The 288,358-nt window shown below is 36.5% G+C and overlaps 1 protein-coding gene and 1 long non-coding RNA gene across 2 annotated transcripts; one reads left to right on the forward strand and one right to left on the reverse strand.

The window, feature by feature from the left end:
• Positions 1-12,803: 12,803 nt before the first annotated feature.
• ATF7IP (activating transcription factor 7 interacting protein) lies at positions 12,804-169,735 on the reverse strand. Its single transcript, XM_020994314.2, is given in 19 exon segments — positions 12,804-18,098; positions 18,100-18,135; positions 18,137-18,196; positions 20,183-20,295; positions 24,605-24,793; positions 27,449-27,604; positions 34,154-34,232; positions 41,704-41,768; positions 44,902-45,537; positions 46,557-46,645; positions 47,190-47,266; positions 62,514-62,579; positions 75,730-75,867; positions 79,213-79,361; positions 79,660-79,740; positions 84,216-85,300; positions 92,241-92,320; positions 145,134-145,258; positions 169,548-169,735. Coding segments are annotated over 18 exon segments (3,516 nt in total). The 5' UTR covers positions 145,227-145,258; positions 169,548-169,735; the 3' UTR covers positions 12,804-17,774.
• Positions 169,736-241,603: 71,868 nt separating this feature from the next.
• On the forward strand, positions 241,604-254,311 carry LOC110213814 (uncharacterized). Its single transcript, XR_002326116.2, has 3 exons — positions 241,604-241,694; positions 243,909-244,121; positions 248,857-254,311. It is a non-coding gene; the product is annotated as an uncharacterized LOC110213814 (long non-coding RNA).
• Positions 254,312-288,358: the final 34,047 nt, after the last annotated feature.

Here is a 288,358-nt window from a genome sequence, read left to right on the forward strand (position 1 = left end):
GAAAAACAACTGACTTGGAAAATAGAACCAGGAGAGACAATTATTGGACTACCTGAAAGCTACAAAGAAAGAGCCTAGACATCATATTTCAAGAAATTATAGAGTAAAACTGCCCTGATATTCTAGAACCAGAGGGAAAAACAGAAATTGAAAAAATATGACAATTGTCTTCTAAAAAGGATCCTAAAATCAAAACTCCCAGGAATATAATAGTAAAATGCCAGAGCTCCTAGGTCAGAGAAAATACTTCAAGCAACCAGAAAGCAATCATTTAAATACCATGGAGCCACAGTCAGGATTACAAAAGATTTAGCTACCATATTAAAGAGCAAAGGGCTTGGAATTTGATATTACAGAGGGCAAAAAGGTTAGGATTACAACCAAGAATAATTTAGCTGGGAAAATTTAATACAATCCTTTGGGAGGGAAAATAGATATTTAATGAAATAAATGAATGTTCAAGCATTCCTGATAAAAAAGACCAGAGATGAATAGAAAATTTGACTTTCAATATAAGAATCAGGAAAAACATAAAGAGGTAAACATGAAAGAGAAATCACAAGGGAATCAATAAGGTTAAACTGTTTACATTCCTCTCTCGGAAGATAATACATGTAACTCCATATCATTATTAGGGCAATTAGAAGGACTCTACATAGACAGATGGTATAGGAGTGAGTTGATTATGGTGGGATGATCTAAAAAAAGGGGAAAGAGAGAGGAAGAACAGGGACATTTTCTTACATGAAAGAGGTGCACAAAGAAGAGCTTTTATGACGGTGGGGAAATGGAGTGGAGTGGGGTGGGTAAGCAATGCTTGAACTTCACTTTCATTGGAAGTGGTTCAAAGGAGGAAGAATACACACACACACACACACACTCAGTTGGGTATAGAAATCTATCTTACCCAACAGGGAAGTAGGAGAAGAAGGGGATAAGAGAAAATGGGGAGGAAGGGTAAAAGGGAGGGCAGATTAAGGGCGGCAATGGTCAGGAGCAAAACAGACTTTTTAGGAGAGACAAGATAAAAAGAGAGAAGGATAAACAGAGGAAAATAGATTGGAGGAAAATGTACAGTTAGTAATCATAATTGTGAGTATGAATGGGATGAACTCATAAAACAGAAGTGGATAGCAGAATGAATTAGAAACCAGAACGCAACAATATGTTGTTTACAAGAAATACACTTAAAATAGAACGCACAGTTAAAATAAAGGATTGGAGCAGAATCTTTTATGTTTCAGCCGAAGTAAAAACAAGCAGGGATAGCAATCATGATCTCAGACAAAGCAAAAGGCTAAATAAAATTAAAATTAGACCTAATTAAAAGAGATAAGCAGGGAAATTACATCTTGCTAAAAAGTACCATAGACAATGAAATAATATCAATACTAAACATATGCATCAAATGGCATAGCATTCAGATTCTTGAAGGAAAAGTAAAATGAGTTATAGGAGGAAATAGGCAGTAAAGCTATTCCAGGGAGGGACCTCAAGTTTCCCTTCGGAGAGACAGATAAATTTAACTGCAAACTAAATAAGAAAGAAGGAAATGAATAGAATTTTAGGAAAGTTAGACATCATAGACTTCTGAAGAAAATTAAATGGGAAGAGAAAAGAGCATACTTTTTTCTCAGTGGCACATGGCACCATAAAATTCACCATGTTTTAGGGCATAAAAATCTCACAAATAAATGCAGAAAAGCAAAAATGCTAAATATGCCCCTTTCATACCATAATGCAATAAAAATTAGATTCAATAAAGGGCTGTGGAAGCATAGACTAAAAATTAAATAGTATAGTCCTAAAGAGTGAGTGGGTCAAAAAACAAATCATAGAAACAATCAATAATTTAATTCAAGAGAATGATAACAATGAGACCATCCACTAAAATTTGTAGGATGCAACCAAAGCAGTGCTTAGGGGAAATTTTATATCTATAAATACATGACTCAATAGAAGCAAGAGATTAATAAATTGGACATGCAAATTTTTTTAATTAGAAAAAGAACAAATTAAAAATTCCCAATTAAACATTAAAAGGGAAATCCTGAAAACCAAAGGAAATATTAATAAAATTGAAAGTAAAAAATATACTAATAAATACTAGGAGTTGGTTTTGTGGGGGGAAAATAGTTAATTTGGTTAAAAAAGAAAGAAGAAAACCAAATTGCCAGGATAAAAAATAAAAACATTGATTGCACCACAAATAAAGTTGAAATTAAAACAATTATTAGAAGTTATTTTGTCCCATTTTTCATGCCTGTAAAACAGACAATCAAAGTGAAATAGATGAATACTTACAAAAATATAAATTACCCTGATTAAAAGAAGAGGAAATAGAATATTTAGATAACTCTCTCTTAGAAAAAGAAATTGAGTAAGTCATAAAGGAGATCCCTAAGAAAAATCCCCAGGACCAAATGGATTTATAAGTGAATTCTACCAAACATTTAAGGAATAATAATCTTAACACTATGTAAAGTATTGGGGGGAAAAAAGGTAAAGGAGTCCTACCAAATTCTTTTCATGATACAAATATGGTTTTGATACCTAATCCAAAGAGAGCAAAAACAGAACTACAGGCCAATTTCTCTAATGAATATTGATGAGAAATTTTAAAGATAAAATACAAGCAAGGAGATTACAGCAATATGTCATAAAGATCATAAACTATGACTAGGTGGGATTTATACAAGGAATAAAAAGCTAGTTCAATATTAGGGAAACTATAAGCATAAACCAATAAAAACATATGATTACATCAATAGATACAGAAAAGGCTTTTGACAAAGTACAACGCCCACCTATTAAAAATCTTAAAAAGCATTGGAATAAATGGAGCCTTTTAAAAAATGATAAATAGTGTCTATCTAAAACCAAGAGCAAGCACAATTTGTAATGGTGATAAACTAGAAGCTTTCCGAATAAGATCGGGGTGAAGCTAGTATGTCCACTAGCACCACTATTATTTAATACCATATTAGATATGTGAGCTATGGCAGTAAGACAAGAAAAAGAAATTGAAAGAATAAAAAGAGGCAATGCTCCAACAAAACTATTACTCTTTGTAGATGATATGATAGTCTACGTCGACAACCTTAGAGAATCAACAAAAAAACTAGTTGTAATAATGAACAATTTTAACAAAGTTGTAGGATATAAAATAAACCCACATAAATTATTGGCATTTCTATATATTAGCAACAAAATCTGGCTGGAAGAGATAGAAAGAGAAATTCCACTTAAAATAACTGCAGACAACATAAAATATTTGGGAATCTATCTTCCAAGACAGACCCAGAAAGTATATGAACATAATTATAAAAAACTTTTCTCACAAATAAAGACAGATCTAAACAATTGGAGAAATATTCATTGCTCATGGGTAGGCCAAGCCAATATAATAAAAATGGCAATTTCACCTAAATTAATTTACTTATACAATGCCATATCAATCAAACTACCAAAAATTGTTTTATAGAGCTAGAAAAGAAATTATTTGTAAGAACAAAAGGTCAAGAATAGCAGGTTAATCAAAGAAAAAAAATTGAAGGAAGATGGCCTAGAAGTACCAGATTTCAAACTATATTACAAAGTGATAATCATGAAAATAATCTGGTAGTAGCTACGAAATAGGATAGATTATGTACCCAATAGACAGTAGTAAATAACCATAGTAATCTAGTGTTTGACAAACCCCAAGATTCAAGCTTTTGGCATAAGAACTGGGAAAACTGGAAAGCAGTTTGGAAAAAACTAGACATAGACCAACATGTTACACTGTATGCCAAGATAAAGTCAAAATGGATAAATAATTTATACATAAAAGGTGATATTATAAATAAATTAGGGGAGCATGGAAAATTTTACTTGTCAGATCTATGAATAAGGAAGAATTTATGACCAGACAAGAGACAGGCGATCACAGAAGTAAAATGGATTATTTTGATTACATGAAAGTAAAAAAAATTTTGCACAAACAAAGCCAATACAATCAAAATTGGAAACAAAGCAGGAAACTGGAGGAAAAAAATTTGCAGCAAGTTTCTCTGATACAGTTTTCACGTGCTTGGGCTAGACATCTCCCTAACTCAATTGGTTACCTTCAACCTGTGTTAGCCTGTCTGCCAAGATGGTTTACTGGGGTGTGGCCACTGTGCATGCTACAATTTCTTGGAACCACAGGTGAGAGTTCAGTGAATTAGGTGCATACCAAAGGTGGATGAGCAGCACTGAGCCTTCATGAAACCAGAGATGCTAGTTCTCCCTGAACAGCTCGTTCACCCCCTGCAGAATATAGAGCATTACTACAATTCTCCAGGGAATCCCTGCAATACAAACAGTAACCCACATTAATGTCCAAACAGACATTTCTTCACCAAGTCCCTGCAGCACATAGGACACCCTCATATTTCTCCAACAGATACCTTTAAAAAAAAAGGGTGGGGCAATGAAATGGAGGTCCGGACTCCTTGATAGCACAAACAAAACCAAAAAATTTTTAGTACTAAAATAAAATCAGTGAGATGAGCCCAAAATATATGTGTGGGGCCCCCCCAAAAAGGGAGGTTGGGGGTTTATTGGCAATCAAGCCTTTTCATCCTTGGATAAGCTTCACTAAAAGACTCACACAGACCACAGCTTGCATATCAAGACAAGGTATTGAGTGCAGAAAGTTGGCGGCCTCTGCTTTCAGAAAACGCAAGAGAAGCATTAAGACTGATCCTTAGCCCCCAGGGTTCTTTGTCCTCTGTCAGCACCTCTTAAGAAGTGCTGAAAAACTTCTTATAGGTTCTCCCATCCTCTCCATATTCTTATCCTTCTCCACACACACTTCGAACTTAGCTACATGCTACCTGGTATATGTGAGTTGAAAGGCTTCCTGGATATATTATTAAAATTTGTATTCTTTCTTTTTGGTTTGATCTCTCTCATTTCACTTATATGTTTAACTTGAAATGGTGTAGATGGCTTGTTGGAGTACAATGTATGCAGTATACAACGGATGGCAGATGGTGGCAAGGGGAGACAGTAACTAAAGGAGATTTTTTTTCAGAAGGTATTAAAGAGTAGACAGGCAGCTAGATGGCACAGTGAATAGAGCTGTGGCCCTGGAGTCAGGAGAACCTGAGTTCAAATCCAGCCTCAGACACTTACTAGCTATGTGACCGCGGGCAAGTCACTTAACCCTGTTTGCCTCAGTTTCCTCATCTGTAAAATGAGCTGGAGAAGGAAATGGCAAACTGCTCCAGTACCTTTGCCATGAAAACCCCAGGTGGGGTCACAGAGAGTTGGACAAAACTGAAAACAACTGAAGAACAATAATAAGCCTCCACTCTATTTTGCAAAAAACAAAACAAACAAAAAAAACCTAGAGAAAACTCTTTCCATTAGCTTTCTATTTTTGTTTCAAGCCTTTATTTCATAGGCTTACACAAACATCAGTGATACTAAATATATAATTTATTAGCAGTAATCAAAATAATGCACAGACACAATAATTAACTTAAGCATTTCGCACAGTGCCTGGCACACAGTAGGCCTAGTTTAATAAATGTTGATTGCTTGATTGATTAATTCTCCAAGTCTCTTCAGGAAGCAACAGAGGTGAAAATATGTCTGGGCTAGAGTAGCAAACAAAGGAGAACAGGAAAAAGTTAAAGTCAGGTGAGGTTAATAGACTAATGAAGGGGGCAGCCAGATGGCTCTGGCCTTGGAGTCAGGAGGATCAGAGTTCAAATCCTGCCTTAGACACTTGACACTTACTAGCTGTGTGACCCGGGGCAAGTCATTTAACCCTGATTGCTTCACCAAAAAACACCAAAAAAACCCAAAAAACCCACAAACCCATAAAAAGAGCTGTGAAGATCAGCATTTTGGATGTCTCTGGACCACAAACAGCCCTACACAATCCTATAGATGACTCCTGAAGCCATAGCCCCAGCCCAGAAATCTTCAGTCCCATATCTCCCACTGCCTCTTGAACATCTCCACTGAGATAATCTTCTTTTGCTTCAAATTCAGCTCTCTAAAATCAATTTTCTCAGCTCTCCCTCTAAACCAATTTCTTCTCCCAATTCCCCAATTTCTGTTAACAGTGCTATAATTCCTGTACATACCAGGACAGAAAACCTTGCAATTATCTTTCTGTCTTCCTTCTACCCTAAATCCACCTACTCACAGGTCTTGCTGATTATTCATTTAGAATGTGTCTCACCTCTTTGCCTTATTCAAGCACACCTCTCCTGGAAAACCTTTTTCCCTTCTGCCAAAAATGATTCATCCTTCCTCGATTGTCTCTTAACCCTTTGCTCAGACCTCTATTTTACTCTCATCACATTCTTCCTCCAGTTATTTGTATTTATGAATATATTTATCTCATCTTTATTAGATTACAAATTCACCTAAGGTCAGAGATTATGTCTTATTACACATTAGAATGTGTACTCTGCAGGGACAGAGACTGTCTTTTCTCTTTCTTTGTATCCTCAGCACTTGCACAGTGCCTGACATGGAGTAGGTTCTTAATTAAATATTTATTAACTGACACTGAATTATTTCATGTTTGTGGGCTCAGTGCATGATATTCATCAAATCGAATATCTCAGCCTAGATATCTCATCATACCTCATGAACTCATCAGCAGACCAAGGAAGGCTTCATAGATAAAGCGGCCCCTGGGCCATGAGGGAAGAACAAGATTCTGAAAGACTGGGTCTCAAGCCAGAGGGAGTGCATTTCTGGTATAAAGGGAAGAGGTTGTATGAATGCGGGGAAGCAGGAGATGGCATGATGAATTGGGAACAGCCAGCAGTCAACAGGTAAATGGAGGTTTGGAAGGCGGGAGGCCCCCAGGAATCATCTACCAAGTATTGTAGAACTGTTTGTGGTCCAGAGACATCCAAAATGCACTCTGACTTTTTTCCTGTTCTATTCTGTTTGTTAAGAGAGGGCCTTTTGTGACAACAAGCAGGGATTATTATATGGCACCATATGATTTCCTAAATATGATCCAGCCTAACTCCTCTGTACCCTATTAACTACTTCATATGCCTTCTGTCCTTTGGTGGTTTGATCATTTCAGTCATGTCTGACTGTTTGTGACCTCATTTGGGGTTTTCTTGGCAAAGATAACTGGAGTGGTTTGCCATTTCCTTCTCCAGCTCATTTGACAGATGAGGAAACTGAAGCAAATAGGGGTAAGTGACTTACCCAGGGTCACACAGCTAGTAAATGTCTGAGGCCAGATTTGAATTCAGGAAGATGAGTCTTCCAAACTCCATGACCAGCACTCTATCACACTGTACCACCTAGTTGCCCCAAGGCTAAGATACTATGATCCAATAAGCCATGGCAAGCTTGAAATGGGACCAGAGAAGGCAGCTCGATGTGAAAAGGGATTTTGAACAAATTTTTACTGTAGTCTATGAAAAAGTGATATGATTGGATAAAGAGAAATCAGGACTTCAGTAGTCATGGTAATCAAGCATTCTGAAACTTTCCTGAATTCACAGCAGCAGCTGATAAGGTACTAGGAAGGGAGCCTTCCTTCCTTCCAGAGATGATTCCCAATGAATCCACAAAGCCAGAGCCCTTTTGAAGTCACTTTTTAAAAAAACAAACACTGTGCCTTTGTGACTTGATGGATCCCAGTAATGCTCTGTGTGAGATTTGACTTCTTTTCTCTGAGCTAAGCTGAATCAGGAATTCTTTTAACAATATTTTAAATATTTTTAAACAATACTTTATCAATATTTTTAGCTTTTATATGGCTAGCTGGCAAGTGGATAGAGCACTGGCCCTGGAATCAGGAAGACATGAGTTCAAATTTGGCCTCAGACACTTCCTTGCTGCATGACCCTGGGCAAGTCATTTAACCCTTAACACTTAACCCTGTTTGCCTCAGTTTCCTCATCTGTAAAATGAGCTGGAGAAGGAAATGGCAAGCCATTCCAGTAACTCTGCCATGAAAACTTCAAATGGGGTCACACAGTTGGACATGACTGAAATGACACAACAATGCTTTTCTTAGTGAAAACAATTGTTAACTTGTAAGTGTTTCTATAAGTGGCGAGATTATCATGTGGGGGTGGGGTTCTAATAATACATTTTAAAAATGTTTTGTTCAGAATATAGTTTAGGAACTTAAAATTTTTTTTATTTACATCTCGATGACTTGTGATTTCACGTTTCTTCCACCAAGACAGATTGCCAGCCTTCTGGGGATGGTCTTTGAAATCCGTCAATCAATCAATCAACTGGCATTTATGCAATGCCTACTCTATCTCCTTAGTACTCTGCTGAAAGTATTTCTCACTCCACCTTCCCAAAACAATTAATAATCCTACAGCTAAGCGGGCTGGCAACGGACTTCTCTGAACTTAGCAGAGCTAATACCTGGACAAAGATCCAATGGTCTTTTCTCAGTCCTCACTCTCCTGATCTCTCTACAACCTTTGACACCATTGATCAATCTCTCCTTGATACTCTCTTCTCTTTAGGTTTTTGGAAAACCACTCTCTCCCAGGTTTCCTCTTATCTATGTGATAGCTCCTTCTCTGTCTCCTTGGCTGGATACTCCTCCAGATCATGCCCTCTAACTATAGGAGTCCCTCAAGGTTCTGTCCTGGGTTCTCCCCTCTTCTACCTCTATACTACTTCACTCGATGATCTTACCAGCTCCCATAGATTTAATTACCATCTCTATGTTGATGACTCTCAAATCTACCTTTTTCTGCCCCAGTTTCTCTGCTGATCTTCAATCCATCTCTCCAACTGCCTTTTAGATATCTCAAACTGGATGTTCAGTAGACATCGTAAACTCAGTATGTCCAAAACAGAACTCATTATATTTTTCTCTAAACCCTCCCCTCTTCTCTATTACTCTAGAGGGCAACACCACCACCATCCTCCCAGTTCCTCAGGCTCACAACCTAGGAGTCATCATGGATTCTTCATGAGCTCTCACCCCCTATATCCAATGTTCTGCCAAGGCCTGTTGATTTCACCTTTGCAGCACCTCTTGAATGTGTTCCCTCCTCTCCTCTGATATTGCCGCCTCTCTAGTGCAGGTCCTCATCACCTCACACCTGGGCTTTTGCAATAGCCTGTAGGTAGGTCGGCCTGCCTCAAGTCTCTTCCCACTCCAATCCATTCTCCATTTAATCACTAAAGTGATTTTCCTGAAGTGCAGGTCTGATTGTGTCATTCTCCCACAATAATTCAATAAACCCCACTGGTTCCCTATTGCCTCCCGGATCAAATCCAAAATGTTCTGTTTGGCGTTCAAAGCCCCTCATAACCTAGCTTCCTCCTGCCTAGATAATCTTATTACACCTTAACCCTGACATATACTTTTGCATTGACAGTGGGCATCTGGCTGTTCCACAAACAAGACACTCCATCTCTCAGCTCTGGGCATTTTCGCTGGCTGTCTCCTATGAATGCTCTTCCTTCTAAGCTCTGACTACCGACTTCCCTGGTTTACTTTAAGTCCCAACTAAAATCTCACCTTATACAATATGTTTTCCTCGACCCCTCTTAATTCTAGTGTCTTTCCTCTGCTAATTATCATATTTATCCTGTATATAGTTGTCTGCATGTTGTCTCCCACATTAGATTGTAAGTTCCTTGAGAGCAGGGACTGTCTTTTGCCTGTTTTATACAAAAATTCTGCAGGTTATCTCCAGCATTTAGCATGGTGCCTGGTACATGGTGGGAGCTTAACATATGTTTATTGGTTATTTGGAACTTTTTCTGCTTGTTGGGACCTGCCAGAATTTTCACTCCATTGTCTGGGCTTTTGAGAACCTTGGATCACTTGATAATAATGCCTCACACTTTTATGGCACTTTATATATGTTATCTTGTCCAATCAAATCCTCACATTAACTTAGTGAGGTTGGTGCCCATTTTCATGCCCATTTACAGATGAGGAAACAGAATGATCCTACAGCTAGTATATACTATGTGAGGCAGATTTTGAATCTAGGTCTAGACCAAGTCAGGACTCTACCCTCTCCATTTAGCTGTAAGGAATTAAAATTAGGCTTTCAGTGGAGGTAGGAAAAGATTATGTGATCAGGAAGGAGAGGGGAAGTACAGGAACAAAGAATAGGTCCATGGAGATGATGAGAGCAGCACTGACCATAAGTCTTCTTCATAAGGAAAAACAGATGTACTCAATCCCATTACTTTAGGAACCCATGTATTCCAAGATGCAGGCTGTGGAACAGATTACCCCAGAGATGGTTCCACAGCTACGTTTTGGACTCATGACAAGTTATTCACTGAATTTACGGCAATTACCACCTCCTATGTTGAGCATAAGGTAGAAAGACTTGGAATTTTGCCCATCTCTTGCCACTCTAACAAACGTTATATATTGGAATAACCAGAGAGAGAAATAGCTGGAGTATTAATCTTATGTATATTTATGGTCTATCCACGCATGGAGCACAGCACTGATGAAATCACAAAAAGGGAATGGAGGTAGACATTTGCAGGCGATTTTCTAAACCAGGCCAGATCCTGGTGGTCACACAACTGATAAAAGGTGTAACGAAAAGATTCCACTGTAAACAACAGTTAAGATCAAGTGAAGTGTAAGACAGAGAGGAAGAGTATGCTGTCACAGAAAATTTCCTTTGAAGAATCCAAAAAAGGAGAATGTTCCTACCGACAAATGTCATTTAGCTCAATAAACAGAATTATCTCAAGCTACAAAGTCACCTCTGTGAAATAAATCTGTGTCAATTTAAGAAATAGATTTAACCATCCATATGGAAAAAATATGGCCAAGGAACATATTGACCAGACCCTGATATAATTCTGGATGGTCCACTGATTATCTATTTATCTACCTACAGAGAAACAGATTTAGGGATCCATGACTCTGATGGTATAAGGAACTCCCAGGTGAGGAAATCACCAATTCAGCTTAGTCAGCACCTTCTCTGCAACTAAGTCTTAAGAGAGTTGCCTAGCTCAATGGTGTCCAACTCAAATAGAAAAAGGGGCCACTAAACCATAAGAAAGGATCCTTTCAGGCACATATTGACTTAGGAAACCACTTATTCAGACTGTCTATGTTCTATCGCATTTTGATTTTGTTAAATATTAACCAATTACATTTTAATCTGGTTTCATCACCTCTGCCTTAGATCGCTGATGGATCCAGAGTCGCATAGCCAGTATATGTCAGAGGAAGCCAGGACTTCAAATGATCCTTTTATAGATGTGTGTATCATGTAAATGGGTACATATACCCATATGTATAGGTATATATACATATAAACCATATATACATGTTAATGTGCATACTCTGGGTGTGTGTGTGTATATATATATGTATGTGTGTGTGTATTTATGTATACATAGACACAGTACACACACACACACACACACACACACACACACACAGGTCCAGTCTCTATCCCTACATATATGTCTGTATGCATATATTTATCTTTAACAAGTGTTAACAGTTGGACAATGAGCTGGGTTAAGAACTGAGGGGTTAGGCTGGACCACATTTAGGAAATCATATATGTAATAATCCCAGGCTAACACCAATATTTTTCTAATCTTGCTCTATGGATGCAAATCATGGACATAATGGTCCAGGAATAGTCAGAATTACAAGCAAGCCAAACACCAGTGGAAAGCTCCAAGGTGGGCTTATCTAGGCTGCAACATGTTGCCAAGTGTGACTTCCATGGGAGAGATGACCTAAGAGGGCATATGTGCCTGGGAAGGAAAGTTTGGGGTATTACAGATCTGGGGCTAGAAGGCATCTCAGAGGACATCTAGTCCAATGTCCTCATTCTACAGATGAGGGAAGGAAGGCCCTAGGAGGCCAAGTGTCTTACCAGCGTTTAGTAGGCGTTAGAGGCAACATCTGTGGCAGTTCATTCCCTTGCCATCAGAGCCAGACCTTCCCGCTGTACCACACTATGTCTAGCTGGGGATGAGAGAACAAACAAAAGGACCACACACTGCCATCCTTAATTTACAAGATGAAACTAGGGAAAGGTTTCTAGGACACAGACTCCATGGAAAATCAAACTACAATTCTTTAAGGCTGTTATTGGATCCTAGTGACAACAAAGTGAAACCAATCACTGGATAGAGATCCTATTATATTAATCAAACTAGCTAAATGCAAAGGTAGATTAGAGTCCATTCTACAGAAAAGGAAGTTGAAGTGGGTTAGGGTGGTTCAGAGACCCATGATCATACAACTCATGGGATTTGAACCCAGGCCCCTCTTTACTTAGAATATATGGTTCTTCCATATACTACATGCCCTGTCAAGGATATGGACATGGACAAGCACATGGACAAGAATCACACAAGATCAAGGATTCATCAAAGTATGGTCCCAAAAGTCACTTGTTCACTAAAATTTGTCTAATCACACAAAGTTTCTAGAAACATATTTGAAATTCAGATACTAATTCTATTTGTCACGCAAGAATTTCTAGCAAATGAATTGTTGGGTAAAAGAGAACTCCAATGTATCAAGAGGTTGTGTGAGCTATCAGCCAGGTTTCTTTCTGGTGGTCAGTCTGTACCATTTTGGTCTTTATCATAAACTACTTCTTAAAAGCTGAAGTAGGGCATCAATTCTTAAATTGTCAAGTTATGCAACAGATGAAAGGCACTTACTGAGTTACTTGTATCAGTGAAGAATGGAGGCAGGGCGCAGTGCAATGAACAAATACGATTCTTATAAAGTGATTATTTTCAAAAGCGAGCAACTCCACAGCCCAGGACAACCAGAACCAATCACAGAGAACTCAATGTTAAAAACCCAGTAGTTTATTTCAAAGTATAAATTTCAGGCTTGTTGGACAAAACCCCACTACAGATAACACTTGTACAGACACTAATCTATCAGACATACAAAAACGAAACAAAAAAAATCCCCAAACCTAATAAAAATAGGGACAGCTTGCAGAAGCCCAATTTACAGTGGGCTTTGGGTAGGTCCTACATTATCTTATATTATTTACACCTTCAGCTGCAAAAAAAGAAAAAAAGAAAAAAATCAGGCTCCAAGTTTCCTACAAAGTATTTATTCTTATATTTAATTTTTAAATGGCTGATAAATTACTAAAGCCTGGATCCCCAAAGGTAGGATGGTAGCTCAGAAACTTTATTTACAAGCAAAACTCTTTAAAACCAGACCGTATTTAAATAGAAAAAGTACTCAGCCTACATATACAACAAAAGAGAAACAGGAAGAAACTGATTTTAACGTGATAATGACAAAGTAATTTGAAAATGAAAAGACAAGACATTTCATTTCTGTCCATGAGTTCATTTTTGTAGCACTTAGACTCCCCATCTGCTGGCTCAAGGGGATGAATATTGATGAACAAATATGGCTGTCATACTAACAACCTCATCCGAACTCTTTTAAGTTGCCAACACTTGTATTTAACCCAGCACCCCACCAAAATATAAAAAGACTTTACAGTTTCCTAAATGTAAATACTTAGGAAGGCAGGTTCATAGCTTGCTTTTGGATAGTGTTATTTGCAATTATCTATCTAATACTGGGACATGATTATTCTGGGAATTAGAGCAAAACTAGGTTCACACACAGATCTGCATCATAATGAGAAATCACAGGATAGTGACAGAAAAGGCCCAAGGAGAAGGGAAGCTGGGAAGAGAACACTTGGAGGTTTGTAATAATTCTGTGTAAGGATCACAGTGAGCAGAGAAGGTGAAGGATACCACAGGCATTACTTTTTTTTTCTCTCAATTTTTTACAGTACTGGAAAACTTTCAGAGACCAAAGATGAAGAGCACATTATAAAGATCATGCAGTACTACTAACACTACATAAATGGCAGTAGGTAGGACTTGCTATAATTTGCTTTTTCCATTGTAAATTACAGAAATTAAAAATCAAAAACTAAGTTAACACTTAACAGAATTGAGGAAATTGTATAAAGCAATCAAGCCACTTTTGGAGTAGCTTTGCATAAAGGACATATGTACCCTAAGATTGCAAATTATCTCAAGTTCCTTGGTTTAGGAGGTTTCTTCAGAGGTACTTATTACCAGCTACCATAAAAAGGGAAAAAATGAGTGAGGAAAAGAAAGTGTCACTCCCAGTGAACAGTCAGCTTCCAACAGAGAGGAAACTATTTGCCACAACTCCACCATAAACAAGTTTGTGGGAAAGTATCACAGTATTCTTCATATTGAGAAATGGAGGAGGGTTAAAGTTATATTTATGATTAGGTGGAGTCCATGTTCCATTTACATATTTACTGGCAAGAACAAAATTTTTGAAAGGAATAATCACACTTAAAACAGGGTGAACCATTAATCTGACAAAGTACAAAATTTTAAAAAAAACAGCACTGCCACTTCAAAAGTCAACTAAACTTTTACTACATTTCAAGTTAAAATCCTTAAAATTCTCCAGATTTCAACAGGGCAACACTTAAGGAGCTATTGCCATACTAAAAATGTAGCAAGCTTGCATTCCCATAATGTGAAAATCCAGCTTATAATACTCTGTGAAAAGGTACCATGGAGTAAAGAGGTATCATGGAGTGTAACTCTTAACCAGAGCAGAACTGTTCAAAGTGGCTACTTCTAGTTATTTGTGATCTCAGCTTTTCCCTAAAAGTAACATCAAAAGCCCAAACTCTCAAAGTGACACCAGCCAAGAACGAGAAGTGCTTTAAGTTTTAGCCTTGACCCCTTTTTGCACATTCAATCAACTGCTGCCTTCAGACCCCATAGGGGTACTAGTTTGAGGGATGGCTGCAGTTAATAGACCTAAATGTACTATCAATCCACTGGTGATGTCTAAACACTTGTAATCAGACCATTAATAATGAAAACAATAAAATTACACATATTGAATATTGTTCTACATGAGGACTAAAAGTCCATAATTTGCTGAATCCAAGTTATTGCAATTCTCTTTGCAACTTCCTTCCACTGTTTGGAACAAGAAAAAGCTCAGAGTATTATTTTTGCCCCATTTTATTAAGGGAAACAAAATTTTACAAAGTAATTTTCAGGATTACTATCTGTGATTTCCTACTGTTTTCCTTTGACAAAACACACAATGGGAAAACAGGCTAACTAAGGAAATCTATTTTCACTTGCTTGGCCTTGCTACCTGACTTCTATGTCTCCATACTAGGAAGGCTTTGGTCATAAAAATTAGTGCCAATGAATGTAAAGTTATACTGATCACTCCAGGCAACATATTTTTCCTAGCAAAGTCAGCAAATAGGTGGGTGTCACAGAACCATTAAACAAGCCAATAATGAACATTGTCAAAGATGGGCATGCTGTAGTCAGGAATCATCATGAAAACATAAGCAACTCTTTTTGATTGTTAAAAATTCTTACATATACATGTAGAAATATGTATGTGTTTGTATACATATATAAAATAGGACATCTCTTCCAAATGGAATTTCTACCCCAATGTTCTGTGGTGTGACACTGGTAACTGCTTTACTGTCACCCCTAAAAATGTTCTAGAATGACTACAAGGCCCAGAGTTGGCAAGAACTGGCTCTACGCATACTCACTATAAAAACAATAAAAGAACCTAATTCTCATTTAGTCTCATTCCTTGGAAGTGAAAGGAAGGCATCAGAGCATTACATTATTGGCAATCAGTAGTCAGAAAGGCTTTGCTCAGCACCAAGCCTATGTTGTTCACACTAACAGATCACATTAATCTGAAATGTGAACTCTCTCAGAAGATAATTTCCTTACAGGCCCAACTACAAACCATTAGAGATATACAAAAAAAAGACAGGAGGAGAACAAAGTTGGTCCTCTCCTATGCTTCAAGAAAAGTTATAAATCTCAGAATTAGATTTCTGAAAATGAGATGGCAGGAATAAAGCCACCAACATAGCAAATGTAGAAAGTTATTTCACAGACTTCATAAGTCTTTTATAACCCTCTCCTACCTCTTCCAACTTATTCCAATCCTCCCACCCCCACCAATATATCTATTCCCAATACCTGTTGAATACCAATATGGTTAACATTTAAAAAACAAATAAATCATGGTCTAAGACTGAATCCCTTGGAGCTAAATTATGATTCCCAGGAGTTTAAATAAAAGTATGCTAAATAAAACAATACCAAAAGATACACTTTTAATTCTGAACAAAGTGTATGTAAAATTTTATGAGGGCAGCTCTAAATGTTACCTTGGCACCATCAAAAGATAAAATAATATTTATTTGCATGACTGTTTAGAACAGGTCTATAAGAATGATGTGAGAAAAGATGTGAACCGTTCTCCACTTGATTTATTTTAAAATAGCACATGGGTTGCTCTAAACCTTTGAGGCAATAAGTTTAACAAGTTTATAAAGCTAACTTTACCTTGGGTCTTAGTTACTGGAAATGATTTTGCTACTCTAAAACTAAGAGAATATTAAAAATTTATGGTAACAGTAAGCCAGAATTGCCTTGTTAATTTTTGTTGCAAGTAGGCAATGTTGATGCAAAAAGATGTCTTGAGGATGATGCTTTTAAAATAAAATCGGGTAAAATTTCAGTCCACACACTGCATGTAGTCAGCTAAACTGGTAGTAACAATCAAAATTTTGGATATGTTATAAGGACGGAGAGGGAAGACAGATAGCTTATTCACAAATTTTGAGTAGACCTAATGATACCATGGGATGAGAATCACAAAAGAGCCTAAGGTTTTGTTTCCCCTAACCCCAAAACCTTCTCATAGAAAAAAAAATCTTATTTTGAAGTCAGGGGAAAAATGAAGAAATAAAATGAAAATTTCAGAGGGAAAAAAAGTAAACAGCAATGGAGATATGGCCATATTTGTTTTTACAGTTAATCTTTAAGGCACAAAATAAATTTAAAAGAATTGGTTAAGAGAGATGAGAAGGGCAGAGGGGAATTATTAATCAAGCAGATATTAAATGGCCTAGAGATGTTCTCAGATTCAAGCAGGAGTCTTTTTATCTTTACTATGTACTTTCATTAAAACTGACCAGAATTAATGTCCTTTTCCTCCACTGATGTTTGCATTTTGAGAACATATCCTTAGTGCAGAGAGTGAGTAGTTCAGAAGAAAAATGTCCTTTTTTTCCCCAGTCAAACCTTAAGCAGAGACTAGGAAAGGAGCCCAAGTTAAGAAAAATATGAAGAAATCTACGTCTATGTTTGAATTAGCCTACTGAAAAATTAGTTCGTGTGTGCTTTTTGTTTAATTGTTTCTTTGGGTTATGTTTAGCTTCAGTTATGTAGTGCAAAGTATGAACCCACCCTCATTAAGAAGCAAAATCCTAACTGTTCATACTATTTTCTCCTTGATCTTTACACTCTATACTGGAACAGAGGTAAATTTGAGGATGTAAAGAGGAGAAACTGCTGCAATGAATCAAACAAACAAACAGGAAAGAAACATACACACGTTTGCGCGTGCGTGCACACATACACACATTCTCACACTCACACACACACAAAATGTCCCCCAAATCTCAACACTAAAAGGAAGGTGCACATTTATATTTCAAAATCCTGAAGCTTGAAATGTCCAGGAAAATAGTTCTTGCTTTGTGGACTGAGAGTTTATTTTACTTCTGGATATAAATGTATGTAGTGTATTACACACATCTGTCCAAGAAATCTTGCAGAATGTGGATTTTACAGTGAATATCATGCACAAGATTAAAAACAAGACCAAAAAGAAAAAAAAATGTAACTCTTAAAAGAGAGACAGATGTAAAGGCTCCAAATGTTTAACTGCTCTGGGAAGAGATCACATCCGTTGACTGGGGATCACAAAAAGGTCCAAAACGTCCATAAATGTCCTTGGCTCGGACAGCAAAGTAGTATTTGCTGCCAGAAACAAACTGAGTGAGAGTACATGCCATAGGCAGAGGAAGCGCTTTTACCTCCCCAATTTTCTTCCACTGTGATGGCATTGTGGCACTGGGATCCTCATGGTAAGCATAGAGGTGGTAGCTATCTACGCTGGCACAGCTACGGTCCACTTCCAGGACACTCCATGACAGCACAATGCCATTCTGGCTTTGTACTCGAGCTAATTTCAAGTGTGGCTTCCTTCTGAGGAAGGGAGGTACTGGCAGCTTCTGGGGGGCAGACGTTGTGGTTGAGGGGCTTCTGGTAGGGGTGCTGGGTGCACAGGACGAGCTGGCTCCTAAAAGACAAAAGAAAGCATGAGACAAGATTAGAGTTGCAATAATCAAAGAAAAGGCTCAGGTTCATATTTTCAGAGCTGGAATGGAGCTTAGAGATCAACTAGTCTAATACAGTCTATCTAGTATCACTCGAGAAGCAGCATTATTACAACAGAAAGAACACTCACTCTGGAGTCAGAAGAGCTGGGTTAAAATACTGCCTCAGACTGGGCTTGAAGATGCTAATTCAACCTGACTTTTTTTCCCTGCTTATCTCCTATGCCTGGACTTCTTCAAGTCCCACCTAAAATCTCATCTTCTGTAAGAAGCTTTTCCCAGTCCCACTTAATGCTGGTGCCTTCCCTTTATTGATTAGCTACAATATATCCTTTATATACATAGTTACTCATTAGCTCCACTGGGTTTAATTACGATCTTCATGCAATGACTCACAGATCATTCCTTCCAAATGTTCTACTCTCTTAAAATTCCCTATTTCCTGCTAAAGGCACCACCATTCTTCCAGTCCCCAAGGTTATTAACCTAGATGCCATCTTAATTCCTCACTCTCCCTCACCATATATATCCACCCAGCTGCCAAAACACTCTCACAGTTGAGCTACATTAGTTCAAGCCCTCATTAACTCTTGTCTAGCTTATTGCAAGAGCCTTCTAATTGGTCTATCTACCTTTCTTACATCTCTCTACGGCTCTAGTTCATTCTCCACACAACTACCAACGTGCTTTTCCTTAAGTTGAGAATCTGAACAAGTTGCTTCCCTACTCCATAAACTCTAGTAGCTCCCTATTGCCTCTAAGATCAAACACGAAATCGAGCTCTTTTCAACCCAGCCCTTGTCTATCTTTCAATTTTATTTCTCTTCTTACATGCTAAGGTACAGCTTGACACATAGGACTCCATCTGTCTTTAGACCTTTGCGCTGGCCGACTCCCTCCCCTCCCCAATGCCAGGGATATACACTCTCTTCAAAGAATCCTCTTTATTTAAGACACAGTTCAAGCACCAACTTCTACATGAAGCCTTTCTTGATCCTCCCTTCTGCTAGGCTAGTGTCCTCCCTCCCAAACTGCTTTGTGTTTATTCTCTTTATATTTACTCTGTATATACTCAACATAGATACTTTTTTAAAAATTACTATTTTTAGGCGATTGGGGTTAAGCGACTTGCCCAGAGTCACACAGCTAGTGAGTGTTATGTATCTGAGGCCAGATTTGAACTCAGGTCCTTCTGACTTCAGGGCCGGTGCTCTATCCACTGGGCCACCTAGCTGCCCCCCATAGATACTTTTCTCTCATACTAGAATGTAAGCTCACTGTGGATAGATTATTTTATTATTTGTATTTATGTTTCTAGTGCCTAGCATATAGAGTAGGCATTTAATAATTGCCTGATAAACTCTTATTTACTGTATCAACGTGGCTATTCTATTTTCCCCCTAGCTACCCAGTATGTAGTATTCTCTAGTACGTAACAGTAAATTCTTTAAATATAAACAAATCATCGAAAACTAAAGAGGAGTCACGTACTATTTCCAAAGAACAGGACAAATGTGAAAGGAAAAATGGCTTTCTACTGCAACCTAAAGTAATCAGTGAAGAACCAAATTCAATTCAGTGGCATTTACAAAAAAAACTGTCAAGGGCATAAGTCAAGCCTTAGGGTTTGCAAACAGAAGATGAGAATGGAATCCTACAGAATATTAAGCTTCTTTGTGTCACTCCAAGTATTTCATCTTCACCACTAATTGAATTTTCTCTTCATACAGTAAAGTCAAATTATCAAAACTGGCCTCTATGATCTCTATAGTTCAATACCCATTGGGAAAAAAAAAGTAGTTCTAATAAGTTACAACTTACATGTGAGAAAATAGGCTTCTCTCTTCATATATGCTTCAACATAACAATGGCTAAGAAACAAATGCTTTGTACAGCTAAACTTATCATTTGTATAGTTAATGGTCTAATAATGCCAAGAAATTACTTACAGGATGCACCTGTGGGGGTCGGTGATGCACTGTTAGCTGCGGCCCTGCTGATCCAAGGGTTAGTCCGTTATTTACAACATATGTAGCTGCTTGAGGCACTCGCACGGTGACCCCTACCAAAAGAAAGAAAAAATGCATAAGCACCAATCTATTCTAATTTCAGCGGAACTTTGATTAATTAAATAATTTAATAAATGTGAAGCCAACAAAACATATTAAATTTTAATTTGTCAAATATTTTTTAAAAGCCAGAGAAAATAATGAGGCTGAAAATGCTTTCATTCCTTACATATTTACAGAATCCTTAAAAGGAACTTCAGAGGCCTTGAAAAAGAGTCCTTCTATATCACATCTGACTAGTAGTAGTCATCCAGCTTTTATTTAAAAACCTTGTAGTGAAAGGGAAGGCACGACTTCTTAAAGTAATCCATTTCACTTTTGGATAGCCCTACGATTAAGTTTTGTTTTTTTTTCTCACATCAAGCCTAAATCTGTCTTTTTACAATTTCTAGTCATCTTGTTAGTTTTGCCCTCTGGGGCCACGAACAAATCCAATTCCTCTTCCACGTGAAAACTTTTCAAATACTCAGAACTAGAAGGAGCCTTAGCGACCATTAACTCCAACTTATACATTTTACAGGTTAAGGAAAAGCCCAGAAAGGTGAATTGACCAGATGCAGTCCCCAGATCTTCTTACTTGTCTCCTGAGAAACTTGCATGCAGGCCAAGAAGCAACAGTAAGAACTAAACATGGAACAACTGATTGGTTTAAGATTTGAAAAGGATTATATATTGTCACCTCATAACTTATATGCAGAATACATCCAGGCAAATGCCAGGCTGGATGAATCAAAAGCCGGAATTAAGGTTGCCTGGAGAAATGTCAATCTCAGATATGTTGATGATATCACTCTGATGGCAGAAAGTGAAGCAGAATTAAGAAGCCTCTTGGTGAGTATGAAAGAGAAGAGTATAAAAGCTGGCTTGAAGCTCAACATAAAAAACAACAACAAAAAAAAAAACACTAAGATCTTGGCAACTGGTCCCATCACTTTCTGGGAAATGGAGGGAAAAAAATGGAAGCAGTGTCAGATTTGATATTTTTGGGCTCAAAGATCACTGCAGACAGTGACTGCAGCCATGAAATAAAAGACACTTGCTGCTAGGAAGGAAAGCAAATCCAGAAAGGATACTAAAAAACAGACACATCACTTTGCTGACAAAGGGACATACTAGTCAAAGCTATAGTTTTTCCATTAGCAATGTTTGGTTGTGAAAGTTGGACTATAAGGAAAGCTGAGCGCCACAGAACTGACGCTTTCAAATTGTAGTGCTAGAGAAAACTTTTGAGAGTCCCTTGAACAGTAAGGAGATCAAATCAGTCAGTACTTAAAGAAATTCATTCAGGCTATTCACTGGAAGTCAGATACTGAAGCTAAAGCTTAAATACTCTGGCCACATAATGAGAAGACAGGACTCATTAGAAAAGAGTCTAATGTTGGGAAAGATTGAAGACAAAAAGGAAAAGGGAACTGCAGAGAATGAGACGGACAGGTAGTTTCATGGAAACAACAAACATGAACTTGAGACAGGCCTTAAGAGATAGTGGAGGACAGAAGGGCCTGGCACACTATAGTCCATGGGGTCATGGAGAGTCAGACATAACTGGAAGAGTCAGACATGACTGAACAACTGAACAAGTCCCTAGTGATTCTTAACCTGAGATCTGTGAAATTTGCTATATACCAAAGGGGTCCATTACACAAAAGTGGTTAAGAAATCCTGCTCTACACTTCTAGGGCTATATCCAAAAGAGATCAAACAAATGGGAAAAGGACCCACATGTACAAAAATATTCATAGCAGCTCTTTTTGTGGTGGCAAAGAATTGGAAATTGAGAGGATGCCCATCAATTGGGGAATGGCTGAGCAAGTTGTGGTACGTGAATGTAATGGAATACTATAAGAAATGATGAACAGGCTGACTTCAGAAAAACCTGGGAAGACTTATATGGTCTGATGCTGAGTGAAGTGAGCAGAGCCAAGAGGACTTTGTACACAATAGCAGCCACGTTGTGCAATGACTAAGAATGTTAAACTGAACCCTTCTCAGCATTACGAGGATCTAAGACATCTCCAGAGGCCTCGGGATGGAAAATGCTGTCCACATCCAAAGAAAGAACTATGGAGGTTGAATCGCTCTCACTTATTTTTACCTTCAGTTGAGTTTTGTTTCATCTTTCTGATGGTTCCTCCTATTGGTTTTAATTTTTACTTACAACTTCACTAATGTGAAAATATGTTTAATGGGCATGTAAATGTAAAGCCTACATCAGATTGTGAGCCGTCTTGGGGAGGGTGGGGGGGGGAGAAAAAGGGAAAAAAAATTTTCAACTCAAAAGCATATGGAAAAAAAATTTAAAAAAATAAAAATAAAAATAAAAACAACAACAAAAAAAGAAATCCTGCTCTAGGGGGCATATCACCGGGGTAGAGGAGAACAGGACTATATCACCTCCCTAGTCCTGGGCACTATACCGGCCAAAGAGCACATAAGCTTTCCTGGCTGTCATATCACTCAGCTAAGTCATACTGAGTATCTGACTGAATACTGAGTCCATTAAAATCTTTTTGGATGATTTGCTACCTAGCTTCCCATCTTGTAAGTTGATTTTTTTAACCAGCTGTAAAACACTGGATAAAGGGATCTGTGGCATGCTTCTCAAATTTTCAGATGACATAAAGCTGTAAGGAACAATAAATACACTTTAACAAAGTAAAGACCCCAAAAGATGTAAGAACAAATTAAATGAAACTTCATGTGGATAAATGTAAACACTCAGGCTTGAATTTTTAAAATTAACTTTACAAATACAAGATTGGGGAAGTGCACTTAGAAAAACATTTATCCTTAGAGTTTTATTGGACCTGCAATTTCATTAAGTGGACAGTGTGATACAGCACCCAAGGTAATGTAATCTTGGGCTCCATTAAGAGAGGAAAATTAGTTGACACTAGGCAGGCGAGTATACTGTTGTGCCCTGCTCTGGGCTTACCTTAAGTAGTCTGTTTAGTTTTGTGCATCCCACTTGAGAAAGAACATTAATCAGCTATAAATGTATAGAGCACCCAGAGGAAGGAAATCTGGATGATGAAAAGCCTCAAGTTCAAGTCATATGTGGAAAGGAGAACAGAAGATTTAGGAGAAGACATGAGAGTTGTCTTCAAGTATTTAACAGACTGTTACGTGGAATTAGACTTGCTCACCAGATGACCAGAAAGGGGGACTAGGAGCAATGGGTAGAAGTTGCGAAGGGGCACGTTAGTCTTGATATAAGAAAAAACTTACTAACAGGATGATTTAAACAAATAGAGCAGACTATACCAGGAAGTCTTCTAAACAAATGCTGTCAGGAATGTTACAGAGGGGACGCATTCTTGTTCACGTATGAGTTTGGCTAGATGGTCTATGAAGCCCCTTCCAACCTGATTAATTCCTTGTTTCTAAAACAAAGTTTTAGCCCTAAAACAATGTCTCACCAATGAATCAGAAACACACGACCCTTCATTTCCTATCCAGCGAAAAACAAAAATAAGAGAAAAGGGGAGGAAGAAATGAAAGTGTAAGGAGAATTTTTTTATTATTTAGTTAGAAAAAAGCCTAACCTTGTGAAGCAATCCCAAACCTTTGTTCAGGGAACCTGAGATAATTGACTCTCGTTTCTTTTTTCCCTACCCTGGGAATCAATTAAGTCTTAAATATGGCTACCTAAGTCTTTTTCTATATCTCCTTTTTTCTCATTTACTATTCCTCTCCTGAGACTGAAGAATATCTCACATCTTATCAGAGACTGCCTCTTAGCCACCACAACTGTGCATCTTCTTTTCTGAATGTGGAGAAAGAAAAGATACTTACTTTTAGCAAGAATGATCTCTGACAGTAGAGTCAGGTATGAACGAGTATATTTTTAGGATAAATAATGAAGACTTAAATTTTTAATTTTGTGGTTGAATCAATATATCATAAATAAGTTGACCCAAAACTTAGTGAAACAGAAGACAAGCATGCAAATCATGTAAAAGACAAAATTTCCTGTAGTTTAGTTCCCTGTTGAAATGAAAACGCAATTTTAATGGTCTTTAAAAATAAAACTAGAGGCAATTTTGCTGTTTCATTTCTTTTCTGCCTTTTTTTCCTTTTGCTTTTTGGTGAGGCAACTGGGGTTAAGTGACTTGCCCAGGGTAACACAGCTAGTAAGTGTCAAGTGTCTGAGACTGGATTTGAGCTCTGGTCCTCCTGACTTCAGGGCCAGTGCTCCATCCACTGTGCTACCTAGCTGCCCTGCTGTTTCATTTCTAAACATGGTATTCTTTCCTAAACATCAGTTAAGTATCTGTAACCATTTTAAACAGTGTTCCTTACCATTTGGAGGGTTGACCTGTCGTATAGGTACAGCAGAGTTTTGCAAAACTGCTCCTCTGACTGGAGCTTGGGCTGGTGGTGCAGGAAGAGTGGTATAAACCACTTGGTGATTAGTAGGAACTCTTGGAACAGGGAGTCTTGTAGTAGCCTGAGTCATTGGCCGGTGTGTTACATTCACGGTGGTTGGAGCTGATGGGAAATGGAAAAACATATTAACAAGAAGGCAACAAACAAAGAAAAAGGTTTTACTATTAAATGAAGATAGCATTTTTATGTAGTACAAACAGAATAAAAGCCAACATTCTTGGTATGAAAACTAACTTAACAGCATTAAAAATGAGAGCACAGATAAATTTGATAAACATCAAATACTTAAACAAAGCACATAATGCAAGAATGCCCGAGCTAAACCAAAATTCATGAAATATCGTATCTTATGCTGCTGGGTCATATATAAAGTCACAGAAAAATTCCAAGCTCGGTATCTTCCCTATTCTCCATTTTAGAAGAAGGAAGAACATAGGATAATGTAAAGGGAAAAGGGAAATAGGGTTCAATATTTGGAAAGAAATAAAACAATAGCAACCCCATTCAACAGCTGCATGAATAACTCTTTATTAGCAGGAGAGGTCCATGAAGGCTTGTTTCCCACCTTGTTAGATTTAGGCTACGAGCTCTTCATCAAGGACACAATAACTAGAAGTCTTGATACCTCTACTAACCAAGTTTAAAAAAAGATATGGTTGATTTCCTTACTCTTTGCTACCCTAGTTTACCTTTTATCCTGAACAAGTGGATTTTTCATCCCAAAGCCCAAGACACCTAGCAACTACAACCTTTTCTCTTTTCCTTTAACCTCTGCTTCTTCTCCATTTCACTCTTTCAATAACAGCTCCACTGAATCTTGTATTCTCACTGATAACATCCCTCTTTCTTACACCTCTTCACTGTGTTGTTCCCTAAGTCCCTCTAATAGCAAAAGAAGGATTAAAGAAGCAAAAAAAAAAGCTTAAATTTAATAAAAACTGACACATAACAAAAAGGAAAGTAGCTAAGGATCTGTTAGCAAGAAACCTCAAGGGGCAGCCAGGTGGCCCAGTAGACAGAGCACTGCCGCTGGAATCAGGAGGACCTGAGTTCAAATCTAGCCTTAGACACTTGACACTTACTAGCTATGTGACCCTGGGCAAGTCACTTAACCCCACTGCCTAGCCAAAAAAACAAAAACAAAACAAAAAAAGAAAGACACCTCAGAATTTTTGCTATTTCAGCAGAACCTGTTACATAAAGATAGATCATCATTCATTTGACCCTTTATTAAAGCACTTACTTATGGTAGGCCCCTACTGTTTTTGTAAAGCACTGTGATGGCAAAAGAAGAGTAGATAAACATAATAAGCACAAGGTCCTTGCCCTCAGTCATTGTTGAATAACTATTGTATCACTTAAATGCAAAACAAAAACACTGAGCTACAAGTGAATTTAAGAGATCATTCTCTTGTATGACAAAAGTAAATACAGCCATTAAATATAGGTTATTTCATAAACACTTGACAATTTTGAATAGTCAGGAATAACTAATAGCTGATAAAAGTCACATTCTTTGTGTTGGTGCTGATGTCCACAAATGAAAGTAAACTTCCAGAAAATGAACCTCCTTTCCTTACTTGCAAGCTGGGGACTATGGGTACCAAACACTCAACACACAGTCAGATATATTTGATATGCTGCTTAGTTTTACTGAACTGCTTTTTTATTCCTCTCCTTATTCTTTGTTTTTATTTCTGGTTTTAAGGGGAGAATAAGGAAGATATATTTGGAAATGAAGGTAATGTTAAGCAAAGATATTAAAGTTGATAAAAACAAGTTACAACCTCATGTCAGCACACAATCTATTGTAGCAAGATCACAAAGGAAATGCTCTCTTCTTGGCTAGCTTTCATTCAGTTCTGGGTAGGCAGGTTAAGATCTCAAAATCCTGAATTAAGTTAAAAGTTTCTTGAGATGGAGTATGTTTGGCATTAGTGAATACCTCCTCTGGGGAAAGTAAAGCATCAAGATCAGTTTAACATGTGGATAGCAGATCTCTTACTCATATAAACGTTTTGTTTTTGTTTTTGCTAGGCAATGGGTTAAGTGACTTACCCAGGGTCACACAGCTAGTAAGTGTTGTGTATTTTAGGCCAGATTTGAACTCAGGTCCTCCTGAATCTAGAGCTGGTGCTCTATCCACTGTGCCACCTAGCTGCCCCCCCCCTTTTTTTGTTTTGTTTTTTCAGGCAATTGGGGTTAAGTGACTTGCCCAGGGCCACACAGCTAGTAAGTGTCAAGTGTTTGGTCTGAGGTCGGATTTGAACTCAGGTCCTCCTGACTTCAGGGCCGGTGCTCTAGCCACTGTACCACCTAGCTGCCCCTCATATAAACTTTTTGTTTAATTATCTGGCACGTTCTAGTTATACCTACAACTTCTTCAAAGCAATGTTTGGTGGAGAACCTACTTTTGATTCATTAAGTTACCAGGAAAAAAGTGAAGATGTACAGACTTGAGGGGCCATGCATACAGTTCTGTTAGCTACCTTTACCTCTAGCTGTGAGAATAAGGTGCTTGGTTCATGCAGATTTGTGCATTTATAGTGAACTGAAACTATTACTTCCCAAAAGATAGATATTAATCAAATGTAATACTGACTACCTCATTCTTTTCAACTTTCTGTTTATTCCCCATATGTCACATCCTTCTCTAAAATGACTTCAAATTCCCTAAAAACAAACAAACAAAAACACAAATCCCAAGATTTTATTTCATCCAATTAAAATTTAGTAAAGCTACTAAGCAAATAATACCTGTAGGTAGCAGGTGTATGGTCGTTTGGGATGGTCCACTTGTTGGCACCCCAGCCTGCTGCAAAGGGGCAGGCTGCAAGGGTTGTAATGGACGAGGAAGAGGCTGCGCAGACTGACTCACTGCTGACACAGGAGCATGACTTGGTTTTTTTGGATCTGTTAATGAAAGATTATTCACTGTCAGAAAACCAGAAGACAGGGACAAAGAAAAGTATGGGAACAAGAATATAACAATTAATTTCCCTCTAAGAGGTCAACAATAGCTTTCAAATCACAAGTAGGAAAGTATTAACTGAATTATGACTCCCACTTCACTTAACTGAAAACTGAGCTGTGATGTGTTTAAAACAATAAAATCTACAACTCCATTTAGGTGTGAGAGTGAATTTTGTCTGTTCAGATTAAAGCCAAGAATCAAAACTATTATGATGACTGCAACAAATTCACTTTGAGTTAAATATGTCTACAAAATCCTTTTTGACAAACAAAATTAACATTTCCAGTTGCTAATAGCTTCCCCAAGGGTCTTGAGCTTCAAAAGCAGATGCTAAATCTTGCCAATTCTCTCACTTCTACTTATTCTATCTGGCCCTTATAATCTGTTACCTATACTACTGTGAAAGCTTTCTGATCCTCCTAACAGTCCCTTCATTCTCCAACATATTCTCTAAACAGCTGCTAAAATGATCATGTGAAGGTACAGGTTTGATAATGGCAGTCTCCTACTCAAGATCGTCACTGGCTCCATATTTTCTCTACGTACAAACTCAGCTTACATTTTGAATCAGCTTACATTTTGAACACTCTCCAAAATCTGGATCCAGCTTTTATTTCCAGACATTTTATTTTACTCCCCCTTCATGCAATCAAATGTTCTGTTAGCTGGCGTACTAGACATTTCCCAAACTCAACATTTCATCTCCTGTCTCCATATCTTTACATGTTATGCCTCATACTTCATTCAATACAATGCTTCCTCACCTGTATCTCTCATAAAACTTACTTTCCTTCCAGAATCAAGCTCGGATGCCACCTCCTACATAAAGCTTGAACTAATCTCCTTTGCTCTCAATTGGTAGTGTTTCTCTCTTATCGATCTCTGTATACTTTATATCTTCTAGTAGAATAAGTAAGGTCTTTGAGGGAAGGAGCTGTTTTTGTTTTTATCCTTGCATTCTACATGCCTGGAAGTTGATAAATGTATTGAATTAAACAGAACTGAATGCTGCAACTCCTGCAATGTTCTCATCATATGCTTAGGCTTACCATTAATTGCCACTGGTTCTGATTTTCTTCATCAATCATTTTCTTTAGGTACATACCTGTAATGAGGTATCCAACTCTTCCAGTACACCATCCATGTCATCATCTGTCTGCCCCAGAAAGAAGGGCACATGCTTATAACTAAATATGGTGCAATCTATGTGGTATGATTTGAAATGCAGGGATTTCCAAAATTATCTGTTCTTTCCAAGTGCATGAAATTTAATCAAGGTTTTTTTTTTTAAATATGAGTCAATTGGGGTTAAGTGACTTGCCCAGAGTCACACAGCTAGTAAGTGTCAAGTGTCTGAGACCGGATTTGAACTCAGGTCCTTCTGACTCCAGGGCTGGTGCTCTTTCCACTGCGCCACCTACCTGCCCCTGTTTTGTTTTTTAAATAAAGTCTTTTCCCTATTACAGATCCCAAAGTTATAAATGCAAACACTACTGACTGGTGAAACCTTAGTGGCTGACAGATTCCCAGGATAAACAGCCCGCATTCTCTCAAAAACTCTCATGCTTTCTTGAAATGTTTTTGAAGCTAAAAACAAGATATGTTACTTTGAAAGTCAAGTTAATCTAAAAAAATCAGGAATAACTGAGTTGTTTGATTCTAATCCTGTACTAATGTCTGAATTTATAAGAGGGAAGTAGCAAACTGTTATCAAGCAATCACACAGGTCTACCATGCACCTACTATGTGCAAGGCACAATGTTAGGCACTGGGCATACAAATACAAAAAGTAAAACAATCTCTACTACCAAAGTGCTAATATTCAACTGGGAGAGATACTATGGAGTGTGAGAACTGGAGTTATGAACAAGCAGGTCAGCCATATAGATAAGGTTGGGGCAGGTTATTAAAGGTCAAACAGAAGAGTTTATATAAGACTTTAGAAGTAATAGGAAGGACCAGAGTTGCACTTGAAAATCACTTGGGCAGCTGTGGGGAGTAGAACAGACTAGAACAGGGAGGGGCCTGAGGCAGAAAGACCAAAAAGTATTATGGCAAGAGATGATGTGGTCAGAACTGAGGTGGTGGCTGTGTGAAAAAGAGATGGAGTTCAAAGTGAGAGATTTGTGGAGGTAGAAATGGCAAGATTTGGCAAGTGAATGGATACGTAGGATGAGGAACACTGAAGGAAAAACACTGCCTTCAACAGAAATGTGGGAATCTGGTAGAAAAGGAAGAGGTGAGAAGAGAGATAGATGGGAGATGACTGAGGCTGCAGTCTGCTGGAGAAGACAAGAGGGGATGGGATTAAGGGCGCATGCAGACAAATTGGCTTTGGCAAGAAGACGGTCTACCTCAGAGGTTCCTAAACTTATCTCGCCTACCACCCCCTTTTCCAAAAAAAAAAAAAAAAAGAAATTACTCTGTGCTCCCCAGAAATCTACTTTCTTTAAACCCTTAAAAGTTTTTTTTTTAAATTTGTGTCATTAAAAAATTTTTTTTCTTAAATGATGCACTTTAAATTTAGTAATTTACTGTAAATTCAGGGGTTTTTCCTGCACTGAAATTTTGATGATGTAATATTTTGTCATGTAACTGTGTAGTATCATGTTATAAACAAGTCATTACACATACATATGACTGCCAATGCATGTTGGACTTCCTGACACTATGCCAACACTTGCTTGTTAAGACCTACGGGTGGACTTCACTGCTGATCGGTTGGTTATACCTTGCATTTTGTGTGTTTATTTGGAAAATAATGCAATCACTACAACTTTTAACTGTTATACAACAGATGAAACATGGTGAACAGTTTTTCAAAATTTTCTTATCTTTTCTTCTTTCCTTATGCTTCCACCGCCCCCTTATTTTTATCCAACACCCCACCAATTGTACCTGAGGTTACTACCATCCCTCTGGATCATTCCAGTGCCACCCCCCAGGGGGTGGTATCACCCACTTTGGGAACCTGTGATCTACCTCATTATTAGAAACTGAAGAAAAGAAAGGAGTGAAAAAGGTGATGATGTTAAGGAATTCTGAGACGAAGAGAAGCTGGAAGGTTTGGAATAGCTTCTGTAGACCAATCATCAATGGGGGATGGTGGGAGAGAGAAAGAAAAGAGCTACACTACTGTAGGGAAGGCCCAGTTGATGACAGATAACCCATATTTGCAGTGTTACCCAATCAGTATAATTCTGTAAATTCCTCCAGCTCTGCTGGGTGGCACTTTAGTGCAGGAGACAAACAGGAAGGAGTAATCCAAGGATAGAGTTTGACAAGTAATGAGCAGTAATAGGACAGGGGGTGAGAAATTGAAGAGTAGGGGACAATGCAGAATTGAATTATTAACTATATAACTATAGAGCTTGGGAAGGGAGGAAAGTAAAGTCAGAGCAGAGGTAATGGCCCGAGAAGGTACTGAGAGTTGGAGGGATTAAGAGGTTACAATGAGGGGAAAGAGTAGGTTTGAGAAAGGTAAGGCCTAGGGAGAGCTGGAATGATAGGAGGTTAGGGTCAGACAAAGGAATATCAATTTTTGATCAATTAAATGAAACATTAATGGACAATGCATGGTAAGATCCAGAGTACAACCAGCCTATGTGTAACTGAGAAAGGAAGAAAGGATCAAGGGAGGGAGGAAGCATTTATTAAGTACCTAGTATGTTCAGGCACTGCGCTTAGTGCTTTCCAAATATTATCTCATTTGATCCTCACAACAACTCTGTGAGGTAGATAATATTATTTTCCCCAATTTTACAGTTGAAGAAACTAAGTCAAACAGAAGTAACTTGCCCAGGGTGACAACAGCTAGTAATTGCCTGAGGCCAGACTTGAACTCAATTCTTCCTGACTCCAGCACTAGTACTCTACCCACTGTGTTACTTAGTTGGCTCTAGGTGGACTGAAGAAGTAGGTCAAGGGATCTGAAGGGACTGATGAACTGAGAGGTTAAGGGGTTTCTGAGGAAGCATCAATCCATATGCCAAAGTCCCCTAGTGTAAGGGACAGAACTCAGAAGGAATGAAAGATAAGGTACTGAATTCTTTGAGAAAGGAGGAAGAATAACATAGGGGTCAGTATACATCAATCTGACATCAGACATCATAGACGAGAGGCTATACCTCTATATTAGGTGAAACATTTTAATAGTATAAACTTCAGAGGATAAGAGAGAGTAGACATCTGTAAAAGCAGAGTCTCAAAGTGGCAGTGGGGAAGAAGGGTATTCTGACCTTCCAAGCCCAATGTACTTAGGAGAGGGGGAGTGCGAGAGAAAAGAGGAAGACCAGGGACACAATATCACATGAGGAAAGCAGGGTCTAGTGAGTGCACATAGATGATAGGCACAACAAGTGAAGAAGGTAAGTAGATGAAAGAGGTCTAGAAAGAAAGGAAATTTATTAATTCTGAAATGGGAATTATAGAAGGCACTGTGGAAGAGATGGAGAGATTTGAGGTGGGATATGGTTTGGGGGGGGCAGGGTTAAGAAAGATAAAGATGGGAGAATGGGAGGTGGGGATTAAGTATAGTTTATTTGTAGGTGGCCAATGATTAAGTAACACAAGATACAAGAATAGGGAGAGTAACAGCTGGTGGGGGTTTGCTAAGCACAGGGAGTAATAATGAATAGTAAATAAATTTGAATGCCCAATCTTTACAGAATGATGCTATAGGCCACTGGGAAAGCTTGAGTATGAAGTTACAGGTTGCCTTTAGGCCTATGTCTAGTATTGGATGTAAGGTTCATGAAAGCAGACTAATTGTTATCTTGCCTTTATACAGTATCTTCAATCCCTAACACATAGTAGGCACTTAATAAATACTTTTTGGATTGGGTTGTGAGGGGATTAGGAAAGGAAATGATTAATTGTGGGAACTGAGTGAACCATAATTGACTCTGTATCTTGTGACTCAATTCTGGAACTAGCTCAGTTCCCTTTCTATTCAATTACGGGTCTAGTGCAATTTCTGTCTTGTGAGGAAACTTTATTTAATTGTGGGAATTGAAAGAAAATCTTATTGCATAGTTTGAACCTAGCTCTGCATGGCTGGGAAGCTGGACCACTTCTACCTACTGCTTAGGAATGTTTAACTATGGGCCTTGGTTATGCTGACCAGAAATCCAGTCAGATACAAAGATTGATAAAAGGAGTTTTCTCACAATGAGACCTATAAACCCATATGTCTTGTGTGAAAACTGGCCCCGTAATGGTTACTCAGTTAGTGTCTCCATGTTCCTTTGGGAAGTGGGACCTCTCTTTTTTTTTAATTTCAGACAATCTGCACCTGTTTCCTCTCCCCTCGCAAAATCCTTAATCTTTCCTCCAATTAGAAACAAGATTACCTAATTTTATACCCTGGCTAATTGTTTTCTTTAATTAGTTGGTTTTAACATATAAAAGTGTCTCTCCCTGTATTCAGAGTCCAGTGGCAAAGCTGAGGAAAGCCTGGTCCCAATTTGTTGGGCAATTGTCATGTACTGCTTAATAAATGTTATGCTCAGAAGACTAAACCTTTGTTTCCTCAGTCATTTTACCTTTCACCCGCCACAGTTATTATGTGAATATTTATATACACACATTTGTCAAATGGAAAGGAAGTTTCCAGATTGGAAGATATGCTAGAAAAGCACCCCTTCCCATATTTTATCATTATATTCTTCACTTCCTGCCTATTATATTCATTAAGTTTTTCTTGTTAAGCTCTCACCTCGCGGATTTTTAAATACAACACAATTTAACTTGCCACTTCCAAAACAGTCAAAATTTACAAAACAATTTAAGCCTCATGCATCATACAATAAGGATTTCCAATCTCCCATCAGAGAACAAAACTGCATTAAAGAAGTAGTTGAAAAATCAGCAAAAACTTTCACTTTTGAACAATTGGTTTCCAAAGAATATCTGAATGGATGAATAAGTCAGTCTTTTAAGAAGGGAAAAAAAGCTGAGGAAATAAGAAGATACTGATACATTACAACACCTAATAATCCTGATATGCTAAAGATAAAAAGGATTTGTTTTAATGTAAACTGCTAATGTATATTTGTAGAGTCACTGTTCTGGTAGCACACTTTGAAAGTTAACTTATGTGCAATACAATATTTTAATAACTAAAGTGGAAGTGTTGCCAAAAAGCCAAGAATCATAACACTTTTGGGCAAATGGTTTTAAGAACACCAACAAGAACACATTCATTATGAAAAATTTTGAAATGAAAGATTTCCAAGACATCTATCTTCAGAGACTATTTTAGCTCATTACTAAAGTGAGGGCGCAGCTAGGTGGCACAGTGGATAGAGCACTAGCTCTGGAGCCAGGAGGACCTGATTTCAAACTCAGCCTCAGACACTTGACACTTACTAGCTGTGTGACCCTGGGCAAGTTACTTAATGCTACTGCCTAGCAAAAAAAAAGCCCCCCCCAAAAAAACCCCAAACTAAAGTGAAACACTATAAAAAAATGGAACTTCTTTGATTTACCTTGTGAAGTACCAACTTCTTCATCATCCAATGTAAGATCAATGACACCTCCTGAATCACTGCCTGTGGCTTTTCCACTCTGAAAGACAAAACTTCTGCATTTTGCAAAGGCAACTGGGGAGACATGAAAGAAGAGGAAAAGGGGGGGAAGGGAATACTGGGCTGAAGCAAAAGGGGAAGGGGAGTTGGAAAAGTCTAGATTAGTTCCTAAATGGAAGGTGGAAGAAGCTGTGATGAGGCACTGAGGAGTAAGGCGTAGTAGATAGTATCCAGACTTTTAAATAAATTATACACCTTCAAAAGACGTTTAAGGAAAGGTAGGGCACTGAAGATCACTTTTACGAAAAATGGATTGGTAAGAGTAGAAAAGATAAGTCAATGAGGCTACATGTATGAAACACAGAAATACACTGTTATTGTGCTTATTATGACTGTACTATTCAGAAAAAAAGGACAGAAGAGTGAATTAACAATATACAGTCTTTCAATTATTCAAAATCTTATTCATAAGAAAAACTAGTGACATTTCATGTTTTTCCTGAAACACCACAGAAATTAATTCTGTGGCAATTTTGAGATAATTACAGCAATCTACCTTCTAATGGAATTTAACTCAGGAAATTTTCTTCAGGTTCAAAATTTGTCATTCATTCATTTTAATACACTGACAACTATAACTTTAATGTTCTTTTACTGTCCCATAACTAATTTCATTCCTTGGTGGGCCAGATAACTTCTGTAAAGGAACAGAGGAAAAGTCAGAGGAGCTAACGTTAACAAAGTGATTGATTTTAAAAGCTCTGCAACTCTTAAGTTATACTGGTTAGAAGAGGTAGAAAGAGGTTGATTTACATAAATATTCAATAGCAATTCCTATCACCAGGATGAAGGTTCCTAAGAATAATTTTAATAAAATCCTCCCCTCTTCCAGGAAATAGCACAATTCAATTAAAGAAATACTCTATATACAAGGATACCAAAAAAATAATGAAAATCAAACTTCAAACAAAACAAATAGCATCTCTAACTGAAGACATAACAATTCCTAAAAGATTCTTTAATTGTTTTCAAGCTTAGAAAATTGTCAGAAAAAAACCATTCATTAAAAATGCTTAAAATATTAACTGTGAGAGGAACTTTTAAAAATATATGATATGAATTATAAGCTACATAATGGAAACTTGAGGTAATAATTTAAAGATGCAATAGTGGATAACACTAACAGTATATCACTACTCTGTAACAAATTAACAAATTTTAGCCCAATTTGATTTAACTTTATTTTTATAGCCATTTTTATAAATTTAGATATACTCAATTTTCTCATTACTTTAAAGAACATCAGACAATGTAAAATAGTATTGAACTTCTAATGGATTTGAATTGAATCTCTCACTAGAGCTATTAAGGAAAAAATGCAGACCTTTCCTAGACTTATGTCAAATACATAACACATAGTAGAAATCAATTCTTGGTTTAGAAGAGTGAAAATATTATTACCTGTGAAGGAAATGAGAGGATTAGGACAGCAAGTAGTTAATTATGGAAACTGAGTGAACCACAACTGACTCCATATCTTGTGACTAAATTCTGGAGCTAGCTCAGTTCCCTTTCTACTCAATTATGGGTCTGGTCCAATTTCTGTCTTGTGAGGAAACTTTATTTAGTTGTGGGAATTGGGAACTGCATTGTTTGAACCTAGCCCTGCATGGCTGGGAAGCTGGAGCACTTCTACCTACTGCTTAGAGATTTAACTAAGGGCCTTGGTTATGCTGACCAGAAATCCAGTCAGATACAAAGACTGATGAAAAGAGTTTTTTTCACGGGGCAGCTATTAGGTGGTGCAGTGGATAGGGCACTGGCCCTGCAGTCAGGAGGACCTGAGTTCAAATCCAGACTCAGACCAAACACCTGACACTAGCTATGTGACCCTGGGCAAGTCACTTAACCCCAATTGTCTGAAAAAAAAGTTTTTTTCACAATTAGACCTATAAACCCATATGCCTTGTGTGAAAACTAGCCCCATAATTGGGTTAATCAGTTAGTGCTTTCTTGTTCCTTTGATTAAATATAGACACTCAGGGGGAAGTGGGACCTCTCTTTTTCTGATTTCAGAGAAGTGTACCTGTTTACTCTCCCCTCTCAACTCAAAAAATACCTAATCTTTCCTCCAATTAATCTTTCCTCCAATTAGAAATCAGATTACCTAATCTTATATCCTAGCTAACTGTTTTCCTTTTAATTAATCACTCTTATTTGATTAACTGGTTTTAATGTATAAAAGTTTGTCTCCCCCTGTATTCAGGGTCTAGTGCTAAAGCTGAGGAAGGCCTGGTCCCAATTTGTTGGGCAATTGTCATGCACTGCTTAATAAATGTTCACTCAGAAGAGTGAACCTTTGTTTCCTCAGTCATTTTACCTTTCGTCCTCCACAGCTGCAAGTTTTCATTTCAAATATATTAATGCAACCCCAAATGTGTGTTTCCCAATTATTTTAGAAACAGAAAACAAACTCCTAAACACTTTATACTCTTCTAGAAAAAGGAGATCACAGCATTTTAAAAAATGATTCTGTAGGGAACCAGTATTACATAACTCTTCATGTGGTTAATTAAGTGAAGTTCTGAGCAAATATATTTTGCAAGGTTCCCATGTGAACTACACAATTTATCAAGTTGGCATCATGGAACAAATGTGGACATTTATTACTATAGGTTCTATAACATCTTTATCCATATTTAAGTCAGTAAGGTGTATACTCATTAACTTTCTATGATTTTAAGGAAAAGGCCAGTCTAATTTTGTGAAAAGTAAGAATTAATGGAATGTTTTTTAAAATGTAGATTTGTTACTTATCTTAATAACTAAAAGTGTTGCCAGGACGTATCCCAAGTAAAGGTGCTCTAATATACTTTAGTGAATTAAATAACTACAATTTGCAATTAGTTACACAGTACATAAATGAACGTATTTCCTAAGGTTATCTTTCACCTAGCCTTAAGTTACCACAAATCCCCAGTTAGGGGAGTCAGAATGAGATCTTATTACTTGGGAAATCTCTCAAAGAAGGTTGGTGATGAGAGATAAATAGGTAATTTTGATTCCTCACCAGCAGAATAAAGACTACATTAACTGATCAGCAACCTCCTTCTGGGAGAAAAATCTCAAAAATCTGCAAAATCCCAATAATTACCCTGAGCTCTGCTTTTTCTTTTTTTCTTTTTTAAAGTGATAACTCTGAAGATTTAAGAGAAAGAGAGAGGACCTGGTAAGTACATGTATTCAAAACCAAAAGACCCTTGGTTCTATTTATGGCAATCAACCTACCACAGGAGTCACGAAACCTCCTTAAGTAATTAGCATATCACAAGCCCACCACTCCTTCCTCAATTATGTTCCTTATCTGTAAGACAATGTTTGTAATAGATAACTTAAGACTATTCTTTATGGACTTAAGAGTTCACAAAATGTACAAACATGTAAGCAGAAATCTTAAATTTGTGGTTTATCTTTAATATACCTCCATCTGTATTTTGGAAAACTTACATATATTTTTAAGATTGGCTATGAATGATGGTGCTAGCTTGTTATTATATAATACCATGCTTTAGGTATTTAATTTCAGTCTTTAGTTTCTGTATGCTTTAAAAAAGAAAGATGAAAGCTCCCTTGAAAATCAGAATAACGTCCCCTAATGACTCCATGAGACATTAATAAATAAAAAAGTTAAAAGACTGAAAAAAATGAAGAAAATGTGCAGTATCTCATAAAAAAACAAAACTGATCTGGAAAACAGATCACAGAGAGATAATTTAAGAATCATTAGATGATACTGAAAGCTAGGAACAAAAAAACCTAGACACGTTTGTGAAATCATAAAAGCAATGTGCCTACATCTCTTAGAACCAAAGAGTAAAGTAAGAATTAAAAGAATCCACCAGTAACCAATCAAACAAAAACTCCTAGAAATATTATAGCCAAAATCCAGAGCTCTCAAGTAACGGAAACCATATATTTAAGCAGCCAAACATAAAGAATTCAAGAACTGAGAAATCACAGTGAGCATCATACAAGATTCATCAGCCACAATAAAGGGGTGGAAAGCTTAGAAGATGACATTCCAGAAGGTAAATTATATATATGCTTATAACCAAGAATAAATAGACCTTTATTGATAAATAGTGTTTTAGGGACTTTTAAAATATTGCTTTCTCATGTAATTTTGCTGACATAACCTTCTCTATACTTGCAATTGTATTTGTGATTTTCTGGGAATATATGCTACAAAAAGTCAAATGTGGTGGTGTGTGCTTATAATTTCAGGTATGAGAGAAGCTAAGACTGGTGGATCTCTCAAACTCAAGGAGGAGGCCACACTGCCTGAAGAGGGGCAAATCTGCTGAGATAGGAAATGGAATATGTCAAAGAACTTGTACCAATCAGAGTGGGATAAGGCCCTGTATTTCTATGAGATATGGAGATTTAGTCTTTTTCTCTTCCTTTTCCTTCTACTTCTTCTTTATCTCTTCTTCTTTCTTCATTTTATGTTCTAATTTTATAGAAACCAAAGAAAGGCCATTCTGTCTTTCTCTAATTTAGATAATGTAGATGCTTGCCTATAATAACTAATAGTTGCAGTATTGGTCTTCCTTTTTTGAAATAAATCTGTGCTGAGCAACAAAGTAAAATGTTATTTTGAGTACTGTTCATTGTAACTTTTGATAAAATACAACTATTACTGTTAAAAACACTAGAAAGCATAGTAAAGAAAAGTTTCCTTAAAATGATAAACCGTATCTATTTAAAACTAAGAACCAGCATTATCTGTTAAGGCAGATAAGCTAGAGAGGCCTTTCCAATAACATCAAGGGTAAAGCAAGCATATTTATTACCACCATTACTATTCAAAATTGTATTAGAAATGCTTGCTATGACAATAAGACAAGAAAAAGAAATGAAAACAACAAGCATAGGCAAAGAAAAAAGATATAATGAGAAAACTAGATAATTTGGATTCTCTAGAATATTAAACATTAATTATTTTGCCCATTTTATGGGGAGCTTCTAAATTTCTTCCTTTGCTAGGTTTTCTGACAACAACATATTTATGTCTATTTTTGCCCTCTCAACAAATGAATCTGGAATGAAGTTCTTTAAAATTTCTCTCCATCATTTAGCAAAATGCAATTGCAAATCAAACCAAACCTTGCTGACTACTGCAAGCAGGCTGTAAACTGAGTCCTATGACTCTATATAATATATGACTCAAATACACAGTAACCATGGGTAGATAGGTCCTTTTTCCTACATACATCGTAACTTCAGAGCACTAACCAATACAGTATTTGCACTGTCAAAATTCTATGTGTTCCATCAGGCCGATGCTGATTCTAACAATCATGAATCAATTTATTACACTAATTATTTCCACTGTATATTCAGTACTGCTATTGGAACTACTTCAAAGCTACAATATTTACTATTTTCTATCAGCTACTGCTTTAATAGGTTATATACCTAGCTCGTCTTTCATTTTTCTAATTTTTTTTTGGTACATCCTCTTCCTCCATGTCAAAGACAATATCCCCCAAAAGAAGTTAAGATTGATCATGTTCTCTCTTTTCTTTCTGATGAAATTTCTTCCTGTTTAATCTGGCTTTCAAAACAACTGATCACAGTTGTAACACTGAATATGCCACACATATAAAGCACAAAGAGAACCACTTTTAATTCTGAATAATGTGAGGCAGCAAGTGAAAATGATATTCTAAGTCTCTTATAAATGAAATAAAAGTAGGTGGTATTAAATAGATTTAAAAATTTTATAGTTATAAAGAACTATCAAAAACATTAATAGTAATTTTTTCATTTTATTGTAACCAATATATTAAAACTTTTAATACAACAAAGATAATGAAAACAGCTTTTCATTATTATTACTGTTTTAAACTTTTTTTTTTGCAAGACAATAGGGGTTAAGTGACTTGTCCAGGGTCACACAGCTAGTAAGTGTTATGGTCTGAGGCTGCATTTGAATTCAGGTCCTCCTGACTCCAGGGCCAGTGCTCTATCCACTGCACCACCTAGCTGCTCCCCTATTTTAAACATTTTAAATTTTTTTCCTTTCCAGTCTTGAAAATATTATTTAGCATGTTCATTAACAATACTACAGGGAATGATGTTTTCAGTTCTTTGTTTCATTGAACATGAAATTCTAAGTATATGTTAATCTTGTTAAAATGTCATTTAAAATCCCTGAATATAACTTCAAAATATTCTATACTTTATTTATACTGTGTTTCTACTTCAATATTTATTTTGAAGGAAGCTATAATCTAAGAATCTTCAAGAAAAGTCTGACATCCTTCTTCTTGCTGTCCCCATCCAAATATTTCCTTTTTAACAGCATGTAACTCCTATGTAGACCATAGGAGTGGTAAATATATATACATATATGTTATATATATATATATATATATATATATATATATATATATATGTATGTATATGTGTATATATTTATTTCCAATCACAGCTGTTATATTTAAATAGATTCATAAAATGTCATGGTATATTTTGTTTTTGGTTGAAATTCTATAAAGTGAAGGTCATATGATAGTGGAAAAATTTTGACTTGTAAACTGCAGTGAAGACAGAGAAATGTGAAATAAACTAATACTACAAAGCAACATATGTTCACTTGATGACATTTTGTAAATAAAAAAATAACCTCATAAAAGAAAGTATGCTCTAATTTATCCCTAAAAATGAATATGATTAAGACTGAATGTCATTACACACGAGACAGCTGTCCTAATTTTTCAAACACATCTCTCAGTCATTCCTTCCTAGAATAATAAAGAATTTTTGCATTTTCACTTGTAGATGTTTTTCAATATGGATAAGACCTATGATGTGCAAGTAGGAGATGTGTATATGTAAAGCAATCCAAGCTATGCTCAATCAGAACTTCAGAATGTTATGTGATCTACAAAGACTTCAAAAGTAGAAGACTAGGAATGACAGAGAGGGATCCCATATCAAGTTTTCACTTAGGAAATGAGGTAGAAGGCTCATGAGTTTCATCAAACTGCTAAAAAAAAGCTCCTCATTATTCTCTTAATGACTTTCCCTTTAAGTTGCAGCTGATACACTCTGATGAAGACTAAATAATTTTTAAAAAGCTACAATTTATCAATAAAATAATTATTTATGGAACGAAGATAAAAACCAGATATTTTTCCTTTATCAAGACAGAATTCTTAGCAGTGCATCATGGTACCCAATCAGACTACTCTTAGAATTCATGTCTACAATCAAAGCAGAGATTAGTCAATACACTAAAACAAGTCCATCTATAATGGAAACATTTGTAATAGTGCCATTCACTACAGAAGAATATATACTTCTTGTCAAACATTTAAAAGATAAAAGAAAACATTTGAATGAACAGCTGTGAAAACTAGTTGGTTAAAAAAGTCATGAGAGAATAATTGAGATCATACCCCTGTGGATTTTCACTAAGATTTTATGAGGAAAAATAATCCTACCTGTGGTGTATTCTCAGCTGGTCTCTTATTCACAGAAGCATCTGTGGTTTTGTTGGTCTGGTTCTCTAAGGAATTAAAAACAATTTTCCTTTCAACTAGAGCTGCACACAATATAACAAATGTTCCAACAGTTAGAATACAGAAAATAATTTCTTTTTAATAAAAAAACACACTAAATTTTACTCCTCCCGGGATGGAGCTGATAAAATCCAAGTCAATTTGAATAATGACAAATTGCTAATCAAATGAATCAATCTTATGGTGTGAAATAACTGTAATGTTTCTCAAAATTCATAACTGTATTCTCAATAAATCATTTATCAATATTTCAGAGTTGTGATTTCGGTTCTTTAATTTAGTTTGTTAATTACTATATAATGAGAAAATAAATACACAACTAAGTGTCTAGGTTCAAGTTCTATCTCAGTCACATATTGGTTGTGTTACCCTAGTCGGGTCGTGACCTCTAAGTGTACCAGGCAACTCTCTAAGCAAGTTGTGGAGTAGTCAGAGATCTGTAGAGATTTCCTTAAAAGGAGTTTCCTAAATCAGTGAAATCACAAGTCTACCACTCTGCCTCCACCTCCTCCTCCCAAAGCAATTTTTGTGAAATTACACAGAAAAGAGTGACCACCAAATGCACAGGTTAAATAAAGATATTTGAGGAATATTTGCCATACTCTATTAATAAAATAATAACTAGAAAAAATAATGCAAACTTTTACTTAACTAGCATAAGAGGGTAATATATTCTCAAGTTTTCTTGATTAAATAAACATGTTTGACCAAGACAACAGAAGAAACTAAAACTAAAGCCAATTTTATCTGCACCTTTCTCTTTCTTTATTCATAGTTCTTTTGGCAAGGAGGATAGAAATTTACCTTTTTTTTGTAAATTCCTAAAATATTTCTAAACTGAGAATGAATTAACCCAATTAAAGAATATATTCTATAAGCATTTGCTTTTATTAACTAAGGCATATCTTAAGATGAATTCAACAATCTTAGATGAATATAGGTACTTAAAGAGCTTCCATCAGAACTCCCTGGTGTGACTTATGAAGCAATATGGTAATAGCAGAAAGACTACTATACTGGTAGTCAGCAAATATCTCAGCTCAACTTCTGTTTTGTGATCGTGGGCATGTCATTTAATCTCTCTTTGAGCTGCAGTTTCCTCGCCTGTAAAATGAGGATAAGAACACCTGGATACAAGGTTATTGTGAAGATCAAATAAGATCTATAGTTCTCAATTCTAAGTACATTTGGTAGTCAGAATCAATGAATGCTAGATGCCGATATCACAACCAACTCTTTTTTAAGGTTCACCCTGATATCCTGGTATTGAGAAAAATGTCTATAATCAAACTAGAGGTTTGGTTACATGATTACATGATTGGAGAATAGGGTGTCTTTTTTGGTCCAATGTTCTGCTCAATAACGTTAAAAGATACACTATACATGGATCACTAATTGAAAATAATTTTTAATTTAATTTAATTAAATACTACATAATTAATTATATATAATTATATTATAACATAATATAATTATAATCATATATATAAATAACTATATATAAAGTTAAATACATTAAGAAACAAAATAAAATCAAATGGGCACAATTTAATCTTTGATGATTCAGAGAAATCATTTTAGAGTGTTATGTATGCATGTTTGAAATAACACTGTGATATATGTGTATAAATATGTATATATACATACAAAAAACACATACACATATAAAGTATCATCAAGATTAAAGACATCTTGGAATACAGATCTGTTTACACAGAACAAATAACTTATATTTAAACAACTTGTACTCTATTAACAGGCATTACCAATCAAACCCATTTATGACTATATTTGTAAACATGCTAGCAATATCGAAAAGGTTCACAAGGTAGGGATATTTCATCAAAAAAGTGAACCTTCTGAACCCTGAGATGAGAATTCCTACTCTTGCCTTCACATACTTTATAGAACAATAAGCAGAAAATGAAAGTTCAACAATGTCTTTGCTTGTAAAGGTATGATTTTTAATATCTTTTTATAACAAATTATCATAAACAGACACACACGCACTCACACAAACACTGTCTGACTAGCTTTGTGCACTGACAGAGCTGATGATGAGTCTTGGTTGACAGACCTAAACTGTGATTAAACTAGTATTTGGACCTTGAAGTGTCATTGGGCTCTACCCCAGTTTGTGTATTCATTAATACTACAAAATAATGGTTATTAGTGTTTAAAAGGAGCCAAACAGTAGGCTACTGAATAGGTCAGGTCACATATGCATATGTATGCTCAAGACATACACTATAGTTACTAAAAGAAAGTTGATTATGACAAAATGCTTCATATTTTATTATCTATTTGATAACTGGGAAATTTTACAACCCTGGAATCTGCCGCTTGACATCTTTCTCTTTTGAAAACAGTTTAAGTAGAACTGAGGTCAGAAACACCATTTAAACACGAAGATTAAAGCAAAAACACGGCTTCTTGAGAGTAAGAAATACATAGGTGGATTTTAAAGATTTCAGACATAAGTTGATTATATTGTGAGCATTTGATAACTATTTTTATATCTAAATATACACTATTAAACATGGTTTTATGCTGCAAAGAAATCTGATAATACCAGCTCATTTCTTTGTTTCTTCCTCTTCTCCACCCCCTCCCCCAAAACACCTCAATTGTGCTATAAACACTAAATAAGGTTTTAGAATAGCCTTCTTCTTGGAGCTACTAAGGGAAATACAGATGAAGAATGTGGAATTTGAAAGCTCAAGTCCACATGGGTAGGGACTTGGTATTATTTCTTCTCCTAAAAGGATTATTTCCTTTATGCAGGATACTTGTTCCAGAATAACTTTTGAATAACTCCAGAATAATTTTTGAAAAAAGTTAAAATAACTTGTTTGACATGAATGAAAGGTATATTATTATTAAAAAAAATAACTCATAGTATACAATTTTTAGCCTCTCCTTACCCCCAGTAAAACTCACAGGTCATTTTTTTCCTATTTATAGATGTGAAGGATTAACTGATTCTAAGCGAATACTATTTGCCCTATTCCTTTATGCAAGTGGCTAGAAACTCTAGCCTAGTCACTGACATCAAGTTTTATTTTCCAAAGTCTATTTTCCAGACTGCCACCACCAACGCTAAATCCCATGATAACTTACCAACTCTAGATGGAACTGCAGTATTGCTAGGCTCAGCAGCAGAAGTAGTACCAAATGCAGCAAGTGGAATTTTCATCTGTATGGAACTTCGATTGCTGGCTGGATTATACAGTCCTGAAGTACCTACTGCAGGTAAAGAAGTCCTTGTGGCTTGTGCAATAGGGTGTGCTGCTGAAACAGCCTGTACTGCAAGTGTTGTTCCTAATGATGCAGCACTGGCCGGAGAGTTCCTCTGAATACTAGGACTGGGTACAGATGGGTTGTTATTTGGTTTAATGGGGTTTGTTGATGGCAACGGTGCTGGATTTTTGGTAAGACCACTAACTGTGGACTGACTTTGCACAGAAATAAATTCAACATTGCCAGGCTGTTGATTAGTGACCAAAGTCCCTGTGTGGCCCTGTAGGAGCTGAGGCTGGGAAGATACTGCAACAGGTACATGTAAGATCACTGGCAAAGACTGTAAAGATATTGTGGGTTGCGAGTTTCCACTAGACACCTGGGTAGACGCAACTACTGGAGCCGTAGTTGGTGCAGGAAGAACTGATGCCGTCAAGGAGCCAGAGGTTACTGGAGTTTGAGATTTAGGTTGACCACTGACCACTGTCTGAGGGGTGGCAAGGCTGGATGAAGATACTATAAATAGAGAGAAGATTATTATGAATTTCAGTGAGCCACTACCATTTTTAATTATCAACCAGGTTAAAGTAAATATTAGGTTAATTTGCAGATAGCATAAAAACTTTTATAAACCACATCTAGATTTAAAATAACTGAGTGTTGAGAATAATTTTGGAAGAAATTTATATTGCATTAATTAGTACAAAGAGAGCTTGAAAATGAAAATTAATGTGCAGAGAAATTTTATGTGACTAATAAAAGCCTGTTCTGTTGGACACAATGCCAAGACCTAATTAACTTCTGAGCAATCTATTAGCAAAAATAAGCAATGAGAAACCAAGATATAATTCAAAAGCCACTAAAATAAGAAATTCATTTCAAAGATTATTATCACCATTTATCAATATGATGAGGTCATGGTAAAAACTATTTGAATATCATAAATTTTATTATTAGGGAATATTTTATTCCTTGCAACAAATTTTTCCTGAGTTAGCTAAGAGAGATAGTTAATGAATACATAATCTGATTAGTCCAATCCTAACTAGACTGACTTGGACCAAAAAGAATAAATGTAGATTAACATGAATGTGGCAGATGAAATGAAATGGGTGTGGAGATGAAAATGGGACCAAAACCCAAAGAAAGCAAAAGAATCAGAGTATTATTGGAGTTCAGTAGTTTCTTTGATTTCTATACTTCTTAGCTATTATACATTCCATTCAAATGCTTGGAATTTTTGATGCCATGGTAACCAGCACATAAGTACAACATCTAGACATTTATCTACAACATAAAACTAAGCCAAAATGATAACCAGTCTCTGATTTACTCATCTAAAATTTTAAGATGACTACCTTACAGTACCGCTGCCAATAGTATAATTGTATTTGGTGCTGTAATATGGACAAATGTACTCATATTTCCTGTCAGTTTCATTCCTGCTTGTAAATGCTTAAAAAGAAAAGGGCAAAAATATAAATCCTAAAACTCATTAAAATTCATTTTTATCTTGGTGAGGGGAGCTTTGTTACCTGTATTGACAGGGGCTTGAAAAGGTGATGGTGTGCTTTCTCCTATGTTTCTCTTAGACTCCAGCATCTGTCTCACTGTGCCAGCATTTCTGCAGAATAAATGTTAACATCAACATTCCCAAAAGGTACACATAGAACAGAGAGAAACAATAATAATAAAAAGGGAAAAGTATCAAAAGGCTGCAAAAACTTGGTTTTGTAGTAAAGACAGGATACATTGAGGCAGAAAGGTAGAAGAGCAAGGAGATATTAAATAATTCCAAAAAATGTGGCCAAAAAAGTTGGGGGATGACTGTTCTTTTATTGACTGTTTCAATGTAAAGGCAAAGATTAAGAAGCTTAGAAAAAATAATCTACCAAAAAGTTTTCCCAATCATTTCTAAACTACTTAAAATAATACTCCTTTTCCACATATTCTTTTTACAACAATTTTTAGGGGAAAATTATTTTAAATTCAAATATTAAATTTTAGCAGGAAAGAAACAGAAAATAGAGAAAACATAAAAGATTAATTCAGTATATATATATATATATATATATATATATAAAATTTGATTAAATTTCATTTTTTCCCTATTCAAACTGGCTTCCCTGCAAATGTGAATATTATGCATAATGCTTTTTAGCTCTCACCTATAAGTTAAAGTATTAATGCTGACAACTTCATTTGCAGATGACTTCCCCGGTGACACAGGTGGATTTGGTGGATTCTGGAAAGAAAAATATGAAATCATAAAAGGTTTTATGTCTCACACAATAAATGTAAGAAACAAGAACTTCAGATATACTGTCAACATGTTTTTATATACTAATTTCAATTTGATTTTATTTTTACTCCAACAAAACCAATTCAGGATCTAGGTAAAAAATTCCAATATGTTTCCAATCACCCCAAAGGGTTATCCTGAAATTCTGTAAAAATTTCAAATATGAAGTCTAAACAATTTTAATTTAAAAAGAAATAAGATACAATATAGAGCTTTGAAGGGGAAGTACTGTGAAATTAAACAAGTGAAACTGAGACATTATGAAACAATTAGAAGATGCTGAAACAGCAAAGTGAAAATAGCCATGTAGAAGAAATCTGAAGTATAACAGCTATATGTGAGACAAAGAGAAGAAGAAAAGAACAAGTAAAATATAGATGGAAACCAGATTTCTACACAAGATGCTCTCCTAGACACCTAAGGCCAGTTTCAACTTAAATGAAGGCTTTGACAGGAAACTAAAATACATCTTATTCAAGATAAGGTACCTTTAGGGGGCAGCTAGGTGGCGCAGTGGATAGAGCACCGGCTCTGGAGTCAGGAGGACCTGAGTTCAAATCCGGCCTCAGACCAAACACTTGACACTTACTAGCTGTGTGACTCTGGGCAAGTCTCTTAACCCCAACTGCCTAAAAAAAAAAAAAACAAATTTTTTTAAATGAGGTACCTTCTATAGCTCTAATAATAAATAAAAATGATTTGATTCTTTAACCACCTGCTAGGTATACTACAAAGGGAACAACTAAACTGAGTAGTAAGTAAGACAAGATGACACCCAATGCTGCTAGGATTCATGTCTGAGGGTACTGACTTTGATTATTATTTGTCATAATTCAGCACAGTGGATAAAGGGAGATGAGATTTGATTAACTCTTAGTTGTTTCATATCTACTGAAGAGCTATAAAAAAGGTATATCACTTTTCCCACATAAGGTGAATATAAGTAGAAAAGAGCTGCTTATATTCAAGGGCATGATGTTTCAAAGCAACAAGTGATAAAAGGAGAAAGTCATCAAGTGCTAGGGAGAAAAAGAAAAGATAAGTACTGGTTGTCAGATTTTATGGTTGAGACACTTAAGTCTGCTGTCTTCCCAGGCTATGTATCTAAGACATGATCTGACAATGACAATATCTGACAAACCTGACAACCACTAACTAACTAACTAACTAACTAACTAACTAACTAACTAACTAGCATTTGGAAAACATTGCTATAGACTGTGAAATTCTGGGCAACAGAGAGCAAACTTTAGTGGCATAAGTGCTGTTTTCATTATTCTTGTCAAAAGTAGAGGCTCCAAAGAAAAGTATTTGGATTTCTGGATGATGGCTTAAATTATGGCTTCAAGACCAGTTAAGGAATGTACCTATTACCTGATAAAGATAAAATTATCTCATGTGTGGAAAATATGATAAATGGTTTAAACTAAAAATGGTATGGAGGAGAAAACTGCCTAAATGTATCTGCCGAACTGAATAGCACATACAGCAATAAGTACAATAAAAGAAGTAGAGAAAACCATTAATTCACAAAGATATATGTAAGAATAAATAGAAAAATAAAGTCCATGACCAAAAATTTCTTTGCACAAATGTACAAAATATAAGTAAATTAAGAATAACCAAAGAAAACAAGTATAACACATACATCACTGAGATTTGGTGAGATCGATAGAACTCAGGACTAGAATATGGCTACAGAAGCAAATACCACGTAAAAAAAATGAAAACAGATATTAACAGTTAGAGGTAGTAAATCACTGTTTAAGAATACTGAAGGGGCAGCTAGGTGGCTCAGTGGATAGAGCACCAGCCCTGGATTCAGGAGGACCTGCATTCAAAAACGGTCTCAGACACACAGCATTTACTAGCTGTGTGACCCTGGGCAAGTCACTTAACCCCACTGCCTAACCTCCCCCCCTCCCCCAAATATTTAACACATGTGAAGGAATCCACAAATAAGAACAGTGGTCAGCATTTACAGGAAAGAAAAACAAAAGTAATATCTCCTTTTAAGTATACTACAGATCAGCTGAATAAATGGAGTAAAAAAGTGAAGGAGTTTACAAACCAGATTACAAACATGGCACAGAAAAATTATATCATAATTACTAGTAACTTCAAATTTCCAGACATCCATTAAAGCTTTCACTGTGCCAAAAGAAGGACATGAAAAAGTCTTGATTGGCTTTAATAATTCCAATCTAAAGGAAGATGAGGGAAAAGGCAAGGTGAGTACTACACTTCAGGACCTGATTGTGAATGTGTAAGAAGAACCAATTACTAAAGTAAAAAAATGAAGGAAACTTAAGGAAGAATTTACTAGTCCCCATATTAAAATCTGTGATGGGCAAATCCTGCACATAGTCAAAGAAACCCTATATTTGGCTGATGTCAAAGTGTTCGTAGAAAAGATGGGTAGTTCCCATGGCCTGAAAGCTCTGAAGAATAAATTTCTGATGAAATAAACACAAATTATTCCAGGGAGAGAGAGGAGGGAGAAAAGCCAAAGCTGATTAATATGGATGCATTAAATGAACTCACTGAACAACTTAAATTTCAAAACAACACGAAAAGAACATGGGAGCAAGAACAAGTAGTGGAAGATGAATAATAAAAAAGGGGTCACAGTACAAAAGGATAGTATTAGGATGAGACAGAAGAAATGTTAGTACAATTAGGTAAACTCAGAAATGATTAAATGGCTAGAACCAAAGAGATGTAAATAATTAGTAAAAATCAAAATGGAGGTTGTACTCTGAAGGGTCTAAGGGATCTGTCCTTGTTCTTTGGTTGATAAAAATGTTCAATATTTTTATCAGTGATTTGAATGAAGTCTTGACAAGCACGCTTCAACTGGCAGATGGCATGAAGCTGGAAGGGATAACTAACACACTGGATGTGAGTGTCAGGATCCCCAAAGATTTTTCTATGCTAGAACAATAAGCCAAACTGGTTTAAGATAACAGATAAATCCAACATGTGGATTCTAAAACTAAACCACATGAACACAAGACAGGGAAAGCAAGGCTAAACCAGTTTGTCTTGTCCTACACTTTGTTCTCTGCCTCTGTCAGACCACAAATGGAGTTTTACGTTCAGCTGTGGGAACTACATTATAGAAAGAATAACGAAAAACATGAGAAAACCCTAAGGAGTGACAAAGAAACTGAGGAGACAAATCATATGCTATGTAAGAATTAGCTGAAGACACTCTTAGGTAAACTTTACCCTGTTATGAGAGAAATCAAGGCACAAAGTTCAACATGATCAATTTATTGACAAAGTGCAAATTTACTAATAAACAGGGTCTCAGCCTTCTGAGAAAGTTAAGACACTGAATGAGAGGGACAATTCTCTTTTATACACAAAAGAAAAGAGCCCCCAGAATAGCAGACAGCATCACAGATAAAACAGCATGACTGGTCACAAAGTCTGCAGCATCATAGGCATGAGGAACAATATGATTGGATGGAAATTTGAGAACCAGGGCTAGCAACAAAAGCCTCCTTCAATCTGTCACTAAGAAATTTCACTGTTGGAATCCACCACAAGGACAGTTCAGTGATAGTGGACCAGACTCTCTGGTGTCTATGTGCATTTTTCAAGGATGAGATTTCTTTGAGGCAAAAACAGAACAGAGATCAGCAGGAGAACTGAACTTCTAAACTTCATTCAGAGACAATAAGTGATTTATAAAAATGGTGAATTTCCAAATAATTTCAAGACAAATGAAATGTGACTTAGGCAGTTACAAAAATGTCAGCAGTGATACAGAATCAAACCAATTACAAAATGGAGTCAATTTGACTTTCTCAATTTTCAAGTCCAAATAAAGAATGATAGTCATCTATCTTCAAGTATTTGAAGGGCTATCACGTAAAAGGAAGATTACTCTTGATCTGCTTTGGCCTAATGGTATAACTGAACAATGGCAGAAACCATAAGTTGCAGAGAGGCAGATTTAATTAAGATGGATAGAAGGGAAAACTTCTTAACAATTTTAGCTATCTTAAAGTGGAATAGGTTGCCTCAAGATGCAGTAGGTTCCCCACTTCAATGGGAGTTTTTAAATAAAGGTTAGATGACTTCTTGCTAGAGATTCCATAGAACAGTTTCCTGAAAAGGCATAGGTTAAAAATGGAAAGTCTTTGAAGTCCCCTCTACTGCTAAGACTCTGTAACACTCTGCTAAAATGGGGAGATTTCATCACGATATGGACTCTGTGTATCTAGGATGTGAAAGGGAACCTTCAGACTTAGCAAATCAGACAAACACCACCTATGCCTAATTATCATGGAGGTGAAGGGGAAAGGGAGAGAAGAAAAAAGTGCCAAAATGAGGCTAAAAATAATTGCTATTCAGGTAGATCTGTGAAGTTAATCGCCACTTAAGAAGATGGTCTCTGAAAAAAAGCCTATGTATAAATATATATATATATATACATACACACACACACACACACACACACACACACATATGTATGTAAATGTGTACGTATATTTTAAGGGGAAAGTAGACCTGTAAACTAATTACAAATGTTTTCAACTGAAACTGGAGGAGGAAAAACACTGAGATACCTAACACCTAAGCCAAATATTACAAAGAGTGGCAGATCTGAAACAGGAATAACAATAGAAACCCAGAAATTATCAGAAGAAAATGTCAAATGGGGAAAGGACAATAAGAAAACCCATAGCCTCAAATGTTTACAAAAATATTATTATATCATAGGCAATAAGCAAAATAAAATAGAACTCTTATACAAGAACGTACATTCAAATAAATCACTGAGAAAGAATCGGCTATGAGTCATGACTGGAATATCATAATCGAAAGATACATATGTTATAGAAGTAAATTTGTGTTGTTGAACAAAAAAACACATAGAAAGATAGAGATGAGAAGATAAAGCATGAAATTACAACACCTCCAAATAAGCTAGTGATGCCGAAAAATAGGAAATGGAACAAGGAAAAGAAATCAACATGAACTATCACAATATCCTACAGCTTTTGTATTCCAGGCTCTAGAAATAAAAAAGATAAAAAAAAACAGTCCCTATATTTAATGTGAAGAGACAAAATATACATGAGTATAAACAGAATATAAACAAAACAAATACAAGGAAATTTGGGAAAGGGTGTAATAGCAGTTTCAGAGAACAGGAAAAACTTCATGAAGGCAGCAATGTTTGAGCTTTTTGAAGGAAGCTAGGAATTCTAAGAGGCAAAAGTGAGTGGGGACTGCATTCCAGGCTTAGGGGACACTTTTGAAAAGGCAAAGAGATAAAAGAGATAATATTGTGGTATTAAAAAACCAAAAAGCAACAAGTTTGCTTGGATTAACACACTGGAGCCATTTTGTGAAGGATTTTAAATGCCAAACAGAAGTTTGTCTTTGGAGCTTGAGTTAAATGGGAGTCATTGCAGTTTCTTGAACAATGGAATGATAGGGTTAGATCTGGACTTTAGAGATATAACTCTGGTAGCTGTTTGAAGGACAGGTTAGAGAATGGAAGAGACCTGAGGCAGGGAAACCAATTATGGAGCAACTGTGACAGCCTACATCAGAAAGCTAAGTGCCTGAATTACACTGGTAGCTGTTTGAGATTATATTGTGGAGACAATTGGGTGGCTCAGTGGATAAGAGCTCTGGGCCTAAAGTCAGGAAGCCCCGAGTTCAAATTCAGCCTCAGACATTTACTAGCTGTTTTAATTTACTTACTAGATGTCACTGAACCTCTGTTTGCCTTGATCCATTGAAGAAGGAAATGGCATACCTCTCTAGCATCTCTGCCAAGAAAATCTCATGGACAGTATTGGTGTACTACAGTCCATGGGGACACGAAGAGTAGAAAACAATTGAACTACTAAAGAACTACAACAAGAAGATTGCTTTGGTTTTTACTACTGTGCACCTAATCTATTCCACTGATCTACAGCTCCATTTCTTAGCCAGTAATAGATTGTTTTCATGATTACCAACTGTAATATAGTTTTAAATATGGAATTGCTAGATAATGTAAAAAAATATTAATTCTCTTGATATTCTTGACCTATTTTTCTTCCAGAAGAATACTGTTACTATTTTTTCTAGCTTTATAAAATAATTATTTGGTAATTTATTGGTATGGCACTGAATAAATTAACTTAAGCACCATCTTTTTTATATTACTGGCTTAGCCTACCCATGAGTAATTACTATTTTTCCAATTGTTTAGATCTGTATTTGTGTGACAAGTATTTTGAAATTGTGCCATATAATCTCTGGGTTTGTCTTGGTAAGTAGACTCCCAAGTATTTCATATTGTTGGCAGTTTGGAAATGGAGTTTCTCTTTTTATCTCTTTCTGCTGGGTTTTGTTGGTAGTATATAGAAACACTGATAATTTATGAAATTTTGCTGAAGTTGCTAATTGTTTCAACTAGTTTAAAAATTGATTTTCTAGGATTCTCTAAGTTCACCATCATATCACCTGCTAAGAGCGATAGTTTTGTTTCTTCATTGCCTACTTTTATTCCTTCAATCTTTTTCTTATTGTTAGAGTCAGCATGTCTAGTACAATACAGAATAACAGTGGTGATAATGGACATCCTTAATTCACCCCTGATCTTACTGGAAAGGCTTCAAGTTTATCCCTGTTAAAGATAATGCTTCCTCTTGGTTTTACATACATATTACTTATCATTTTAACAAAGCCTGCATCAATTCCTATACTTCCTAGTGTTTTTAAAATGAATGGATGTAACATTTTATCAAAGGCTTTTCTTCATGTATTAATACAACTATATGAATTTTGTTGTTATTGATATGGTCAATTATGCTGACAGTTTTCCTAATACTGAAACCCCACTAGTCATAGTATATGATTTGGGGGATATATTCTGTAATTTCCTTGCTAGTACTTCACTTAAAATTTTTGTATTGATAGATTCACTAAGGAAATTGGTATTTAAGTTTTCTTTTTCCTTTTATGCTCTTCCTGGCTTAAGTATTAGTTAATTTTTATTTTATTTTATTAATTTCTCCTTGACTTTCAGGATTTCCAATTTTGGTGTTCAGTTGGATTTTTAAAAATTGGTTTTTTTTCCTGGTATTTTTAGTTGCATGTCCAATTCACTGTTCTGCTCTTTTTCTTTTTTATTGATGACATATTTAGAGACAAATTTACATGTCAAATTTAGAGACATAAATTTTCCCCTGAGTACTGTTTTGGCTGCATCCCACAAATTTTAGAATGTTGTCTCACTGGTGTCATTGTCTTTAATAAAATTATTGTTTTTATGATTTGTTCTTTGACTCACTTATTCTTTAGGATTATTTACTTTCCAATTAACTTTTAATCTATGCTTCTATACCTATTAAATGTAATTTTTATAGCATTATGGATGAAAAGAGTGTATTTAATATTTCTGCTTTTCTGCATTTGATTGTTTTAAGGTTTTTATTCCCTAATGTATGGTCAATTTTTGTAAAGGTGCCACCTACAGGTCTATCATATCTTACTTTTCTAATACTCTATTCATCTTCTTGAATTCTTTATTTTATGGTTAGATTTATCTAGCTCTTTAAGAGGAAAGTTGAGGTATCTCTCACTAGTACAGTTTTACTGTATATTTTCTCCTATAATTTATCTTTTCCTGGAAGAATCTAGATGCTATGCTACTTGGTGCGTATATGTTTACTACTGATATTACTTCATTGTCTATGCTTCCTTTTGTTTATTTTTCTTTTTTAGAGGGGGAGGCAATGAGGGTTAAGTGACTCACCCAAGGTCACACAGCTAGTAACTGTCATGTATCTGAGGCTGGATTTGAACTCAGGTCCTCCTGAATCCAGGGCCAGTGCTCTATCCACTGCACCACCTAGCTGCCCCCTCTATGGTTCCTTTTAGCAAGATATAGTTTCCCTGATTCTCTCTTTTAATTAGGTCTATTTTTGATTTTTCTTTGAATGAGATCATGATTGCCACCCCTGCCTTTTTTATTTCTCTGAAGCATAACAGATTCTGTTCCAGCCCCTTATTTTAACTCTGTATGTATCGCTCTGTTTCAAGTCTTTCTTGTAAACAACACAGTGTTAGATTTTGGTTTCTATTTATTCTACTATCCACTTACATTTTATGGGCGAGTTCATCCCATTCACATTCAGTTATGATTACCTATTTCTCTCCATCATGTTTTCTTCTGTTTATCTTTCTGTCTTTTTATCTTGTCCCTCCTCTAAAGTCTGTTTTGCTTCTGACCACTCTCTTCTTTTATCTGCCCTCCCTTTTATCAAGACCCCATCCTTGCCTTTTATTATCCCCTTCACTGCTTACTTCTCTGCTGGGTTAAGATAGATTTCTATTACCAAGTGAATACTTATATATATTTCCCTTTTTGAATCAATTTAGATGTAAGGTTTAACTGCTACCATTTTCCCTTCTACTGTAATCTATTCTTCCTTTCCCTTCCCCTTGGGGATTTTTCTTTTTTGCCTATCCAGTTTTTTTTTAACATCATTCCAACATATTTGACTCACTGCCACACCTTCACTCTATGTAGAATCCTTCTAACTACCTTAATGATAAAAATCTTAGAAAATATAGGTATTTTCCTATACATAAAGGTAAACAGTTTAACCTTGTTGAGTACCTTATGATTTCTCTTTCATGTTTACTTTTTTATGTTTCTCAAGTCTTATATTTGAAAGTCAAATTTTCTATTCTGTTCTGGTCTTTTCATCAGGAATGCTTGAAAACTTCTATTTCATAAAATACCCATTTTTTTCACTTGAAAGATTATAGTCAATTTTGCCAAGTAGATTATTCTTGGTTGCAATCCTAGCTCTTTTGCCTTCCAGAATATAGTCAAAGGCCTCCACTCCTTTAATGTGGCAGCTGCTAAATCTTGTGTGATTTTGACTGTGGCTTCATGGTATTTGAACAGTTTCTTTCTGGCTGCTTGAAGACCGGGGAGCTCTGAAATTTGGCTAGAATGTTCCTGGGGGTTTCATTTTGGGGAACTCTTTCAAGTGGTGAATGGTGGATTTTTTCCATTTCTATTTTATCCTCTGGTTCTCAGATAATGAGGAAGTTTCCCATAAGAATTTCTTGAAATATGATATCTAGGCTCTTTCTTTGATCATAGCTTTCAGTAATCCAATAATTCTGAATTTATTATTTCTCTCCTCAATCTTTGTTTTAGGTCAGCTGTTTTTCCAATAAGATATTTCATATTTTCTTTTGTTTTTTCTCATTATTTTGACTTAATAGCTTCCAGTTGCCCACTTCTAATTTTTGAGGCACTACTTTTCTTCAGTGAGCTTCTGTGCCTCCTTTTTCCATTTGGCCAATTTTATTTTTTAAGGTTCATCAGTATTTTTTGCCTCTTTTACCAAATTATCTTTTTTTCATTATTTCCTTCCTTTCCTTTCTTTTTTATCTATTTTTTCCTCTATCCACTCTTATTTAATTTTGAAAATAATTTCTTAGTTCTTCCAGGAATTCTTATTGGGCTTGTGTCCAATTCACATTTCTTAATTTGAGGCTTTGCTTATGACTGTTTTGACTTTTCATCTTCTGAGTTTGTGTCTTGATTTTTCTGTCACCACAGTAACTTTTTATGGTCAGGTTCTTTTTTGTTGTTTGCGCATTTTTCTATTCTATTTCTTGATTTGGAACTTGATGTTAATGTTGGGTTCTGTTCCTAGCATAAGGGGAGGGAGTGACTGTGTCTCAAGCTTCAGGTTTTTTTTCCCCCACTGCTGTTTTCAGAGCTAATTCTGGGGGTCTGCAAGCTTTCAGTGTTTCCCAGGTGGTGTGATCTAGGGAGGGCTGAGGTCACTGCTTTCTCAGTCTGTACTTCCCCTCCTCTTTGCCTCCTTCCCTCTTCTCAACCAGAAGAACCTCTCTGATCCTTTGGGAATGCAATTAATAATTATTCTTCAGGGCCCCTCCTCCCTCAGAGCTGGAAGTGAAAATGTCCCTTAGGATTTCTACTTCCTCTTGACTGAAAGTGCTCTACTCTGCCCTTGAACTATGACCAAGAAATGAAAATAGGCAATGGAATTGCCAAATACTATTTGGCAAATGATCCTGAATCCAGTGCTAACCCAGTACCTGGTAATCTCTGACCAGTTATCAAGTCCCCTTACCATCTCTGGCTTAAGAGCTCCAGAAGCTGCTGCTGTTTCTTTTGTTGCCACCATCTAATCTCACCAAGGTGGTTCATTCATGTGGGCTCTGCACTAGCCTCAACCTCCATGTCCCAGATCTCTCTTTCTGACCTCCCAAGCTGCCTCACTTTTATCTTTTGTTGGCTCTTTGACTCCAGCATTTGATTTGAGACATTATTTTAAAGTTGTTTTGGGGGGATGTTGGGAGAGCTTGGCTGAGTGCTTCTCTACTCCTTCATTTTGGCTCCATGCCCCCAGTCTTATAAAATTTGGAAAGGCTAATCATCAAGGTGAATATTTAGTGATAAAGTTTTTTTTTTATTGCTAAATAATTTCATGAAAAGAGTCTACTAATGACTGAAAAGGTAAGATCAATGTTGATAACAGAACACACACAAAGTAATCAAAAATACTTTAGGGTATTTAAGCAAGCACTTGTATATAATTTTTAGTTTAACATGCTTTTATTTATTTGTTTGTTACATCTTTACAATTAGATATTAAGACCTATGAGGGGAGAATCTATCTTCTTTTCTATCCTCCGTCCAAGCACATTCCACAGCATTATATAGAAAGTAGGTACTCAAATGACTTTTGGGGCATCCGTTTTTAGGAGCTTTAGAAAGTGGATGTAGGGGAAAGTTGTTATAATAAAAGTCACAATAGGCAATAAGTTTGCATAGAAAGGGTAAAGAAAAAAGGAATTAGATTTGAGTACCATACAAAAAGTCATCGATGTGAGGAGAAATCATTCTAAACATGCCCATGGTAGTGGACACTATTTCTGCTTCAAGAAATACGCAAGGTTATACTTCCAGGAGAGGAAAAGAAAATATATAAAAAAAAGAGAAATTGAAATCACAAAGAAGCTAAGAAATTTAAGATCGATAAAGAAAGATAAATAGAAATTGAGATAATTTCTACTCAAAAGACTTCTTGTCTATCAAATAAGACTTAGGTTCCTATCAGGTCTATTAAGTCTATGAATTCATAGCAATCAATCACATAAAGCCTTTCCCAATTCCCCCAACCACCAGTGCCTGCCTCCCCAAATAACTTGCATTTAACTTCCTTTTATGTATTCCTTATGGGTAGCTTAGGTGGTGCAGTGCATAGAGCACCAGGCTTGGAGTCAGGAAGATGTGAGTTCAAATCTGCCCTCAGATACTTACTAGCTGTGTGACCCTGGGCAAGTCACTTAGCTCTGTTTGCTTAAGTTTCTTCATCTACAAAATGAGCTGAGGAAGGAACTGGCAAACCATACAAACCACTCCAGTATCTTTGCCAAGAAAACCCTAAATGGGGTGATGAGTAGTTGGACGCAACTGAAACAACAACAACAACAACAAACTCTATATATACTTCAGAACTCAGCTGAAAAGCTTCCCAATGCATGACCCCATTCTTGGTTCTTCTAGCTGCTATTGCCTTCCCCTCCAAGGTTACTCTGCTCACACATGCATGCACACGAGAGAAGTATATACAAAACAATATAAACAATGTTGTCTTCTCCAATACAATGTAAACTCCTTGAGAGTAGGAATTGTTTTATTTTGTCTTTGTCCATCTGGAGCCCAGCTGTTTGTGGTATATAGTAAGGTACTTAGTAAATACTTATTGACTAATTAATCACCAAACAACTACCAATGAATGAAGGGTAACTGAAAAATAAATCCTTCAAAAAAACCCCAGGATATTTGTTCATAGTAAATTAAACTATTCTCCTTTTCTTAAAATCAAAGAGAAAATAGACTTAAACACAACAAATGTAGCACAAGAAATTTAAGTCCATTATAAGGGAAATTCCAAAAGTTTCACGGTCACATTATATACATTTTTAAAATTATAGTTATTTGTACATTATGTCCCCCTCCTATGGGACAAAAGGCTGCAAACAGTCAGGGACCAAGTCTTATTTAGATTTTCTATCTTCCCTATAGCTAGATATAGAAGGATGGAGGGGAGAGGAGGGCATAAACATTTATATAGTGTCTACTATGTGCCAGGCACTACGCTAAGCGCTTACAAATATTATCTCATTTGATCCTTACAACAACCCTGGGAGGTAGGTGTTGTTATTATCCCCATTTTACAGTTCAGGAAAGGGTCAAAACAAGTTATGTGACTTGCCTAGGGTCACACAATTAGTAACTGTTTTAAGGCCAGATTTGAACTGAGGTCTTCCCGACTCTGGGCCCAGCACACTATCTATTGTTACTACTTAGCTATCACAGTACTTTGCACAAAGTAGGAACTTAAAGAGGAAGGGAACCAGCATTTATTAAGCACTTAATATGTATCAGGCACTGTGCTAAGTACTTTACAAATATCTCACTTGATTAATTTCTGAATTTAAATGAGGAACCAAAATCATTAATGAAAAATGATACACAAATTTAAATCTCTATAAATATAGCTAATAAAAATATGTGGAAAGACTACCTATATTTACATATTTTTCTCTAAGTACCTCAGCTGACTGAAGCCACCAATATAGCAAATATCCCTAAAATCTTATTACAAGAAGCATAACAAGCATAAGCCTCATAAAGTAACACAGTACAAAGAGGGCAAGGACTCTCTATCGATTTAGGCACTAAAGCCAACAGAGAAGCCATGGTAGTCAAACAAAGGTAATTTTCTAAAGGAAAAAAAAAAAGACTGTACTGCTCAACTGCAGGTCTAAGAGAAATGCCATCACCATCATTCTAAGGCCACCAAGAAATGTAACTATTTTGAACTGGGAGAAGAGAAGAAAGTGTCAAGTGAGTTTTAACTTTTTTTTTTAAAGTTTTCCTAATAAAAACAATTAAAATGTTTAAACTATAATGCTTATGTTCCATGGTCTCATATTTCTGTTTTGGGGAAGAAAAGTCTTGAATAACATAAGTCTTATTATGTAAATCCTTTCCAATGTAGGAAAAGCATAAACATAGATGAGTATGGAACTTTGAAGAGATATTGAATCAGATTTGAATATATATTTACACAGGCACATTTTAATAAATTCTCGGTCGAGATTTTTTGTTGTTCAGAGAGCTCAACTGGGCTGGCTGCTAATATACAGTTAATAATAGTCTACAATAATGAAGAGGGCTTAGTAATATTGACACTTCGCAACCCTTCATGGGTTGCCCTTCTTCCAAGTATTATCTTATTTGGCTACTTCTCATAGGTATTTATTTGAGTCAAGTAATCCTCTGGAAGAACTACGTAACAATTATTGAAAAGCCTAATAGTGAGTCATTAAAGGAAAGGCCTGCTAAGTGAAAGAACTCCTGATGGTGTTAATGTGATAAGAAGTAGCAGGGATGAAAGCTATAAGAAATGACTTATACAGAAGACATGGTAACTGAACATAGAACAGTGTTTAAACAGGTTTTTAACCTAGTTTCTGTGAATTTGTTTTTTTTTAAGCTGATAATTATATTTCAACATAATTTGTTTCCTTTGTACAAACCAAACTATCAGAGAATTACTTTATCGGCCAGAGAAAATAACAGCAAATTTCATATGGAAGAACAAAGAGTTGGAATATCAAGGAAAGTAATTTTTTTAAGTAGGGAAGAAGGAAGAATTATTAGCATTTTCAGACTTCAAATTATTTCATAAAACAGTAATCATCAAAACTACTGGGAATTGGTTTCAAAACAGAAAAGTGGACTGATGGCACAGTCTAGACAAATTATTAACAATTTTAAGAAAGACTGCTCCAAATCACTGATAGAGAAAACTAAATTAGTACAATTCTAAAGTTTCACCATATGTTCAGGAAGTTGCCAAGTGATAAAAGATGGAAATAATCTATATTGAAGGAACCAGGGTAGACAAGTAAATGAATGTACTATTTATGATGTACCATTATAAACTAATTTGAACTATGAATTGATCCAAACATTTTGGAAAGCAATTGGAATTATACTCAGAAAGTTAACTAAAATGTTCCAATCCCTTGAACCAGAGATCTTCCAAAGACAGAATAGGTCTCATGCATGCCAATATTCGGTTTCACCAAACTTTTCTTTCTTTTTATAATTTGTTAGAAGGAAAGCTGGATGAATAGGGTAGGGAGGGATATATTCAGAAACAAATGTATTGTTAAAACGAAGGGCATCAATTTTAAAAAAACTGATAGGAAAAAGAAATAAGTAAAGAGAATATGTACAATGAGAAACAATTAAAAGATATAAAAGCACTCACTTTTTCAGCTGAAAACAGTGGATCAGAAATAATTAGTATACAGTAACTGATTGCAGGCTGTTGATGGAACATTACTTTAAGAACTATAGGTCACAGTCAATATTTGCTTACTAATAGCCAAGATAATAAATGAACTTCCTAAGTGAGGCTGTTAATAGAGCAATTTCAGGATACATACCTATCAGGGAAGACAAATATAAGGGAAAAAAAGAGAAAATTTTTTTAAAAAGACATCATAGGAGTTGTAAGACAGCAGAATAACCAAGAAAGAAGAGTACCTCTTAAACCAAAGGTTAAAGGAAGAGAAAAAACACAATGAAGTAAAAAGCCACAGAGAGAAAGATATGACACTTCTAGATATGGCTACAAAGCCTTGTGATAACTTTATAAAAGACCATAATCTTAGTATAATACAGAGACGATGAAAGACAAATTCCAGTGAATCCAGAAGGAAGGAAAAGTGAGCACAATGAAGGAATAAAAGTGTAAAATCAGAAGGAATAATACAGTGAAATAAAATCCAAAGCAGTTGATTTAAATAAAGACAAAAACATCTGAAGGCCACTGGAAAGAACTAAACAGACTCAAAGTTATTAGTATGAAGCTATAGAATAGGTACCAAGTTCACTAAATGAGCAAAAAAAGAAAACTGAAGTACAAAACAGTGTTCAAATTTCTGGATAATCTGGGTCAGAAAGGAGATAAATGATAAAAAGGATGGTAGGGGTGATTTTAGACCTTTAGAAAAATAAACTTTCCTATTTAACCCACCATTTTCTAAAAAAAAATCATTTAGTTCCCAATATTAATTTATAAATACTAATTCTTACTTCTTGTCTTTTCTTAAGGTCCTCTTTGGCTGCTCCGAAGCGTTTGGTCAACCTGGCTATTTTAGCCTAAAGAAAACAATAATAAAACTGAAAAGTGTGCATTATGACATTCAATTGAAGGCTAAAAAGAAGTTAACAAATAATATTATTTAAAGAAGCATGTCATCTTTGAGATTTACACTTTATATCTCCATGAGCTAGCTCCCAAATGGAAGCATATGAAACAGTGTCAAGAAAAAAGTAAACAGGAAATTATGGCAAAAAATTTTCTGAAGCTTTCTCAAATATTGATTTCCTATAGGTTTGCTGTGGTGGTCATTATAGTGCTAATATTATTATACATTTTTTTTCATTCAACTACACAACTTAAAAATCAAGAAAAAAATAATGGAAGTTATATTATTGTGGAACCAAATTTTACATGAAAATAACATTATAGTTACACATAGATGCTTCATCATATCACTTATTCAAAGTGTACCCAACTTTGAAATACCCAAAGAAATCACTGGTTAAGTAATCTCTTTGCTGCATACGTTTGACTGAAATTAAAATCCTCTAATTTGTTACTTGCTTTCACCGTCAAAGTAAAATTATTCACTAAAGAGTTTTTTTAAATTAAGCTAGATATTAAAAGGGACACCAAAAATATACACAAACATAAGCCCTAACTAATTTACCATCTGATTTTTTTGGGTAAAAAGCAAGTTTTTTTAAACCTACTGGAGGAAGATCCTAAACTGCAACTTATTAAACGAAGAGGTACCTGATCCTGTTAATACATAAAAACTGTTTAACTGCATTAGATTAAATGGACTTATTGCTCATTTGATTAATATTACTACAAAGGCTATGAAAATTCAATTAAATGTACTAATAGAAATAAAATTATTCTAAAGATGATGGTTCAGATTCTTCAAATATGATTTTTATTACGTTTTAGCTAATATTTTTATGTAGGAATAACTTTGTAGAGATAATAGAAATAAATGGGGAAAACTTTCAATCAATTCTTTAATCTAGTTCTAAAAACTTGTACTTTCTAACTAAAATCTCTCTTAGGTTCATCCTTCTGACCCTACTCCCATGGAGACTGTCATAATTCAGGCCCACGTCACTATTCCCCAACAACTGTGATGTAGAATTTGGAAGTGCTGACTTTGGAGTCAGGAAGATTTGAGTGCCAACCCTGTTTCTGACACTAATTAGTTATGTGACTCTAGGCAAGTCATTTAACCACCATCTGCTACAGTTTCCTCATCTGGAAAATGGAGATGATAATAATAATTACCTCCCAGGGTTGTTATAAGGATAAAAGCACTTCGCAAATCTTGAAGCACTTATAATAAAGACTAGCCATCATCCTCATCCTCATGCTCATAATTGATCTCTGTATTTGTTTTCCCCCTCCAATCTAGCCTCTATATAGCTGTCAAAATAATCTTTCCTAAGGCATAGGTCTGATAATGTGACACCACTGCTCAAGAGGCTTTAGGGGCTTCGTGTTGCCCCTCACATAAAATACAAACTGATTTCTTCAACATTTAAAATCATAAATAATCTGGGTTCCAGTTTATAGGATCACAAAACTAATAAATGCCTGAGGTAGGATTCAAACTCAGGATCATAGATTTAGAGCAAAAAGGGACCTAGAGGCCATGAAGACCAACTCCATCATTTTACAGATAAGGCTCAAGGAAGACAAGTCATCTGCCCAAGTTTATTAGGTGTAAGTGGTGAAGGTAGGATTTTAACCCAGGTAATCTTAACTACAAATCCAGTGCTCTTTCCATTGCACCATACTGCCTATCCTCCCTCTTTTCCTCCACATCTTAGCACCATTCATATGGCAGTGAAGACATGACTTGCTATAGAAGGCAAGTCATGTCTGACCCCACTGCTACTTCCCTCTCTGTCAGTATTCTTCCACCAACCCCTCTAAATTACTTTGTACGTACTTTATATCTACTTATGTGTATGCTGAGGTATCCCCATAATGGATCTCACTTTCTCACCTAATTGACCACAATTATTTCTTTCAGAAATCCATTCATTATATAAAGATTAATACAACAAAATTTGTTCTTTACTTGACCAATTCTAGAAGTTTCATCATTAATTCAGAAATCCATATCTAGTTACTAAATCCCTTCCTTTAAAGGTGTACTTTATCATTTTAAGAAACATTTTAACTATTATTAAAATTTAGTCACTTAGAGGCTGTAAAAACAAATTGACAAATGGAAAAAAAATTAATGCAGATCTGGTCCTCTGGCAAAGCACCGAATTAAATCTATTAAATTGAGTTTTATTATGCCATACCTATCATCTCTCCCAAGAGATGATTTTTTGAGAGACAAAGCTGCATAAAATATGAGCATATACACAGTAATATACTACTAAACAATGATGATTTCATATATTTTATATTTCCTGGTGGAAAGATTGGTTGCCTAGAGCAGACAGAAAAACAAAAGAAATATTCTCCACCCTATTCATCAAAAATTAGTGCCTTCATATATTCTATCAACTTTTCATTTGGGTAAATAAATGTTCCTTTTGTTAACCTTAAGTGCTTCAATAATAAAAGGCAGGATGACATGCCCAGGCAATTATAGGCAAGTTAATCATTCTGAGCCTATCTCCTCATCTGTAAAATACTAATTCTTATACTGCCTACCTTATAAGGGTCACTGTGGGGCAAGTACAAAGTAACATAAAAGGGAAACCTCACTGACTACCATTTGATAACAGCACCACTTACCTAAACTACCTCAGTACTGTTAAAGCAGTAATATAAAACTTGAGGCCCTTAATGCACAACAAACCAGGATGAAGAGTAGGACTTAATGGAATATACTTCTGCCAATAAAGGAAAAAATAGGTTAATATTACTCTTTCTTCTTTGAGATTTACTCCCTAGCCACTATAACTTAGGTGCTACTATTATGGAATAATACTTTAGTTGAAAGAATTAACTAAAAATAATGAAATACGAATTGTTGAGATGACACTTTCTCTATAACAACACAAACTCTGAGAGATCTTATGATAATACTGCTATATATACAATGTGGTTCCATCTTAAATTGGGAAGCAATGTTTGACTCTCCACTGTTACTTCAACTTTTTTCCAAACTCTGCAGATATTGTCTCATAAAAACCACAAATTCTGAGAAATGGAAGGGACGTAAGCAGCCATATAGTCCAACCCATATTCTGAAACAATCTACACTCTAACATACCTGATAGAATCCAGCCTCTGTCTGAAGACCTCCAATGGGGGAACCTACCACCTCTGAAGGCAGCCCATTCCACTTCTGGCCAGCTCTAATTGTAAGGGAGGTTTTCCCAACATCAAGTTTAAAATGACCTTCTCTGCAATTTCCATCTATTGCTCCTGTTCTGCATTCTGAGGCCAAAAAGAAAAAGTCTAATCCTTCTTCTACATTACAACCTTTCAAGTAACTGAAGAAAGCTATCACATCTCAGCTGAGGCTTCTCTTTGCTAGGCTAAACAGCCTCAATTACTTCAATCAATCCTAATATAACAAAGACTCAAGGTCCTTTATTATGCTAGCTGCCTGCCTTTGTTTTCTGTTATCAATGCCCTTTTGTAAACTGTATAAACTGTGGCAGCCAGAACTGAACACTGTATTTAAAACGTGGTCTGACCAGGAGAGAGCACAAAGGAACTATCACCTCTTCATTCCTGGAAACCACACCTCTCTTACTGAAGCCAGAGATTTTATCAGCATTTTTGGCTACCACACTATACTGCTGATTCACAGTAAGTAGTCCACAGCAAGTCTAGTCCACTAAAACCTTCAAATCTTTCTCAAACTGCTCTCTAACCATGCCTGTCTATATTCTTATCTAAAAAAGTTGATTTTTTTGAACTAAAGCAAAAGTTTTACATTTATCCCCAATGAATTTCATCTTATCAACTGTTGCCCAATGCTCTAGTCTAGGCCATCAAGACCTTTTTGGATACTGTGATAAATATTACTCCCTGCTTTTTATCATTTTGCAAATTTGATGAGCATGCTATATGCTGTTAAGTCATTAATAAATTTAAAAAGAAAACCCCAAAACAAAAACCACAGGGTCTAACACAGATTCCAAGGGCCCTGCACTGGACATATCCTGCTACAATGACTACTCCTTGATTTCTGCCATCTAACCATTTCTGACTCCACCTAATTATATTATCATTATCTGGTTCACATCTCTATTATCTTCTCCATAAGAATGGTCACGAGATACTTTATTAAATCCTTTGCATTTTAAAATCTAAGTAAATTATATCCACAGAATTCCCCTCATCTACCAGTTTAAGTGACCTTTAAAAAAAAAAAAGAAATAAGGTTAGTGTTGCATAATCTCTTCTTGCTGAAGCCATACCAGCACTTGGAAATCACCATTTCCTTTACTACATTTTCAATAACTGTCTCTTTGATGATGCGTGCTAGAAGTTTCCCTGAAATTGAAGTCATGCCTACTGGCCTATGGATTACAAACTGTTGTCTTTCATTTTATGAAAATTGGGACATTTGACCTCTTCCAATTTTCACATCTCTGAAATAGTACTGACAATGGCTCTGTTACAACTGGCAATTCTTTACACAAGGATTAGTTAATCTGAGCAAATTGGTACACTCTTATAATCTCCTTACTTAAGTATTAATTCTCCAATATCTATTTTTGTTTTGTGATTTTCTGTGCAAAGATCACTCTTCTTGACAAAACAAAACAAAAATTTAATAGTGCTGCCTTCACTATTTTATCATCCCATTTACTACAATCAGAGATCCTATTCCTTCTTCCATCCTACTTGAGGTTGCCCCTTCTATCATTTCCTACCTCCCTATCATTGGTCTTAACCTGAAAACAATCTTTCACACAGGAACTGAGTCACTGTACTTCTCTGGCCCCCATTCCCTCTCACATAATTTGCTCCCTTTTGATCTTGCCAGTGATCTCCCAAACCCTCTTTATGATCAATCTAACCAATCAATCAATCATTTATTAAGAAGTGACACAGACTACTTTCAAGAAGCAGAGATTCTAATGGATATATTCTGCCTCCATACAAAAAAAAAAATCACCTTTTCTCCATTCTCCAATTTATAAATGGTCAAAGGACATGAACTGGTAGTTCACAAGAGAAAAAATCCAAGATTAACAGCCATATAAAAAATGTTCCAAAGCACTACTAAACAAATACAAATTAAGGTTCCATCTCACAGCTATCAGATTGGCAAAGATGACAAAAATGGAAAATGATAAATCTTGGAAGAGATGTAGGATGACTTGCACACTAATATGCTGCTAGTGGAGTTTATAAATTGGTACAGCCTCAGTGGAAAAGAATTGAGAACTATGCCCCCAAAGTCACTAAACTATACATGTTTTCTGACCCAACAATAATTCAACTTTAAGGCCTATACCTCAAAGATATCAAAGAAAGAGGGAAAAAGACTTATGTACAAAACTATTTATAGCAGCTTTAATGATGGCAAAGAACTGGAAACTCTGGGAGGAGGGGCAGGGAAGGACCTATCATTTGGTTAATAACTGAGCAAATTATGATATTTAAATGTAACAGAACACTATCACTACTCCACAAGAGATTATTAATGGGATAGTCTGAGAGAAACCCTGGAAGATTTGTATGAAATGATTCAGAAGGTTATCCAGTAACTCTGTCCTCCTTGTCCTCCCACATAAAATACACTGTCTCCAGACTGAGCATTTTCTCTGGCCGTCCCCCAAACCCAGAATGCTCTCCCTCCTCATCTCTGCCTTCTGCCTCTTTGGCTTCCCTCAAGTTTCAGCTAAAATTTCACTTTCTACAGGAAAGTTTTCCAAGTTCTCTTTAATCTTAGTGCCTTCTGAAACTAAAGTCAACTTTTTGCTATATCTATATAAATATCTAATATATAGATATCTATATATATCTATATCTATATATCTTGTTTGTACAGAGTTGTCTCCATTAGACCAAACACTCCTTCAGAGCAGAGACTGTTGTTCGCCTTTTTTTCATGCCCCTAGTACTTAGCACATAGTACCTAGCACAGAGCAGGTGTTGAATAAATGCAAGTTGACTGACTGACTGAAATGAACAAACTAGGAGAACAAATTATACAATAACAACATTGTGAAGATATATAACTGACTTTAGAACTTTCATCAACAAAATGACCAACCACATATCCAAAGGTCAGATGATGAATCACTACCCACCATCAATTATCTATCCTCCTGAGAGGTAATGTGCTCTGGGTATAGAATGAGATACACTTTTTGAGGTAATGTGCTCTGGGTATAGAATGAGATACACTTTTTTGGACATCAGTGCAAATATTTGTTTTGTTTGACTATGCAAATTTGTTACAAGTGTTCTTTCTTTTTTCTTCTATGGTGAGAGGAAGGAAGGCAGGAGGTAGGGGGAAGGAAAAAAAATTTTGTTAAGTGAAAAAAAAATCATCACTACTTGGAAGCTTTCCCCTTCAGATCACACATAACACTTTTATTTTAACTGTGTAACATAATTATCATGCAATTTTAAATAATATAGATATGTAGTTCTTTCTTTCTTAATGGATGGTCACATATAAGAGCAGGAATTGGGCTTTATTTGAACTTTGTATTCCCTCTGTATCACTCCCACCCAAGCCATCAAGTTTACTTTTTAAGAGTAAGAGAATCTGAAACAGCAATTTTAAGTCCAACGTACACAGAATTATATTCCTGACAAAGGTTTTACTAGTTAAGAAGCACACTACCAAAATGCTGGTAATTCTGCATATAAATGAGGGTAGAAGAAAAAAGCAAAACACCTCCATTCTATAATGTATTTGTTCTTTCTTTATGACACCGCTGTATCGTTAACAATTATATCCTAACTACAGTTAAAATAATGATACCATTTTTAAAGCAAAACTGCCTTGGCTGAGGTCAATCCCAAAACAACCTAAAGTTTTAATTGCAGCAGAACAATACGGCTAACTCCAATGTAGCTAACTATACTATTATGACTAATCTCTTTATCCCAAAGGATTCCAGGAATAACCTGGGAGTGCAGTCCTGGGCTGTAACAATAATTATGCCCTTAACAAAATATCTGATGTTAGACAAGTCATTTAACCTCTCTGGACCTCATTCTTCTCAATTACAATGAGAAATAGGGGCTACATGATTCCCAGATAATATTTCTGATGGTAAAATCTTTTTCTCCCTATTTCCATACAAGATGCACTTAGGAGGCAACAGTGCGAAAAGTAATGAATTAAAACTTCTGTCTCTTACCTATACATTTTTCCAACACTTACCTAGATAATCTTTCTTTCCAAAGCTTATTGTCTATATTTTTCCAAATATTAACAAAAAAAAGTCAACAGGAAACTATAAACAACTTGGAAAGAATTAAGATATTAATGAGGGTTACCATCTTGCTTGCTTGTGTCTATGCCCATTGCTTAGTACAATACTTGGTGTGCAGAACTTATAAACATTTTTTCTCTCTCTAGATTTATAATTCCATGAGAAAAAAATAGGGGAAAAAAAAGGAAATCTAATTCCATAATTACAGACTCCTAGTGGACGGGAACACAAATATACAGGAATATTATTTTCAAAAGACATGCAAAGTGAGGGGCGAGGATGACTTTTATGGAACTAGAACTCTAATTTCTATTGTTGAATAAATTTTAGAAATCAATCTGCCTCTTTAACTTAGTGTATATGGAAATTAAAATTGTTTAAGATTCATTAAGGATTTATATTTTAAACAGGAAACTTGTAACAAATTCTACTTTAAAGTGAAAAAAATCCTTTTAAAATAAATGTCGTTGTAAGTTATTGTTCAGTCATATCTGACTCCTCATGACTTTCATAAGGAGTTTTTGTTTGTTTGTTTGTTTGTTTTTCTTGGGGGGGGGCAAAAATACTGGAGTAGTTTGCTATTTCCTTCTCTGGTGGATTAAGGCAAAGTGAAGTTAAGTGTCTTGCCCAGGGTCATATAACTAATAATCATCTGTGCCTGGATTTAAACTCAGGTTTTTCTGACTTCAGGCCCAGTGTTCTATCCACTGAGCCACCTAGCTGCCCCTCAAACATTTATTTTATAAATTTAACCTCTTGTAGATTTATGTTTCATTCAAAAGGATATACCTGGTGGTGGAGGATTTACTTCAAACTGACCTTTTCTACTACATCAAAGTAATGATTTAGTTTTTAGATAGCCAATGGTCTGTGTGTAGCACATTTAGTAGAAAAACAACTAGATTTGGGATCAGAAAATGTATGCTGAAACCATTTGTTTGCAACTTACTAGCTATATACCTTGGGAAAGTTACTAATTCACGAGAAGCATGGTATAGTGGACAGGGGATTACATCTGAAATAAAAATACACATGTTTCAAAACTGGATTTGCTAGCTGATGCCTACATGACTCAAGGGGGGAAATTCACTTTATGTTTGAGCTCCTTCATTTAAAAAACAGGAAGAGAGATGTAAGAGAGGGGATGGACAAAATGATCTGCAAATTCCCTTCTAGCACCAAAACCTGTGATTTCATGATTCAAAAATACTAGACACTATCTGCACTATGCAGCTTATCACAACATTATAATAAGACATAATATGCTAAAGCTTAGAATTTGTTCTAAAATTATCTAAAGGATTAGAAAAACCAGAAACACTAGACTCATCTAATTAGTATTCAAAGTCTTACTTTTAATATTGTTCAGTAATATAAACACAAAGAGCCACAGACTGAGTTGTAAACGTGGGTTCCATTTTTAATTCTACTACTAATCAGTTTTGTGACCAGGAGTAAATCACATATCCTTTCAAGTACACCGAGTTCACAGAACAATAGAATTGGAAGAGAAATGCTGGCTAACTAAGCCAATAAATTCCTAAAACCATTCAATATTCAATAGAACTACAATAGTTATCTAGCTTTGTTTTAATGCTGAGGTTATTAACCTGGGATCAGTGAATTAAAAAACATTTTTAATAACTCTTTCAATTTTTGGCTTCTTTTGTAATCCTAGCATTTTATTTTAGGCATTTAAAAACTTTATGTTTGGAGAAAGAGTCCAAGGGCTCACCAGAAGGCTGAAAGGGTCCATGACACTCATAAAAAGGTTAAGTACTGTGGCTTTAATGCTTCCAGAGAGGGAACCCACAACCTCCTGAGGAAGCCCATTCCATTTTTCTATAGTCTGATTGTTAGGAAAATTTTCCTTGTTCCAAGCCTATACTTGTCCCCACAATTTACCACTAGTACTATTAGTAAAATTCTACGGGACTAAAAAAAAAAAGGTTTCATCCCTCTTGTTTAGGTGACAACTCTTCAAATACCTGTACCAATCCCCCCTCCACTCCAAGTATGTTCTTCTCCAAGATAATAAGCCCCAGGGTTCCTTTAATCATTCCTTATGTGGCAAAAATTCAAAGGTACTCATCATCTCGGTTGTCTTCATATTATCGATTGGTGGATCAATGTCTTTCCCCCCAGAAAAAACCAAACAACTGAAAAATGCTCCAGATGAACAGCAAATAGGGCAGAGTACAGCACCTCACTTGCTTGAAACTATGTTGCCCTTAAAGCAGACTATGAGGCCACAGGTTCCCCACCCCTAGCTAAGATTTCATTAGCTCTCTTATTTCCGTGTCTTATTTTATACTCAAACTAATTTTATACTCAAGCTAACAGTTCACTAAAATTCAAAATCTTTTTCCAATAAACTGCTTTCTATTCAAGCTGTCCATATCCTTAATTGTGATGATTTTTCAAGTACAACCATAGGAATTTATGTTTATCCCTATTAAACTATATCTTACGCAATTTACTCCAATGTTCTGGCCAGTCAAGATCTTCTCAAACCTTGAATCTGTCATTCAGTGCATTATCTCTCTCCCCTAGCTTAGTCACTTGCAGCTTTGATTAAAAAGATATTTCAGTGACTGACAGCAAAACAGTATGGGACCAAGAGTCACATTAGAAATTTTGTCAAAAAAGAAAATAAGGTTTGTATGACAAACTATTCTTGATGAAGCCAGGTTGGTTTCATGTGATTGCTTCTTTTTCTATCTAATCTATCTAAAATGCATCCAAAATTTTTCTAATATGTTCATAATCAAAGTCAAAATTTCAGTTTTCAAGTCTTTCCTCTTTTTAAAATTTGACAAAATGATGAAAGACTTAAGAACTCTATCAATGCAGTGATCAATCATAATTCCAGAGAACAAATAATGAAGAATGTTACTTCCAAATGGGGAGGTGATGGACTAATGTGCAGAATGAGGCACTTGTTTTTGGATATGGCCAATATGGGATTTTGTTTTGCTTGACTTTACTTATTGGTTATAAGAGTTTCTTTTTTTCTTTTTCTTTCTTAGTAGGAGGGAGAAAAAAACATTATTCTTAATCAAAAAAGAGAATAAAAAAGAAAAAAAATTGTGTCTCTTTTTTGTACTTTAAGTCTACTACCTCTCTGTCAGGCCATGGATAATGTTCTTTGTCCTAGGTCCTTTGGAGACATAGCTGGTCACTGCATCGATCTAATTTCTTAAGTCCTTCAAAGTCATCTTTCTTTAAAATGTTGACGATCTTATAAAAATTCCTTGGAACTTGAACTCCTTTCTGTATGCTTGTAATATTTATCTAAGCACAGTGTATCATCTTAATACATAACTAATTAATCACTCTTTTTCACCTATCATATTTAGTGTTATATACACCATGCAAATATGATACATAATGTAGGGAAGGCGTTACTAACTTTTAATATTAAAGGTTATTAATATTTACTTCTGAGGTGAGATTTCCCTTCTTGCATTAACATCTTTGGTTTATCTTGCTTGCTGCTATACTTTGCGCATTTTCATATATATATATATATATATATAACCATCTGGGGCTATGGTTTTTTGTTACTAGATCCTTTCTTGGATTTTGTCTCTCTGATTGTTACAGCTCTCTGTGGTATCTACTTTAGTGGTTAGACACAAGCAGTTTTCTCCTTGCTTTCCTTACTTTTCAGTTTAAAGCTGAAGTTATAAGACTCTAGGCCAAAAGAAATTTTTTTTAACTTTACAATTGTGTTTACTCTGAATTTAATGAACACCTTTCTTCCTCTAAAAAGAAGAGTTCTATATACAAAGCAGAAGAGAAAAAAGAATTATATGGGAAACACCAAATGTCTATCACTTACAGATTGCTTAAGTAGTGAATAATAATTTCTCCATTTTACTTTTAAAGTTGTCCTGCTTGTCTATTTCCCTCCAAATTTTCTTGTATTTTATCCTGAGCATTTTATTAGATGCTTCAATGACTTTCATTTCTTTTCACAGACAATATTTTTATTAGGTTCTCCATTGCTTCCAAATACCCTCCCTTTCAAATAAAAAGGGAAAAAATGTAATCCTTATAAGCAAATTAGCATAGTCAAGTAAAACAAATCCATATATCTCAGGCAAGTACATTGTTACAAGGTGTCATTAAGTATGGTCCATTACTTTAAGCTGTAATCCTATAATCCAAATCCTATTCTCAGGTGCCATCTTCCTAACTAGCTGTTCACTTCCCAAATGTGCTTGTTTTCTGAATTCCCTTTCCTCCAATAAGCATCAGTACTAAAAACACCACGAGTCCTTATGGTAATCATTCAGTTTCTAGCCCTAAACTTTAACATCTTTCGGAATGCTTGCTGTGGTCTTCTTGGGAACATCCTTTATGACAATGTAGGTCATAAGAAGCTAATAGTCATCATTCTTTTTGACAAATGTTGCAAAGTCCTTTGTCAACTGAACAAAATATTCCCAAGAGAACAGTAGTCCTCTCTATTGTGGCAGTTACCCAGCTGAGAAACAGCTGCCACAGTACCCTCAGCCATGAGTCAACACAACCACTACTCTTCTCCTCTTCCTTTGTCACTTATATCAACTTTCACCTGATGGTACTATGGATTTACATAATTACTTTTGAGAGGAAAAGCTGCTGCTGCTCCAGAGAATATAATTCCTTTCTTTTTCATAAAGTCCCAAATTACATTCTTACCTCCAAGTGGCTCTTTTTCTGTGCTCCCACTGTATACATTCTTTCCTACGCCTAACTCCCAATACAGGTCAAGAATCAAATCTGCCTTTGGTTAATGGGGAAGCCCTTCTTGTGATTTAAAACAAAACAAAACACTAATTACTTTGTCTCTCATAACCCAGATCACGAGCTCTTAACCTGAGGTCTGTGAACTTTAAAAAATATTTTGATAACTTTATTTCAATAAAATTTGTTTCCTTTATAGTCATATATTTTACCATATGCATTTAAAAATACTATTCTGAAGAATCTGGAGGTTTCACAAGATTGCCTCAAAGAAATCTGTGACACAAAAAAGGTTAAGCATCCATGACCTAGGATGGTGGAAAGGCAATGACAGTGCTTCTTCAACTCATTTTATAGAACAGAAAACCTGTCCTCTTAACATAGGAATGTTGCCTGGCCATCAAAGAAATATAAATGTCACATCCTCAACGCAAGTCCTAACAATTTCCCCTTGTACCATAAGTGAGATTCTCAGTGCTTATTTTAGTACTTCTCCCACAGTGGTGTGGCAAACTGCTAGAGGATATTATTACAGATTTGGCTCTCTCCGTTCCATTAAGAGTTCTACATCATCTTTAACACTTCTAACAGCTTGACAACTCAAATTCTTTTCTTTTTTTTCTCTATAACCCTATTAAAAATTATCTAGCTAAACAACAACTTTCTTTTCTTGCTTCTTCAGTTCAAGTCCTTCGCCTTATTCAAGTTTTTTTGGGTCCTTCACTTCCTTCTGCTCTTTCTTCTCCTAAGGTTCTATTATTTAGCCGGAAAACATCTCCTCCTTTAACTCCAGCCCTTCCCCTTCAATTCTTGCCCCAGTCCTCTCAAATTTCTCCTCCCAAAATTCAATCTCTAGCCTTCTTCCAAATTCCAGTGCCCTTCAAATTATCTTCACAATTTATATTCCTTTATTCAACTGTCTCCCTTCTGTCTCCAAGCAGCTATCTTCTTCAGAGTTTGTAATGTGAAGGAGCTGACCTATTTATAGAGGAGGTTCTTTTCATGTCTACAATTTTATAATTATATATTATGATGAGGAAAAAGTTTTTTTCTTTTATTATGCTATGCAGAAAACTGAAGTTTGCATACATACCTGCAATTCAGTAAGAACAGTTTTATGCCTCTTATTACATTCAATCTTTTCCACACGCATTTTCAGGTCTGCCAAGGTCTTATCAAACACAGCACACTGCAGAGCACTCAGCTTTTCTTCTAATAGCCGCTGTACAACCTAATGTATATGAAACAGTGTTATCATATTAGAAAGTACAGTGAGCAAGCAGTGAGCATTATATCCATAATAGTGACAATCTGTCAACTAATTCCACAGACCGAAATGTACAAGTAAGTTGTACCTATGACAAAACCTCTTTTTTTTCTTTTTGTAACACAAATGTTCTCCTGCTGATTCTATAGGATTATAAATCTTAGAACTCTAAAATATTATGACATCAAAGTTGCAGGAACAATGTGTGGGGAATGTAAATAAACTGAACTGTATTTTCAAAAATGGCTAATGGGGGAAATGCGGCATAAGGGATAGGATCCAGGTAAAAAAAGAAAGAGGAGTATACTACAGTTATGTAGAGCAGATGAAGGTTAAGAGACGAACATATCATTATTACTCACAAAATTTAAAGAGAACTAATGACACTCTGGGTAAAGTCTCTCAATGGAGGAATAGGTTGCCAAGGTTTGTTGATTTTACTTCCACATCTCACTTCTATCAACCCACATTCTACTGTTCAGACCATAGATCTATTGAAGTATTGACTTAATAAGTATTAAAGTCAACTAATTTATCTTAAAAATAATTCAACAGTCCTGACACATGAAACTATTTATTTGCCTGGCAGGGTCTTCAAAAAGAACCTCAAGTAATCACTAAATGTGTAAATTTTCACCAAAACGGCCATTTCTTACATTTAACTCCAAACATTTAATATGCATTTCTGAATACATTCTTTTTCTATAAATTTCCTGCCCTCACCTGTTTCTCTAGTCATCAGCTAATTTTTTCCCACATGTTATCTCACCTTAGTCAAACATGCCTAGATCTACCAATGTAGAAGAAAAACATTATTTGACTTGACCATATAAGAAATTGTCCCAGGGAAAATATAATTAGCTGATTTTGGAGGACAGGATAAAACACATTCCTTCCCTCTAAAGAGAAATAGGAGATTAGCAGTGCCAAACATTGCCTATGATATTAAATTAGATATAGCTGCTTTTTGATTAGTTTTACTTAACTATTTCTTACAAGGTAAGACTCATTGGGAAGTGTGACATAAAAGGAAATGACTATGTTTTTTTTTTTAAAAAAACATGAATTAAAAAAATACTTCTAGAGGAATACATTATTATTAGCAGGAACTTCAATTTTTATAATCCACTCTGGGAAATTTCCTTAATAATAATAAAGACCATTTTTTAATTATTAATATTCTATAAACATTAGGTCACATCTTTTTCTCCAAGCCAAAATCAGCTTGCTTGTAGTACTTAAGAGTTTGTTTGTTTTTTTCCTCCTCCAGTACCAGCTCTGCTAGCAATAAAATGTTTAATAAGAAAGTCATGTTATATTTCTCTGAATCTAAGTTCCCTGACCTATAAAATAAAGGAGTTGGACTAGATTGATAATTCTAAGATCTTTACTTCCTCTAAAATTCTATGTAATGCTAAGTGTCTCTATGTAGCTTGAGAACTTACAAAACTGACTTAGCCCTTAGGGAATCTCAATATCCTCGAGTGACAAAAAAAAAATATAAGGTCATAATACTAGAATGGCAATGTAGTTTTTGAAAAAATGATAAGACCAGTACAAGTATGAACTATGTTCATGGCTTATTTCTGAGACAATCAGGCTATATGACTATGGACATGTTACTTACTCTCCTCTCAAGACAGGTAGTTATTTAAGTTGATAAATTACAGAGGAGTTGCTGATCTCTCTCTCTGAAGGGAGTTTCCCTTGATGATTAAATCGCAGGTCTAAATTCTCACTCTAAGCTCAAGTTCCTACACCTCAGTTTTGTGAAAGCACACCAGGAAATATAAAAGTACTACAAAAAACAGTAAGTATTGTTATCTGTATTCCAGATTAAGAATAGAGAAGTCATAGCAAACAAAGGTAGAAGGAAAAAAAGGGAGGAAATTGCAAACAATCACCCGGACATAATAAACATGAAGCCCACTGACAGTATTGAGTGTAGCCCAAACCAGATTAAAATGTGAGAAATATTTAATGAAATTAAAATAAAATAAAACAAAACATAGATAATACTAATGTGTTATTTTCAAAATCAATATAGAGCCCTGTAGAAATCCTTATGAACAGCTTAATGATCCCCATTTCTATTTAAGTTTGATATTACTGCTCTAGAAGATCTCCTTTATCTTTCTATTCCTTTCATCTATCCTTCTAGCACCTTCAGCATCATAGAATGAACTATACCTTTCAATATGGACTTGCTTTTCACATATGTTGAAATGTTAGTGTCTCCCCTCCATTATCTCTAGTTTACCTTCTTTATACATAGTTGTTTGCATGTTGTCTCTCCCACTAGATTGTAAGCTCCTTAAAGAGTAAGACTTTTTTTGCTTTTCTTTTCATCCTCAGCATTGTTATTTAATTTTTGTATAATTCAAGAGAGAAGGAAAAAAAAAGAAAAGTAACGTATAAGAACAGGTGTCTAAAACAAGAGTCTGATTGGAGGATAGAGCCACTAATTCCAAACCTCTATTTAAGGAGAAAGCCCAGCTCAGATATTTCCTTATTCCTCACCTGGCTACTTACTTTGGGATGTCTCCAACTTCTCTCCTCCACCCTTCCATTTATAGCTTCTTTCTCTGCTTAGTTTCCCCCATAGATTGTAAACTCCTTGAGGGAGGGATTGTCTTTCTCTTTTTGTATCTGTATCCCCAGCATTTAGGACAGCACATGGCACGTAGTAAGAGTTTAATAAATATTTAGTGACTATTAACTAAGATACCAGACTTTAGAGGAGAATGCTCAGACCTTAATCTACAAATACTTAGCAGATACCCACTTAAATTTCATAATTAATGGTTGAGTAATCCTTCCTCTCCCTTAAAGTATATTCGAGCTCAAGCCATTTTTTGGGGGAGGGGACAAAAAAAGAAATGAATGAAAATCACAATTATTATCTCTTAATCCTTACCTACTTTAAAAATTAAAATAAAAGGGTAGCTCAAAACTAAAAGACAACAAAAAAAGTTATAGTCTTTTTACTGTATAAAATTTTATATGATCATATATCTTGAAAGAAGGAAATTAAGAAACAAGATTACTCAATTATCTAGGATGTTAATAGTATACATAATCATCAATGTAAAATATAATCTTTAGTGTTCCATTTTCTGTAGTAAAACCCAAACACAAACTTTTAAGATAACATACTGTTTTAATTATTACTAAATATTTATTACTTCTATATTAATTAACATACACTGAAAATTGTTAAATTTTCTACAAAGTCCTAGAACACTAACTAAATAACTCAAAGCTTTCCATTCAAATCTTTGATGTGTATGTGGTTGTCTATTATCATACTTTTTGGAGTTTCTGGTTAATGTCTCCTCTTGCTGTAATCTTTACTTGGAGTTCTGCTTCATACTCTTCTCCCAAATATCGACGACGTTTAGACTGCACATTATCCATATCTTCTGATTTGGATCGTTTTCTCCGTGACAACAATTCATCTGGAAGCACAAAATAAAATAAATGCTCAGTAACTGACTTTATTGCCTCCCATAAGGAATTATCTTCTCTACTGCTTTAGATCAGAAGAATTGTCTCATTCCTCATTACACAGTAAAAATAAACAAAAAATTTCTAAATATTAATCTGGTGATAGAAAGGAGACAGAGAAGAAGCAGTTAAAAATTGGAAAGAGAATCATCCTGTTACTATAATAGAAAATGAAGTGGTATTAATGTATCTTCAATTTTTTTTCAATCTGTGAGAGCTAGTTACTGCTTTTATTAGCACATGGCATACTTTTTCCAGGCCTTTCTTCTTCTTTATGAGCTTCCTTTTCTTCTTCTATTTTTGAATCCTTTTCTTTTGTCTCTGCTTCTACTGTTGAAAAAAAAAGAGTAAATTTTACCTGTGTAATTTCAAAGTAATTCATTATAATTATAACTATCTTAAAAATCATGATAATAGTTATGAAAATAACACAAGTCAACTTCAACTTTAAAAGAGTAAAACAAGAAACAGGTAGAACTACCTTAAGAAGGCTGCTGTGAAATTTTCTACTCATTAAAACTGAAATACAGACCTTTCCTTCTTCCCTCCTTTCTTTCCTTCATCTATCTCCCTATCTTTCTATCCCTATCATCTATCTTTCTTTCCTCTATCTCCCTATCTTGCTCAGGATGAAAGTGTAGAGGCCACCCACACGCTGATCCCACTACTGATTAGTGAGTGACAACTTCGTGGGGGGCCCACTCAAGGAGGTTCACCATATTAACGCTGAATTTACTGGGGACACCTGATCAGCAAAACTTACTGTAGCTCAGATCTCCTAACCTCAAGAGATCAGCCAGGCTCAACCTTCCTGCCAGCTGGGATTATGGCTGTGTACCACCCAGTCCAGCTACATACAGATTTTCTTACAACGCAGTTCATGCAGAAAACTTAAGTTAAGATGCCCTTAACCTTTGATACCTTAAATATGAAAAAAGCTATTGTAACATAAATAAATGCATTTCTTTAAGTTCAAAATAGTTGGAAAAACTGAGAATCACAGGCTGCTGACAAAATGAAGGTTCTTTTACAAAAGCAAGTTTTACTGAAAGGGTTCAACTCTCATGTTTTCATGGCAACAATATTAAGGAAAAGAAATAATACAAAGAGAAACAGCAAGTGATATATTAGAAGTACCTAAGGAAAATAATAAAAACAATGAAAAGTCAACGGCAAAATATGTTGGCTGAAAAGATCTCCCTCAGTTGACATTCAGATATATATTCCAAGAAGTATTATGTACTATACTAGGAGTGGAGAATCTGCAGCCGTGAGGCCACATGTGGCTCTCTAGGTCCTCAAGTGCAGCCCTTTGACTGAATCCAAACATCACAGAACAAATCCAAATTATTAAGGGTATCTGTTCTGTGAAATCTGGATTCAGTAAAGGGCCACACCTCAGTGAGAAGAGGAACTGGAGGCACAGTGTGTGACAAGGGAAGGTGTGAATGTGGGTACAATCTCTCATAGGAAAGACAGTGGATGAAATCAAGAATAGTAGTGGGGAAGATGGCCTTGGAAAATAGAAAAATTATCTCTTCACCATGGACTAGAGTAAAAGAGGAGGGAATGAGGGATGATATCAAGGATTTTGAGGGGTAGAATGGAATAGAAGACAGAAGTCATAGTAAATATCTCCTTTTCCTCAGTAGAGAGCAGAGATCCTCTGGGGAGAAGATAATGTGAAAGACACGGGCAGCTCAACAAGTACAAAGTGTTTGAAGATGGTTAAGGGGAAGGGGGTAGAGAATCAGTCAAGGTGCAATAAAAGGACTTGCCTAGCCTAGGCGAGATTAGATAACAAAGACTCATCAAGGGCTTTCTTAGTGACATTCTCTAGAACCTTTTTGCATGAAGTGAGTACAAGCAGAGAAGGTAGGGGGTAGAAATAATCTGGGAAGGGCATTTTGCAAGACATAAGTAGTAACAGAACAAGGGGACAAGAGATTTAAGACTAAAGGTTAATCTAACTATAAGTAAAGACTGGGAAGAAAGCAAGAGTTAATGGCTTCAAAGAGAATTGAAAGGAGTTGGAGGGATTGAAGGCCACAGCAAGGATGAAGAACAGGTTGAGGAGGAGTGAAGCACAGGGAGAGACAGCAAAATGATGGTGAGTAATAGCGGGATAAAAAGTTTTTGATCATGGAAACTGGAACACTTGTAAATGATGGTGAGCCTGAGGATATGATGCTCCCTTGTGGCTGAGGTACAGTAAAGGAATAGGTCACAAGAACTAAGGCAATTAAGGAACTGGGAAGACAGAGAGTTTAAGGCAAAAATCAGTGTGTAAAAGAGAAAATCACCTAGTATAAGGGCAAGAGTTGAACTGAAAAAAACGTGTATATGAGTGAGGTACTGAACACCTTGAGAAAGAAGGAAAAATGATGGGGGGGGAAGAGTCTGGAGAAAACTGACATCAGGGTCTGGATTATATGATAAATCTAGAGAGTATGACTCTCAAAGGAGTTGTATGAGAAGGTACAATCAGTATTGTAAAAGATGGTTAGGGATACGGTGTTTCTGGAGGAAGCTAAATTCCTATGGGTGCCAGAAGATGGAAAAAGCAGGGAAGAAAAATGTCTAAGATGAAAGGAAGTTTGTTAACAATAGCAAAGAAATTCCAGAGAGCACAGCAGAAAGACTGAACAGAGCTGGATTAGGATATGGAAGGGCTGAAGTGGATGGGGGGATCAGAAAACAGAAGTGGCAGCAGGGAGCAGGGGAGTGGGGGATGGTTTCTGCTTAGGCAGTAAGGAATTATGTATCATTGGGAATGAAAGAATAAGAGATGGAAGACTGCCATAAGAGATAAGTATCCTTTAAACTAACTTTATACCCTGGAATCCTATGAATGGTTAGAAGGTACTTAGTTCTCTTTCAAGTGTTAAGAAAAAAAAGACACTGGGCTTGGGGTTAATGGCTCCTCTTATAGGTGAGGCACTGGCAACAAAAGATACAGTATCTGAGTTTTGGGTTCTATACCGGTTCTTTGAAGCAAAGGACAGTATTTGGCATTTAAAGATGAGACTGTCATGTTCTTTACATATTTTCATTTGCAATAATCTTTGTTGCCCTTGTCAGGTCAATTTTAAGGAAGAGGCCACAGTCCTTTGTATTCCTCAGAGCTACAGACCGGTCTGTCTGTGCACACAGAAAGATCTCAAGTATTTGTTTACTGTTTACCGATAATTCTTCAGCAATATCTTGAATTTACACAGTACTTTAAAGTTTACAAAGACCTTTCTCTATAATAACCCTGTGAAGCAGGGTATTTTTATTCTTACAGACAAGGAAAATGAAACAACCTGCTTAACTGAATTTCCCCATTGTCAATTGTAAAAATGGGGATTGAAATCTATTTCTCCTAAGAATCCAAAACTCTTTCCACAAGGCCACACAGTGATGAGAGAGATGATTTGAGGAAGAGATAAATTTCAGGTGATTAAATGGTAACAGCTCACATTATAGTGCTTTTAAAAAGCTTTTCCCACACGACAGAGATGTCTAGTGGGTGTGAGCAGGCTGCAATATAAAACCAACAAAAATATTTCTAACAAAAGTAGTAAAAGGCATCAACAGGAAAATGAATAAAGATGAGCTGGTCACGTGATCGCAAGACTGGGAAGGGGAAGGAGGGAGCAGCTCCACTGATATTCTAAGGAGAAATTAAGGAAGGTCTCCAACATAGTAGGTTAATGCCCTCTGACAAACTTATGGGAGGATATTGAGAAGAATCCCATAGGATGGGCAAGGATGAACTAAAATCTCAATCTCAACAGAGAATATCCAAATCATTGAGATCAGAGATCCATTTGAGTTTTCTCCACACCAACCCTTAAGTAGTCCAAATATTTTTACCTCTATTTTATAATAATGAAACTGAGAAGTCAGGAAGGTTTTTAAATTTTAATTAAAAGTTAGAAAAGTTTACTAAAAGTTCCTGACTCTTAGTTCATTACTGTAAATCAACTGCTCTACACCAGCTGTGCAGATAACATAGAAAAGGAAGAGAAATAAATGGCCTTAGGGAAGAGGTAAGAAGTAAGAGTAACCTGATAGGGTTACTAGTTACTGCTATCTAAGTCTTCTCTTTCCAAATGTGAGAAAAACAGACTGTAGTTCCTTAATTTAAGCTACTGCTTAAATATTTTTTAAAACATGTTTTGCTCTGAAAAGTCCTTCTGGTGCTAACATAGCTATTACTTCAAAGTAAAGCAAAGCAATTCTTTTCAAAATTTCCTTCTTTCCTTACCAAAAAGATGTAAGAACAAATACAGTAGTTCTAAAATAATCAATACTCATACTCAAATATATTAAATATAATAACACTGAAAAAGTTTTTACAGAAAAGAAAACCACATAACTAGCCAAATTCAAAACTATTTTATTGTACTCCTTTTATTTGATCTCTCTGAAGTATCTAACTCTAAGGTCTTTTCCCTCTTTTTGATCCTGTGAGTCTATTTCACTTCCCCCTAACTCTAAACCAACTACTTTTCTGGCTCTTTCCCAAATGTGTGTATTACTCAAGGTTCTGTCCTGAGGCCTCTAATCTGTTCTTTTCCCACTCATATGTCAGTTCCCAGAAGATGACTCCCAATATCTCCAATTTAAGAAGTGACCTCAAGTTTCCATTCCACATTTTCAAGTGCCTAAGTCTAAGAGACATTTTACAACTTAGAAATTACAAATTAGGGCTTGAAGTAGCCAGTGAAAATTAACTGAAATACAAATAGCACATAAATATTATCCAATCTACATGTAATGAAGAAAATAACATAAAACTTAAACCCAAACTCTCTAACCTGGGGAACCTGATTCATTTGGCAACACAACTTCAACATCTTTTTCTCCAGAAGCTTCCTCTTCATCAGAGAGTACCAAGAAAGCTTCTTTCGGCAAACTCTCACTACTCTCTTGTTTGGATGGTGAACCTAGAGAATTTTCCAATTTTTCTCCCAAATCTGAGTTTGTCTCTTCAAGTGGAATGAGAGAAGTTTTAGAAAAGCTAAGTTCATCTTCAGCAGGAGCCAGCTTTTCCAAAATGGGAATAATTTCATCTGTCTCCATAGAGTCTGTGTTGTCTAAAATTTTCTCATTTTTATCATCTTGAACATTTTCATCAGTGGTTTCTGGAAGACATGGAGATTTCTCATCTTCACTCTTTGCATCTTTGCCCATTTCCATACTGCTAGATATTGCTGCTTCTTCAAAAGCTGACTCTGTAACAGGATTTTCATCCATATTCTTTTCATCTTCAGTAGGAAGTTCAGAACTAATAGGTACATTATTTGTTTCCAGCTTTTCTTCCTCAGTTTCAATATTATCACTAACTATAGTTTTGTCTTCAAGTGGGCTCTCTCTTTCTCTTTGGTCCAAATTTTCATCATCTGTACTATTTTTTTCAAGGATATCATCATCATCATTATCATTATCATCATCATCATCATCATCATCATCATCATCTTTATTGCTATTAGGAACTATGTTATCAGTTTCAGGGACAATGTCTTTTTCTGGTTCATAAATTATGTTTTTAGGAGATGCTGTTTCACATTTTAGACTTGAATTTTCATCCTCTTCTCTTACATCAATATTTAAGAAATTAGGGGAGGGTTCCTTCAGTTCGGATTTCCTTTCTTCAAGGTCCGAACAAACGTCTTCTATGCCATTCACCTCCTTACCATCTATACAGTCAGTATTATCTAATGATGAACTTAGGTCAGAATCACCATTTTCATGTTTGCCATTTAACAGTTTGACATCAGTTTTTAGTAGCTCTTCTTTGACTTTGTATACTACCTCCAGCTGCTGACGATCACTCACTCTCATTGTTTTTCGGGCTTTAAAGATTTTTTTCTGAGGTTCTTCTGTACTTTCCATTTTGAATCTAAAAAAAAAAGAATAACTAAATGAAGTCATTTTCATATACAATAAAATGTTTTTAATAAACAATATACTGACAATACAAAGTGATCACTGGTCTCAGTAGAAAAACTTAAAGAAACTGTGAGTCCAGTAGGAAAAATATTTAACACTACAAGCCCATATCACTCTTCATGAGTTTTTCCTTCAATACCAATATCAGTATATACTATGCTGCACTAGAATTTAAAAGAGAACATTTCTGTTAAGAACAGAAATACTGAGAAATAAGGTGCTTACCAATAGGCAAGTACGTTCCCTTTTTAAATGATTGCTTTCATATCACTTTCACATTGTCTTCGCTAGTTTTGCCTTTAAGTAGTAATAGTAACTTATTTAACACTTGAAGGTTTGCAAAGCACATTCTCATTTACATAAAAAACCCATGATAAATGTACTACTGGTATATCACCCCAATTTTACATAATAGGAAACTGGGGCTAAGGTTAAATGGTTTGTCCAAAGTCACATAGGAAATGAGATACAAAAAGCAGGATTTGAATACAGACCACTTCTGACTTCAAGGCCAGTGCTACCTCTAGTTAATTTTTAAAAATTAATATGAAAGCTTTTTAAGATAACTGCAGACATATATTCTTCCACATTCTATATGATCATTTTAAATCACTCAAAAAGAACTAGCAAGGCTAATATTTACATTATGAAAATTAAAATTTTCTATTAGTTTCCAAGCAAATCAAACAAAAAAGGTACTTAATATTTACATTACATTCACATTATTTATTGACTTTTACCCTTACCAGTCTTTTCTCCTACACCCAATTTGAAAATAAAATGAAAACTTTTCCTGGACAATTAACTGCTCATTTGTATTCCCTGCCTCCCACCCCCACCCCATTGTATTTTGTAGACTGACCTTACAATAAAACTTCCAGCAGAGTAAAAGTATCTTCTTGTAGTAGATAATGTTTATTTCAGCAATGATATGCAAATGATTAAAGAAGCAGTTCTTTATTAGGTATTTGTTTCCAAATACTCTTTCAATGAAATATTTTTAGAAGAACCGGCATTTTAGACCTTTATTCCAATTAAATATGATAAACATTTACCCTAAGATTTATGAAACTTATGAAGTGAGTGAAATATCAAAGAAAAATCCCTACATACATGCCAAAATATTTATAGCTTCACTTTTTGTGACAGCAAAGAACTGGAAATAAAACATATGCCCAATGATTGGAAAATGGATAAATAAATGGTGGCACATGAATAAAATGGAATATCACTGTGCTATAAGAAATGATATGTGTGATAAATACAGTGACACATGGAAAGGTTTGTATGAACTGATACAGAGTGGTAAGCAGAGTCAAGAAAATGATATACACAGTAATTACAACATAAATGAACAACCACACACACACCAACCCCCCACCCAAAAAAAAAAACAGATGGAACAAAATTATAAAGATCAAGCATGACTTGAATGAACAGATATGAGAGGGATACTCCCTTTAGGAGGTAGGAGGTCAACTAGTATTACACGTTGCACATGTTTTTGGGGATCTGTTGCACCAATTTTTTCCTCTTTAAAAAAAATGATATTTGTTATATGGGATGGCTCTCTGGGAAGGAGTGAAAGGAATAATAGGGATAACTATGATGATATAAGAAACATAAAACATCAATAAAAATTTATTTAAAATACTGCAGGAAAAGTAATAGAGAAGTCATAGAAATATTCTTGTGATTCTTATGATTAGTTTACATACAGAAATGACACAAAATGGTAAAATCCTGGTGAGAACTTCTGAACTACAGCAACCCTGTGAAATACAGTGGAAAAACACTGTTATCCCTATTTTTCAGATGAAGAAAATGAGGTTCTAAGCAGTGAAGTGGGAGGCAGGTGGCACAATGGATAAAGTCCATGACCTGAAGTCAGAAAGAACTAAATTCAACTCTGGCAGCCTCAGGCACTTACTAGCTGTGTGACCCTGGGCAAGTCACTAGACCTCTGTCAGCCTTAGTTTCCTCTACTATAAAAATGGAGATAATAATAGCATCTACCTCCTGGTGTTGTTGTGAAGATCAATTGAGACAGTATTTGTAAAGCACTTAGCACAGTAGCTTGACCACAGTGGGCATTTAATAAATGTTTGTTCACTTCCCCCTTCCTTTGCCAACTGTCACACAACTAGTAAGTATCTGAAGTGGTATTTAGACTATTTAATTAAAATTAAATCCAAACAAGAGCAAAGATTAATGGATAGATGTCAACCAGGAAAAAAATTTCTCATGGAATGCCACAGGGTCAGTGTTCTCCTTGGTGATTTTTTTTTCAACACTGTAATCATATTTAGAAGCTAAAGTGACCTGTGTACTATTCCTCATTTTCTAAAGGTATGGAAACTTAAGCAGGGAACAACTCATCAAATCAGTAGTAAGTAGCAGAACTAGCTGAATACAGATACTCACTCTAACCCCAAATTCTTAAGTAGTGTTTTCAGGAAATTTGTGGAAGATTGGGAAGGAGAACTAATATATTAGATGACAAAATCAGGATCTAAAAACAGGCTAAATATTTCTAGATTAAATTTAGCAGAAATAAATAAAAAAAATTTGAACAAATATTTTAAAAACTCAGTTGGTACAAATATGGGATTGAGAAGCAGTACCTAAAAAGTAAGTCATTTGAGAAATAAAAACCTGGGGAGAGGGAGCTGCAAGAGAGCTCCAAGTTCAACATATGTCAGTACAGTCAGTTCTGTTATAACTCTAGATAGGCATTCTTAAAAATCAATGCACTACTAATATGACAGAAAAAGAAAATAATAAATGTTGGGAGGGGATGTAGGAAAATTGGAACAGTAATGCACTATTGGTGGAGTTGTGAACTGATATAATCACTTCGGAGAGCAATTTGGAATTAGGCCCAAAGGACTTTAAACTGTGCATACCCTATGATCCTGCAACAACACTAATAGGTCTATATCCCAAAGAGATCAAAAAACGGGGAAAAGGACCTATTTGTACAAAAATATTTATAGCAACTCTTTTTGTAGTGGCAAAGAATTGGAAATTAAGAGATGCATGTCATTTGGGGAATGGCTGAACAAGTTGTGGTATATGAATATAATGGACTACTACTGCATAAGAAATGACGAGCAGGGAGACTTCAGAAAAACCTGGAAAGATTTGTATGGACTGATGCTGAGTGAAGTAAGCAGAACCAAGAGAACATTGTACACAGTAACAATCACGTTGTGGGGTGACTAATTTTGATAGACAGCCCTTCTCAGCACGCAAGGACCTCCAAAAGTGGAAAATGCTATCCACATCCAGAGAAAGAACTATGAAGTTTGAATGCAGATCAAAGCATACTATTTGCTCTTTTTTCTTCTTTTTTTTTTCTTCTGCTTACTGTCTTGGGACAAGGGGGAAAGGAAGAGAGGAAATCTGGAACTCAATTTTTTTTTAAAAAGAATGTTAAAAGTTATCCTTACATGTAGCTGGCTGAAAATAAAATATTTTTTAAAAATTTTTTAAAAGACATTTATCCAAGAGATGACGATAAACATGTTCAAAATGGGAACTTGTCTGCTTTAATGGAAAACTACAGGCTATGATGAAGACTAGACTCAGGAAATGGACTGTTCAAAGGTATGTTTAATATGTAATGTATAAATGTTTCATGATGAATAATTAAAGAATGTATCAAAATCTTATGAACTCAATTCCAAGTCATGTAAAACAAAGACTGAAGCAAAAGGGGGGCATATTACATATTAAGACTTTTTAAAGATATAAAAAGTTGAGTATTGTGTAAGCCAATAAATTTATTTTTTTTAAATCACTACACTATACAAAACTGTGCAATAAAAATTACAGGGCACATGGGGATTATGGGAACAACACTTACAGTCAGGATGTTTATTTTATTTTCATAGGTTGTTTGTCTCTAATGGTCAGCAATATGAATTCCTTTAATCCTGGGGCTGGAGAGATATCAAATGCTCTCCTCATTTCTTTCAAAATGCTTTATTATTTCAAACTTCTCCCCAGTACTTACAGTTTTCCTTTAGCATGAACTGATCGATGCAAGGATGCTTAGACATGTTTAAAATGTTGAATGAGTTTTTTAAAAATATATATATAGCTATAGAAAAGTTCACAAACACAAAAGAATAGAAAAATACAACCTTGCAAGACAATTTATGTGGTGAACTGAGGTAGGAGGCAGATGTATGGAACATGTGCACTTTGTGTTTTGTGTATTATTATATCACTCAGTTCAGTTAGGTACAGTTTTATGTATTTTTCTGGTGTTTCTCATGGGAAGAAAATGTGAAATTCAAATTATGCTCAAATTATTTCCTAATATATCAATCACATTAGAAGAAATTCATGTTTTTAAAATCAGAATCATAGCAAAATAACTTTCAGTGTACCATGGCAGCCAAAAAAAAATTTAATTTCTGGCTGCATTAAATTATGTAATTTTAGGATCCATAACAAGGGATATATGTTATAAATATTATTAGCAACCAGACCATGTCTGGAATATTAGAACAATTCAGAACCCCATATTTTAAGAACAATGACAACCAGGAATGAGAAGGTCTTGAAATAAGAAACTTGCCAGAGCAATCAGGGCACAGAACAATCATTGTTGTCCTTTAAGAACTCTATGTTATAGATTAAGGGAACTTTCCAGAGAGCAGGGGGACTGCTCTCCATTCCTCACCTTGCCAAAGGAATGAGTAGGAGAATCTCCCATATGCTACTAGGAGAGAAGCTATCAAATACTGGCCAGAGAAAAAAAGACCTAAGTAGTAATGGCTGGTCACTCTGAGAGGGTAATGAAGTAGCTATGTGCTAAGGTGACCTGAGAAACAAGAGATGATAAGCTTCACTAGACATGCATCTAATATGTGCAGAGATTCATAAGAATGGACAGACAGACAGCTATTACTCAATTCTGAAAACACTTGAAGGTACTCCTACAGCTAGGCATTATACTTGGGCATGAATCTGAACACTTTAAGAGTGCAGGTGATGTTTTTCATCATTACTGCTGATTAAAGGTAGAGGCTTCAGGAAAAAAAAAAAGATTGTGAGTGAACTGTTAGTTAAGAAGGTGGCATCTGAGAAGAGCATGTGGATTTCTGTAATATAGTTTAAATTTGCCTGAAAACCTGCAATCTCACCAAAAGGCCTTAAGGCAGAAAACTGACTAGAAAAGAAACTGCTCACATACCATATGCCAGCTACCAAGCCATATACCACAATAAGCAGCAGATACAAAAGAAAATGAGGGGGTTGGACTCAAAGGCCTTGAAAGTCTCTTCCAAATCTAAAATCTATGATCCTAAAATAGTGTCTATCAATTAATTGTAAGCACTTAATGTCTTCTTGCTGATTTACAAATATCAAAGGAGAAGGGGGATTAATGAAATTTCAAGGCCTCAGATATCTACAAATAATTGTACAAATTCTGGGTAATAAACAGGAGATCACAAAAGAGAAATCATAAATGTAGCCAATGTATATCAAGATGACATATTCCTGTGAGGAAACAGCGAGGGGAAAAGGATGGGACAAAACAAGTATGTAGGGATTAATGGAAAAGGATAGACAAGAATGTTATAGCCAACTATTTGGTCTCCCTGCCCCACCACTCTAATTCATTCATGTCTGACCAAATTAACACCTTCCTGCTCCCTTCTCACCCACTCCCCATTTCAAATAAACTCCAATTACTATTAAGTCTAGGATGAAATATAAAATCCTTTATTTGGCATTTAAAGACTTTTACAACCTGGCCCTTTTCTACATTTCCACATACTTTAATCCTCTCCCCACAATCTAAAATTCTCACACATGGACCTGCATCTCCTGACTCAATGCCTTTGCACTGGCTATCCCTCATGCCTGGAATGCTCTGACCTTTATCTCCATCTCTTAGTTTACGTGGCTTCCTTCAAAATTTAGCTCAAATCCCATTTTCTTGCAAGTGGTCTGTTCAGCTCCCCTCAGCAACTAATGCCTTCCTTCTTCTTCCAGATTCTCTACATATACTACTATTCTCTTCTATGTACACATTCACATGTTGTTTCTCTAGTATAATATATGCTCTTTGAAAGCAGGGTTGTTTTTGCTTTGATTTTTAGCCTTTCTTTGTAGCCCTACCACTTAGCACAGTGCCTGGCACATTGTAATGCTTGTTGCCTAATTGTTCCTCTATGCTCAGAATGGTCTCCTTTTCTATTAGGATCCCTGATTTCCTCCAAGACTTAGAATAAGGCCTTTCTTACCCCCGAGCTACTAATATGTTTTACATGTGTTTACATGCCTATATATGTATATATGCCTGCCCTATTAGAATAAAAACTCCTTAATATCAGAAACTGTTTAACTTTTGTTCTATCCCTAGCACCTAGCATACTACCTAACACATGGTAGTGAATAAATGAAAAAACATTTATTAAATGTTTAATGTGTGCCAAACACAATGCTAAGCACTAGGGATACAAATACAAAAGTGAGATGTGCCTGTCCTAAAGCTTTTATTATAATAGGGGGAGAGAATATTGCCTTACTGGTGGCCAGGAAAAGGTGTTTTGGTCTAGGAAAGGACGATGAATGAAACAGTAGGGCATACCACTGACAACCCATTTACAAAGCTAATGGTAGAGTTGATTCGATTACTTAAAGAGGTAGAAGGTAAGAGATATTCATAGCAACAGATGTGAAAATGGCCAGGGTAAAGATGAGGATGAATAAATGGGTCCAGGGAGTTCAGAGCTGAGTGTCTTAGCTTCTCCTAGATATAGTCTCTGAAGGTCTGGTTTGGAGGGTTGGGTCAGCAGCAGGATGAAAATGGCCAGTGTAAAGATGAAGATGCATGGACTCATGGAGTTCATAACAGAGTGCTTTAGCACCTCCTAGGCATGGTTGAAGGTCCAGTTTGAAGCAGAAGCAGGGCAGAAAATGGCCAAGGTGAAGGTGAAGATACATGGACCTAGGGAGATCAGAGAGTGAAATGATTGACATATGATTTCTTGCTTGATTTTTACCAAGAAAGAAGAAATGTATGGTGAGTAGGAAACAATATAAACCTGGCATTCTAAGCAGAACATAGTAGTAAATCTGGGACTTGTTCATACCTCTCCAGCAGCTTTTTATTTTTACTTTTAGCATACTTGACTTAACCAGGGTTTAATTTTTAAAAGTGGCTGGGGAGTTGATAATTGATCATTAGAACACTGATAATCTAGACCTGATTTGGATCCTTAAGGAGTAACTCACTGAAAAGTAAACATAATGGAAACCTTGGGAGGCAGTGGTAAGTCTCTAAGACTTTCGTGAAACAGGAGTTTAGTCTTGCTCTGGTTGGTGCTACACAGCAACAATGAGACCAATGAGTAAAAGCTGCAGAGAAGGAATTTTTGACTTTATACAAAGCAAAGTTCTTAACAAAGCTATCCAAAGTTCAATGGCTTGTCATATCATGTGCTGAAGACATCATTGGACTTCTTCAAGCAAAGACAATGTTAAAGAAGTTATTGAATGCTTTAGGTAGAACTTGTACTAGATTTATCTCCTAAAGTCCTTCCTTCTTTCTATTCTAAATCTTTTAATTTACTGGCAACATCCCAGGTAAGAAGAGATCATTTTAATTTATAGACAACTTTTAAAATGACCCTCAAATCTAACAATGAACTTGCCAGCATCACTCCATAGTGTCAATCCACTAGACTTAACAACTATATATAGTGTCTATAATAATTTATTCTATGTCAGTTTTCAGTAATCCTATCAAGTATAACAGAAGCGATTAAAAAAATTAATATATCAGAATATGATTAAATATAACAAAAATGCTTATTTTTAGGATTATATGTGTGTGGTGGGTTTTTTTAAAAATGTGAACTACCAATTATAATCACAGTCTTAAGTTTTAAAAACTGCCTTAAACAATTCAGTATTTTTGCACTAAAAATCCTTTGAACTCCTGAATGAGAACTTTCCATCTAGTAATAAGAGGTAAGCTTCAAATAAAAGTTGTAAAATAAGTTGTCATTTGAAGGAAGATCATCAAGGAAATATATAATGGGAAAAGGAGGTTGGCCAAGTCATGCAGTAAGGGAGGTGACAGACACAACTTATATTGCACTAATTATGAAATACTAACACATCTCAGGACTGCATGCAGTAAAACTAGATAGAGATCTATCAAAGAACATACACAAGAATCATATAGGCTGGCTGGGAATGAATGTTCTGTAATCTGTACCCACAGGGGAAATCATAAATTCACTCTCAAGTGTCAAAATACTATTCTGTTTTAGGACTTATGTCCCAAGATCACAGGATGATGTTCATACATTAAAGTATCTACAAAATACTTGTTACCTGTCTTAATTATAACCTTCAGTGTTTATCATAGTTTTACATACAGTAGGCACTTTATGTTTGTTGAATAAAAACCTATTATGGGCTTTTATTAAAGTAAATACTATCTCAATAACCATAGTTCAATCTACCAAATTTCACTGAAAAACTGAGAAAAAAAAGGTAAAACCTCATCTCCTACCTTTCTTTACAGGGTAGAGGAAGAATGATGGCATTATATATACTATCAGATTTAGTAATTCAGTTTGCTGAACTGACTTTTTTTCCTTTCTCTTTTTTTAATTCTTTATTACAAGAGATGGTGGCAGAAGGTGGAAGAATATGTTCGGGAAAAAAGGTGATATAAAAACAAAACATGAAATTTAGAAGAATACTTGTAGCCAGATATGAAGGGAAAAAGAAGGTTAGGCTTGGGGCAACTAACTGTCAATAACCAGGGACATGAAATCATGGAAAGGATAAAATCATAGAACATAGAAATCTCAAAATTTTAAGAAGAAAGATCTCAGAAATTTCATTCTGCTATTTGAAGTGGACAAGGCAAAGAAGAATGATGCTACAAGGGGCAAAAGCACTCTAAATTCAAAATAAATGTGGGGCAGGCATTAAATGGATAGTAAATATCCAAAATGCTCTAGGATTGAACACCTTGTCTTGGACGTAAGAGAATAACAGGCAAGGACCTTCTAAATATTTACAAAATATAAAACACAAAAAAGTGTAGTTGGTGAGTTAAATCTTAAAATAAAGATGTTACGTTTTAAACAATGTAAAAAGTTTTGTATTTAAAAAAATATACCAAACACTTAAATTCATTCCCTATTATAAATAAGTTACGTATCCAGTATGCTTGTTACTTCACCATAAGTAGAAGGCAAAATCAAAAGTGATAGTCTAAGTAAGTGGATAGCCTAACTTTTACAAAATTCTGCACAAATTTTCCAAAAACAGGGTTTATAAACAAACCATTCAAGTTAAGAATACTCAAATTAACAGATGTACTATGTTATACCCAGTTGTTAAATTAGAATATAGCAGGCACTTTACAATAAAATTCAATTGAATTAATGTAGTGACTGCATTCAAGTGTCCTCTGGTAACAAAGGCTCTTTTAAGTAGACCATTTTTAAAAAATTCTTATATATTACAGAAGAGCATTGGCAGAAATCTCAAGCTGTCAATTGGTTTGCTTCTCTTTTTATAATGCAAGTTTCCCAGAACAGCTTTGAAAATAACATTTTGAATTTGTTGTACAAATTTCCTGCCTTGCAAAGAGAACAAAATTGTAGGAGGTGCAAATTCGTGGATGCAAATGCAATTCTATTTTTCTGTTCTCTCTATAGACATGCTCATTTTACTTGGTGCTAAGTACAGAATTTTTTAAAACTTCATTTAATAAATTTTTAAAAAGTAGGTTGTAGATGGGGACTAAAACAAAACAACGCAATATAAATGGAGAAAAACACAAGCTTAATGATCATAATTTTAAAATGTGAATGGACTAAACAATCCATTAAAATGAAAGACAATGACAAAATGATAAAAAAAAAAGCCTAACAAAAGGTGGTATACAAGAATACATCTAAAAAAAACATGTATAGAAAGAAAATAAGAGGCAAGAAAATATATATGTATCAGATAAATACATAAAAGCAGGCAATGCAATTGTTCTAAGACAAGCAAAAATAAAAATTCACAGCACTGAGAGATAAAACTTTTCTTCTTCTTTCTTCTCATATTCTGAATGTGGTGGGATTCTTTGAGATTATCCCTTGCACTTTCCATTAAGAGGGATGGAGGTAGAGGGACAATTTCCCCATGCCTCCAGACTACTATGGCAACTACTTGCATGTGTTAATAAAAGTATGTATTTGTCTAAGGAAGGTCAGGGTGGGGGGTGGGAGGAAGGGACAGGAGAAAGAAAAGGGAAAAAAGGGGGGGGGAGAGACCTCATATCTAAAGGAATCATAGACAGTGACCATGCCAAATTTTTTAAAAGCCTCAATTGATATGTATAGCATCTAAATTCATAAAGGAAGTTACTTTTATTACAAAAAGACATAGTAATAATAATAATTACAGGAGTCTTTAATGTTCTTTTCTCAGACCTAGAAAAATCTAACAGAAAGCTAAATAAAAGGGAAAATACGAAAGTGAACATACTTGGAGAATTTAGAGCTGGAAAAGCAAGGGGATTCTCTGAATGTTCGCATTCAAGACTGCAAAGATTTTTCAATATTACATGGTACTTTTATGGAAATAAACCATGTGCCAGGGCACAAAGAAACAGTAACTAATATTTAAAAAGCAAAAACAATTATATTATTTACTGATGTCAATGAAATTAAAATAAAAGAGATACAGACATACATGAGGACTTAAGAATGATTTGTCATAATGAATAAGTCAATGAACATATTAGAGGAAAAATAACTGTAAAAAAATAACAATGAGACAAATTGTAATAAAAAATTTCTGAGTTACAGAAAAAAACAGTTTTCAGGAAAAAATTTATTTCTCAGAACACGAATAAATAGAACAAGAGCATTACTTCTTAGAAAATCAAATAGCACCAAAATTAGCAAAAAAGAAGACTTCTTAAAAATTAGAGAAGATAAACTAGAAAACAAGAACACTGTAAGTGATCATAAAATTTAGAAGCTAGCTCTCTGTAAAGACTAACAAAATTAATAAGCTTTTAGCTGACTTGATGAAAAAGGTGGAGGAAAATCAAAATACTAATAAAAATGAACAAAGGTGAAATCATAAGAAAATAAAACAAACTGTCAGAACATACTATGCACAATTATATTTAGCCAGCAAGGCTGAAAATTTTAAAGAAATGAAAGATTAGCTATAGAAATACCTAAATTAACAGAACACCAAACTAATTTCAAAAAATTAAATCAACTATATATATGAAAAAAAGAAACACCAAAAAAAGGATCCCATAAAGGAGTCTTGACAGTTTTGGAGCTTCCTACATTCCCCCTTTCAGGCACCACCATCTTTACTGTTAGTTACTAGGTTCCTCACCTCCCTGTCCCTGTGCCTCTCCTGGCTCCCTCCCTGTCACCAACAACCAATCAGTCATCAAGTCTCACATACTCTATGCTATAGCTCTCATCATCTCTCACATGTATCATCTTCTTTTCTTTCTGATCATTTGTTTACCAGTTTTTCCAAGCTTTTCTCATTTCATTCCTGGCTCCCTAACTGGAGCCCCTACTTCCAATCTCTTAACTCTCTATTCAATTCTTTCTCTCTCTCTTTTTTCTCTCCCTCTCCCTCTTTATATATGCATATCTTAATATATATCTTTATATATGAAATTTCCACTCCTTACCTCCAGGAAAATTCCTTCCTTCAGGAACTTGTTTTGTTTTGTTTTGTTTCTCATCACAGTTACAAGTTTAATAAATGCTTGCTGAATCGAAATGAATACATTAGGGCATTTAAGAAAAAAATCTCTGGCAATTCAATACAAATTAATATTTATACTATCTCCAGTTTCAAATACCAGGAAGTTAAGAAAATGAATATTTAAGGGACAGCAATCTACTTGTATCACAATCTAAAATCAGAAGTTACTAACTGATTTCCTATGATTTCCTTTGCAAATTTATTGTTGCTTGGTTAAGGAAAAAAGGCTAAAGGAGAAGTCTAACAGCCCTAGGATTTCCACTTCTGCATAAAGGTTAAAATAAATCTTAGGAGATATATAACTCTGTAACAAAAGCCATCTTGTAGAGACACAGATAAGAAACAAAGAAGCAAAACAAAGAAAACCTCAGGCAAGCTTCCAACAACTGCTAAGCCTCCAACAACTGCTTTCTCCCATTTTCTAGCACCGAGATTATGAATCCTTTGGGAAGTCAAGAATTGTACAAAAATTTGATTTTTACAAACACTTCGCAAGGAAAAGGAGTGCCAAAGTATCCAACAGACTGTAGGATTTCCTGGGGCTTGCTAAGCAGGTAACTATATTCCTGAGTCAGGCCCCCACAAGTTATGAGACCTCTTACTTTCAAGTATAGGCCAGAACCATTGTCACAGTTGGGCCCTAGGGTCATCTCATCATACATTTAGGGATATTAAATTGGCTTCCATAAGACCACAGGGTTTTATGCCCCTGAGAGAGAACAGTAGCTTCTGGAAAAGGGTAACTCAGATAACTAGAAAGTGGAAGTTAGCCTGGTATGGTGAAAAGCATAAGGTTTTTTTAAAATCAGGAGACCTAGGTTTGTGTCCAAATTCCTACAGCCCCTTAGTATGTCATTCTTTCTGACCCTCAGTTCCCTGACCTGTAAAATGGGGACAAAACTACTTGTATTATATACATAGGGTTACTCTAAGAAAATTGTTCCATGAAAAATTTTAAAGCACTGGAGAAAGGATATTGTGGGGGTAGCCACAAACTTTTTTACTCTCCTGGACCCTATTCAGTCCATCATCTACAAAAATGACTCTAATTAAGCTGCAAATGGCTCAAAGGGTATTAGATCAGGAGGGCACTGACAATCAATGCAAGCAAATATCTTATTCTTGCAACAAAAAATATAAAACTAAGTTAATTTGTAATTTGAAAAATTTGTCAACTAGATTTTTTAATGACCAAAAAATTCTTCTAGGTAACACATGCAATAATAAAGCAAATAGGAAAAGAAAAGGTATTTTGGAATATGATTCTCACTTTAGAATTAATACAATAATACTATATACTCTGGCAGTTGTGCACAATTAATCTAAAAGTAAATATTTTTCACATAGGCATATATCTTCATACCATTTGAAAATATATTGTTAACTTATGCATATCTACAATAATGCCACCAAAATAAAGATGTCATAGACAGGATCCTCTAGGAATTTTTTTTACTTAGTAATTTTAATATGAAATAGGAACTTCCTTTCTAAATATCCAGAACACTATAAAGTCACAAAACATTCAATAAAGCAAGAATAATAAAGGACAGTTATTAAACAAGTAGCTCCATCACAAAACTACCATTTGATTTATTTATAAATCATTATATTGAATTGTAAAGAGAATTAAAGAATAATTACCATCCATACCCACAAGGGAGCATACTGCAGCCATTAACAGGATCTTTTACAGGCACTGAAGGCAATGAAAAACAAAATCGAAGTAACAAGGAAGTAGTATCTGGCAAACCAGTTCAGACCGGTTTGGCCATATTTGTGCAAGCCAATCAGCTATCTTGTTCTGGAAATCTGTTTTGCATCAATAAAAGGAATTCTTAGAGAGGCTACATATCAAAAAAGGGTGACACCCCTCTCTGAGCTAGGCAATGTAGGCTAAGTACTAACAAACAAAATGTTAAAATGTTTTTAATAAGTATCATTTTGGATCCTTTTGTGCTTGTGACTTTATTATCACAATCATTCTACGTAAGAAAAATCACCTTTCGGTTACCAACATTAGCATCATGTAGTTTTTACATACCAATTTTTTTTCAGGATATAAAATGCTTACATTTTAGAATAGAAAGTTGCTCCCAATGACGGACATAAATATCCAAAAAGTTTAATCAACTTATGCCTTTAATTATTTTTGCTCTTATGGCAGAAACATAAAGAAATGTATAAATATCATTTGATAGAGTCATTTTAAAGATTTTTAACAATTCTCTCTACCTGTGTTATATATTGAGGCTAAAAATTACTTGAAGTTTTATGGAAATAATTTTATCTCTAATAAAATATCTTTCAGCATTAGCAAGGGTTTTTTACTCTACTAAAGGATTAAAATAACCAAAAACAGACTGGTAAAACTAAAATTTCTCCTTAAGTAAAATTAAAAAGGCTGGTTCTTTTACCAAACTGTACATTTTCTCCTCTGTTCCATTTTTTAAAAAATCACTGCAACAAAACAACAAAGAGAAGTATTAGCTTGCAATCTGCCATCTCAAAAAGCTCAAGAATTTTAAGAAGCTGTTCAAGAGCTGCTCACAAGACAGCCAATGAGCAATCAGCTTTCTGAATCCTGCCTGGCAACAGGAGACAGACAATGAGAAGGTCACAGAGAAGGAGAGTTAAACAAAACAAAGAACCCAAACAGATGCAATGTGGTTCTTTGCATAATATAAGTAATCTAGAATGCAGTATTCATCAGAGTCCAACTCTACTATCTGTACATAGTATAATACATATAATATGAAACAATATAAATTATTTAATAAGCCCTGTGTGGTTAATGAAAGCTATTCTTAGTTTAATGGCTGACCATCAGTTTTTCTAGGCGTGGGATGAATTCCTAGCTAGAGAATTAAAGACAGTCCCAGAACAAGGTCACACTACTCTAGAAAACCATGTGCAGAGTGAAAATGAGAATGCCTAAAAATTAAACTCAACATTAGAGCATTTATAAATAAAAAGGGGCAAACAAAAATTAATATTAAATTCAATATAAAAGGGTATGTTTTGTCCATCTACCAGTAATGTTGCTTTACTATTCTAGTTCCAAAAGTTAGCTTGCATTTTTATCCTGATTTTTCAAAAGGTTCCTACGCTCCTCTGAGGTGTTTTTACTGTGTGCTGAACTAGTTTAACAGATTTATAATCAGTTAAAAATTCCTAATTCCTAGTGAGGACGCATCTTGATTCTGCTTTTAAATAATTTATGCTTTAAACTCATATAAATTCAACTGCTTTAAATGTGGTCTTACTCCCTTTGAAACAAATTACAGAAATATTTGGATCACTTCTACCAAGCATAAAAGAAAATGGTTTTATTACAAAATAAGTCTCCATGTAAGTTTTGAGGACATTTTGCCTTTTATTACATCAATTTCTTGTTCAATATTTAAATTATAAAATAAATACAAGGGATGTTTATCACTGAAATATACTTTTTAAAGCTTATACTCAATATTTATAAATTAACCCATTTTTAAATCACATTTTTTTCCCTTCATACACAGATACCTTGTAATTTTTCAAACATACCCCAGAGGGAGCCTGCTACAGCCACATCCTTTAGCTTACATACTGTCTCAACAGGAAAAATTCACTCCATGCTTCCCTACTTCAGTCTTGGTAGAGAACTGAAATTCACTCACTATCTGATTGGTTCTAAGAAATAGCTGCCTGAAAACCAATGAGACACTGTTTCCACAAAGCCTGCCCAGTAACAAGGGAAGCAGATGAGGGCAAGAATTCAGATCGAGTGAAAACAAAGTTGAACTGCGCTTTGAGAGAAAAAAAGGTATCTCAATATCACCAGATTCTCAAAAAAGGACGAATGGTATAAGAAATCAATTTCACTTTATTATTTGATTAAATGTTTCAAAGTACAAATGTGGTGTCATTTTGCCATTTGGTTCACTAATACCTGTAATTTGATATGAGACCAGACTAAAGCAGACTAAAATCTTAAAATTAAAAGTGCCTAGAAAAAAAAGTTGAAGAACTGAAAATGTTTTAGTGATCCTACTTTTAATATGGAAGTTTTTATTCTCAATTATTTTTATACTATTATAGAATGTGGAAGGTGATTAAAATTCCCCTGAATATCTTAACAATTTTAAATGACTAAGCTTGAAATTACTCTTTCAAAATGTTTAATAAGTGATCTGCAAACTTTTCAATCTACCATTATTTGATTTTGTAACCTCCTCCCATACTTCTTAAAAGTGCTCCATGACACATGTTTCTAAGTATAATTTACACTAAAATAAGTGTTTTGGGAATTTCTGAAATAAGAAACAGCAGTATCTTATAAAATCACCGCTAAAAAGAATTGCCATACACAAAGTAGGTGACTGCTCTCTTTGCATGGAACAAAACTGACATAACTATTAAGTCACTTTAGAGGCTTTGCCTGCTCAAATTTCGTATTTCAGGTTGTTTCTTAATTAGTCTAATCTTCAAACACTGTGTTGTTAGTATGTTTAGTAAGATATCATACCCATTTCTGGGGAAGATGACACCCAAGAATTGCCACCATTACTCTGAAGCAAGGGGCAACACACATGACTACTTCTGCTCACTTCCTTTTCTTCCCTGATTTAACAATATAAAAACATCATCACTTGCTGTATTTGTCAAATGCTTAGCTGTAGTATTTTTAGGCAAGATGCAAACAAAACGCCATTTAACATCTTGAACCCATTAATCTTTGTTCTAATTCATTTATTAAAATCCTTTATCTATTCATAATGGTCACAAATAAAAGCCAAAGTATTGAATCCCTTAGAAACTATAATCTTGACCCTACCATATCTGACATGGAAGTTAAGTCAATTTGGCTTTAGATTTCACCTCTGACATTATAAACCTGGGAAATCACTAAGATTCTCAGCGCCCCTAGGAATTTCAGATCTCCTTTGGTAAGGAGTTATCCTCACTACAAGTTCCCTAAACCAATGAACTCCCTACTGAGATAGGGCCTCAGTGTTTGGATTTAACACCCCACAGACCATGGAGAAGAATTTTCACGTTCTCATCAACAACTACGGACTAGAACAGACCAATCAATGGTTGCAGGAGCTAGACTATGAAGTAAGGAGGGGCATTTGAGTAGAGAGAATAAAATAGAAAGAATGGAAAAACCATACCTGGAAGGAAGGGCTGTCCATTTTAATGGGGAAGACAACAGGAATATATATCAATATTTACAGAATTAATGTAATGAGTTTAAGTACAAAGTAGTTAAATATATAGTAGTCTAAGGCACTAGCAGTTAGGAAGATCAAGAAGGACTTCAGAGGATTAAAAGCTGTTTAAAAAAACAAACAAACAAAAAACTCTGCTGGGTTTATTCTTTTCCTGTATAAAGAATATAGTAATTACAATCCTCCTAGCCAAATCCCTACTAACCATATAAAACTATAAGCTATTCCGAAGTTTGTTAATGTTTGTTTGGAAGGGGGAAGGGGAACATTTTAGATTGAGGTGTACTGCTGTACGAAACAAAATAGATTATTATTTAATACATGCCTATTTAAAGTTATAAACATTACAACTATGATGTCTGTTAAGTTATAATCAGAATGTTCATCTCAAAATAGGCTGTCATTAAGAAGACTTCCGAGATTATTTGTCAAACAGTGACAAATGAGGCTTGACCTGCAATTTAAATGGTTTAAGAATGAAGAAAGTCCCTCTACTAAGTATGAGGATACCTTCTGTAGTTTATAATCTGAGAGAGTTACCTAGAACATTATTGCATGGTTAAAGGGACTTGCCCAAAGTCACACAGTCAGTACAAGTCAGAGGCAGGACTTGAATCCAGGTCTAACTGGCTTGGAAGCCAGGGCTCTATCCATTATGCCACACTTCCTCTTTTTTAACACCACCTTCCCACCACCACCCAAGCTCACAATCTCAGTGTCCTTCTTGACTCCTACACACAAAAGATTACCTTCTCCCCTCCATATCCCATCTGTTGTCAAGTCCTGTTGACTTTACTTTCATAACATCTCTTCATTAAGTTCTGTTCTCTCTTCTGACAGTGCTACTTCCCTGGCTCCAACCCCTCATCACCTCATACTGGGACTACTGCTATAGTCAACTGGTAGATCTGCCTGCCTTGAGGCAGTCAGACTCAGCTATTAAAATGATCTTCCTAAAATTTTACCACATCATATACCCTATTCAGTACAACGCAATGGGTCCCTATCAACTCAAGATCAAATATAAAATCCTCTGACATTCAAAGTCTTTTATAACCTGGTGCCCTCCTCCTACCTTTCTAATCTTTTAACATCTTACTCCAACTAAGCCCAGTACTCTGTGAGAAGTGACACTGGCCTCTCCTTGCTATTCCTTGCACAAAACATTCCATCTCCAGACTCCAGATATTTTCACTGACTGTCCCCTATGACTAGAATTTTCTCCTGCTTCATTTCTCTGGGTTTTCCTTGCTTCCTTCAGCTAAAATCTCACCTTCTACTGGAAGCCTTAATGCTAGTGCCTTCCCTCTGCTAATTATCTCCAATTTACCCTGTTTATACTTTGTTTGTACATAACTGTTTGCATGTAGTCTCTTCACATTGCACTATGAGTTCCCTGAGGTCAAGGATTAAAATCTTTTCCCTTTCTTTGTATCCCCAATGTTCAGCATAGTGCCTGGCAAATAGTAGGTGCTTAATAAATATTTATTGACTGACTGAAATCTTGCTCCAGTTAGTCTTTCAATAAATTAATTAATGGATAATGGTGAATGGCTGACAGATAGAAAGCATTTATAAAGCACTGAATATATGACAATCACTGTACTAAGTGCTGGCTATACAAATACAAAGGCAAAAGTACTTGCAAGGACTATATTTTGCATTTCTTTAGAACCCTAGATACTTAGCACAGTGCCTGATACATTATTAGGTGCTTAATAAATGTTTTATTAACTGATTAACAACTAAAATATTTTTTAGATCAAAGATACCTCTTCCTGGACCAAAAATTGGACTATAAACCTCTCAAAAGATACATATGCCAGCAATATTTTTTAACCACATGTTACTTCTATATTCCTTAGAAGACTAAGTGGCAGCGTGCACTATTTACCAAAACCATAAAAACACATTATAACCATTCATATATACATGAATTGCTAAGGTAGAAGTGAACATAAAACCTTTCTTAAATGTACTGATCAAGTCAACAAACCTGAGTTTTTTTCTATTGTTAAAAATGAATTAAAATATTTTTCATATGGAATCTACACCTATTATTCCCCAAAAGGGAACCTCTTCTGGTTGGTCATCTTATAGTCATTAGATATTGTGGATTTTATCTTAATCAACTGATCAAGTAGTTGGTAGCTGAGAAAATGGGAAAGGAATTGAATTCTGCCTCACAGAAGCCTTAAAAATTCCACTATGAATCCTATGTCGCGTATGAAAATATATGCACTACTAGCAGCAAAAAGCATTCTTGCCATGGATAAAATAAAGCCTACTTGTTTTTATCTCCTAAAACAAAACTGAGTAGTAGGGGACATTCAAATAATGCATCATGGTACAGTGAAGCTGTTCAAACATTTCAACAGAAATAAGAGAAAACTACATTCAAATTCAAAACATTCTTCATTTTGCTGAAGAATCACATTAAAGTCTCTACTACTCTCATTTTGTAATTCATATTTTTAACATGAGCAAAGCTGTCTATTTTTTCCCCTCTAGTGTTTCATAAACCAGAGGCATGTCTAGATAAAATTGATTCGGTGCCTAAATAAACTAAACTGTCTAGTTTCTGTATTTTCTGAATTAATCTCACAACAGAAAAACTGCAATTTTACATACCATTGGACTCTGAGAGCAATCAAACAAGAAATGGGCATAATAAACACACATAAAATATCTTGTTAAATATCTGAAAATTTAAAGGTAAGTTAAAAACAAGAGTAATAATTTTATAATGACTTGATTCTTTTAGTCATCTTTTAATTTGCTCTCATATTTTTATTAATAAATATTGAGCTGTGAAGATTTAAATCAACCTCTGCAATCAAATTTTTCATATATTTGCTACCAAATAACTGTTCACACTTATAATTCTTTAGATTTTAATTTTTAAACCAGAGGTGGATTAGGGAAGAAACAAGGAGAAAAGGCTACTCATTCCAAAAAACAATAATGACATAAGGTAAGGCAAAGCCAAATAAAAAACACAAGCATTTTTAAACATAGCATTTTCTAAGTAAACAGTTTTTGCTATACCTATTAATACTGGGAAAATGCCAATAAAAAAAATACTAACAATCTGCTCCTTCTCACATATGTAAAACATATGTCTTTTTGGTATCAATATTTTTCCCAGTGATGCTATTTGACAAATGAATCACAGAACACAGATTTAAAACTGTAAGCAACTCCAACAGTAATGGAGAGACACAGTAAGTAGTGGTAGTACATTTGCAAGGAAAAGAAATTAATTCACAAAGTATTGTCACCTACAAAGTGTATGATCGGAATAGGTAATACAGGAAGAGTGAGTGACAAAAAAAATTATTACATTGAGTACTTCCATGATGTCTACAAAATGCTGAAACGCCTGCAGGAAGGTTTCAAGGATAGAAAGAGCATCTATAGGAGATGTATGGGAAAACAAAGACACAAATCACATAGGCATAGGTTTAGGATCAAAGATTCATTTAACTTAAATAATTTTAAGCAATAAGTTTATAATTTGCTCTAAATATTGTACTAAGAATATAAAACTTAAATTTTAAGTTTAATTTTTAATTTAACTTAATATGCTTTAACATATTAACTAGTTAATTTTTTTTCTACTGTACCTATCTAGGGCAACATTGTATAGATCTGGGTATATGAAGTTAAGAGGACCTAGATTTAAATCTTAGCTCTTCTCCTTATTACATGAGAGAACCTAGACAAGTATCTATCCTTCAGTTTCCTCAAGAGTTGGACCAAATGATATAAAGAGCAGCTAGGTAGGACAGTTAATAGACTGCTGGGCCCGGAGTCAGGAACACGAGTTCAAATGCAGCCTCAGACATTTTCTACCTGTGTGACCCTGAGTAAGTCACTAACCTCCATTTCGTCAACTGTAAAATGGAGAAAATAATAACTCCTAACTGATAGGGTTATAAGGATATTTGTGTAATGTTATTTGTAAAGCACTTCTATCTTAGCACAATGCCTGGCACATAGTAAGCATTTAATAAATGCTTAATAAATTCTCTTCCCTTATTTTTTGAAGCAAAGTTCTTTGATTCCATAAGTTATATTTGGCATACTGTATTTGTTAACGCTGAGGAAAGTTTCGAGTAAGAAACTTTCCATCAAAAGTTTACCTTTCAGCTATCCAAATTAACACATCCCCAGAGTATAACTAAGGTGGCATTATGTTAAAAAAAAATCCATAAAACAGAACTGTTAAAACTTCAAGTTTCATCAGTACAGCTATATCTTAACATTAGTCCAAAATTTCAAATATTAACTACTGTCAATAAACTAATCTTTTTTTGCATTATGCTATCTTGAGCTCAATTATTTTATATTCATATGTTGTAGCCTATTTAATTCTGAAACTTTATAACAAACAGATCTAGTTCTCAACTTGAAATATATAATTTTTCCTCTTTCAAAGGAAAAAGAATTTGAATAAACCTATGGCTATCTTTCCATACCACCCAGATTAGAAGTTTATTTTTTTTAAACCAAATGCAGAACTCTACATTTCTCCCTATTTCATTTTATTACTAATTAATCCCAGCGTTCTTGTCATAAACTCTTTGTTAGCTACCACTCTCAGCTTTGCATAATTTGTTCCTGCATTCCCTAAAAAGCTATCAGTCTCCCTCCAAGTCATGACTTCAAATATTAATTAGCACAAGGGCAAGCACAGATCACTGGGGTAACCTACCAGAGACTTTCACCAACTTAATATTGACTTAAAAAAGAATATTCAACTAAATTCTGAGTCCACTTTACTATCACATTACTTAGCCCATATCTTTCCATCTTCTTTAGAAGGACAGCATGAAAAATTCTCAAATTCATTCCTTAAATTTAGATATTTAGACAGATTTACCTACCCACAGATGATTAACTCTAATAAATTTGTCAAAAAAGGAAATGAGATTTTTATCCAATGTATGTGATACTATTCTCCTCACTCAAAAATATATCTACACGTACTGATTTTGTTCATTCAATGAAGTTTTTAAATTTTAAATAATCAAAAATTCATGGGTTTATTAGATCTTCTGTAGTTTGTTAAGGAAAGCACTATCCCACTCACCAGATGTTTCTTTCTGGTCTCTTATGACCTGACCTTTTATAATCAGATTTCTATCCCATCAAAAGCTTGGTGGGTAGATGACAGTGTAAAATATTGGTGTGTAAGGCTATTTTCTGCCAGACTTTACTTCTTATCAAAATGCTCCTCTAAAGTTTTGTGTTCTTGGGATCATGGAAGATTGAAACATTATGCTCATTTTCTGCTAGGTCTTGTTGTTTGTCTACTGTGTTCCACTGATTTACTTTTCTTTTTGATCTACTTTTTAGCCAATGCCAAATAATTTCAAAAATAAATGCTTTAACACCATTTGTGATTTAATAAAGCTATACTACTATTTCTCTTTGCCTTTTTTTTATTATCTCTGTTGAAATCCTTGACCTTAATTATTCTGGATAACTGTATGCTGTTTAGCTCAATGGTAGAATCTCTGTGATTTGAATATTATAGCACTAAATACATAAATTGATTTAGGCATTATCATTCTTATACTGCTGCAGCATAAAATGAACAAGGACTATCTCTAAGTTATTTACATATTAATTTATTTTTGACAAAGACGGTTTTTAAGTTATATTGTTATAAGTCCTGAATTCATCTTGGTAAATTAGTAGGTATGAGATTAATTTTGTAGTTGATAAGACTTTTCTAACCTCTATTTCTAGATTTTATTAATACATAAAGAAATGTTGCTTTTGTCATATGACTAAGTTATTAGTTACCTCTATTTTTTTCTTTATTCTGTGGTGTTCCTTAAGTAAATGCCTATATTGTTTCAAATAAAGACAATTTCATTTTCTCCTTGATTAGTTCTTATTTCCTTTATTTTCCTTGTCTTACTTTTATAGCTGGCATTTCTAACATTCAAATGTCAAACAATACTGGTAGTAATGAGCCTCTTTACCCAGGAATGTCCTGGTAAATATTTAACAATCAACTCTCCAAAGAGAAAATATGTGCAGCACACTTTTAAGTTTAATCTGCATTATTATATTTTTTCCATCATTTTCTTAAGTCTAGGAATCAACAAAACAATAAATCAAGCCCTGATTTGTAACATTTGCCTATTTCTCAGGTGTCAATGCTCACAATGAAATTTTGTCTGAGGCTTGGTTGGCTTGGTAGAGCTGGCTCAAGAAAACCTATTTTTACTCCTGATCTTAATGAGAAATCCTATAGTGCCTCTGCATTACAAATATTTAAGACCAAAAGCTATGCCCCAATAGATAGAGAAAAGACAGAAGCAGTTTTTTTAAAAAATGCAAACTATCATCAACCATATTAAAAATGGTCTAAATGATAAGAGAAACATAAATTAAAAGAACTTTGAGATTTTAAGACATGATTAACAAATTGGCAAAGAAGATAGGGATAGGGATAAGGACTGGACCTGTGGTTTCACTGATCTGAAGAACCAATAAAAGCCCAAGGTAGGTGAGCTCCATGCCTCTCAAACTTGGTGGGTGCCCATGACCATTCATATTGCTATACTCCAATGACTGAGTGACCAGATAAGATGTGTTTCCAGATGGAGACAAGAAGTGTCTACTTTAGAGAAGTATATCCTTGTTGTATATCCTTGCCATGTTAGGGCAAAATAAACCTAAACAAACATAATAAACATAAACTTGTTCTACAACTAACAAGCGCCTCATTTCATCCAAACATTAGAGTCCTACTCACAACAAGGAATGACTAAACAATTTGTGGCACATAAATGTAACGCTATCAGAAATTATGAATATTATGAATACAAAAAAGTATGGAAAGACTTACACAATCTAATATATAGTGAAATAAGAGGAGCCAAGAAACAATAAGACTAGAATAATGTAAGTGGAAAGAGCCATAAAAAAAATCAAAAGTGAATATTGTGAAATTACAAAGAACGTGACCTCAAAGCAGGGATATAAGAACACACATACCCCTCGCTATAAAAGTGGGAAAGGTTCATTGGTATAATATTTTCAGAACTTTTTGCTACCTAGACAAGTTTTACCGATCTTTTTTTCTTTAAAATATATTATGATATGAGATGGCTCTTTGGGAAAGAAAGGGGAGGAAAACTGGGGAGAAATTTTGATGATGTAAAAAAAAGATCATCAATAAAAAAATATTTTGAGTTGAACAGGAGGACATGAGGTGGGCTACACTGCCTCAGGAAATCACACAGTAGTCAGAAAATTATCCTTTTATATTGGTTGCACTGCTCCTGGTTCCAGAACAGCTACTGTTGACAAGAATTTTTTAATAAAATTGTCTATTAGAACTATCCAGATACTTGAAAACAACAATTCCTTTGTATATGCCATCATATAAAAGAACTGGATGCCTACAGGTATCTAGCAAGTATGGTCTGATAATGACAGCAATGTCAATCACTTGGATATAACTTAGTCTATGCTTGTCACTTAGTTTAAGCCAAGTCAAAGAGAATCAAACACCTATATTCAGTGTGGTGGGGAACACAAAAGAGATAAAAATCAAATTACCCTTTAAAAAGATTAAAATATATTTGCATTACAAGATTTATATATATGAAACAGGGAATAACATTAAGTGTTCCATAAATACTTGGCAAAAAAGAAATTAGATAATAGCAAAGGGTATTTTTAGCATGAATCCAAAGGCATGACAGTGGGGGGGGGGAACCAACCAACCAAATATGGATTCTCTAACAGGTTTGGTTGTTTAGTGAAGTTTGATTTTATTTAGCATATGATGACTAGATAGAAAAAAAAACCTCTCCAAATTAATTAAATGGTAGAATAAAAAAAATGTTCAATCACCTAGAAAAAGGCTTACACTAACTAGACACCACTATCACTAACTTCAACGTCAAAGGAAGATCAGAAGCCCAAAAGAGAAAGAACCAGGTTCAGGTTAGGACCTTGTCCCAGAAGTCAAGACAGACATTTTACAAACCTGAAACAAAGCCTTTCACAACCCCTGTAACACATATGCCTTCTCATCTACCCCTGTGAAATCCTGAAGATATCTTGACTTACTTGTTGGAAATGAATGCCTCAGCTTTCTGTCTAACAGGCCCTAATCCTTAACCCTTTCTTCAGTCTGTTAGTCCCCCCTCAGTCCTGCAGAACAGCAGGATTACCTTCTTTTTGGGGAAGGTGAGGAGTTGGTACAAATGCCCTTTTGCGATTCAAGTTTGTGGAGCAGAACTTTATCTTCAAGGACATCAGAATGGGACATAGAGACATTTTCCCTTAAAATTAGTGAGCTTCAGGCTTTCCCTTGGTAGGTAAAATATAGACTACTAGCCTTCAGAGTGACTTTGCTTCTTGACTCCATGTATATAAACACCACACCCATATTGAAATAGGCCTCATATCATTGTCCTGGGTCATAAGAGTTGGAAAGGAAGAGAGAGAATGGGGGGGGGGAGAGGGGAGAAAGAGAAGAGAAAGTTCTAGGTTTTTAAAAAAGATATCATTTTAAAATTTTATTTAAAAAATTGAACCTGAAATAAAAAAAAAAACAAGCTACCAACAACCCTTTGCACAGCACCTGAAGAGTCAGCAATACCACCCTCTCTTCTCTCTAATGCCAAATCATGGTAGAATAAGAATGCCATCTCCCCAAGCCAAAGCTGAGAACTGTAGGGAGGCTCCCTGGTCCAAGTATTCAGCTTTCAAGGTTCCCTAGGAACAGCAGAGTCCTGGAATATGAGACATAGGCTGACTAGAGAAAATGGAGGGTGGAGACTATATTCTGAAGGTTCACGACACCTAAAGGGAAAGTCATATAATATATAGGATTGAGGACCCTCAAATTGTGGGCACAGGTTAGTATCAGTATTTTTTATTGTTCAGTTGTATCTGACTCTTTGTGACCCCATGTGGGTTTTCTTGGCAAACACATGGGAGTGGTTTGCAATGTCCTTCTCCAGCTCATTTTACAGATGAGGAAACTGAAGCAAACAAGGTTAAGTGACTTGCCTTGGGTCACACAGCTAGTAAGTGTCTGAAGCCAGATTTAAACTCATGGAGATGAGCCTTCCTGACTTCAGGTCCAGCCCTCTATCCACCGCGCCACCCTGCAAAACTGTTTGTTCTATTTTAATCCACCTGATATATGGTCTTGGGCTACTGACCCAAAAATATGGATTTAGTGTTTAAAACTCCATGAAGGAAAAGATCTTGTTTTTCTTCCTTAAAAGACTAACACAGGGAGCACACTGCTGAAGTAGGTATTTAAATGTTTTTTGAATTATTAAAATCTGCCAATTGGGACATACTACCATCACATGTCATCACAGTAAATTTGATTAAACTACTACAGCTACTGCTTCTTACTACTACTACTACTTACTACTACTACTACTACTACTACTACTACTACTACTACTACTACTAAACAATTCACTTCTCACCTTTGAGCACACTGTAGCCAAGATCATGGGCCACAGTGTGCCTGTCTACAGACAGAAATATGGACAGGTCCTATGATTTCACTAGTATAAGAGACTCTTTAGTGAAGAAACTCCCTCTACCAACACTGGTCAGTACCCTTTTCTGTACCCTAAAGAGTCTTAAAGAGCTGCCTAGAGCACCAAAAAGCTAAAATTATTTGCCCAGGGACAGTAAGTGTCAGAGAGGATCTTGAACACTTCCAGGTCAGCTCTCTAGCTAATATCAACTATGAAATGTGATAATTTTCATAATTTGTTCTTTATGCTACATTATATTAAATTATATAAACAATAACAAAAATTTGAGTATCTATTTAAAAAAAAGTACCACAAGATAATGACTCATCTTGGCATGCAGGTGGTAATGGGATTTTAAAAGCTATGCCACAAAGCACAAAACTGAGAGCTCCTACTTAAGAACTAACAACTACAGAAAAGTACTAGTTCCTGGTCCTCAAGAACTTCATAGTCTACTAAACTTATATCACTTTCAAACTAGAAAGGTTTTAATTATGGATTTGACAAGCTATGTCTGTCATCTGGGGACTAGCTTCTCTGAATTTGGAGAGGCTCAGAATGAGACTGGCATCTGGGTTATGAAATTTTCAAGAGTAACTGTCATTTGTATCTGTGGCAGTAATAACAATGATAAAAAATTTTTAAAACAATGTAAACCCGTAAATAGTAGGTTGGTATAAAATCTGTTATCAACTGAAAAAAAAGCATACTTAGGAAAATATTATACCCACTGATGTAGACTTGATTTCAACCTGGGCACTTCTTGTCAATATTTTTTCAGACCAGTGAAATGGTATAATGGATAGAATACCGTATTTGGAGTGAGGATGACTAAATTCAAATCCTGCATGAGACACTTATTAGCTGTGTGACCCCAGGCAAGTCACTTAAGCCTTTTCAACACCAGTTTTCTCCTATGTAAAATGAATAAAATAAAGAGTTATCTGAAATATAAACAAATACCTCAGGAAAGCTGTGGTGAGAATAAAATGAGGTAATGTGTATAAACCACTCTGCAAATCACAAAGTGATAAATAAATAATAGCTAATATTATAAAGGATGCTAGAGACACGTGGAGGACCTGAATTGGGCCACTACTAAATGACGAAGTTAGGGATCAAGGGCAACTGGTGGCACAGTGGATAGAATGCTTCACCTGAAGTCAGAGACTCATTTTCCTGAGTTCAAATCTGGCCTCGCAATCTTACAAGCTGTGTTGACCCTGTGTTGACCTTAACACTGTTTACCTCAGTTTCCTTGTTTGTAAAATAAGCTGGAGAAGAAAATGGAAAACCCTCTAGTATCTTTACCATGAAAACCCCAAATGGCATCACAAAGAGTTGGACACTACTGAACAGCAACAACAACTAAGGATCATGGTAAACGATGAGGCTTAGTCCCAGTCACTCAATTCAAGGTAGCAACATTATAATCCAGTCCCCCAAGGGATCAGGCAGGGCCTGGAAATAGTTCAAAGTCTGAATCTAGGAACTGAAGTTCCAGAAATGAATAAACAAAAGAAAATTGTGAATACAAAGAAGAAATACTATAGTAACTCCATAAGCAGAGCCTCTGATTCAGAGGAGAGGAACCTGTGGCCTGGAGGCCACATGTGGCCCTCTGGGTCCTCAAGTGCAGTCCTTTGACCGAATCTAAATTTCACAGGACAAATTCCCGTAATAAAGGGATTTGTTCTGTAAAACTTGGACTCAGTCAAAAAGCCGCAGGTTCCCTATCCCTGCCAGTCTGACCAACCCCTTCCTCCCAAGGCTTGTCCACAAGAATTCTAAGAGCAGATGAAAGAAATGAAACAAAAGATCAAAAAATGAAATTATAAGTTCTTGAGGAGAAAAAAAAATGAATGGAGAATAAATAGTAAAAAGGAAGTAGAAAATACAATCCTAGTAGTAGTCTGAAAAACAGAATGGACCATACAGAGTTTATTGATTCAATAAAAGACTGAAAAAGCAGAATGTATAAAGTTACCACCTACCACAAACAACGGGCCCAGAAAACAAAGCAAGGATGTAATTTAAGATTCACTAGACTCCCTGAAAAACATAACCTAACAAAAAAAGTAGACACTAAACTTCAAGAAATCATAAAAAAAGAACTACCCAAAATCTATTAAAACAAAAAAGCAAAATGAAAGTAAAAAGAATCCATTCATCACCTCTTGAAAGAAAACCTGAAGTCAAAACCCCTAAATATGTCATAGTCAATATCCAGAACAATATCCTGTTGTCTTCTGCTTCCATTTGTTATTAGCCTCATCTCTTATGGATTCTTAGAAATCTAATTTCACACTCTCATTTTTATAGAGGAGAAAACTGAGACATGAGTCATTAGAGTTTTACAACTAGTCAAGAGTCTAGAAGATACTCTTCTATAATCACCTTGTGCATACTGGAAGAGTATAGCTGGGCTAATAGTCCTTGGTTTTTGAGGCAGCATAGTATCAATGGAAAAGGGACAGGAGTCAGAGGATTTCAATTCAAATCACAGACCCACCTTGCGTGGCTTGGGAAAAGTCACTGCATTTCTCAAAGACCATGTACTCGTACTCTGATGTGGGGTTAGAATTAGAACAACAGCACTTCTCAGCTTTTTCAAGTATGAGGCTCTGTTTTTAATGTAGAAAAATATGTTGGACCACCATAAGATAGCATGTATACTTTTTAGGATCAGTTGATTTTTAAAATACATGACAAAAAAAGCTCTGAATTCAATAACACTTTTCAACAAATTTGTATTTTGCTAACCAGTTAACTGACTGATGGAGCATTAATTAATGTCGACTATGTGCCAGGCATTGTGCTAAACAATGAGAATACAAAGAAAAGTAAAAAAACAAACAATCCCTAATCTCAAGGAGCTCACTGTCTAATAGAGGAGATGATATACAAACAACTAAATATAAACAAGATAATATACAGAATAAATTGGGAGTAATCTCAGATGAAACTGCACTGGGAAATGCAAATGGTGGGACCTGAGCTGAGGTTTGAAGGAAGCCAGAGAAAATAGGAGGCAGAGACATAAATGAGAAGGGAAAGCTTTCCAAACATGAGAGGCAGTTGGTGAAGACACTTGAAACTGTGAAGAAGAGAATGTCCTGTGAGATTATCATTTCATTTATGTAAATATATATTGTGTATATAGAAAAGTAATACATTTCTACGCCAGATTAGTTATTCAGCACACAGAAGGCATATTTATATACTTTTTATAAGATGAAAATGACAATGCCTAGTGTACATATGGAATCAGACCCATTGCAATAACTCTACCAAAAGTCATTACTTCAAATCTAACAAGGTCAAGAATGTAAGCTCTGTGAAAACAAGGAGCGTTTTCATTTTTGTCTTTGGTTTTTTTCCTCAATTACGTGTAAAAAATTCTTTTTAATATTTGGTTTTCTCTCTTTTTTTCTCAATTACATGTAAAAAAGTTTTTTTATAAACCAAGTTCTAAATCCCCCCCACACTCATCCTCCCTCCTTGAGAAAGCAATTTTATACAGATTGTATATGTACATGCATGCATGCAAAGAGGAAGAGAGGAGTTTAAATCCATGCATACATGCAAAACATATTTCTGTATTAGCCATGTTGCAAAAGAAAACAAACCAAAAATAAACCAAAAATCCCAAGAAAAATAAAGTTTAAAAAAGTACGTTTTGAACTACATTCATACTTCAGTTTTTTTCTCTGGAGGTAGGCAGCATTTTTCATTATAAGTCTTTACTTTGCTTATATTGCTGTCCTTATATTGCTGAGAATAGCTAAGTCATTCACAGTTCATCACGGTACAATAGTGCTGTTACTATTTACAACGTTTGTGCTCACTTCACTTTGCACCAGTTCATGTACATCTTTTCAGGTTTTTCTGAGAGATCCTGCTCATCATTTCTTATATCACAATAGTATCATTCCATCACAATCATAAACCACAACTTGTTCAGTCATTCCCCAATTGATGGGCATACCCTCAATTTCCAATTCTTTGCCACTTTCACAAAAAGAGCTGTAACAGTTTTGTACATATAGGTACTTTTCCTTTTTCTCTGTATAGGATATGCCCTTTGGGCATAGCTCCAAATTACTCTCCAGATTGGTTGGACCAGGTCACAATACCACCAACAGTGAACTGGTGTCCAAAATTTCCCACATCCTCTCCAGCATTTATTATTTTCTAGTGTAATATTGAGTAACAGTGGTGATAATGGGTATCCTTGCTTCACCCCTGATCTTAATGGGAAGGTTTCTAGCTTATCCCAATTACAAATAATGCTTCAAAATGGATGGATCGTGATCTGTATCACTGCAGGGAATGCTAATGTCAAGAGATTAACAGATTTATTTCATTATCTAATGCGACCCTAATTCAGTGACTGGCATATAGTGGATGTTTAATAAATGCTTGTTTAATCAAAGATTAGCTAATTCCAGATTATTTGCCAGAGTATTAGATACTTCTGTATTTAAAAAGAAAATTTTAAACCATTATGTATACTAACTACTATAGTTAAAATGAATTACTTTCCAACATCTTTTACACCTAAAGCAAATAACTATCACCTTTTGCTGTTGGTAGATCCAAATCTTTCTTCACTTTATAGTTCAGGATGGGTTACACACCAAATTAGTCTGACAGATAATCCTGAACCATTTCATTTTTCAAGACTATACAAGCATCAAGAACAGAAAGTACAAGGTTTCCACTGTTATTTTTCCACATGGTCACAATACACTTTTCACAGGCTCTGAGAGCAGGATTTATGGACCCTAGTCTGTAGTCCTAGACTCCTGTGTCTTTGAAAAGCCACTGAACCTCTGGGATCAACTTCCTCATCTGCAAATTGAATGAGACTGAGACAATTAGATGGCATAGTGGAAAGAGTGCTGAACCTGGAGTCAGGAAGAGAGGAGTTTAAATACAGCACTGGACATCTATCAGTTGTGTGACACTGGGCACTCATCCTGCTTGCCTCAGTTTTCTCATTTGTAAAATGGGGAAAATAACAGCATCTACCTCCAAGTGTTGTTGTGAAAATAAAATTAGCTATTTTTAAATCAATTTGCAAACCTTAAAGTGCAAGCCATCACAATGTTAACTGAAGTCCTTTCAAACTTTAAAATAAGATTTTTGGCAACATTCTTATAAAATTGATGGAAAGGTAATACGCTGACAGCGATGAACTAAAAAAGCTTCAAGAAAACACCTAAGTATATAAATGGAAATTATACTGCCTAAAGTTGAACCTAAACAAACTAATAATAGTACATCACATTTCTAATATTTACATAGACATTTTTTAGGCATTGTGATTCTAAAAAATCATCTACAAAGACCTGGTATGGCTGTAAGATGCTTAGATGGAGAGAGAAACCACACCAATAAAAGCAAAAAACTTTAACAGATAAGCAAATTATGAATGGTTTTAGCTACACTAACCAATTATTCTGAGACTATTTTAAGTTACACTAACCATTACACTTAAAACTATTGCTTCCTTAAAAATCTATGTATAAACAAGGTGGCTTTTATAAAGAGCTGGCACTTTCCAGATATGTTGTTACTCCTAATTTTTAGGCAGTTTTTTGAAGATTTAACTGCTCATTCAAATTCAAATGGCAGAGAAAGTCAGGCAAAAACCTTTCCTTCAATCTCAATTTCAATTACACTTCTGTTCCTAATAAAGACCCAGCAAGAAGATTTCACAAGTAGTCGCTTAGCAACAGCAACAGGCCGAGTTTAATACTCTCAGAAATCTGGCAGCCACTTGAGAATGCATAATTGAGCCTAGCTAGAGCTTTCATAGTGGAGACAGAGGGAATTAAAAGGAATAATCCCAGAGACAATGCAACAGTAAAGCAATCAAGATGCCAGCTACAAGTAAGCTCTTCATAAGTGTTCAAAGACTGATATCAAGAAGAACATGAATTCTTTTACCTTAAGAGTTTTTATATTTACAATTAACTGGTCTTTCTTCAAAATCTATTCTTTCTTAAATATTTTCATTACCATTTTCTCTGTTGAGATTGAAGGTTCTCATATGCTACAAGAAATATCAGGAATACAAATTAGGAGGAAAATATTTAATAGGGGAAAATACTAACAGCAATTTCTCTGATAAAAGTCTGATAGCCAAGAGGAAGAGGGAACTGAAACAAATAGATAAGAACAAGAACCATTCACGAGTCAAAAGATACAAATAGGCAATTTCTAAAAAAGGAAATGTAAACTCTCTATTAACCATATGAAAAAATGCTCCAAATCACTAATATGAGAAATGAACATTTTAAAAACTGAGATTCTACCATACACATCATATTAGCAAAAATAACAAGAGGAAAACGGCCAACTGTTAAAGGGAGTACAGGAATTGTTACAAAGCAATTTCAAAGTATACCCAAAAAAGACATTAAATTACACATAACCTTTGACCTATATTTTCAAATACAGCCACTGTGCTGGTTTATTTTGCTTGACTATCCTTATTAGTGTGTGATAAGGAAGGCCTGGAGTGGGAAAAGAAGGGCCTCTAGGTGGATTTTGTAGGTAGTGAGAAAGATGGAAAAAAACAAAACAAAACAAGAAGGATAGAAAGGAGTATCAGTAGAACACAATGAACATAAGAGATTCAAAACGGTAAACAAATTGGTCAATTTTGTGCTGTCCTGTTTGATTTAAAAGTACACTTAAATAACTGTATGTAACAAAAGTTTTTGGTTTCATGCACTATTTTCTTTTTTCCCCTTTCACTGGGTACCGAAATGTTTTGCATAAGTTGACTATTGAGTTAATAATAATAAAAAAAAAATTAAACAGTAAATTTACATGAGAAAATAAATCTTTCATTACCTAAGAGGGAAAATTCACAAATCAGAAATAATCTAAATTAATTACTATTAAAATAATTCTCGCTTCTACCAGAAATATCAAAGAAAAAAAACATTTCCCTTTGGTAGTGGGAAATTTACTATCAATTTGTAGGTTTTGGCTGACAATGTAAATAAACAGCACTTGTCTCTATAATCAGGATAAGATGCAACCAGATGAAAAGTAGTACCTTGATTATGTCTTCATCATCAAAATAGCCTATTCACTGATGTGATTAACTGAAGGAGAAATGATCAGTTTTGCATTTAATTATGTTTTTTAAACATCTAACACACAACTCTTTTTAAACAGCAGAACATGTAACACTAAATAGTATTCACAGTGATTATATTTTAAAAGATGAGACAGGATCAGAACAACAATCCAAAAAATTCAGACGCTTACATTTCACACATATTGTTTTATTTCCTAAACATTAATTTATCTACCACAGCTATGGTTCCCATTTAGTGGTTCACAAACTACTTAGGAGTTCCCAAGGATGGTCCAAATGATTGATACCAAAAATTCTCTAATGGTGCCTTTAGCAGTTATAAAATATCCAATATATTTTATAAAATATTTTTCTTCTGTGAAAAAAGCATGTGCTTGTTTGAAGCATTATAGGTTTGTTTCTGCAGCAATTAGAAACTATTAAAATCAAGTACATCATAATTTTGAGGTTCATGCAGCAATTACATCAAATTGGACCACATCTGAACAACCTTGTTCGTTTCACAACCTGTCATCAAATTGTTTCCAAACCTCCACAAAAGGGTTCAACATTCAAGCACAAACTAGATTCCCAAGGGATATTCAGAGTATACACATACTCTCACTTACATTCCTTACATTCTATACAATGCATGAGAGTAGCTCCTTCATTTCTTCTTGTTACTCTGTAATTGTATCTCACCAGCTGTGTAACCATCTGATGGAGATGTTAAAAATGTTTGCATCCTTATAGCATAAATGTCAGGCTGTTTAAAAACTATGATCACTGGGCATGGACATTACAGACCATCTTGAAATAATCATAGACTATCACAAAAGTTCTACAGAAATAAACCTTTTTACAGCCCCTCATGGTATTAAGGCTGTTTTCTGATTTAAACTTATTCTCCAGTTATGTTGTTATCAAACGAACTGGTTGGTTAGAAGAGAAGAAAAGTCATTTCTGAAGGGATTCTTTCTTTACAAAGGGTAGCTTAGATATTAAACACTGTTTAAAATTAAGCAACATATGCCAATTGAACTTTAAGTACATGTTATTTAATGCAGCATTAGTCATTAACTAGTAGAACATTAAATAACATATATTGTAACTAGTTATTCTACCATTTTATACCACATATCTGCATAAGCAAGCATTTTCTTATTTTAATTAAAATACTGAATGAAATGTTATATAGAACCAAATTTAAAATTGTTTTAGTCGTAAGCCAAATTTTACAAATCTTTGTTCAAATAAAAAAGCAAAACAGCATAATTAAGTTTACATGTGATTATTATATTATGTTAAAACATCTTCCAAGTTGTAACTTACTTCTTTAAAAATGTTATTTATATTCAACAAAGTTTGCAAAATAAATTAAATATGAAGTCTTGCAGATAACAGTAAGCATGAGGTCTTGCCAGATTACTTCTCACAAAATGTCCCACACAAAATATTCATAATGATTTTTATAATTTTATAGTTTTTATAATTGTAGGTAGAATGAAAATTTCTATATTATAATTATGATTATATAATGTAAATGTCATTCTGGAGGCAAAAGCTAGTATTGTAGTTACAATAAACAATAAATTAATTGAAAATAGAGTAGCATTTTAAATTATCCTGGAGGTCTAAAACATTTTTTGTTGCTGATGCTGTTGAAAGGAGTTTTAGGAACAAAAATGCTAGGAACCAATGTGTCAATAGTTAGTTTATCTCTAATTCCCCAGATTTGAGAAGAAAACTTACTTCATCTTGGATATTCTCTATTAAAGTCAACTTTTCCTGAGATACATATAAGACTGGTACTTTAGGGAAGCTTTGCATTCAAAGTGATAACAGGGGCTTTTCCACAGTTAGTCTCCAAATTATTACAGGTTTTAAAGGTTACCAAAAGGTATAGTTACTCTTATCAGGTATCCCAGTCACCGACTAGCCTGACCTCTTTGTGAATGAGAAGGAATCTCAAGTGCTTCACTCATTCCAAGTTTCCCTCCACTAAAGAGTAATCTTGGAAGAAAACACTATAGTTTAAACTAACACTTCACATCAAATTTTTTCCCATAGCAATCATTATAAAAGAATAGCTAGAAATTACTTTTTATTTGAAAGCTACTTTCTGCAAAGAACTTTAAGTTACAAATACTTAGCTTCTGCCAGAACATTTACAAAAATTCAAAGAAAACTTAGCAGCTTTTTATAGCATGAGGTTGATGAACACTGCATAATATATGGAGGCAAGGACAGGATGTAATCTACATATTCGGAAGGAATTCCAGCATTTAAGGAGATCACAGAACTACAGAAGTATTAAAGCAGACTTTTTCAACAGTTATGGCCTGGTCTATGAAATCTTTAAGATATGCTTAAGAGCAACTAGTGAGCAAATAACCCTAGTGGAATGGCAGAAAATAGAAGTAACAAAGAGCCTTTCAGAAAGGCAAAACAAAAATCATTTCATTGGAGTCAGGAGACAGAGTACTGAAGGCACAGAGTTGGCTGTGGATAAAAAGGACTATCCTTTTTTTCTTAATGGATAGTAGGATAATCCCATCAAAATCACAATCAAATTGGTTACTTCTTGGTCTTGCTGCTGAAATTCAGTATTGCGTCCAGTTCTGGATGCTATATATTTTTTTTTTAGGCAATTGGGGTTAAGTAACTTGCCTAGGGTCACACGGCTAGTAAGTGTCAAGTATTTGGTTTGAGGCAAAATTTGAACTCATGTCCTCCTGACTTCAGGGCCAGTGCTCTATCCACTGCGCCACCCAGCTGCCCCAGGATGCTACATTTTTAAAGGACAGTAGCCATCTTAATCATATTCAGGGCAACTAGGATGGTGAGAAGACTGCAACTATGGCACATAAAAATCAGTATGTAAAATTGGGGATATTTAATATGAAGAAAGCTAGGGAAGATTATAGGGAATAATCTCTACCTTCAATTATCTGAAGACTGTAATAATTAGCCCCAAATAAGCATAACTAGGATCAGAGGGTAAAAATTAAAAGGAAATAGATTCCAGAATGATACTTGGATACTTCCATAGATCTACAACAGTTTCTCCAACAGTGCAGACTACAATACATCCACCCATTCTTAGCCTATACCAAGCTAGTCAATATGCTACCATAAATCCTCCATGGGGTTCACTTAACATTCTGGAGGCCTTCTTCTAGATCTCTTGACATTGCTTGATATAATGGTGCACTCTCCACTGGTTATTTCTCATTTTTCTGACATAAAAGATTAATTACCCTTTGCAGTCATATATTTCTCTGATGTTATCTTTTACGCTATTTTTGAATAGTTCTTCCTTGTTAATGACTTGCAGACTGCAGATTCAATATAAACATGTACTATGCACTTGGCTGATTCTCAGTTTTAATTCTTCAGTAACTGAATAACCTATGACTTGCACCCATACAGCTTGCCCAAGAAAAGGGCCAATCTACCTACCTTTCTTCTCCCAAATGTCAGCCTAGCTCATTATCTACCAGCTCATTATCTACTTATTTCTGTCTAATACATGTATGTACTAATGGACTGGTACTCTGGTTTGTCCAATTGCATATCATAATCTGAACAACTGAGAACATTTCATCCACTTGGTTTTTCTTATGTGGATAGTCAGAGAAAACATTTGATTGATCTGGGATCTAATTTAGGTGGCTGTATACTATCAGCACAATATCATCTCCAAAAAGGAACATCATTAGGACTTTGCAGTAGACAACGAATGCATACCATTGATGGCAATGGCAAATACTTTTGGCAAGCACGTCTACAATTCATATTAACAATCAGAGAGTCACTGAATAAAATTCTCTGATTTTCTTTGTAGTCATAAATAATAAGTACTGTGAGGTCTTATACCCTCCACCCTTTTCAAATTATGTGGCTATCAAGATGTAGTAGTCTGGGGGCAACTAGGTGGCACAATGGATTGAGCACTGGTCCAGGAGTCAGGAAGAGCTGAGTTCAAATCTGACCTCAGACATTTACCAGCTGTGTGATCCTGGGCAAGTCACTTTACCCCCAACTGCCTGGGAGGAGGGGGTAGAGGGGGAGATGTAATAGTCTACTAAAGAAAAGTTTGCAAAAGTCTGGCAGTTCCATTCCCATACTTTTATCAAGGATGCCCTGTGCTGTGAAAATGAGTCTTATAAAGATTTTATTTAGGTGGGAAACAAGCCATAAGGAATAGAAGTTATATTTTCTCACTTTCTTCTTCTGCTTAATAACCATATAGAATTTCACATTGCTTGATAATGCTGGTTAAGAGATTATTATCATATTTAAAAGTGTAACAAGTTTTACTTCTTTTAGATACACAACAGTTTATTGTGAGCCCCTGAAAGGATTAGTGTAAAGACAGAAATTGACCAAGATGTATCTGAGTTAAATGGGCATGGAAGATCATAGAACCTGAAATCAAACATAAGCAGGAAAGAATATGATCGTCAAAGTCCATGAAAGGAGAAAGGAGTAAGGACATGCCATGGTGGCAAGCCTGGAGAGTAGTACTGAAAAGTCAGAGAAGAACAAATTGGAATATAAACCAAAAAATCTGCAAATAATAAGACCTGAATTGAAGACCAGGCTTCAACACGTTCTAGCTGTGTATCCCTGGGGATGTCATAGTGAACTGTAGAATTTTAGAGCAGGAAGGAACCTTCAAGATAATCTAGTCCAAAAGAACTATGCTTCAGTTTATTAATCTGTACAGAGGGGTAATAGAAACTGCATTATTTATCTCAAAAGGTAACTGTAAGGGAAATACTCTATAAATCTTAAAAAAGACAAAGGTTTTTATTATTACTATTATTATTTATTGATGTACTGCTGAGAAATACCAAGTTCATTATACAGACTAGGGAGAGGAGAAACTGGGCAGTTAGGAATCCTGGCTTTACTTACTACTTGTAAGATGCTGAGCAAACCATTTCCCTTCTCTAGTTGACAGTTTCCTAACCTATAATGATGAAGTTTGAACTAGACAGTCTCTAAGGTCCCCCAACCAACTCTAAATGTACAAACCTAATAACATTAATGATTATTTGGTATGCTCTCCTCCCAAATACTCCAAAACCTTGTTGCCTCAAGTGTGGAAGGCCTGTATACATGATCTAAGCCAACAGCTTTTCACATCTTTGTTTTCTTTGGTGCCATTTCTACTTCCTCATGGAAAACACAAGGAACCATGATGCTGAATCTAAATGTGGTAGCTCTGCTGTCATTGATGGAAAAGTTATAGAAACCTCAACCTATCTCTTTCCTTTTTGTCTACTCAGCTTCCTGTAAACTTCATCCTTAAACTTCCTAGAGATTATAAGGTTTGTTGGGTTTCTCACCAAGTTTTCTATAACTTTGTTTTTTCTTCTACTTCTATTTGTTTTATAAGGTACTACTACTTAACCTTATACCATTCTTACATTCTAAACTCATTATTATCCTTGGCTGCCACAACTCCATGCTTCAGGAGAAAACGATGTGCTTACTAGTCCTCTGAGCTCAATATGACAACTGACTAAATGGTGATAGTCTGTACTGATGGCTGTTATTTCACCCATTTCTATTTGTGAGTGTCAGCAGTTTGTTTAAATAGGTCCAGTTAGAACTGACTGAAGTGCAGGTTATATAGTCTCATTTTTTATTCTGTCTTCTAATACTGATTTTCATTCTTGTACAAACAAGTCAATAGTTTGACTACACAGCAGATTCAGAAATTATTCAAACTAGAAACCACTAGTTTCTGAAAACAGAATTAATTTCCATTTTTATAATGTTATTTGGTGCTTTCCATGTCCAAAAGACATGTTCTTGAACAAATTATTTATGATAAGACATCAAACTTCTATATGGATTATAAGCTTTTGTCCATCCTCATTTCTTACCCCTGATCCATGTTTTCCCACATAGTTTTGCAACCCTAGCCATGCATTTTTGCACTTAAGCCACTAATTATGAAAGTACATGGTCCTATCAAATTCTTCTTAGAATTTCTCTTCCTTCTTATCTTCTAATATCTTTAACAATTAGTAGTTTATAAATTTTGATGAGTATTGCAATATTAGATGACCTAAAAATCTCACAAAACTACTTCTGATTGCTTTTTGATACAGGATAAAAACTAACTCCAACAGCTGTTTTGTTTGCTTTGCCTCTCCAAAGACATGTGAGCCATCTTTCCATTTAATTAACAATTTCTTTTTATCTCTTATAGAAAAAATGTGAAAATTGATAATGAATGCCATTTCTCCAGGAACATGGCTTTTGTTGGTCAATAGACAAGAGTTCCATCAGCTAAATTTATATTTATTGATATAAAAACTGTGATTCTAAGTCCTGTTTCCCCAATCCCCTTTTTCTTCACTCTGCCACTTTCATTGTGGAAGTGTAATGGCTTAGTTGCAAAGGACTGGGGACCATTTTGTATTTTTCTTTGTTTCAGAGATTACTATAAAACCATCAATAAGAGGTCTGGCTACTTGTAATGATCCTTTCCACATTTAATTAAGATGGTCCTTAGGAAGCAGACAGTTCCTAGAACTATGCTAGAAGCTTTACTAACACACTGGTGAAATCCGAGAAATTTCTGCCAAATTACTGCACAACTTTAGGTATGATAAAGGTTGAGCTTATTAAGGTAACTAATGATCAATCAATCAACAAGCATTTGCTGTGTGTCAGGTACTTTGATAAGCCTTGGGGACAATAATCATGGCAAAATAAAGAAAACCTTGCTATATTCTCACAGATCACATAATTCTATTAGATCAAGATAACACACATGTTAATACTCTTAATATTCTATATCCATATTCATATAATCTTTTTTTGGCCACAGATTGAGAATATTTACAGCTAAATTGAGAATGATGTAGCTAGCATCAGAAAAGCTTAATTGATTTCTAAAGGCCCTCTGGTTTTAATACTATAAAGTGCCAATCCAACAGAAACTGCATAGGAAAAAATGGCTTGAGTTAAAATGGCTCTCTAAAGTGGTTTGAGTTAAGTAGCTTTTAATGTTATAATTTTTTTCCCCTTCATATAAGGTAATGAGAAATTATCAGATTAGAGTTTATTCCCAAGAATGCTTCCCTCACTCTCTGGTTAAATTCAATTCATTCATTCCTGACAGTACTTGAAGTGTTTTACATAGAAAAACAAGAGTATATATATAAGTATCAATATATACTGAATCTCAACATAGTCTACCAGGTAGAATGCAACAAAAATAATAAACAGCTTGCTTTGCATTATCACACAGCTGGAGAGTCCTTTTTCTACTGAAATACATAGTTGTTTGAATGTTGCCTTCCCCCTTAGAATGTTAGCTCCTGAAAAAAAGGCAAGGACATTTTTGCCTTTCTTCGCATCCCCAGAGCTTGTCAGTACTTGGTACGTAGTAAGCACTCAATAAATGCTTACCGACTTTAATAGAAAAGAAAATCAAACTAAGGATTTCTAAATAAAATACAATCTCATTTAATATTTGGTTTTTGTTTTGTGTGTTCATATAAGACAGATCATGAAAACACAATCAGGAGCCAGGGCTCATCCAGGACAATGGTACATACATATGCAGGTGCTCAAACATAAGACATTCATTCCATTCATCCCTCTTTCTCTCTCTCTTTTTCTTTGAAATTAGAGGAACATGAAACTTTATTACAATTAAATATATTAGTTATTCTTTTCTTTATTAATTGGAAACAAATGACTGAAAACTGCGAACTTTTAAATACACTGTCTGCTAAGTTGCACTAAATTATCTAACAGTTAAACCATCCAGAGGGCAGCAGAAGGAAAAGCCAGACTCAATATATCAACCCTCTGAATAAAGGAACATGAAGAGGCATAACCACAATGAGGAAAAATGGAAGCATACTGCTATAGAATAACACCGCTATTCTGTGGCTAGTGAAAATATTGCCACTAAAAGAGAACAGAAGGCAGCTCATAAGGGAACACAGATAAACAGAACAACTTCGAATGTATAACATCTTACAATTTATTCCAGACTTTTTTTTAAATCAAGTTATTATATATAACAAAAACTCTCACTTTCACACTTTCTGTTCTGCTTCCTACACAAAAATGTTCGTTGGTTATTTTTTTGAGGGGGTGTCTGTGAAGTTCAGAATTTTAAAAAAAAATTTTAAGGGAAAAAGAAAATATTGCCACTAGGTTTTTAAACTATTTTGCATCTCCAAGTTGCATATACAAAGAGATCAATCAGCAATGATACCAAGTGAAATTCAGCCAAGAGGCCAGAGTTCCTCACCTCCTTCGCCCTTTCAAAGCTTTTTTGAATACTGCTTTTAAATCTGTTGTTGTTGCTGTTGTTTTGGTGAGGGCAATTGGGGTTAAGTGACTTGCCCAGAGTCACACAGCTAGTGATTGTTACGTGTCTGAGACTGAAAGCTGAACTCAGGTCCTCCTGATTCCAGGGCAGGTACTCTATCTCCACTGCAGCCACCTCGCTGCCCCTTATTGTTGTTGGTCTTAGTGGACATCATTCTGTTCTCTAAAAGAACCGATTGGGTAATTTGAATAAGCCTGAGAAAGAGATCATGAGTTTGGGGTTTTTCTGAATACAGACCTAAATTTTCAAAGGAAAACCTCAAAGTTACCATTCACATAAGGAGCTCAAAATTAATCAACTCTGAAATTCTTTCAAGTCAAGTCAATATGCATTTCTATGTTGCCAAACACTGTGCTAAGTGTTGAGGATACAGAGAAAGGCAAAAGACAGTTCCTGATCTCAAGGAGATCACAGTCTATTGGAGAAGACAACTTGCAAACAAGTATGTACAAACTAGATATATACAGGATGAATTGAAGCAATCAACACAGGGAAAGGCACTAAGCATTAAGGAAGAAGACTGGGAAAGACTTCTTGTAGAAGGTGAGATTTTTAGCTGGGACCTGAAGGACAGGAAAGCCAGAATATGGAGATAAAGAAGGGGAGAATTTCGGGCATGGGGGACAACCAGTACAAACAGCCAGCAGAGAGGTATGGAATGCCCTATACAAGAAACAGCAAGGAGGGCAGTATCACTGGATCCCAGCAGAACACGTACAGTTAAGGTATAGGAAAACTAGAAAGGGGGGTGAGGGGAGGGGAGAAAGGGGAGAGAGGAGATCAGGTTGTTAAGAACTTCAAATGACATGCTTAATCCTAAAGGTGATAGGGAGCCATTGGAATTTACTTTAGGAAGATCACTTCAATATTTCATGGGAGGATGGTTTGGAATGAGGAGACACTTAGGAGGGAGACCAACTGGCAGGCTACTGCAATAGTCTAGGCATAAAGTGATGAGGGCCTGCACCAGGGTGGTGGCAGTGTCAGGGGTAGAAGGGTGTGTATAACCCGGCATGTAGAAAATCTTTGGATTACTTGTAGGTAAGGCCAACCTATGTAGGCCTGCAGATTTGAGTAAAGCCAATAAGAAGGCTGGGAACAACTTCAGGAATAGCATCATATGGTAGAAATAAATATAACAGGAAGATGGATTAAAATCCATCTTGGTAACAATCCATCAAAATAAAAATAAAAGTGTGAGACAGAATTTCATGCTCTTGCCTCTATAGCAACTTCTCTTAGCTCCTAGACCTTAGTCATTTGTGGCTATATTAGAATATTTTAAAATTAGGTAACTTGAATCAAAGTTTTGCTCCATATCCCAAGTGAAACATTTAGTGCTCACTGGCAAGGGTGGCTGACAGGTCAAGTAAGATGACTAAAGGGCACTAAAGGAATCAGTTGGCAGGACTCATCTAGGATGTTATCAGGGGCCACAGAACTGGCATCTATACTCTAATAAAATAAGAAGTCAAAGACTGAATGGAGAACTAGCTATCTTTAATCAGAGAGGAAGTAGGAAAGGTTATCCACAAAGGTCAGGAGGGCTGAATAAGGATACAAAGAAAAGTAATAAAATCCTATTATATGCTTAAGAACACAAATATTTTCATCTAGAGACCAATATCAATTATAACAGACTTCCTATTACTTTAAAAACATTTAATTTTGCAGAGCAGTTAATTAGTAAATAAGTCTAATACATTTCATTAAATCACCAAAGTATAATATTTTCCACTAAAGGCAATACTTCTAGCTGGTCATTTTTTAAAATGATAAATGGATTCTCTTCTATAGATATATAGCCTATTTATCTCAATAAATTCCAAACTATGTTAAAAACATTATTCACTGAGTTGTACTAACCACTTCACTTCTTAGGATAATAGCTTTAGAGCTTAAAAGAGATTTTAGCAGTCATATAATCAACTTCTCATTTTACAGATAAGGAAACTGAGGAAGCTCAGAAAATTTAAGTGACTGAATTCCCAGAGATGACAGGGCAGAGCTGGGATCTGAAACCAGGCCCTCTGACTCCTAATCAAGCACTTCCTACTACACTATGCCTCCTTCCTTCACCTCCAAAGTACAATCTTCTTGAGATGCTTAGGGACTGTTTCATTCATTCTACTTCTTTGCCCACTGCTTAGCACTTTGCACTGTGCCCAGAACAGCATAGGTGTTTAATAAGTACTTGATTAATTTTTCATTTCAATTTAACATTAGAGAATAAAGATAGTTCAACTGATCCATAATTGTCTTTCTGCCAGTTGCACCAAGTAACATTTTGTAGAATGCCAACTGCCCTCCTTGATAACAACTTCAAAAAGGACCATAGATTTAAAGATGAGAAGGAACTCAAAGGCCAAGAACGTACCCCAAAACATCTTATTTCCAGTTAATAACAGGGGACCAAGATTTATCTCACTCTTTTTGGATCTACTAAAGATTTCTGTCTACATCCAATTCCTTGGGTAATAACTTCTAAATGTCCCTCATTAGCCCTCTTTTAAATTAACCTAACTTTACCTTTTTCTAGATTCAAAAGAAATGTCTACTAGTTTTACTATACCAGAACTGGGAGAATGAATTCATGTTTGCTGTATGCATGTATGAATATTCCTTCCCTTCACGATTTTGCAGACTTCAATCATATCACATTCTCAAATTTCTTCTAAAATGAAAAGTTACAACCTTTATAATATGTTCTCTTGACCATCTTAATTGCCCTTCTCTGGACCTTCTTTATGGCTATGATGTCTAAATTGCAGTCCAGGCAATTTCAAGGCAAATTTCCAAGGCAAATCACTTGCCTTACCAAAAGAACTACCACTTTTTCTTTAAGATGAAAGTTGTCAAACATTTAAAATGATGACATGTGTAAAAGAAATGCTTTGCCAACAACTTTATGAAATATTATCTATTTAAAATTATTACCGGGAAAGAGAAACAATGGACAGTGGGATATAATGAAAAGAACACATTTTTGTGTACATACTTCTATTTTAGAGGGTGGTTTAGAAACTTAGGGACATATTTTTAGCAATGGTGATCTTTTGAGGTGGGAAGGGTTTTTAAAAAGCCTTTGAAGAGTAAGTGAGAGGCTTAGATTCTTAAAATCTAGCCACTGCTCAGATTCTTATAATCTGGCCACCAGCTCACTAATGTTTAGACTTCTTAAGAGTCTGCCCAATATGACGGATGTTCTAAAAACCTTGTCTTTGCCTAAAAGAAGGCATGGGTCGAATTCTTTCAAGCAGGACCCATGTGTTCTGATTTTGGGTTCCAGCATCCCTAAATCTCAAAACCTCAACATTTTGGTGGCCCATACAGGGAAACTGCCTAACCAAGTTCTTCTGCAGCCAAGACTGGAAGGTATGTAAGCCTACCCCCGCCCTTTTTTCTTGCTCTGCAGTTGGGGTCACTCTCCAAACACCAAGGTTTGGAGGTGCTTTTGGGGCAGACAGTTACGAGGCTGTCTCGAACTCAGCCTGATGCTCTCAGGCTCTCGGTCCACTGGATCAGTTCGAGGCCATGGACCTGGGTACACCTTCCACAGCATAGAGAACAAGGACAGACGCCCTATCCAGAAGTGTATGCCCAATTCTGTCAATTCTCTCAGCACTAGGGAATTGGGAAAAACTGTAGTTGCTTTCTGGTTCCCTGAGGCTTACTTACTCACTTCCCTCTATACCCCTGAATCCTACTTCATGGAGGTTACAGGAAAAAGTTAGAACAGCTAAAAATATCTTGGTAGACTCTGGAGGTTGTGATTGATTTCTAAGGAGTTTTGAAACTCCTCCTTATAACCCTGGTCACTCTTTTCTCCCACTCCCTTCCCTTGAGTCAAGAGGGTATGTTAACTCTTCTCGTAGGAGAAGAGAGTTTCACCCTTTACCCCTCACCTTTGATTCTACCCTCCCCCACCTGGGAAAGGAAGGAGGGGGAAGGGGCAGCAGCTACAGTATGGGCCCCCCTGGCAATGGGCTTGGGCCCCAGGGCAACCTTTGCCTGGAAGCATCACCCAGGTTCAGCACATCCCACTCAAGGTAAATTTGGGTAAGCATGCTCTTTTAAATTTGTAGTTTTAACCGTTAATGACGATGTTGATTCTTTGTGTAAAGTAATTTGGAAACGTATTTAACAAAACTGAAGTCACCAAATTGGTAATGAGTTTGTTTCAAATTCCAAATTGGTGAACTTTTTGTATCAGTTATGTCAAGCAACTTTTCATAATTTGGCTACCACTAAAATAATTTGGTTATTGTTGGTTATTGTTTTAATGTGTAAAACAGCCAAAAAGCTTGTTTGGATTATGTACAGCTTGCTGAGAATTTGCAAGTGTATAGAAATCTCTTAATGACTGGCTTTTTACAGTAGGACAAATTTAAGTTTCAGATGTAAATCCTGGAAAAGTTTTTCCTAAGCTGTGATTAATGAAACTTGCTGTTTGAGGTAAAAGCTCCTAGGATTTTATTTTGAGTTGTCTGATGGATCATAATCCATCGATAATCAATAATCCACCATCTGAGAGAAACGCCACAAACTACTCAGAGAATGTGATACTGGTGGGAAGTCAGCATCAGGAAAAGTGGTGAGGACAATTTTAGCCTCAGTCTAAGATGCGATCCCCCTGGCTCAGTCTCCCCATTATGTTCCTTTGAAAAGGAATGTACCCACCTGCCTGTTCCTGAGTCTGGCTATGAGGTGAATTTGATACTTCATGGTTGGAAAACTGAGTTATCTGAATCCAAATGGAGCTAAGGATGCTTTATCCTGTCATTTGGGCCCTGCAGTCTTTTCTGTCAGATTTATGTCTTCCAGACTACAGGCCATTCACCTACAGTTGATAGCAAACAGCAGGTACTAGCCAATGTCCCCCCATCATTCCCTGGAAAAGCCTGTGCTTGGTTCCAGTCAACCTCCTCTTTGGGACCCCCTCCAGGCAGGGACAGCTCTAAGCCCCTTGCCAGCAGGAAGCAGTTTCAGAAGCCAAGACCTTTGCCCCTTACTCCAAAAGAATTTGGGTCCCATTTATTTGAGGGGAGGAATGATGAGGATGGGATCTAGACTCCAAAAAGGCAAAACCCTGGACTTTCCCAAGTGGACAAATCTCTGGCTATTTCCTGGGGCTACAATCCTATGAACTGGCCTTTTGTTATTGCCTACACTCAATTTCCCAATTCGGTTACCCTTAACCTAGCCTAGTCCTCCATTTTCTCACCTCCCTATGGCCCCAAGCCACTTTCCACCCTGAATCCTATCTAGGCTCCATTCTCCCTTGGCCACTTGGTCCAGGTCCCTGGAGTTCTATTCCCTCATAGACTACTTGACCACTCCTAGATCCCTCCCATAGTCTTTCTGTATATAAGGTCCATTTTGTCTCCATTAAGATGCTTAGATTCTGAAAATCTAGTCACTGCTCAGATTCTTAAAATCTAGGCAATAGCTTACTGATGTTCAGATTTCTTAAGAATCTGCAAAATATGACAGATGTTCTAATAAACCTTGTCTTTGGCTGAAAAAAAAAGAATGAGAAAAAGATTTAAAAGATAGTGTTTAGGCTAACTGTTATTTTATCTTTAAAATAAAAAGACCTATATTTTAAAAATACCTTATTCTTAGTACTTCTTAAAGATGCAAAGGAAAAGTAATTTCTGAAATATATATAGAAAAATTGAGATTGAGAAATTAAGAGTTGTTTTCAAACCTCAGCTCTGCTACTTACCATCTATGCTATCATTTCACTGCTATAAACCTCAGTTTCCTGAATTACAAAGTGAAGTAGTGATATAGTAGACACAGTACTAGATTTAGGAGCCAGGCAGATCCAAGTTCAAATTCTGTCTCAGACAAATACTAGCTGTGTAACCACAGAAAGTCACTTAACTTCTCCTATCCTGTTATCTTCATCTATAAAATGAGGATAATAGTAACACCTACCTCCCAGGGTCAAACGAAATAATATATGTAAACATTTGGTAAACATAAAAGCATTACATAATATTAGCTAGTGTCATTATTACTATTTAAGGTCCTTGCTGGCTCTAAATTTTATGTGCTTATGACAAGAATTTGTTTAAATCAGAAACAATATTATCATGAGCCTCCTACAATAATATATAGAGAATCTTCATTGTGGGCTTAATAACTGTAATGGGCATTTACACATAGTTTATAGTGTACCCAATGTAGTAGGAATTAAAGCAATAGTATGACACCTATATATTTACTTTCTTTCCTCTACTTTCCTATTATCTCTTTTATCTCCCTTGCTATCTCCCTCTGCTACTTTTCCTTAAGATCTTCCAGTGACATCAAAGGGTCCCCTGGTGACATTCAAGATGAAATAGGCTATTGTATGAGATACAGTAAAATGGCAGAGCACTGAATTTGGAAGACATGGATCCCATAACTTGTTCCAATACTTACAACCTATGACCTTAAACAAGTCTCTTTACTTTTCAATTTCCCCAATAATAAAATAAGTAGGTTGGCCTAGATGATCTCCATGCTCAATTTTGAATCTCAGAAACACATAAACCCCCATAATAGTGGCTCTAAAGCACACGGACACATTCCTATACTAACATATGGCAAAAAAAAAATGCATTTATAATGACTGCCTATCACGGGATCATAGTTTTAGAGCTAGAAGGGAACTTAAAGGTCCCTAGGAGAGGCAGTAAGATGTGCAAAGAGCTTCCTGAGTCAAATTCTGAGTAGGAATTCCACCTCCCAGCACCTACTAGCTCTGTGACTATAAGCAAGTTGCCACTTCTCTTTGAATTTCAGTTTCCTCATCTATAAAATATAAATAACAATACCTAAAATAATTTACCTTATAGGACTGCAGTGAGGCTCAAATAAGATAACACATATAAAGCACTATCTAAAGTTTATTATTATTATTACTGTTGTTGTTGCTGCTATTATTAGTCACATACCACAATTTGGGTAGAAAACTTACTTCATGGATTAGAGATACGTTCAGGTTATTTAAGGGACGATATCCCAGGGAGACTGGACACTGATTAATCGATTAAAAGACAGGGAACACTATGGTTTGATTAGGGGAAGGAAATTATTTGTACAAGTTCTTTAGCAAATGGTTAGAGACAAAAGAAGGAAACTGTGTGACCCCATCAAGAAACATAAAGAAGATACAAGCTGACATCAGAATGCATAGTGTTGAGTCCCATCTGTGCCTAATAACGTGACCTCAGGGAGAGTTTTCTCATTTATTAATATTAAGGAATTGGATTAAATAAACTCTAGGGCCCTTTGTAGCTCTAAAATTCTATTATTCTGTATGTAATAAGTAATGGAATTTAATTGAATTCAAACTGATTCATCCAACAGGTAAAGAAATAAGTTCTTAAAAAGTCAAGCAAAATGAAAACTAATAATTGTAAAAACTCATTTCTTTCAAAGTACCCAATTATGTGCTCTGAAAATATATTAGTACAACTCTGACTAGACAGCAAGTGAACTTGTCCATTTCAGTAAGCTAAAAAACAGTAGCCTAAGGAAAGGAAGTAAAGAAAAATAAAGCACTTAGAATTATAAAACAATGGAGATACTAGAATTGTGTGTTTACATACAGATAGACAGATAAATAGATAGATATTTAGGTATCTACCTATCTAGTCTATCCCCTTAATAGTCTATTTGTCAAATGGGCAAGAGAACCCCTATTGTCAGATTAGTAACTAGCATTCCATTTTTATTATGTATACAGGTGTATCCTTTATAATAAATCACTTAATAGCAATAGAATAATTACAATATTAGTTGCAGACTTTACTACATGAAGTGGTAGTGGTAGTGGTATCGGTAGTGGTGTCAGCGGTGGTGGCAGAGGTGGTGTTGGTGGTTGTTGGGCAGCTAGGCGGCACAATGAATAAAGCACCAGGCCTAAAGTGAAGAAGGCTCATCTTCATGAGTTCAAATCCAGCCTCAGACACTTACTGTGTGACCCTGGCCAAGTCACTTAACTCTCTGTCTTAGTTCCTCATCTATACAACGAGCTGGAGAAGGAAATGGCAAACCACTTTAGTATCTTTGTCAAGAAAAATCCAAATGGGATCACAAAGAGTCAGATACAACTGAATAAACAATAGGATCCACAGCTTTAAAGAAATTTCTGTTACTCTAATCAACTCTATTGGTTTATATTCCTGACTCCAGGCCCAGTGTGCTATCCCCTGTTCCATCTAACAAATAACAAACCATTTTATGACATTTAAAAGGAATAATTATCTAATAAAAAATAATTACTTACAAATGCATATACCATAAACAAAGAAATTCAGTACTGGAGGAATATAAGAATAATAACAGTAATAGTTAGTATTTATAGAGGGTCTACTATGTGCCAGACACTGTGATATGTGTTTTGTGTTTATATTTATAGATATAGATATAGATATAGATGTAGATGTGTGTGTGTGTGTGTGTGTGTGTGTGTGTGTGTGTGTGTATGATCCTAAAGACAAAGGAAGAAGAGATACAATCTGTTTATTTCCCATTTTAAAAATGCAAAAACATTCTTATCATGTCAGGATGAAGTTGTCCAAAGGAAAGATTCCCTCTTTAAATTCCAAATTAATAGATTAAAAAGCAAATACTGCATGCTTATCTTTGTAAATTATAATACTTACAACAACCAAGAGCAGTAACATGAAATTAATGAATCTGTGCTGTTTTTACCAGTTATATGAACTTGCTTATTTATTTCCTCATAAAACTCTTATGCTTTTAAATTTTTTTCCCCAAATCAATTTTAAGGTCCATAAAAGTGGGGATAATACAGAAATTACATCTTCAACTTATTTTCTGCAGCCAGTAATTTTCCACATAATGACTGAGAATGCTGTTCATACTTTAGAATTTACAAATTGTTTGGAGGACAGAATTAAGATTCAAAATGGCTGGATAGTCCAAACAAAAGATATAAACAAACTAAAAATTTCACAGGAACAAATAACAGAGTGCCACACATAGGTTCAAAACATCCACTTATACAAATAAATGTAACTTAATTGGAATGCATGTAAAAAAAAAGATGGGAGGATTTAAATTCACTAGAAGTTCACTAGAAGTGTGCTGAGTCAACACTATGATTAGGCTAAGAAATGCTTGCAATTTTTTACTTCGTTAACAATATAACCTCCTGATCTAGAACATTATCTGTTGCACCGTTCTTTGCACTGGTCAAACCACATTTGAAGTATTGTGAGTTAATTTAGGGTGTCATATTTTAAGAGGGATATTGACAAACTTAAAAGTAACTACAGGACAGAAAAGATCTAGAAAAATACTACAGGAGGAATTGTGGAAGTAAGTAGAGATGTTCAGACTGAATGCCTGAATATTTGTAGAAACAAATATTTTTAAAGCTTCTCTTCCGAAGGCATATTCAATTTTAAATCTTTATTTCCAGATGAGAGAAATTAAGACCAATGGGTAAATTAAAGAAAGATAATATTCTGGCTCAACAGAAGTTATAACCTTCTAACAACTAATTAGTCTAAAAGTAGATTTGGCTGCTTCATGAGAAAGTGACCTATCAACATTCAGGCAGAATCTTCTGTTAGGCTACTCAGGAAAGGAATTCATATTAAATGATTAAAATTCTACCTTCCAATTTTCTTCCACAATCTATATAAGATCGCTTAATAAGTTGGCTAGATTATTTAAGAGACAAACTGCATCTTTAACATGCCCTATTATTATTATCTATGTGCTGTTTTCATTGTTTCATTATTTTAAATATCTCTTTTCTAAGAAGAGCTTCCTATAGTACTATCACCACCATTCCCTTTTATCCTCACTTTTCACAATGCAATTTAATATAAAAAAATACTTAATGACTATTACATATAAAACCCTCCACTAAAATCCTATCTAAATGCATCATCATGTATACAGATGATCTCAGGTCCTTGAGGCTATGCCAACTAAGCTGTCTATGCACATACAACACTGAAAAGGCTCCAAGTATAGGCTCTATGTTACCCAAGGAGATATACATACATGTGCATACATATATATGTATATGTGTTGTGTGTGTGTGTGTGTGTGTGTGTGTGTGTGTGTGTATGTGTGTGTATACATACATATATATAAAAACTGCACTGGGTTTGTTTTGGGTTTTTTTGGCTACAGCAACTCTAAGGAGTTTGAGGGGGTTTGGTCGTACATGCATTGGTGGAGAAGATGTCCACACCAATGAAATATAACCTCTGAAGTACATTCAAAGCACTATGCTAAACTACTAGAGCAGATGAGAAGATAAATAAAACCTGTTTTCTAACTTTCAATCTGATAAGGAAGACAAAACATTTGGCCAAGTAACTATGACAAAACAGATGTATAAGTATATATTACTAGAAGAGCTTTTTAAGTTAGGAAAGCTAATTTCCTACTACAGAAAACACAAGAAAATTGTGAAATTTCCTTTGTGCCGACATTATCCTATTTTCTTCTTATTTTATTTTTGTTATGGCTACTACTTATACCAGTGGGCAAAAGTACATCTGCGTATTTCTGTATTCTGATTGAATTACATCTCATGCCTCTCCATTCATTACTTAATCTTTTCTCCTAGCTTTTATATTGATCTTCCCATCCCTTTACAATCAATATTCTCCCATAGGCAAGATACTTAATTCCTTGATTTTTCTTCTCTCAATAATGTTGATTATTCCTAAAATATATTTATTTCTGAAGACTGAAAATATATTTGTATCTTTGAAAGACTGACACGTACAACTGAAATATATACCAAAAAAATCACGTCAGAACATTCACCAAATATTGCAAAAGGGCAATATATGATCCTAACAAGGTCACATGTGACTGCACTATTTGGCCTCCAATCTTTGGGGTGTCAACATTGTAGAGCAGTAGCAAGCATCCCATTCCCTGTCGGGATCTAGACACCTCTAGCTCAGAATGAAATTAACACTTTTTGCTGTGAGGTCTCAAGTATAACAGTTCTAGAGCATAATGTAAAGAAAATTAAAAGTCCTATTTAAAATAGTGCCTTTTCCTCTTTCCCCTTTCCCTCTACTCATCTTCATCAAAGTGATATATTTAATTTTTGGCCACTTTGATACAGGTATCCTCGGTACACATCAATATCTTTTATATGCATACAAACTCTAAGCTACAGCTTTCTATATATATTATTACAATATAATGTGTGGCAAACTATGGTAATTATATATGTGTATGTGTTGTGTGTGTGTGTATTCCTTTTAAAGTTTATCTAATTATTAATTTGGCCTTGTACTTTAAAATTATGTTGCTAAAATCATTAATAAAAAAATATGAATGATGGAAATGAGATAATAAAACAAACACTGAGCATTCTAGCTGAAAGTACATATAAAAACCATGTTAATCTGATCAATTCTAATTGCAAATGCTTAAAATATAAAAAGTCTGCTTTTGAATGGAGAATGTTCTTTTAGTACTTATTAAATAGAATTATACCAAATCCTTAGAATCAAGAATGACCATAAAATTTCATATCTCCACACACACCAGTGGATGTCACTACATGTGAGAATATAATCACAGAATGATGTTGTGCCTTAAATTTATTTGCTTGTTTATACATATATGTAAATGTATATAGGCACACTAACGTGTATTTTACATATGTACTCCACAGTAAGAATGAATTACTTCATTCTGACTTAGTAATGGTGACTTTTTATGAAACTAGACAAAGTCCTTCTGTCTCAAGCATAATGCCACAGTATAAATTATACATAAGTGTGTCTAGAAATGTGTGTGCATGTATGTAAGTATTAAGACAGGAAAACTTTCCCAAAAAATAATATTTAATTACCAAAATAATCATTGATGATCCTAGTATTTTCAGAAGTTAAAAATATCCCCTTTGGTGAGAGGTAGGGGCCTAAAAAGATTTAAGGAAAAAGAATTGATTCTTACCTGTGGACAGCTTAATACTGCAAAAAGAACTCCTTCTGTATAAACCAGACACGCTTAACTTCATTTACATAAACGTCAAAAGCTCAAATGAGTCTTCCAGGTCAGCCATATTGAGCCTAAAAACCTCATGTGGTTCATTCGTGCACAAACAGAATACAATGGATTGGAAAGACAATAAGTTAATGCATTGCCTTTCACACAGTAGTCCACATCTGCTAAGTAATTTGTCCAGAAATTACATTTGACTAAAAAACACAAGTCAACAATTACCAAGAAGGCAACAGTGTCAGTAAAGCTCACAAAACATGCACAGTACAGCCACCAAAATGCAACTAAATGTCTAATATGCTTCCTGTGCTGCCAACTATTAAGTCTGCAGCAAGTGTGTGCAGTGAAGAACCTCCTACATACCATACAACACTACTAACAAGCATAAAGCTATTAAAATAGAGCACAAGGCAGATAGCTAGATAGATATAAATGAATTGAAACCAGCTTCTATACATTCTACATTTTCTATGTCTATATTTGGAGGTCAAACTCCTCATTTTCAGATCACTTCTATTCTTTCAGTCCAGAAAGCTGAATTCTTAGACACTCCAAGGAGAAAGTCCATTACACATGTTATTTGCTGCCCAAACCCAGCGGACTGTAGTTACAGCTAGCTGGCCTAGTAAGAACAATTTACATAAAGGCAACTCTCATTTCATGGCTAAGCTAAAGCAGGATATTGCTGAGTAAACCTTCCCCAACCCACTCAACCTCTTCTCCACCCCCACCCCCCTACTCCCCAGGCAGTAACTGCTTCTAAAAAGCAATCTATTCATTTGTATACTAATAATCCAGAGTTAAATCATAAAAGAAAGCTAACTTATTCAAATACAACCGAAAAATATTTTTAAATATTTAATCCAAACAGTATTCGTTACTTAGTTCATTCCTGGGATAAGACAATAATAAAGAATTTCCTAAAACTACGAAAAACAAAAATAAACATTTGCAATAAAAATTGCATTGTACATTGTCAAATGAAAAATCCTCTCTACATTCCATTGAAGCCTTTAAAATTAAAATAATCCTTAACCAAGTAACCACTAGAAAGAAACTTCAAATGACAAAATTCATGATTCTTCTATTTTTATAACCAATATAGGTACCTGAGTTACATTTAGAAACTAATTGCTTTCCTCTTTGCAAAATACTAAGATGCATACTTAATTTTCATAAGAGCTAGACACAATTCTGCTTATCTTTTGAAATGCAAAATTACATTTTTATCATTAATATATATTGAATAATATATGAGAAAAGAAAAGTTAGGCATCAACCAGATGTCAGCTGAATCTAAGCTTTGATGATAAATCAAAATTAAGGCACAATAACCTTAGCAACTGCAAATCCATATTTTTACTATTTTCTTTAAGTGATTGTCTTGTTTGTGAAACCCAAACATAAGGCCAAAGGGAAAAAAAGAAAAAAGACTGTATTTCATGTTCAGTCATAAAGTGATGAATCAAAGAAACCAGTTTTAAGAACTAGGTCTGAGGAAAAAGAGAAATAAAGTTACGTAAGTATTAAAGTTATCTTATTTTCCTAACATATTTATTAAGCATGACACTGGGGTTATAAAGTCAAAAAAGAAAGAACAGACCCCACTCTCAAAAAGCTTACATTCTACTGGGTAATACAATATAGAAATAGCAAATTTATGTAGGGAGATCATGAAATACTTCCTGTAGGAGGTAGCACCTGAACTAAACCTTAAAGGATGTTAATAATCATTGAGGAGGTAGAGGTGAAGAAAACAGACTATTTCAGGTGTCCTTTGCCTTAAGGAGCTTATAGTATAGTGACTTAAGAGAGAATGTTAAGGCTGAATAAACACCTATCAATGATCTTGTTCTTTAGCTGTTTCAGTTACGTTGGATTCTTAGTGGCCCCATTTGGGGTTTTCTTGGCAAATATCCTAGAGTTTTTTGCCATTTCCTTTTCCAGCTCATTTTGTTGTTGTTGTTATTCAGTCATCCAGTCATGTCTGAGTCTTTGTAATGTAACCCCATGGACCATAGCAGACAAGGCCCATTTATTTTCCACTATCTCTTGAAGTCTGTCCAAGTTCATGTTCATTGTTTCCATGATACCATCTATCCATATTATTCATTGCCATCCCCTTTTCCTTTTGCCTTCAATCCTTCCTAATATCAAAGAGTCTTAGCTTCTCATTATGTGGTTAAAGTATTTAAGCTTCAACTTGAGTATTCTGACCTTCCAGTAAAAAGCCTGAATTAATTTCTTTAAATATCGAATGACTTGATCTCCTTACGTCCAAAGGACTCTCAAAAGTCTTCTTCAGCACTACAATTTAAAAGTCAATTCAGCAGCACTCAGCTTTCCTTATAGAGCAACCTTTACAACCATACATTGCCGCTGGAAAAACCACAGTTTTAACTACGGAGATCTTTATCAGCAAGGTGATGTCTCTGCTTTTAGTATATTGTACAAGATTTGCCATAGCTTTCCTTCTAAGGAGCAAGCACCTTTTAATTTCATGGCTACAGTTGCCATCTGCAATGATATTTGAGCCCAAGAATATAAAACACGACAGTGCTGCTATTTCTTCTCCATTTGCCAAGAAGTCTTAGGACCAGTTGCCAAGATCTTTGGGGTTTTTTGTTTTGTTTTTTATGTTAAGCTTGAAAGCCACTTTTACACTCTTCTCTTTCACCCTCATCAATTCCTCTTCACTTTCTGCCATCAGATAGCTCATTTTATAGATGAGAACTGAGGCAAATAGGGTTAAGTCACCTGCCCAGGGTCACACTGCTAGAAAGTGACTGAGGCCAGATTTGAACTCAGGTCCTCTGGACTGCATGTAGGACTGGCACTCCATCCATTGTGCCACCTACTCCGCCTACAATTGTAAGATTCTAATTTACATAACCCAAAAGTAAAGCTAGATGAGCTAGCAAGAAAAAAAATGAGGCCCAGGCAGCTTAACCTGGGATTTGGAATCAGAGGCTGGAATCTTGATAACCTTGGGCACATCACATTAACCTCTGTGGCCTCAGTTTCCTCACTGGTCAAAGAATATCTGGACCAGATGACTCTAAGTTTATGACCAAATCAAAGTCTGTATTAAGGCATATAGCTGAGATGGCAGGATGACTTGGTTATGAAATAATTATCTAAAGAAGGGATTCTTAACCTTTTTCCTTTAATTTTATTAACTTCATTGCAATAATTGGTTCCTTTTACAATCCTTTGTATTTATTTTATGCATTTAAAAACAACATTCTGAAAAAGGGTCCATGGGCTTCAATAAAAATGCTAATGAAATCCATGAAACAAAAATGGTTAAAAATTCCCTATGTAGAAATATGGGGAGCAAATAGCAAAGAAAAATCAAATAACTGGCCATCTGATGCAGAAGTATTCCAATTTGATTATAAATACATTACAACTACCTTTTTCTGGACTGCACTGTTTCCTTAACTTCCTCAACTGAACCCTTTTCGGGAGGTAGAAAACTCCCTAAGAAGCCTTTTCTCTTTCTAGAGGTATGTGGTACATTTGCCCAAGTTTTTGGAATCTTCTGATTATAGTGGCTAGCATTAAATTGGGAGTCAGGAGAACCGTGGGTTCAAATACTCTCAGATACTAGTTATATAACGCTATGCAAGTCACTTAATCTCCACTCTCAGGAAACTCTTGTAGGATTTCCAGGCTTTTCTATCTATCTGCCTTGCAATCTCCTTTCAATGTGTTGTCTCCCACAATTACAATATAAGCTCCCTGAGAACAAGGACTGCCTAGCTTTTTCTAAGTGTCTCCCCATGCTTAGCATACTGCTTAACAAGTTCTCAATAAATGTTTTTTTCATCCCTTTGCACTTCATTTCAATAAAGTGCAGGTAGTAATGTTTGCAGCATTTATGTCACAGTTGTGAAAGTCAAATGAGATACTATTTGAAAACCTGCAATCATGGTGATGATGATGTCTTAATCCTTCTTAAACCTAAGATTCCCAAGCATGGTGGAAGCAATATCCTTTTCCCATGTCAGGCTAGTTTTTCCTTAAAAAGTATTGAAATCCAATCATAGTAACTTTGTGTTTGACAAATGTATAGATTTAAGCTTTTGGTATAAGAATTCAGTATTTAGTAAAAAATCACTGGGAAAACATGAAAGCAGTATGGCTTAACATTTACCAAGATAAGGTCCTAGACAGCAAGAGAGATACATACCCTAAGTTAATTAGAAGAGCATGGAACATATTACCTGTCATACTTACAGACAGGAGAAGAATTTATGAATAAATAAGAGATACAGAGCACTGTGAGATGGATAATTCTGATTACATTAAATTGAGATTTTGTACAAATAAAATCAATGTAGCCAAGATTAGAAAGAAAGCAGAAATTGGAGAAAAAAATTTATAAACAGCTTCTTGGCTAAAGGTCTCATATCTCAAATATATGGAGAATTTTGGAAATTTGTAATTAGTCATTCCACAATTGATAAATGGTCAAAGAATATAAACAAGCAGTTTTTCAATGAAGAAATCAAAGCTATACATAGTCATATGAAAAAATGCTCTAAATCATTATTGATTTGAGAAATGCAAATTAAAACAACATTGAGATATCTTCTCATATCAGACTGATTAAAATGATAAAAAGGGGAAATAACAACTGTTGGAGGGGAATGTGGAAAAACTGAAACACTAATACACTACTAGTAGAATCGTAAACTGATCCAACCATTTTGGAGTAATCTGAATTATAAAGCTGTGTATACTCTTTGACCCAGCAACACCATTGTTAGTTTCCCAAGGTGATTAGGGAAAAGAACCTATATGTTCTAAAATATCTATAGCAGCTCTCTTTGTGGTCATAAAGAACTGGAAATTGAAGGGATAATCATAAATTGGGGAATGGCTAAACAAGTTGTGGTATACAATTGTGATGGAATACTACTGTGCTATAAGAAATGAGGGGTAGGTTGGTTTTAGGAAAAAAGCATGGAAAGACTTTCATGAAATAATGAAAAGTGAAATGAGCAGAACCAAGAAAACACTGTATATAGTTACAGCAATATTGTTTTTTTAAAAAGTTATTCTGAATATTACATCTACTCAAATCAACTACTAGAAACCTATGAAGGAAGATGCTATTGATCTCCAGGGAAAGAACTAATAGAAGTATGCATAGTATGATTTTACATACACATAGAGAGAGAGACACACACACACACTCATTTACAAATAGTGGTCTTCTGTAGTGCAGGGTGGGGAGGGAGGGAAGGAGACAGTTTGGAACTTAAAATGTAACAAAAAAAATTTAAATTAAAAAAAATTTTTAAGTATTAAAACCATCCTTGGGAAATGACTGGCTCAGAGGAAACTAAAGGCTCAGGCTATTGTCATCATTTCCTGACAGCCTGAATACAAAACAGTCATTAGCTTCAAGTGCTCTGTGCCACCTAGCAGGTAGAAGATGGACAACTCAGGCAAGGGAGCAGTACTCAGCTGAATCAACCCAAGGGATTCTCAATGCATATATTGGTTGACTATCTTCCTGCTATAGCATTTTACGTTTAAAACGTGCATGTGTGCGTGCGTGCGAGTGCGTGCATGCGTGTGTGTGTGTGTAGAGGGGATGAGGATACTGGCCTGAGTCAAGCTCAGCCCAAACTACTTAGCCATTTCAAGCTTGCAGCTGTGATTCATTTCGGGGGGGGGGGGGGGGGGGGCGGCGCTACTACAAATATGAACATGAAATGCTTATGTAAGCAAAATCTTCTTACCAAATTCACCAGTTCTGGCATATTTAATAACAGAAACCGTTGCCAATGATCACAGTGAGACTGGTACAAGCTCTTCCAAGAAACAACGTTCATTCAGTAGGAGTAGAATGCAACATGGTTCTTCCCTAGTTTTAAAGAGAAGTACAGTAATGGCTTAAACTTGGGGTAGTGGTACCCAATGCCACCACACACTCTTGGTTGTTTATTTCAGGGCCTGTTACATTCCTTATATTAGTGAAATTGCAATACAAGGTGACACAGATGTTCTGGTTGCTGCTTCAAGTCCTGAAATACTGACTAATGATATATTTATCAATTGATACTTTTCTTATATATGTCTCAAATATATTTTGATTGAATGAATTGGTGTGACACTACACCTTAGCTAGCTTTAACAGGTCATATTCTTGCTGTCTGACTTTCTGCCAAATGCCCGCTTACCCTCCCCCATCCACCTTTTTCACCTCTTATTCAAGAAACTGTAGTCAAATAAATTCTACTATTGTTTCTGGAAAGACCCTATCAGTCAATTGCCCTATGGCTTCAACACCTCATCTCTATGACCTCCCAAACCAAACCAAAAAACTCAAAACACAAAACACATAAAAAATTGACTGAATGATTCATTATCTTCCCCAATTAGAATGTAAGCTTCTTTAGCACAAGGACTGTCTTGCTTTTCTATTTATATCCTCATAGTTTAGCATATTGCCTGGCACGTAGTAAATATTTAATAAATATTTGAAAATTATGCTCCAAGAATGCAATAAAGTCCTACAACAGTGTTTCCAAAATTAATGTGGCACAGAATACTTAGTGGTTTGATATATAAACAATGCAACCCATAAGCACTAGAAGGGGCAAGGAATATAGACTATCCCAGGTTAAAAAAAAAAGTAATTTAAAAAATTTTCTTATTTTTTGAAATTTCTGAAATCTCCTTCAGAAGATATGCAATTTCAGTACTCCTTCCAGTGATGGAGATTATAACTCATCCTTGCCTGCTCAACCTTTGTAATTCTTGTCTCTATTTCCCATGGGTCACCCAGGATTGACCCAGAATGGTAGGGACCTTTCTCTTATTATTTTAAACATTGCTGTCAACCTGTAATCCTTTACTCTCACTATATAACTGGCACACCTTCTAATCTGACTAAACATTTATTAATGTTTAATTAATAAGATACCAATTCACCTACATAAATCCTTGTTTGGAATGTGCTACAGTCCCCTCACAACCTTGTGCCTCTCTACTGCTTTTAGGTAACTTTTAACTCAAAGTCAAGACATCATCCAAAGAATACTGATGTTAAAGATATGGACCTTTATTTGGGGGGAGAATTTGAAGTCTTTAAAAACTCTACAGTTTTCCAAAGGTAGTCCAGCCAATCTTTCCCCTCTTTTCAATTCATTGCCCAGCTGATACCCCAAAAAATTATAGCATAAACTATATGCAAAGATAAGGGAAAGAAGGCATCTTACCAAAATCTTTCTATGTGACAAATATGATCCTGGTATTGAAACCAGAGAGTTAAAAAAAGAAAAAGAAAAGTATATATACAAATATCATTAATATTGATGCAGACATGTTAACTAAAATTTCAGCAAAGAGGCTATACCATTATACTTTTTTTTAAAAAAATCATTAAATATGATCAAGTTGGATTTAGACCAAGAATCATGCAATAGTAGGTTAAAAACAACAAAAAGCATAGGAATAAAATCTACCTGAACCAAAAGGCTAGCATTGTTTGTAACTGAAACAGCAGAAGTTATCCCAAGAATACAGAGGCATACCCAATGTCTTCAAAATTATTTAGCCTAATGGTAGAAATGATAGTTACAAAAACGAGATGAGAAAAATGTAGGGTACAAGCATAACCAAAAAAGCAAAAATTACCTATATTTACATGTGATGATGGTTTATTGTGAGAACATGAGAGAATCAATGGAACAAAACAATCAAAACACTAGGTCCAATAAAGTAGAATACGAAATAGAGCTACAGAAGTTTGCATATATGATTATTACTAACAAAATCCAAGAGGAAAAAATAGCAAAAAATTCATTTAAAATAAAATGAGTACTATATTTGGGTATTTACTACCAAAACACCTACTACAGTTGAATAATTATACACTCTTTAAAAAAAAAAAGATTATTTTAAAAAATAAAAACTACTGTGCATGGTTAGGGTGTACCAATATCATAAAAACATAAATCAATTTATGAATTTTAGAGCTATGCCAATCAAATTACCAAAAAATTGGCTACGTAAATGGATGAAAAGGTAACAAAAATGTCTACAATCTCAATTAAGTTGGGGGGGAGGGGAAGGGAGAAAAGGAACGAATGGGACTTAACATTACCTGATCTTCAATTACATCATAATGCAACACTAACATAAAGTATTTTGTACTGTTTAAAAATAGAAATGAAACTCACTAAAACTAAATAAACACATTCAGAAACAATTGAACACAATAACATAATAAATTCATGAACACAAAAATTACTAGATATTAGATTTCCTAGAACCAACAAGAAACACTGGGAAAAGTTGAAGGTATTTTGGCAGTAATAAGGTTAAGACTAACATCTGACCTTGTACTGTATGCCACTATAAATTCCAAATAGATACATATTCATAGGCATAAAAGATCACATAATTTTTTAAAAAATTGTGGGAAAAGGAACTAATGTTCATATTTATAGCTAGGGAAGAATTCTAAACAACAACAAAAGATAGACTAAAGATAGATTAAAAATGAAAAATCTTAATTACATTAAATGTAAAGGCCCCCCAAAAAAACCCCCCCGAACATCTAAAATATCAATGCAGCTATAAGCGAAACTGGAAACTGAGGGGGAAAACTTGTTATCAAATTTTGCTCACAAATACCTGAAATCTGTAGTATATATAGAGAGAATTAACCCAAATATATGTGGCTAAGAGCCTTTCTCCAATGGTTAAGTGGTAAAGAATATGAATAAAAGTTTTAACTATAAGAAATGACTATATGGATAATGATGCTTTCAATTTCTTTAGGGTCATTTTTACTTCTTAATGCAGTATATACATAGTTGGGATGTTAAAGTCTAAATGTGGTCACTCTCCTCTCATTGATGAAGAAATGAGTTTCTCATATATACCACTACAGATCTAGAGTGAGTTCCTCTCCTTGAAGGTCCTTAAGCAGAGGCCAGACAACCATTTGTTGATTATATTAATAGCAGGGCTTTTCTCTATATTTGATTTGCGCCAGAGCCAATGAAGTTCCTAGAAACTTCCAAACCGTATGTGATTTTGTCCAAGTCTGTATGTGATCTTTTCCATTTTTTTAAATCTACTGACCTCCTTGCAGTTTTATCCTTAAACACATTTCATGATATTGTATTGCTTAGAATTTATACTCTAAAGCAATGTTGCCCTTAGCTGCTATATGATTAAGTCTTTGATGGCAGAGGTGAGTTATAGACATTATTATTTATTCTCCTTGTTGTAGTGATTGATTACACTGGTTAAAAACAGTAAGAGTTTGGGTTGATGTTTGGGTTGATGTTTGTTCTATTTTTTCAGTGTGAATACCTTATTTAAATAGGTCAGGTTGGAGCTGCCTCGAATTCATTCCACATCTTTTTTCTTTAGTTAGGTTTTCTATGCTTTTGACCTTTACTCTAATAACAGTGGACTGACTATACAAAGACAGTTTATTTGGAAATGGATCCCATGTTGATAACTGCTCATCTTTTAAAATATAAGCAACTTCATTTTTAATGTTACCTTGTGTTTGACATTGTGCAGTACCTCCTGATTCATTTTGAAGAAAGTATTTATGATTCTACTACTATAATAACAAACCTTAAAATACTTCAGTAGGTATTTTCATCGATGTAAGCCTTCCCTCCATTTGTGAAACGAAGCAAAACCAACTGGCAACACACATGCATTTATTTGTCTTGTTTACCTGTATATCCTCTACTCCTCTCATGAGACAACGGATGCATTATTGCTTTCTGGGGCCAAGACTGGTCTTGAATTTAATCTGAATTCACTTATTTTAAGGTTGCTTCCAAAACACTGTGTTTTGGTTCTGCTTTCTTCCCTCTCCATTAGTTCATATAAGTTGTCTTATTGTGGCATGAGTTCACTATATTACTATACCAAAACTTAGCCAGCCATTCCCTAATCAATAGGTAGCAATGTTTTTGCTATCCCGTTCCTTAATCCTTCAGCATGGTCCCACGCCATCAACCTTAATTTTGATACTCTCTGTACTACTCCTAAACCCCTTGGTGAACCAGTTGAATTCTATCTAAACTATTCTCTATTCTTTAAGGCCCTTGCCACTCACTCTGTCCTCTGTCTCCAATTACATCTTTCCAAACCTCAACCTTGCATTAGAACCAGTATCTACCTTCTTCCTTCCAACTCACAAGATGCTGAACAGAACTGGAGAAAATTAAAAAACACTGACAGACTCCAGTACAAATTTATGTTGGCTAATCTCGAATAGGCCAGGTGTAGCCATTAGAATGCTTAAACTTCAGAAATGGCTTATCTTTGAACAACAATGTTCCTCAATTTGGAAAGAAAAGTATGGCTTAACGTTTAATGACACCAATGAAACTGCCATACAAACTCCTGTCAACAGATTCAGAAATTGATGTAAAATGGATGGAGCACTTGTGAGCTTGTTGCTATCCATTATCACACCCAATGCCAGAAAAACACTCCAGTTTGCCAGGAAGGCAGGCACATGAGCAGAGAAAAGAGAAAGGCTATGGCCAATGCTTATATGCAGAAGATGACCTGAATCCAAAGAGAATGAAAATTCTGCATCATCAACTTCACAAATACTGGGAATCCAAAAAAACTGACTGCCATACAAAAACACTCACCCCTCTCAAGATGGTGGCATTTCTAGTGTAAGTAAGACTTAAATCAAGTACTAGAGCCTGTAATTTAATGTAAAAAGAAATACATTTTTTAAAAAACAACAGCTCCTTACACACATTTGTAAACTAAAAGTAGATACACCAGGTCATGTCTGACCAGGCTAAGGCTCAAAGGTCCAAGACTAAAGAGGCAACAAAGAGTCTAGAGGCTAAGAAAAAAGATATCATCAAGATTGTCCAAGGAAAAGACCAAGAAACTATCTCACATACACACCCCTATCCCTCTGTATAGTACCCTTCTATAAAGCTTATTCAATAGAACTTACTAAATTAACAACAACAACAAAAAAAAAAAACCCGTAAGTGGGCCCTCACTGTAGCAAGGCAATTCTACTACTTCTCCTTAATTGATTCTCTCTCCCATTAACCACAGTGGCTATTTTCAAATCTCTTCCCTCCTCAAGCCTCTGGTAATACTCCTTCCCCCATCCTCAAAGCTGAAGATTAGCCTCATCTTTAAATGAAAAAAATGAGGCCATCAGATGAGAGCTCTTACTTCTCCACTCCTTATCTCACATCTGTAACATTATCCCCTACTAGCTCCTACTTCATCCTAGTCTCCAATGATCAGGTGACCTTTCTGCTTGCCAATGCCAATGGGCCAACACTTCTATAATAACTCACGATTTCATTTTTACCAACCTTCTCCAACAGACTGCCCCCACTCTCTAATCTCACCCTATTTACTGGCTCCTTCCCTATAACCTACAATCCCATATCTCCCCTCTCCTTAAAAACTAAAACCGTCCATCCCTTTGTCCTACCATCCCCACTAGTTAATGTCCTACATTTTAGGGAGGACCCTAAAAGGGTGGGAAGAAATAATGGGTAACCTATATTTCCACTCCCTTTCTTCACTAAAGTGCTTAAGAAAGCCCTTCCTCTCTTCTAATTTTCTAATTCTGGAACCATATCAAATCAATACTGTCAATGTTACTGGAAAGAATGCATCAATCCACTCCCCTATAGCTCCCCATTCACTATCACTATAACATTCCAAACCAAAATATCTCTCCTTGGTCACCATTCTCCAATATATATCATTTCCTTTTTATTTGTATCCCTTTCATTTACCATGTGCTTAGCACACAGTAAAATTTTAATAAATTATTTTTTATTCATTGATTCATGCATTCATTCAAGCAGAGATTAAATGTTTATCAGAAATCATGTAAATAGGATAATGTAATGGGATAGAATGAACTGGACTTGATCAATGCCCAAACCTTCTCATTCTGCAATTTTATAATTCTAATTCATGCCCCTTATTTTAGAGAGGATATCAGCCAGAAGGTCAAGGAATTTTCCTTAATTAATAGCAGATCCAGGACTAAAACTCAGATATTCTGATTCAAAGTCCAGTCTTCTTTCTACTACATCATTATGGAGACAGATGTCTGTCTTTTACTGTAATCCTAAAAGTGTTATTCTATACTATCTCTCCCAGCAACATAATTTCCGCTCATTCCTTCATTTATTGTTAGTCTTTTTGTTATCATCTAACTAAAGTTACTTGATAAAATAATTTTAACTGGAAAAGATCTTCGAGGCCAACTAAAAGTTCATTCAATTCTGCATATCCAAGGCAAAACACATCCATGTGGTAGTTATTGGCTAGGGTCCAGACCAAACAGATCAAGTAAGGAGGACTGATACAAAAAGTGATCTCAAAGACAAAAGGCTAGGATAACTGCTCCCAAAGAATCAGTAAATCAGACTAATAGGTTGTACAAATATCACAAAGGTGACCAACTGATTGATATAAGGGTCACTTGGTTTGACCCACAGGAAACTGTTACCATTACTCATTACAGGGTTCCTAAGGACACTATACATGAAGGCCAATAAAGCAAATAAAAAAATTTTTCTGGTTATGAAACTAAGGATTTGTTGTCATAGAAAATATACAATTAGAATAAGTTCAAAACTCATACTGACATAGTAGTAAAAACAATTCAGGGCACTGCTAACCATCATATGCCTGCTTTGAATTATAGTCTTACTGCTTTTCTTCATCATTTTGCCAACTCAGATTTCCTTTTTCTTATTTTCCCTGTACTTCATGATTCTAATTCATTACAATAGAACTTTATAATAATTATTCTAACTAATAATATGGTACTTTATAGTTTGCAAAGCACTTTACATAAATTATCAAATTTGGTCTTCAAAACAAACATGTGACATAAATACTGTAGAGAGTAAATTTTAGAGATGATATAGCTATTATTCAGAATCATACAAGTTCCTGAACTCGAGCCTGACTGATTTCAAATTTAATACTCTAAAAATTACATCACATTACCTCATTCATTAAAAAAACCATAGTCTGTACTATGTTTTGGAATCGATACAAATTGAGTTCAATGTCCCACACCATTTACAACACAGTACAAATTATCACAGTGATGATCCCGAGCTAGCCCCTTATCAGGTTAAATTATGTTCAGTTATATACTTGTGTACATAGGCTGCAACTTAAACTCCCCTGAAAAGCAGGGAAGCATTTAATACTTTTTAGATTTTCATCAGAGGGTTAAAATAAAAGTATTAGTGATTAACTGCATATGGTTGCTAGAATCATATAAGTATTTCAATGTTTCAACTTAATTGATAGAATATGGAAAGACAGGGATATGAGCAAAATTTTGCATTTATTGAAGCAGCTGCACCTGAGAGGTTGGATAATAAGTTGGACTAGATGGCCACTGCAGTCCCTCCAAATTCTAAAATTTCTGACTCCATGATAAATAACTTTCAGCTCTCCAGAGAATGTAAGTTCCCTTAAATGACCCCATTCCTCCTCATTCTGAATAACTGGAATTGCTGTATTATCATTACAGTAAAATGACCATATAAATATTCGAAAGAACAAGGTAATAATATTTTATTTCAATTATTTCTTTTAAATAATATATGTAAAGATCTAGGAAAATTAATGTCTAAATAAAAAATAAATTTAAGATAAATGTAAAATTTTAATTCACAATCAACCTATATAATGATAGCTTCAATTTCTTAACACTGTAATTTGAAAATACCAGTGATCTTAGGTTGGGTCTCATTACTAAGGAATAAGAGTGATTCCTCAAAATTCTAAAGAAGAAACAGTTCAAATTTTAAAATAAGAACCACATATGCCACATGCCTGAATTGTGGATCCAATTTAATTATGTTTTTCTGTACATATTCAACTAAGTGGAAAGATCAATGAATAAAAAGGACATGGGTTCGAATCCTAGCTTATCTACTTACTCCTTATATAATCTCCAGGCCTCAGCTGCATTTGTAAAATGAGGAGGTTGGATTAAATAATCTTTAAAGTCCAATCTAGCTCTAATCTTATAATTCGATGTAATACATAAAGCTAATTAAAATGGAAGATTAAAGTAATATTTAATCAATCCCAAATGATAAGGATTTAACTTAGAAATTAAAAATTAACCTAGAAAAAAAGATTCTTAAATGTCAATAGGGCTTATTTTTATCTGTGACTATCATGTATCCAGGTGTTTCTTCCATGCCCTTATTTCTTTCCAAATTTTTTTAATGTTTTGATTTTCCAAATCCGAAGCCAGATTCACACACACACACACACACACACACACACACACACACACACACACACACACACACTTGCTTTAACAGTAGAAAAACAAAACAGTTAACTAGGGCCCAAGAAAATGTGAATAATTTCTCAATTCAAGGTCATGATCTAAATGTCAACTAAATCTTAAAACCAGAATAAAGAATAAAAAGTTAACTTTTGGAAGTGGTTGGAGTAAGAAAGAACCACAAATGGGGAGGGGAGAAAATGAACTGTCTATAACTAAGTGGTATAGTTCTCATAGACTAAACATTTAAGCATAGACCTTTAAAATCAGTAAAAACAATGACTTTTCCCAAAGAATCAGAAACCTTTTACTGTTCTTCAAAATGTAAGACTTATAGTCTTCTGTTTCTATTATAAAACCTTTAGATAGTCAGCTTGACTTAAAACACTTTAGAAAAAAACAATTAAATTTAATTTAAATTTTAATAAATTTAAAAGTAATTAACATAAAAGAAGTCCTAGCATAAACTAAATATTAACTAACTCAATCAAGGCCAGAAAAGCACTGTAAGTGTGTCTGAGTGAAACAATTTAAGATAATGAAAATTTATTTCTGGTCTGAGAATTTTTAAAGAATTTAACCTTTGACCTCATTAATTTATATAAGCTTTTTATAAGCATAAAGGCTCTATAAGTAATTATTAATGCTAACTTATCAAGAGAGCCTATTCTTCCTCTATATAAAATTTTTGTTCCATAAATTAAACAAAATTCAAATATGTTGGTAAGAATTAATTTTCCAAACAAGAATATTGTAAATGGCTTCTTACCTCTAGTCCCGATGCATGTGACTACAAAAGATTTGCTTATTAGCATACATTCAAGCTAAACTGCTACAGAGAACATTCAAGCAGCCATTTTGAGACACTGCACTGTCTCAGTTGCACTGAAATGTAATTAAGATGGCTGCAATGTGCACTCCAGAACAAGCACACAGTGAAAAATCAGCAATGTATCAAACAAAGCACCTCCCACTTTGTCAGCCTGCAGGAAACTGAATAAGCATTGAGACAACAGCTAATGCATAAACTGCAACAAACAATGCAGCTTCTGAGAACATAACAATAAAACACAGAAGGCAGGAAGCCAGTTTTGTAATGTAACGCCTCTGAATCAGGATGTGCAATACAGACTTCAGATACTTCCAGTTCCCAGATAGCTTAAACTCCATGTCATATATTAACAGTTGCAGAGAAAGAGCCAAATCACACAGAGTAGGTAAATATTAGGGAATACTTTTCAAAGAAAAATCTGCATTTCAGTCCAGGGGAAAAAAAAAACACTTGCTCACAGCCATTTTATTTTTCATATTACATTTTCACAATGTTGTCAATCTTGTACATTTAACTTTCAAATAGTGCTGTTCTTTAAAGGCTATAAAACCCAAAATTCATTGTTTCCAGAAGAAAATGCTAGGGAATTTAATCCAACCCAAGCAACAAAATATCCAAATCTTTGCAAATAAAAAAAATATTTTGCTGAGTATATGGACAAATTGTGGAATTCACAAATTATTTTGAGTAGTTAAAGAGGTGAAAATACACTTAGAACTAGCAAAGTAATGAAGCTTATTTTAACTTCTTATTTTTAAAAAAAAACTTAGCTTAGTAAAACATTTATTGCACAAAAGCTGTTCTCTGGGTATCTCTAAATTCTTTTCTCCTAAAATGGAGAAAGCACAAAGAAGTAAACGTATCCCTGGATAGGAAGATGAACAATCACAGTCACTATTCTCCTTTGGGAACAAAGGAAAGAGAGTAGCACATCTTGTAAACCCTGTATGTCCCACTAGGTCTTAAGTGATTCCATTTAAGGGATATAAAGATACAACATATAGCTAACATATTTTAAAGCACATTTTGGGAAACACAAAGATGGGTGGCAATGTGGTGTCATGTAAAAAAGGACTGTCTTAATAAACAGAGAACACTGGGTATGATTGCCTGTGTGACCTTGGGCAAGTTATTTAATGGCTCTCGGTCTTTTTCTTCATCTGCAAATGAAAATGCTGGAGTAGATGACTTCAGAGCTCCCTTCTTGCTCTAAAATCCTAGGATTCCTCCCCAATCTACCAGCTACGTCCTAGTGATATCCACTACTCATCTTGGGGTGGGGGTAGGGAAATAAGAGAGGGGGCAAGTTACCCAAATTTGCTTTTATTCTAAAGATAATTCTGGTGAGATGTCAAGGTAAAATATGATTACAAATGTAACATGTACTATGAATTAAAAAAGACTTTCTTCTAGAAGATCATGGCTAAATTATTTTACAGTTTTAGATATATTCTTTGAAGTTTTAGAGTAAACTACATTCAAGATATGGTGTCAGGCCCACCAAGTAACTTTAGTAGATCTTTTCAGAATATTTTATCCACAACACCGTCATTTACCAGAAACTTTAAAACATCTCATTCTTCTTCAACAATTTTTTCAACGTGAATTGGAAAAGCAAAGCTACATGATTCTGAGTCTTTCTTTTCAGCAAAACAGCTTGATCCTGTATTAAACACTACTTTTCCATTTTTTTTCTATTGTGTCCCCAGCATCTTGCACAGTGCCTGACACACAGCACATAGTAAGCACTTAATAAAGGTTTACTAATTGGCTAATTGATTCATTGACATTTTTAAATGGGGAGGAGGGTGGGGAAGAAGCATTTGTTAAACTCCTGTGCTAGGCACTATTCTAATAAGAGCTTTACAAATATTATCTCATTTCATTTGAAGGAGATATTCTAAGATTTTCCCATTGCTATTGTCCTTTTCCTACACCTACTATAGTTATCAGTCCTCTTCTTCCTGCCAGGCTGTCTGGTTTTCACTACTACAATAGGACACAGGATTCAATCAATAAATATTTATTTAACCTATACACAGAGTACTTGGGGAGGAGGGGAGGGGAAAGCATTTCAAGCTGCCCAGGCACAATGTCAGTCTTTCCTTTTCCTTCTAACCTTACAACAATCTAAAATTTGATCCTTACTACTTGTTACATAGCCTTCCTGGTTGAAGGAAGGACACGATGACTGGAGAAACAACTGACACCAATGAAGCGCCTGCAGTTGTGCTGGCAAAGTGCCAGGGGCTGCTAAACCCTACTGAGGAATCAGACTCCAGAGGCCAGAACTCGGAACAATGGATGGAAGATGCAGAGAGGCTATTTTAATCTGTTACAACAAAAAACTTCACGACAATTAAGACCTGTCTAAAAATGTAATGGCCTACTTCTAAAGGTAGCATGTTCTCCAACACAAGAGTTCTTCAAGCTAAGGGCGACATACCATGGTAATAAATGCAGACATGAAGATTTGGTATAGGTAAGGTACACAACCATAGGATAAAATGAGGGAATATAACATTATTTTTCAATAAATGCACATTTTTAAATGTTAGAAAAATCTGCTTTCTGTGCTGCTGAGGTATTAATACCTGATTAGTACTAATTTGTGATACTTTGTGTTATGATAAAGACCCAAAACTTTTGGTTCACATATGGGATGCTATTTTCAAACCTTGCCTAAGGTCAACAATGATCAGAATTATACATTCTTAAGGGTTGGAAGGAATCTTAAAGGTAATTTATTCCAACCCATACCTGAATAAGAATTCCTTTTACAGTATATAACCACTTGAACCAGTCTTGTCTGTTTATCCTTGGGAAAATGGTGGTGACAGGGAGAGTGGATTTACAATTACTTGAAGTAAAAATGAATTTAGAGTTATACAGAAGAGGGATTAGATTTATTCAGTTTGGAAACATAGGACAGAAACAAGAATGATCAATAGAAGTTAAAAGGAGGTAAGATTTTGACCCAACCTAAGGAAGACCTAACGACATGATCTATTAAAAAAACAGAATGGATTTCATCATCAATTAGTTAGTGCCTCATCATTAGAAGTGTTGAAGTAGAGGCCAGACGTACACTTCTTGGGAGATGTTTATACTTCAGGAAAAAGTTAGGTTATATGAACTCTACAGTACTCTATGATGGATCTCCAATCTATGATGTACGACAATGGGAAACAGGGCACTGACTGTCAACAGAATGTCATCTCCTCAATCAGGATGGAACTATGACAAATTTAGTAAGCTTAAGGCATTATTATATCAATTCTATATAAAGATTTAGCATACTAAAATTTAGGCATTCCATACATTCTTAATTCCACTAAGTAAAGTCACATAATTTGGATAATATCTATATTTGTTGTATCCACTTCCAGTAGCCATTCTCCTATAGTTCTGACATGTTACCAAACTTTTCATATTTATTAATTTCATTAACTATTCTATGTTTAAAATTGAAACTCAAACATGATTATTTTAAAAACACTAAGTTCTCTCACATGAACAGTAATAGTTGTATAGATTCAAACATATTTCAACCAGAAAATGAAAAGAAATTAAATATGTATCCTTGAATTGCAAGAGGTAATAATTCATAACCTTTTTGATAAAACATTCTAAAGTCAACTGCTCAGAAACAACTGGTCAACAAGATCTGTAATCATTCACAGTTGTTCAAACAGCAGTACTGCTAGGTAAAACAGTAATCAATATCAATCAATAAACATGTATTAAGTGCCTACTATTCGTCAGGCACTATGCTAAGCACCAGGGATACAAAGAGCCAAAAGTAGTACCAATTATAGCCATAGAAAATAACTAAAATGTTTTAATTTTTAAAACTGAATAACTAAGAAAAATTTGAATAAGGCAAATGAGAAATTCCTAAAAACAATTTAGAATAGCTATATGGCAGTGGTTCCCATTCTTTGAGGCTTGTGCCAAGAGTCTAGGCATTATCACATGGAGTTCCTGAATCCACATAATATCAATCATTGTTATTTTAAATCTTTATTTAGCTTCAACTAAATAGAAGTGATTTAAGAAAGCAATTACTACAATGGGATGAGGGGTATTTCATGAAATTTTATGGACCTTAAAAAGTTCCTTATTTTAAAAAAAAGTTGAGAATGCCTGTGTCCTATCTGGACACAACCATATTCACTATTAAAGCTCAACATGGTTAGGAATCTGCTTGGATTTACAATAAGTTACAGTTACTGACAGCTATCCTTTCTTCTTTTCCATTCTTCCTCCCAAATGGTCTAGCCCACTCATTCCGTTATGGGGAAAAAAAACTCTGTTCTGCCCCATGTTCTCTAACCATTTATTTTAGATTTCTAACAGCTTCTTCTTTCTCAAACCAGGCTCTGGCCACCTATATCATTCCTTAGGTATTTTTGCTGTTTAACATAGGTTAGCTTAGCAATTTTTGAACTCAGTTTGAAAAATTAATCATAATCATATCATATATCTGTTCAAGAAAACCTCTGTCTAGGAATAAAGGAGGTAGAAACTTGGTATAGCTGAAAGATCTACATAAACATAAATTAAATGGCTGCCAATAGCTAGTCAAGTATTAAGATTCAAAACTTGAAAACAGGTTTTCAAACAGTCTACTATAGAACTACCAGGGTACCTTTAAGTATTCTAAGAAAATGTCTTTAGATGCAACAACATGGCATCTAAAAGTACATTTCAATTATTTAATCTAAACTATTTGAGAATTACCACTTATTCCACTTTTATACTGCTCAACTGTAAATTATTTACCTACCTTGCTTTGATAACCTTTATACTTCCTTTTGTTTATTTAATTCCTTGGTTGAGATTTACTTAAAATTTCTTAGCTGCCCAAATTAACATTCTGGTGGTTCTTACTCAGAAAGTAAATTTCAACCTGGGGGAACTGAATTAAGTGTTTATATCCTGCACTCGGTCTACCAACCGAAATTCTCTAAAAAAAAAAAACCCACTAAATTATTTTTCTCCCTCTCCTCTCCCCCACCCAAGGAAGAAGCAGGTAAAGTGACATCAACCTATGATGATTAAGTCTAGCTCTAATATGAAATAAAGAGCAAGAAAAAAATTAATGAGGAACAATAGTACATTGGAAAGAAAAGTTCAAAGAATTCTAAATTTTCTTAAAAAATTTTTTTGCAGTGAGTTTGCTTATTTTGTGTTACAATCACAGAATCTCATAAATGTAAATACAAAATGTATTATAGAAAGGTTAATAATAATTCAATAAACTATACTGGAATGGAGCATTATGAACTAAGTGGACTGAAAAGTTTCAAAACAGAGAGACCTAGCAGAAGCTGAAACCACATGGGAACAGTAAGAAGTAAACAGCAGGGCAGCTAGGTAGATAGAGCACAATGGATACAGCACTGGCCCTGGAGTCAGGAAGATCTGAGTTCAAATCCAGTCTCAGACCAGACACTTGACACTAACTGTGTGACCCTGGGCAAGCCACTTAACCCCAACTGCCTCACAAAAAAGTAAACAGTATCTCTCTGTCATCCTTTTTGCTGTAAGGATTGTCCTGAAGATGCTTTCTGTATATTTACAGAAGATGAGTTTTATATTCTAATACTTTTATTCAATTACAAAAGGCTATCATTTTGTCCACCAGCAAAATAGCAGAATATTAAACATAAAATAACAATAGCAAGATAACAATATCTCCTGGGACAATTTCTCTCTGAACTCCATGAAATTGAGAACTGGTTAACAATAAGATAGATAGTTACAAATTTCCTTAATCTGATTTAAGGTAACACATAAATAGGAGATCAAGATTAAGAGGCCACTCCCACACCTCCCTGGCTAAGTCATTTCCAAAAAGGCATTTTTAAAAAATCAATTTTATGCTCCCAAACCAGAGTAAGTGGCCCACTCTCCCCAGGGTCCTTTGTACCATTCCTGCAGTCCTTCCTTCTCCAAAAAGAAAAACAGTTTCTCCTAGCCACTTTCCTTTCTTTCAAGCAAAGGTCTGAATGAAGCTTATAACCTTCCCTGTCTAAGCCTGTCTCAGATGATAAAAAGCACCAGGATAAAACCTCTAGTCTCTATAACAATAAGAAAATTACATCTTAAAAAATATTTTAACCTTCTAAATTTACTCATATTTGATTCAATTCAGTAAGTATAAGCTGAATGCTTACTATGTACTTAGGATATTCTGTCTAGCAGAAAATTTATTATGTAAGTAATTTTATTATTTTTATGTACATAGTTCTATTATTATCAGGTATACTTCAGCCAGGAAAACATGGCCTGACTATGTCTTAAGAAAATCTAACAATTGCTTTGGAAATTAACACCAATGACATCCAAGGTACACAGATATCTAAAAGAAATACGTAAGATCAAAAGCTATTCCTGAATAGTTAAGTGGGCAAAAGATATAAACAGACAATTCTCAAAGGAATTCCAAATTATTTAATAACCATGTGAACATGTTCCAAGATGATAAAATTAAAGAAATATGAATCAAAACAACTCAAAGGTTTCACCTCACATCCAACCATTTGGCAAAGACTTCAAAAGACAAGAAAAGTCAGTATTGAAAGAAATGTGAAAAGAACAGCATACTAATACATTGTTAGTGGAGCTGTGAATTGGTCCAACTACTGTGTTCTGGAAAAGAATCTGGAATTGTGCAAATAGACCAAAATATCTAGACCTGCTGACCTAAAACTTGCCCTGCTAGGCATAAACCCAAAAGAGGTCAGTGACAAAAAGCCACATAACAAAATATTTAGAAAAGCACTTTTTGTGGTAGCAAAAAACAAGGGAAAAAGTCAATGAACATTGATTGGAAAATGGTTAAACGAGTTGTGGTGCAAAAATATTATTGATGTGCCATTAGAAATTATTGATATGACAAATACAGAGAAGTACAGAATAATATAATAACGCAAATGTTAATAATAACAATACCTAACCAATCAAAACCGAATGCTGAAAAATTATAATGACTATGACTTCACCCCAATAAAGCATGAGAAGGCACTTCTCAACTCCGCAGACGCTGGGGACCACAGGTATGGGAGACTTTTTTTGACAATTAGCTTTGCAGAACTTTTTCTTTATCTCTTTCTTAATAATTTATTACAAGGGATAGTTCTCTGGAAGGGGGTAGGCAGAGGTGTGCTGGTAAATATTTAACTGGCTCCAAATTCCATACACTTTTAACTTTAATCTATATTATTAACATTTTTTCCATCACTGCCTTAAGTCTAGACAATCAATAAAACAATAAATCAATCCCTCATTAGTAGCATTTGCTGATTTCTGAAGTGTGCTGACACTGAAAAGTCATCTTGCCAGTTCCAATGGGAAATGTAGGTGATAGAAAAAAGATACCAATAAAAAAAAATTTTTTAAGAAAAATTAGGACCAAATCACTACTTCATTTGTTTATATGCTCAAGCTGAAAATAGTAACAATATTTTCACTTCTTTTAATAAATAATATAAACATAAGCAAGCCCAGTATACAGGAACTACTAGGATAAAACAAACTCCCAAACTAGGGTTCTGCCCATTAGCTATTAAAGTCGTTAAAAAAAACAAACACAAAGCAACTGTCTCCAACTTATCTTTTCAACCTTGTAGGAATATTACTACCCCTCCCACACTCTTAGATCCAGCCAAATTGGCCTTTTTCTCTGTTTCTCACATGGGCAAGTGATTTCCTCATTTAATTTGCATCAACCATCTTCCTCATACTCCCAGACCTCACAGAAGCCTTCCCTTCCTTCGAGATAGTTCAAACATACACAATGTTTTTCCTAATCCTTGTTCTAGTAGGTGCTGGTGCTATCTTGCTAAATGCCTTTAATTTATTTTGTATTTGTCCACACTCTCTCTGTCTTCCGTCTGTGTCTCAGCATTATTAGAAGCTACTGTGTGGAAGGTGCTGAGGTGCGCATTGATGATACCAAGAGAAAAAATGAAATAATCCATGTTTTCCAGCAGTTTCCATTCTTCTGGAAAGAGAGAAAGAGAGAGAGAGAGAGAGAGAGAGAGAGAGAGAGAGAGAGAGAGAGAGAGAGAGAGAGAGAGAGAAAGAAATAGCAATCCCTCCTCAACACATGCAGACAACTCAAAAATAGAGCTCTCCTGGGGCAGGAAGACCTAGGCTCAAAGCATGCCCCTTTGCTAAACCTCGGTCAGTTTCCTTGTCTGTAAAAACAGGGGTTAGAGCAGATGATCTTAGTTTAAGGCCTATTCTTGCCCTAATATTCAGGGAATTCAACTTATCTACCCTGGCAGGCAGAGACTTGCCTTCTTTGTATCTCCCACAGCATCTGGCACATGGCCTCAAAAAGAAGAAATGCTCAATCAATATTTGCTGAAGTACAAGTCATTCAAAAGGGTTTTATAGAAAACTCAAACCATCGTGGCTAATCAGGAGTTAAATGAAGGTGGGAAATTTGGGAGGGAATGACACTCTCTGATCTTCATGGCTGGCAGGAAGAAGCTGGCCCTTCCACCATCAAAAAAGTCAAAGGAGCTGACAGGAAATTGATTCAAAAGCTACTGAGCACCACAGTCATTTTTCTGCCTGGCTATGTCATAGAACAAAAGATTTCTGAATAAGTACTTCATATTTTTCAAAACAAATTGCTGCATGGCCAGGACTAATTTTTTTTTAACCTACTCATTTGTTGCTGAAGGCACCTTTTAAACACCAATATTCTTTAGTGATATCTGGCTACAAAACATAGATACCACATTTTCTGAAGAATCAAAGTTGCAGGTCAACCAAAAGGCAATAAAGCAATACATTATGGGCCCTAATAGGTGAAAGCATATTACTATTAAAGTATTATGCAAGAGATGCAACATGAAAGATATTATCAGGGAAATGTATGATGGAAAAAGGTGATGGACTTCAGAGGCAGATAGAGGAAGGAGAATAATACCATGAAAAAGAATAAAACTGCAAATAAATAAACACACAGTAAGAGATCACTGGCTGCACTGGTACATATGCAATTTCAAATGGAAGAAGACTTACTCAGCATGTTGGGTGTACCAATGGAAGATTTATGGGAGAATGAAGGCTTTAATATCATACAGGATGAGAAAGCATGAATGAACTGCCATCTACACCAATGGGAAGGCATCTATTTTGCTAATAATTTTCTCATCAAACCAAGTTAAACCAACTCACCAGAATACATGTTTTACCCATGCCAAATCATGTTATGCTTTAGAAGATTACAAACTAAATAAATTACAATCTTAAGAAAAACTGTATAGAGTACATAATTTAGACATCCTCAGATACATAAAATGATATAATTCAGACAAAAGTGCCACATAAGTACATATATTTCAGGTCACCAATGCTTCATCCTTTTAAAAACAGACAAATCAGCATTTTTATTTTGGTCCAAACCTGTGATTTCATTACCAGAAGTAACTCCTAGTGAAGAGATTCCCTCTATTAGTACTGACCAGTAATTTCTCTACAACTTGTAGTCCTAATTAAGCACAGTACTCCATGCAATGTGCCTGGCACTGTGCTAAGCACTGGGGATACAAAAAAAGAGGCAAAAGACAGTCCTTGCCCTCAAGGAGCTTACAAACATATAAAAAGTAAGTTATATAAAAAATAAATAAGAGGAAATCATTAATAGAGAGGGTTAGAGAAAGGCTTCAAGTAAAAGATGGGATTTTAGCTAAGACATAAAGGAAGCCAGGAATACCAGTAATGGAAGTAGAAATAGGAGACAGAGTGCTCCAGGCATAGGGAACAGCCAGAGAAAAATTCACAAAGCTGAGAGATGGAGTATCATGTTTGTGAAAGAGCCAGGAGGCCAGTATCACTGGAAACTGAGGAGGAGGCTAGGTTATAAAAGTCTTTGAATTCCAAACACAGCATTTTGCATTCCTGGAGACAATAGGAAGCCACTGGAGTTTGAGTTGGGGAGTGACATGATCAGACCTGTATTTGAGGAAATGCATTTTAGCATCCGAATAGAGGATGGATTGTAGTGGGAAGATAACTGAGGCAGGCATACCCATCAACAGGCTGTTGCAATAATCCAAGGGTAAGATTCTGAGGTCCTGCACTGGAGTGGTGGCAGTGTCAGAGGAGAGGAGGAATACTTAAGAGGTGTTGCAAAGATGAAATTGACTGGCTTTGGCATCTGGTTGGATAGGGGAGAGGGAGGTCTTAGTGTGAGAGATATTGAGGAGTTGAAGATAACTCCTAGGTCAAAGGCCTGAGGGCCTGGAAGATGGTGTTGCCCTTTATGATTCAGGGGGAAAGATGAGTTCTGTTTTGGACATACTGAGTTTAAGATGTCTTGACTGAAGCCCTGAAAATTTAAGTAAAAGTTTCCCAGGTTCACATAACCAGCACGTCATCAGAGGCATAACTTGAGCCCAGGTCTTCCTTTTTGGCTTCCTGAGTACTTTATTCTCTCTGTATTTTCATGACAGTACTCTTGGTTTTCCCTCTTACCTGTCTGAACTCTCTTACCCATACCCATTAACTGTGGCTGTACTCCAAAGCTCTGTCCAGGCTAGTGCCAGACACATAGTAGGCACTTAAATGCTTACTGACTGATGACTTCATCAGCTTCCAAAATGCAACTATCAAATGTATGCAGATAAATCCCAGATATCTATTTCTAGCCTTACTGCCTATTAAACATTTCAAACTAGATGTCTAGTCCCATGGAAATGTCAAACTCCATAAATTCAAATTAAAATTCAACATCTTTCCCTCAAAATCTTATTACTGTTGAAGAAACTACCATTCTTCTAGACACCCAGATTCACCAACCCAATGCCATCCTCCACTCCTCAGTCTCACTCTATATATACTCAGTAGTTGCCAAGTCTTGTTGTTTCTGTCTCCACAACATCCCTTGTAAATGCCCCAGTCTCTCCATTAAGACAGCAGCCCCCCAATCAGTTTTCATCATCACTATCCTGAACTACTGCAATACCTCCTTTTGGGTCTCTTTGCCTCAAGTCCTTCTCTACTGCCAGCAAAAGTTGACTTCCTCAATTGCTGTTATTCCCCCCCACCCCATTCAAATTTCAATGGCTTCCTGTTATCTCCAGGATCAAATATAAATTCCTCAGTTTAACATCTATTTAAAGCTCTTAACAATTTGGCCCCTTCCTATCTTTCTTGTCTTCTTACACAGTACTTCCTTCCTTGAACTATGCAGTCCAGCCACACAGCTGTTCCTATGAGACAATGCTCCATCTCTCATCTCTATGGCTTTGCAGTGGCTATCCCTGATATGAAAGTGTTCTTGTACTCCCTTTTACCTATTCTAATTCCATCTATCAATGAAAGTCAAGTTCTACCTCCTCCATTCCTGGTCTACCAGTCTCCAATGATCTCTTTTGTTTCCTATGACCTCTCTTCCTTATTTAACAAACATCAATCAATCAACCAAGCATTTTTAAGAGCTTTCATATGGGCTTTAGGAATATTATTTTGGCAACTGTGTGGAAGATGGACTGGTGAAGTGAGAAGTCAGCTAGAAGGCTCCTATAACAGTCCAGGTAAAAGACTTGGGGGGGGGTGTCAGGTAATGACTGTTCAAGTGAAGAGTAGGGGATGGATGTGAGATGTTAGAGAAAAAAATCTACAAAACTTGACAAATGACTGAATATAGGAGCTAGGGAGAGTGAAGAGTTGAGGATGAATCAGAGGTTTCAAAATTGATTGACTAAAGGAATGGTGATATCCTCAAGAAATATAGCAAACATAAGAAAGTGGGATGGGTTTGACAGAAAAGAAAACTGGACATATGAGATGCCTAAAGGACAACCAGTAGGAAACATCCAAAAAACAACTGGTAATGTCCAGGACTAGAGAGAGTAATCCTGCATATGATCTGGGAATCTTTTGCATAGAGGTAACAGCACACACAAGAAATGATGAGAGAGGGTAGAGGAAGAAAACAAGGGAGTCCAGGGAAAATCTTGGGGTATACCTACAGTTGGGGTCAGGGCAAATCAGCAAAGTAGTCAGAGGGGTAGGAGGAAAATGGAAAGCAGAGTTATAAAAATCTAGATCTAGGAGGAGAAGGGATGATTAAAAGAATAAAATGATACAAAGAATGACAGACATTAAATTTTAGAGATAGAGAATATATTTCAGAGCTATGGAAAGAGGCTTTAGAGATTATCTAGTTAAATCTTCTCATTTTACAAATGGAGAAACTGAGATACATAGAGGTGAAGTGACTTGTCTAAGGTCATACCAACTCAAAGCAGAGTTGGTTTTTTGAATCTCCTGACTGGTAAAGTAGTGCTCTTTACACTACAAAGGGCTGCTTTATAAACTCTGTAATTAAAATGAAATTCCATTTAGGCAAGCTAAGCATTAAGGAAAAGAACATCCCAATCTACTGAAAAGATAGCAATACACATGTATTTACTGAGCACACCAACTATATACACTAAAGTGCCACTTACATTTATAAATTCCAGATTCCCAGTCTTTGAAGACCCTCTATAATCTGGTTTCACTCTATCTTACCTCACTGCTACTCCCTTTCACATAGTGTTATGCCCCACTACAAACAAGGGCAAAAATCAAACAGTCCTGCTCTCAAGGATCTAAGGGAGGGGAGGGAGGGAAAAGACTGACAGGAGAGGCAGAGTACATATCTAAATATATACAAATAAAGGCAAAGTACTTTAGGGAAGGAAGGCAGTTAACAGCAGGAGAGATCAGGAAACGCTTCCTATAAAATGTTTGAGCTGAGCCTTGAAAGACATAAAAAAAGATTCTAAGGGGAAAGCTGAGGAGGAAGATCATTCCAGGCATGGGAGACACAGCACAAAAAGGAAGAGAGATGGAGTGCAGCGTGTGAGGAACAACAAGAAGTCAGTCTGGCTAGAGCAGAGAGTGAAGGAAAGAAAGGTTGTGATGCATAGTGAGGCTGGAAAGATCAGTAGGTGCAATGTTGTGAAGGGCTTCACAAGCCAAGGCTGACTACATAGTGAGACAACAAAATTTACTACAAGAACAATCTCTTTTAATTGTTAAAATTTATATAAAATTATTTTTCTTATTCAAACAAAAATGAAAAAATGTGTATGGCTTTTACATATCAAATACTTTTAAGCATATACTCCTTACATATTTCAAATTTAAATTTTTGTGCACTTTAAAATCAATTAATTTCAACATTAATCTAATATGCAATTGTTTCAAATATATTTAACTCTCCTAAAATATTTACATTTTAAATCACTTGTTTTTCTAGAAAATCATTATATATAATAATTGACACATTATATATGGGTTTACTTGTATTACCTCATTTGGTTCTCACAACACTAAGAAAAATTTAAATATTGTTATCTCCATATTAAAAATAAAGAAACATCAGTTTTGATATACTACTTCCTTATTTAACACCAACCTGATACAAACATAAGTCTCTGCATATTAATTGGATAGTTTTATTTTAAATTTGTTTACAAGATTCAGAATTACTCAAAATATCTAAGATTAATTAGTTTTCCACAATCTGGGAGAATAATGTCACTCCAGTGACAGTTCATTATAACAATGCTGTTATAAATCACATTATAACACTATCTAATCTAAAATAATCCACACTATATTTACAAATATATCTCAATGCTTGTTTCTTTAAGCTGTTTATATGTAAAAGTATTAAAAAATCTATTGGGATGTAGCCCAGTAGTTATGCTGGAAAGAATCCTGGAGTCCGTGACTGAGGTGCAAATTCTGCCTTTTACTGTGTGACCTTGGGTAAGTCATTTAACCTTTCTGGGTCAACAATTTCCTCAACAATAAAAAGAGGAGATGACTGCTAAGGTACATTCGAGCTCTAAATCTGATTTCTATAACATCTGATGTTCACACTGTACTTTCTTATTAGAGGCCCTACCAAATGTTTGTGTGTGTGTGTGTGTGTGTGTGTGTGTGTGTGTGTGTGTATGTATAGAGTTAAAGTTTACAAAACAAATAGGCCCACTGATACTTATCAGAACAAAACAAAATTGTTAACACTTAACAATGTAAAGTGATAAAATAAAAATTTCTTTTGGCATTAACTATGGGTAAACAGTAAAAATGTTACATAAAATACAAGATAACCAAAAGACAGAAATGATCAAATGTAATTTCAAAGGCACTCAAATTAAAATGAAAACTTCAGTCATTTAAAACTATATAAATCTGGAAAACTCAGGAAAAAATCCTTTAAAACAATATTTTAACAATATTTTCTTAAAATTATATTTTCTTTTTTCATATTTCCAGAAGAAAGCCTTCATATTCAGAAAATGCCACTTACAGGCATGATTAAACACTTGCAAAATTCTCACGTCAAGTTTATTTAAAAAAAACAAAAACTACTACTTTTACAACATGCATAACTATTTTCTTGAACTCATCCCATTAAAACTTCCTATAATGAATACTGAAGAACGTTTTTAAAAGAAATTTAAATTCAGTAATAATCCAAGAATTAAACTATAACCTAGAACCACGTGTGCTGTATTTTACAAGTCAGCTTCATTGTTTCTAAAGAACTGGGGAGGGAAAAGGAAAATCATATGGAGTAGAGAGAGCCTTAGACAAAAAGTAAAAACATTCTCTTTAAAATGAATGACCTCAAAATAGTTCCTCATTTCTCCAAAGTCATCAAGACATAGAAAGACAATGCCTCAGTAAAGCAGGTTTAAAAAAAAATCTAGAACCTAATGGCGTCCAGAAAAAAAAACAACCCACTACCTCTTGAAAATGAACATTGCGCTTGCGCAGCCACCGCCCTAGCAGCTGCACAATTGCAGCTACAACCGGACCCCGCAGGATCACGTGCTCCCATGCAGCGCCGCCCGCAGCTCCGCAACCGCGCAAGCGCAAACACTCCATCAGCGACCGCCATAATGCGGGAAGCCTTGCGAACTACAATAGTAATTTAAGAAAACTATGGTTATAACAGCCCGTAGGGTCCATATATACCTTTTGGGGCTGGAGATGCGGCAGGGAGAGCCAAGCTCCTTCCTGCAGTCCGCCCCGCACTGGCGTCTCTCAAACTCGTCACCTCAGTCTCGCGCACACTCCCCTCCCTGCGCCGCCTGCCGCCGCTGCTGCCACCGCCTCCGCAGATTCAAAAACAAACCCGCTTCTCCCCTGCACGCGCGGGGGGCCGTTATGCAAATGAAAGGAGGAGGGGCTCGTTCCCCCCCGGCTCTTGGCCACGCCCCCTCGAGCTCCCAGCCAATGGGAAAATCGGCCGTTGGTTCGCCATGCAAATCTCCCGGTTTTTTATTTGAATGAGGAAGGCAATTAGCCCCGCCTCCTACCCTGTGGTGAGGTCGGATTGTTATTGGTCAATAACCTCGCCGCCCGTTGGGCTATATAATTGTCTTGTGCTTCGAGCTGTCGGCTGAGGCGCTTCAGTTTAGCCCTTGTGGTGGCTGCGAGGAGAAAGAGAGGAAGGGAAGGGGAGTTAAGGTCGAAGGCTGAGCGTGAGATCTTCTGCAAAGATAGCAGCTGAAGTGGCTTAGTTTGTTGATCATTTACTTTTACATTTTCCAGAGTATACTTTGAACCTCTACAGGGAAAATAATCAGGAGGGGAAGGTGGGGGTGGGGAAAACCCTCAACTGCATCTTTGCCCACTGCCCTTCCGTACAAAGGCTTGTGATTCACCCCAAACATCGTGGCTGGCTCTGCAGGCTGATGCCACTGGTGGTGCCCAGCAAGGGAACTGAGTTCAAGTTTCCCCACTCTGATACTTATCAAGTGTCCGTGTAATTTGAGCTTCTCAGTCCTCAGGTGTGGAGCTTTAAAAGCCTGAAATTTTTCTCTGTAGATATATACTGTATATCATTATATATTCTTCATCAATAATATACAATGTAGTGTATATACAATATATTTCATTGGGTAGTGTGTAATATATCTTGCTGTATATATTATGTAATATATAGTGCTGTATATATTATACTGTATCGGTAAATATATAATGTATTACTGATAAAGATACAGTATGTAAATATAAATTGTATGATGTGTTGTTGATAAAGATATACTGTATTATTGATAAAGATACACTATGTGCTGTATGCAGTGGATAATATACTGTTATTTATAAAGCTATAATATAGATTAATAATGATACAGTTTGTATGCATGCACACAGCATATGTCCTATACATATATGCTGTATAATATACTGTATTTTGATAAATATTTAAGAATAATGTCACTGGCAATTTCTGCCTTTTAAAAATCTGCTGTTTAATTGGCACATTGCTGTCCAGTTTCCTTAGGGAACTGGGTTTTTCTTTTCTTCAAAATAGGTTTTTACTGTACTGTATTATTTATTATAGAATTGTACTATATAAATTATATTAAATATTTGTATTATATAAATGTACTGTAAAAGGCAATTTGAGATGTTTATTTTGGTTCTCCTAATTGTACCTTTAATTAATGTTAGGGAATTTCCTGCATGTAAACCACCTTATGATAAAGCAAATCAGCAGCTATTCTAATTTTGTGAAAAGTGTCTTAGGTTTAGATGCATTCTTTTTTTCTTTCTTTTTTTCTTTTTTTTAGCTAGGCAATGGGGTTAAGTGACTTGCCTAGGGTCACACAACTAGTAAGTGTTATGTATCTGAGGCCGAATTTGAACTCAGGTCCTCCCAAAGCCAGGGCCAGTACCCTATCCACTGCAACACCTTTAGACGCATTCTTACATACACACACACACACACACACACACACACACACACACATCAGGATCTAGTCCAAACCCATCATTTTACAAATATAGAAGCTCAGAACCAGAGAAGTCAAGTGACTTGCCTGTGGTCACACAGCCAGTGTGTCCTTAGAATAGGAACTTGAACTCAGATCTTGCTGACTAGTGCCAGCCTTCTATCCACTCCTCTTTCCTACTTCAATTCCACAAGCATTTATTAAGCACATTTTTGTCATTGTTCAATCATGTCTGACTCTTTGTGACCCTATTTGGAGTTTTCCTGGCAGAGATTTGAACCTATTAAGCACATGCTATATCCTATATGAGGCAGCTAGATGATACAGTGGATAAGAGCACTGGGCTTGGAGTCAGGAATACTTGAATTCAAATCTAGCCTCAGACACTCACTAGCTTTATGACCCTGGGCAAGTCATTTAACCTCTGTTTGCCTAATCTACTACAAAAGGAAATGACCAACCACTCCAGTATCTTTGCCAAGAAAAACAACAGCAAAATGCTCCATGAGGCACTGTGTTAAACTCCAGGGATATAAACAATCATTGCACTCAAACAGCTTACTTAAAAAGGAGGACTCAGCATGTACACAGATTAGCAAATACAAATGCTTTTGATCATTAAATATGGTGTACGATATTTAGTATGTTTCTGTATAGTATATTTGTATATTGTATACATTTTATATGTAATATATTTACATGTACTAAATATAGCAAATACTAAATGTAGTATAGTAAACAGCACAATGCTCAAATCACATGAGTAAAAAAACCCACTTTTTTCATTAAAATGCATTACTTTTGCAACATGGTAAAATAAATTTCAAAATTGATATGATTTTTCTGCACTGAGGAGAAAAAGTATCTTACTGAAAACAGAATTCTCATTCTGGGGTTCATGAACTTGCTTTTGATAATTATATTTCAACATAATTGGTTTCCTTTGTGATCCTGTATGTTCTGTGTTACACATTTAAGAACATTTTTCAAAGAAATTCATAGGCTTCACCAGACTGCTAAAGGGGTCAATGGCACAAAAAAGGTTAAGGACCCCAGCTATAAAGGAAAGATTTTAAACTATAGCTTTAGTAATAGTAGGAACATCATCTTTTTTATCATGGCAGCCTTACCTTAACCCAACAAAATAACACCTCAGTGTATTTATGAGAAACAATATGATGTAGTTATTGGATAAAGGACTAGAAGCAAAAAAGACCTGGATTCAAGGACCTCTGAAATATACTGGCTATGTGATCATGGTTTTTGTGGTTGTTTAGTTTCAGTCATGTCTGACTCTTCGTGACCCCTTTGGGGATTTTCTTGGCAAAGATACTAGAGTGGTTTGTCATTTCCTTCTCTAGCTCATTTTATAGATGAGGCAAACTGAGGCCAACAGGGTTGAGTGATTTACCCAGGGTCCCACAGCTAGTAAGTGTCAGGTCAGATTTGAACTGGGGAAGATGAGTCTTCCTGACCCCAGGTCTGGCACTCTAGCCACTGCACCACTTAGATGCCCTGTGACTATGGATAAGTCATTTAACCTCTTTGTGCCCACAGGTTGCCAGCCTGCAAGCATTAGGGGGATTTCCAAAATTGGAATTCCCCACAATAGAGATCAAAGGTCCAGACTATTGAAAAAAAAAATTAAACTCTGCTTTGCATTTTTAGATTCAAGTCTGCCAGAAACAGTTTATTTAGGCAGTTAGATGGCACAGTACATAATGAATGAATTGAATAAGTGAAGCATTTAATAAATGCGTACTATGTGCACGTTGCTTTGGTAATACACACAAAATGCTATCAAGTAGTTTACATTCCAAGGAAGGAGACAACACATATGGAAGGTTTTCAGGTGGAAAAGTTTAATAGTCTCTGGACTGCAGCAGCAAAGCAGATATTAATGCCTCTTCTTATTTTTTAAATTTTATTTTTAATTTATGGTATAAAACAAGCATTTCCATAACATAAGTACCACTTGCTATTCTTTTTAAATATATAATAGTTTAAATATATAGTTTAAATGTAATAGTTTAAAATGTATAATAAATTAATATATATTCCCCTTAAATATATATCATAAATTATAAGTAATGTAATAAAGTTATCACACAAATTTCTTTTTTTTCTTTTTTTCCCCTTATTTTCTTTCCCCCTCCCCCAGGGTTGGAGGGGATATGGAAAAATTGGGGCACTAATTCATTGTTGGTGGAGTTGTGAACTCATCCCGTCATTTTGCAGAGTGGTCTAGAATTATGCCCAAAGAGTTATTAAACTGCCTATACCCTTTGGCCTAGCAATACCACTGCTAGGTCTGTTTCCAAAGATGATCAGGGAAAAAGGAAAAGAACCTATATGTTCTAGAGTGTTCATGGCAGCTCTCTTTGTGGTGGTTAAGAACTGGAAATTGCAGGGGTGGCATCAATTAGGTAATGCCTCTTCTTTACTGTCATTATTTAATGTTATTATTCCCAGGGCTCTTGGATTCAGAGTCTTTGGCTGTACCTACCAGCGTCTGTGGGGAGATGGTGGTCAAGACAGTTAGTGATGGTTTGACTTGCCTGCCACATACAGTTTTCCCTCAAGATGCCTTGCTGCTTCAGCTAGGTAGGTTTGTATACCTGTAGGTAGTAGTTGGTTGGCAATTGGTATTATACATATAATACTCTACATATACACACATACTATATATCCCTATCTGAGGCTAGAGAAGGACTCCTGTGACTATCTCCCTATTGGTGGCAATTGGTCAGCAGATGTTGGTGGTGATAAGGAAGGAACTCCCTTTCCCCCCCCCACACACTCCTTCCCCCCCCCACACACACACGCAATTTTTCCTCATGAAAATGGCTGTGGGGACCACACTGGAATTAGGTCTAGTGGCCTGTTATTCCCAAGGTTCTTGAGTTTGGGGTCCTGGGCCATCCCCATCTGGGTCTGAAGGAAAATGGTGACCAATGATGATGGTAGTTTCATTTTCCTTCCTGTTTTTCTCAAAGGGAGGCTGCTTTGCTACTTCAGCTAGTGTGGCTTGCCTGCCCTTTATATGTCAGTTGGTTAGCAGTTAATGGCAATAGTTGGTCCTTTCTGTCCAAATGAATGAATGATGAATGATGGCTGTGAGAAGTGGTCCAGAAGCAAGACTAGTGGTCAGTCAGTCAGTCGATAAACTTTTATTAAGCTCCTACTGTGTTCCAGGCACTGTGCTAGGCACTAGGGAAACAAATTTTAAAAGGCTGTCTTTTATCTTCAAGCAGCTTATAATCTAATGTGGGAAGAAAATACACAAAAGGAAATTGAAAAAGTGGAGTAGGGAGAAGACAACTTGCTTGATGACATGATAGAGAAGTCCAAAAGCAGTGCAGCTGGTGGGAAATGAGATTCTTCTGGGACCCCTCCTTAAATGGAGGTTTTAGAGCTCATGACTCTGCCCTCCAAACCAGAGGTTCCAAGATTGGATCCTCAATTCTATTTCTCTCCTCAATCCCTCTCTTACCTCTGCCAAGTCATATCCCAGATCTACCACAGCTTTCTTTTTCAAGTTGTCTGCCAAGCTTTTGGAGAGGAAAAAAAAAGATCAAGGGGAGAATAGATGGTTTAGACAATGGAATCTTTATTATTATGTATGCTGATGCATAAAGAACCTATGTCAGTCCATCCTCTGACATACAATAATTATGTGACTCTGGGCAAGTCACCTAGATTTTTAGTACCCTCAGTCAACTTTCTAAGAGTATACATTGCAGAGAAGGTGCCAATTTGCGTTCGTAAAGAAACTGATGAAATAACAAGTATGGTTAAACATAAATAAATGGATAGAAATCCATGGTGGCATACACAAATAATCCAAAAGACATTTTCATTTTGTTCCATAATGTATCATGGAAATTTACAACACTGCAAATAATATATTGGAAAATGACAACATTATGAACAAAATAATGAAGCTAAATAATGAGGATCTAACTTAAAAACAAAAAAAACCTGAAATAATCCATTTCAAGATATATGATACTACAGTCCTTCAGTTTCCATATTTCTTGATGGTGTTGGAAAACATGCTTTTTGTCTCCTGATAAACAATTTATGATAACTCCCATTTAAAAAAAAAGGAGACAATAGGGAGTCCATTCATTCAACAAATAACAAATAAGCATTTGTCAAGGGCTTACAATGTGCTAGTCACTGTACCTAACAGAGGATACAAAGAAGTAAATGATCCCTGCTTTCATGAAGCTTATGTTCAAATGAGGGTGACAACAATTACAAATATAAGTAAAAGGGGAAGTTTCGGTAACTGAGTGGATATCTGGGAGAATGAGAAACTCAGAACAATAAGACTACAAAACTGGAACAGTAGAAAAATGGTGATACTTTCTACTGAAATGGAGATATTGGAGGAGTGGATTTGGGGAGAAAGCTAAGTTATATTTTGGGCATGCTAAGTTTAAGATTTCTCTGGGACATCCAGTTTGAAGTGCTTAATAGAAAAAAACAAACACGTATTGTGATGGAAAGAGCCCTGGGCTTGAGCCTGGATTTCTAGTTCTGACTCTGCTACTTCTGCCTTGTGACTATAGACAAGTCAGTTTATATCTCTGGGCCTCAGTTTTCTCATTCGTAAAATGAGATTGAATTAGATTAATCACTAAAGTCCCTTCCAGCTTTAAGAGTCCATTATTCTAGATCACTCTATGAATCTATGTGTACATTGTCTACATCCAAGGATTATTATGAAGACTCATTGAAGAAGACATGAACATGCTTTGTAAACAATCTAGTAATATATACATATAAGAGATTTTTACCATCAACTGATGTCTAAAGAGAGAAGAATTTCTCACTACTACTAACAGTATGACCTTGCCATCAAATTTATTAGCTGTTTGACCCTGGTAAATCACTTAACATGTCTGCCTCAGTTTTTTTCAAGTGTGAAATGCAGATAATAATAGCACTTACCTCCTAGAGTTGTTATGAGGACAAAATGTAATAATATTTGTAAAGCACTTAGCACAGTTCCTGTCAAGGAGTAGATGTTATACAAATGCTAGCTACTACTATTATAAGCTCATATATACTTTATTTTACAGGCATTTTTTGCCTTTTTTCTCTCCTGCTACCATCTTTAATGGGACAAGCTTTATTTAAAAGATAAATGGGTAAAATAAAAACAAAGATGTTCATAGACTGGAGAATGACTGAATAAATCATGGTGTATATGAATTAATAGAATATTATTGGGCTATAAGAAATGACAAATAAGAATTCAAAGAAACATGGGAAGACATATGAACTGATGAATAGCAAATTAAGTAGAAACTGGAGAATAATTTACATGGTCACAATAATGCAAGGAAAACAAAAATATTAAAAGATATCTGACTTCTGATGAATGCAGTGACCAAACATGAATCCAGGACATTCACAGCAAAGCTTCCTTCTTGGCAGAGAAGTGGACTACAGGTGTGAAATAAGGCATATGTTGTCAGACTTAGTCAATATGTGTTAATTTGTTTTGCTTAGCTGGATACAATTCTTGCAGGTGCAAGGAATAGATCAGAGAAAAACTCTATCACCAACTTTTTAAGTCAAAAATCTGGAAATTTTTTGGGGGTATACAAGTGTAAGGGAGGGCAAATTCTTATCCATTACCTCTCTTCTCCACTTCAATGATATGATTATGGGATGTGATCACAAATGATGAGGTGTTAATGTGGTGACAAATCAAAAATGAATATGTATCTCAGATTGAGCAAATGGCTAGGTTAAAAATTGGTCACAATTCTGGAGGCTTTAAATAGCCTTGGAGATAGAACAGCTAGAGAACCAGAACTCAAGAAAGAACTCAACTCTTGAGGAAAAAGAGAAAACTCTTTTCTCTCCATCCAAACTCCACTCCTCCCCTCCCCACCTCACCCCATTGGCCATTATATCTAACAAAAGAATTACTTACCTAGAGAAAAACACCTCATACAGCATCTGAAGAGTTGGTTTGAAAGAGTTTTAGACATTTGAGAGAACAGAGATACACACTTCAAACAAACACAGATATAGATAAGCAGTCACCCAGGAAGGAAACAACTTCCAGGAACAGGACTTTTGGCAGCAGAGAAAAGAGCTATCTATGGATTCAAGATAGAATTTGCCTGGCAGTTGAGAGCCAAGCTGTTGAGAGGAATAGATCAGGAGTTTGCAGATGAACAACCTATGCAGCAGAGATGTTGTGCCTGTGGGGAGATGTTGTGCCTGTGTGAGAACTCCACACAGGAGAAAATGGACTTTAGGGCCCAGTAATACCAGAGTAGTACCAGTATCCATGGCCACATGTGTTCCCTATATATGTGCTACTATCATTTTACTCCTAATTTTATGCCTACTCTTCTCATGAATGCTGTGTGCATTTGTGAGGTAACGTGCCCCAGGTTTCTGGGGGAGGAATGGGGAAGTACTGTTGTATAGTTTCTTTTCTGCTATGCCATATTAGTAAATACATTTGCTGTGTGTTAATCATACCTATTGTTAAGAGGAAGGACACTAGTGTGGGCTTGTGAGGTATGGTATAAGAAGTAGCCACCTACAGGAAACCCAATAATTTGAGTCAGTTGCCATGCTCTGAGGGTCCAATCCATCAATATGAGTATAAGTTAGAAGTCAATGTCTTTTGCAATCAACTTGTCCCCTAGGGTTCTGTCCCTGTGTCCTCTATTCCATTAAAGAGCCATTTTCCCCCTATAGGATTATGCTCAGTTTTGCACAGTAAGTTATTCTCAATTGTAAGTCTCTTTTTGTCTTTTGAAATAGTATATTCCAAGATCCCCTCTCATTTAGGTGGAAGCTTCCAGATCTTGTGTAATCCTGACTAGAATTTCTTGGTACTTGAACTGCTTCTTTCTGAATGCTTGTAATTTTTCCTATGATGTGAAAACTCTGGGTTTTGGCCATGATATTCCTGGAATCATTTTTATCTTTGGGGTTCCTTTTATAAAGTGCTTTGCACATAGTAAGTACTTAATAAATGCCTCTTGCATTCATTCATTTGTCTATGCATTCTAAGATCCAGCTACATGGCCTTACTTCCTATTTCTTATACATGACATTTCCTGACTCTCTGACTCTTTGCTGGCTATCCTACATACCTGAAATGCTCTCCCTCTTCACCTTTATGTCTTGATTTCCCTGGCTTCTATCAGAAATCAGTTCAAATTCTACCTTCTACAAGAAACCTTTTGTGGTCTTCCTCCCTCTTTTCCGCCATCACTGCTAGTACTTTCCCACTAAAATTGCCTTCCATTTATACTGTACACATCTTATATATAAATTCTTTTTTTGCATGCCATCTTTTCCCTTAGAATGTGAGCTCCTTGTGTGCAGAGACTGTTTTTGGATTTCTTTATATTCCCGAAATTTAGCACAGTGCCTGTCACACAATAAAAGCTTAATAATTGCTTATTGACAGAATGAAGATGAGGTACACAAGGACTTATGCTTGAAGAGATGTCCAGAAGATCAGGATTCCCCTTGCTAATCAGAATTCTTTCTGACACAAGAAATTTCTGCTTACATTTTATAGTAATCATGAATTAAAAGAAAAAAAGTTCCACAGAGGTAAAACAAAAATAGATACTTTAAGTTTCCCATTTTTATTTACTTAAACAGAACAATAGTAATAATAATTCAGGCATAACCTTGGAAAAATATCTTCCTGAAACCAACCACTATCTCTGACTCTTCCCTTTTCAATATGATCAAAGATGAACAAAGAGGAAACTCTCTAAATTTAATTAACCAAAAAATATTCCCACTCTTAGTTTAGTCATTATAAATAAGACCTATCTCTACAATATTTGAGTTTCAAAGAATCAAGGTATCTTCCTAAATTTGAAGTCTATTCAAGAAAGATTGATGTGGGATTTGATTCAAATGAAGTCAAAGTCTTCAAGCCAATATGACAGCCTGAATGAAGGCAAACCACCTAGCTCTCATGTACAAGACTTCAGCAAAAACCTGGAAATTATATCAGACTGAATAATAATCAAGAAATAAAATGAGAAACTACCATAACTTCTTCCTCTCCAGAACCACACAGAACATTAGTCAGAAATTCACTAGATAGTTAAGAAGGGTAAAATCATCCAAGCCTGAGCCAGAAGGGAAAACAAGATTCCTAAAATAGAAAAAACCAGAGATGGTCCAGATATACACATAGCCTACAAGACTATGTCTGGAAAAAACAAGAATGAATGGCTACCTTGAGAGATGAGGGTGATCAGGAAGCCCCAGGGTGTATGGAAACATACAATAGAAGCCCTAGGAAGTGGAAGCAACCACTGAAGTTATAGCATTCAGGTCATGGCCAGCCTAGGCACCAAAGCCTCTAAGTTCCTTAGCACTCTAGCCTGAGATACCATAGAGAACCCTAAAGGTCTAAAACTCTGACCCACAAAGATCAGTGCTAGAGTTCTAACCTGGGGAGCTGAAGGTTGGTGCAAGAACTCGGGCAACCCATGGAGAGACCAAGCAGATCTGATTATCTCACCCAAAGCACAGTAGCCTACAGAGCCAGGCCTTGGCACAAAGCCCCACTTCAGAAACTAGCTGGGGAGATAAGTAAACCAAAAATTACATCAACAAATACAATTTTTTAAAAAAAATAGCTATAGAGATGAATGAATGAAGAAATTCTATAAATTTTTACTTTGTCACATAAGTGCTACAAAAATAAAGAAAAAAATGGAATGAGATTAAAAAACAGTCTGGAGAAAAGAAATGGAAGGAAAAATAAATAGATTAGAAGAGGAAGTAACAAACTTTGCTCAAATAACAGACTCCCTGAAAACTAAAGGAAGCCAGAGAAATCAATTACTCCACATAACAGCAAGAAATGTCATAACAATATCAAAGATTAGAAAAAATAGAAGAAAATATAAAATATTTGATATCAAAGACATTTGACTTATGTTACAATAGAAAATCTGAGAGACAAAGTTCCAAGCATAATCAGTTTATTAGTTAGGCCAGGAGTAACCAACAAATTGTGTCAATGGCCTCTTTCTATGACTAAAATCCTCAAATGAGGGCTGACAAGATCTTTTATAACAATTAGGTAGATGACAGAGCAAAATCTCAAACAACCTGGGTGTTACTTCTTCTGACTGGCTATGGATGAAATAGTTAGAATTCTGATTACATCATTTGGACCTCCATTGGACTAAAACCCTCCAAATCAAGTGTGATTCAATAAGACAAAAGTTCTCAGACAATAGGAGTTACTACAACAAATTGAAGATTTGATCTTTTAAGTTAATTAAGTTTCTCTGGTGGTGATGGGTGGGGTTACAAAGGTGGAGGTAATTATAAGATAGCTTGACCTTTCTTTACCCAAGTTTCTCTGGGAATGTGGGTGGTGGGTGAAGTTTATAAGGGGAAGGAACCAGGAAAAAGAATATTCAAACTGGCTTAAGTCTTAGCAAAACATAACTAAAACAATTTTAAATGTGAAAACAAAAAACAGACAAAGGAGGGATAAGAAAACACACCAAGGAGAGATAATTTAAGAATCACTGGATATGGACTTCTGCTTCCGGGAGCCAAGATGGCAGAGTAAAAAGGTAGTCACTCTCACCCTCCCCTATCAACCTCTGAAAGCCCAGAAAATATCGCCCCAGGAAAAACTCTGGAATAGCTGAAGCAGAAGAAAGACTGGGAACAGCAGTACAGCAGCCTAGAGAGCTTGAGGGATTAATGGGAAAGGCCCCTCTTGCCCTGGGGGAAGGGGAGGAGTGTAGAATGGAAGGCCTCCCACCCAGCTAGCAGAAAGCCCCACCTTAGCACACCAGGAGGAGATCCTGGTTGCCTCAGCTCACCAAGTGCCTCAGTGAGATCAAGGGAACCAGTGGAAACCAGCTCAGAAAACCACCAGGTGCCTCAACATTATACAGCAAATGGGTCTCCCAGTGCCTCAGCAAAAATAAGGGAAGCAGCACTGCAAAGGGCCCCAGACTGATAAACACCCTGCAACATTCATCTGAAATGAGCTGAAGAAAGCTAAAGGAAAGGAAAAGCAGGCAACCTAGAGTTGTCCAAGAATTCCAGCATTACTGATTCCAGCCCAACACCAAGTAAGCTCCCAGAACCCTACAGCCTCCAATTGCCAACGTTAGAGGCCCCAGCACACAAAGCCATCTACCAGGCCTTAGGCTCCCAACACAAAAACCTTGGGTCAGTGCCCTCTGTTCCCCAGCAGGAGAGCCCAATCTCTTTAAAGGCCAGGAAATAAGCAAACACCATGAGCAAAAAGAAACATATCATAGATTCTTATTATGGGAAGAGTGAAGATCAAGGCAGAAATTCTGAAGAGGACAACATTGTCAACAAACCCACATCTGCAACCTCAAAAGGGAATATACACTGCTCTGAAGCCCAAAAAGCCTTAGAAGAGCTCAAGAAGGATTTTAAAAGTCAAATGAGAGAGGTAGAAGAAAACATGGGAAAAGAAATGAGAGGTATGCAAGAGAGAATCAATAGCTTGGAAAAGGAAGGACAAAAATTGACTGCAGAAAGCAAGTCCTTAAAAAATACAATTGGCCAACTGGAAAAAAGTACACTGAAGAAAACAAGTCCCTAAAAAATACAATTGGCCAACTGGAAAAAAAGTACACTGAAGAAAACAAGTCCCTTAAAAATACAATTGGCCAAATGGGGAAGGGGGTACAAAATCTAATAGAAGAAAACAATTTGTTAAAAATTAGAATTGAGGGGCAGCTAGGTGGTACAGTGGATAGAGCACTGGCCCTGGATTCAGGAGGACCTGAGTTCAAATCTGGCCTCAAACACATAACATTTACTAGCTGTGTGACCCTGGGCAAGTCACTTAACCCCATTGCCTAGCCAAAAAAAAAAAGAATAAAAATTAGAATTGAACAAATGGAAGCTAATGACTCTATGAGAGAGGAAGAATCAGTCAAACAAAAACAAAAGAATGAAAAAATAGATGAAAACATAAAACCTCACTAGTAAAACAACTGACCTGGAAAATCAATCTAGGAGAGATAATTTAAAAATTATTGGTCTACCTGAAAATGACAATGAGAAAAAGAGCCTGGACAGTATCTTTCAGGAAATCATAAAGGAAAACTGTGTTGAGATTCTAGAACCAGAAGGTAAAATAGCCATAGAAAGAATCCACCAATCACCTCCTGAAAGACACCCCAAATTTAAAACACCAAGGAATATAGGAGCCAAATTCCAAAATTACCAGGTCCAAGAGAAAATACTGCAAGCAGCCAGAAAGAAAGAATTTGATTATCATGGAACTACAGTCAGGATTACACAGGACCTTGCAGCTTCTACATTAAAACACCATAGGGCCTGGAACATGATATTCAACAAGGCAAAGGAGCTTGGATTACAACCAAGGATCAGCTACCTAAGGAAAATGAACATGATCTTTCAGGGGAGGAGATGGATATTCAACAAAATAGGGGACTTCCAAACCTTCCTGATAAAAAGACCAGAGCTCAATAGAAAATTTGATCTTCAAATACAAGACTCAAGAGAGACATGAAAAGGTAAACAGGACAGAAAGAAACAACATGTTATTAATAAGGACAAACTGCTTACATCCCTACAAGGGAAGATGACACTTGTAACTCTTGAGAACTGTATTGTTATTACACCATGTTAAAAGAGTATACATAAAGGGGGTGAGCATAAATTGACTTTGATGTAATGAAGAAAAAACTCTGATCAAGTGGGTTAAATGGATCCAAGTAAGTGAATTAATCTGATCTAACTAAGAAAATGTACTGAGAGAAAAGGAAAAGAGGAGGCAGACAAGGTTAAATTACATCACAGGAAAAGGCACGAAAACCTATTATTGTTTGAGCCTTACTCTCATCAGATTTTACTCAAGAAAGGAATAACAATCAGTTAACTATAGAAATCTAACATGCCTGATAGGCAGTAGGAGGGAAAAGGGGAAAGAAAAAGGACAGGTCTACTAGAAGGGAGGTGAGACTGGGGGAGATGGTGGTCAAAAGCAAAACATTAGTCAATTGGGGAATGGCTGCGCAAGTTGTGGTATATGGATGTAATGGAATACTATTGTGCTATAAGAAATGATGACCAGCCTGACTTCAGAAAAACCTGGAAATACTTGTATGGCCTGATGCTGAGTGAAGTGAGAAGAACCAAGAGAATGTTGTACACAATAACAGCCACATTGTGCGATGACTAATGTTGATAAACTTAACCCTTCCCAGCAATACAACGATCTAAGCATATGGAAGAGATTGTTGATAAATCAAAATAAAGTAATTAATAGAAAAAAGAATTATTGGATGTGCTAAAAACCATGACTTTTTCCCCCCAAAGCCCCGGATACTATATTCAAGGAATCATAAATGAAAATTACAGAGATCTTTTAGAACCATAGGACAAAGTGAAGGTAGAAAGAATGTACCAAGCACATCCTGGAAGAAATTTTTAAAAAAAAGTCCCAGGAATGTTGTAGTCAAAACTAAGAACTTCAGCATAAATGAAAGACATACCACAAGCATTCACCAAGTACAAAAGTGTCATAATCAGGATCACACAAGAAGATTTGGCATTTTCTACTTCAAATAAGAGATCTTAGAATATAATATTCAAAAATACATAAGAGAGAGATTTACAACCAAGAATATCATACTCCATGAACTTACTCTACAAAACAGGGTTTAATCCTACACTGGAAAATATGCCCTTTAATGGAAAATAACCTTCATATCTCCAGAGGACCTATGATAAAGCATATTAACCTACTTTTTGACAGAAAGGTGATGAACTCCAGGTGCAGAAAGAAATATACATTTTGGGGCATTCTGTGAATTTGTTTTACTTGACTATTTGTTACATAGTGGTTTTTAATTTTTTTTGAAACTGAGGGGCTATGAAGAGTGTCACTGGAATATTTCTTAATTACAGGGCAGTTATGAATGAAATATATGGAATTTATTTTTTAAATGTATTTTAATATTTAATTTAATATATTTATATGTGAATAGGTATTTATATATAATTATAATGACATAATGATTAATGTTTATATATTAATTTTATATGTAATAACATATTTTATATTTAACTTTTCTTTTAAAAAAACAAGGAGTATGAAATGGAGATTCATAGTTTAACATGAAACACTCTTTTAGTGCTGTGCTGTGTATTTGGAAATGTTTGTTCTGTTTGTTGTTCAAGTTCAGAATTTTAAAAATTAAATAGAGCTGGTAATACCAGATTAACCTCATTTCTTCTTTCCTGGGTCACTTGATGGAAGATCAGGACTATAATAAACATAGTATAACAGAATTTACTGATATCTTTGTGGATAAGATGTGAGAGATGTTAACATAAGTTATGTATATTCCATACTAGTAGAATGACCAGACCCAAAGATTAATCATTAATGGATCTTGGAAAGTGATCTCTAGCAGAGTGCCTCAGGGAACTCTTCGTGGCCATGTGCTATTAGTAGTTTTATCAATGACTTGAATGAAGACAGGAAGAATACTTTGTAAATTTGCTGATGTTACAAGACTAGAATGGATTGGATGAAAGAATAAGGATCTAAAAAGTGGTGACAATTGAGGATGATGAAATGAACCAATAAGATGAAACTTAATTGCTATAAATAGAAGATCCTGCATTTGGTGAAATCATGGAGGGAAATAATTCACATTAAAAAATAACTGGAGATTTTAATAAACTGTATACTTAGAATAAACCAGTAGTGCAATAAGGTATCAAAAAAATCTATTATGGTCTCAGACTGTATGAATGAATGAAAGAATGAAAAACAATTATTAAGTACTTGCAATGGGGATAGAAATATATAAGCAAGACAATTTATGACGGAGATACATACAAGGGAGTGGTGACAAGTGAAGTGCGTTTTGGTTTGGGAAGTCAAGAGGATGATGAGTAGAACCTTTCCAGAAGCAATTATTGTATTTTTGACTACGGTTTTGAGAGCAAGAGGTGGAAAATGAGAGCAGTGGTATGAACACAGCAAAAGGAAGCAAAAAGATAGCTAGGCTGAATAATAAGATGGGATATAAAGCATGTTCTGGGATATGGACTAGCTCTAGAGGGGGTCATGTGTCTTCATGGGGTCTAGCCCACTAAACAAGATGGCAAGTCCCCTGTACGGTGGTTCCAAAGGTGAATAGTTTAAGTCGCCCACAGCATAGTCTCCCGCAGTCAAGTAGTCCAGATGGACTGCAGCATGGAAGATGGCAAGGTACCTGTTATCTTTCATGCCAGTTATTTTAAGTACAGCTAAACAGAAGCCCTTTAGGTTGCCCAAACTACCCCATGTAGTTGATATGAAATAACAGTTGATATTGGTAGGAGTGAAAGATATTTCTTCCCTACTGATGGGGATGACTATTCCTTCTCTTTCTCTTTTGCCAAAACTTCATCCATGTTACTCTGCTAACCATGAGGGTCCCCCACAGCTCAGCCCTGGACCTTATTTTTCCCCCCTCTATACTATTTCAGTGGTCCCATGGTTTCAACTATCATTTCTATTCAGATGACTCTGAGATCTATTTGTCTAGTTCTAATCTCCCTCCCAACCTCAGGTCTCACATCACCAACTATTAGACAGCTCAAACAGAATATCCCATAGAAACCTTAAAATCAACGTGTCCAAAACTGAACTCATATTTCCCTCCAAACCCTTGTCTCTTCCTAACACCCCCGTAAAAGTCAAGGGTACCACCCTCCTCTCAGTCACTTAGTTCATGACCTAGGTGTTATTCTTGACTCCTTACTCTTTCTCATCCTTCATTTCCAATCAGTTGCCAAATCCTGTCATTTCTACCTTCATAATATTCTCATATATTCCCCCCACACCCTATTCTCTCTTCTGATACTGCCATCATCTTGGTACAGGCCCTCATCACCTCCTATTTGCACTATTGCAATACCCTGCCAACTGGTCTGTATACCACAAGTCTCTACACTTCAAAGCATTCTCCACTCAGTGGTCAAATTGGTCTTTCTAAAGCACAAGTCTGACCATATCATGCCTTCCACCCTTCATTAAACTCCAAAGTCTCCTTATTGCCTCCAGGGTCAAATAGAAAATCCTCTGTTTGGCTTTTAAAGCCTTTCATAACCTGGCCTCTTTCTACCTTCCCAGTTTTCTTATCTTACTTTTCTTCATCTTCATCAGTCCAGGAACACTGGACTTTCTATTCTTTGCACTAGATACTTTATCTTCTGACTCTGTGTATTTTCACTGGCTGTCCTCAATGCTTGGAATGCTTTCCCTTCTCATCTCCATCTCCTGGCTTCCCAGATTTCTTCAAGTCTCATATAAAGTCTTACCACTTATAAGAAACCTTTCCCTGTTCTCTTTAATCTTAGTGCTTTCCCTCTATGACTACTCCCAACTTATCCTGCATGTATCTTGTTTGTACATAGCTGTATGCTGTATCCTCTAACAGACTGTGAGAGCCTCAAGAGCAGAAATTTTTTTTAAATTTTCCTTCTGTCCCTAATGCTTAGCACAGTACCTAGCATATAGTAGGCTCTTAATAGTTACTAAATTTAATAAATAAGTAAATTATGTATTTATTTTAATTTATTAGATCATTTATATAAATTATTTAAAAATTAAAAAATAATAAATAATTATGATAATAAAGGAGGCCGAAGTATTCAAGTATACAAACACCATAAAATAACTCTTTGTGGCCATTGAAAAAGGCAGAGGGTACCTCGGAACCAACCTTGATTATTTGGAGCTGGAATCCAGGGAGCCTAGTGTCATAGGACCAGCATTTTCCTACAACATTTGGTATGGTAGTTTTTGCAGGTTGGGACAAGAGGAGATGGCTCCCTTGCTCACATGGTGGTTAAACTGGAGCAAGAACCCTGCAAATACCTCTGAAGGTTGCATGCAAGAGGATTATGACTGCTTAGCCACTTTACTACGGATAACCCTGATAAAGGATGAGGAGTTGTTGACTATGCCAGAAGTATCTGTGCAGAGGCCCTGAGCTAAGTGGAGCTGCTCCTACTCATCATTAGCAACTCATAGCAGGAGAAGAAATCTGCAACTTCACTGGAAGTGTCATCATTTGCAATGTTATTCTGATATTTGGGGGGCTGCTCTGGCTAATCATCACCATTTTGCATTAGGAGATCCACTGTGAACTGCAAAGATATGACGTTACCTATCACATGGACCCAACTATGAGACTTTGAGACTCAATCTTTCTGAAAGAGGAAAGAACAACTTAGGAATTCTGGCTTTTGTATTCTTCCACATTTTTTTTCTTAGTATTGTACTTAGTACTTAGTAGCAGTTGCACATTTCTTTTCCCCTTAGTACTGCCCATGCTCAGAAGTCTGTCCACTAAAAGACTTGAGACTTGATCCTTCCAAAGGAGGTGGAGGTAGGGGAAGGAAAGGTTCAGAGTCCGTAGTTTTGTATTGTTTTGTTTATTTTTTTCCCCTTTCCCTCCCTTTTCTCTCCCTTAGTACTACTAATGACAGAAAGACTGAACAATTATTTAAATGGTGGAAGGCCTTCTAGAAGATCATTAGGACCTTGCCACCAAAGAGTAGCATTTGATAGGACCAGCATTTTCCTGACATATTCCATGACTTCCCTGATACATCTTCCTCCCTCCTTCACTCTCATGCAACATGATTGGCTCCAGCTCACCTGATATAGCTTCTTTATCTGGGGCCATAAAAGATCCCAGCCACCTGTAATCTGTCCTCTCAGACCTGATGGGTGCCTGAGACTACATGAATCACAATATTCTGATGACTTACTGCTCAGAAGTATTTCAAGATGGAAACAAAAGGGCTGTGTCAAGAGAAACTAAATACCACCATATCCTTGTTATGTTAGGGCAAAGTAAGCCTCCTCTTTTGTTAAGTGTTAGTGGTTTGCGAGTGCCTCATTTTGTCCCAATACTGAAACTGAACCAAAAGGGTGTTGGCCTTATAGCCACACCTACAATATCTAGGTAGCAAGCTAGTGGCATGGGATTATTAAATTTGCTGATGCTTTTTTCCCCCCTCTATTCATGTGGCTGAGATGCATTAGAAGTGGTTTGCTTTTACCTAGGAAGTTCAGAATACCTTCACCATTTGAATTCTTCATATTGCAGAGTTTGGTGGTTAAAGAAATAGGCCTTACTAACTGGAGACATTGACATCCACCATTATATTGACATGGTAAGGTTGACTGGACACAATGAGACCACTGTGACAGAGGACCTCGATCAGATGGTAACTTATAAAAGAGATAAGAGATGGGAAGACCAGTTCTATAAAAACTCAGGGCCCAGGTAGAACCCAAGTGGTTCTAGATACAATCTGTAATAAACTATAAAAACTTACTCCCCCAGCACTGAAAAAGAATCCTGGAGGCTTGTTAGACTCTTCAGATTTTGGAGGATACATACCCTACTTGGATATTTTGATGGATCCTATTTAGCAAATTATACCTCTTTTGCATAGGAACAGGCTATATGTAGTCTTGGAAAATACATAAGGAGCTATCTAGTTGTCTTTCCCCTGGGTCCTTATTGGACTATGCTCTTAGAGACCTCTGCAAGGGAAGCCTTTAGCAAGTACCTGGGGTAGCCCAATCCACTCACTATTATTCAGTGTTCTGAAGCCATAAGCTCCTTGAAGCAGCCCCTTTCTGTACTACTTTTGGGGTTTGAGAAGTGGTACAAACAATATCTGGTCCTGGACATACTATTCTCAAACATTTTCTTTTTGGGCTAAGCAATTGGGGTTAAGTGACTTGCCCAGGGTCACACAGCTAGTAAACGTCAAATGTCTGAAGCCAGATTTGAACTCAGGTCCTCCTGACTCCAAGGCTGTATCCTCTGTGCCACCTAGCTGCTCCCTTCTCATACATTTTTAACCCAAGATCTTTCTAATCTCAACAAGTGAGGCATCCTCTTGAATACGGATGTTGCTACAGAAGTGAATATACACATCTTGTATCAAAAACCCAAGGTAAAATTTGATTGTGTTTTGCGCATGACCACAGATTGTGGGAACTCTGCAAGTTCATTTCCATTTCCTCATTACTTGTCAACAAGGAGCTTTTCTCCACTGTTTCCCAGGAGACTGAGCCATTTTAACCATTGATATGGTTGAAATCTCCTCACAGGATTCCTTTGTTGCTCTTCATGATCACTGTCCAGCCCTGCATTGAGATACAAACATTTTCTGGGATGTCAACAGTCTGGTTGCTGAGGAATGGTCTTCATCTTTTTCACTGTGAATGGGTCAAAAGGAGAATGATTATTTTCCTCTTACTATGCTTTTTCTTTCTCCTGATTTTGTTGTGATTTCACCTTGCTCAGCTGCTATTATTTATTGATTTGATTTTCTGCCTTCTTCTTCGTCAGATTAGCTAAAGGTTTTTCAATTTTATTAGTCTTTTCAAAGAATAAGCTTTTAGTTTTGTTGGCCAGTTCTATGGTTTCTTTTGTTTCTAATTTATCTATTTCTCCTCTAATTTTTAGTATTTCCTCTTTTGGATTATTTTAAGTTTGTTTACTTGACTTTCTAATGTTTTTAGTTAATTTTAATTTAATTTGTTTGACTAATCCTTTCTTTTTCTATTTTGTTAATATATGTGTGTAGGGATATGGGGTTTTTTTTGGTCTAATGACTTTTAGCTGCATCACAGAAATTTTGGTATATTGTTTCTTCGTTATTTTCTTTCACATAATAATTATTTATTTCTATGTCCTTTGACTCACTCGTTATTTAGGATTTCATTGTTAAGTCTCCATTTGGATAAGTGTATTTTGTTTATAGACCCTGAACCAGTTTCTATTTTTACTGCATTATGGTCTATAAAATATATAATAAATATTTCTGCCTTTTTACTTTTGTTCACAATATCTCTGTGCCCTACATGGTCATTTTTTTAGGGGGAAAAGTTCCAGGTGGTGCCAAGAAATAGATATACTCTTTTGTAGTTCCATTTAGAAGATGCCATAAGTCTTTTAACTCTAGTTTCTCCAAAAATTTGTTCATTTCCCTATTTTCCCTTTTGTTATCTTCCTGCTACATTTATCCAAAACTGAGAAAGGGATTATCAAAAGTTTATATCACTACGGTGATAACGGTTGATGTCTTCTTCTTGCTCCGTTTAGGTTTGGTTTTTTTTTTAACGAATTTGGATGCTAAGACATTTGGAGCATGTAAATTTATTATTGATATCAGGTTGTTGTCTGTGGTTCCTTTCAGCATAATGTAGTTTCCCTGTTTATTTTTTTCATTTTTCAAATGTTTGTTTTTGCTTTGCTACATAGCATGATTGCAGCTCCTGCTTTTTTGGATTCCCTTGATGTATGGCAAATTTTTCCCCTATCCTCTCAGTTTTATTTTGTATAGTTCTGTTTTTTAAATGTGCTTCTTGTAAGCAATTTTTTAAGGTTTTATTTTCTTATCCAACCTGCCCATTTTCCCCTTCATTTTATTAGGTTGTTTAATACCTTGGCATTTAAAGTTTTGAGAGTTAGGTTGGTTTTTTCCTCCATTGTCTATAATGTTGATTTTTTTCAAGTTGTTATTTTTCCTTATTCCATGGCAAACATAGTTCTATGTCTTTTAAGTTACTTTAGCTTAATCTTTCAAAATCTGGCTCAATTCTTACTGACTTTCTTCCCCTTACCCCTGATTCCACCCTCCTGTTTGTTACTCTTTTCTCTTTGGAATTTCTTTTTTCTTTCATGCTTTTATCTAGTAATTTAATTTTCCCCTTCTTTGTTTCCTCTTAGTTAATCAAGCAAATTCCTCCTTCTTTTCCTCCCTTCCAATTAATCTTGCTGATTATTTTTTTTAATTTCATTTTTTGTACCACTTTCCAGAGAGGATTTCTCTCTCTATCTTCATCATCCATTCTCTCTCTCTGTCTACTCTAGACCTTCATTCTCTGGTTCATAAGCCCTTCAATTATCTAGTTCCTGTTTATTCTCTGTATTCCTCATGGAATCAAAACTCCCCAAGTGGGCTCTCCCCTCTAGGCAGTTTCTACCACTGCCTTGTAGAACTTGTTTCATAGATTTCCCTTTTATGTTGTGCTCACTCCCACAAAAATGCCAGTTCTTATAGGTGAAAGAGAAAACTCTGCCCTATGTTAAGTTGCCCTCCAATCTCTGATTGTGTAACCTACCACTGATCTATACCTTCCCCATAATTACTTTCTTTCCCTTTTGCCTCAAAATCTCCTCCCTGTATCTATGCCCTCACATCCCTCTAGGTGCCAGTTGCCTCTATGAGTTCAAATCCACCTACCTGACATAGAATGAGTGGTCTTTTCAAGCACCAGATCCCCCAGACAACTCCAAGTCCAAGGTGCCCATCTCCTTTTATAGAACATCTCTCTTCACCATAGAAGCATTCATCAGTGGAACCTCTTCTCACCTCCAAAACAAGACCTCTCTCTTTTTTATCCCATTTAATTCTTCCTTCCTTCTCTTTACTCATTGCCTTGCAGACTCGTCTCTTCTTTAGAGGCCACAGGGACACATTCCATTCATTGCTAGCCTTCAGTTTGACCCAGAACATCACACACTTCCTTCTGTCTTCCTAGTCCCCTCCCCCATTTTCATGCACCATTCTATTTTGTAACGCAATCCATCAAAACATATGATTCACTTATATGTAGGGTATCACAAAGTTTTGTCCATAAAGCCCAAGACCCTCCTCTCCACTGGAACCTCCACTTGACTTCTGCCTTCACCTCTTTCTCCTTATGTACATTTATAAAGAAGTCTCTTATTAATGTCTCCACTGTAATCCTGTTGCTGTTATTGTCCTTGGCTGTTGCATTTATTCACTTTTCCTGCTCTGTTGTCTAAAGTGTTCAAGGAGAAAATGATAACTCCAGCTTTGGTTTTCTTTATAAGAATGTTTCAGATACTTCTTTGTTATTGAATGTTCATTTTTTTAAAATTTATAGTTAAACTCAGATGTGCAGCATAGGTCACCTTGGGCTATATGTTGAGTTCTATTGCCTTTTTTTTTTTTTAAAACATTATTCCATTCCTGGAAGCATTTTCTGGTGGTTACAGAATAGACTTGTGTTATTCAAATTTCCTTTTCTTTGTATTTAAAGGTCTTTCTTCAGATCACTGTAGAACTTGTTTCTGAATTGAATTTTTTAATTTAACCACTATGTGTCTTAGAGTTTACAGCCTGGGTTTTTTTTCCTACAGGTGATCTATACATTCTATTAATTGATATTTTATTTTCTGAATTCAGAAATTCTGGGCAGTTTTCTTATATTACTTTTTTGCATTATGGTGTTCAGATTTTTTGACTTGTCATGTTTTTCTGGGAGAGCTATAATCCTTAGGATATCTACACATCCTGTCTTCAAGAACAATATGTTTTGGGGGCAGCTAGATGGTGCAGTGGATACAGCACTGGTCCTGGATTCAGGAGGACCTGAGTCCAAATCCAGCCTCAGACACATAACATTTACTAGCTATGTGACCCTGGGCAAGTCACTTAACCCCAAATGCCTCATGAAAAAGCAAACAAACAAAAAAGAAAAATATGCTTTGCTTGGATAGAGAACATATTTTCTTTTAATATTGTGGCTTTTTGCTCTCTTCTTCTAGATTGTCCTTCACATCTGTGTATTTGCTCTTATAGTTAATTATTCTCTCTTATTTCTTTGGTGAAGCTTGCCATCACAGATTCCAGTTTTTCTATTCTGCCGATTGTTTTACTTATTTTATTTTTAAATATAGTAATAAAATAATAATAAAAATAAAACAAGCATGTCCATAAGAGTATAATTGAAAAAAAACATGATCGGACATGAAACTGCAAATCTACAATGTCCAACTTGCTATTCCTTTTAAATATACAACAAAGTCATCACATAAATTTTTTTTTTCCCTTGCTGGTTCTGGTTTCCCTGGGAGCTGGATTTTAACTGTTTCAACTTTTTTCCATGTTGAGTGATTCAAAATTCACTAGCCTAGGTCTCTGCCTCAAGTGATTTTTGGGACAGAATCAACGCTAGATAGATGCCGTGCTCTTTCAGGGGTAATAGTGTACTCCTCTCCCCTTACGTCCTGTCCTGTTCCCATGTCCCATTCCCTCTCTTCCTCAGTTCAGAGTGCTATGGTTTCAGCCAGGATTGATTTCAGTCATTTGGATTTTGGGTCCCTGAGATTCTGGAAAAAGGAGGAGACTGGGATGTGGAGTTGAGCTGTATTTCTGGACCAGAAATGTGTCCTGCCCCTCTTCCTCTGTTCCACCACTCTCCTGCAGAGATCATCTGCAGCACATAATGTTGCTGTGTCATTGCTGCTGAGGCCTTAGCAAATTCCTGTGACTAGAACCCAGCTCTCCAAAGCACTGGAAAGAGGGAGGGCAAAACAGGGTATAGGGATGGGTTTGGTTGCAAACTCATGCCTCGGGTGGCTAGTGTAACCTCACTACCGGTAGAATTACTGGAAATGAGGGAGGGGGTGTTATGTGAGCTCAAGGTAGATATCAGTTCAATTTTTAAAAATGTTTTGTTATGTTCCTGGTGTTCTAGACTAAGGAGACAGCTGAAGTTGTTTTCATTTTGTTGCATAATTTCTGTCTTGGAGAGGTTTGAGAAATGATTTGTGATCATAGAAAATGTCTAATCCTCCGTTTGTTTGTTACATAATCCCAATTCTTTTCTTAGTAATTGTCAAAGATCTCTGGGTTTTAGAGTTCTTTCATTTTATTTTTTTTTTTTGGTTAGGCAATGGGGTTAAGTGACTTGCCCAGGTTCACGCAGCTAGTTAAGTATTATGTGTCTGAGGCCAGATTTGAACTCAGGTCTTCCTGAATCCAGGGCCAGTGTTCTGTCCACTACACCACCTAACTGCCACAAGTTCTTTCATTTTAAAAAGACCTTCTGTTAACTCCCTTAAAAGAGTGGTCTTAGAAAAAAAATATACCGGCTATCTGTGCCCAGAGGACAAGCCTCAATGCAGAAGTTTTATATGCAAATGTGGCTACTCAAAATCTGAAAGAAAAAAAAAAGAGTACCCTATATCACTATAAAGTGTAGAGTTTGTGTGTGTGTGTGTGTGTGTGTGTGTGTTTTGCCAAATCTGTGTCTTGGAATGATTATTTTTAGAGCTTTGTGAAACCTGGATTGGGGAAGATAAGGGACTAGAGACCTATAGGCCTCTTAAAAAGCTATTAAAATAGACCAGATGAGTGGAGTCATGATGAGCAGATAAGGGGACAGATGAGGAAGGTGTTGTGGAGGTAAACTTGAAAGAATTTTCATCTAATTCAATACAGGGGTGAAAGAAAAAGTTAAAAAGAATAATAGACTGAGAATCTCCTTTCTGGCAAGTATAGTGGAGGGGGAAAAGACAGCTGGATGGTATTGTGTGGGCAGCAAAGTGGCACAATAGATAGAGCGATGGACTTGAAGTCAGGAAGACTCATTTTACTGAGTTCAAATCTACCCTCAGACACTTATTAGGCATGGGACCCTGGGAAAGTCACATAACTCTGTTTACCTCAGTTCCTCATCTGTAAAAATGAGCTAGAGAAGGACATGGCAAATCACCCCAATATTTTTGCAAGAAAACCCTAAATGGGATTACAAAGAGTCAGACATGACTGAACAGCAAAAGGTAACATCTTAGATAGAGTACTAGACTTGGAGTCAAGAAGACCTGAGTGCAAATCCAACCTCAAATATTTCCTAGCTGTGAAACCCTAGTCAGATCACTTAAATCCTGTCTGCCTCACTTTCTTCATTTGTAAAATTGGGATGATGATAATAGCACCTACTTTCCAGAGTTGCTGTGATGATAAAATGAGATGTTTGTGAAGTACTGTGCTATATAAATTCTAGCTATTATCATTGTTAAGAGGGGGAGTTTTGAAATGTTTTGGATAGAGTACAGAATGTTTTGTCTTTTAGCCATTGCCTGGTAACTGCTCTCTGTCTTTGAAGTATAGACTGATATCTGTCCTAGAAGAGAAAGAAAAGGAACTACCTCACGGGGTTGTTGTGAGGATCAAATGTGATGATGTATATATAAAGTGCATTGCAAACCTTAGAGCACTATTTACAAGTTGCTTTTTTTTTGTTATCCAGGTTATTAGAAAGAATGGAACATTCCTTTAAAAAAACGAAAGAATAGTTTCAATGTAAAAACAAAAAAGAAAAAGAAAGGATCTGAAGAAGCAGAGGGGAAGTCAGACCTGTGTCAGAGATGTTGGAGAGTGAAAAAAATGTGACAGAAGGAAACAGATCACTGAACACTTGGAGCTAAATAACAGATAAGAGAGTATTCTCAAAGAAGAGGGAGTTGGACTTTACAAGGAAGATATAGCTGATGATAGAGATCCATAAGCACCATCAGGAGAGAGATCATCCAATAAGATTCAGAGGAAGAAGGGATGAATGGTGTTAGCAGTCCTTTATTGACCTTAGAGCAATCAAAAGCTCCTCTGTCTTGTCAGGGAACCTCCCAAGGCAGGTAAAACCAGTTAACTACTCCTCAGGTCTGGTGATTCATAATAGAGGCAGTTAGAAGCATTGCTAAGGGAGAGTTGGGAAAGAAACATAAAAGGGAAAGAAAGACATAAAAAAGCACAAAGAGTGTGTTCGTCACCGATGCCAATTAAAGGCTCCAAAAGGCAAAGGTAAACTTGGGAAATCAGCAGCTGTTTGAGATAGTATCCGAGAACAGGAGCTGTATTTCTCATCACTGCTTAAAATATAGAAATGATAGTTTCTTGGATGGAGTGCTCCTAAGGAGGGCTAGAAAAAATATTCGCCTAGAGTCCTACGAATACAATCCAAAAGGCCTTAACCTGAAAAGGAAAGGGGAGGGGAAAACTTGCCTACTTATTCTCCCAAAGCTAGATTACATAGTGAAGAACAGCTGCAGTTTAAGAAGACATCCAAGAAAGGAGACAGAAATAAAACTCATGGCCTCAGATGGTATCCACGAACACACAAAATAGGAATAATAGTCAAGGAGAAATATAAACACTAATGCAGGGAGGCAATTTTAACCTTGTATCACTGAAACATGATAGAATGGGAACCATGACTCTAGAGCCAATAGTTCATCCAAAAGGAACATCCTTGGTAAAAACAGTGTTGGGGTAGGGACAAGGTGGTACCATCACAACATTATATATTAAAAAGATTTCACATGAGGAAGTCCAGGAACCTGGGGAGCGGTTTGGGAAGATTAGTGGAGATTTGGATAAAGATCAGTAGAGGCAGAAACAAAGGTGCTATTATAATTAGAATGTAAGATAGATACACTACCTGGATACACAGGGAGAGAAAAAAAAAGAAACAGAAGAGCAGTTCAAGAGCACAGCACATGCAAGCATGGCATTGAGGTTGACATGACAGTGATTGTTCACTCGTGTCTGACTGTGACCCCATGGACCACAGCACATCAATGTTTGTCTATTGAGTTTTCTTGGTAAAGATTCTAGAGTGGTTTGCTATTTCCTTGTCCAGTGGAGTAAGGCAAACAGAGCTTAAGTGACTTGCCCAGGATGACACAGCAAGTTAAGTGTCTGAGGTAGGATTTGAACTCAGCCCTCCTGACTCCAGCCCCAGTGCTCTATTCACTGAGCCACCTACACTGCCTCATATAATAATGATAAGGGACTTCAATTATCCAGATAACTGGTAAACCTCATTTTATATACAGAATAGTTAATTATTTCTTGGACTGCTTTAATGACCAAGTGAGAGGCAGCATTTTATAGAGGAAAGTGTGCCAGATTTGGGGTCAGAGGATCTGGATTTAAATATGTCACTTATCAGCTGAATGATCTTAGGCAAGTCATTTAACTCTCTGAGTCTCAATTTCCTTATATGTGAAATGGACTAGATGGCCTCTAAGATTCCTTCTAGATTTAAATCTGTGAAACTATAATTCTCTCAATTTCAAAAAATGGAGGAATTAATTAGGAGAACTGTTATTATAGACCTGATTTTCACCAATGACCTTAGAAGCTATTTAATCCAATCACTTTATTTTTACAATGAGCAAGTTTTGGATGTGGAATATGAGCTTAGGGCTTCCTGGCACCAAGTTTTGTCTTGGGAGAGAAATAGCCAGTCCATTTTAAGCTTTATGGCAAAGGAAAATAAAGATAGGTATAATCTGATATGTATGCTGGATTGTTGAACAGATTTCAAAAGGTTCAGAGAAACTATAGGTAAGATTCCATAACCCAAAATCTTTAGGAGAACTGCTGACATGCTTTTTCCTCTTTCTTAATCTATATTACAAGGGATGGTAGGTACACTGGGAGTGAATATTTGTAAATGAAGGTAATAATAAAATATATCAAGAAAAATAAGAAAAAATGACCTGTGTACAAGAAGTAAGAACAAGTACCAAGATAATAAAAACATGGCATTGTTCCATAAGAAATGTACTAGAAATGTTAAAACTATGAATGAAGTTAAATGAGAAAGCTAACAAAATAAAGGGAGTTTCTTGCCTTTTTAAAAGCCACATTGGGGGAAATAGGAGTCTCAAAGAAAAGATGAGACTGTGGCTCTGGGTGGATGAGACAATGACAATATATAACAGGGAGAAGGTAGAATTAGTTGTAATACCCCTTCTGGGCTACTCTCCCAACACGCTGGCATTCTGTAGGTGTGTAGAGTGTAACCTACTACTCCCTGGTTCTAGGGAGTACTCCATAGATCTTGTTATTCATTCTTTTTAGTCATGTCTGACTCTTTGTGACCCCATGTGGGGTTTTCTTGGCAAAGATACTCGAGTGGTTTGTCATGTCCTTCTCCAGCTCATTTTACAGCTGAGAAAACTGAAACAAACAGGGTTAAGTGACTTTCCTAGGTAACACACCTAGTAACTGTGATACTAGCTCCTAAACCCACAGCTCATAAGCCCCTAGCAGTATGCTTCCTGTCAACAATCAACCAGAAGATACAATTATCCCTTATTGAAGGTATTTAATAGTAAGGAATAGTAAAAATGGTAGCAATAACCCCTACCCCTACCCTTTGCCCTGGCCTGAGGTTTACTCTTCCACAAATACACAATTTCTGGAAACCATACAATGGCAGTGATACTCATGTGCAGGGAATACATGCAACCAAGGATACTTATTCCTCCAGTTTTGCAGTTTCCCAAAGTACTTTTTTCAAAATTTATTTTATTCCCCCTCCCCCTCCAATTACATGTTAAAACAATTTTTTTAACATTTTTTTAAAGTTCTGTCCTTCCCTCCCCTCTCCCTGAGACAGTAAGCAATCAGATATAGATTATACACATGTAATCATGTAAAATATTTCCATGTAAAATATTTGTATAAGAAGACTCAAAAAAAAAAATAAAGAATTAAAGAAAGTGAAAAATAGCACTCTTCAGTCCATAATCAAACAATATCAGTTCTTTAGAGGCAGATAGTATGCTGCATCATTAGCTCTTTGGGATTATCTTGGATCATTGCATTGCTGAGAATAGCTGTCATTCACAATTCTCAACTGAACAGTATTACTGTTACTGTGTACAATGTTCTGGTTTTGTTCACTTCACTTTGCATCAGTTCATGTAAGTCTTTCCAGGTTTTTCTGAAATCATCTTGCTTGTCATTTCTCATAGCACAATAATATTCTATCATAATCATATACCACAGCTTGTTTACTTATTCCCCAATTTATGGGCATCCCTTTGGCTTTCTAATTCTTAGCCAGCACAAAAAAGAGCACTTTAAATATTTTTTTGTACAAATACATCTTCCCCCCTCCCCCTCCTTTTTTTTGATGTCTCAAAGTTGTTACTTTGTGGAGTTACTATGGCTTAACTCTGGATTTCCCAGGCTAGCTCTCTCTTGATTTCATAGTAGGCTCTCTTTTCTCCTGCCAGAGATCCTACTTCTGTAAGCTGCTTCAACCCCCAAGTTACCATTTCTGTCTGGAGTACACGGGTGTCTCTGCTTCCTCAATTGTACCATAAACTCTCAAGCTATCTCCAACTGCTGGAGAGGGTGTCTTCTGGGAAAATAGGTCTACCGTTAGATTTCCTGAATGGGGTGGGGAGAAGAAGAGAAAAATCCCTTCTTCCCTCCAAGAGATAAAGAGCTGATTTCTTCCAAGACTGCTAGTTTCTGCCTTTACTGCCTTGAACCCTAAAACTCTCCAACTGTCTCCAGGACTATTTAAAGCTTTAAAGAGTATGCCATTTCTTTTGGTCATGCAATGGCAATACTCCTCTAAATTTTGTCAGAGAGAGATATTCACTCTTCATAAAGAGATTACTGGATGTTAACACCTTGTTACTATCCTAATATCTCACGATCTGTGATTACATTCTATGGTTACATCAACTAAGCTAGGGAAGGAGGAAGAGTGGAATCTCTTCCCCTTAAATACTCAGTTATTAATTAGCTTCTGTTTTCTCCTAAAGAGAATAATCTTTGGGTTGAAAAGTAAAGAACATAAATTCATAGTAGGCAATTAGAACCCAAGGAAGATGATAAGAGAGCACTTAATTGCCCTCCATGACATTGAGTTATCACGTTGAGATGAGTTGCCTTTCTAGGTAACAAGATAACTGGTGGATGACATTGCTAAGCCACTGTCAGTAGTTTTTGAAAGATTATGATGAATGGGAAAAGTGTTGTAGGAGTGGAGAAAAACAAATGTCTCAGTTCTCTAAAAGAAAGTATTGTATCCATGCCAGTGAATTTGACTTTAATTTTGGGCAAAATTATAAATTTTATCATTAAAGAGATATTCAGGGAACATCTAGAAAAGGAATTGATGATCATGAAGATCCAAAGTGACAATATTACCAAGAACAAGTTATGCCAGACTAATCTCATTTCATGTTTCATTAGGGTTATTAGACTGCTAGATAAGGAGAATATTCCAGATACAGTGCATCTATATTTTGGCAAATCTTTTAACAAAGTGTCTCATGCTATTCTCATGAAAAAGATAGAAGTGGGCTAGATAATGGTACTGTAGTTTGATTCACAACTGATTAAATGAACAAGCCCAAAGGGTCTGTTGGTTAAATGTCAGGTTAGAAGTCTCTAGTAGAATGTTCCAGGAATCAGTAGTAGTTGTTCAACCACTCCTATTTGCTGTTCACTCTACAACGTTGTTACATTGAACTGTTGTTACGTACAAGTTTCTTGGTATATATGTTCCTTCTCCATTTTGAGAAATAGCATCAAATTATATATAATTCTATTCATCTTTTCTGTTAGCTCTGAGCCCCCAGACAGAGATAGTACTCTGGAAAAATATTTCAAGTGTTTGCTCTATCTCTTTTTGTTCTCTAGGAATACTTCCCCTCACCTGTGTCTTCCCATCTGTTTCCAGTAAGTACTTGTATATACCAGTAAAGACCTGTGTTTAACATTGTTTATAAAGACAAAGTAAATTACTAAAACAGATAATGGTAAGCAGACTTTCCTTGTACCCAGAGGGAAAAGTTTTTGTATTCCATGGGAAAGCTTGAGGTGAGAAAGGAATTAAAGGATGATTACCTTAGGAGGGGGGATTCAGCTACAGATCATTTGTATAGCTCCTCTTTGAACCAGATTAGTCTAAGCAACTGTTTTTGCTGAGACTCAGTCCCTTTCTTTTGGCCTATGGCTGTTTTTGTTTGTTTGTTTGTTTTAGCTCCACATGGCTATTAAGAGATTAACTTTCTCTAGCCCCACGCATTTTCTACTTATCCCACCAGAACCTGGGTTCCTCTTCAAGTCAGTCTCTTGGACTCACTAAACTGATTTTTAAAGGACACCAGAAGTAGGGGTATGTTGGAGCTAACTCATACCAGATCAAAAGAGGTGATTACTGATTTTTTGTTATGAATATTTAGACCACAAAAATCAATAAATCTTGCAAATCAGGCTTCACTTTTTGTTTTGTTGATTGTTTAGATTAAAGAGAATGATGGAATAAGGTTAATGATGCAAATTAAACTGTGTCACATGCACAATTTTTTTTTCTTTTTTGGAAAATAATTTGTTAAACATTCACCAGCATACCCTTTCACAGAAATATGGCATGTCCTTTTGTCTCTTATGGTTGTTTTCTTTCTGATTCATTCAAGTGACTCATTCATATCTCATAAGGATATCATATGAACTGGCTTTATTATTTTTTTTTTAAATCAACATTTCATTATCTGGCTCCCTTTCTGTAATTAGGTTTGTGAAAGACCAACACTCTTACATGTACACCTCTCCATTGCCCTTCCTAGTGATCTGCAATTACTATTTCTCAGATAATAATACTAACAATAATAGCATCTATATGTTGTTCAATCATTTTTCAGTCATGTCTGACCCTTTGTGACACAATTTAGGATTTTCTTGGCGAAGATAATGAAATGGTTTGCCATTTCCTTCTCCAGCTCATGTCACAAATGAGGAAACAAAGGCAAACAAGGTTAAGTGACTTGCCAGGGTCATACAGCTAGTAAGTGTCTGAGGCCGGATTTGAACTTAGAGGAAGGAGTCTTTCTGAATCCAAGTTCAGCACTCTATGCCACATAGCTACCCTAGCTAGTGTTTATATAGCACCTACTATGTGCCAAGCTCTGTGCTAAGCATTTTCCAAATATTATGTCATTTAATCCTCTCAACAACCCTGGGAGGTAGACTCTATTATTACCTCTATTTTGCAGATGAGAAAACTAAGGCAAACCAAGGTTAAGCGACTTGCCCAGAGTCACATAGCTAATAAGTGTATGAGGCTAGATTTGGAATCAGATCTTCCTGACTCCAGCCCTACATTGTATCCACTGTGCCAACTAGGTGCCTCAGAGACTGGTGGTCCATGACTTACAGCCATATATCATTACCAGAACAGCGTTATAATTAAAAAGATATTTCAGGTAGGACAGAGGTGGGCAGCTAAGCGGTACAGTAGATAGAGTACTGGGCTTGGAATCAGGAAGACTAATCTGCATGAATTCAAATCCAGCCTCAGACACTTACTTGCTCTGTGTCCCTGGGCAAGTTACTTAACCCTTTATGTCTCAGTTCCTGATCTGTAAAATGATCTGGAGAAGGAAATAGCAAACCACTCTAGTATCTTTGCCTAGAAAACCCCAAATGGGGTCACAAAATGTCAGATATGACTGAAATGACCAAACCACCAAAGGACAGAGGGAATATGAAATAGTTGATATGGTGCAGGATGTGGAGTCAAGATTTGGGTCTGAATCCCTCTTCTGATATTTAATGAATGATCATGGACAAATTGTTTTCATGTCTTTAAACTTTAGTTCCTTCATCAGGAAAACTGGTAGTGATATTTTCTAGGCATGTACTAACTGCCAATACATTTGTAATATCTCATAGGGTTGTTTTGATGCTGAACTAAGATAAGACATTTAAAGCAGTTGGTAAATTTTAGAGAGTTATATAAATGTCACTTGTTACCTCAGTCATTGAATGAATTGCACAATTTTCCAAAATGCTATTCTGCTCATTCTCTCCCACCCATTCAGTTCATTGGTTATTATCAAACATCTTTCTGACTCAGAAGACACATGAAGCAGGGTGATACAATGGAAAGAGCTGAATCTAGAGTGAGTGAGGGTGCTGGGCTAGATAACCCCTAAAGTCCCTCTTGGCTCTAAATCTATGTTTACATGCAAGTAACATTTAAGACAAAACATTCAAAATTAGAAATTAAAATAATCTACAGAACAGGAATGCATTGAAATGAACACCAAGGAGCTTTATTTTTAAATGTTTACTTGAAAAAGATCAACTGTGACGGCTTGCTTTTGGAATTTCTGCCCTCAGGAAACCATTTTTATAATAATCATAATAATAGTTGATGTTAGACATCTGTCACATATTTAATTCTAAGGGTAAAAAAATTAGTGACTAAAAACAACAAACAAAACACTCATCTTGCTTCTACATATTTTTATACACATTTCTCACAACATTTATATATCTATAACTATACTTTTAATACGAAGTTTTATTTTAGTTGGGGATAAAATAAATTTATAAAAATGTTTAAATTCAAATTTTAGTTTACTCTTCCTTAGAATGTAAACAAAATATGTTTGTGTCAATATAATTTTGATTGTGTGCTATAGAGGACTTAATTATTTAACCAGTCTGAAGTACAGTTGAGTTGGGAAACATTATGCAAGAGGATGTTGCTAGGGAGAATCAAAAGTGGTTACCCACTTGAAACAAATTGTTTTCATTGTTAATACAACAAGTCCTATCAGAACTATCCTCTCCCCACCCCTAAAAAAATGTTTGGCTATGTCAGCCTTAAAGCAACACAACCAAACACCTCTTCTAGACAACACTCATCCAGACCACAACAGCCACGGAATTCTCCAGTTTAATTGCATTGGAGGAGTTTTTGAAAGACTGGTCCAAGACAAACAAGACTGAGGAGGCCAGGAAATGGAAACCTACAATAGTACTGAGTCCACAGATTTTGCCAAAGCAGAGTATACAATGGCGTTTGAATGATTTTGGAAAGAATTAAATTTACTGATGTGCAATAAACCTTTCAGTGTTTTTTCATCTTTTTAAAAACTTTTAGTAAATAACATCTTCCTTCAGCTGTATTCACTTTCTTACGTGGTTTGGCCGTGTTTACACGATTCTCATGTTCTTTAATTCATCATGAAACCACATATCACACTGCATATAAACATACATTGGAGGAACAATTAATTTTTCTAAGTCTAGCCTAATAGCCCATAAGATTTCAATGAGGTTCTGGAGAATTCGACCAATAAGCAGGCTTTTATTAAACTCTTACTATGTGCCAGGCATTGTCCTAAGTTCTGGGGATCAAAAGAAAGGCAAAAACACAAAAGCAGTCCTTGCTTTCTAGAGTTTATTTCCGTTGCTCAGATAAATAAATTTTAACCTTTAGCGATATGTGGCTTGGTGCAAGATCTTATTGCAGTAATCCAACTCCATTTGGGAATTTCTATAATATTTGTCAGAGTTCATTGATCCCTCAATGGGGGCATGACTTCAAAGGCCACTGGAAGCAAAAAAAAAAATCCCCAAAACATTTTTAAAGGGTGGCTATTTTGGTCTGATAAAAATGTCCAGATCTTATAGGCTACCCTGGACTTCTGACAATTGTTTGAATATAACCTTGAATGAAAGAACGAGCTACATCAATGAAACCTCACCTTTCCCTTTGATCTTTAGTCCTCCAGTCCTGGTACAGTGTTATCTTGCTCATTACAAAATTCATTTTTCATAGGATGAAGGTCTTAGTTTCACAGTATGACAGTATTTCCCGAGGATTAATCAGGATGCTTCACCACAACAGTCTGTAAATCCTAGGTTTTATTTTTTATTTTTAAATGTACTTTCGTTTGTGCTTCAGCTGATGGTGTTTCATTGTGGACCTCAATTCCTGGGGGGTAGCTATGTGGCATTATGAAAGGAGTGCCAGATGGAGTCAAGAAGACTTGAGTTCACATCCTGCCTCAGACAGTTCTTAGCTGTGTGGCCTTGGGAAAGTCATTTAACTTCTGTCTGTGTTAGTTTCCTTATTTGTAAAATAGGGATCTAACAGCATCTATCTCCTAGTGTTATTGTGAAGGCAAAACAAGACAATGTTGGTAAGGCACTTTGCAAACCTTAAAGTACTACATGAATGCTAGCTATTGTTGTTAGTTATTTTTGAATGATATCACAATGTTGGGGTCAGGGTACAGTGTGTTCAGCTAATCAGCCCAATGTGAGTTCAGAAGGCTCTACCACACATCCAGCACAATTAGTCCATTAGAGCGTTTGGGATAGAAACGTCTGAATTTGCGAAGGTCATATTTCCTTTGTGCTCCCGTGATTCTGCTTTATTCATGGAGTACAGAGCCTTCTTTGATACCAGCACATGGGTGGCCCTGTGCCAGCCTCTCCCATGTCTCACAATTGATACTAAAGTTTTTCACAGAGACCTTGAGAATGTCCTTGTACTCCTTCTTCTGACCACCATGTGAGTGCTTATCTTGTGCGAGTTTTCCATAAAATTAGATTGATAATGATCCTTGAAATTCTTGACTGCCCATATCATCTGCTGCAATATCCCAAACAGTGAATGAACTGCACATATTCTCTAAAAGCTACAACTTTTACACCTTTCCTTGGAGTAATATTTATTTGTCAAAACCACAGAATTAGAAACACAACAAATAACAGAAATAAAACATGTCGGCCCTTAATTTGGGATGGGGGTGGGGATAGAGGCAATATGACAGAATGGGAGACTATGTGGAAGATAGAGACACACAGCCACAGCTCTAAGGAGCAGAAACTTTGAGAGGAGAGAAGGCCAAGAGGAGCTATAAGAGTGGAAGCACACTTTTATAACTGTGGAAGCACAGTTGCCATGGAAGTGGGAAAATTGCTGCAGAGATGAGGTCACCAGCACTAGGACTCCAGAGGTCGAAGCAGCAATGTCTAAGCTCATAGGGTGGATCCTGCTTTGCTTTAACCCATCCAGATGTTGTTGATTTCTGCTTCATGTCTGTCCTTTCTGTCAATATGCCTGTTCCCCAGAAAACTTACCTCTGCTTCTTAAAAAGTTTGTGTACCTTTTGTTGATTTAAAAAAAAATTGATAGCTTTTATTTTCAAATTGCTTAAATTTTCCCCTATATCCATCCTGTCCTTCCAAAAAGCTGTGTGGGACAGCGACCCCAACCCAAATTAAACTCAGAGACCTCATGGTGGAAAGTGAAGGTTACCTCTATTACCATCTCCTGAGATGGCTGTCTGCTCCTTCAATACACGTGGAGAGAGAGAAAGAGAGAGACAGAGAGAGAGAGAGAGAGACAGACAGACAGACAGAAAGACAGACAGACAGACAGACACGGAGTAACAGGGGCCGCCTTATGAAAGCAAATCTCCGCCCACCACACAAACAAATTTCCACTCATCACTATCCCTTACCCCCTAAGCTGGGGGTGGGCTTACATTCTAAGCTCGAAAGTTTCTTCCTATCCTCTTAACTGGAAGGTAAGGCTTCCATTCTAGGCCCGAAATTCAAAGACAAGGAAAGAGGCCGGAAGCTCAGGTTGGGGGTGGGGCAGGGCTTATTCTTTCTGTTAAGTGCTTAAAAACAGGGTTTAAGTAGGGGAGGATTTTGAAAGTAATAATATCAAGAATTATTTGACCCTTTGAGGAGACTTCACTTCTGAGAGTTCATTTCTCACACTACCTTCTGAACTCATTACCTTAATTACAGAGAAGTCTTCACTGGGACATCCCATTCAAAGCTATCCCTTATAGCAAAGATTTAAAAAGAAAGAAAGAAGAGGAAACATCCAGCCAAACCTATCAATTCATTGACAAAATCTGACAACATATGCAATTTTCCACACCCTTGAACCCCTACCCCAACCTCTATAAAGAAGTGAGGAAAGATAGTTTCTCATATGTCTTCTTTGGGGCCAAACTTGTGTTTTGAAATTTTGCAAGATTTCTTTTTGATTGTTTTGTGGTTGTTGCCTTCCCATTTACTTTGTTGCATTGTTTTCTTTGCTTCTGTTCATTTAAATCTTTCCATGCTTCTCTGTATTTATCATATTCATCTCTGTCTAAACCAGTAATTGTGATAAATGTGGTTAACTATTGCATTGCTGGCCTATGCATTGCATAGCTTAAAATGCAGCATAGAAGGTATAATTAAGGAACATCCAGGAGGAGAGAGAGATAGAATTAAAACTGCAACAATCTTCTGGCTAGGAACTTAAAGATGAAAAAGAGAATCATTGATTTGTTTTAATTAAGTCCCAGGGCTGAAAGAAAATATTTATAGCAGGACTTCTTTGGGCAAGAAATGAGTAAGCTGTGGCTGAGTTGGGGTGGGGTGAGTGGGAGGAGTAAGGGGAAAGGGGAGAAAGTTGTGAGTAGCTAGGCTGGTTTTAGAGGATGGTCAGAAGGAGTAGCTGGGAGAGACAGAGAGTCACATCCAAGTGGGGAAATAGCTCCACCCACACAAGGGTTGGGGCTAGTGAGAGGAAGTGACTGACCTATTTACCTGCACTGCATAGCACCACATCATTGCTAAAAGGATAACACAAATCAATACTCAGTTGGTAAGAGGTTTTGTCGGGAGAGTTGATAGGGAGCATATGTGGTAGATATACATTTATTATGAATCATAGAACATTAAATCTGGAAGGATGCATAAAGATCAATCCTCTTTTTTGACATAAGGAAACCTAAAGGCAAAGTTGTAACTCTTAGGCTGTCAGAGACTTTGCTCCAGGGTGCCAATATGGGGAAGGAGGACAGAGGTAGCCTGCTTTCTTCTTCCCCACTTGGACTTTTGGCTAACTGTCCCAGCTCCTCAAAGAGGATCGTGCCAGGTAGTGACCATGGCTCCCTCACCATCACCTGAAGGTGTTACCCCCAGGGTCCTCTGGATGTGGTGCTTCTCTTCCCAGACTGGTCTTTACTTCTGCCTTATCCTTGCTTGCTGTCTTCACTCTGTATCTTTTCAAAGGTGGGTAAGCAGGAAGTGAAAGCAATTTGAAGAGGCATAGGTTGCTTCCTCTCCAACTGCTTTGTACCCTGGGCAAACTTCTTCATGGTGAAGTGACTTGTACAAGGTAACAAAAATAGTAAAAAATTAACTTGACTAGAATAAAGTAACATTTTCAGAAAGTATAGCCCTTTCTAAATATTCTGAAATTGTTTATACATGTTTTTGCCCCCTATTTTTTTGAAGCACTAACACAATATTTTTCAAAAGGTTGAATATTTTAATCTTTTTTTTTGCATCTGGTTTTCTGTTTGAAAAGTCACAATAATAAGTATAAGCAGTTTCTATTTTTTACTTTCAAAGGGAAGTACAAAATGTGTAGAAAGTAAAAAAAAGTAATCCCAAATTTAGAAACAAATCAGATGTCAAAGTGTTGGACAATTACATCCACAGTAGATCACCTCAGAACCAATCTCTAACTTCTAATAATTTAAAACTTGAAGGGAACCAAGAGAAGGGTCAGGTCATTGTGGGGTTGGTGCCACAGTGAACAATTGCAACCTAGCCAATAGTAACTTAGTCAACAACGGTAACTGTAACCAATGGCCCAGGACCTCAGGTCAGTGTAAGACTGCTTTCTATATTTATGTTTTGCCTCTGATCTGAAGTTTTCTCCAGAAACCACAGAATATAGTTCAGTGATAGCTTATATCTAGGTCTCCACAGAGGTAGCTTTAAAAGTTCCTACCTACCATGCAAGCACTTGAGGTAACAAAGCATATGGAGCACAAGAGAAAAATCCAGGAAATACAAAGGACCCACAATAGCCAATTAACAATAGATACAACTCTCTTTTTTTTTTTAATGGTAAATCCTGCCTTTTCCCAGGGCCCTGAAGGGTTCTCCAGAATCACAGCATAGCCCTGTAGTTTGAACTCTCCGAAAAAGGAAACGCTTGAGGTTGGGAGAAGTAGCACCCTACCCCAACATTCAGATTGATTCTAGTGCTTCCCAGGTTATACAGTCAGGCCTCCATGCTTATGGTACTACTGTAAGGACTTGGATTGCCCCAAAAGGAAACAAATTTAGGGTTGTTAGAGAAGCAATCTCTTTTCTTCAGGAGGCTGGTACTGTCTTCTATGCCCTTTCCTTCCTTCTAGGAGTCTGGGTTGTAAAACTCGTAAGCCTAGAGTTTCTAGAGTGACAATTCTAAGGCTTGAACTGCTTAGGAACTCTCCCCTCCTCTATTCAGAAGGCTGAGTCCCCAAACTCTCCAGAAACTAGAAATTGCTCTTCTGCTATCTAAGAAGCTAGCCTTCAGGAACAGAATTCCTCCTCTCCTCTCCTGGTACCATTTTGTTGAGAGTGTGTGCATCTTCCACATTTCTCTTCCACCATCTCCACAAGGCTGTATCCAGGGACTCCAGATTCTAGAAACTCAGGGTGTAAGAACTCTGTATCTGAAAGTAAAAGCCTATGCAACTCAATCATCCTGTTGGCACAAAACAGATTAATAACACCTGTGTAAAAGACTGTGTGCAAAGATAAATTCTCCTGTCCCGTCCCCAGGACCTAAGTACACTCTTAGCTTACTTTCAATTTTTACTTTTACTTTCAATTTTCTCAGAGTGTCTCAGAAAAAGAGAAAAGAGCCTGATGCCATTGATTTCCTTTTGAATAGGCCTAAAGTAATGATCTGAGTCAGTCTATTCATCCTTGTGGATGAGACCTAAGTAGATGTGCTCACCCTTAATGAGGCATTCCTGGGCATGCCCACACCTCCTAGAAGATTCTTAAATAAGGGCTCATAGCCCTTTAAGTTCATCAAGGGGATCAGAGAACTCACCAGATGAACCCCTTTCATAATAATATCAATCTAATTCATATAGGAATATAATGAGCATCACTGCACAGGGGACACTGAAAATACCTTGCCTTCTAAGAATTTACAACCTTGAAAAGACAGAAGATGAAACAATTTAACATTTATAAGACATTATCTATACTGATTAGACTAACTGCTCATCTCAGAGCTTACAAAACTGGTGAAGAAAAAGAAAATCAGACAAGTTTTCTGAACTACCCTCATAATTATCATCACTGTCATCATGATAAAGAATCGATTATGAACAACTATTATCTAAAATGCTATTCTAACTGACTGATTTAAAAGATGATGATGATAATAATAACAATATGGATATAGCAAACATTTATATTGGCCAGCTAGGTGGCTCAGTGGATAGAGCACCAGGCCTGGAATCAGGAAGACCAGAGTTAAAATTTGGCCTCACACACTTGCTAGCTGTGTGACCCTGACCAAGCACTTAACTTTGTTTACCTCAATTCCCCCATATAGAAAATTAGCTAGAGAAGGAAATGGTAAACCACTTCAGTATCTTTGCTAAGAAAACCCCAAATGGGGTCATGAAGGATCAGGCATGACCAAAACAACTAAACGATAATAACAAAAACCTTTATATAGTGCCTAGTATGTGCTCAGTACTGTGCTAAGCACTTTACAGATACTATCTCCTTTGATCCTCACAACAACTCTGTGAGAGAGGTTATTATCCTTATTTTACAGATGAGTCAACTGAGACAAACAGGTTAAGTGACTTCACCAGGGTCACACAGCTAGTAAATGTAGGTTTTCCTGACTACAGGTCTGATACTATCCACTGTGCCATCTAGATGCCCTTAAAGCTCATCTTAACACCCCATCAACATAGTACACAATTATACGAACTTTCTCAATAATTCAAGGAAAACAACAAATCAATCTATAATTTCACTTGAATAAGATAATCTAAATCATTTAGGTCTTATTTTTCTCCTGATTTCCTAGAGTACCCATGTAAGCATAAACAGCCTTTGGAGAGCATTCTATTATTATTCTCTATTATGAATTTAGGTATATAAGCTCCTACAAAAGCTTATGGAAGTAGACTGTAAGCCAGTTTCCTTGAACCAGTTTCCCATAAGTTGTATTTTCAATTCATTCATCAAATTACTCTCTTAGCAATTTTCCTATCCTATGATTCTATTCAATGATCTTCAGTAATTTTCCATTGCCAATCACTAACATTCAAGGCTCTCCACAATCTAGCTCTTATCTAACTTTCTAGCCTTATTGATGTATTATTTCTTTACTTCTAGCTTTATGATTCTCCTTTTCAGGTACTCAACATTTGAGCCAAATAGTATATTCTCTATTTTTCACCTGGTTTATCCCATCTCTGCTTTTCCTTATATTATTTTGCCCCTCTGCCCTTCTGCCTCTCCACCCAACGCCTGAACTAAACTCCTCTCATTCAAATTTCTATCTGTAGATGTCTCTCCCTTTCTTTAAGGCCCACATTAGATGTCATTTTATCCAAGAATCCTTTGTTGATAACTTTTAATATCCAGATGAAATTTCTCTGTTCCTCCTTATGTGTGTGTGTATATATATATGTGTATGTATATATGTATATATATATGTGTGTGTGTGTGTGTATATATGTATATGTATATGTATATGTATATGTATATGTATATGTATATGTATATGTATATGTATATGTATATGTATATGTATATGTATATGTAATAACACTTTACTTAGACCTATGCTTTGCATTCTCCCTTTTACTATAGTATTGTTGTCTATATGTATCTTCTCCCCATCTGCAATAGTTTATAAACTTTTTGAGAACAAGGACTATGCCCATTTTTATAATCATGATGCCTATCACAGTAGCTTGCACATAACATGTTCAAACAATGTTTATTGAATAGATTCATGTTTAAGGACCACAGTAATTGGGTGTAGTAATAGGAATTCAGAGCAAAGGTCACCAGCTACAGTGTTAGTCTAGCTATAATCTCCTTGAGACCATTTGAAACTATTGCATAGTTTATACAACCCTGCAACTAGCTGTCAAGCTATCACGCAGAAGTTCCCAAACTTATTTAGCCTACTGTGCCCTTTAAAAAAAAATTACTCAGTGTCCCCCTGGCAATCTACTTTCTTTAACCCTTTAACAGTTTTTTAAAAAAATAATTAAAAAAAATTTGCATCATTTCAAACTACTACTGCTCCCTGGATCATTCCAGCTCCCTTCATCCCCCAAAAGGCAGTATCATCCACTTTGGGAACCTATGTGAGATGAAAGAAATTTGCTCACCTAATTAAGAAGATGTTTGATATTAATGTAGAGGAGATAAGTTGCTGGAAAAGAAAGGTCTTGATCTTAAGGATTCTTTTCTGCGCTAGCTTGGTGCAGCCTAGGATGAATATCAAAAAAGCTAAAATGTTTTGATTATTCCTAAGTTTGGGCAGTTTACAAAATATCTCTCTAATATTCCTTTTAAGGAGCATAAAACTCCATTAGCCAAACACAACTTTAGCAAATTACAGTTGGCCAACAGGAAGCAACTGAGAAGTAGGTAGCAGCAGCAGCTCATCATGAGCACAGTAAACATAAACTTCAGAGACAAAATGGAATTGCATCCCCAGAGGTAAAATAAAGCCACAGTGAGCTACAACAGTCAGTTGATAGAAGCTATGAAAGGGCTTCTAACTGTAATGTAACCCTATCATGCATAACCCAGTGGAGTTCTATTCCTCAACTTTCCTCTAGACCCTTTAAGGGTCCCCATAAAGGAATTTAGTTCTTTATGATTTTTTTTCACACATATTTACCTTTTTATGTATCTCTTGACTCCTGTGTTTGTGCTTCAAAGCTTCTATGAAGCTCAAATCTTTTCATTAGGAATGTTTGAAAGTCCTCTATTTCATTAAAAACTCATTTTTTTTTATCCCTGTAGGATTATATTCAGTTTTTCTGGATAAATTATTCTTGGTTGCAAGCCTATATCCTTTGCCTTCAGGAATAGCATATTCCAAACTCTCTGCTCCTTCAAAGTGGTGGCTGCTAAATCTTGTGTGATCTTGTATGTGGCTCCTCAACATTTGAATTCTCTCTTTCAGGCTGCTTGAAGTTTCATTTGTTTTTTAATATGGAAACTCTGGATTTTAGCTATCTTGTTCTGGGAGTTTTCATTTTAGGTTTACTTTCAGGAAGTGATTGGTGAATTCTTTCTATTTCCACTTTGCCTTGGAGTTGTAAAAACATTCTAGATAGCTTTATTTTATGATTTCTTGAAGTGTGATGTCTAGGCTCTTTTTTGGGTCATGACTTTCAGGTAGTTCAAAACTGAAGACTACCCTTTAGTATGAGATTCCTACTCTGATTATTCTGCTATAGGTTTTAGACTAGGTAGAAAGCCAGAACTGAGATCCTTATTTGTTTCTGGGGTCAGAATCATGTAATTGCTGCTTGCTTTTGAACTTTATGCCACCCCTATTTTTGCACCCTACACAAGTTTAGGTCCCTGTTTCTTAGATTTGTGATCTCGTCTTGTGTTGGCCCACAACCTCTCCCTGGGCTGGGATGGTCTAGGTGGCTTTTCTGCGTAGTCTCTGAACCCAGTATGCATAGACCTTTATGTTTGCTTCCCTATGCTGACCTGGGCTGGAAAACTGTCTCACTAGAAAGTTTTTTTTTTTTTTGGATTTCCCAAGCAGGACCCAATCAGATGAAGTTTCTAGATCTGTTTGGAGGATTTGTGGGGTAAAGCTGTCTTATACTTATTCCTACTCTCAGCTTCAAAACTTTTCAACTAGAGGTGTGCTGGAGTCAGCTGGAACCCATTTACTAGATTGTTAAATTCATTTTGAGTATTTACACCCTGGAAATCAGCAAATGATATAAATCAGGGCTTAATTTGTTATATTATTAATAGTCTAGACTTAAGAAATGGTGGAAAAAATGTTAAAATGCAGATTAAATCTAAAAGTGTATCATGCAGCTGATGCTTAAAATTTGCCATCATACCTCTTCATGACAACTATACCTTCTACCACATCCCAGCTCTTGGTGACAAGGTCTGAAGGACTTTTGAGGGCCTTCAACTAATTAAATGGCTTTAGTGGTGTTATTAGATCGCTCTGATCTCAAGAATGCAAGAATCCTGGTGTAGACAACACTGGAAGAGGAAGAGCTTATTTCAGCTAAAAGAGAGACAAAACCAGAAAGATAGTAATGATGGCCTTTTGGGGAAGTGAATGTATGGAAGAGAATGAAGACAAGAAATACAACACTTGCTCTGTAGCACCATGCCTTCAATGTTCTCTCACCGTGTCAGGCTATCTCTCAGATACACACACACACACACACACACACACACACACACACACACACAGCTGGCTTCTCTGCTCCCATGCCCCCCAAATCTGAACAAGTCATTCTTGGTACTTGATTGATTCATGGGGCTAAGGCTCAAAACTCCTTTGACATAGCTTCCTGGTAATGACTGGCCATAGTGATATAGTTTCCTGGTTATCTAACAGCACAAAAAGGCCCAACCACATGGAGCAGGGGTCCTTCAGAGTTTGTGTGTGTCCCAAGACCCTGTCCTGCTAGGGTGGAGGCAGGGAGACAGATGAGCAGTGGAAAGGTTTCATTTACTTAAGCTAAGTACTGCAGTATTCTTGTTGAATATCCTTTCTGTGTTATGGCTAAGCAAACCTCCTTTTGTTAACTGTTGAGTGACACATGAGTGTCTCACTTTGTTCTAACAACCTAAACAAAGTACCAAAAGTGTCAGACCCAACCTTTACATTTGGCACAATTGGTCATTGGGACCAAATGGCATCATAGCTCACATCATGGTAATAATGGTGAAAAGATGACGTAACCACAGAGCAGGGGGTGACTGGATGACACTGTGGTAACTTATGGCATGGCATTATGTGGAAAGGAAGGGAAAGGAAGAGAATAAGTATTTATATGGCACCTACTTTGTGCCAGCCACTAAGTGCTTTACAAATGTGATTTCCTTTAATCCTTACAATAAGCCTGCGAATTAGGTACTGTTATTATCCCCATTTCACATGTTGATAAAAAATTTATCTACACAAAATTATTGTCTTTACAAAATTAAATTTTATATCAATATATTTATAGTTTCATACCTATAAATTTATGTTTATATATTTGTATTTTGAGGAAATTGAGACAAGCTGAGGTTAAGTGACTTGCCCATGACAGTACAACTAATAAGTGTCTGAGGTCAGATATGAACTTGGGTTTTCCTTACTCCAAGCCCAGTGTGGGGGCAGCTAGGTGACACAGTGGATAGACTACCGGCCCTGGATTCAGGAGGACCTGAGTTCAAATCCGGCCTCAGACACATAACACTTACTAGCTGTGTGACCTTGGGCAAGTCACTTAACCCCATTGCCTAACCCAAGTAAAAAAACAAACAAACCATGTCCAGTGTGTGACCTAACTGCTTCCAGATGGAACAGAGATCAGGCCCCCACTAAAATGGAGTAATTAGCTCAGTAGTAATGTAGAAGTCTAACAAGGAGGTTGAAGAAATCGTCAAACCTGGTATTCCCTAGTTGTTGTTGAGAATGCTACAGAATCTAGACTGTCAGCATAGTATGACTGAAAGCAAATTGGCCCAGCACATTCAGAAACTAGAAACAGAGCTCTTGACTGTTAAGGATCATTCAGTGTGAGAAAATAAGATATTGCTTTAGTTCTTCATATTTTATTGCATTCTGTAATAGATTCTATTCTGTAACTGCCTGACCCATGTTTCATCTCTGAATTAAATTTAGAAGTTCATGAGCTGGGAGAGGATTCTGAGAAAGTGGTGGAGTAGGTCAGAAAATTCCAAGCTCTTCAGATTTCCTCCAAACAAGACAAAAGAGCACCTCAGGGTGAATGTAGAGTGGTAAAAATAAACAAGAGTTGGGGAAGAACAGTAGTCCTCCCAGAACAACCAGAGAAGAACAGAAGAAAAATCACAGGACTGAGGTTTGGTCCCTATGAAGTATAAACACTTCCAGGCTATTTCTGCTGAAACAACAAGCAATGAGCCCTGGGGCTAGCTGGTTGGGAGGTAGTCTTGGCCTCAGCCACAGAAATTTTCATTTCCCAGAAAGTGTGGGGAGTCAGGTGTCTGAGAAGGGGAAGATTGAGAGAATCTCTGCTGATAAAGGACACTAGGTCCAGCTGTGCTGCCCTGGGTAAGAAGGAACCAGCACACTCCTGATGATTGGAGGAGCAGTGGAGCAGAGACACCGCTGACTGTAGACACTTACAGGAAGGTGGAGTTCTTTGTTTTAGTTCTAGGCCAGAGGGGAGAAATGAAGGAGGACCTGAGGCCAGAAGCACCATCCTCCATACCCCAGGACTAGAGGTGATTGTAACAAGTGGCTATAAAAAAAAATCATTGGGCAAAGGAGAAAGAACCCAAGAATAGAAAGTCACCATGAGAAGAGAGAAGACTGGGGTTCTTCAGAGGATGATATTGAAGCAAAAAAAAAAAGCCTCTCCTACCCCAAAGAGTAACATCAAATGGTCATCTGCTCAAAAAAAAAATTCATAGAAGAATTTTTAAAAGACTTTAAGAATCAAATAAGAGAGACTGAGGAATTTTTTCCTCCAGAAGAGCAATCCAAGAAAAACAAGAAGATTATGAAAAGAAAGTTAACCAATTTGGAAAAGGAGATCCAGAATCTAAAGGAAGAAAATGACTCCTTGAAAATTAAAATTGGGCAAGAAGAAGCCAGTGAAGTTATAAGAGACCAAGAAACAATAAAATAAAATACAAAGAATGAAAAAATAGAAGAGAATATGAAGCATCTCATAAGAAAAACAATTGATCTGGAGAATAGATCAAGAAGAGAAAAAATAAGAATAATTGAAATACCTGAAAGCTACAATAAAAAAAAATCTTGATACAATAATACAAGAAATAATTAAAGAAAATTGTCCAGAAGTATTAGAACAATGGGGGAAAGTAGAAATAGAAAAAAATATATCTATCATCACCTGAAAGAAATCCTACCAGGAAAACTTCCCCTCTGGGACGGGAAAACCATAATGATATGATGATCATAATGATCTAAGACTCCGTCCTTCTGAAATAGGGAGAAAAAAGTCTGGGATTTCTGGTCGTCAGACTTTTTCACTTTTTAAGTGAATCCTTAAGAGAGCCATCAATTTTTTTCTTGTGAATCTCTATTTTTGCAATTTAAAAAAAAATTTAGTTCCCTTCCTCACTTTATTTCCTTTAGGACTACTTATGCCAGGCTCCTTACATTCACAAAATGAGAGTTATTCAGGAAAAGCCCTGAAGTCATTTAAATGGTAAAAGGTCCTCTAGAAGATCATTAGGACCTTGACAACAAGGGGTGGAATGTGATAGGACCACTATCTGCCAGGGTTCCCCACTGACACATGAGTTATGCCAGTGTTTTCTGAAAGGTGACAAAGCTGTTCCTTGGATTTGATTGGACTGAGGGATGAGGTTCAAGCTGTGCCTCCCTTGATGTAGCTTCCTGATAGCCTCTGGCCACATTAATGTGGCTCCTTGTTACCCAAGGACATTAAAAAGACTCACCCATATGGAGTTGGGGCCCTTCAGATTTGGTGTATGCCCCAACACTACTTAAGTCCTACACCCTTTCCTATTGACCAGACATTTTCATATGGTGTGGGGATTGAGGTGGGCTGCATCTATGCAAGTTAAATGTTGTGGTATCCCTTTTGGAAATCCTTTACATACTAAGCAAACCTTCATTTATTAACTTTTGAATGACTTATCAGTATCTCATTTTGTTCTAATGCAAAACTAAACTAATAAGGTACTTGCCTAAGTCGGGTCAGATTTGATCATTATACTAGTCTATCAACCAAGATCCCTCTCTCTGTGAGAACACTATGGTGAAGTGGAGGGGATAATCTAAATTTCTATTTCTATTGAAGGTCTTCCCTTAGCACAATTTAAGATAAACAAAACCAAACAAAACAAACCTTGCCCAAGCAACAAATTTCTGAAAATTAGAATGGGCAAAATAAAAGCCAATGACTCCACAAAACATTACAAAATATTTTTTAAAAGTCAGAAGACTAAAAAAAATAGAAGACAATATAAGGAGTCTCAGCAAAAACAACTCACCTGGAAAACATACTGAGAAGAGGAACATTTGAAAACCATTGAACTACTGAAAGCTATGACCTAAAAAGATGATTTGTTCAGTCATTTCAGTCATGTTTGGTTCTTTGTGACCCCCATTTGGGGTTTTCTTGGCAAAGATATTTGAATAGTTTGCCATTTTCTTCTTTAGCTCATTTTACAAATGAAGAAATTGAGGCAAATAGGTTAAGTGACTTGTTCAGGGTCACACAACCAATAAGTATCTGAGACCACATCTGAACTCAAGATGATGAGTTTTGCTAACTCCAGACCTGGCACTCTATCCACTGTGCCACGATGTTGCCCCCAAAGAAGAGCCTAGACATCATATGATGGTAATAATACAATAGCCAACATTTACATAGCACTTATCATGTGTCAGACACTGTGATAAGCACTTTACCATTATTATCTCATTTGATCTTCACAACAACACTGAGAGACGTGTTATTATTATCCCTATTTTATAAATGAGAAAACTGAGGCAAATAGAGGTCAAATAACTTGACCATGGTCACATGGTTAATTAGTGTCTGAGACTGGAATTGAACTCAGGTCTTCCTGACTCTAAGCCCAGCATTCCATCTATTGTACCACCTAGGTGCCTCTATTTTAAGAAATGATCAAATAAAGCTTTCTATATTTTTAAGAACCCCAAGGCCAAATGGAAATAGAAATAATCCACCAGTCAACTTCCTGATAGAAAACCTAAAATGAAAACTCCTAGGAACATGATAGTTAAAATCTAGAGCTTCCAGATTAAAAAAAAAAACACAAACAAAAAACAAAAAGCAAAAAAATGTCAAGCAGTCTGACAGAAAAAAGTTGAGTGCTGAGGAGCCACATTTGGGATCACACAAGATTTAGCAGCCACAACCTTGAAGGAGCAGAGAGCTTGGAATGATATTCCTGAAGGCAAAGGAATAGGTATACAATCAGGAATAATTTATCCAGCAAAACTGAATATAATCCAACAGGGAGGAAATTGACCTTTAATAGGAATGCTTGACCTTTCAAGCATTCCTAATGAAAAGATTTGAGTTGAAATACAAACAAGAAAGTCAAGAGAAACAAAAAGGTAAATTCATATGAACAATCATAAGGAATTCAATGACAACTATTGATATTCTAATGTGGGTAAATAATGCATGTATCTCTTTAGGACCCTATCATCATCAGGGGTCATAAAGGGACACTAATTAGACAGAAAGTCAGGGAGTGGTTCTGATATGCTTTGATTATCTTTTTTCCCCCTATTTTTAGGCAATTGGGGTTAAGTGACTGGCCCAGGGTCACACAGCTAGTAAGTGGCAAGTATTTGGTTTGAGGCCTGATTTGAACTCAGGTCCTCCTGACTTCAGGGCTGGTGCTCTATCCACTGTGCCACCTACCTGCCCCCTATCTTTATAATTTATTTACTTATTTCTGGTTTTCAACATTCACTTTTATAAGATTTTGAGTTTAAATTTCTTCCCCTCTCCCTTTTCCCCTCCCCAAGATGTAATTTGATATAGGCTATACATGTACAATCATATTAAACATATTTCAACATTAATCATGTTGTAAAAGAAGAATCAAAACAAAAGGGAAAAACCATAAGAAAGAAAAAAAAGAGAGAAAATAATATGCTTTGATCTGCATTCAGACTCCATAGTTCTTTCTCTGGATGTGGATGGCATTTTCCATCATGAATCTTTTGGAATTTTCTTAAATCATTGCATTGCTAAGAAGAGCTAAGTCTATCAAGGTCAGTCATTGCACATTGTTGCTCTAACTGTATACAATGTTCTCCTGGTTCTGCTCACTTCACTTAGCATCAATAAGTCTTTCCACGTTTTTGTGAAATCTGCCTGCTTATCATTTCTTATAGCAAAATAGTATTCCATTACAGTCATATACCAGAATTTGTTCAACCATTCCCCAATTGATAAGCATTCCTTCAACTTCCAATTCTTTGCTACCACAAAAAGAGCTGCTATAAATATTTTTGTACAGGTGGGTCATTTCCAATTTTTTGTGATCTCTTTGGGATGCAGACCTAGTAGTGCTATCGCTGTATCACAGAGTATGAACAGTTTTATAGCCCTTTGGGCATAGTTCCAAATTGCTCTCTAGAATGATTGGATCAGTTCACAATTCCACCAACAAAGCGTTAGTGTTCCAGTTTTCCCACATTTTCTCAAACATTTATCATTTTCCTATTTTGTCATCTTAGCCAATCTGACAGGTGTGATGTGATACCTTGGAGTTATTTTAATTTGCATTTCTCTAATTAATAGTGGTTTAGAGCATTTATTCCATATGTAGATAGCTTTAATTTCTTCATCTGAAAACTGCTTTTTCATATCCTTTGACCATTTATCAATTGAGTAATGATTTGTAGTCTTATAAATTTGACTCAGTTCTCTATATATTTTAGAAATGAGGCCTATATCAGAGACACTGAATGTAAAAATTGTTTGCCAGATTTCTGCTTCCCTTCTAATCTTAGTTGCATTGGCTTTGTTTGTGCAAAACCTTTTTAATTTAATGTAATCAAGATTACCCATTTTGCATTTCATAATGTTCTCTGTCTCTTGATCATAAATTTTTCCCTTCTCCAAAGATCTATTCCAAGATAAACTATTCTTTGCTCTCCCGGTTTGCTTATAGTATCAGTCTTTATGTATAAATTGTGTACTCATTTTGACCTTATCTTAGTATATGATGTAAGATGTTGGTCTATGCCTAGTTTCTACCATACTACTTTCCATTTTCCCCAGCAGTTTTGGTTAAATTATGTTTTGATTATTTTAAAAGAGTGGAGAGGGAAGGAAGAAGGAATACAATGGGAGGAAGTAAGGAAGCATGGGGAAAACTGTCCCATATAATTGTAATTCACAAGTAGGAGTCTGAATAAACAAAGAGCAAGAGGTAAGGGGGACAGTGCGGGGGGAGAGGGGGAGGAAGAGGCAATCCTTGAATCTCCTTATTTGAACAAGGAAGTAAAGTGAAAATACTATATAAGATATGCCTACTGTCTCTTAACAGAAAGTTGGTAGACTAGAGTTGTGTAATAAGTCATACATTTTTGGACGTGACCAATGTATTAATTTGGGTTTTTTTTTTTCCAGCTCTACTTCTTTGCTATAGGGAGAGTTCTATTGGGACAGAGGGTGGAATCCATTGGGAAGTGACAATAATGAAAATAATCAGCAAAACAGTATAAGCTGTATTAAAAAAAACTACATGGCTACATACCATGAGTTTCTTTGCCTATGAATATACAATGTACATCAGATATTGGACAGTTGTTTATTTCTTCCACTCAAAAGAAATACTTGGTAATTAGCCATAGTAATAACATTTATATGACACTTTATAAACACTGTACTAAAGACAGAGATTGTTTTTTTTTCTTGTGTACATTGAACATCTGCTAAATAAATCTTTGTTGAATTAAAATCTCCTTGTCTGTTTTTAAAAATACTTTTTGAAGCATATCTGTTCTTGCCATTTGAAGGGCACTATTTTAATAGTCTTATTCAAAAATCTTTGCATGACTAGACATCTAGCTGAATAAATATAACAATTAGGAATCTAAACTCTTAAGAAAAACTGCAAATACTAGATGGTAGCAAGTCCACTTATACAGTTTCTGCTCCTACTAGACTGCTATAAATAGAATGATGGAAATATATGTGAAAGAAACATATCAGTAAAGAACCTAGAAATCTTAATAGAAAACAAAAATACAGCCAGACAGGAAGAATTCCACTTAGAAAGTTCAAACGCATGTTGGATTGCCACAAATAGCTAGAATATAGCTGTTAGAAACCCAGAAATCTAAGTAAAAAGCAGTGATACAATGAGATATTATGATAGAGAGGTAGATAGAAAGATAGATGATAGATAGATAGATAGATAGATAGATAGATAGATAGATAGACCTAGATAGAGTTAAATCCTGTAAGTATTACTAGTGGTTTCAAAACTACTTCCTACATTAAGCCTTATTATCTCTAAACTCACACATACCCTTCTCTCATCTCCATCATATAGCACTTCTGTTATATCTTATGTACTTTTCATATATTGTATTAATGATCATATCATGTAGATGTAATATGTATCTACTTAACTGTAAATTTTGTAACACTTTTGTTTTATCTAATTTTATATCTCCCCCAGCAGTTCACACAGTACTTTTTTCATAGTAAGGCTTAATAAATATTTGTTGAATTGAATTTTTGGTGACTATGCTCCTTTGGCAATTATGCTGTCAAAGATATAGTTGCCAATACAGTCACTGACTCTTTATTACATCAACTTTGAAACGGAAGAAACATTTTTTTCCCTTAATTGTCTTGTAGTCAAGAGCAATTTCATTTGGTTATTTTTAGAGGAAGAGACTTCTGAATGTGTTCTCTTGGATGGATGAGACCACAGGTTGGGAGGAAAAAATAAATTCTATCCTTTTAAATTGAGTAGTCATTGGAAGGATTTTCATAATCACATCTTGATTAAATTAAAAATTATTTATTCAGTGCTTACTGTGTACCAGTTATTGTACTAGATCTTGAGGATGAAAATGTGAAAATGAAATAGTCCCTGTCTTCAAGGAGCTTATATTTTACTAGCATGAAGAAGAATGCTCATAGTTTTGTCTCAATTCTTGCCTAGCCCTTAGTGTTGAATGGACATTGCTTCAGACAAACTGAGACCTGGAAAAGACCTTAATTTGGAAAGTCCAAAGTCCCTCACAGCATCTTGGGACATTGCCAGTTGTCTTGACTTTTGTCTGGCCACTAAACTTTCAGGACTCTGGAAGACAGAGTGAGGCTGATGACTTTGTACAGCTTTGCCTCACTTAAATCCAATTCATGCTTAAGTCAAGACAGCACCCTTGTGAAGAACTAAGGACAAACAACAACATTTTCTTCACTAGAATTACTTTTTATTTGGGGGTAGGGGGTAGGGTGAGGAGCTCTATAGTTAAGCATCCAGTGGGCTCATGGTATTCACCATCAGCTTTTTGTGGAAAGGGACTTATAGTAGAGTAACTTATCTGATGATACTACTTACAGAGAAGTTGTGAAAATGAATGGATGACTCTAATTTATCAAAAGCTGACATTGCAACTAAAAGAGCATTAATTAAGAAAAATCTCATCTTTGCACAATTAAATTCAGGATAAAATCTCATTTCAGGGGGCAGACCACAGAACATTTGAACTCCCCATGGCTGGTAATGGGACTGAGGGCCACATAAGAAAGCAAAAGTTTCAAGTTACCCATAATTTGAAGAGATAATGTGTTAAGAATAATGCACACATTTTATTTTGGGAGTATTAAGGAACTTGCAGAAACTGGGGAGTAGTACTGATGGGGTGTGGCCCAAGCCGAGGTCTTCACCCCTTGATCCAAAGGGAATCTGGCTCCCCTTTGTCCACAGGCCCAGCCCCTCATCTCCCTTTGAAAGCCTTAGCCTACCTTTTAATCTCATTCAGATGCCTTTCAGTTCCTTCATTGTCTATTCCCATTGTCTATTCAATCTCTTAGACATTCCAATCTCTGGGAATTCTCACCCACACCCTTTTCCCAGACTCTTCCCTGGTCACCCAAAGTATATAAGATCTACCCTGGCCCTCATTCGGGGCTGAGAATCTCATGCCCCAAGGCTGAGAACCTCTCATGCCCACTCAATGGGTGTCACCTGGCTGAGAATCTCAGGCCCACAAGGCTGAGCCTTTCTCATGCCCACTTGTCCTCATGGGCATTACCTGGCCTATGTGTTTTATCACCAATAAACTTGTCCTCTGGCTGAAGAAGATTTGAGTTGAATTCATTCAGGCAGGGCCAGGTACCGTGATCTTGGGGTATTCCCCAGCAGCACCCCAAAGTCTTAGACCTCTTCAGTACCACTGATATAGAACTGACATCCATCCACTAAAAAGAAAAACTAAAGTTTTGTTTCCAGTTCTTCCTCATATTTCACTTCATGCCCACCCCTTGATCAGAAGAAAAGCAGAGGTGGCTAACTCTGGCTGATCTAGAGTCAAATAGAAAACAATTCTAAATGAACTTAATTTGTGTTTAGGGGCTCAGCAGTCCAGTTAAATAGCTACTTCCTGGATATGGTGGAGTGACAGGTTTGAAGTAATCTCAAGTACAGCTTTAAAACAAAAGTAGAAGGGAAAAACTACTCTCACCAAAGACTGGGTGGTAAGGTAAGGATGAGTATAATAACAACCCTCTATTCCTTCCCACCCCCTGCATGAGGGAATAAAAGCCCTGCAGGAGAAATTAAAGATAAAAAATCATTTAAAAAATACATTAAAAATGCTATTAACATCCTTAATGCTAAATGAAAGCTAGTGAGAGTGACAAAATTCCATCTTCTGATTATTCATGAATTGAGCACAGTTCTAGATTTCATTGCAGAGAACTAGTTTAATCATAATTGATAGGGGCGGAGCCAAGATGGTGGAGTGAAAGCAGTGACTTGCTTGAACTCTCCCTCAAACCCCTCCAAATACTCATAAAAAATGGCTCTAAACAAATTCTGAAACAGCAGAACTCACAAAAAGACAGAGTGAAGCAAATTTTCAGCCCAAGACAACCTGGATGATTGATCAGAAAGGTATATCGTGCCAGTCTGGGAGCAGAGCCCAGCGCCACATGGCGTAGGCCTCAGCAAACCTGGAGCAGGCCTCAGAGGACTGAATCACAGGCAGCTGTGGAGGTTTCCAGACTTCTCAATCCATGAATGCCAAAGACAACTTAGAAGGTCAGTGGGAAAAGTCTGTTTCTGTGGTGCTGAGAAAGGAAGGCAGGGTCTCAGTTCCATTCCCCAAGAGTGTGGCCGGGGCGGGGGGGGCAGCTGCTTCCTGAGCTTCTGGCCCATAGACTGAGGGGGAATCCAGTGGCTGATCAGAGAGGGATTGCAGGGATCTCTTTGTCAGTGCTGAGGCAGGAATCTCTTGCTTTGCCCGTGTTTGGATCTGGGTCACAGTTCTGGGGTGAGGAGGAGCGCTGGCCTGATGGAGCTTGTAGTGGCTGGGGAGAGGAACCCCTCCTCACAGTTACAGGACAGAAAGGAATACTTGTGGTCACAGGCCAGGAAAGGAGTAAACACCTTGCCCCTTATCATACTTCCTTGGAAGAACTGAAAATTTACAGGTCCCTACAAGTATCTCCCAGAGCTTGGGACAGTACATTCTCCACATTGGAAGCAAATTCATACCTTAACAAAGAGTTTAAAATTCAAGTAATTGGCCGGGATCATGAGCAAGCAGCGCAAAAAGAGTCAAACTATATTATCTTACTTTGGTGGCAAAAAAGATCAAAATATACAACCAGAAGACAAAATCAAAGCTCCTACATCCAAAGCCTCCAAGAAAAATATGAATCAGTCCCAGGCCTTGGAAGAGCTCAAAAGGGATTTTGAGAAGCAAGTAAGGGAAGTAGAGGAAAAACTGGGAAGAGAAATGAGAGTGATGCAAGAAAATCATGAAAAACAAGTCAACAGCTTGCTAAAGGAGACCCAAAAAATACTGAAGAAAATAACACCTTAAAAAATAGCCTAACCCAAATGGCAAAAGAGGTCCAAAAAGCCAATGAGGAGAAAAATGCCCTAAAAAGAAAAATTGGCCAAATGGAAAAGGAAGTCCAAAAGATTACTGAAGAAAATACTTCCTTAAAAATTAGAATAGAGCAATTGAAGATAGTGACTTTATGAGAAATCAAGACACTGTAAAACAAATCCAAAAGAATGAAAAATTAGAGAACAATGTGAAATATCTCATTGGAAAAACAACTGACCTGGAAAATAGATCCAGGAGAGAGAATTTAAAAATTATTGGACTATCTGAAAGCCATGATCAAAAAAAGAGCCTAGACATCATCTTTCAAGAAATTATCAAGGAAAACTGCCCTGGTATATTAGAACCAGAGGGCAAAATAGAAATTGAAAGAATCCACAGATCTCCTCCTGAAAGAGATCCCCAAAGGAAAACTCCTAGGAATATTGTAGCCAAATTCCAGAGTTCCCAGGTCAAGGAGAAAATATTACAAGCTGCCAGAAGGAAACAATTCAAGTACTGTGGAAACACAATCAGGATAACACAAGATTTAGCAGCTTCTACATTAAAGGACCACAGGGCATGGAATATAATATTCCAGAGGGCAAAGGAGATAGGATTACAACCAAGAATCACCTACCCAGCAAAACTGAGTATAATCCTTCAGGGGAAAAAATGGTCATTCAGTGAAATAGAGGACTTTCAAGCATTCTTGATGAAAAGACCAGAGCTGAATAGAAAATTTGACTTTCAAATACAAGACTCAAGTGGAACATGAAGAGGTAAACAGGAAAGAGAAATCATAAGAGACTTATTAAGATTGAACTGTTTACATTCCACATGGAAAGATGATATTTATAACTCATGAGACCTTTGTCAGTGTTAGGGTAGTTGGAGGAAAAAAATTATAGGTATGTATATATAGATAGAGAGATAGAGGGCACAGGGTGAGTTGAAGATTAAGGGTCATATCTGGAGAATAAAATTAAGGGATGAGAGAGGATTATACTCGGAGAAGAAGAAAGGGAGAGGTAGAATGGGGTAAATTATCTCACAAAAAAAACAGAAAAGTCTCTTACAGTGGAGGGGAAAGGGGAAGGTGAGAGGGAATGAGGAATCTTATTCTCATAGGATTTGGCTTAAGGAGGGAATAACATACACATTCAATTGGGTATGGAAATCTGTCTTACCCTACAGGAAAATAGGGGGAGAAGGGGACAAGAGAGCAGGGGGATGATAGAGAGGAGGGCAGATTGGGAAAGGGGTAATCAGAAGTAAGTACTTCTGAGGAGGGACAGGGTCAAAAGAAAGAATGGAATAAATCAGAAGGCAGGATAGGATTAAGGGATATAGAATTAGTTTTTCCCAACATGTCTACTATGGAAGTGTTTTGAATAACTGCACATGTACAACCTATATTGAGTTGCTTGCCTTTTCAATGAGGGTGGGTGGGGAGGGAGGAAGAGATAAAATTTGAAACCTAAAGTTTTAAAAACATATGTTTAAAAAATGTTTTCACATGCTACTGGGAAATAAATACAGGAAATGGGGTATAGAAGTCTATCCTGCCCTACAGGAAAATAGAAGGGGAAGGGGATAAGAGAAGGGGGGAGAGATAGAAGAGAGGACAGACTAGGGGAGGGGATATTCAGAATGCATGCCATCTTGGGGTGGGGGAAGGGGCGAGATGGGGTAAAACTTTGGAGCTCAAAAACTTGTGGAAGTGAATGTTGAAAACTAAAAATAAATAAATTTATATTTTAAAAATCATAATTGATAGGCATATTAATGATAGTATTAGAAAAGCTAGTCATAAGCCAAGAGTAAAAGAGACAAAGGAATGGTAATGTGAAGAAGTTGTAAGTTTTAGAGAAATTATGGCTTCAGAAAGAATGAACAGAAATAGTTCAGGGGACCTCTGATCTTGGGAATTTTGCCCAGGAAAGGGGGAATTTAATTCAGGGAAATTTTGTGAGTTGAATTTTTTTAAAAATGGAGTTCAGAAACTTTGAGAAGAGCTTTTTATTCTGGGTAAAGGTGTAAACCTGAGGTCCCTTCCAATTCTTAGGTTCCATTAAAAAATGTGTAATTGGAACCAAACATAAAATGTTGAGTTTTGTATGATTCTGTGACAAGCTAAATCAAGTATTATGAGATTAAGTTACTTAATGAGTGGGTTCTAAGCAGAACTATTATGCAGGGGAAGTTTTTCTTTAATACCCTTCTACTTCCCTTTTCAGTATACCTGGTATTGTTTGGGCTTCTTTGTTCCCTTGAATATCTACAAAGCTCAGTTTTCAGAAAATTCTGCTAAATGAGGTGTTACTTCTTCCAAAAAATTTTATATTTTATTAAGGGGGTTTTTGGAGATGGAAAACAAAACAAAAGAAAAAGCTCAAAACTCAAAGGAATGAAGCTTTAATGGTTAAATTTTAAACACAATGACAGGCAGCAGAAGTTATAGTTTTTGGGCTGAAGGCTGTTTTCTTACACTGTGTTCTTACACTCCCTCACAAAACAACCTATTTGTACAAACAAGAGCTTTCTTGAGGCTAAAGTGTGGATTAATCATGGTCTGTGAGTACTTATTGTATTTGAATCCCTAGAGCCTAGTATGTTTCTGGCACATAGTTGGAACTTAATAAATGCTTATTGATTGATTGGATACTCTAGCCTCTCCTTTCCTTCCTTAGTGTCCTTTCAGATATCAAATTTCCTTCTGTTTTCTAATCAATTTTTAAATTCAATTTGATCAAATAAATCAATTTTAATTTAATTGAATTTCTTCCTAACCACTATTTTAAAAAAAGGATTGTTATCATTTATTTAGGCCAGAACTGAAATACATTTAAATTGTGTTTACCTCCTCCAGGCTTAAGCCTTTAATCTCACAGAGAAATGAAAGGCTTTGTTTCCTGTTAAAGGAATTTCAAGCAGCCAGGAAGAGGGAGGAGATTGTTGGGAGTGGGGGTGGGGAGCAAGACTCTGAATAGATAAAATTCTTAATCTAGTCTTAATCTAGTCCACTTGTGGCACCTACTAGCTGGATCTGAAGGTATAACTGTGATTTTCGCCACTGGCCTTCCTCTTCCTTAAACCCTGTCCCTCATCCCCCCCAAAAAAATCCTGCTTGCCTGGGGAAGACTCCAGGCCAGACAGCTGCTGTTGGAGGCTTAGCTATAGTATCTGACTAAATAAAAGAAAATTAGAATTGGAAGATAGACCTAGAAGATATTCTTGTGTAACCTGAGCTTGAATAAGGATCCTTTCTCTAAAATCCCCTATAAGTGGTTGGTCAAACAGCCTTCAGATAGATTTCTTGGGAGCAGGGAGAACTCACTAAAGAGCTCTACTTTTGAATAGCTCTAATTGTTAGGAAATTTCTACCATTGTTCCTAGTTTTGCCATCTGGGGCCAAATAAAACAAATCTAATCACTTTGCATTCATTCAGTCCATATTTATTAAGCTCCTACTGTATGCCATGCACAGTGCTATTAGTGTAGTTGAGGGAAGACCACAGTTGAGGGAAGGGGAAAAAGAGAAGGAGGGAGAAAGACTATACTAGGCTCCCTTCTTCAGTGGAAGCTTTGGAGCTCATGGCTCTGCCCTCCTGTCAGAGAGTTCAATCTGACTTGCAAAGGACACTAATGAGATATGAATACCAAGGCTGACTTAATCTTTCAGGAAGATGAAATTTCCCAGTGATATGGTTCCTGGGGCAAGAAGGTCAAGCAAGTCCAAAAACAATGAAGCTTCCACACTTTCACAGCTTCGTTTGTTGTCCAGTCATTTTTTCAGTCATGTCCGACTTCCATAGGAAAATCCTTCAAATACTTCAAGAACTGAACTGAGCATAATACTCTAAATTTGGTCTGCCTAGAACAAGAACAGTGGGTCTATCACCTCCCTGGACACTCTCATGTCTCTCAATAGAGCCCAAAATTGTACTATATTACCTTTTTTTTGGTCTGCTATATCACACTGTTGACTCATATTGAACTTGAAAATCCAATAAAACCCCCATATCTTTTTCATAAAAATTGTTGTTTGTTGTTCAGTTGTGTCTGACTCTACATCATCTCATTTGGGGTTTTCTTCACAAAGATACTGAAATAGGTTGCCATTTCCTTCTCCAGATCATTTTACAGATGAGGAAACTGAGGCAAACAATGTTAATTGACTTGCCCAGGGTCACACAGCCAGTAAATGTCTGAAGACAAATTTGAACTCAGGAAGATGAGTCTTCCTGACTCCAGGCTGGGTACTCCATCCACTCTATCCACTATGCCACTTAGCTGCTCTCTGCCACCTAGTTGTCTCGCAATGCCTTTCCCATTATGGTACTTCTAAAGGTGGTTGTTTTTAACTCACATGCAGAACCATAACTAGGAATATTTGTGCCTGGGATAAGTACTACCACCAATTCCCAAGGCTTAGAAGAAAGGGAAGATGGAGAAAAAGACCTCAGGACAGTTTGTTGTTTAAGATATTGTTACAAGTGAAAGACGTGAGGACTTTGTGTGACCAAACATGACATAACATTGTGGGGCTGGAACAATTTTCCTCTGGTCTATCATCTGTTAGCTTTTTATTTTAACTAATTATCCTTACTTTAGGAGGTAAACTCTATTGTTGCTGAAATACTCAAAGTGTTGACAGCACTCTTTAATCTGGGGCAAAGCTCTGGTCATTTTACCCTAGTTATCCCTTCTCAAAAGTAGGACTTTACATTTATCCCTTTTTATATTTCCTCTGTAGAGGCAAATGACATTGTAAACAGAAGATCGCCTTGTGGTCAAGAAAAACTGTGTTTAAATTCTTTTTGTGACATATGATAACTGTGTGACCATGACGAGTCATTTAATCTCTCAGTATACCGATCAACTCTCTAAGATGTTAAATTATAGGAATTAGAGGGAATTTCCACATAGGGGAATTTCCTGCGCTGCTAAAATCACAGATCTGGGGGAAAAAACCCCAAATAGATCCAATCCAATGTTATAGCCTTTGCATTCATAGAATTTCAGCTAAAAGAGTCAGAAGAGGCTAACTATGAACAAAAATGTCATCTACTTTGTAGTCAAATGATCAGCCAGTTTTCAATTAAATATCTCTAATGAAGGTAATCCACTATGTTCTGAAGCAAACCATTTCACTTGACACAGCCCTGTTATGAAATCTGATATTAAGCCCAAATGTGCTTCTTTGAAATTTCTACTCATCGATTGTAGCTCTGCCCAACGGGGCTGAGAAGAACCAGTTTGATCCTTTTTTGTAGTTCTTCTGCGTGAGGGTACAGCAATGATGTCCTCTAATTAATGATACTAAGTCACGCCCTTCATGTCCCAGCAACTCTGCGCTCCTGTAGATCATCATCCAAACCACGCCCAACATCACATCACTTGATTCCTCATCCCCACCCCTCTCAGTCTCCCTCCCCAGTGTTTCATTCTAACTCTACCTGGCCCTTCCACACTGTGCCCTCTGGAATGCCTGTTTCATAGGTAACATATTTCCCTTCATCTTAAATCTAGTCTTCTTCCACTCTCTCTGTCTACTGTCTCTTATTGGAACCTGGCTTTCCTCTGATGATACAGCTTTTCCGGCTACCCTTTTTTTAGTACTGGTTATACCTTTACTCATTCTCATTGGCTTACTGTTCAAGGCGAAGGAGTTAGAATGCTCCTTGCTCTCCACCGCCATGTCCAGGTTCTCTCCCTTCCTCTTTTACTCAGTAACCTCTCTTCTTTTGAGGTTCATGCTATTCATACCTACCACCCAATCAAAATTATGGTAGCCATTGTCTACAGAACCCCAGGTCACTCCTCTTCCTTCTTCAATGAGTTTGATGCCTAGCTTGTAATTTTTCTCTCCTCCCCAATTCCTGCCCTCATTTTGAGGGACTTCAACATACATATTGATTCTCCTTCAAATACCTTAACCATTCAAACTACTTATCTCCCATGAGCTACTCCTCCACCCCGTACCTGTCACACACAAAAATGGTCATTTATCTGACCATAATATATCGGACTTTCACCTCTCCTTCTGTCTTGTCTTTCATAATCCCACTCTTCATCCTTACTGTGACCTCCAATACCTTGACCCCTCGATTCTCCTCATCTTGACTTCTTGGTGAACCAATTTAATTTTACACTGTCCTCCTCTCTTACATCCCTAGCCACCTTATAATATTGCTGAGTATGCCCAGTCAAGCCTCAACCTTGGATTACTCCCACTATTCATCATTTTCATGTCTACACATGTGTGTCTGAATAAAGGGGAGAAAATCACACAGCCATTCTGACTGGGTCCACTACAAATCTGTTACATAGCCCTGGCTGGGCCTTCAATGCTGCTAAGCAATCCTACCTCCCTAATACCTCCCTAATCAACTCCCTATCCCACTCTCCATAATAGCTCTTCTAAGCCTTTTCATCCCTCCTCAAACCATGGTTTCTTCTCCCCCACTCTCTCACTGAGAACCTTGCTTCATATTTTACAGAAAAAAACTGAGGCCATTCACTCTTAACTCCCTCTTTTCACCTCTTCTTCATCTCCCAATACTCAGATGCCTTTTGCCACTTTCTCATGCTTCACCCCTGTTTCACACGATAAAGTAGCCTTACTCCTTACCAAGGTTAATGCACTTGTTCAAGTAATCTCATTCCATCCTACCTCTTCCAACAAATTGTCTGTTCTGTCATAGGACTTAGGTTCAGACAAACATAAATTCAAACGCATCTTCAGAAACTTTTTAGCTGTGTGACTCTAGGAGAGTCACTTAACTTCTATCAGTCTCAATTTCCTCATCTGTAAAATAAAGATAAGAACAGCAACTACCTCACAGGCTTGTTGGAAGGATCAAATGAGTTTAATATACATTGTAGTTTGCAAACTTTAAAGTGCTACACAGATGCTAGTTATAATCATGATAATAACAATAACAATACTAATTATCATTATTATAGCTTGCCTACAAGGAGAATAAGATAATTTGTCTAAAACTCTGCTATACCCTAAGTAACTTAGACTTTATGATAGAATGTCAGAGTGGAAAGTTGTAGTCATTCAGAACTTTCCTTCATCACCTCAAAACACTAGGAAATACAACAAAAGAAGAAAAAATCCCAACAGTTTAAATAAAAGAAAGAAAAGAAAATACCTTTAGGTGATTACTGAGGGAAAAAACAATAACAGAGGGCTGCACTATCTACTCCTTGCCCTGCTTTATATCCTGCTTGTTTGCCCCTCCCCTCCACTTCTTCTAAGTCAAGTGCAGAGGAATTTCCATTGTAGTAATTAGAGTCAGGAGAAGGCTGATTCACTAGCAATAGGCAGAATAAAACAACACCAAAGGTCTTCTTGGTCAGTTCCCTGTTCCATTCTATACTCTGAATTACCATGCCCCACTGTATCTTGCTCCCACACTTCAGGGATGTATGTGGTAGTTGTCCTTTGTTCTCGAAGAGGACCAAATTAACTCTACTACGCTATAGTCAAGTTACAGTGTGTTCAACTGTGGCTGATAAGACCAATACAGGCTTGAAATGTTCCACTACAGATCAGACACAAACAGTCCATGTGAACATTTTGGGGGTGGATTCTCTAAATTTGCACGTCTTGTGTTTCCTTGGAGCTGTTTCAATTCTGCTTTGCTCATAGAGCACGGCACCTTCTCTGATGAGGGCATGCCATGCTGAGTGGCCCTGTCCCAGTGTCTCCCATGTCACACAATCAATTCCAAAGTTCTTATGACAGACCTTGAGAATGTCCTTGTATTGCTTCTTCTGACCACCATGTGAGCACTTGCCCTGTGTGAGTTTTCTATAAAACAGTCTTTTTGGCAAGTGTTCGTTTTGCATTCAAATATCTTGGCTAGTCCATCAGATTGAACTCTCTGCAGCAGAGTTTGAATGCTTGGCAGTTTAGTTCAAGAAAGGACTTTTATCTTGCCAAGTGATCTTCAGAATCTTCCTAAGACAATTTAAACAGAAGTCACGTGTGCATGCTGGTAGTGGCAGTGGTTACAGAGACAGAAGACCATTAGGGTCTAACAACAGATGAGAGAGAGAGATCTAGTACCAACAATCTTACACCCAACATCTATTACTGCTATTCAATCCCCTGCTCTCTGCTCTGCGCCACACAACTTCATCTATGCAAGGTCCTGTACTTTTGGAGACAGAGGGTGACACAGAGACACAAACACAGAGACAGAGACAGAGACAGCGAGTGAGCGAGCGAGAGAGAGAGAGAGACAGAGAGAGAGAGAGAGAGAGAGAGAGAGTGAGAGAGAATGTTTAAGTGTTTACTATGTGATAAACACTGTGCTAGCACTGGGGATACAAATACAAGCAAGCAAAACAGTGTTTATCCTCAGGTAGCTTATATTCTAATGGGAGGAAAACAACACATAAAGGAAAACTATCAAAGGGACTAGGGGAAGAGACATGGCATGGAGGTGGCCAAAAAGTGGTAGTTAGACCTGGTTCTGAACAAAAAAAGGTGAAAGTTCACCTATTAAAGCCCAGTTTCCCAGGGGTGATTTCCAAGGATGGGGAGGGTAGAGGAGGAGGCGTGACTGATTACTGGAGTGGAGAAGGCATAACGTGAAGACGATTAAGAAATGGCTCTGAATATATACAGGGACAGAAGAGTGCTGGGAATAACAGTAGGTGGGTTAGCTTTTATCAGCCAAAATAACCTAGTGTAGCACCCCTTCAGCAACAATCTAGTCAAATTCCTCCATAGTCAACAGCAAGAAGTTGAGGAATAAAGGCCCTGTAATAAAAAAAAAAAAACATAATAATTATCAGACAGAATGAAGAACTAAACAAGCAAAAGAAAACTACTAATATAATGAAATAATTCCATGGGAGTAATATAGTCCCAGGATAAAAACTGAAGAAAAGAATAATTCTGTATACAAGAATGACAGAAGGCCGAATAGAATGGCCAAAATAAAACCTAGAGAGTTTATATGGCCCAATAAAAGAACTGAAGGAAGAAACAAGGAATTAAATTGGAACTTCTAATGAAAAATTTTTAAAGAAGCTTGCAAGCTGCAAAACCTTAGCAAAAGTGTAGATACCATTAAAAAAAAAAGAATGGAGAAAAAATTAACTGATACAAGAAATGTTAGATCAAAATCAAAACACAGAAAAAAAATGGAAAAACATGACTGATCTATTCTTAAAACAGCAATAGCAGCAGCAGCAGCAACAACAACAACAACTACTACTACTACTACTACTACTACTATACTACTACTACTACTACTACTACTCTAGTAGCAAGTTAGAATTGTGGCTGTGAGAGTTGGACTATAAGGAAAGTGGAGTGCCACAGAATCAATGCTTTTCAATTGTGGTGCTGGAGAAGACTTTTGAAAGTCTCTTGGACAGCAAATCAGTCAATACTTAACTAATTCAAACTATTCACTGGAAGGTCAAATACTGAAGCTGAAGCTTAAATATTGTGGCCACATAATGAGAAAATGGGACTCATTGGAAAAGACCCTGATGATGGAAAAGATTGAAGGAAAAGGGGATAGCAGAGGATGAGATGGATAGATAATGTCACGGAAACAATGAAAATGAACTTGGATAGATTTTGAGAGATAGTAGAAGATAGAAGGGCCGGGTATGCTGTGGTCCATGGAGTCACAAAGAGTCTGACAGGACTAGACAAGTGAATAACAACAACTACAAAAACCAATAGATGGGGAAATTAGGCACAAAGAGATAATCTAAGAATCACTGGTCTCTCAGAAAAGTATAATCAAAGAAAAAACCTGTATACGACAGTTTAAAAAATCACAAAAATTACAACATTTCAAGAAATATGGAAAGTAGAGGGCAAAGTCCAGATCAATATAATCCATAGAGAGAAACCCTAAGTATCAACTACATAGAAATGTTATTGGCAATCTCCAGAGTTCTCAGGTCAGAGAAAAAGATACTGAAACAATCTAGGAAGAGACAGATTCAGGGAAGGTTGCACATCAACAACATGAAAAGAAAGAAAAAGATTAGAATATGATATACTAAAAAGCAAAGGAAAATGATTTGTACCCAAAATAACACTTTTCAAGTTTGAGCATAATATTCCAGGGGAATTGTACTTTTAATAGAATTGATAACTTCTATACATTCCAGTTGATACTATTGACTTTCTAGAGTCCTGCCCTGTCCAAGGGTCAGAGAGAGAACAAAGAAAGATAAGTTATGGTTCAAGGTGTTAAAAAAAAATGAGATTAGGGCAGCTAGGTGGCGCAGTGGATAGAGCACCAGCCCTGAAGTCAGGAGCACCTGAGTTTCAATGTGGCCTCAGACCAAACACTTGACACTTACTAGCTGTGTGACCCTAGGCAAGTCACTTAACCCCAACTGCCTAAAAAAAAAAGAGAGAAAGAGAAAAAAATAACCTAGGGAAGAAGAGTGAACAAAGAGTGAACAAATGGAAGGAAGAGGAGGGAGGAAACCTACTATGTGTTTGTATCAGTGTGCTAGGGAAAATTATTCTAAAGTAGAGAAGAGTGTTTGGGAAATTTGAACTATGATAAATCTTGATTTTTTTGGGATTAGGCAGGGTAATATTTAAAAAGGGGAGGAGGGGGGAAGCTAGATGGTGCAGTGGATAGAGCACCAGATCTGGATTCAGGAAGACTTGACTTCAAATCCGGCCTCAGACACTTGACACTTACTAGCTGTGTGACCCTGGGCAAGTCACTTCACCCCATTGCCAGCAAAAAAGGGGGGGGCGAAGAAGATTATAGTAATAGAAGTAGAATAATATAAATAAGAGAATGGACCAAGCCTGTGAGAGATATGGGTTTGAAACAAAGAGTAGGGTAGGGGAGTGGATTGCCTTAGGAGAAGGAAAAGTGTGTGCGTGCATGTGTGTGTGTGTGTGTGTGTGTGTGTGTGTGTGTGCACACACACATATATACATACATATACATATATGTGTATATATATACATATATATGTGTGTGTATACATATATATATATATATATATATATGAATATGATTACAAATGGAAAAGGAAAAATGGCAAGACCCCATTATTCCTACCTAGACAAGAAGAGGGGCAAGTAGGGTCAAGTCTTTGATCAAATTGTTCCAAGAAATATTATGTCGAGATACTTAATGCTGATTTCTATCTTTTCTTCTTTATTTTTACTTCTAAAAGAAGGAGGGAAAAACCTGTTAGAATTTGTTGGAGGAAAAAATAAAGAATAAACTTAACCATACACGTGAATGGGTTGAACTTGCCCATAAAAAAAGGGAAGGTTTAGAAAACAAAACTCAACAACTTTCTGTATGTAATATGGATTGCTCTGGCCCTGTTTCTCATGGCCAGGCCAGCTAAATCTCCTCCACTGGGTTCCCCAGTACTTTGAGGGGTCTGGGGTGTGAAATGAAAAATTGATTTTTAATCCTATTTTGTTAAGACTTAATCAAGCTAGATTTGTTTCACTTAGCTGTTCCTTGTGTGTTGGTAGAGTGAACTGACCTTTCCCTAGCCTTAGACATAAATTGTCCACCAATCCTGGCAGGAAGATTGATAGCAGCTGCCCTGGAGCTGTCTTGAGCTTGGTGATATGATAGCAGTCTCAAAATCAAGGGCTATAAATTGGAACGCCTTGGAGAAGGGACCCACTGTTAGGGCTTCCTGGGCTTTATTTAGATTCATGAGCTGAGAACCAGGTCTGCGACTGGGCTCCTGAAGGCAAGGGCCAGGAGAATCAACTGAATCATGTGACCCCTTTTCTTATTCCAGGTCAATCCTGTAAACCGTGTCTTTATAAATTTAGCTACACAGAACTTTTAACTGAACTGGTAAAGATCTTTGTTCCCAGTTTGCAGAAATTTATGAGATTTTAAACTAATTAGGAACTAAAATATATGACTAAGATGTCTGTTCCACTCTTTGTCTAAATTATGAATTGATTATGTTTGTAGATGCTGTGTTTTTCTTGTCCTTCAAAATTGTAGAATTTGTTTTAGGAGAAGAAAAGACTATATACAGACTGCTTTTATAAGTGAGGGAGTTTTTTTTGTCATGTTTCATTGTTTCAATTGTCTCTGACTCTCCATGATCCCATTTTGGGGGATCTCTTGGTAAAGATTCTGGAATGGTTTGCCATTTCTTTCTCCAGCTATTTTACAGATGAAGAAACTAAGGCAAACAGGTTTAAGGGACTTGCTCAGGCTAACACAGCTAGTAAGTGTCTGAGACCAAATTTTAACTCAGGTCCCCCTGACTCCAGGGCTAGGGCTCTATCCACTAAAAAGTCATGCTTGGTAAGATTTCAATGACAGTTTACAATTTGCACTTTCTTCTTGACCAGGGGTGGGGAACATTTTCATGTTGGAAGGCTGCAGTAATATTTATTTAGCTATAATCAAATAAGGTGATATTCAAGAAACTTCAATTACATGCACTTAAAAATGTACATTATTTTGTAAAAATCTAGCTACTATGTACTTAATAATTTCAAAAAATGAAAACTAGTTATTAATTTTAAAGTTCACTAACCTTTTAATGACTTTGTTGTATCTACTTTTTTTGGAAAGCATTTGAATATTTGGTTGCATCATAGAGGTCTGCAGTTTCTGTTGACCATCTAGATGGGTATCAACCATTTGTGACCTTAAGGGTATCTTGATTTGGGTTAAGTAAGAGAATGTAGATTCACAGCAGTAAGTGGTTGAAAAGCAAGAAAGCATTTTTTGGGCATGTTGCCTAAAGTGTGGATATTATACTATGTTTTTCCACATTTCAATTGGATCTTTCTTAGCATCAAACAATGATTTTAAATGTCATCTACTGAGAGCTCAATTAATTCCATCTCTTGTTCTTTAGATGCCTTGGTGATATCAACTAGGTGAGACTGAAATGCTAATTTGAGTGTGAAGTCATGATTCTCAAAATCAGTGAGCTTTTCATTGTATTCTCCAATTAATAGATCTATAGCAACTGCATATTCTTCAGATGATTCACATATATCATCCTGCTCATCAATGACTTTTGCTAACTGGGAAAAATTTTCCTCTGAAATTTCCTTTGGAAGAAAAAGTGTTTTGAAAAAAGATAACTTTTTTGAAATGCTTGGATTTTTCTTTGCCACATATCATATATAGACTTAGTTTTGCTTTGCAAAGAAATATTCAAGTTGTTTTGATGTGAAATGATATCACACAGAAATGCAGCATTCCTGTAGGAATCCTCTTTCAATAATTCACATTGGTGATTCCGTTCTTCATAAAATTTAACCATCTATTCTCACAGAGATAAAATTTTGGCTAACATCTGTCCGTATGATAGCCAACATAATATAGAATGATATGGCAAATCCATACTGAATTCCTCATTGTTCAACTTTAGCATGTTACGAAGCTGGGCATGCCATGTTGCATTTGCATGAATATGGTAAACAGTATTTATAACTTGTTGCAAAGTGTCACTTAAAATAGTAGCTTTAGCGCAGAGATTTTGCTGATGCAAGATATAGTGAAAAGAAATGAGAGCCTCTGGATCTGTTAATACTCTTTTTATCTGTGCAATAAACTCTTCATGTTTTTCTGTCATGGATGATGCACTGTCTGTACATACACTCACTAAATTTACCAAATTCAGTCCAACTTCATGACATTAATCTTGAAAGTTGTTGAAGATATCTATTCCTGTGTTCTGTTCACAAGAGTGGCTAAAGTGAGTAACTCTTTGTAGCAAAGAAAATCTTCTGGTATGACCCAAATGAAGTATAAAACCTGTACCAAGTCAGCGGTATCAGTTGATTCATCCAAAGCGATTGAATAATACATATTTTCCTTTTGAAGTATTGTCTGAAGTTGTCTGTTAAGTTGAAGGCTAATTCATGCTGCCAATCAGTTATGGTTCTCCTTGAAAGAGGCAATTGTTTTTATTTTGAAATATTATCGGGGTCTAAGCATCCCTACAATTTCAACAATGCATTCTTCTATAATTTCTAGGCTTCTTTTTTCCCCCTGAGTATATAATCTACTTTTAAAGTTGCTTCAGTGGCATTATTTCCGGGTCTTATTTCTGCTTGAAAGAATTGTCTTTGCTTTTGCTTTTTATCTTTTAGTTTCTGTACTACAGCCTTTTGTGCCTCTCCTTTTTAATTTAAAATATTTGTAGTCCTTATGAGTGTTATAATGCTGATGAGCATTGAATTTCTTTAATGTTGATATTGCAATATCACAAAATAAGCAAATCTATCTTTAGCAGAAACAAAATAATATTGTTAATTGTCATTCCTCATTAAAAAAATCTGTTTTTTTCCTTCAGCTTTCTATTGGTCTTCTTTGACATGACAGGCTGTTAAGCAGACAGAATTAAAAAACTGTTGAGCTGTGCAACTATTCACAAATTACACTTCAAAGAGAAACACAGTACACCATTATCAAAAACTGATAACAGACTGGCCTAGCCAACTCCCACAAACTTTCATCAACCAGCCTCATCCAGCAGTGGGCCAGTCAAGCAAGGGAAGTTAGAACTAAGTAATGAGCATAGTAGCCATCAATTTAGCCCTTATGACTTACTAATGTTCTAATTGTGCCAGTCAGTCTGGCAGGATTATTTCATTGAAACTTATTTTACCCTTAGGTATCTTAAATACATTCATTTTAAAAATGAAATAAAAATATAAAAGACAAACAAAAATGTATTAATAAAAATAAAAGGATTTGTTCTGTAAAATTTGGATTCAGTCAAAAGGCTGCACTTCAGGACCTAGAAGGCCACATGTGGCCTTAAGGCCGCAGGCTCACCACCCCTGTTCTCGACCATGAAAGGAGAGAAATTTGTTTAACTCAAGGAGTAACTTAAGGGTGTGTGAAACTTAATCCTTACTTTTAACTAGCTTCGTAAAATTGATTTTAAATATTAGAAAGCATAAATCCACATTTAATTGAGCTCTGAAACTAAATTTTGTGGATTATGGCCATTTGTACTGTCCATCCCGGAATTTGAAGTATTGTTCAATTTCCAGATGAACCTCCTAACTGCCTTTTTTTTCCTTTCTTTTTTTTTTAGGCAACTGGGGTTAAGTGACTTGCCCCGGGTCACATAGCTAGTAAGTGTCAAGTATTTGGTCTGCGGCCAAATTTGAACTCAGGTCCTCCTGACTTCAGGACTGGTGTTCTATCCACTGCACCACCTAGCTGCCCCCTCCTAACTGCTTTTAAAAAATAGACTGGGCAAAGATGTTAAACATTATATAGGTATAAATTTGAATGATCTACATGATGCTTGAATTAACAACTTGGCTTTGTTAATCAGTCTCAACCAGAAATTAGGAAGTATTTTTTTAAGGATTGCACCCCCCTCCCCAAAAAAGAATTTCCCCAGATTGTGTGAGAAAGGAATTAATGAGTTGAAAGACACAGCCCAGTGTATCTATGAGGGAAAAGAAAAGGAAAAAGAAAAATCTAAGCCTAGGACCTAGGCTAGATGTTTCTACTGTCTGAAAGAAGGTCATGTTGCTAAGCATTGTAAAAAAGAAAAAAGAGATGGGTATCTTTATGAAATAGGTATTGCATAAAAAAAAGGATTTGGAATAAAACCCTTAAGATAAAACTAGTTATGAGCAATATCAGATACGGATGATTGCTGTGGAGCTTAATTTTCACGTTGTCACCCAATATTTGACATCAGGGCAATATGTTTAGAAATTGCAAAAATAAGTTTTGTCTTCAAAGCATAATATGATCAAGATTTTTCTCTATTGGACTTTAATGCAACTAATTTAGAATGTCAAAAATTAATATTTAAAAATATATGGTATTATTATAAAACCATTGTGTATGGAACGTTAAGAACTGAAAAATGCAACTGTCTTGATTTGGAAATTAGAAAAACATTATCATAATTTTAAAGACCTTGCCAAGCATTTAATTGGGTGTTTTAAAGAAAAGAGGAGAATAGTGAATCTACAGAGAAAACTTATCTAGAGTCTGAAAAGTGAAAAATGGATCAGCTTTTAATCACTCTTTCCCCAGGGAGTAACAAGTTTACTGTTTTAAAGGGGGAAGAGAAAAAGGGGAAATTGAGCCTGTTGGCAAGTAAAAGGGAAATTAAACCTTTTCTCAGTAAAAAGAGGAATTGAAACTGCAAACAGTTCTTGAGTATCAGTGAATTTTCAGGAGCAAGCTGTTTAAATTCATCTGGCTCTTAAGCACTGCCTCCAGGAAAAGAGAAAGTCTTGAAATCATCCTAAAAGTAAGCAAACTTCAATTTGCAAGAATGTTTTGTGGACTAAATTGTTTCAGTGAGCCACAGACAAATGCCTTAAATATGTAGATATTTAAAAGAGATTTTTTTTACACATATGAAGGGAAAGTATTTTAAAATAACGTTTTTAAATATAATAAGGACAACTGAAGGGACTAACTTTTATTAAATAGGAGTTACATGAAGTGCTTTACTCAACAATAGTGTCATTCCTGATTGTCAGTAAACTGGCCACCTACCACATTGTTGAAGCCACAATGAATATTTAAAAATTTTATTTTAATAAAATATTTTACTTAAATTTGGAAGGTACTGAATATGTTAGGTCAGAAGAGGGTAGTCTGTTTTAAAAGCTATTATGCAGGGTTAGCCTCTCTGGCACTTTGTTGCAATAGCACTTTACACTTACTATTGATCTTTGTTGTTGTTCAGTTTTATCCTATTCTTTGTGACCCTATTTGAGGTTTTCTTGGCAAAGATACTGGAGTGGTTTGCCATTTCCATCTCCAGTTCATTACAAAGATGAGGAAACTGAGGCAAACAGGGTTAAGAGACTTGCCTGGGCTGAGGCCAGATTTGAGCTCAGGAAGATGAATCTTCCTGACTCCAGGCCTAGCACTCTATCAATAGATACAACCTAACTGCTCCCAATTAGAAGTTGATCATCTAATTTTCCCTAAACCCATATAGGTCAATATACCATCTAAACATGATATTGTTTTATTAATGATATGAGGCAGTTGGTGATTTAAGTTGATTAAGGTTTACCTTGAAACTAAGGTGAGATGTGTTCTCCATTAGGGTAATTGTGGTATATTAGAACTTAATACAATCTGAATTTACTATTTGGCATTAATAAATTTATTGATTGCCTGACCTTAGGCATGTTATTTTGCCTCTGTTTATCTCAGTTTGTTAATCTGTAAAGTGGGAAAAAAAATAGTACATACCCCCAGGTTTTTTGGGAGGACCAAATGATATAATGATTGTGAAGTGCTTAATTAGAGCCTAATATAAATTTGGCAAATCATGGTATTGGAAATGTTATTGGAAAAGTAAATTCTCTTTTAATCTGGATATTCTTGGACTATAGATTCAGTTGTTAAAAGGATGATGCAAACATGTGTGAAAACTATTTGTTTGGAAACATAATAGATAATGGTAATCATTTTCTGTGAAATTTGATATAGCAAAAGATCTCATAAGATGTCCTAAGATCTTATCAGCCCTATTAGCAGTTTAAAGTGATTAAATATGAGGAACAGGCTGGAGTTTTGCAACATACTAGCAACTGGGCAAAACTTCAGTACTTTAAGATTTCAAGAACTAGCCACACACTCAGGCTAGACTGTGGCAATATAATTTTATTTGGAAATAATAACAATATATTTTAAGGTTCCCCATGCCCGTAAATCATATATCTGTCTAGAAATTTCAAAGAAGAGAGATTCTATTACTATCTCTGCCTGTTATACTACACTGTCCTAAGAGTCATGAAACCTTAACTTTTTAGTATTTGTTCTTAGTATTAATTAATCTTAGTGATTGTTCTAAGATGAAAAACTAAGGGGTAAATCTTGCTAATTTGTGGAAGAAGCTGTTTAAGACATTTAACTTTTAAGCCTACTGATCTCATTAGTAAAAGTGGGAGAAATTCTGATGAAAGAACATATAGAACACAGTTAGTAGCCTTCCTGCCTCTAGCTCATTTCTTTTCTCTCTTTTTTTTTGTTTGTTTTAGGCAATTGGGGTTAAGTGACTTGACCAGGGTCACACAGCTAGTTAGTGTCAAATATCTAAGGCCAGATTTGAACTCAGGTCCTCCTGACTCCAGGGCTAGCATTCTATCCACTATGCCACCTAGCTGCCCCACTCTAGCTTATTTCTAAGGAGCACATTTTAACTTTAATTAGAATTTTGTATATGAGAAACTTCACATTAACATTAACATGTTAACTTGAAATAAATAATAATAGACAGTTACCAATCATAATCTAGGCCTAAAATATTACATTGATTTTCTGAGAAGCTATGGGAAAACTCACAAGTTTGCTTGAAGTATAAAAGTGACTTTGTAATGATTTGTAATTATGAAAAAAAAGTTAACTATCCTAGCCTTACACTGTGATGACTGAATTTTTGTTATTTAAGATTAAATCTCATGGGATTTTAATTCAATATTGTTTTAAATTTTGATTCCAGGTATTATGGTCTAAATTGCTGTGAAGCCAATATTCTACCTTTGCAAAGGAAATGTCAGTGCTACTCAAAGAGAGTACAGTCTGAGGGTTTCCACAGGTGGATGTCTATGCCTGGGACAGTTGAAGGGATGAGCTTTCAAAGGTGAAAGTAGAAGCCTCTTGACTCAACTTCCCACTGTAATATTTCCTCTCTGAACATGAAAATTTCCCACAGGTAATTTCTGAGCCTGGCTCTTACCCTGTGAATATGGTGGAGCTTTTCTATATGATTGGCTCTCAATTATGACTCTAACCTGGATTCAAACAGAGCTGGGACGGGGGGGAGTGTTATTTTCCCCTTGCTATAACTATGTTCCTCCTTCTTCCTTTTATAGCAAATTTCTATGTCAGAGCAGGTGAACGCTAAAACATCTAAGTTACTGAGGGCTTATATTAAAAGCACTAAGATGCAGTAGGTAATGTCGATTCTGTATCTCAACCAACTAAATTACAGAATTGTTTGAGCTTGTCACTCCCTTAAGAATTGTGTGTTCATATATGAGAATAGGTTTTAGAGATCTTATTTTTTTTTTCAAGCTGATATAGTGATAATATCCTCCTAAGGGGAAAATTAGATTTAGATAAAGATGTAATATAAAATTTTTTCAAAATTGAATGAGGTGGAAGATTTATTTTTAAAGTTTAACTTAAAGAGTTTCAGAGCCCTGACTTCTGAATTGAAAGCTTTCTTTTTATGCACCTTAGCTTCTATGTCTACTTTGATAAATATTAATCTTTATTCAGAAGGGCTCATCTTACAAGTTGGGCCCTCATGGATTTATTTTCAAGATTCTCCTTTTAAAAATAGAAGAGAAAGTGAAACATCTTATAAGAAAAATAACTGTTCTGGAGAACAGATCAAGAAGCATAAACATAAGAATAATTGGACTACCTGAAATCTATGATTAAAAAAAAAGAATTTTGATACAATAATACAAGAAATAATTGAAAAGAAAATTATCCTGAAGCATTAGAACAAGAGTGGGAAGTAGAAATAGAAAAAATTCATCCATCACCATTTGAAAGAGATCCTATGAGGAAAACTTATAGGAATATTATAGTCAAATTCCAAAACCCCCAGCTCAAGGATGAAATATTAAGAGCAACAAGAAAAAGAACTATTTAAATATGACAGTGCCACAATTAGAATCACATAAGACCTAGCAGTGGAGACACTAAAGGACTGCAGGTCTTGAAACACTCTATATCAGACAGCAAAAGAACTGGGGTTCTGGCTGAAAATATCATGCCCAGAAAAGTAAAACATATTCTTGAATGAAAAAAAAAATGGACATTTGATCAACTGTCAGATTTTCAGGACTTTGTTAAAAAATAAACAAACAAACAAACCATGAACTTAATAGAAGATTTGAAATATAAGAGCCAAGATAAACATAAGGTACATACCAAAGACTGATTACAAAGGATTCAATAAGGACAGACTATTTGCCTTTTATATATGTAAAATTAAAATGTATATCTAAGACTGTCATTAGTGCAAAAGAATACTGCCTCTTCTCAAAGCATCCAAAGAGGGTAATGTAGCTGTCTCATTGACTCACCAATGGGCAGTTAACAAGAACAAAAGGACAGGAACAACAACTGTGTATGGGCCATAAGGAAACAAATATAAACAACTCTGACCATCTGTGACCACTTCAAACCTGTGTACTATGTGATTGATCCTGATGTCGGATCCCTTGGTTCCATTTCTCAAGTATTGCTTCCTAAATAACCCTTGTTGGAAGGGAACTGCTTTTTCCTGGGTGGATCTCTCTTGGAGACTCAACCATCAGCGAGACACTGCCCTCATTGGTGTAAACTGTTCACTTGAGATTCCTTGAGAACAAAGCCTCAGCCCGTTTCCTACTGATCCACAATCACATTTGGATAACATTCCCAATCCAAGAGTAGTTGACATGTTCCCAAGAAATAATTGCTGATCGGTAAAATGTTGACTAAAAAAAAAAAAGTCAATAGTATTTGGGTAGTTCCTAAGAAAGACTGGGGTAGACCTGAGTATGATATGTATATATGTCTATTTGTATATATCTATAGCTATATATAAATACATCTGCACTTAATTGCAGCCTTTGGGGGGAAGGAAGGGGGAAAAAAGAACAAAGTAAAAAATACACAGAAGAGAACAAGCAGAGATACTAGCTTACTACATGAGTCTGTCAAAGGGCCTGTGCCATGTCAAAGGGCTTTCCTAGCCTTAGGCCTCATAATTGTCTTTTGGCTTTGATAAATTGATGCCCAAGAAACTCATGGTAGTTCACAATAATTCAAATTTCTTATTTACAACATTTTAGCTCCTGTAATCATTACTTCAGCTTTATTAAACATTATGGAATGATAGACATAATGATATTTTTTACTTTACCTTGATTTTCTAACTTTAATCAGGCTAAATGATTCATGAGAGGTATTGCTCCCCAATCAAAGGGAGGAATTGTGAATTAAAAATTGATTTTTAATTCTATTTTGTTAAGACTTGACCAAGCAATTTTGTGGTGACTAAGAACTGGAAACTGAGATGATCATCAATTGGGGAATAGCCACACAAGCTATAGTATAAAATTATGATGGAATATTATTGTGCTATAAGAAATGACAAGCAGGATGATTTCAGAAAAACCTGGAAAGACTTATATGCATTAATGTAAAGTGAAGTAAATAGAACAAGAACATTGTACATAGTAACAGCAATACTGTACAATGAAGAACTTTGAATAGCTTAGCTATTCTTAGCAATACAATAATCCAACACAATCTCAAAAGACTCATGATGAAGCAAGTTATCGGCCACCAGAGGAAGAACTGATACTCTCTGAATACAAACTGAAACATGCTATTTTTCTCTTCCTTCCTTCTTTCTTTCTTTCTTACTTCCTTCTTTTCTTCTTTTCATTCTCTCTTTCTATTCAAGTTTTCTTATACAAAATAACTAACATGGAAATATTTTACAAGATTGCCTACTAACTCAGGTGGGGGGAAGGGAGGAAGAAAGGGAGGGATAGAATTTGGGACTCAATTTTTTTTTTAAATTTAAAAATTGTTTTAACATGTAATATGGAGAAAAATTAAACATTATATGAAAAATGAAAAAAAAAATCCTACTTCAGATTAAAAAAAAAAAAGACTTGACCAAGCTAGATATAATATTACTCTTTGCTGTTTCTAACCCTTACAAATTTACTCAGGTAACTAACCTCAGGTCACTTGGGTCAGGATTCTATTTTTGTCTTGTGACTTGTATCTCTTCTCTTGTCTTTTGACTTGTACCTCCACCCTTGTAACTTCACCCCTCACTCACATTCCTGAGAAATTTGCTTAACCTAAAGGTCAAGCTGATCCAATCTAAGCTTTTGTGGCAACTCCCAAATTCCCTGAATCACATGTTTTGTGTGTGGTTTAGAGGGTTTCAGAAGAGGAGGTCCAAATGTTGTAATATCAAGCTGATGTGAGAAGTTTTTACTTCCTAGCCAATCAGAAGAAGATATACCTATGGTGTTAGAAATTTTGCTCTGTCATCTTGTTAATCACTATAAAAGTCCCTATCAGTTTTCAGGCAGAGGTTTTGGTCATTAGGAGGCCATTGACTCCATTTATTAGTGATTATTAATGCCTTGCTAATAAATGGATCATGCTTGGTACTTTGTTTCAGATTTCTCTCATGACGAGGATATCTTTCCCCTATTGTTATTGGTCTGAGCCCTCTCCTGCTGTATTGCCCCATTAATAGCAGACCTGTGACTAGCACCCCAGTTCCATTTCGCCATTTAACATTGATTGACGTTTATAAAGGGACATTTTCTTCAAGGATATAGCAAGAACAAACACATAGACATTTCCCACAATTCTTCAGGAGTATACTACCTTAATCTCTAGGGAAGTTGGTTCAAAACTTAGTTCTTACATAGCATTGGTCCCATGAAGTTCATATCCAAAGGCAACTTCCATGCTAGATGAGACCTCAGCTCAGCTTCTGCTTGCAGGTAAATCCAAAAGTCATCCTGAAGGTCACTCCTTGCTTCTCAGGGCATTAGTGATGGACTGGATGCAACACTCAGTCTGGGCCCTGACTCAGATTCCTGTGGCTTGCACTTTCAACTTTTCCAAACTCCCAAAGTCAGAGACTATTTCTTTTACCAGAGGGAAGCAGTCATTGAGATTCCCCAGAAGTGAATGATGATAGGTACATTGACAATTCTTTTTGAATGCTTCTGAAATCCAAAGATTCTTCTCTTAACAACTCATTAGCCAACTGGAACCAGTTAGAATTTCTGTGTATGTCCACAGTCTCTTTAGGACATTTGCCTTACACTTAATCACAGTTCTCCCAGAACCAGGCTTCCCAGCTTCTCCATCTAGAGAGATGTCATCCTGGGTGCTATATACATGTGCCAGAGCCCTCATTACATGCATTCAAATATAAACCGAGCTTAAATAGCCCCATTCACAGAGACCTTGGATATAGTTACTGCCTCCTCTGTTAAATTCATGATATAACGGGAGTTCATCAGAAGAGAGTCTTTCAACTGCTAGACCTTGGGCCATTTCTATTGGGTTATGTGTGTTCCTATTCAATGCTTAAGAACTTGTTACTCTGGGATATTTACCTCTCTCTCCTACCCCTTATGACAACAGTGAGGTGATGTGTCAGTTAAAAAAAAAGACAACTTCCAATATTTCTTTCTCTTTCTTTTTCTCTCTCTTAAACCTACAGAGTGGAAATCCCTCTTTGGTCCTTTCCATGAGTTGGGGTGGGGGGAGGTACCTCTCTCATCACTCTTGGATTGACACATGGCAGCTACAAGTCCATGTGTTACCTAGATGAATCTGAATAAATTTTCATTCATCTTCATGCTTTTCTGCTTCTTTTATGTTTCCTTCCCCGAGTATAGGTGACCAAACAGACATCATGAGAAATGGATTCTTTAGAAGTGACCACCTTGTTTGGGAATTTCTCATATCTTCAGTCAGACCTGGTTGCACTTTGGAAGGCTCCCCCCCCCACACCCCTGCCTCCAGCAGCTATTACAGTGCTTATCAGAGAAAATGAACACCAGCAAAAGAATGAGCCCAAAGCTTGGCCTGACTTGCAATATATACCAGAAGACATGAACTCGAAGAGAGTTGTTCAATCAAGGCAGAGCCAAGATGAAGGTGTAATGCCCATCCAACAGCCCACTAAAAGTTCCTTGTTTTAATGTTTTAAGTAATTATCTCCCAGAAGAGCATATAATAGAATTCATAGGTTACAGTATTGTGTTTAAATCTTAGTCAATGAATGCATTTATTAAGTCTTCTGTGTTTTTTTAGCATTTTTTTCAAGTGAGGAAATAGCTATCCTATGCCTGATCTATGCTGTACATTAAGAGTCTCTCTACTCCCTTTTGGGGAGACTTTAAACAAAAGCCTAACCTCAGTGTTAAGTGATTTTCTTCCCCAGTTCCAGTGTAGTAGTGATACAAAGAGCCAGAGAGTTTGAGAAAAAACAGCTTCCCTTTAGGTGCTAGGCTGCCCCAGGAATGAACCCAGCTCACGTGTGTGATCAAGAGCTAGAGGCCCTTTTTAGAGGCAGAGGGCAAGTGCCCAAGTTCCCCCCTGCCAAGAAGTTCTATGCTGTTACAATAATAAAAAAGGTGATTTTTATTAAAAGAAGACATTCTGTGAAGGTATCCTGAGAGACTAATTTCCAACCTGGGAGAACTGAAGTGTTGGAGACCTGCCATATTGAGGAGGAGTTAGCAATTGGTGAGAGGTGACTCTGGCTGTGCCCTTTAATATGGCTGTGACGACTAATGCACATTGAAACATGTATCAATTTCTTTGCATTATTTGTTACTTTTAATACATCATATGTCCAGTGCCATTGATGTTTGTTTAAGCCTGTGAGCCTGGAGCTTGAGAATAACAAAGGAGAGAAAGCTTATGTGAAAGGAGATTTCTGTATATTTGGTAATCAGGTTAGGAGCTCAGAGTATATTGACAAATTATTGAAGATCTGTATTTGTGAGACTTTTTGAGGAAATAATAGCACAAACCCCTTGACTGTCTTTGAACATAATGTGAAGAATTAATAAGGTAACAAATCAATAGCAGGAGGGGAAATGGGATATTGGTGCATTTGTCTAGGAAAGCACCTGAAAAGTTTTGCTTTCAACACACTGCATATACCCACATGTTCATCCATGGGATTGCTTTAGATAAATTGAACAAAAAGCCTGTTACACAAAAACCACACAATATAGGAAGTTTCATACAGAGTTTGAATAAAGAGTTAAAATAGACTTTATTATGCTTCAGTTGAATCCAGAAAAGTAGAAATGACTATCATGATTTAAGACAAAGCAAAAGCAAATACAGTTAAGAGAGGTAGGCAGGAAAAATGAGGGACAAGCACATTATGCTTAAAGGCACCACAGACAATGAAACAGCTTCAGTATTACTTACACTTTTACTGAATACCATGGCATTAAAGTACCAAAGGAAAAGTCAAGTGAATGACAAGACCCAGATAGCAGAAAATAATATTAGGGGACTTCAGTGTCATGGTATCCACAGAGGACCATACATCTATAGCTCAGAGTCCATTTAAGCCAGGATTCTCACTTTACAAATGAGGAAATTAGGCCTTGGAAGGTTATATGATTTGTCCAAGGTCATAGATGGGGAATTTGAACCCACATCCTCATACTCCGTTCACTATACCATGCTTTTTCAGATTCAGACCAAGCTAACAGAATGACAAAGAAATAAGGATCTGAGCAGATTATTTTTTAAAAAGTTATAATAGACCTTTGTGGATTATTGAGTATGAATCTTAAAGTATATGCTTATTTTTCATCATTGTCTGACATTTTTACAAACATTGACAGTGTTCTAGAGTAGCAATTAAAAAAAATTATTATTGACCTTTCACAGTAAAATAATTTTTAATAATGCAGCTCCACATATTTATATATGGTAGTAATAATTATACACATTGCAAAACTTACACAAAAATAGAAATGAAAAAGGACGAGGCACAAAATAAATATTTAATTTTAGTGTCAATAGGAAACAACTGGATTTTATCAAGTAGAAGACCAACATGATCAGATCTGTTCCTTAGAAATATCAATTTGACGGATGAGTAGATGATGAATTGTAAAAAGGAGAGTTTGGAGTCGGAAAAATCAACTTACAGATTATTACAGCAGTGCAGGTGACAAATGATAAAGGCCTGAACTTGTGTAAGTGAGCAGTCAAAGATGACACTGAGGTTATTAGAACCTGGAAGAGTAGAAGGATGGTAGTCCCCTAGAAAGTGTTATGGAAGTTTGGAAAAGGGGTAGGTTGGAGGGTGGGGAGGATAATGTAATTATATTTGCAATGCAGATCACAAGCCAGCTACATCTGCTTATCCTGTGTCACCTACTCTGTCACACCCAAGAAGAAAAGGGTGGGGCATTATTTTTACTCCCCCGATCATTGTTCTGTGAGTACAAAGTCTGTTCTCCAACAATGCCTGCTGCAGCCATAAAATAATCTTCGGGGGCAGGTGGTGGGAAAAAGTTTTCTCAATGGCATGTGAACTGATGCTGTGGGGTGGCTGGGAACCCTGGGTAGCCAATGCTAGAATAAGTAAGGAGGAAATGAGAGATTGCACAAAGAAGGAGGTTGTTGGGGAAATGTTTGGGGTATGAGGACAGATGTGCATGAGCTGGAGATATGCCCAAGATTGATTATCACACAGAGAAATGTGACCTGTTGTCTCACTCTCAAACTGATTTATCACATAAGTGGGTCAGTCTGCAGCCCCTTTTGGGGAATGATCACAGTCATCTCATTTTGAAGACCACCTTGCTAGAGCATAAAGAACTCATCAATAAATGCAGACATTTAAATTAAATATACCCTTTAGAGACAACAATACAATAAAAGAGTAATCAGTGAGGAAATGTGAAAAGGTAAACTTAAATGCGGAATAATATTATCCTAAAGAATGAATGAGTGGGCCAAAGAACAAATAATAGAACAATAATATTAAAGAAAATTATATGAGACAACATGCCAGAATTTGTGAGCTGCATCTAAAACATTCCTCAAAGGAAAATTTATATTTCCATGTGCTATATAGACACAAGAAAAAAAAAAGACCAATGAGTCACACACACAGTACAACTAAAAAATTAGAAAATGGATAAATGAATCATCTCCAAACAGGTTTCAAAGTAGAAATGATAAAAATCAAAGAAGAGATAAACAAAGCTGAAACCAAAAATCAATGGTTTGCTTGCTGTTCCCCACAATACTCCATCTCTTCTACCTTTTCATTGGATGTACCCCATACCTAGAATGCTCTGTCTCTTCACTTCTGCTTCCTGCCTTCCCTGACTTTCTTCAAATCTCAGCTTAACCTCAGCTTCTACAAGAAGCCTTTCCTATTCTCCCTCCACCCCCACCCCACCTCTCCCTTACTGGATGCCTTCCTTTTCGGATTATCCCATTTAGAATATCTGGTTCTTCCCTCTCCCTCATTATACTAAAGACAAAAACTGCTCAAGGAAGACCCCCTCCTCAACTGCTCCCCTCTGCCTTATGACATGAATTGCTGGAAAAACTGAAAAGTAGCCTGGAAGACAATAGTTTTAAACTAACATTTATGAAATATAAATACAATAAGCTTCAAAAGGACCAGCACCTAAATTTTAAAAAATTACATTATCAAACAAATTAAAGCAGAACAGTAGGAAACAATTCTCACAACTATGGTTAAGGGTAAGATTTGTAAACAAAGAAGGCATAGAAGTGACTTGAAAAAGAGGAGATAAACAATGTAGAGTATAAAAATTTTAAAAAGGAATTTTTTTCCATAAAATGTGTCTAGATGTTATTAACTGGGGGAAAATGATCACTTCTACTCCTTTTTCTGGTTAAAAATTCTTATAGCCATGTTTGTGAAGCATATATGCTTTTATTTTCTTCAAATTTAAAAAATGGCCTGACTTTATATATTTAGGGTTTTATTCAATTGGTATATGATAGAGTATGCAGGTCAATCCATGGAAGATATAAACTAGGTGGGCACAAGACCTTAATCAGTTTTCGAGAAGCAAAGTACTTGAGTCAATGGATAAAAGCAGAAGACACCTCAAAAGAAATTATTTCATGATTGGCTGAATGAATCATATACATCTCTAGACTTGTGTATAATATAGGCAGCAAATTTAAAAACATGTAGTGTGTCAGCAAAGCAGAAAATATTAGGTACCTTTCAGGTTCAGAAGCACTATAAGGAATCATACCCTAGTGCTGATACTGAAAAGCACTAAGGGGAGAAGGACAAAGATTGAGCCTATGGGAAGTGCTCTCATTGCTCATGTCGCTGGAAGGACTGAATCAAAAGGAGAAAATACATCCAATCAGGAACTGAGAGGTATATTGAAGACAAACTAGGCACACCTAGGACAGAAAAATTCAAGCCTCTTTGAAAGCACTGACCCTTAGAGCCTGGCAGAGTGCTACATACACCTAAGGGGAATTTCATGAAGATTCTAAAAAGGAAAACAAAAGACTTATAGTAAGTAGGAACTATGTAACCCTTTGCCACACTACCATTGCGCTAAGTTTAAACCCACTTTTCCTTTAGAATCTCTGTGTACTTATGGGACTTATGCCCCAGATTTTTGGTGAGAAATATTTCATACCAACTATTCTTCATATAAATTAATATACTTAATATATTCTTAATATACAATCTTAATAAATATCCTTTTAAAAAACTAATTGAGACTGCTGGCTGATGGGAAATTCACAGGTAGGTCTTGTGAGTAACAGCACCAGAAACTCCAACAAATTTGAGGGTTACCCTTAGAACTTTGACAGAGAAGTAGCAATGACTCTCTGGGTATACAGCCTGCCAATGGCTGTGGGAGTTGAAGGAATGGCCCCAGAGGGGATTTAATATTACACCTATAATGCTAAATCCAATGGCCTTTTCTCAGTTGTCCTCCTTGATTTCTCTGCTTGATTGTTGACCACCCCCTTTCTGATGGGAACAATATCCCAAACCTTCCCTCTATGCAAATTAGTATATATATGTATGTATTTTTTTTTTCATAAGAGGTATTGAGACCATCCTTGAGTCTTGGTTGGCTTAGGGCACTGAGAATTCAGCTTGTTGACATCACTTCCTGGTTGCTGGAGTACAAAGTTGTCAAGAGGAGCTTGGTGATGACTGGCTGGTGGATCGTGATGAACAACTCAAGCAGGGGAGCTCTCCTAAGCTGAATCAACTTGAGATGTCTTCAGTTCCTATCTTTTCAAGTATCCTTCCCCTGTGGATAAATAAATATTTTGGTAATCGTTGAATGACATAGAAGTGTCTCATTTTGTTACATTATCAAGCCAAAATTATCAGGAGATTGGCCTGAGTCAGGTCCAGTCCAGAACATTCTTCTGGATCCTCTTTTCCCCTTGAGTTTTTCTAACTCTCCTCTGTCATGTTTCTCTTTCTACTTATCTGACCAATCCTTCCTGGTTTGCTTTTACTGGTTCATCATCCACATCTGATCTTATGAATATTGTGTACTTTCTTAAGCCCTTTCCCCCTTCTCTTTACAATCTTTCTTGGTGAACTCAAATTCCATGTATTTAATTATCCTTTCTATGCAAATGTCTCTCAGATCTCCAAATATAGCCCCCATTTCTCTCTTTATCTCAAATCCCAAAGCTCCAACTGCTTGCTTGACATTTCCACATATAGGTCCCATAGACATCTCAAATTCCACTTGCCCAAAACAGAATCTATTATCTTTCCCCCTAAACTTTCCTCTGTTCCTAATATTCCTATTTCATTTCAGAGCATCACCATTCTTTCAGTTAAATAGTCTATAATTTAGGAACCATCCTCAGCTCTTCAGTCTTCCTCACCTCACATCACAAAAATCCTAGAATTTTAGAGTTAAAAGAGATCTCAATGGTCATTAGTTCAACCCATACCTAAAAGGAATCTCCATAATAATAGACCAGCTTTTGTTTGAAGACCTCCAAGGAAGGAGAACTCACCACTTCTCAAAGCAGTCTATTCTAGTTTTAGATAACTCTAAGCACTAATGTTTTCCTGATGTGAAGTTAAAATTCGTCTCTTTGAAATTTTCATGAACTGCTTCTGATTCTTTCCTCTGGAGCCAAACCAAATAAATCTAATCCCCCTCCAAATGACAGCCTTTCAAATACTTGAACATACATATCGTGTACTGTTTCTGTATTTTCTTCTCCAGATTAAATTGTTCCTTCAACCAGTCTTAATATGATGTGGATTCATGTGTTATCATTCTGGATGTCTTCCTCCTAACACTCTCCAGCTTGTCAATGTCTCTCTAAAACTATGGCACCCAAAACTGAACACAATACTCCAGAAAAAGTCTGCCCAGTTCAGACTGTAGTGGAACTATCACTTTACATTTGAAAGCTATTCCTCTCTTAAATGCAGCCTAAGATTATAGTAGGCTTTTCATTTTTTTGTTTTTACTGCCACATCACACTGATGAATTATATTGGGTTAGAAGCCTCCTGAAACCAATTGCTATTTAATCATGTCTATGCTGTATGTGAAATTGATTTCTTGTGTCCAAGTATAAGACTTTACATTTCTCTTTCTCTCTCTGTCTGTCTCTCTCCATCTTTCTCTCTTTCTCTTTTTCTTCAACCCCCAATTAGTTGCTAAGTGATTTCAGTTCTATCTCTACAACATCTCTCACATCCATCCCCTTCTCTCTTAGTCACATAGTCATCAAAATACATCACCTCTCACAGGGACTGCTCCAACAGCCTTCTCACTGATCTCTTTGTTTCCAGACTCTCTCCCCTCTCCAATCTGTCCTTCACACAAGCTGTCAATTTGAAATTCCTGAAGAACAGGTCTGACCATGTCAGTCCTCTTTTAAAGAAACTTTAGCAGCTCCACATTACCTTTAGGATAAAGTACAAATTCCTCTGTTCAGCACTTAAAACTCTTCACAATGTAACTCTAGTCTATCTTTTCAAGCTGATTATAAATTACTCTCCTTTGTGCACTTTATGTTTTAGCCAGATTGGGTCTTAATGGCATTCCCCCTATTTAATATTCCCTCTCTCACCTTATGCCTTTGTATCAGTTTTTTCCATAAACATGAAATGATCTCCTCTGCCTCTAGAAATGTCTAGCTCCCTGCAAAGCTCAGCTCAAAGAAGTCTTTCCTGATTCCCCCAGCTGTTTGCACCACCCCTATCACTCTGTAATTTCTTTTGCTTTCTGTTTCTGAGGCAATCGGGGTTAAGTGACCTGCCTAGGGTCACATAACTAGTAAGTGTCAAGTGTCGGAGGCCAGATTTGAACTTAGGTCCTCCTGACTCCAGGGCCAGTGCCCTATCCACTGCACCACCCAGCTGGCCCTGTATATGTCTTTATAGTTATTCTGCATTTACTTATATATGAACATCTTGTATCCACTAGTGGAATGTAAAAGCAGGAACTGTCTTATTTTTGCACTTGTATCTCCATTGTCTAGCACAGCTCCTGGCATATAGTAGTGTCTTCATAAATACTTGTTCATTTATTGATTGATTGGTGACCTCCACTCATGATGAAAAAGACATTTGCAATGATGTTAAGAAAATGTCTAAAATGTTCATACCCTTTGATACATAGATCCCATTGCTAGGCATATACCCCAAGGAGAGCAGGGATAAAAGGAAAGGTCCCATGTGCCCCAAAATATTTATAGGAGCACTTCTTGTGGTAGCAAAAAACTGGAAAGAAAGTAGATACTCATAGATTGGGGGATTACTAAAAAAAAGTTGTGGTATGTGAACATCATGAATATTACTTTTCCAAAAGAAATGATAAATATGATGAAAACAGAAAAGCATGGGAGGATTTACATGAACTAATGCAAAGTGAAGTAAGCAGAACCAGGAAAACGATATGCACATGACTACCACATTGTATATGGAAAGAACAATTAAGTGCTACTATCTTCTTGCATATTTTAGATTCAAACCTTTATAAGCTCTCTTTGTTCTGTCCTTTCCAGTCTAAAGATAAATCTCCTTGGCAAAGATCACATAAGCAAAATAGGAGTTAGGCAACTCCTAATCTCTATCAGTTATGATCCTACTCTCTTCCAGAAGTCGATTAAGAGTTTCCTTATTGAGTTCAACTTCATGAGAACAGTAAGCCTTTTACTGAAAGGCTTTTATTGATAAGGACCTCCCATAGAGAATACAGACATACATGTTGGCATCTTGTTATAAGAAGACAAAAGTCAGGTTATTTATATTTTTATTCTTTTATAAAATTTTTTAATTCTGAGATTAATTTTATAGTTTGGTGTTTCTTTTGAAAAGTTAGTTACTCTTTCGCAGGAAAGAATTATCTTAATTTTGAAAACTGGCAGTAGAATGTAAGACCAGATAACATGTTTCATTTGATATGGAAAAATGCAATTTTAATTTTATGTAAAAAATTTTAATTAAATATTTTACTATTGACATATTCCAGAAATGAATTCTGTAATTTGAAAATTTTCAGATATTTACTTTATCATTTTTTTTATGACTTAAGTCTGGATTATTTGTGGGGAACTACCCAATCAGAGTAAGAGACAACATGGAAGGAGGGACCTTTTAGTGTGAGAAAGCTGGTGGGGAACAATGAAAAAATTAGGAATGGACCTGCAGAGAAATGAATAATTATCATTTCATATAGCACAGCAATATTCTTATACCACAATTTGTTTAGCCATTTGATGAGCATCTACTTCTATAAATATGTGGGACTTTTCTTTTTGTCATCTCCTTTGGGTATAAGTCTAGCAGTAGAATCTCTGGGTGAAAGGGTATAGACCAGGAGTGGGGAACCTGTGGCCTTGAGGCCACATGTGGCCTTCCAGGTCCTTGGGTGTGGCCTATTGACTGAGTCCCAGTTTTACAGAACAAATCATTTTATTAAGAGGATTTGTTCTGTGAAGTTTGGACTCAGCCAAAGGGCTGCACTTGAGGACCTAGGGGGCCACATGTGGCCTTGAGGCTGCAGGTTCCCCACCCCTAGTATAGACATTTTAGTTGCTTTCCTAGTATCATTCCAAATTGCTTTCCAGATGCCTCTGGTCACCTCCAAGACTTCAGAACGGGTTTTTCAAATCAATAACTCCTCCAATAATACTTTAATTTGCATATCTTTCCAAAATCTCTCCTATACTGTCTTCCCATCTTTTATCTTCTTTACCCATTTCTTCGTTACCAGATGAAATTCTGGGGATGTTTTAATTTGCATTTCTTATTATTAGTGATATGGTTGTTAATAGTTCATAATTCTTCTGAGAACTCTTGGTTCACATCCTTTGACATCTTGTGATTTCTTGAAGCTTTTCTGAGCCACAAGATAATTTTCAAAGTCTGATCCTATCATCCCAAGATAGCGACGATGAGTCATACCCAGAAGGTATACCCGGAAAAAGCATCTCATCTTGGAGTTCAAGGAAGTGCAAGCATTCTGTGACTAAGAGTCTCTGGTGAAGTTAATCAAAATCACTGTTGGATATGAGGCCCTGTAGTTCCTCTGACTTTCTCAGACTTTGCAACTCTACTATGTATCCCCGTCTTCTTGGGAAACAGAGCTAATACATTACCCTCTGGTTCACAGGATTATAGGATTTACAGATGGATATTGAACACAAATAGAAATAGGGGCCACTAAATTCTAAATTCTAAATTCTAAATAAGGACCTCTGTGTGCCACATTTTCACTTAGAAAACCACCTATTAACATTATCTATGTTCTACTGTATTATGTTAAATATTTCCCAATTACATTTTAATCTGGTTCCAGTTTACAGCCCACAATATGGCTCCACTGGGTGTTTGACACCCTTGATCTAGTCCAATCTCCTTGTTTGACATATAAGGAAACTGAAGCATAGTGGTTAGTAGTAAATAACCAGTAAGTAGCAGAGTCAGAATTCAAACCTAGATTCCCTGACTATAAATCTAATATTCTTTCTATTATACCATGGTAATCTTTGAGTTCTAGGCAGATCCATCAAGGTACCAAAATACCACAGACTCCTAAAGATAAGAGTGCTTACTCCATACAAAGGTTATCTATTGAAGTATCTGTCAGGTACTGAGAAGTCTAATACAACTCTGAGGACCTCAGACTCAGTTTTTACTGATTCAGATGCCTTAACAGATGTCACCTCCACTTATGGCCCACATTTGTCTTTTATCTTGTATCAAATGTGAACATGCCTTTATAAGCAAGTCACTGAAGAAAGGACATTTAGGACTGATAAATTTTATAGGTAGTGGGGGGAGGAAGGAATGTGCACAATACTATTGGTGTACCTGGTTGAAGGCAAACATAAACTTCCTCTGGGGTTTCTGATTCTGTTTTTGAAATGACAAGTCCTACTGGAAGTATGAGTTAAACATCCTGTGGAAACAATGTTGTTTACACTAACTCTTTCTACCACTTCCTGGGGGCAACAGTGATAGGGGAAATAAACTTAGGACTCTGGAGCAGAAGCAGCTTCTAAAGTGCCTGAGGGATTTTGGGGGTAATTTAGGAGAGAAGCAGGCTTGAAGTTGCTTGTTAGACATTTTATTATTTTGTTAGCCGTTGTTTTGTTATTATTATAGCCTAGCTCTTTGACTATCAATTTTATGTAAAGAGTGAACATTGACTGTAGTATCTAAGAATATGCTCCCTGTTATTGTGGAGAATCAATTTCATTATGTCAAGATCATCTGCTTAGGACTTACTGAAATATAGACTGTTCAGAAAGGAGCCTGGCAGAACCTCAGAGTTTGTAGGGATCTCATATGGTAGGGCTCACCAGTGGGTGGGGGCTCAGGAGCTGGATTCTGACTGGGTAAATCCACATATCTATTGACAGAGACTGAATTGCTCCAGAGAGGCAGAGTTGAGCCCTAGAAAGTCGAGGATTTCGCACTACAGAGAAAATTTACTTACTCACCACTGCTGTCCTAGGAGGCATCACAGATTGCCGGGGTGGAGTGTAGGATTCCCTAGACCCAGATCTTTTTTTCTAAACCAGAGCAGGTCAAAGGCTGTCAATACCACTCAGTAATTAAAGAAGTAATTTCTAATTATAACAAAACAATGAACAATTTTTAATAAAAAGTGTTTTCTCTTTTCTCATAAAAATAATTCTGCATAAACTGGATGCATTTCACATTAACATATAGGAGAAAAGGGAGAACTGAACAGAATAGTTAAATTTTCAATCCAGTGGATTTGCATCATATGGGTACTTACAAATACAAATTAAACTATACTCATTAAGCAAAAAGAGATACTCAGAAGTTAACAGCAAGTTAAAGAATACCTGAGGTTTTGCCTGCCATTCTATTTAATGAGCGCATAGCCAAGAGTGAGTTTGAGAAGGAAGATAGAAAGCTGCCCTTCCCCCATCTCCAGCCCCAGATGTAGTTTCCCCCTAATAGATGCTGCTTCCTCCCTCCAGAGGGAGGAAGGGGTCAGAGTGAAAGAGCAGGGGAGAGTGGGAAATGTGGGGCACCAGCCAGGGAAAGGGTGGCTCCTATTCTTCTTGGATTTTGGGCCCCTCTTCGAGCCCCATTCTGACCAACGGAACCCTAAAAGCCGAGCCAATCCTTTGCTCAAAGTTACTGGATCTGGGCTTCCTGACTCCCCTTACCTAGTGTTTGAACTTGCCAGAGGCTGCTCACTGGGGGGAGAGGGGGAGGGGAGGAAGGCGACTGGAAGGGGAGATGATAATTTTGAATATATTCGACTTTGCCTTATGAATTTTGCTTTTAGAACTTAATCCACAGTAAAATGTGACTCCACTGTAATTCAGTTACCCTTCCATCAAGGAGCAGTTGACCTCTAACTCCCTTCACTCTCTGTCTCAATTGTCTCAAACACAAGAAAGAGAAATCAATCTTAACCCTTAAATCATACACCAAAACTGAAACAATGATTATATTGAGAAGTTGGAATGAGGAAGGGATTGGGGTGGGGCTTGATCTCTCCCTCCTCCCTCCTCCCTCTTGCACCCCCTCCCCCCTTTTTCCTCCTCCCTCCCCTCTCTTTTCCCTTTCCCTCCCTCCTCTCCTTCCCCTTCCTTCTGTCTCCAACTTCCCCTTCCCCCACCCCTAGGTTCTGAACACTTCTTTTCATTTGTTAATTTATAATCCAGAGGTAGCAATCAGCTCTCTTTCATCTTCTGATCCTGATAGCTAGAGAAGTTATTTCTATAATGAATTCATTATTTTAAAAAAAAATACCACTTCAGCTAAAAATGTTTTGAATAAGAGGGAGTTTTTGGTAGTGAGATTTTATGTAGAATAATAATTGCCCCTCCCCCTTCCCTAATAAACCTCCATAGTTTAGAGTGGTTATGAGACTAACCAGCATTACAGGTGTTGAGTTCCCATTTTGATACAGAAGAACAAGACGGCATTTTCTACTAACCTACAGGCTTAGCAACTGAAGTCCCCCTCTCCATCTCTACTCCTACCCTGCCGGTACTCCCTGAGGTGACTGGCTTTGTTAACTATGAAGACAAAAGGAGGGATTTTTACAGGTGGAACCATTGTCTTTGGGTAACTAGGGCAAGAAAAAATTCAGCAGAATTACTACAGCCTCATGCTCCCAGTCTCTGCTTTTTTTGCCCCTGCCCCCTTTCTAAGCTCGGGAAAACAGAGGGGAGAAAGAAACAGTCTTTCCCACTGCAGAAGCCCTCCAAGTCCTTTCTTTCCTTTAGAGAAGCAATCTTCATCAGGCAGAGAATTGTATATGCCTAAGTGTTGTATGAGACATGTGTGCAATACCCATAAATATACAACGCTTTTTAAACATATGATGCGCAGACTTAGCTTGCTGTGCAACGTGTGTAAAGGATGCAAACTAGTTCATCTTCTTCTTTAGTTGAGATGTGCATAAACTTGTCCTTTGATATTTGTAATGGTTCCAGTTGCATGTTATTTCTTCACGTCTGCCTTTCATATATTGATGGGGAAATGACATTTTGGTATCTCTAAGGCTGATGGATAGGTACATTTGGTAACTTGGTCTATCTTCTTCGTGGAAAGTCTAAATAAGCCCTGGCCACTTCTGGAGTGGTTTTGAAAGTTTCAGGGACATCCAGGGAACATCCTCTGGAACCCAGTTTTTTTTCTTCTCGATCTAAAAGAGGCCATGGCGGGGATGGAAGACACTTATGGGTCACCCCCACAGGAATTCTATAACTAATTTTGGTGACTCACTGGGGAAAATCCAAGGTTTCAGGCTTCTCTAGACACTTCTCCCATTTTGACTTTAAAGCTGTCCCTGAATTTCCCTGTCTCCCCAAGGTTCTCTGGACTCCAGGGGCTCAAAGGAAGCAGGTATTTCCAGCTTGTTTTGAATTGAGTGGGTCCCCAGCACTTACAGGCCGAGGCTTTAGGCATCTATTAGCTACCCAGCCACACTCTAACCAACATCAGAATTATGTCTGATTATAGCTTAGGAAATTCTGGAACCTGAGAGGAGGAAGAGGGGGGAGGGGAGGCTGGAATATAATACTACCATTGTATAATGCACACAGGGTGTTGCCATGTGTGCCTCTGGGTTTATATATAGATAAATTTTGGACACACGTGAAAATAAGCGACATGCTCTTCATGTAGCATGTGTTTAGTGTTCCATGAACTATGAACATGTGTGGTTAGCATGTGGACCACTTTTATGTGGCAAGCTCACAGAATGCAGATGTGAGAAGGCTGGGTGGGTTATTAAAGTGTGCAACAAGGAGTCTGGTGTGTCACAAGGTGGTGTGAACTGCCAAGGTGTGAAGGCTCTCATGCCCCTTCTGACCCTCTTTGGCATTTTTTTCATTCCTCTAAGAACCACAAGCCTCCCCTCCCCCAACCCTGCTTGCTTTCTCTCCCGGAAAGCTGATACCCAGAGGCCCTTTTCCCTTTGCAAGCTATAATAAGGGGCGGCAGAAAGGAAAATATGGAGGGGATTCTAGTACAGAGGCCGGGCTGCTTCTCTTTCTCTCTCTGTAATGGGCTATTCCCTTCCCCACCCAGAGTGTTCCAGGTCTTATATTTCATCTGACTTTGCTTCTCCTGGAAACTGTTTTCAGCTCCTGAGACTCCAGCCCGAATCCAATTTCACTGTAGAGAATCCAGTTCACATTTTGTACCCAGCCCTGGTGCAGTCTCAGCAGCTGCTGTTGTCTCATTCCAGCCTTGAAAACTGGCTCAAACCGCCCTGAACTGGATTCTGGCTGTTGGGGCAGTTAGCTGCTGCCTCTTTGTTAGGGCGGATCCACCCTCATTCTTTTTCAGGCTCCCTCCCGCCTGTTTTCCCAGTCACCCAAAGCACTCTCCCTCCTCCTTCTTCCCCAGTTTGGCATTTTTTTTTTTACCCTTTCCTGGTCCAATAGCCCACGAAGTTTCAACTGCTAATGGTCTAAGGCTGAAAAAACTTAATGCTTTTATTCCATTAAGTATTTAGTTCTGCTTTTTCATAACTTTGCAACTTAATATAATTAGTTGACATGGGAGCCTTAAAATCTTGGCATTTGTTAGGTTACCCTAAAGGGATTAAAGTTAATTTTCATTTTTGGTAGATGAAGCTGCCTGAAAGGAGAAGCTTTCATTAACCTTTCATTGTTACTTTTCATTTTGTGGTTAGAATTAATTTAAATTAAATTTCAAGGCTCCTTTGCTGACAAATGACAAACTAGTATCTATATAGGAAATTGTAAAGCAGCCATTCAGATTGGAACATCTCATGAATTATGGAATTTATAGAGAAAGGCCTAACCCAAAGAGGAGATGTTTCTGGTATTTGAAGATGAAATCTCAACTCGGAGAACAAACTCTGAGGATTGTGTAGTGAAGGAGGCAGAGCTCAATCAATGGAGACTGAGCCTACACTTCCGCTGAATACAGGCGGAGGCTGGATTTCTTTTTTTGTAGGTAGGGAAGAAAAGGAAACAGAAGAAGTGGTGATTTGGAAAAGCAGTTTTACACAAAACAACTTATTTTTAAGAAAAAAAAATTAGCATTTTTCTGTTAAAGAGTTGCAATTTTTTTTTAAGGCCTTGAAGAGATGCTACATAAACAATTATAGTCTGGGTGGGGCTCTCTCATGGGCTTGGAGACTCATTTGTCTCCCTCTGCTGGCCAAATTCTGCCACATTTCAATATGCTTGAAAGCTTTCAGAATGCAAACAAGTTGTCTGAATGTGCAAGATGAACATGGACGACACTTTTACTAGAGAATCTGTGTATTGTAATTTTATGTATATTTTATTTGCCTCAATTAATTTGCATATATATTCGCTTTGCAGTGAAGCATAGACCTGTTTCTTCTGTGATATTGTATCCTACAGCAGGAGAGTAATTAAAAATTAACTATTTAAACTTACCTCCAAATCCTAACACTTAGATATCTCAAATAACAAACAAGAGGGAAATTGCTCATTTAAGTGCTAGGTTTCAGTACAGGGTAAACCTCAGGGGAAAATGCAGCCATGGCAGTAGGTCTGGAAAAGAGATGTTTTTTATAAGCAACATAAAAGAGTCAGTGCTTTGATGCTGTAAATTATAGATTTGCCTAAGAGAATCTTTATAGTGCAGTGGGACATACTGCTGGAAGTTAGGGACCTTTCTACTGGCCTTATTTAGTTTTGTTATTTAGATAAATCTTTTAGAGTTATCAGGGGACTGATGATGTCAGATTTTCCAAAATATCAGGGTAGGGAGCTTGGTATTGCGGGAAAAAGCACTAGACTCAGGGTCAGAATACTTGAATTTCAGCTAGCTTAGATTTTTAAAGACATGTATAAAAGATGCAAAGAAGAAAGTGAATACTGTGGTATGTCAGGGTCTTGTAATAATTGCAGAGTTAAATCTCTTCTTTCAAGGTTCTTCTGACAGCAGTCTGGTCACTCCTCTTTTTCCTTTGCTGAATCCATTACCATGACCATACTTGATTGACCATTTGTGTCTGAAAAGGCTTTAAACTGGACCCTGAAGCAGTGGTACAGTGGATTAGAGCACTGGCCCTGGAGTCAGGAAGTCCAGAGTTCAAATTTGACCTCAGGCACTTACCCTGGCAAGTCATTTAACCTCTTTCTGCCTCAGTTTTCTCAACTGTAAAATGGGGATAATAATACTTTGCAGCATTGCTGTAAGGATCAAATGATTTAGCACGATGTCTGGCATATAGTAAATGATTAATAAATGCTTGTTTCTTTCCTTCCAATTCATTATCTTTCTCTCTGACCCTTCTCTTTTTCCTACTTTACCTGTTACTGTGGAGAACACACCTATCCTCTCAGTCACTCAGGCTAGTTGTCATCTTTGACTTCTCACTTGCATTCACTGCCATACCCAATCTATTGCGAAGTCCTGTTCTGTGTTATATTTCTATCTTCACACACTCTCTCTCTCTCTCTATACACACACACACATATACACACCTGTGTGTTTATATATGTGCATATATGTATATATACATATATACATGCATGTATATATGTATACACACATATATAAAATGTATATATATATATATATTTATCCTTCTCTCTGACACACACCCTAAGGCAAACATTCATCACCTCATTCCTGGATTCTTTCAGTAAGGTTGGTCTTCCTGTCTCAAATCTATTCCCAATCTAGGCAATCCACCTCTGCCAAAGTGACCTTCCTAAAGTGTATGTATGAAAATATCACATCCCTGCTCGATAAAACCAGAGGCTTCCTATTATTGGTTGGATCAAATATTAAATCCTCTGTTTGGCTTTTAAAGCCTTTCACAAAATATGTTTAATAGGAATGTAAATGTAAAACCTATATCAGATTATGTGACGTCTTGGGGAGAGTGGAGGGGAGGAAAGGGGAGAAAAATTTTCAACTGAAAAGCATATGGAAGTGATTGTTGATAAATCAATAAATTAACAAAATTGGTAAAAAAAAAAAAAAAGGAAGAGCTGAGTTCAAAACCAGTCTCAAAAAAAAGCCTTTCACAACCTGTCTCCTTCCCATCTTTCTAGTCTTCTTACACTTTACTCCTCTCCACATATTCTATGATCCAGTGGCATCAACTTCATCAAACATGACATTCCTGATGCTATGCTGTGCTTTTTCACTAGACAGGCAAACAAATGGCATAGACCTGGAGTAAAGAAGACAAGTTCAAATCCCAGTCACTTAACCTGTCTACCTCAGTTTTCTCATCTGTAAGCTGGAGATAATAAAATAGCAAGGTTCTCCCAGGATTGTTCTGAGGATCAAATGAGATAATACAGGGTATTGCAAAGCTCTTAGTGCATTTTTAATCTTGTCTGCATGTTATTTGCCCTATTAGACAGAGCTCCTTAAGAGTAATGACTGTCTTTTGTCTTTCATTGTATACTAAGCCTTTAGCACGGTGCCTTCTATTTGAAGTAGGCATTTAATGCTTGTTGACTGACTGACAGATCACCAGTCTGGACAAAAAAAAAAGTTGTGTACAGTGCCAATTCACAGATAATTATGATACAAAACAGAGTAAGTAACACCTTGTAGTTGTCGCAGGCCAAGACTACTAGGCTGATCTTATAGCTCAGATTTAATATTGGAATGGAATGAGATATTCATAGATCATTCAATAAATGGAGGTTTACTTAGCCCTAGAAAGGATATAACACTTAACTCAGATAGAAGTGTCCCTTACCCCCTTGTTTCCATAGGAAATGTATTTGATCAAGGCAAGGTGTGGTGACCCACTTGATTTTCAGATATCCTTCAAGTGTGAAAGGGAAGAGAATACGTATTTGTATAGAACATATTATGTGTTAGACACTTTTGTTTTTTTACAAATATCTTATTTGACCCTCACGACAACCTTGTGAGGTAGATGGCTATTATACCCAATTTACAGCTGAGGAAACTGAAGCAAACAGAAATTAAGTACTTGCCCAGGGTCAAATCGCTAGTGGCTGAGACAGGATTTGAACTCAGGACTTCCTGACTCCAGGCCCATTGTTCTATCTACTATACCGCTAGGGCTTCTATGGATCAGGACTCTTATTCCATGAAGCAACATCAATGCCTTCTGAGTCCACCAGGAAACTGTATTAACAGTGGCTTGAGCCTTAGACCAGTGGGCCTATTAATTCCTACAGACAGCTTCCTTGCTTTTTAGGGAAAGAACTATCCTAACTTACATGATGGGAGAGGTACAATCTCTGGTAGATGTTGATCCTATCACATACCATCCCTTGGTGGCTAGGTCTTTAGGGTTGTGGTAGGAGCAACATCTTAACCAATCTCCTCATGCAGATTTAGTTAGTTTTTCCTTAAGAGGTATTGATAAACTCCTTGACACTTGGTTGATTTAGGGGACTAAAGGCTCAGACTGTTGACATCACTTCCTCCTTGATGGAGTACAGGGCAGCCATGAGGCGCTAGAGGAGTTCTGAGAATCTTAGCTGGTGGATCGCATGGGCAATTCAGGCAAGGAAACTTTTCTTAGCTGAATCAGCTGTAGCTGTCCTCAATGCCTATCCTTATTGAGTGTCCTTGTGCTATGGCCAAGTAAATTTCTTTTTGTTAACCACTGAATGACCTACAAATGTCCCATTTTGTTCCATTATCAAACTAAACTGCCAGGTCATTGGCTTGAGTCAGGTCCATCCAAGAACAAAGTCTTTAACTACATTAAAGCCTAATCTTCTTGTTGTTGACCGACGACATCACAGGGTGATGTTTTGACTTGCCCGTGAATTGTGAATTGGATTTAAGTGAGGCAGAGTTGCGTAAAGTCATCAGCCTCACTCTCTGTCTAGAGTCATGGAAGTCCAGTGGCAAGACAAAAGTCATGATGACAGGAGATGGCCTGGGATGCAATGGATGGTATCTTTGATGCCTGACCAAGCTCTAAGCACTCCATAGCACCTGCTTCAGCTGCCTTTATGGCCATTGGAACAAATTGTTCTCATTTGCCTGTTCTGCCAGAGGAAGTCTTCATATTCTTGAAGTGAACATCCCCCTAACTCACTGACCAGTTTGAGGCCTGTCAGTTAACCTCAACTCGGTTTAGCCCATCTGCTGAGATGGTTTTTTTTTTTTTTGATATAGCCATTGCATATGCTACAGCTTCTTGGAGCCGCAGATGAGAGGTGGACACAAAAGATGGATAAGCAGTTCTTTTTTTTTGGGAGGGGGGGCTAGGCAATGGGGTTAAGTGACTTGCCCAGGGTCACCCAGCTAGTAAATGCTATGTGTGTGAGGCCAGATTTGAACTTAGATCCCCCTGAATCCAGGGCCAGTGCTCTATCCACTGTACCACCTAGCTGCCCCAAAGATAAGCAGTTCTGAAAAGGGCTCAGCAAGTAGTTTCACCAGAGGTTGCAGTCCTCCCTGAATACCCTATACATCCCAGCCTAATCTTAGGTTTATGAAACCTAGCATAGGCAATACTAGGGGGAAAAGAAGAAAAAAACCTGAACTAAAAGGATAGCAAAAAGAAAACAAAGAAACACAAATATTTGAAGATCCCTTGAAGAAAATGGGAAACCTAATTTGGAAGAACTGAATGCTGGATGTTAACAATCTACTCCATGTGGTGGATGGTGCCAAATCTTTGTAGGACAGTCAGGTGGGAACAACATCAGGAATATTAAGGCCGTATCAAAGATGACACCGCTTTTGGTATAGTCACTAGATGTACATTAGATAGTATAGATGAATTCTTCATTTGAGGTCAAGATAATCTGCAATAAAGTAGCTAAATTGTCATAAGCCTCTTGTATTCAACTGATCTTGAGATCTGAGTTGATACCAAGGCTTTTTTCATACCACTGATCATTTAGTGTTTCCTGGATCACCAGGAAAAACTTCTCTCAGGGACTCCTGTCGAGGGGATGACACCAAAACTTAACCTAAATCCAAACTCTAAAGGGGAAATATTTCCCTTCAGAGAGCTCTGCTGAGGGGTTTCCCCTTTCTTCTCCTTTCAGAAGCATGTTAAGAATTCTCCTTCACTTATACCCTGGGACAGGATTGCCAACAAGTTAGCTAAATAATCCCCTTTCTTCCTGGAGAATTTGTTATCACCTTGGTTATGCAGAGTTTCAGTTCTGTTATGTCATTGGACAGGAAGATACCTCAAAACAATATTTTGGTTTTTGTTCCACAAGCTTTTTCTATGAGGCATTTGTCCAGACCATCCCAGGGAAAAGAGTCCTACCAATTGAGGGGGATTTCAACTGTTGTCTCAGAGTATATGGCATCTCTGAGGGAGTGGAGACCTGAAGGTTCAGGTGCCTCTAAGGAAAGGAAAAAGGAAGGGCTTGAGAGAGTCGATTGAGACTGTCAAAAAGAGAAAATTTTTATCAGATAGGTCTTGTAGGTCAGAATGGTGAAACCCTGGGCCAGAAATAGCCCTTATCTCTCCTAGAGTAGTACTGATTTGTTGTTGGAAAATGGAACACCCAACCTTTTGTTAATTTGGGGCATGGCAAAACTATTCTATCAAAAACCTATTCCAGGATTAGACCATGACAGCTACCTGAGGATGGTACAGAAGGTGGAAAACCTGGCATATGTGATAGCACTGGGCCCAAACTTGGTTCTCCTTCATGGTGTAGTGAGGCCTCCATTGGAGTCAATGGTTCAGAGGGGCTCGTAAGGAAGAAGAAATGTTGCATGACAACTTTGGTGGTAGCTGCTGCAAGGGTAGATCTTCCAGGTCATGGCAATACCATATCTTGAATAGGTTATCACCTGGGGTAAGGTGATAACTTTTGCCCTGAGATAAGGAAAAGAGACTAATAGTCAGAAGAAGGTTGGGAACCATGTGATTCAGGCTCTAGTGGTCTGTCAAAGGTAGATGCTTTGATAGGCATGAGGAATACCCCTGGGCAGAAATAGTTGCCTCATCATTAGATGGGGGATAATATAATCCTGACTGTACAACCACAATGAGGAGTAGAACCAGACTGCTGCTGCTGTGACTCTTGCTGGGTGGAGGAAAGGCAAAGAGAGCGAGCCATCTTTCTGGTTCTGTTATTTCTCCTGGGCTTGCAGAGATGACTTTATGTGGGTTCCAGATATATAATCCTTTTCTCTGATTTTTCCCATGACCTTAGGCAAGGAAAGGGGTGAATTAACATGGTGTCTTTGCTGTCCTAAGAGGGTATGCTCTCTGAAAGGGAGATTTGAGAAAGGTGAAGTGCTCCATGAAGGAAGCAGTTAATAATTTTCTCTGCAATTTTGCTATCCTTAATGAATGATGTGGTTATAGAAGGCAAGAAAGAAAGTCAATTGCCTGTGTTATATAAATACAGAGCAGTGATCACCAAACTTTTTGGATCATGTGCCCTTGACAGGAAAAAAAAAATTGAGCGCTGCTTCTTGGAAGAGTCATAATAAATTAGAATGGAAGTGTCTTGGAGAGACTTTGAAGCATGTACAGACATTCTGTAACATTATGTAACTGCTAACCATGTGGTGAATGACAGACTCTTGTTAGCTTCAGTTGTGGAACTGAAACTCTCTGAGATACTTTCAAAAATCCTCAGTTCACTTCAACCCCTCTCTTGGTTTGACCTCTTCTCTTGGGTTGACTCCTTTATTGATGGTATATAGTAAGAGACACTGATTCAGGGGACAGGTCTCCTTCTTCCTTCTGAGACCACAACCTATCTTCATGAATGTGGGCCCTGGTTCTCTTCCTCAGGACTTATTTTTACATTTTAGGTAAAGTTAGAGGCTAGGACTTTGCAAGTTTTAAAAGATCAGAAGATTAATTGGAAGTCTAGCAATTTAGGAATTTGGGAGGCTAAGAATTCAGGAGTCTTGAGATGGGTCCATTGTGGCAGCTTTGGTCAGCCCAGTATTGATACCCTGGGGTGGTGGGGAGGGGGGGGAAGGTGATTGTGGTCAAATAGTAACCTTTGACCTTTGGGACTCACCCCAGGGACAAGTCATCCAACAATGATGCTGCATTTGAACAGAAATTGAGTGGAAATAATGCTGTGTAGAAACTGTACTAAGTCTGAATCCACTCTCCCCAGAGATTGAGGTAGTATAAGGGAGAATTTGTCCAGAAATTAGGATGAGGGAAATGTCTATATTTCTATTCATTTTTTATTCTTCAAGTAAATAGTCCTTTCTAAAAATTAAGTGGTCAATGAAAATTGAGGTGCTAGTCACTGGTGCTTAAAAGTAGAGGAACATACCTAGAATAGAGGTTTGAGCCAATAACATTATTAAGGAGGAAATGTAGCCAGCCTGGTTCTGGAATAGTGAGCCAGAATGAACTTGCCACACATTTAACTACTGATACAATTTGCTGGAACACTGATATTTAAAAATCAGAAAATAAAGCCATTCACAATACTGCTCTTTAGCCTCATCTTGGCACTATCCTTATGATCGCTGGTAAAATGGCCAGGTTTGTGTCTCTCTTCAGTGCAGAGTATTCCCTGTCACTAGCCAGCTCCAATCAGAAAGGTCCCAAGACCTCCTTCCCTACCTTTGAAATTCACAAGGTCATTTTCAAGCCTGGACATATTCATCTAGGAAGATGAATTCATGTAAGATTAGGGGGAAAAACAAAAACAAAAGAGACAAAATCAGCTTGGGGCACAAATGAAAACTTGTCTAGGCAGGACATGTGCTCACAGCTGCTTGGAGGCTTAGTGGGAGAGAGGCATTCCTCTTTCTTCCACCCAACTTTTTGAAACAGCTCCAAACAGTCCTAACATGCTTTATATACAGACAAAAGAGAGAGCCAGAGGGGCTGGTTGATCTTTTTTTGTACAACCACTTAGTTCACTGCTCTAGCTCCATAGTGAATTAGGAGACTCTGCATCATCTTGTGGTGCAAATACCTTCATGATGAGTCATACATGGCTGGAAGGTGGCCCCAAAGCTCCAACTCAGTCCACCAAAACCATGAAGGGCAACTCTAATTATATTCTACTGTTTGCTCATGTTTTATGCATATAATTACTAATTTAGAAATCATTTACACATGTACCACTGCACTAATAATTATGTACATCATAAAATTTACACAAAATAAAACTTTTTTTAAAAAGTGGGATAAAGATGAAATAATATTCAATCCTATAGTTGATAGAGAATCACTGGATTTTATTGAATAAAGGAATGACTGGCAAATTAATGGAGGATGGCTTGAGAGGGAGACAGATTTGAGGTGCAAGGTGATGTCCTAAACTACGGTTGTGGTTATGTGAGTAGAGAGAAAGGGACAGATATTAGAGCTCTTGTGGAGGTGGAAACAAGATGTGCAACTCTTTGGATATATGGGATGAGAGAGAGTAAAGAGTCAAAAATAACAAAGTATTTGTGAACCTGAATGATTGGAAGGTTACTGGTGTCCTTGTAAAGGGTAACTTTAGAAGTGATTTGGGTTTGGGGGGAAAGATAATATAACAAAATTTACTCTGCAGATCATTCCCCATCTCTGCAGGTTCATCTTGTGTGACTAACTCTGTCCCACCCAAGAGGAAAAGGGGAGAGACTGCTCTCTTACTTACCTGTCTCTGCCAAGAAGTGCAAAGCCAACCTCCAAGCAGCACTTAACATAGCTACCAGGTAATGGCTGTGCTGGTAGTGGGGGTGGGAGAAGTGTTCTAGGTTGGGGGTAGGGAATTTTTCCAAAGGCACCCACACAGCTACTGTTGTTGATACCCAGATAGTGGTTAGGATATTGTTCCCTGAGAAGCCAACACCCAGCTCAGAAAGGCTGTGGAGTTGGAGTTTGTACAGAAGAGGGATTTGAAGAGTTAATAGGGTACTGGGAGATAAGGATAGGTATGGCTGTGTTGGAAACAAGTCCCAAGACTAGCTACCATGGTGGGGAGGTGGGATGAAATCTCTGATTGGTTGGTACATGCTCCTACTCTTTAGAGACCCTGATATAAAGGATTGCTACTGAGCTAGGCAACATCATTTTCAGGGATAGGGATTCTAGTTCTGTAGATTATCCTATTTTTAGAAGCCTAAGTATATGTGTATACAGCATGTGGACCAGGTGGGCCAGCACAATCTGAGGAAGCATTCCCATTAGTCCTTCACCTTCCCCTCAGGACAAGAGTCAGTGGAAATGCACCTTCAGGGTATACAGACACACCCTTTATGCATACCTGTGATCCCAAGCAATATTTTCATACAAATCCCCAGGCTAGAAATCTAGAAACTAATCACCAAGGGTTTCCATCTTGCCTAGCCATTTGGAAGTCTTGTGGTATAAGTAGGCAATGTGTACATGTACGTAGTTAAGTACATAAGAGTAATTATAAGCAAGAATTATGCAGAGACTAAAGAGGGAGAGATTGTTTCTATTTGGGGCAATTAGGGACTTACCTTCAGAAAGTTTTTGAGCTAGGCTATAGGCTTTCAACTGATTGAGACTGGGATGAAGGATAGTCTGAGAGCACCATGGTGCCACTAGGAAAAGAGGGAGAAAGGGTAATGTGAGAGTAAATATAGTAGCGTTGTCTTTTTTGTCAGTAAATTCCTGCTGCCAGCTGTCCTCACCGAGGGACCCAGGAGCTCCTGACATCTTGAACTTACAAGGTTTACCCACAAGACTAGTAATGTACAGTTTAGTATCATCTACCCCTATTAAAGGAAAGACACAACATAAAATGTCACAAAATCAGACTTATCTAGTCCAGTACATGTGCTCTATCTCTCATTTCTGCCAAGTAGCAATAGCCATTTTTGCCAGAAAGAAGGTCCCTCCCAGCTTGAAGGGAGACATATTTGTATGCAAATGGGGAAAGTACGGTTAAGTTTTGAATGGCTTTTTGGAAATGACAATGCAGCTGAATCTGTTCTCAGTCCTATAATTATACATGAATATAGCCAGGCACCGGAGTATGGCATGAAAGATCCTGACAGTAAGAAAATGCAAACCAAGGCAGATCCCTACAATTTAAGGATAACCTAGAAAGTATGCTGAGGAAAGTGTTTTGAGTTTTGTTTGTTTATTTTAATTTAGCATTTGTGAGGCCAACCAGAATTGGTGGTGCCTAAGCTCTGCAGGGTCCAGAGAGAGAGAGAGAAGAGAAGAGAAGAGAAGGGAAGGGAAGGGAAGGGAAGGGAAGGGAAGGGAAGGGAGGGAGGGGAGGGAGGAGGGAGGAGGGAGGAGGGAGGGAAGGGAAGGGAAGGGAAGGGAAGGGAAGGGAAGGGAAGAGAAATAGAGAAAGCAAGCACTGGAGGGTAGGCAAGTGGGAGTTTGAGCATTAAAATTCACAGCTTATAGTTCAGAGAAGAGAGTGTAAACTTCTTAAACTTGAAGTAGCATCCTAGTTATTCTCACATAATTATCTGGTGCACGATTAGCACATTTGTCCACATCCTCAATGCTACATCCCAATTCTCTGGGCTTCTGTGAAGGATTAATCATTTCAAGTTCACCAAAGAATCACAACAAAGGCCGTGACAAAATTCTGGTTGACCTCACAAATGCCAAATTAAAATAAGCAAAACTCAAACAGTTTCTTCAGCATGTTTGTCAGATGATCTTAAAATTCCAGGGATCTACCTTGGTTTGCATTCTCTCACCCTCAAGATCCCTTATGCCATCCCTCCACTGCCTCACTATGTTCATGTGCAATTATACATGGAGGATTAACTCAGTTGCATTGGTATTTACAAAAAGGCATTCAAAAGCAAACTGCTCTTCCTTCGTATTTTTCCTCACTTTATTTTTCTTGTTCCCCCCCCAACATGGCTCATGTAGAAATAGGTTTTGCATGAGTTCATATATATAATGGGTATCATGTCTTACCTTCTCAATGGATGGGTGAGGGGCAGGAGTGAGAATTCAGAACTGAAAGCCAAAAAAAAAAATTTAAAGTAAAAAAAAAAAAGAGAACCTGTAGTTGATTCAGCTAAGTGAAGCTCTCTTGCTTAATTTGCCCATTATGATGTACTAGCCAAGCATTAGAGATTGGATCTAGAGCTCTTTGTATTTGTTTTGTACTTAGGTTACATGGCAAAGATGTCAATAATCAGACATTTAGTCAGATTAATTTTTAGTTCCCAGAGTCAACTAAATCTCTGCTATGTGTCAAGACGTTTTAAGGAAAAACCAGCCTAACTTGAATGGGGAGCGGGGTTGAGACAGTGATTCTATCACACTATATGACCTTAGTCAAGTCATTGCCTTTGGGAACTGAGTTTTCCTACCTGCAAAATGAGAAGGTTGAACTAGAGAGCCTCTGAGATCCCTCTTAGCTCCAGGTATATTCCTATGATGCTGTGAATGCAATCACATAGTCTTAACTCAGCTAGGAGTAAGAACTTGGGAGATTTGGTTGAAAAAAGTTTTAGAAGTGAAAGAAATAATCATTAAATAACTAATTGTTAATATGGAAGAGACAGTCACATCCCTTTCTGAAAACTTATTCTCTACTACACCAAAGCAACGTTTGATTCTGAGATTGGATTAACTTTCTCCTCCATCTTGTTCAGACCCCACCCAGATGCGGAAGTCCATTGTGTTTTACTCTGGTTAGAGTGCAGATAAATTCTTTGATTAGATTGCCAGAGGCTGGGAGTGATTTGGAAGTAAGGATATGATCAAAGTCAAGTCCCCCAGCCCCTCATTAGAATAGGTCCACCTCTCATTATAATATTCACTTTCTCTCATTATTTGTTAACCAATCAGAGACACCCACTTTTCTAAGGGCATGTAAGTGTTGAGTGGGTGCCATGAGGGGTCTTTGGTATTCGAGAGAGACCCCTTTTATTAATTATATGCTAGCATGATTAATAAAATTATTAATTGCCCAGAAATTGTTTCCCAAACTTTTTATATATTACAAGTTCCCACAGATAGCTGCCACATGGGGCCTTTTATTGTGAGCTCTGAGGAAAAAGAGCAGACCATAAATTTCCCTGAAAGAGCTAGACATGTGTCAAATAGCCTGAGCATATTGGCCCTGTGACCTCATAATAAGAAGGTGATGCTACTTCCCTGTCACCCAGCAAGCACTTGATAAATACTTTTTCATTCACTCATATTACACTGTAACATTTGCAAATCACTTTACATATATTATTTCATTTGGAGCTCATAACAACCCTGTCAGGTAGATGATAGAGAAGTTGAAAAGGTGGTCTGGCCAATGAGAACATGTGGAGAGTACTGCTGATGCAATTCCCCAAGTGGAAAAGGCTGGGGAGCTTGCTTCTAGGAGAATTGTGTAATCCAAATGCCTTGGAGAGACTTTGGAGCCTGTATAAACATTCCATAATTGGTTCTGGTCAGGTGAATAGGAGGCTTTTTTATTTGCTGTGGAGGAATTTATAAAGGGAATTAGTCAGCTTCCATTCAGTTCTCTTGGTTGAACCCTTCTCTTTCACTGGACTTCTTTTTAGATGACTTCTTCCTGCTAGACAGAATCTGGCAAAAGGCGATGCTGTAAGAGGAGAGGCTTCCAGACCCCTCCCTGACTAAGGCCAGTATTTGGCCCTGGGTTTCTATTCTTTGCCTGTCTTGAAGTTTGATTTTTTTTGTTTTAAATTAAAGAGATGCATCTGTAGGCTATGATTTTGAGAGTTTCCAAAGGTCAGGAGAGAAGACCATCTGGGAATCCAGTCTGAGAGGTTGGTCCTTGCCAGGTTTTGAGCTAGCCCAGCCTTGATGGCCTAATGACCTTTGGAACCCAGCCCAGGAGATGCTGAGATTAGGACTCATCAGTAGCAGTGCCCACATTTGGACATCAACTAGGTAGAATCAGTGCTTTGTAGGAAATGTGCTAAGTCTGAGCCCATACTCCTCCAGATGCTGAAGTATTATCAGGGACAGTATGTCTCTGAGATGTTGGGAAGAAATGTACTTTTTTTTTTATTGCTACATCTTCTAAGGAAATGTCTATTTGTAAAAGCATGGTGGTGGTAGTGGTGGTTGTTCAGTCATGTGTGACTCTCTATGACCCTGTTTTGGGGTTTTCTTGTCAAAGATATTGGAGTGGTTTGCTGTTTCCTTCTCCATTTTACACACGAACAACTGAGCCAAATAGGGTGAAATGACTTGCCCAGAGTCACACAGCTAATGTCTGAGGCCAGATGTGGACTCAGGAAGATGAGTCTTCCAAATTTAAAAGCACAGTGTTCTATCCACTGTGACACCTAGCTGCTTTGTGAAAGCTAATTGATGTTAATTGGTTAAATGGAACTGGGATTTTAGTCTGTTGGTTAATAAGCAGGAAACCAGACTGGAATGTGGTCTTGAGCTGATGGTGATAGAGAACTCCCCAGTCCTTCAGAGATATGTCTAGAAGGTAAGGGGACTGGTTTTGGGAGCATGAGCACAGAGTGTACTTTCTATTGTATTACTATTCTCACATTCAGTGAGGAAACTGAGATTTTGGAGAGATTCACAAGTTTAGAGTCAGAGGTGGAAACTGAACCTCCTTCTTCTTAATGCCAACTTTGGTGCTCTAACCATTATTCAAGATTGCCTCCCAAAAAGGGCATTTGGAATTTAGCTTGTTCTTGCCAGTTTACTTCTGCTTAGCAGCCTTAGCATGGTGGCTATCTGTGGCTTAGAGGGCAAGAACCACAGAGGGAGGTGTCAGGTTTGGAAGTAATTGGACACAAGGATAAGGAGAAGTCAGGTTTTAAGGATTAAAAGTGTGATCCCTGGCCCATGACCTCTTCCTCCCTCAAAAAAAGAAAAAAAGAAAAAAAAAGATTCTGTTCTCACACAGACCATGTCCAATCCTGGGGCTGACCAAAGAAGGTAATTTCCTTTTTGGTTCAGTGTTTCCCCACCGGGAATTTTCTGTAACAAATCTACAAATGTAGATTAGGTTTGGCTCATATGTTTAAATTTACCTAAATATGGGTAACATAGTTGTCAGATACTTTGCAAGGACTTAAAAATAATATTATGGTTATCAGGTGTGAGATAGCCTTTATTTTTATCTCACCAAAAATGTAGAAGATGCAAAAGACTCAATAAAGTCAATAAACAGAGAAAATATGTAGAATATTTAAATAGCTCATACTCCCTCCCCCCCAAAGCAATCACTATTTTGGAGCTGCTGAGCAAATAATACCTCTTTCCATTGGACCTATAGTATAGTCTGGAGTCATTCATTTTAATAGTGAGGTCTAGGTCCAAGTCTATTGCTTTCCCAAGTCATGGGTCCTCTTCATGCATCCTGCAGCTGAAGAGACCATGAGTGATTATTTTCTTTCTCTCATGATCTGGGAGAGAGATTCAAGAAATTTCTTTTCCCTAGCAGTATGTTGGAATCTCCCCTTCTTTACACAGCTTAATAGGAATGCTGGAATTCAGGAACATTGAATACGAATTCCTTTCTTAGGCAGAGTGGGCATGCACATATCTGCTTACTATGTGCCTTGTGGAGAAAAAAAAAATCTATCACTGTCCTTAATTGCTACTGCCTCTTGGGTTAAGAAAGTCCACTTTCTGATCTCTGGTCTCTGGCTTGTGCTGAAGAGCTGTGGGCTCCCATGTAACTCCCATGTGCTTCTACCACGAGGTCCCCTCTTACTAATTCCTGGTAGGAGGAGACTGTGAATATATAGGTGTCCCCCAGACAACCCTAGAACACAACTCTATTCTCTATTCTCTGAACTGGAAGAGGCAAAGAGTACTCTAAAAAAGCCATTTTGGTGTGTTGACTTGCTCTTTCCTATAACATAGGATGTATAGGATGTCTCAAAAAAATTTTGGGGGGTCATTTTATCTCATTTTTTAAAGTTTATATTTTAAAGTTTTGTTAATTTTTTTAAAAAACAAATTTAGTTGTTTTAGTTTCTAAATTAATATAGTTTATTTGATGAATAAATATATTTTATACAATTGAATAGTTAATAAATTTTTGCCTTAAAAAAATAAAATTTCCTGGGCACTTATCCTAATGAAATGTGCAATACATGACTATAAACCTTCGCAGAGTGATGGCTTCTCTGACTAAAGTCCATTCTCCTGATCTCACCAAAAACAGATTAGAAGTTGTGTTTGTCATCTAAATCGATTGCCAACTGACATTCCCCTCTTTTTTTCCATAGGGAAATAACTTTTGGATCCTAGATAAAGGCTCCCATCCTGTAAGTTCATAAAATCGATTAAGGACTAGGGCCCTCCCCTCCCTCCCTCACAATGAGAGCAACCACACACACTCACATGCACATTCATACACTATACTTAAAGTAGTAAAGACCTTCAGAAGGTAGTGTTTTACAAACTGGTAAAAAAAGTCAATTGGGTCAGTGAAACACTAACTCCATGGACCATGTCCGGAGGAAGCTCTCATTTGGGACCACTGAAAAGTCTTCCTGCCCCAGGCTTTAAAATATGCTGCTGTGGATGGGATGATACATACCCACACACACCCACACCCACACCCATACCCATGTATGTGTGTGTGTATATGTGTGTATATATATAATATATATATATATATATATATACACACACATATACACACACACACACATATACATGTACACACACATATATACATATACATATGTTCATACACATAGAAATAAGCGTATCATAGAGTTTATTTCAGAGGTGGGGAACCTGTGGCCTCCAGGCCACATGTGGCCCTCTAGGTCCTCAAGTGCAGCCCTTTGACTGAATTTAAACTTCATAGAACAAATCCCCTTAATAAAAGGATTTGTTCTGTAAAACTTGGACTCAGTCAAAAGGTCACACACAAGGACCTAGAAGGCCACATGTGGCCTTGAAGCCGAAGATTCCCCACCCCTGGTTTTTTTTATTATGAAATTTTATTGCCAGTGGAAAATCTAGAAAGATGAACAACAGGGAAAATAAGATTAGAATATTAATAGATCTTAGTCCTTGTACTTTTTCTTTCATGCCATATGAAGGTCAAGGTTCTTAGTCATGATATATGGGAGTATCCACAATGACTACTTGATATAAACAGGGGAAGGATATCTTCAAAATAGTCTCATGTTGGAGGCAGGGGAAAATTTAACTTTAACACCAACCAAACAAACAAGGAACATTTCCGTATTCATAGCAGAACACAAAAAGAGGATTCCATGGGAAACTGTGAGATTTGATACTGCTTGCTGGGAAAAAAATGATGTAATCATTTTTACATTATACTTTCAAAACTGTCCTGTTTGTCTTTGCTTCCTCTTCTGTTTATTTATTGGAAACTGTCGGGGTTAAGTGACTTGCCCCAGGTCACACGGCTAGTGTCTGAGGTAGATTTGAACTCAGGTTCTCCTGCCTTCAGGGCTTGTGCTCTATCCACTGTGCCACCTAGCAGCCTCTTCTTCTATGTACTTAAAAAAAAAGTTACAATGGCCATTTTGGGTCATCTCTATTGGCAACCCTTCTTCCCTCATTCTAGTCCCCCAGTTAAAAGTTGAGAGAAAGGAAGAGGAAAAAATCCCCTTGTAACAAATATGTGTAGTCAAATAATCCACACAATGACCATTTCCAAGAATATATATCCCTGCACCCTGTGTCCATCACCTCTGTCAGTAGATGGGTAACGTGCATCATCATAAATCCTCTGTAATCCTAGTTGGTCATTGTATTGATCATAATTCTTAAGTCTTAAAAATTTTTTTTTTACCGTGTTGCTATCCTTCTATAAACTATTTTACTGGTTCTGCTTACTTCACTTTGTGTCAGTTCATTCTACAGAGAAGTTTTTGAAATCATCACTTTCATCATTTCTTACGCCACAATAATGTTACACTACATTCATATACCACAATTTCTTAAGCCGTTCCTCAATTGTTTAAGAGGCAATCTAAAGCACTCCCTTGTATTCTAGTTCTTCCCCCCACTCCCCACCCCTTTAATATGTCTTTTAGGATCAGGAAGGTTATTTTACTTGTGACTGTTCCCTCCCCGGTATTTTCTTCCTGCTTATCCAGGTCCCACTTCCCTCATCATAATCCCCATCCCCATTTGTTTCCCTGTAGATAGGAAATATATGCTAGCTAGCTAGCTTAAGGTTTGCAAAGTGCTTATACATATCATCTCACTTCACATTTATAATAATCCTGTGAGGTAGGTATTATTATTATCCATTTCCACTTTACGAATGACGACTCTGAGGCTGAAACAGGTTAAATGAATGGTCAAGGCAAGGGTAATACAATAAGTAAATGTCTGAGGCAGGACTTGGCAGATCTTCTTTATTCCAAGTCAGGCCTGCACAACCTGTGGCCCTTTGGCCACTTATGGCCCCTTGTGCTGCTTATTGAAGGTGAAAGGATTTCAGGTGTTCTATGAAAAATGTAGAGGAAAACATGCTTTGTATTTAGAGGAAATCCTTTGGCGTGCCACAGGTTGTGCAAGCCTGCTCTAAGCCCAGCATTCCATCCACTATGCCACCTCTCTATCTTAGCTGTTGAATGATATATTTTTACACTAACCTGTGTGTGTATGTTCAATTTCAGATAAGAGAGAGGATGATCAGATGGCTTTTCTCCTTTCCCCTCTTTCTCTTGCTCCATGTTTGCATATTCCTATTCTCACACATCCCAATTATGGGAAATAAGTTTTACCCTCTTCTTTCTCCTTTTTACACTAGTGTTATTTTCCTTATCCTCTCTTTTCTCCCCCCCTCCCCTTTAGAGACCTCCATTTCTCTTATTCACTTCCCTCAATTTCCTTTGATGACATTTAGTTCTGATGGTACATTCATTTTTTTCTGGTTGTTATTTTCTTTGACTTATTTATCTTTCCAGTGTTTAGTTCCTCAACTGAGGCTTTGTGGCAAGACCAGGCTTCACTGTCTGCTGGGCTTTTGGGTGGGATAGTTAGTGCTGTTTATTTTCTCTGTTATCTCTCAGGTTCCAGCATGGACTTCCATCTTCTAAGTTAGGCCCTCTTATATCTTTCAGGTTCAGATTGTTTTAGTTTTGGGACCCTCTCTGGTGTTTCAGGACAGAGTATTAGGGACATCCTATTCCCTGGGTCTGGACTGTCTCAGTCTGAGTACTGCAGCACCCACTCATAGCTTTCAACATCTCTATCCTGGGGCTTTCCGACTACCTGGGGCTTTTTCAGGAGATACCTCAACTTTTGATGCTGCTGGACATGGAGCCTTGAAGGCTACACATACCCAGCCTCTTGGTTCTACTGGGAGACTGCTTTGTACTGGTGCTGGCTTGGTATTGGGGCTTCCTTTCCTATTGCCTGTGGGCTTCTGGATGATTTTTTTTTTATAGTTCTGTGGCTGAAGAAGTAACTTACTGTCCTTTTTCACTGGATTTCTTGATCATTTTTTGGTTTAGAATGAACTACAGGCCTTTGCTAGAGTAAGTACATGGGACTTGGGTGGTCTGCCTTCTATTCAACAGAGCTATCTTGTCTGGAAAAGTCCTTGGAATTCAATTTTAAATTTATTCTTTCGTGTCACTTCTAAAAAATCTCAGAGTCATAGATCTACTGAACACTCTCCCAAACACTTCCTGCCTAATCAAAAATCTCATTTAGCTTCAGGTCTTAGCTACCTCCTTTAGCACTTCTCTCTGGAGAAATAAAGTTCTTTCCTATTTGGATCCCAGGTACACGCTTCTGGCTTCTGTTTGAAACAGCATGAACATTGTGGTAACTTGTGTACTACCTTGTTTCTGGATGCCAGGAACTCTTGTTTTCTTGATTTCTCTTTCTTTTTCTTAGTTTCTCTTTGTTTTGTCTGTGGCATGGACCTGACATTCTCCATCATGACATATTAAATGTAATAATAACAATGATAACTCACATTTTTTGCTTTATAGTTATAAAGCAGTTTGCTTACTCACAACCTACGCAGTGAAGGGATCCAGGGAAAATGAGAAATAATATGGCGTTTGCTAGAAAATCAAGTAGTACATCCTCTCCAGTTGTCTTGCACTGATTGATTATGTAATCTAGATAATCCTGGGGCATTTTATATGGGACTTTCCTAATTGGTGGGTATATATACCCCTTACCTGTGGTCCAGGAGGAGCTCCCACATATAAGGGGTATACCAGCCCATCTAAGATGTATCTCTCCACATAAAATATCTAAATGTATATCTAGGAAGTTCAAAAGTAGGCCCTGATAGCCCTCTGTGGAATCTTTCCCACTCCTCTCCGAGGGAGGCTCTGATTCCTGCCTTGAGACAAAAAGGAGAAGGCCTTGAGGCTGGATAATTTGTTCTCTGTTCTCTAAAAGGGACATCCCTCTGGATGTAATTGGATTATTATCTCTCTCACCCCCTAAAAATTGCTGTTCTAGAGACACGATTGGTTCACAACAAAAAGTTTCTAGCTTGTCTGTATCCCTTTGTTGGGGGAGGGTTGGGGTAGCTGTTACCTGATATTTACCAGATTGATTCCTTCCCGCCAAATACAAAAGTCATCACAAAATAGTGAATGGTGAGTGAGCCTATTTATCTGAGAAAATGGTAAATAGAAATTGGAGTTGTATAGATTAGAATATACTAGAACAAGAGTGGAGAACCTGCTGCCTCCAGGCCACATGTGGCCTTCCAGGTCCTTGAGTGTGGTCTTTTGACTGAGTCCAAGTTTTACAGAACAAATCCTTTTATTAAGGGGATTTGTTCTGTGAAGTTTAAATTCAGTCAAAGGGCTGCACTTGAGGACTTAGCGGGCCACATATGGCCTTCAGGCCGCAGGTTTCCCATGCCTGTACTAGCACATTCACAGATTAAATGAGGTTTTGTGCTGGGAGCAGGATATCTCAGCTTAAACCAAAAGAGAGAGGTCTTGATTTCACCCGAGGGGAAATTCCCCAAAGTCTCTGGAAATCAGGGACATATTGAAGAGCTGGCTTCCCTCTTATGTCTGTTAACTTTGAAAATCTGTCTCTCTTTCTCTGTGTCCCTAGAGTTGTCCCAAAGAGAGTTTGGTGCTATGTGAACTCTCTGTCTAAACAACAAAAAAAGTGTTTTCTCTCCCCAGAGCTCTTTAACAATTCCACTCTCCAGGTATGCAGAGTTGAGTCAGCGTTCTTTCCACCAGTTAGGAAACCCATGCAAAATATCCTGGACTTAGCTGGAAAGCCAAAGTTACATATATTTGTGGGAGAGTATGTTCTAGGTTTACAGAATGAATGTTCTATTATGAAATTTTGGACTATATTATTTTGTTAAAGTTCTTTTCTTTGAACTAGTGGTGTTCTTGGCTGTCTTGAGAAAAAATAAACATATCATTGGGGGCTCATGCGCTATCATTTTAAGTGGATGTGAGTACCTTAAATTTGAGGTATTATTTTGGGGACCCTGAGAATAGGGACCCTAGGTGCTGCATATAGAGAGCATTTTACAAACATTAAGGCACTATGTAAATGCCATTTGTTATTTTTATTTGTATTTATAACGCAACATTTTACAAATGAGGAAACTGAGTTCTAGCAAGTGTCTAGCACTTTTTCTGTTACATTGAACATCTGTAAAAATGACAATAACTCACATTTATATAGTACTTTATAGCCACAGAATGTTTATGTAAATCAGTGGAAATCTATTTTGCTTTCTCTGCCTCTTTGGATCTCTCAAGGGCCTGGAAGATTCAAAGAGAACAAGATGAGGTAGATTCTGAAACATTTCTATGACAAAGTGCTATCCTAGGGTGCTCTGCTAATTTTCCCTATGATGGAAGATAATATTAAAGGAGAATAGCAGTGAATTATGACCACCTTAGATGTCTCCTGGGCAGCAGTGTGCTGGTAAATGTTTAATGAGTTCTCAGGGGGAAAATACTCTTAGAGCCCACTTTTAAGTTTAATCTTCCTTATTAATGTTTTCTCTATCACTGTCTTTAGTCTAGACAATTAACAAAACAATAAATCAGCCCTACTTTGTAGCACTGCTGATTTTCAAGGGGCAAATGCTTACACTGAAAATTTAACAATCTGCTCTCATAAGCTGGTTCTAGCTGGCCCCTGATCCTGGGAGATTTGAGAGACCTTGCATACTGTAGGAGGAAGAGATGCCTGTGGAAAGGGGAAAAGCTACCACCCTCAGCTAGACTACTAAGCTGGCTGTAGTAAATCCTGTTTAGTAATGGTTCTAATTGAGCTGGGAGACAATTTGTTCCTCTGTCTTTCTTCAGACTTGAAGAACATGGCCAGTGTCTTCCCTGTCCTCCATACCCGAGAAGCCTAGGGGTGGGGCGGCACAGAAAAACAGGTTGGGGGCGGAGGTGGGGGGCGGAGGTGGGGGGCGGGGCCAGTGAAGGATTAAAAAAAATTAGCAATGCTTGTCTCAATCTTAAATGGTTTCCAGCTGGGACAGGAGTAGGAAGATGTGTCCATTTTACTTTAATGTATATAAAGAGTACAGTAGCCTGCCTGAATTTATTAGGTATATGGAGAGAAACAGAGGGAATTATTTAAAAGGGTATGGGTTGAGACAATATAATTGAAACAATTAATATTTTTAGTATTTCTTGGTCCCTTATTCACTGAATTCTAAGTCTCATCATCCGAAAAGAGGGGAAGCCATTTTCTGCTGCTGAAAAGAAACAAAAAACAAAGCAGTTAGGCACCATTGAAAAGAGTAGTTTGGGCTTTGCTTACCCTCTGGCGGTCAGAAAGAATATTGCAACCTGCTGAAAGTCCTGATGGGCCTCACCAGGGTGGGAACCTGCAGCCTCCAGGCCACATGTGGCCCTCTAGGTCCTCAAGTGCAGCCCTTTGACTGAATCCAAACTTCACAGAACAAATCCCCTTAATAAAAGGATTTGTTCTGTAAGATTTGGACTCAGTCAAAAGACCACACCCAAGGACCTAGAAGGCCACATGTGGCCTCGAGGCTGCAGTTCCTCACCCCTGTGAGGCCCTAGACAGTGAGGAAACAGCTCAAGGGTTCAACCCTCCCTCAGATATCACACTCTTGTACTCCAGATTTCTTTAAATAAATTTTAATCAATCATGCAATGAACAAGCATTTTTAAAGTGTCTCATATGTACCATCACTGTGATAGGTATTGGGGATGCAAATGCAAAAATGAGACTATCCCTGCCTTCAAGAAATTTGCTTTCCCCGTGACAGTCATTTCCCTCTATGGAGGGATTGCCAAGATGAAAAAACACATTTTGCCATTTGGACCTCACAAAAATAATCCATCTTCCCATCCCTTCCCACACAATCAAGATTTCTCTGAGGATGAATTCTCCCTAATTAATGCCTGAGACAGTGAAAGTATTAGAATTGGGCTGATTTTTATGCAGAGGCCAGGAAATCTCCTGGAAGATTTTTTTTTTCATTTTTTTCTTCTCAATTTAAGGACTCCCATTCTTGCTTTCTTCTAATCTTCCTCTTCATCATAAACATGGGATACTGCAAAAATTAAAAAAAATAGATTTTGGTTGAGGTTTTCACATTATTAGCCACAGTTCTTCCCATCCATTCCCTGATGCCCCTCCTCATGTGGCAATGTCTGCAAGCCTACCTTACCTGTGTTAGGTCAAATGAAGTTATGTGAATCCGATGCCTGAGACAGTACTCAGAAGAACAGAATAATCCTTGTCTTTTTTGCTCCTGGTTGCACCCATCAAGTGTTCAGTGATGTCTTACTTGCACGCTTCTCTAAAGATTGGGTTTTTTTTTTTTTCTGGGCTTAGAAGTGATAGAAGAAATCTATGGGGGCAGCTAGGTAGAGCAGTGGATAGAGCACTGGCTCTGAATTAAGGAGGACCTGAGTTCAAATCTGGCCTTAAACACATAACACTTACTAGCTGTGTGACCCTAGGCAAGTCACTTAACTCCATTGCTTAGCCAAAAAAAAAAAAAGTTGCAAAAAAGAAGTCTATTGCTGGGGCTCATGTAATTTGAGGGACTTCTACAGTCGGGACCACCACAGTGCTGAACTAGATCACTATCATATAGGAGCTAATGAGAACCTTAATAAAAATGATTGTGAATTATAGATAGATTCATTCACATAACAGAATAGCTATTTATTTGTATATGGATTTTTTTTCTATCAGAATTAACTTTACTGTCCTTTCAGAACACGTATATGAAAATAATAGGTCATATCTAACTAATATTTATAGTTCACAGTGCTCTTTCTTTACAACAACTCTGTGAGATGAATAGCACAGATTTTATCCCTATTTTTAGGAGGGAGAAATTAAGTGACTTGTTGTGTAAGAGCAGCATCAGTTTTATATAAGTTGGGAGGGTCCTTTAAAAGAAGAACTTATTTGGCTTTCTTGCAACCTGAGGCATAAAAGACACAGAAAATGGGGAAGTAGTATTAAAAATTTTAGTGGAATTCCCAATGTCCTTCTGACCACAAATGGCTGGTTGATATGATGAATACAGAGACATACGGAAGGGAGTAGTTTTTTATCTAAGTTAATTTATCTGGGTTTAATTTTAAGAATTATGCTCTTTTTAATCATTCTAAGTAAAGTTATTTTTATTGCATATTGGAGGCAGAACTCTAATGTTAGTCCTTTCTTACTTTAGGTTTGATGTTAAATCAAACTGAGGCACTCATAAGTCACTGGATATTTAACAGAGGAGATTTAAGTTGCCCTAATAGCAAGAATTTGCAACAAAGATGCAGTTGCTTTTAGCTTCACTGGACACATTCCCCTTATTTCCATCTGCAAATGTCTGTTTAGTAAGTCATCAGGGTATGGTGATTCATGTGACCTTAGGGACTCATCATGTCTGAGAAGGTCAGACTACCCATGGATGGAACTTTTTAATCCTATAGACCAGGGAGCTACAACAGAGAAGCTGTGGCCAATCAGAGTGTGAAGGGGGAGGAATCTTGAATCAGAGAAGTTAGGGCAAAGAAGTTGTGTCAGGAAAATGTTGGTCCTATCACATACCAACCCTTGGTGACAAGGTTCTAAGGATATTCTAGAGCAGAGCTTCTTAAACTTTTTCCGCTTGAGATCCCTTTTCTTGTTTCAGCAGTGTTTGGCTACGTAGCATGGCCTGAGGGCATATACAGTGCAAAGTGTGCATGCTTTGTGTTCAGAACCAAGGCTGCAGTGAAGTTGCATGATGCAACATAGGCAAGCGCTTCCAGAAACACCTCAGATTTGTTACATGTTTGATTTTTAATTAATTTTTGGTGGTTGCATGTTCAGAAACCTTTTAATGTTGCCAAATTTTTCATGACCCCGTATGGGGTTGTGACCCACAGCTTAAGAAGTGCTGCATAGAGGACCTTCCATTTTGACATGGGTACTACTTAGGGAAAAAAAAACCCAACAAAACAAAAAGATGTGGAGGAATACATAACCCAAAAATCCTAAGTCTTTCCTTCCTCTTTTGGAAAGATATCTCAAAGTCTCACAGTCTGATCTATGTGATGATGGGTAATGACACATCTCTGTAGTTTACACTGGGTCTCCTAATCCAAGGTGGT

Source organism: Phascolarctos cinereus, unplaced genomic scaffold, assembly GCF_003287225.1.
Source record: "Phascolarctos cinereus isolate Bilbo 61053 unplaced genomic scaffold, phaCin_HiC Scaffold_1;HRSCAF=81, whole genome shotgun sequence".
Taxonomy (NCBI): Eukaryota; Metazoa; Chordata; class Mammalia; order Diprotodontia; family Phascolarctidae; genus Phascolarctos; species Phascolarctos cinereus.